The following is a 288,358-nucleotide window of genomic DNA, read 5'->3' as shown; positions in this document are numbered from 1 at the left end:
CTGTTTCACAGGATCAGTGTAACAGTTATATGAGACAGTAATAACACAGAGTAAATAAGTCCATTCCCCTCTGCCTGTCCCTTAAGGCTGTGAAAAAGAGAAGCAAGCAGTCCAGGAGCCCTGGGAAAGTGGCCTAATGCTTCTTCCCATTCGGGCCGTCACCTTAGCAACCACGATGCTTGTTCACAGAGATAATGTCAACCTGCTGTTTCGGGGAGTCTTAGCCTACAGGCCAACTCTGAAGTCCTGGGTACATTCTCAAAACACTAAGCACAAGTCTACCTTGCAAGATTACTGGAGATTTATTCCTCTCTTCTCAACTTTGTATCACCTTGTATTAACCTGGGATTGATATTATTCCACAGAGGTAAGCTTATAAATGTGTTTTACAGCAGTTTGGGTGCTGATTCTGCCACAACATGCGCTTTCTCTAGGCTCATTAAAACCAGAACATTCAAAGCCATCAAAAATCTGTGGTTTCCAGGCCTGCTAGAGACACTTTTGGTGACATCATCCTTGACAGCTATTTGCCTGTTTAAACACATTTAATTCTTTACACTTTATTCCGCCCACTCGCTTGTTAATTCAACAAGCATTAACTGAGTGCCAACTGCATGTCTAACCCTAGTAATCAGAGTCACCATACACTGGCAGTTATTAAATGTAAGGCACCATGCCTAACCCCTGATGACCATCAGGTCATTCAATCTGCTTTTCACCCCACAGGCACCAAGATTATCCCCATTTAAGAGACCAGAAAACTGCAGCCGAAGAGTTTACTTAAATAGCTTAAGTGGGCAATAAATGGCAGGTCAGTGCTCTGACCTCAGTCTTTCTGAGGTCATATTCTAGCAAGTAGGTCTTGAACCCGCACTTTGTACATACCAAGGTGATAGGTACTTTAATGAATTAAAAAGAGACGATGCCGAGCTGTGATATTTCTCAGGGTAGGACCTCCATTTTACTGTTCTTTTCATTCCCAACCCCCAAACGATGCCAATGGTGTTTGCTGAACTGAAGATGACAATGTGGTTCCTGTTGTCAAAGACATAGTAGAGCCAAATAGACAAGTGGGCATGAAAGACCTTAAAATAGCAGCATAAGAAGGCCAAGACACATGGGGCACCTGGGTGGCTCAGTTGATAAGTGTCCAACTCTTGATTTCAGCTCAGGTCGTGATCTCATGGTTCATGAGTTCGTGCCCCAAGTTGGGCTCTGTGCTGACAGTGCGGAGCCTGCCTAGGATCCATTCTCTCCCTCTCTCTCTCTGTCCTTTCCCTGGCTCATGCTCTTTCTCTCTCTCTCCCTAATAAACTTATAAAAAAAAAAAAAAAAGACCAAGGCACAAAACAAATGAATAAATTGGGCCAGGTGAACACTGGTAAATTGGAAAGCACCTGCCTATCTAAGAAGCCAGCTGGTCAACATCATGGAAAAATATGGATCTAGTATTGTCAGAACTTTTGAATTTCCAAAAGAAGCTTTAAAAATCTGTTTTCTTTTGGGGCGCCTGGGTGGCTCTGTTGGTTAATAAGCATCTGGCATCATCTCAGGTAATGATCTCACTGTTTGTGGGTTTGAGCCTCACATCAGGCTCTGTGCTGACAGCTCAGAGCCCGGAGCCTGCTTCGGATTCGGTGTCTCCCTCTCTCTCTGCCCCTCCCCCACTCACGCTCTATCTCTCAAAAATAAAATGTTAAAAAAATTTTTTTAAAAATTGTGGGTTTTTGAGGTAAAATTGTCCAAGTTTTAAATGCTCATCAGTAATTCATAAAAGTATTCATAAAAAATACTTTAGGAGCCAAACAAAACACTTCCTTAGGGTAGATTTGGCTGATGACTCATCAGTTTGCAGTCTTTGGATTAGACTATATTTCACAATCTTTTTAACCACCAATGACCCCTATATACCTTTCAGGAGCTTCAGAATCTGAAACTCTTTGTCTAACAAACAGCATTTTTGAAAATTTAATTAGTTTTCTTGTATTAATTAAATAATCAATAACTGACAAATTAGGTCAGAAGGAGGGGAAATAGCTAACATAACTCAAAATCCTGTTATAGTTAAATGTTAAGATTTCCCATTACAATTTTATTTCTATCTTCATAGATCCTCTTGGATCTGAGAACCCCCATGAGAAATCACTGGATTAAAGTGGGCTCTAAGATCTGGTGCCAGTGACACATAGAAAAATGTGGGAATTTGAATCAGATGGAACTGGACTGAATCCTAGCTCTTCAACTTACTACTTGAGTGACCTACGACTCATTGTTTCTTTTACTTGTTTGCAAAATGGAAATAATTTGTGATCCACGTTTTTTTCCTCACCATCACCATCTAATTAAAAGCAACCCAGATAATAAAAGCACCCCAGATAACAGTCCATGTAATACCATTATAACGATTAAAACAATTCCACCTCCGAAATGAACAAAAGGCCCTCTATCATGACCAGGAACCATGATGATATGCACACCGATGAAGAAGCATACACCTATTACCTCTCATTACACCTTTCATCCAACGAACTCCAAGTGGTTCACGACAGCCCTGAGACTTAAAGGTGGAGAGCCAGAAACTTGATGTTTAGGGATCTTGCCTAAAGCCACGACCTTCCTTGGGTAAGCAAATTACAGACGGTCTATTCCATAGCACCTCATGTTAAATGCCAAACAAAAAACTGTATCTTTGTTCCCATCTCTAACATAATTTATTAATACCTGAACTCATCTGTATAGTGTTTTACTATTCACAAAATTATCCAACACACGTTTACCATGAGCTCCTCACAGAGCACCCAGAGAGGCTGGTGAGGAGCAAGTCAACCCCATTCTGTGAATAAGGGAACAGAATCTAAGAAGTTGGAGCTAGTTCACAGTCACCAAACTAGCAAGAGATGGCAGTAACTCCTGTGACTTCAGATTCACAGTTTTTCTCATATACCCTGGCTTGTTAGAAGTCACAGCAAATGAGAGACAGGCGTGCCATTAGGAACCATATGTTGGTCGAGTGTTTCATTCTGTGAAACAGTTAGGTGAATAAGAAATGGAACTTGTCTGCGATGGGCACTCTGTTGTCTAATTATCAAAAACCGTGTTAGGAAAAGCTAAATTGTCATCCTACATTATGCACTAGTTTGTCTCTCTAGGGGAGCATAGCAGAATTTCATTCAATTGTGCCTCCCTTCCCCAACTCACTCTGCTGCCCTGCCCCCTCCTGTGGAGAAGCCCTACAAACCACACGTCCTCCCCTCCCCCCCCACCCCCTTTGTTACTGAAGCTGTCTGGGTGAGGTACGACCACCTAACTCAAGGGCAGATAATTAATAGACATGAACTAGCTGGGTCTTCTCTTGAGACCTGTGATGAGGCAATACTGAATCCTGCATCAGAAAACTGCCATACAGCTGGGCCCACAGTGGCACCAGGGCGAGCTGAAATTACAAGGGAAGAGGAGGGACAGAAGCAAGCACAGGAGGCTGCTCTGTCAGGTGGAAGGTGAGGCAGGAAGAAGACAGGGACGAAGAACAGAGACAGAGAGTCTCGACCAGCTGACACTCCCGTCTCCACCAGGCACAGGAAGACTTCCTTCAATTGGGTTCTGTGAAATGCCCCACGTCCTTGCCGAAGCCGGCTGTGCTGTCTGAACTAGTTTGGGTGGTTCTGTTCATTACCAACAGTCTCACTTAGGAAGCTGTGCTTACAACACAGAACTGCTGAAAGAGGAGGAGACCGTTAAAAGGAAACTAATCTCCTTCTTTTACATTGCACAGAGAGGAAGAGAATGTGCGAATGGATGAATGAATGAATGAATGAATGAATGAATGAAAGTTCCAAGGTGAAAAGGCCCCCAAAAGAGCTTCGAAATATGCCAAGTTTATTTCTATTATGTCCATGCTCTTTTTAGAATCAGAAGGATGAACGTTGGCAAAACTCTCTTCTCACGGAATAAAGCACAATGCTTACCAAGGGCTTAAATCATGAGATAGCCAATATCATGTCAGGACTTAAATATCTGCCAGTTAAAAGGCATATTTCAAAACACTGCCTGGTGCTAGGGATAGGAAAGAGGCTAAAAACCTCAAAGTTGTTAGGTACAACTGTCATCCTTGGTGAACTTAGACTGCACAATAAAGTCAATACTGAAAAATCAAAGTAGTCATTTAACTGAAATGACCACATGAAAAAAGTAGCAAACTCAGCATTTTGGCTGAAGTGGTTAAAATGCCAGATACAGAGCTGGACTAAGCTTCCTAGAAGCACAGCTTCCGGGTCAAGCAGACATTGGCTGATGGCCACTCAGCTTCATAAACACACTACTTGCTGTGATGCACGGTGGCGAGCAGTCCCCTCTCTAACAGCTGCACTTGCCCACTGGAAAAGCTGAGGAAGGGGGTCTGAAAGCCCTTACCGACCGCGATATGATGCCAGAAAGTGTTCTGTGGAAGGTCATGGTGCCGCTTCTTCACTGTATTCTCATTTCAAACAAGGACAGCAGGGACTTAAGGAGCTAAGTTGCCATCAAGGTGCTACTTTTGTTAATGGAGACCCAACTAATAAAGCTCCGTGCTGCCTGAGATGGACCTGTGTCTGAGGCTACACAAAGTGCCTCCTGCCACCAGGCCACTATCTCAAAGTTACCTGAATTGCAGGGCAGGAGTGACTCACTCATCTAGTCACCACAGATAGGGAAGCTGGAACAAAGACCTATCTGTGTCCTTGAGAGGCAATTCCTTCCTAATCTGCTTACCACAAAGGAGAGCAGAAGAGCGAGGGATCCCCATCCTGCCTGAACCAGGTGAACCGAGAAAGCAAAAGAGAAGAGAGAAAGATATGGCCATGTTGTCTTTTCAGTGCAGTGACTGTTAACATATTCGCCCTGCACAACACAGAAGAAAAGCCAAATGACCGCCAGACTCTTGCCAGTCAGACAAGTTACCCCTCTTCCCAAGGGCAGGGGCCAGTAGAAGCTAAGGGAGGCAGAAGCATGCCCTCAAGAGGAAGTGTTGGCAGAAGTTTCTCACCGTGAGGATATATGGGGGAGGAGGCAGTAAGTTTTCTCCCCAAACAGACCCCCAGGCTGACATCGTGAAGATGTTCTCATAAGATGAAATATGCTGGAAGAAGCGTATAAAGATGCCAGGATACCAAAGATACTGGAGAAACACTGTACACATGGCTACATAAGTCCCACGACCTCAGGCCCTGTGTGTCCACAGATCCCACTTTGGAGATGAAAAAAGAAATCCTATCTCTTGTTTTGGATTCACAACAAAGCCCAGGAGAAAGTGAAGATTATGAGCAGAGAGGCACAGTGGAAGGCAGAGAACCCAGCGGGCTGAGACACATGCAAACTGGAGTTCTCACAACGTCTTCCTTTCCAAACCAACTTTCCCTGCCAACAGCCTGGGTCCCCATAGTCTGTGGCCTCCTAAGACAAAGACCTTGTAGTCGTAGAGCCACAGAGGGACAGAGCTGGAAGGAACCTCAGGGGTCACATCAGACTCAGGTCTCCCCTTTTATTAAAGTTCACACTCCAGCACCGCAAGCCAGCAAAGCTCAACAACTTGTCTGACTTTATGTGAGGAAGTCGTGGCAGGGCTAGACGTGGAAGCCAGGGCTCCCGATTTAGCTCCCTCTTCCTCCTTTACTCCTCAAATACAGTCGTTTGCTACGTCCTCTCCACCTCCCCAGCCCATGCTGCCCCACCTATCCTTTTCTCCCCACCGCTCCTGTTCTTATCCAGGCCTAGAACTTCGAGATCTTTCACCTAGATCCCTGCGACGATGCTTGGGCCATCAGGACCTAGATCACTGCAACAATGCTTGGGCCATCAGGACTCTCCTCTCCGTCTGAAATCACTCTGTGAACTGCCCCAACGGTGACCCCCTGCTCTACAGGGGTGGGGTGCACGGTTTTGGCATTGCTCTTTTCCCTTTGCGGGCATGTTCCACATGGGAGCTGCTCCTTAGTTTTGGCCTTAGAATGAAGAAGGGAGCAGAGTTAAAGCTGATCCCCCATGGACACAGACTATGAGAGAGAAATAAACACCTGTGTTGTAGCCACTGGGATTTCAGGGACATGTGCAAACTCCATATACTTAGACACTGCCCTGCACAAAGAAGGCACTCAACAGCGCTTTTTTGTTAACTGAGTAAATATATCATCTCGTTAATCCTGCAGCAACCATATTTTAGACACTATTAGCATCTCCATCTTGCAGATGAGAAAACCAAGCCTAGGGAGTTTAAATGAGAGGACTAGGCTATACAGGCACTAGGTGTATAAGGCTAGGAATTCAGACCCAGAACCTCTGATCCCAAGGTCGTAATTGTTTAATGAGTATATCTTGCTGATTCTAAGAACTCTTAAAACTGTGAGAGTCTAAAACACACATTTGGTTTTTAGTCTGTATTATCTCACTGTTGTTGTCTAATTACTTCGTATGTTCCAATCTTGACTATCCTCCCCATTTCCTCTTGGTTGTAAGCAACCCGCATGCTACCACAAGCCTAAGCACCTGGTTAAGACTCAGTAAAGACCTGTTTCCTTGACTGACGATGGCTGATGCAGGGCAAGAGCTCACTTTCTCTCTTCTGGCCCCGTGGGAGTCAGAAGTCTGGCCCAAGCACTGCTCACCTTGACTCAGAGCCCCAGAGGCCACAACTTAATTTTAAACAACTTTCGGGTCTGGTGGAGATATAACCTTTGAAGGAGTCGATCACTTCCTTCCTCCCAGATGTCAGCCCTATTACCCAAAGGCAGGAAGGAAGAGAAATGCCTTCTAGAAAGATTGTTTTAAAAAAAGAAAGAGGAAACAGCCAGGCCTAAGCTGGAAAAGCAGGAGTCAGAACAAAAAGTCTGTTTATTTTAGGAACTATCTTGCGATGATACATCTGAGATCGCCCCTGCTTTTGCAGACAGCAGCTTGCACGGGGGCTGGCTCAGATAGGCTGCTGTTCTCCAATCTCATCATGCACAAGGCACACGGGTCTGAAGCCGAATGGGCGGCTACGGTCATGCTAGCACCTCTGTCGCCTGTTACTTGCCAAGGACAGGAAAAGAGCACTGCCCAAACCTCTCCAGGGGCTCTTCTGCCACAGTCCTGGGAACACAGTTTACTCCCTCCAAAGCTCTCCCTGCCGCCTCGCTGCCCTTCCCAGAAGCTGAAACACAGCAGACAGAGGAAGTGTGCAGCTTTAGGTGCAAACAGCAAAGGAACTAGCCTTGAATAATTAGGTTAAAACCTCTCATTCGAGTAGATGTGCATGGGAGAAATTTCATTTACTTAATATTTATTTGCTAAATATTGAAAATTTTTGTTTATTTATTTCAGCGCAAGCCTACAGTGGTGATTTGAGAAGGCAATCAAGACAGGTGGGTGTCCAGATGGCTCTGGTTCAAACCTTAGTTCTCTCCCATTTACTGGCTGCGTGACCTTGGACAAATTATTCCATCTTTCCATGTTTAATTTTCCTCGTCTGGAAAATGGGGACGGTAGCAGCCTTTAGCCCTAAGGGGCTGTTGTAAGAATTAAACGAAATCATGACACATAACACCCTCAGAACAGTGCCTGGCGCCCAGTAAGCCCTCCATCAGTGTCAGCTATTATGGCCATGATCATCATCATCCAAGGGATGGCCAAGGGCTCACCAGTCCTGGTCAGTCACTTTCCCAGTCTGGAACGTGGCAAAATCCTGCTCAGGTATAGCATTAGCGAAAAGTGTAACAGACCTGCTACGACTTCCTGAGAGAAAGAAAAATAAAGTACAGACGTTGCCATTCCAAAGCTCACAGGCTGTTGGTGTGACACAGCACACACGTGATTACAAAACAGGGGAGAAAGTGGTAAGTCCAGAAGTGAACCATAAAAGCTGGAGGACCACAGGAGGATTCAAAAGAAGGAACTGATTTGGGCCCTGAAGGAAGGGTAGACGCGGTACAGGGTAAAAAGCAGACAATGGCGGAGTCTCTGTAACAGCCGAGCCCTGGAGGGACGGCAAGAGAAGCTGCTGCTGAAGAGGTGGCCCGGACACTGGCCACGAGGGTGGCACGAGATCCAGAATGGTGTTTCCACGAGGCCTGTAAGGAGGCTGACTGTTGCCCGTGCTCTTTACTTACTGGCGCATCTTTACGAGAACTTCTTAACTAACTAATTAGCTCTCTTTTATGCACCCGAAAGATGACCACTAACGCCAAGCCTGAAGGCTCAGGGCAATGTTTACACACAGGCAGAGCGCTTAGTGCTTACTAGGCACTTACTAAGTATTCAGTGAGTGGATTCTATTACACTGTTACTATTACGTTGACCTAGATCCAACATTTGTAATCTGATTCAGGTCAGGAAGAACAAAAGAACCCAAAGCTCGAGGAGGAAGGCAGGATTCTCAGCTCCCCACTTTTGAGAGGCAGCTTCCTCTCCTGAAACTCCTCCTGGGACTACAATGTGTCCCCAGCCATCAGGCTGCCTCCAGGGCCTGCTGCAGAAGCAGGTTAACGGTTCCTCCCCATCTAAACTTCTTCCCCTCAATCTGGGGTGCTAGAAGCAGCAGCTTAGGCTCTGAGAACAGTCCAGTCCTTCCTCTTCACCCACAAACCATCCCCGTCCTTTTATGTGAACAACTAGATTTTATTTATTTGGTAAGGCCCTTCATTGCCGCAAGACTCATGCTAAAAGTGTCAGCACAACTTACAGTAACTAGAAATTTCACTGCATTACCAGTCAGCTTCTAGTGAGAAAGAAATGGTTCAGGATGACAAGTGCCTATATCGGTCGGAGGGTGAGCGAGACGGCCCCTTAGAGGAGGTACGAGGAGAAGGAGGTTGGAATCAGACACCACATTAAGGCTGAGTGTCCAGGGGCAGAAAAACAGCAGGGTATGGGTCTCCGAAAGGAGTCCTAGTCCCCTGTGGTGTCGACACACAGTGTTACGACAGGAGGGTCAGTTCCTTTAAATCAATTTGGTAGCTGCAGAGGATGAGGCCTTCTCGTTCCAAACCGCATAAAGGTTAGATCTGGTCTGAGAAGTGACAGTGTTACTCATCTATTTAAACACGGGCATGTTCAGAGAAACAAAATAAGACTGAATATAATCAAGAGAAGATTTTCCCATTGTTAAGGTAGCCCCGTGTAAGGAAAACTGCCCCTAGATACTTTAGTTATCAGTGGGTTGTAAGCAAAAATTATGATGCACAAGCATTATTTTGCATCGTCATTTGGGAACCCTTTGGCTTGGTGTTCTTTAGGCAGGGTTTGAGGATGAATGAGAGGGCCTAGGCTTACGATTTTAGCATTGCCAGAATAGTCTCTGCCAAGCCTTATGGGTACAGAGCTCAAGAGCTCTGAAAGACACATAAGGGCTTTCTCTTCCACGTCTTTTCAGAGGATACATACACATTTGGTCGCTTCATCTCCACCTACTCCTCCCACTCCAGATTCTATGACCTTCTTATGCTCATTCTGTGAAGTTTTGTGGATAACAAAAGCAGACTCACCAGTAAGAGCTGATGGTGAATGGCCTGCCAAGGTGATAGACTGAAAATGCCTTCGAGTGAATCTAAGGGTTTCCTATTCCAAACCAGGGTTCCCACCACAACTCAGAACGTGGATTCTGCACAGCTATTTATTCATTAAAAAACTTAACTGTGTGCCTAGAGCGTTCTAGGCACTGAGAATGCAGTGGTGAGAAAGGCAAGGCTTTTCCCCTTATGACCCTTATTGTATAGTGAGGAAGAAAGTAATAAGTTACATACATACCATATTTTCACGTAGCGATAAGTATGTGTAGAAACCCAAAGCTGGGTAAGGAATGGAGGTCTCAAGAGGTAATATTTCGGCAGAGGCCTACATAAGGTGAGAGAGTGAGCTATGTGTGAAGATCTGGGGATGAACATTCAGGCAGAAGGGAACACCACACAGAGGCCCTGAAGCCAGAAGGAATGCCACACGTCACAACTGTTTGAAGAAGGGTAAGAATGCAGTGTAGTTAAAGCGAGCCCGGGGTGAGCGGCAGGCGTGTGGGGCCAGAGAGGCAGGTGGGAGCCACGTCTTGTGGGACTCTACAAGCTCCCTTTCCCCCAGTTACTCTGGGGCAAATTGCAGACACGACAGAACTCACACTGGAGGACTCTGAGTGGACAAAACCGCATGATCTTCACATCCCAGAAGATCATTCTTGGCTCTATGTGAAGGATGCAGTTGGAGGTAGAGGGGAAGGACAGATAAGGATGGTGACAAGGGGAAGGCAGGGGGACTCTTGGAGAGAAAGGATCTGGTTGGAACAGGAGGTGGGCTGGTAGTGAGAAGTCCTTGGATCTGATGTATACTTGAGGGCAAATCTGACAGGATTTGCTGACTAATTGGATATGGAGTGTGAAGAAAAGAGAGATATTGAATATTATTAAGTTACTGCCTTGAGACATGATGATGCCATTAGCTGAGAAGGTGAAGTCAAGGGCAGAAGCACGTTGGAGAGGGAGGAGAAAACAAGAATTATCCTTTGAACCCAAGTAGCTGTGAGAGCAAAGATACAGAATACAGAACAAGAAGGCCTTACTTCCAATGGCGCGGACCCTCTCCACTACCAGATCTAGCTGGGAGACCCTGGACAAGTCACTTATTCTCACTCAGTCCCCTCAATCTGTAATGTGAGGACAGCAAAACCACCTCTCAGGCTTGTCAGTATAAGGAAATGAGATGTCTGTGCATACCCCGTAAGTTGTAAAGGTGGTGAATCAAGGTCAATCTTCTTGTTTCCTTCATTACTTCTGGTAAATGTTTATTTATTTATCCTGGTGTTTATTTAAATGACTCATATACGAACCTCAAGTTGTAAACACAATTATGTCTTAACAGATACCGTTACACAAAGACTTCATCTTCTACCATCCAATCCGATTGTGCTTGCTTCACGCTTTATACTTCTGAAGGGCACAGAGCATCATTCTCATTTCTTATCTGCATCTCACATACTATCATTCACATATATGCTCACTTGATTCTCAATACAGACAGAGAGGGTGCCCTTAGAAGGCTGAGGAGAAAGTGGATGGGCAGAGGTTCTCCCGAAGACCTGACATCTTAGTCCCGTTGCCAACGTCTCTTGGGCCTTTAAGTCAAAATGCTGTGATCCTGATGTATAATCCATCTGGCATCAGTGCTTGGTTGTATCAGGGAAATTTCTGAGACTGAATGCTGAGCACTTCCATAATCATTGGTAAAATACAAAATACAACTATTCCCTGGGTGAAGCACTTAACACTTTGCAAAACACTTTTATATATGTTATTTTCTTAGTTGCTCCCAAACTATGATAAGCACATGACTGTTACTGGATATAAGAGGCACCATCATGTGATAAAAGGGCAGGCCCACTTTATACACTGACTTAAAGCAAACAAACAAACAAACAAACAAAAATGACCTTGTTCTGGATTATTCTGTGTTTAGTAACGTCCCTAATCATTGTCTCATTCATTCATTCCTTCACTCAACCAATAGTTAAGGGTCTACTCTGTTCTAGGCAAAGTGCTGGGTGCTTGGTATACACCAGTATCACAACTTTTTTGTTGTTAAAAAGTGAAAGGAAATACATTAAGATGAAAAGAACAAAAAAAAATTAGTTATGATGGATGTCTTATTTTTAATGGAATTATGGAAATCCAGGTTTTATCTTTTTTCATGTCAATTAAAAAAAAATCCCAGTGGCCCTTTCTAGGTTTCTTTTTCCCAAGAATGTATATCAGCTTCAATTATCTGTACCCCTGATAACTACATTTCCAATTGTACCGGAAATAAATCACATCAGTGAAAGCCGTTCAGAAATCCCAGTTATTTGACATGCAGTACAATGAGGGGGAGATTTCAGCCTGAGAGATGTACACTCCTAATATATTGCCTTAGGTCTCCTGCCCTCTTTGAGTGGCCAATTGTCAGCATCCGGTCTCATCGTCTAGTGGAGACTGAGCTGCATTCCTCCAGGTGAGGAACACTGTTCTGGGGGATATTTATGTGATAGGAGTTAAAAGAGCCTTATAATCAATTAGTTTGGGAACGTTGGGTTAAACAAGGAGGCAGGTCTCATTATCACAAGGCTGCTCGAACTCCATCATACCATGCATGGTACTTGTGGAGCTCCGAGATGTGGGTAAACGGGTAGCATGTTCCACACTTACTGGACATGGAACTCTACCTTAGAAGAGTAAGTCAACAATTCAAATTAGTGTTCAGTCCACTATATCTGGGAAGCCTTGCACTGGGGGATTTCCATTTACAATTGCACATGACATGCAGTTTTTTAGTAGGCTGCCGATTCTTTACGCTTGCAGAGAGATGAGCAGACAGAGCAGATGTACGCCCCTGAAATGTGGAGGAGAGACCGACCACTGTACGTAAACAAGGGCTGGTTTTGATTTTGACTTCTATGACAGCTCCAACATCTAGCACTGCCTAGGTCATAGCAGACGCTTGGTAAAATCTGCTCAACAAATGGGTAAAGGAATAAAACTCGCAGAAAGGAAAGAAGGTTATGTTGATTTCAGTATGTGTGGCCACACTGTTTTTCTGTCTTCAATGATTTCAATTTCCATATCTAGACTTCTAGACAGTGCTTAATTTATTTTCTTAGAACAAAAGACTGAGAATTGTTCCCACAGCCTTTTGCATCATGACCCTGTACTAATCTAATAAGAGAAAGGTTACACTGCTCTTTGTTGATGAGCAGCACATTAATGAGATCTCCTTGAAATAATCCCACCTCTATTATGCAGGCAAAATTACATTTTCCAGCATAATTATTGTGTCAGTCGAACTCCCAAATTTTGATATTAATTGTTTCGCTTACAAAGGCAACATCAACTTAGGAGAGTTTGTCAAACTTCTGGAAAATCGAGGGGAAGCTCATAGTTTTAAGTGGTGATTATCAACATATACTTCACTTTTACTCTATTTTCTGCATATTTTCCTCCCAGTCAGAAGGACTGGACAAGTTTGACTTCCTATAATTGGTTTTAGGAGAGAGGCTAATGGATTTATTTAAAATGTGTTTTTAAATTATATACCACTTTCATTTCACAATCCTTACTTGAGAGTCTAGGATATAACCTCATTGAGGACATGAACCTTGAATGTTTTGTTGGCAACTACACTCCTAGCACCAAAGACAACACCTGGAAGCAAGTAGGTGCTCTGAAGATACTGCTGGATAAATGCTAGGTTTCTCTTTCCACTGAGACTCATCACTTTAGTTGTTGTCTCATAAGTAATCTCTACACCCAATGTGGGGCTCAAACTCATGACCCTGAGATAAGAGTTTCATGCTCTACTGACTAAGCCAGCCAGGTACCCCTGAGACTCATCATTTTAAAGCAAAATTTTTCTCTCCCTGGTCCTTTCTCCCTCTCCACCCACCCCCATCTCTCTCTCTCTCTCTCTCTCTCTCTCTCACACACACACACACACACACACACACACACACACACACACCTCTCTCTCTCTCTCTCCCACACACACACACTCACAGAATACAGGGAAGTCTTGCTATAAAGTATGACATTTTTCCCAATGAAAAATACATAAGCCATGGAAGTTTGACTAAAATACATCGTTAGGTGGGCATCTATCTGGGTGGCTCAGTTGGTTAAGCATCCGACTTTTGATTTCAGCTCAGGTCATGATCTCACAGTTGTGAGATCAAGCCCTGCATCAGCTCTGCACTGGGTGTGGAACCTGCTTCAGATTCTCAATCTCTCCCTCTGCCTCTGCCCCTCCCCCACCTGTGTGTGCCCAGTCTTTCTCACTCTCTCTCTCAAAAAAAATACATCAGTGGGGTGCCTGGCTGGCTCAGTCAGAAGAGCATGCGACTTTTTAAAAAAAAATTTTTATGTTTGTTTATTTTTGAGAGAAAGAGACAGAGTATGAGCAGGAGAGAGGCAGAGAGAGAGGGAGACACAGAATCCGAAGCAGGCTCCAGGCTCTGAGCTGTCAGCACAGAGCCCGATGCAGGGCTCGAACCCACAAACTGTGAGATCGTGACCTGAGCCAAAGTCGGACACTTAACCAACTGAGCCACCCGGGCACCTCTAAAGAAAAGCATGTGACTCTTGACCTTGGGGTCATGAGTTCGAGCTCCACATCTGCAAAAAAAATAATCTTAAAAAATATATAACAAGTTAGGAAGGAACCATGACTCACACTTTTTCCCCGATCAGAACTGGAGACACAGGGTTAATCTGTGAGCTAGGAGTGTGACAGATCTCAGAAGCATGACAGGACATTCTCCAATATTTCTCATTCAGTAATTTTTATTTTGTAGCTCACCTTATCTCCACTAAAAAAAAGCATTATCTTCCTTTTTACTGTAAAGTGTTCATATCTACTTAAGCCTGATTCTTCCCTATAGAGTAATATAGGTTTTATTTTATAAATACAAATCAATAGGACAATAGGATTCAGCACAGTGACTTACTAGCTCTGTGACCTTGGGCAAGGTACTGAATATTCAAATTCTTTTAGGAGAATAACAAACACCTTCATGCTAGGCGGCTGTAAGGATTAAATGAGATGGATAATCCATGTGGAACGCTTAGCTTACTTTCAATGTTACAATCTCTGAGGGTTTACAGACTAACAGCCACAATGATCAAGCGCCTCAACAAGTGCCTTGTCTCTACAAGTCTTCCTTTTACTCTCTATGAAGCCTCTGTCCCTCATTCCATACATAGAAGTACAAACTCAAAACAGGTGTGCTTTATGGGCCCTGCCTTCTCCCCAAGCACGAATTCTTCCCGCAGAGTTCAGATGGCATTTCTGGATTGCTTCTAGACGGCTGCCGTCATTTAGGGTAGTCATTCACCTGACCCCCTGAATTTCTCTTCCCAGCCTATGTAACATTCCTCTTTCCTCATCTGGTTCCTTAAAGTGTCTTGGTTGGCTGGGGACGAGTTATCAAAACTTCCTAACCAGAGGGGATAGGCACTGAATTCCAGGGGCATCTGTGTCTGGCCTTTTCATCTATGCAGCTTGCTGGTAATTGCTAAGTTTTCCCTCCTGAAACAATTATCCCCCCATTCCTCTCCTTACCCCCCTCCCCACCCCCGAGTTAATTATCAGTTCTGGAATTAAACTTGCTCGCCTCTCCTGCCGTTGCCATGACAACAGTTGGCCTGCACCTGCCACTGGGTGAACAGTGGCTCTTTCAGAAAAGGCGATGGCAGTTGCTGGCTCCACAAAAGCCAGGGAGTAAACTCATGTTTACCTGTCTGGGGAGAGAAGTTCTGGTTCGTTCCCCCTCAGGCAGTTTCCTGGCAAGCTCCGCTTCAACTTCCATCTCAGGCAAACTGCTTGTTGCCATTCAACAAAGAAAATGAAAAGTTTTTCTGATAAAAATGCCAAATCCCTGCTGCCTTGTCACTTTTCCCAGCCAAGACGTTGGAAGATACGAACCTTGCATCACCTTAGAAAGGCAGTATGGTGCAGTGGTTGAAAGCACAGAATTTTAAGCCTGACAGATCTGGGTTCCAGTCCCGATGGACTCACTTTCTGACGGTGTGACCATGGCTTAATCATGTAACTTCTTAGAATATCAGTTTCCTCCTCTGCAAAAAGGATGGAATAACTCTACCTCACAGAGCTGTGTTCAATGCCTGAGTATGCTATGCAGATCCGGCTCCTGTTTAACATTCGGCACATAAGCAGGCAGCACCCCTGCTGCCGAAGAACTGTGAGTCCTGGACAAGCATGGAAGGCAAAGCCGGCCGCCTGGGCGGCTCTCACTGGTCCTCAGGTGGAAGCACCTGTTCAGGTGTGGGGGACCACACAGCACCCCACTGCATCTCCACCGAGACGCGTCTAGCAGCCGGGGGGCAGCTGAGAGATGCTTCTCTCCCACCTTCGCCGTAGTTCTCACATCCCCTCCTGCTCTGGGCTGTGTTCCTCATGCTCCACCTCACTTTCCTTTAAATAGAACTGATGGAGCCAGAGGGGAAGGAGACGTGTACTCACCAAGGAAACAAATGCTTTTCCACTTTACAACCACACCACAACCTACGGGGAACAATCGGCAGCGGTGCGAAGCAGTGGGGGGAATGAGACATTTATATAAGAAGGTGCTTTTCTTCCCTGAAACCCCTGCTTGTGGCTAAGGAAGTATTTCTTTTATGAACATACACACGCTCATAGTTAGGTCCTAGGTCCAAACAGGCACATACATGAACACTGGTCCTTGGCAAAGACCTCACCATTTAGGGTACCCAAGTTTCATCTTGGCCTTCGGCTACCTCTTACTGTCCTGAAGCTACCTCCCTGGGTTTAAAGAGACCTACGCTTATTAACTCTTAACTTCACATCATCTTTGAAGGAGAAAAGAAAACAAAAACAAACCAAATCACAAAAACACACCAGCTTCTGCTCCCACCATCTGTCATGGATGCTGCAGGTTTCTGGGTAAAGAGGTGAATGCAGTTCAGGCACACGGAGCTACAAAAAAAGGAAAGATCCTCGGAAGCTGTTGGGAAAATGGAATTATTGACCTCTTACGTGCCTCTCACTGGGAGCAAGTGAGAAGATGCTAGAGCTTGGCTGGTTTCTCCTAAAATGAAAAAGACACCACTAACGACAATTTTACAATGGCTGCCCCAGGAGGGGGGCACAGGCAATGACATCCAATCTAGTTATTCTTAACACACAGACTGGAGTTTTGTGACTTCCTCAAACGAATTATGTTTAATTGCTGGTCCAAAATGGCTATGAAGACAAACAAGGAAGAAGAGAAGTAGGCTCCAGCCAGACTCTTCAGCACCAGATCTAACTCAGGGACAAATGTGACATCGATTTAACTCTTTGACAAGGTTTTAAAAAATATCTTTAGTCCTAAATCTATTTGGAAAATGTCGGGGCTTTAGTACTCCTTTTCTCTATTAATTTGGAAGTAGATAACTACTTTCCAAACCCGATTTTAAGTTTGAGGAAGGCAGGAGCTGTCAAAATAGGGTTATAAGACACAAATCAATTTCCCTCTTCAGCTACTTTAGCTCAGCTGCTTGTTTTTCCATCTAAAAAAAGAAACCCGGAAGAACACACTTTCAATGCTTCACGGCATACTTGTCTTTAAGTATAACAGGATGTGTTATTTTGATGGGGAAACTGAGGCACAAGAGAGCAAACAATTTACCCATAGCAAATCATGAGATACAACTACAGGAAGAGACCCGCAAGATTTAGAAGTCTGTCCACTTCTTCTATAGTAAGGACAAAGCGATAGTACAACCTTCTGGCATCCCAGCATAGCGCACAAGACCCTCTGCAGGGCGAACCCACCCATCTGTTAGGCCCACCTCCTGCCACAGTCCGGTCATGCAGTGGCTCACCATTCCTTACACAGCACATGCATTTTTCCTCCGAGCCTTGAGACATGCTGGTCCCTCTGCTTGGATGGCCTTTCTACCCTCTCCACCTGGAAAAGCCTACCCATACCCATTCTTCGAAGTCCAGCACAAATGTTATCTTTTCTGACTCTCTGCTCTGCGTTGGCTGTACCCTACTCTACATCCAACACACTTCTTAGCGAGCACTGTGACGGTGCAGTGGTTAAGAGTCGCATGTTCGAGTCAGACTACTGGAGTCTGAACACCAGTTCTACCGTTTTTCAGCTGTGTCACCTCACGTAGGTATCACCTCTCTGCAGCTCTGGATAATGGATTAGTCACCTATGAGGACTGATATGAGAAATAAATGAGGTAACATACGTAAATGTTCCCAGTAAAACCACAGTATGCAAAGGGACACCGGGGCCCCTTCCTACTGGGGCTCTTGCTGTTGCTAGCGATATGCACAGCCCAAAAAGGCAGGCAGCTGCTCCTGGCCGGCATTTCTAGTGTGAGGCCGATGGAGGTAAACCAGAGGCACCCTGGCTGAATTTTCCAGCTGTGCCTGCATCCTCTGGTTGTATACCAATATGCATAAAATAAGATAAAGTGACTATCATGGGTAAATATCTGAAAATCAATTACGTTAGCTTCTATTACTGAGAGGCAGCATAATGCACAGCAGAACTCCATCCCTCACCTGGGAGAGTAGGGGATAAACGATCCACATCAGCAGGGGAAAGCAAAGTCAACCCAGGTTCTGTGACAGGGAAATGCGACAGTTAAGAGATTCTCTGTACAGGAGGCCAGCTTAGATGCTGGGACCCCACTTCTGTATAATAAGCAGCCCTGATCACTCCATCCCATGTCACAAGTATCTGAGCCATTTTCTTTGGCTTCGAGCTAGGTCTTCTGAAATGAAGACAGTGCAAAAACCAAGTCATGAATTTGCAATCAGAGGACAAAAGAAACCTAAGTGTATCACTGATTTAGTTCTCTTTTATCTCTACAAACTAAGTTGTCAGGAGGAGAGATGTCATGTCTAAGAACATACGGTTATTATTTTGGGGGTGGGGAAGAGTACCTTGTATACAGCCCCAAGAAGATTTTTAAAGAAACAAAATTCAGAAGATTTTTTTAAGAATCTACTAAATTACAGAATCTCTAAGAAGCAGATTCTTTCCACTCCATATGTGATATAAGACTGTATTTCTTCACACAACCACATCCCCAAAAAACTGGGTGGACAGCAGGGGGAAGAAAGGCTAGTGTTTACAGAGAAATAAAAACAGACTACACAGAGGCAACGAGGTTGAATGACTAGCCCAAGGTCACGCAGTCAGTCTCAGGCAGACCAAGAATAGAAGGCAGGTCTGCTGACTCTCCTTGAGCTCCTACTCCTTCAGAACTCGCTGCCTGTTTGATCACAGAATCGGCACGGGTCAGATTCACACTGATCTCAGCGGGAGCTTTTTGCCTGAATAAAAGCCAGATCTGAAGATGAAATATTCTACAGAAGTCCCAAATATGGTTGTTACTATTAAAAAGCCATTTTCCTCTATGTTAAAAAAAAAAGAAAAAAAGAAAAAAATCACAGAACATCTCAATAACAAATCAAGATTTCATATTGATCTTGCTCCTTTTTCCTCCGAGCACAAGAGTTTCGGGGTCCTTCCCTCTCTGACTTCCTCCCACTACAAAACAGCTTTAAGGCAGCAGCATCTATTGCCACCCCCTCTCCTGGAATATATATCACTTCTCAGCGGGCTCCAGCAGGCGCTGAGGAGCCGATCTGTGAGGGAGTGAACACAAGATCTCCCGTAATAGCACAGAGAAGACAGAAAATTGCTGCCAAAAGTGTAAATTGCTTTTTTTGCTTGGAAAAAAAAAAAATCACTCTGGGCTTCAAAGACACCCTCTTAAAAGATGACTCCACGATGGGTAATATCCATGTTGTACACATGAGGACTTTTGTTCCTCCACGCCCTCCAAGGACCCTCACCATCTATGTAGCCATCACATGGATTTGAGGAGTAGACCACCAGATGCAGGGGCAACATGCGGCCGATTCTGCGGGGGCGGGGTGGGGGGAGTGGGTCAAAGGAAGGCCTGGCCGCCTTCTCCCCAGGGAGTCTGAAAGGGCCCCCGTTTGCTGCTGACCCTGAAAGGGCACTGTGTGCGGGTAAGCGAAGAAATATCCTTTTAGGATGACAGAGGCTAAGGAGGGGAGAGGCAGCTTGCAGAAAACAGAGGCCCCAGCAATTCAGTGTCAAAGCAAGTCAAGACCTCCCAGGTCAGAGGAACAAGAGCAAGGTGATCCCCCGAGGAGTAGGCGTGAAGCCTCCCGGCTCTCACAGCCTTCGGGGAGGAAAAGCAGTGCGCTGGCCGATGAGGGCAGATAGTCCAAATGGTGGTGGAGGGCATGAACCCTGAAGCCAGACTGGATTCAAATCCTAGCTCTGCGACTTACTAGCTCTGTGATCTAGGGCAAGTTCATCCTTCTGAGCATTAATTTCCTCATTTTACAAGTGAGATAATAACCACATCATAGGCTTTACATGAGGATTAAATGAGGATATATATAAAAACACCGTACCTAGTAAACCTTCAGTAAGTGACAGCTATGATTATTACTGTTATTGATTAGTAGGACAACTACACAATACAATTCAGGGCAAGGAACAGACAGGACCAAAAGTACAATACTGAGACATGTCATGTCAAATGGCTTGGGGAGTCAGAAGGGAAAGGAGGAAGAAGGCAGGGAGACCCCAGCCGAGAGACCTCTGTTACAAACAGAAGACGTTTCAACAGGACAGGAAATCTCCTTTGTTCCCGCCACTGTGGAGAGAGGCTGGACTTCCGTGCAGACAGTGGGGAAGCGGCTGTACGGAAAGAACGCCAGCAAAGGAGACACAGGTATAACCATCCAAGAGACCTGGATGCAGAGACTCCCGATTCATTCCTCTTCCGTCCCCTGTGCAGGCAGACCCGCACTTCCTTTCTGTCTCCCTCACACATCAAACTCTCATTTAATACTGTCAGCAACACAGGAGCCTTTGGAACAAAACTCAATTTGGTTTATTGGGATGGTGAAGTGTATATCATAAATGAGAGAAATTCCAGATCAAAGGCAATCCGCCCTGAAGTGTTAATTGGAATTAACTGAGCCAAATGGTAGTTCAACACAAACTGAATGGAACCAACGAGTATAAATTTAAAGTTTAAGAAGAAAATTTGACTCCTCTTTTCTCTTTCTGCCAAATCAGAACATGCTCTTCAAGTGTTCATCGTACCACAAGAGGGTTCTGTCGAGTCCCGGTCCAAAAGAATCCCTGCTAACATCCATGACAGCCTCGCTTAGGCAGACAGCTTGACTTCGTGGCTGCTCGTAAAGAAAACTATGCTTCACAACTGTCTTGTCAAAATGACACGAGGGTATCTGCAATTAAACTCTACAACCAGTATCTTACACTAAATAGTATCTTGGAAGTGAGGTAATCTCTTCATAAGGTCCCTCTGTTCTTCTACTCAACGTGCCTCTGACATGTACCCATGAAGACAAGACGAGTGTGTTCATCCTCATCAGGCTCCTCCAAGCCACATTACCTCTGTTAAGGTGTTTTCATTATTTGGTCTTGTCTGAACGTTCTTTCTGGGGACAAAGAAGGTTCAGGGCTGTACTCGGCCCGGATTTTCAGGAGCTAGAGCTAGTCTTGACAGTAGGAGAGATGGAGTGCCAAGGAGACAATTTAGAGTCTGTTGAAACTGAAGGTCTATGCAAAATGGTAAAAACCCGGTCAATCACTAGAGAAGATGTGGATTTAGGCTCCCAGGTTCTGGTGTTAATCCACTTCCAGTTCAGGCATGCAGGGGGGACTTCCAAAATGCAAATCTATCGGGGTCAATTCCCATTTACAATTCTTTAATGCTTTCTCACTGCCGGCAAGCTAGTGCTCAAATACCATAGGTGGCCTCTAAGGCCCTAAATGATCTGGATTCGGCTTTCTTTGCTCCACACTCCTCTTGTCTAGAGCTTTCCCACAAGTTGTTCTCTCTCCCTATAACAACCCTATCCCCTTCTCCTCCTTCGCCTGCCTTCTCATCTTTTAGAGCTCTGTTCATATATAACCTTTTCTGGAAAGCCTTCCCTTATCCTCCAACACTGACTTAGGAGCTTTCCTAAAGCAGCCTAAACTTCCCTTAATCATAGCACTTCACCCACAGTGTAGGGGCCCGATTATACGCTTGTTTCTCCCACAAAGATAGGAACCATGTCTGTCTTAGTTATTACTGTATACCCAGCATGTAGCACGGTGCCTGACACATAGTAGGTCATAAGAAAAGAAAGGGGGGGGGCACCTGGGTGGCTCAGTTGGTTAAGTATCTGACTTCGGCTCAGGTCACAATCTCATGGTTTGTGAGTTTAAGCCCTGCGTTGGGCTCTCGGCTGTCAGCACAGAGCCTGGAGCCTGCTTAGGATTCTGTGTCTCCCTCTCTCTCTCTCTCTGCCCCTGCCCTGCTCCTACTCTGTCTCTCAAAAAGTGAATAAACATTAAAAAAAATATTTTTTTTTTTTTTAAAGAGAGGGAGGGAAAGAGGGAAGCAAGGAGGGAGGGAGGAAATAAGTGAACCACAACACAGAAGAAGTCTGTTCCTGAGAACAACTGGGAAGAGGAGTTTGAAGAAATTTCCTGAGGCTCTGCAGTTTTAAAGCCAGGGCGCCTGTGGCTTTAGCCACAGTAGACAAGGAGCTAGATCTACGCTGAGAAGCACAGTTCCAAAGCATTAGGAGAGACAAGATGTGCGGTAACATGGCACCGAGGAAGAGGCTCAGGATATGGGGACAGAAAAAGAAAGAAGAAGAAACTTTATTTGTTTGTTTATAAATGAAACCAAGGAAGGACCAGACGCTGATTCCAGTAAGGTACCTTGGACAAGTCATTTAGCTTCTTTCAATGAGAAATTTGAACTAGATAAGTGATTTTCAAACTGAGTTCTGAGGAACCCTAGGTTTGTACATTGGGATTGTACTTAAAAGCTCATTTGAAAACAAGGGCACTTCTTCTAAAACTAAAGCTTGAATAGCAGTGGCCTAAATGAACTTCCTGGTATCTCTAGCCTTAACAGTCCTTGTTGATCCTATGTGACACAGGGGACCCATCTGGATGTTGTATTTTACTTTGCACAGAAGCCCCGATTGTGTTGATGGCCAAGCTGCAGCATTTCCGAGAGCCCGTTCTCACCATCTGAGCAGCAGGACAGCAGAGGTAAGTAAACCAAATTCCAGATTTACTGCAAGGCTGAGGCAATAATGAAACACGCTTTCAAATCTCATGTGATGATACAGAAGCAGAAAGGATTTTTTTTTTTCCTAAACGAAGTTCCATAATATCATAGGATTCATGGTATAGGTGTCTGTAGTCAGACACAAAGATGTTATAGATCAGAAATAAAGAATATTGGATCCAGAGCCCATTAAAAAAAAAAAAAAGCAATCCAATTCCAATCAAGAAAGAACAATGCAAAAGTTTATCTAGGCAGTCCACCTGAGAGCCTAATTACCATTCAAATATAGTGCCTACTCTTCTTAACAAGGTATTCTGAAGTTACTGTCATTACATGCTTTAAAGTCTACCTTTATCTGAAGGTTACAGGCAGGAAATGGCATAGATGGGGAGGGAAATGGGAGCCTTACAAAATAAGATCTTCAAAGCCCCGGCTTAAGATGTTGAGCCCTTTTCTGTGCTGTTCTTTGGCTGTCCATATTTCATGGGGCATTAAAAGGCCACAAATGTCACTCTACTTCATTTCTGAGAACAGACAAGCAGCAATAATGTGATCTTACCTGGGTCCTTCCTCGTCACCCTGAAAGAAACAGAAAGAAACAGCATTAGAAATCGGCATTGGTAGAGACAGATTTATTTTCCTTCTTTTCCCTCTCCTCTGGCAACGCAGAAGCATGGCTTGTGCATTTATTTTAACAGAGACACACCAGTAGATGTCCAAGGGCTAAGACAAAGGCTAATATAATCCTATGCTCGAACTGCCCAGCAGAGATGAACTGATAATTTGCCCTTGCAAGCAGATAAGTGAATGCACAGACCTAGGAGGCCTAAATAATAGCCTTGCCTTTTTATTTGTATGGCTGGCAGTATTTAGTTCTGAGCAAACCGAGAGCCCAAAAATAGCAGCAGGTCTTAGGCAAAAGCTGACCAGCTCCAAAGGCATCAAGCTGTTTCCTTCAAAGACTCATTTCTGCCTTGGTCCAGCATTTTTTCTCCAAACATGAACATAGCAACTCTAATATAGAGCACACTATGGTAGAAAGGGCACTGAACTGGGACTCAAAAAATGGGGATTCTAGGCCCAGCTCTGTTATTTATTAGCTATGTGCCCTTGGGCAAGTTAATTAATGAATCTGGACCTTTGGTCTTCTCCTTTGTAAAAGGGTAGCTCTGGCATTTGATGATCCACAACATCCTTCAGCCCAACACCGGCTTTTCTCTTTTTCTCATCCCTGTCTGCAAAAACAGTGTGTGAGGGTTATTTGTCCGGGTACTGGATTTTCTGAACCTAACTTTACCAGTGATCAGAACAGAGTCCTTTGAGCCTCTTCTTGCGAATAAACAAAATTTTTCAAATGACTCTCAAGCCTTTTCCAAGGGACCTCACTCATCCTTTTGGTTACAGGGTATTTTACATGCTTCTCTTTAGCCATTCAGGGTTGGTCTCAATAGAGAATCTATCTCCTCGTTGTTGGTAAGTCCCCAGGGAACGTATCAGATTGACTGTTTCTGTCGGTATAAAGGAATGAACTCTGGAGTCAGACACTCTCAAATCTTTACTCCATCCACTTGTGTCAACCTGGTCAAGTTATTTTGCCTCACTTAACTTCAGTTTCCTACTTTGTAAAACAAGGCGTAATACAGTATACAAGGAGTATGAGGATTAAACAGGGAAATATTTATGTGTAAACATCAAGCACAGTGCCTAAGATATAGGATGCACTTAATAAAGGTTAGTATCAATATCAGTAACGATTCAGTATGATCATTAAGGAACTACTACATGTGGGCACTGAGGGTGAAAGATAAATAATGATCTAACCTAGGAGCTCCCATTCAGGAGCAGGGGAAACAGACAAAAAGAGACAGAAAATGAACTGTGTCGAGGGCTCTACCAAAGAAATAGACAGACTGCTTTAAGAGTCAGAAGGGAAATGACAAACACTGCCTCTTCTGGGGAAGGGGGAAGGGAGGGCTTCACAGAGAAGGTGACATTTATATTGGCCCTTGAAGGATAAGCAGGATTTTCCCAAGTTGACAACAGAAGGTGAGTGGGAAGGGCACCAGACTAGTAAAAGCAAAGGCATAGCAATTTAAAAAAGAAAAAAAAAAAGTATTTTTAAGGAATTTTGAGTTTAATGAAACTAGAGAACGGGGACGTGTTTGTGTGTGTTCCAGGCAGGGGAGGTGGCGGTGGTGTGGGGCTGGAGGGCTGCGAGTGCGACTGAGGTCAAGGGGGACTGCCAGGGCACAAGCCTAAAAGGACAGCTGTAGCCAGAAAGGTGATTTAAATCAGATGATACACTGGAGGTTGGAGAAGGAGGGCATTTTTAGCAGACTGCTAAGGACTTGCAGTCTTGGTCAGGGCACTAATCATCCACACTCCAACGAGAGAAGTGGGGCGAGCGGTGGAAGGAGGGCATAGGGGTGTTGGAAGCTTTCTTTGCATTTTGATCGACTAGCAGGTCTTATGGGAACTATAATCTAGTAAGAAAAAACTTCATAGAATTTAAATTGAATATGAGTTACATAACTATCAATGACTTAATTAAACCTCAATACAATTTTTCAATTATCTTTGGATGTTCAAAGTAATTGTCTAGGAGAATCTTTTGGAAAAAAGTAGCCAAACTCTCTCCCATGATTTAGAGTCAGTCCTCCTCACAATCCTGTATCTTGGCGCAGCAGTTAAGAGATGGGGTTTCTGACTTAGAGAAACATGGTCTCAAATTCAGGTCCGTCAATTCCAACAGTGAAGCTTTTGGCAATTTGCCTTAACTCCCCAAGGTTCAGTTCCCTGCTCTACACATAGGGATCCTAATTCTTACCTCACAGGGTGGCAATACGGGTTAAAATAAATGAGAAGACATGTAGAACACTGAGTAAGTGTCTGGTACATTATAAGTGTTCGACAAATGGTGCCCATTATTGTACTTTCCCTGAATTGATTAATAACGTCTCTAGGGAGAGTGGGAAAGGACAGAGAAGATGGGGCATAAGACAGTGCTTTTACATTCATTCATTTCTGTTTATAGATATGTGGCTTTTCAGAAGTAATAATCACTCTCACAAAGCATGGAGAAAGACTAGGGTGAGCGTTTCAACTGTTGAAGGAATGAATAAATGAAAGAACACACACACACACACACACACACACACACATAGGGCAATTTTGAATAGGTCAGCAGACATCCAGAAGTCTGCAAATCTTCCTTGTAAGAGTGTGCATGCTAGTCCCTCCTATTATGAAAGCCTAATTCCCATCCATCCTGTCAGATCAAGCCTCACTTGGAAATTTTCCCTCACTGACAGATTGGGCGAGGTAATCCTACTCTGTCCTCCATATTTCCATGGCTCATACTTCTGGGATGGTTCTAGCAGAAAACCAACAGTGACAGTACCATACAGTAGTTCCCTCTTTGGATTTTAACTCCTTGAGAACAGAAACTGTGTGTTGTTAATCTCTTTATTCGTTGCACCTAACACAGCACAAGGCGTGTAATAATTATTCAAGAATGGGAAGGAAGGAAGGCAAGATGTAAGTAGGAATTAAGATTAATTTCTACCCCCACTGCGAGTGAATTTTGGTGTCAGAGAGTATTAGAAGTGAAAGCCTGCAAAACAACAGCTTCTCTTTAAATGACCTGTTAGATTAAGCAGTGCTTTCCAATCCCTCCATCAAATATCCTGTATGTTCTTGGCTGGTCAGCTACTTTCTAGTACCTACGACCTCTTGTTTCTCCTTCCACCAGAGGAAATGTATGTTCAACAAGCATCAAGCAAGTTTGTTGCTAAGCCTGTTTATGTCAGCTGAACTTGTAATTAGGACAGCACATCTTACTAAATAGCAAAAAGTGAATGAAGGAGGGTACTGCTGCTTCCATGAAAACTAAGTTGAATGAAGAGGAGTTACTTAAAAACTGCTGTCAACTCCAGTGTAGGTGAGACACATGCAAAATATTAGAAAAAATAAAATATACAAGTCTAGGGTTCTACATTCAGTTTGCTTCAAATGTTATCCTGGAATTGGGCCTTATAAACAGTGCAGTATGGATGTGGTTTATACCAGGAACATGATGCTCCACTCCACGTGGCAAACCCATATTCTTAAAGAAAAGAACCTGACTCAAAATCAAAGAAATAAACAGATATGTATTTCAAGTTTAAAATAAATGTTTAGGGTATGCACGTATCACTTTTAATTATTTGCTCATTGGAACTTTTTCTAAAATTATCTCACGTAGCTCAGTACTCTTCTCTCCCAACTAGACAAGAGACGGAAGTACTCACGACATGCAAATAAAAATACTTGAAAAGTACTTGACTTTGGCAAAGAAGTTGATAAAATTCAGGCAAAAAACGAGAGACTGTCAAAACTGATGATGAAAATCTACACTGATCTAACTGTTCTATGGACAGTTTACAAATAGGTACAAAAGCCTAAAAAATGCCCATACTTTTGACTCAGTAATTACTTATGACTTATGCCCTGTAATGTAATAAATGGTAGTCAGAAGTCAGAAGTAACCTAAGATTAAGTAAAGTTTGTATCATTGAGATTCAAACATTATGCTTATGAAGAATTTCTAATAATATGAGGAAATTTAATATGTAATGTTAAGAAAAAAGAGCATGAGGGGATGAATAGGTTAACCAACTTTATTGTGGTAACAACCATTTTGCAATATATGTATGTATTAAATCATGACACTCGTACACCTGAAATTTACATATATGTCTATTTATCTCAATAAAGCTGGGGGAAAAAACATATAGCAAAAAAAGAAGAAAAAAGGAAAAAATGCCCAATGATAACTACCAATTTAGTGCATTTACTTTCTGCTCTGTCTATAAGTTTTTAATATTCTATAGTGATTAAGAAGGAAACAACTTTATTTAGTTAATTATTTGAAGAGGGGAAAGAGCACCTCCCATTAGACCTATGGGAGTGGTACTGAAATTCCTCCCGTACCCTATATTCTATAAGAGGACCCAAAAAGATTTATTAGAAATGCATTTTTATTTATTTATTTATTTTTAATTTTTTTTTTTAACGTTTATTTATTTTTGAGAGAGAGAGAGACAGAGCATGAGCAGGGGAGGGGCAGAGAGAGAGGGAGACACAGAATCTGAAACGGGCTCCAGGCTCTGAGCTGTCAGCACAGAGCCCGACGCGGGGCTCGAACTCACGGACCGTGAGATCATGACCTGAGCTGAAGTCGGCCGCTTAACCAACTGAGCCACCCAGGCGCCCCAGAAATGCATTTTTAAAAAGAAATGTCACTAAAAAACCTTGCCATCTCTGGACTTCCTCAACCAGAAGCTCTGTGATTCTACTTGGCCTAATCAAATTGATCCTACTGAAGATTTCTTAAAACAGGCACACTGTGTTAATGGACGGGTTTTTAAATAATCTTCATAAATCAAAGGCAAATGGCACTTGAGCAGGTAGAATATTTACAATTTTTGTTTTTAACAGCTTCATTGAGGTATAATTTATCATACCATAAAATTACCTGTTTTAAGTGTATATTCAATAATTTTAAATTCACAGTTACACAACTATTATCACCAACCTGCTTAAAAACTAGATATATACAGATACAAAATTATGATTTTATTGTCCTTAACTTAAAAAAAGAATTTTATTTATTTTGGGAAAGAGAGAACGTGTGAGTGGGGGAGAGGGGCAAAGGGAGAGTGAGACAGAATCCCAAGCAGGCTCCAGGCTCAGAGCAGAATCCAACATGGGGCTTGATCCCATAATCCTGGAATCATGACCTGAGCTGAAATCAAGTGCTGGGCACCCAACCGATTGAGCCACCGAGGAACCCCTGTTTTCCTTATCTTCTTTAGAAGCATGTGACTGTTTGATATAAAATTGTAACTGCCTTGTAGTGTTTATAATGTAGATTTTTTACATATGACAACTATAACATAAAGGACATAAAAAGAGAATTGGCCTATATAGTTTCAAGGTATCTACATTTTATAAGAAGTGGTACTATATTAATTATAAGTAGACAGAAAATGTAAGGATCTATACATATATATAACATATATTACATACATCACAATATATATGTTATAATCCCCATTGAAACCACTACAAAATAAGAATAAAGTAACAGAGCTAAAAGCCCAAAAAATATATTAAAATGGAATTCAATTAACAGTGAATTAAAAAATCCAAAAGAAGACAGGAAAAGACAAGAGGAATAGAAATAGAGGGATAAACAGAAAACAAATCATGGCTGACCTAAATTCAACCAGGTTAGTAATAACATTAAATGTTAATGGGCTGCATACTTCAATTAAAAGGCAGAGATTATCCGGAAGATGAAAGAATAAGTAAGACCCAGTCATACGCTGCCTAAGAGAAACACACTTTTAACAAAAGATAGACCAAAAACAAATGGATAGAAACATACTATGTATAACAGTAAGTAGAAGACTGGGTCAGCTCTACTAATGTTAGATAAAATACACATGAATACAAAGAGTATTGTCAGAGAAAAAGAGGGACTTTTTATAATGATTAAAGGGTCAGTTCATCAGAAAGACATAACAATCATAAGCATGTATTTGCTTGAAGAGACTTCCAAAATACCTCAAGAAATTGATAGAGTTAAAAAGAGAAATAAATAATTCCTTAATCATCCTTAGAAATTTAACCCTTCTCAGCAGTTGATAGAACTGGACACAAAAATCAGTAAAAACATAAATTATTTGAGCACTAAGTGATATTTAATAGAACATTACAACCACAAACTACAAAACAGGTGCACATATGCATTTACCAAGATAGACCATATGCTGGGCCACAAAATACGTCTCAATAAATCTTAAAAGCTTGAAATCATTCAGAACATGTTCTCTGATCATCACAATGGAAAAAGTTAGGAATGAATAACAGTATGACATGTAGGAAAATCCCTAGTATTTGGAAACCAAACAAGACACTTATAAATAATCAGTGAGTAAAGAAAAGATATCACATGGTAAATGAAAAATATTTCAAACTGAATGATACTGAAAATAGAACACAGCCAAAGTTTAGGATTCAACTAAAGCAGTGCTTAGAGAGAAATGTACAGGTTTGAAAACTGACTTTAAAAGGTAGTAAAATCAATGATTCATAAAGCTAGAAAAAAGAACGAGTAAACTCAAACTAAGCAGAAAAAAAGGAAATAAAAACAGATATAAACAAAATAGGAAAGAATAAAATTAGCAAATCAAAAAGTTCTTTAACACTAACCAAATTAATAAAATAGCAATTAGACTGCTCAATAAAAAAAAGAAAAATCACAAGTTATCAATAATGAAAGATAGGTTATCATTCTAGATGCTGTAGTTAAAAAAATAACAAGAAAACACTATGAACAACTTTACAGTAAAAACTACCACTTAAATGAAAACAACAAATTCTGTGAAAATTACAGCACAAATTTAAATAAACACAACACAACTTAAATACAACACAAATTAAATTTAAATAAACATGAAACCAAAATAGCTCTGTATTAAAGAAATTAAATTGGTTATCAAAAACCTTTACATTAAGAAGTTCCAGGGTAGGGGCGCCTGGGTGGCGCAGTCGGTTGAGCGTCCGACTTCAGCCAGGTCACGATCTCGCGGTCCGTGAGTTCGAGCCCCGCGTCGGGCTCTGGGCTGATGGCTCAGAGCCTGGAGCCTGTTTCCGATTCTGTGTCTCCCTCTCTCTCTGCCCCTCCCCCGTTCATGCTCTGTCTCTCTCTGTCCCGAAAATAAATAAACGTTGAAAAAAAAAAAATTTAAAAAAAAAAAAAAAAAAAAAAAAGAAGTTCCAGGGTAGATGATCTTGCTAGTAAACACTACCAAATATTTAAGGGAGAAATAACATCAATCACACACAAACTTTCAGAAGATGAGGAGGGGATACTTCTCAGCTTGTTTTCTGAGGCCAGCTAACCCTAATATGTAAGCTTGACAACGATGTTATAAAAATATCAAACTACAGATGAATATCCCTCATTGAACACAAACATAAAAATTTTAATTGAACCCAGATAATAAATACATAATGGCCAAGAGGGAGTTTATCTCAGAAATGCAAGGTTGATTTAATATTATAAAATTAATCAATATAATCAGCCATTACAATAAAATAATTTAAAACACCCATATAATCACTTCGATAGATACAGAACAAATTATCTTATATACACCACATTCATTCAAATTATTGTTCCCCATAGCTAATGTGTCATTTCTCTGTAGTTACTTTGCTTTCGAGATTTTTTTTGTCCTTCATTAGTTTGATTTTAATGTGTCTGGGTATGAATTTCTTAGATTTATCTTGCCTGGGCTCATTCAACTTCTTAAATCTCTAGGTTTATGTCTTTCAACCAAATTTTAAAAGTTTTGAGCCATTATTTCTTCAATTTTTTTTTCAGCCCCACATTCTTTTTGCTCACCTCCTGGATGTGGGTGACGTGTATATTAGGTCTTTTTTTATTGTCCCACAGGTCCTTAGGACTCAGTTTTAGTTTTCTTTTTTTCTTGGTTGTTCAGATTGGATCTATATCTTCAAATTCATCAATTCTTTCCTCTCTTATCTCCAATTTGCTACTGAGCCAATCCAGTGAATGCTTTATGTCAGTTACTGTATTTTTCAGTTCTAAAATTTTCATTTGGTCCTTCTTTATATCTTTTATATCTTTGCTGAGATTTTTTAGTTTTCATTTGTTTCCAGGGCATGTGTTCATTGCTCACTGAGTCATTTTCATGAAATAGTGGCTTTAAAATCCTTTGATAATTCTAAAATCTGTGTCATCTTGGTTGTGGCCTTTTCTCAGAGTTGAGATTTATTGCTTCTTGGTATAATGAGTGATTTTGGACTGTATCCTGAACATTTGAGTATTTAAGAATCTGATTCCTATTTAAATCTTCTATTCTAGCAAGACATCAACCTATTTAAATTCAAAACATATGTCCTCTTACATTAATGTAACATTGTACATCAGCTATACTTGAATTTAAAAATAAATAAAATAAAATAAAATAAAAATAAAAATAAATTATGGTTTTTTAAAAAAAGAAGAATCAGAACACATGTCCTAGATCAGGTCTGTGGACTATGGTTCAAACATCAATTTAGTTTAAAAGATTCTGCAGTGCTATTCTGGTCTGCCCCACTACATGACAAAACTCCATGCTCTAGTCAGCACAGTGCTAGCTGGAGCAGGGGCACCAATTCATTACTACCGGGTAAGAGTGGAAGATGAGGTTCTATGCGCTGACCCCCCCTTAGGGAGGTATACTGTCTAGTTAGTGTAGGGGTGGGGAGGGAGGAGTTAGAACTCCATCTACAGGGGCGCCTGGGTGGCGCAGTCGGTTGGGTGTCCGACTTCAGCCAGGTCACGATCTCACGGTCCGTGAGTTCGAGCCCCGCGTCGGGCTCTGGGCTGATGGCTCAGAGCCTGGAGCCTGTTTCTGATTCTGTGTCTCCCTCTCTCTCTCTGCCCCTCCCCCGTTCATGCTCTGTCTCTCTCTGTCCCAAAAATAAACGTTGAAAAAAAAAAAAATTAAAAAAAAAAAAAAAAAAAAGAACTCCATCTACAGTCTCCATAGGGGAGGGATACTACTTCCTGCCTGATGCTGCTGGGCAGGGGTGTAAGTAAGAGTTCTACCCACAGGCTCCATGCACCACTGACTACTGAGAGAGGCAGGGGTGATGACAGAAGCCAGTCTTTCACCTAGAGGCTCCAGGGAAAAGCAGGGGAGGATAAAAAATAGGTTTTCACTCCACTGGCTCCACTACTGCAGTGCCATCTGGGGCTGGGAAGGGGTGCAGCATTATTCATGGTGTGTGTTTTCAGAATACGTAAGATGGTCAAAAGCTTTCTCTATAGCCGAAGTGCCCTTTTTCCTAGTCCTCTAACTAAAGAGAGCAGGCTTTTCTTGGAGATTTTCTTTTTGTCTGTGCTCACTAGGATTTCCAGTTTGCAGGGCACCCAGGCCAGGATATACGGAAGCAAGAAAAATCCCAGAGAACTCGCTGCCATGTAGTTCCTCAAATCCCAAGATCCCAAGATCCCAAGTCAGGACCATCTTTTCTCCACGCTTTTAAGAGTCTTCTGGTAGGTAATTTAAATATTTTGTTCGGGAATTTTTGCTGTGATTAGTGGAATAAAGTGAAATATGTTTATCTTGCTCAGAATCAGAAGCTGCAATTTGATTTTAAATGCATCAAAAAATAAGGTGCATTGAAGATTGGAAGGCTGGAAAGATGGCTATGTATATATCATGATTCAGGTATATTAAAATGTTAATTAAAAAATGTTAATGGTAGAATCTAGGTGGAAGTATAGGGTGTAATCTGTAAAATCCTTTCAATTCTGCGATATGTTCGAAAATTTCTAATAAAATGTTGCAGGGAAGAATCTTTTGGCCAAATCCAAATGCAGATGATTAAAAAAAAAAAAATCTAGAACATGCAAAAGGAAGAAAAGAATTCCTCTGTTGAGTGAAAGTGAGGTACTGGGGACTTGCTCTGATCAATAAGTTACCAGATTAGCTGGAACAAGAGGCTATTAGATGAGAACAGCTCTTTGTAAAAGCCCTAGCCAGCTGAATGCTACTTTTTGTCTTTAACAGCTTATTCTGTCCACAGCCTGGTCCTTAGGCCTTGTCGGTTTTGCATCCCTAGGAGTAATTCCATCAGAGTTAACAAGCACAGCTCATCTGAGCAGCTGACGTGCTTAGAGGGCAGTTAATGCAGGGGAGGGACTAAATCCATTATTTGAAATGAAAATAAAAGAGGTATCTCTAAAAATTAAATCTTTACTTTTGAAAAAGCAACCTAATCAACACACAGAAAAATGTGGGGGTCCGATTTGCAGAGAATTTGGGACAGAGTTAGGTCATTGATCCCTTGAGTTAACTCTGGTTGAATTTTTTGTTTAAGATACAAAGTGAGCACCTCGACACTATAAAAGATCTTAGGAGTGCAAAGCCGTCTAGGACACTAATTCTCTTCATTTTCCCCATATAAACAAATGGGACACTTGGCATACAGCATGCAGTAGGGAAAACACACAGGCAACTGGGACAAGATGGACTTAAATCTGAATCCTGGCTCCATTTTCTACTAACTAAATGATACTGGCTCAGCATCTCTGCAGTTCTCTGTATCTCAATATCCCATCTGTAAAACAAAGATAATGGATGCTGATATAAGAATTAAGTGAAATGATGAATATAAACTGCTCTCTTCCTAGCTAGAAACTTACTTAGGCACACACTTTCTTAATTCTGGGGAGGATAAAATGAAAAGAACAAGACCTATTTTATCCTTTTCACACACGGATGAAAATTAATCAAGAACCTTGGGTGAGTGAAGCAGATAACTGTCCAATAGTCTCTCACATTTTCTGTCAGGTAGGCTCAGACAATACCTGCCTCCTGGATTATACCTTGGCTCTTCCGTTGGCTGGTGTATTCTGTGGCTAGGCTGTACCGGGCCAAGGCAAGACTGCTAGCTAAGCAGTAAGCTCAGTGAGTCAGTAGCAGTCCTGGGAAGTCCACAGGACTGCCCTAGGTTTTCTTCTAGAAGGGCCTACCCTTCTGGCATAAGCTTGACCAGAATTTTCAACAGTGGCTGAAATATAAATTCCATAATATTTTTTCAAATGGCTGTCTTAAATTTTATTTTACAATTATATTCTAAATGCCAGAATATGTTGTTTGGTAAAATGCCTAAGACCTTTTCTGCCTGTTACAAAATAACAATGAATACAGTGACTAACATCTGTAGTGATTCAACATATACCTTGTGTCCTTCATTCACACCTTTTTTTTTCTTAATTTTTATTATTTATTTTTGAGAGAGCGAGAGCGAGAGCAAGTGAGCACAAGCCAGGGAGGGACAGAGAGAGAGAGAGAGAGGGAGATGTGGAATCCCAGCAGGCTCCAGGCTCCGAGCTGTCAGCACACAGCCCAACGCGGGGCTCGAACTCAGGAACTGCGAGATCATGACCTGAGCCAAAGTAGGGATGCTTAACCTACTTCTCCTGAGCCACCCAGGTGCCCCTCATTCACACCTTTTTTGATCCAGTGCCACATGCCTCTCTTAATCCAACAGTTATGCCCCCAATTTATGCAGTTGGCTCCATATAAAAACCAAGCTGAGGCTCCTTTTCGCTACTCACAAAATCAGTCCAAAACGTTTCATTCTGGGCTGCTTTATGCCCTACATCCTGACTTACTCTCATTCACCTTGTTGTCATCCCTGTGATGACTTTATTTGGAGGCTCATTTCACAACTGGGAATCTGTCAACTGCCTTCTTCTGTGACTCTGATTTCTCACTTCCCTCCTTAACTGTGATTAGTATTTGCCCTATCGACTATACTCCTTTAAGTCATCGTAGACAAATATTTTGCCAGCTCCAGCTGCCGGGTGTAGGCCCTAGCAGCCAATACTTCCATATTGGTTTATACACCAATCTATACACTTACACCCTATCTGAGCTTTCAATTCACTCATGTTTAGGGACCACAAAGGAAAATTTCCAGAGCTAGCAAACACGGCAGTCCGTTTCCTCCAACTTCTGCTACGAATAATTATAGGCATTCTCCTTTACCTCCGCCTTTGGCTCAGCTGATTCATTAGAGGTATCATGTTGTTCCTTGGCTTGGGCCATCTGAGTCATCAACCTATCCATGTGGGACTGGATGTCTGCCAGTATCTCAGTCACATGAGCGGTAGCCATTGCTTCCTGGATGTCCACTAGATGAAGGGCCTTCTGCTCCTCATCAGCAATCACTTTCTGAACTTTCTTAAATTCCTGCTGTATAAACACCTTCATCTGGTCCCGGGTTACCTGCAGAACACAGACAAGTAAGAATAATGAGTTGGACACACAGAGAAATGGAACGGCAGAGCTGCTACTGTAAGTGCTGGACCGCCCTGGCCAAAAGCGTTTCCTATCTGATCCTAAAGTTTTAGGAATATCCCCTAAACAATGTTCGCCTGACATTGTCGATGAATTTCTTACTAATCTTTTTGCCTTTTTTATAATCTTTACGAAGTAATTCCGTATCCTTCCCGTTTTGCTTTTCCTTTTGTTCATTTTTATACCAATAATACATATTACTTTTTACAATTTATTTTTTTTTATCTTTTTTTTTTTTCGTTTTATTTATTTTTGGGACAGAGAGAGACAGAGCATGAACGGGGGAGGGGCAGAGAGAGAGGGAGACACAGAATCGGAAACAGGCTCCAGGCTCTGAGCCATCAGCCCAGAGCCTGACGCGGGGCTCGAACTCACGGACCGCGAGATTGTGACCTGGCTGAAGTCGGGCGCTTAACCGACTGCGCCACCCAGGCACCCCTACTTTTTACAATTTAATAGGTAAGTGTAAATTGTAAAAAATGAACTTACTCCTCTCTCTCCATCTCAATACCATTTTTCTCTCTGGAGGGTAATTACTGTTAACAGTTTGGTATGTAACCTTCCAGCCATTTCCTATCCAGTTATATACATATATGTATACAATTATGTTCTTTTTATATAAATGGGTCATAGTGAACATACGTTATGTGTCTTTTCTATTTAAATTATGTCAGTACATACAGATCAACTTCATTTGTTTTATTTTAAATGTCTGTATGATATGGATGTATACAATATGAATACTTGCACATATAAATAAAAAGTCAAACATACCCATTAAATAGTTTCCTTCTTAGTGGAAATACAAGATATTTCCAAACTTTTGCTATTACAAACAACACAGTAATGAACATCCTTGGATAGATCTCTTAGTATTTGCATATGAGTTTTTTTAAGAGACTTTTGGAGTCACCGAATCAATTTATATGTACTCTAAAAATACTGACTGATACAGCTAAACTGCCCTCCAAAAAAAGATGTACCAATTTCATTCCCACAACAATGTGTGAAAGTAAGCATTCTCTACACCTTCACCAATATTAGATAATGTCAAGCCTTAAAATTTTTATTCTCTGATGAGTAAAATTATATTACAGATTTATTTTGCAGCAACCACCGAGCCAACCAAATAAAATATGGCTGCAGGCTATACGTGGCTAGGGCATTAGGTAAACAAAGTGAGAAACTACCAAAACAAGAACTTCTAAACTCCTGTCTCTTACCAGTAACTACACTTACTGATGTTTCCCAACGACCATGTTTATCTGAGGAGTACTTTCAAAGCACTATGCATGGTGAATAGCTAACGTAGGGAATAGGGAAAAGGTAGAGCAGTGGACAGAAGAAAGGCCAGTAGAGAATTTTAGAGCTGAAAGAGAAAGTAGGTGTCACCTACGTGACAACTTTCTTTTACAGATAAGGAGACAGATGCAGCTGCAGGGGACTTGTAAAAGATGCAGGGGACACCAATCTTCCTGTTCCCAGTGGTGCTCTGTTCACTGTAATAGTCTCTGGGAAGGAAAAGTCAAACTGGGAAAACCTAAAAAGTAGACTGAAGAAGAGAAAGTCTAAAGAAGAGGGAAAGATGGGGCCATTTTTAATTAGCTCTTAAAAAGTGAAGGAGGCCTGATACTTTAAGCAGCTTTTGTAACACTGCCATAAGAACACCAATACAAAATAAAGCCCGTATGACAGTATCCATATCCTTTCACACATCAAGTGACTAAGTGACATGAGCCCTCAGGAATTCATTATACTCTCTCCCCATGCTAAAGAAAAGGGGAGGGGGAGTGTTAAATGTTATTAATGTCCCTGCAAATTCTGTATCAGATTTGAGAACTGTGATTTGTGTTTATTTATATAATATCTTTTTATTTTTAGTGTGTTTATTTCAAGGCTCTTCTACTTTATGATGATCTTTTACGAATGAATCTGTAACCTTGAAATAAATTACATCTTCTAAGATCTAAGATCTTCTCTTGGAGACTAAACCTAGAAAGTTTTAGCTAAGAGATGAACTTTTCTGAGTGCCTGAAAAAATCGCTCAACAGTTACAAGTGACTAAAAATGAGAACACAATAAAAACTGACTCACAATCTATTTTACTAGCCCTCAAGTATACATGTGGTTTGAGTCAGAAGCTGCTATCAGTCAGGAAAGGTGTGACTAGACTGCAGCAGGTGACTAAATCATGGTTTAAAAAAAAAAAAAAGTCAAATTCTTGACTTCCCATTGCTTTACATAGGTTTTCCAACATTTATTCTGTACAGTTTATCTTATTCAGACCATCCACAAATAAGAATTGAAGGCAGAATAACCTACTCCATAAAACCTTTATCCTTTTCACTCCCGTTCCCTACTAATTAACAAATAGGTATTCTCCAACCTATTTCAAAATGATAAGAACAGATTTCTGGGCCTTAGCATCCATTCAAATTCAGAGGCCAAAGAAGGGACTCCCGGGGTACCTGGCTTGTGCAGGTTGAGTAGTCAGGAAAAAGGACTCCTACCAATGGCAGGAGTGAAACAACTTTCAAAATTCCTTTTCAAGTTTTATCACACCTCCCTGCCATCAAAACTCCATTCTGCTACAAACTTCACAGTTCTCCAAGAGCAGCAGACTCCTCCTGTCAGCACCTCTACTGACATCATTTCTGAGTGGGTTTCTTGGAACTTCTTCAGCCTCTATCCTATAGCTCCCCAAAGGTGAGAGTGATAGTCTTATATTCCTAACTGTATTACATACAGTGTTAGTAAAAAAGAAAACTCCACATATGCAGAGAAGAGAAGGGTGGGTGTATCACAGAACGGTGAAATTGGCAATGTAAAAGGTTCCTTTTTTTATAGGATCTACTAGTAATTGTTAAACTTTTTTAAAGCCCAAAACTTCTCTTACCCCAAACAAAATCTTAATGTAGAACCCTAAAATATAACAGAACCCAAAATAGAACTATTCTGCTTAAAAGAAAAATCTCCTCCTCCTCCTTAAAGTAATTCCTAGGGCACTGGAAGAGGTCTCCAGCAAAATCTCCCCTGAGGTACCTGGGTCCTCTACACAAATGAAACCCTAAAAGGATTTTGTTTCCTTTGGTCAACTGGCCCCTAAGCTGTTGAAACTTAAAAGCCATGGGTTACACACAAGTTGATATCTTTGTTATGGTTGCATTAGGGTGAGAAACTATGTTATTATTTAAACATAGAATTTTACCAAAATTACTTAAACACAGCATTGTAATTTGAAAAACTTGATGGCTTATTTGTGAATAGTTATAACAAGTGAAGATCTGAGCTCATTAGAGCGGAGTCCAACCTCTTCATTTTATAGGTAATACATACACACACACACACACACACACACACACACACACACAGAAGTGCAGTAATAAAGTCAAGTTTAGAAATCAACTTCCTTTGGTCCACCCCAGTATATTTTGTGCGACAACATTACCGCCTGTAATGATCCCTTTCTGCCTGCTTCAGATCCTTCAAATTTATTTCTTCCTAATTGAGATGTTTCCTTGGTTAACAGGCAGCACTGATATTATCCCCACTGAGATGTTATTCCCCACAAGTGAATCTTGGGATAAAGGATGCACATCTGAAGAGGTAAGTTTTATCCCATGGTACATCTATATGCTCTCATAGTTAATATTTCCAAGCCAGGCTGGACCCAAGAGGCATACAGACTGGCACTTTACACATACATAATTAAACACATAAAACCTTGAATTAAGAGCTTGTACTTAAAAACAACACCATTCAGTATGCTTGACATGGGTTATAAGCCATTAACTCCTAGCTAGCTGGCTTGTAGCAAACCAATGTTTATTTTTCTATTATAGGCAGATTATTTTTTCAAAAGGGAGAAAGCACACTAGCTAGAAAGCATCATAGCTTAAGAAAGATTTGTTCCAGAAAAGTGTTGCTGACGGGAACTGAGAAAGATGGAACACGGTCAGGAGCAAGAAAGCTACACAAAAGAAAAGCATCAGAGTCTACACTGATTGAAGAGTCAGAAATACTTGTTCTACTAGACAAATTTCCGGCAAGTAAGTTTAAAGGGTCTACTCCAAAAATGACCTAAAAAAGTGTGAACTGTATGAAATGGTTTGTGAAGACTCTAAATTCCTCCCCCAAAGGTCAAGAAGTCCACTTTTACTCCCCCTTTCCTTTTCTGAATGACTACAATTCTAAAATAGAAAAATTAGAAAGCACGAAATGGAATTTTTTCAGATGCTGCAATCTGTCTTCACTCCCACCAGCACACTGCCCTTCCCTGCATGCCAGGGTCCATGGAAACTTCCATGTTGGGAATCTCAAAGTTCAGGCTTCTATATAGCTTCTAGTATTTATTCTGGCATTTTGTTGCATGAGAGCACTGTCCAAATCTCTATCAGGCTCCAGTGAGGGCAGGTGAGGGAAGAGCTTCATCAATGAGGAGGATAAAGTCCTTTTTCAGTGTCTTTTGTGTATGAGAAGAATAGCCACTATCTGTGACTAAAACCAATGCTCATTCCTAAGGCTTGGAAAATTATCCAGCAGACACAAACTATGAACTACATTCCATTACTCACATTCTGAGTGAGGTCAAGTATTTTCCTGACAACCTGGTTAGAAGCCTGAATTGATTGGATATTACGATGGGGCACTGAGGAGGGTATAGAAAAGGTAATTAAGGTGAATATTTAATCTCTTCCTTAAACCATTTTTCTTATCTTCATCAAAAGACACTAGACAAAAGCAGTCATGTATATCCTTACTTTCTTTCATTATCCCGTTGTGTAAATACAGCACCATGGGATCTCTACCTCACTTATCAATTAGTTACTTCAAGTATCCATTCAATGAAGTAATAATGATATTTACTGTTGCTGTTATTAACATTTCTATTATAAAAGACAATAAGAAATACACCAAAATGTTGGAGAGTAGTTACCTCAGAGCAATGGGGTTAAGAGTATTTTTCTTTTTTTTCACTTGCAGTCCAAATTTCCTATAATAATGTGTGACACTTTTCTTGAACAGTAATTTTTAAAAAGAAATGAAGCTCAAAGAAAAATCCTCAGTAAGATGTTAGCAAATTGAATCCAACAATGTTATAAAAAACTTACACACCATGACCAAGCAGGATTTATCTCAGGTATGCAAGGCTGTTTCAACATTTGAAAATCAGTTCATATAATCTATCATGTCAACAGGCTAGAGGAGAAAAGTCACATGATTATATTAATAGATGCAGAAAAATCATTTGATAAAATCTAAGTTCCACTTATGATTTTAAAAACTCTCAACAAACCAGGAACAGAGGGAAACGTTCTTAACTTCATAAAAAACACCTACAAAAAATCTATAGCTAATGTCACACTTAATAATGAGCAACTACAGTTTTCCTACTAAGATCAGGAACAAAGCAAGCATGTGTCCTCTTACAGCTCCTTTTCAACATCCTTTTGGAAGTCCTAGCTAATGCAGTAAGACAAAAAAGGAAATAAAAGGTTTACAGATTGGGAAGGTACAAATAAAGCTGTCTTTGTTCACAAATAACATAGCTGTCTATGTAGAAAATATCAAAGAACTGACCAAAAAACTCCTGGAACTAATAAGGAATTAAAACAAGGTTGCCGGATACAGAGTTAATATACAAAAGTCTATCACTTTCTTATATACCAGCAATGAACAAATGAAGTTTGAATATAAAAGCACAATACCATTTACAATAGCAACCCAAAATGAAATACTTAAGTATAAACCTAATAAAATATGTATGAGGAAAACTACAAAATTCTAATGAAAGAAATCAAAGGAGAACTAAATAGATCCATATTCATGGATAGGAACACGAAATATTGTCAGATGTCGGTTCTCCCAACTTGATCCATAGGTGCAATGCAATGCCAATAAAAATTCCAGCAAGTTATTTTGTAGACATTGATAAAATGATTCCAAAGTTTATATGGAGAGGCAAAAGACCCAGAAGAGTCAACATAATATCCAAGGAGAAGAACAAAGTTGGAGGATACTACCCGACTTCAAGACTTACTATAAAGCTACAGTAATCAAGACAGTGTGGAACTGGTAAAAGAACAAACAAATATATCAATAGAACACGGAAGAGAGCCTAGAAATAGACCCACAGAAACCCCTTGAACAAAGCAGCACAGGCAATACAATGGAAAAAGAGTCTTTTCAACAAATAGTGCTACAACAACTGGACATCCATGTGCAAAAAAAAAATTAAACTAGCCACAGGCCTTTCATCTTTCACCAAAATTAACTCAAAATGGATCACAGACCTAAATGTAAAATGCAAAACTATAGAACTCCTAAAAGATAACACAGGAGAAAATCTAGATGGCCTTGGGCATGGTGATGACTTTTTAAATATAATTCCAAAGGCATTATCCATGAAATAAATATGTGACAAGCTGGATTTCATTAAAAATTTCTCTGTGAAAGACACTGTTAAAAGGAGGAGAAGATAAGCTACAGACTAGGAAAAGTATTTGTGGTTTTTCTTTTCTTTTTTTTTTTTTTTTTTTTTTTTTTTTTGAGAGAGAGAGACACAGTGAGAGCAGGGGAGGGGCAGACAGAGATGGAGGCAGAATCTGAAGCAGGCTTCAGACTCTGAGCTGTCGGCGCAGAGCCTGACTTGGGGCTTGAACTCACAGACTGTAAGATCATGACCTGAGCCGAAGTCAGACGCCCAACTGACTGAGCCACCCAGGCGCCTGCTGGGAGAAATATTTGTAAAAGACACATCTGATAAAGCACTGTTATCAAAATATACAAAGAAGTCTTAAAATGCAACAATAATAAAACAAACAACCCAATTAAAAAAGAAGCCAACAACCTGAACAGACACCTCACCAAAGAAGATATACAGATGGCAAATAAGCATAGGAAAGATGCTCAACATCATGTCATTAGGGAAACTCAAGTTAAAACAATGAAGTGTCATTACACACCTACTAGAATAGCCAAAATCTGAACACTGACAACACCAAATGCAGACAAGGATGTAGGGCACGAGGAACTCTCATTCGTTGCTGATGAGAATGCCAAATGGTACAGCCACTTTTAGAAGAGAGTTTGGCAGTTTCTTAAAAACTGAACATACCTTTACCACATGATCCAGCAATGATGCTCCTTGGTATTTACCCAAAGGAGCTGAAAATTTGTGTCCACACAAAAACCTGCAGAGGGGTATTTACAGTAGCTTTCTTCATAACTGCCAAACCTTGGAAGCAATCAAGATGTCTTCAAGTAGGTGAACCAATGAATAAACTGATATATTCACACAATGGAATACCATTCGACGTTAAAAAGAAATGAGCTACCAAGCCATGAAAACACATGGAAGAACCTTAAATGCATCTTATTGAATTAAAGAATTTAATGTAAAAAGGCTACATGTTGTATGATTCCAACTACATGACATTCTGGAAAAGGCTGTGGAGGCAGCAAAAAGATCAGTGGATGTCAGAATTCCGGGAAGAAGGGAAGATGAATATGCAGAACATGGAGAATGTTTAGGACAGTGAAAATACTCTGTATGATACTATAATGGGAGATAACATATTACTATACATTCATTCAAACCCCCAGAATATATAACACCAAAAGTGAACCCTAATGTATACTATGGACTTAGGGTGATAATGATAAGTCAATACAGATTCATCAAATGTAACAAATTTATCTACCGCTCTGGTGTGAAACATTGAGAGTGGAAGAGGCTAAGTGTGTGGAGGCAGAAGGTATATGGGAACTTGGTTATTTTTTTTTTTTTTTTTTTGCTCAATTTTGAATCTAAAACTGCTCTTTAAAAGTCTATTGAAAAAAAAAAAGTTAAGCAATTAAAACAAAACTAAATAGCCACTGAAATGGAGCCTAGAAAAGGTCTGGGGGGTGAAGTGAGCATCCAAAGGGCCAGGCCAATTCAAGTTCTTCTACGTCTCAAGCACATCAACATTTTCATTCTTTGCCTTCCCAGTTAATAACGGACCCTTCCTTCCTAATCGGACTTCCCTTTTCTATAAGAAATCAAAGGGTTTCTTTAAGCCCTTTTCAACTTAAGCCCATTAAAATAGTGGCTTCCACAACAGTCAAGCACTTAGCACATGCTACTCCCGTCATTTGAAGGTTCTTCCATGGGAGCTTCAGTCCTCCTGAGGCTCCTCAGACGAGCAGGTTTCAGCGTCTTGAAAAATTCTAAAAAAGATCTAACTAACTGATCCGATGAGTAACCAAGTGTGAAGCCACATATTTTAGAGAAGTATCAGGCTCATCAATGAGAAATGGACATCCTAACGATACGTCAGAGGGACATCTGCTTCAGGACCTCATATAACCAAGGAGCACTAAGCCTCATGATACTGCTTTTATTACAAAGTGGGAGATGGAGTTAGAAGCAACGCTGGGTGAAAAGAGAAGGTATGCCTAACTTTGGCCTGATTCCATCATTGGACATTCTCGGATCCTTTAATCCATGACAAAGACAGGGCCTTATGAATAATGACAATGAAAATACTAAGAGCTACCACGTGTAGTCAGTGTTCCAGGTGCTGTTACAAGTGTTTCTAGTCTAACTTTCAGGTAGGTAATAGCATTTTCATTTTATGTTAAGGGAAACTGAAGCCCACAGTGATTAAGTCACCTGCCCAGTGTCAGGCAGCAGGTAAGCTGTGGAGCCAAGGTACGCCTCAGTCGCCCCTGTTCCAGGTCAGTGCCCTGACAGCCACCCCACAGAGCACCATGCCCCTGAAAAGGAAACTGAGCCCCTGCGAACCAGTATCAGACGACGAGAGAGCAACTCTAGTAGTTGCACAGAGGAGAGCACTCAGGATGAGAAGTCAGAGGCCCTGAGGGAGTCAGTCCTGTCTTCTGGAACCAACCAACTAGGTGACTTGGGGCAATCACCGATGAATCTCTCAGGGCCCCAGGCTCCTGAGTTACTAAAAGTGAAAAGCCAAACGGTGTCCCTTTTATCTCTAAAATGATATAACTGCATAAATTTAACGTTCCTGGAGCAGTGCTTCGCCAATTTGGATTTGTCTCTAATCACATTTGTTGCCAAAACTAGAGGGGCTTTTGGGAGACTAGGAATCTGCTATAGAAATTCTAAAGGGGACACAAAACAAGAAGTAAAGAAGAGAATAAAATAAACTTTTCCCTTGACAATGCTGCCCTGTCAAGCAATTACCCTCTCCTACCTTTAACCACCAAGCTTATTTAGAAAGTCACCTAAAACCCACTCATGAACACCACTAAAGAGTCGACTAGTCACCAACTCCATTTAACCTCACTAGTCACCTGTCTGCAGCATTTAGACACCACCCATGTCCCTCAGTCTTTAATTTCCTTCCAGGGTTTCTGTGACCCTGGACTTCTCGGGCTTTCTGTATATCGGCTCCCTCCCTGCAGTTCTACCCTCTCTCTCTAGGTGACTATGATTGAGAAACTCCTCTAACCAGGGTTTTTTCAACCTCAGCATTATTGATACTCGGAGCTGACAACTCTTCGTGTAGAGGAAATGTCCTGTGCCTTGTGAAATACGTAGCAACACCCCGGCCTCTTCGCAGGAGGTGACAGTAGCGCCATGCCCCACCTCCAGACATCGTCAAACACCCTCTGTGGTCAAACCACCTTCTCTCCACACCTTCCTCCTTAGTCATTTCATCCCATTTTTGCAATTCAGCTACTGCCTCCACACAGATGGCTCCCAAACCTCGATTTTCTCTTCAGGCCTCTAGTGTCACAATTCCTTTTGATGTGTGGCTCTACCTGGGTGCTTTTCTGTTACTCAAACCATTAAGCCTCAAACTGAGGCCTCTTCCTCCTCCTCAACATTTTCCTGCTGCCTGGTCTGAGTGGCCAGATATTAAGTACCATGGAAGCATTTCACGTGTTTTCCTTCAACTAGTCATCACAATGACGATACCAAGTGGTGGCAGTTATTATTCCATCAACTTTACAAATAAAGAAACTGAGGTCCAGAGGGGGTGAGAAATTCACACAGAGTAAGTGGCAGACCTGGAGTTTGAACCCACATAGTTTGACCACACATCTGCCTTTTAACCATAATATTATTCTTCCATATTTTCCCTTCAGACCTTGTCCTATTCCCCGCCTTCCCCCTTAATGACACCAGGGTTTAGGAAATCAGCCAGGCTCTAAACTCTGGAGTTCAGTTTTATTTTCTCCACCAGATAATAGGTTTTTTGACTTAGTATCTAGAGGAGAAACGATGACACCCTTGCTTAGGCTCTTGCACAAAATGGTGGTCAATACATTCCGACTAAATGTGAGAAGCCATCCCACATCTGCCTCTCCTCCACCACAGTGGCTAAAGAAGTCTGCCCTGTATCTATGAAAACCCCTTTCTTTGCATTCCCTTCCATGACTCTCCACCAAATACCTATACCCGGTCTCCAGACCCACACTCTTCACTTTAGCTCCAACTGCCACCCACCCCCCTCAGGCCCTTTAGTTCAGTCCCACTCTCACTCGTACCTCAAACTTGCTAACCAGAATCCTAAGCCCCAAAGAAATTCCGGCTGATCCTCCCTTCCCTCCTCCTTGGTGTTTAGACTTTGCTTTGTCTTAGGCAGTCCTTGGTTTGGCGTGTACCTTCGATTCAGGTAGGAACCCTGTATTCCAGTCAGAATACTCCAGCCTTCCTTCATTTTATGCTAGAGTGCTTCTTCCTGTGACTGTAAATTTCGGTACCTGAGCCTAAGTACTCTCTTCTTTAACAGCTTCATGCATATGAACCTGTTCTATGCTTCTTCTGAATCTCCTCCTTCATGGTTTTCCCTCCCCCAAATGCAAATATGAACATACATGTACACGCACGCATGCACATACACTCACAGCATTAGAGGCTCAGGACCGTGCTGCCTAAAGGCTTTGTACTGGAAAGGTCCTAACAAACAACTGAAGTGAATCTGCCAATCAGCTGTGAAGCAGATAGCAACTGTGTGCCCCCAGTCATCTGAGAGAGACATGGTCACAGCAGACTGATGAGCAGCTCTTACTGTGAGAGACGGAGATCTAGCCACGATGGTTGTGGCACCACCGCCAAGCATCCTCTCCTCCCAGAGCTGCCTGTTCATGCTGTCAGCTGCTATGACTCTATTGCCATGACAACTTGATGTGAAACCCAGTGTCACTGAAACCCAGTGGTGGTGAACTAGAGGCACCGGAGAACAGTTCAACGGGAATGCTAGGCTCACTGAGAGTCCACTCAGCCTACTGCTTGCTCTTTAGAGGCCTTTCTCCTTGCCTGACCCCAGGCTGGCAATAAAGAAAGCAATCACAAACTTCTGAACACAACTCTTCCTGAGTGAGCAGAAAAATAATTCTGAGTGACGCCCCCCCCACAGAAATGTGAAAGAAGGAGTCCCCCAGAGACACCCAGGACCTGTAACAGGAGTAAGAGTCAGAGCTTCCAGTTTACCTTGTTCTCTTGCTTTTCTTCCATCTTAACCTGTGCATAAGCTAAAAAGACAGTTTTTGCCTCAGAAATTATCCTGTAGGAGGTGGGAGGTGGGAACTGACACTGAAAGTTTCAGGGATAACTAAACAGAAATACTATTTTTAACCCTTTTAGACTTGAATATACTAAGTAGGCCTATATTACCTGCTGAAGATTAAAGCAATTTTAAAATAAGACTTAGCCCTCCTCCTCTATCCCACTTCCCTTTTTGAGCATTCTCCTTGCAAAACCACAGTTATTTGTTCGCCATCAAAACCAAACAACGGCACACCACCAAGAACACCGAGGAAAGGGCACTGAGACGCAGGTCTCCTTTGCTACATGTCAAAACGGTAAACCTCACGGAGTCTGTTGTGGTAGAGAAACAGGTTTGAGTACTGACTAATAACTGTGTTTCTGAAGCTCAGAAAGGTGAAAGTTTCGTCTGTAGAACGGAGGTAATAATATCTTTCTCACAGATATTTTTTGTGAAGTCTACACAATACACAGAAAGAACTTCGTATTCTCTGGGCACACAGGAACATCAGCAGAACTATTCTGCAGGTGCAGATGACAGTAACCATGAACATGTATTGTGTGCCTTTTACACGGTACCCACTGAGCTCTCACAGACAAAGAGCCCCCAGTTAGTTTTCTTACAGAAGGAGAACGTACACCCTTGGGAGAGCAGATTCAGATTTCCCAAAGGAACACAGGAAGGACCTTCTCATACAACCTAGGCAGGAAAAGTAAGGATGTCAATCAGGGGCTCCTTGCCTTGGTTTCAGTAAATGGCCACAGGCCAGCTGTCAAGGAGCAACGTTTGTCTCTTCTAGTTTGATAAGATCAGATATAGTCTACTTCAGTGACACCAGGGCAAAACACAGCATGCGGGAAGGGTAGGTCACATTCTGCCCCGCAGCTCCTAAGCACAGTCTGCCTCAATCTCACAACCTACCTCTACCATATTGTCTCTCTTCTGCAGACTGAAGCCCTATTACACCCCTGGAGCAGCTAACAGTCTGCTTACCCAAGAACCACAGGGTTCTAAGGTACTAAGTACAGTTGCGAAAATACTTTTTCAGTCCCCAAGGCCATGCTTCTTTTTTTTTTTTTTTCATGTTTATTTATTTGAGAGAGAGACAGACAGACAGACAGAGCATGAGCAGGGGAGAGGCAGAGAGCAAGAGGGAGACACAGAATCCGAAGCAGACTCCAGGCTCTGAGCTGTCAGCACAGAGCCCGACATGGGAATCGAGCCCGACACGGGGATCGAACCCACAAACTGTAAGATCATGACCTGAGCTGAAGTCAGACACCCAACCGACTGAGCCACCCAGGCACCGCCCCCCCCAAGGCCATGCTTCTAACCATCCTCCATTATTTCTTATCTCCTTCTCAAAAGTTTCCGTTTTCAGGGTACTCAGTAATAAAAATGTAATATGATTAGTCCTAGCTTATGGGTGACGCTAAAGGCTCAGACAAATCAAGACGGACAGGTAACAAGTGCCAGAAGGACTCAGGTCATCTGACTCCAAAGTCTGTGCCCTTACGCCACAGAAGTAAAGAAAGCATGTCATACTCGACAGGTTTTTTTTCCCTGGAAGTCTGAACAAACTCTCTATTGGTATACTCTTCCCAACCCATTTCTATAAGTAAAAGTTAGTAACTTCCTACAACTACTAATATTTCCACATAGCAATCATAAAAAGGCAATTTATTGGCATCATTAACCTTGGACAAGTCATTAAACCTGTTAAATCTTTGTTTCCTCCTCTGTAAAATGGGGATTATACCGTCTAGCTAATCAGGTTGAGTTAGGAATTAAGGATCTATCATAGAATTTATTTCACCAGCCGCAGAGGTAAACAGAAGCCATTCAACAAAGGTTAGTAATCGACTAAATCACTGGGTTTAATTGACCTTCTCTACACGGCCACAGACGGGTTTTGCCGTTTGGCTAAATGCAGTCAGGGGAGAGATGTGGTTCTCAAATTTTACATTTTATATATACACACAAGCATCTACATACAGACCTGAGGTAGACTGAGAGTCGCACTCTGTAACTTTAGCCTTAAGAGATCAAAGAAAACATCTTTTTTACTTGAGCAGACCTGAGTGTTATTTCCTAGCCGAATGAGAGGTGGAACTAACAGGAAAAGGGGAAGAAGGGAGAAAGAAGGAGGCCGAGGCCATTACATAAAAGTCTGGGTGGTTTTTATCGCTATTATCACAATAAAGTTTTATATCTAGGCACCCAGCCTCCTAAATTAAATGTCAAATACAATCCTGCGCTGGCAACATGAAGTGTGGCTGCTCTGGGGGAGCCCTGACAGCCCCACTCCCCTCTCCACACTGGTCACGTAATAAGTCCTTCAGGCTTTGGCAGAGAGTATATTATCAGGTCTCCCGTCAGTGCAGACAGGACCTGGAGCAGGGGGAAGAGGACATCACAATGTATTAATTTTATTAAGCCGTTTAAAGCTCAATCCCTTTGCTTTCGAACAATGCTCTAGCCCACCAGGCAGCTCAGAAACCATGCCTACCGTAGTTTTAAATGCCCAGAGTTGATTTGTACGGTACTTCAATTAGGAGCTCTGGTGCTCCAATAGAAAGAGGATGGCCAAAGGGTAAAGCTGCAGGAGAAGGGGGAAGTAGGAAGACAAAAAGAATCTCAGTGGTGTTTAAAGTCGAGACATATCTCCTAATGTGTTTCTTAAATGTGACACTTAATTTCTTCTGTGACTCTTAATTTATTTTTTTTTTAATTTGGCACCAGGCAGTTTTGCTAACTACGGAGTCTGCTCCACAACAATAAACATAACTGCCTCTATGCACTGATTTCTTATTTCTATTGGGAATATATGGACACACAGCTGTAAACTCCCAAGGCAGAGATATGTGCCTCAACTTGAACGGGCCACGTTGCTACACTGAACTAACGCCAGGCAAGGAGGCCACGCAAGGCCTAGAGCCAACCAGCCAGCCAGAAATACCAAGGGGCTCCAACTTGGGAGATTTAACTCAACTTAACTGCATGCCATTATCGCTCAAAAGAGGTAGCAGTGGCCCTTCAAAGTGTCACTAATCCTGGGAAGCGTTAATTGATCAAAGTATAGAGTCTAGTTAGGTATTAACAGGTGGCTTACTTTCCTCCACAGGGATCAGAAGGCCTCCTCAAGTGTGGCTTGGGACACGGCCCCCACATACCCATAGCCTTCCGCTGGAAGCAGCAGTGGTTCTCAGGACTAGGAGAAAGCTAGCAGCAGCCTTCTTTCACAGGATATTGTGCAAAGCACTTTAAATGGATTATCTCACTTAATCTTCCTAACAACCCTATGAAGTATGTACTATTATCCCATCTTTTGCAGCTGAATAAAACAAAAACCTGAGCAATGAAGAGATTAAGCACAGGATCTGCCTGGGCTGGAAAGACGGTTGACACTGGAGGTAATCTGACCAGCTGTGGTCCCATCCAGAGCCTGAGTTTCCACTAACTGTAGAATACTGCCTCCCCATGACAGAGGCTGACATCAGGTTTCTGCCCCTCATTGTTGTCTGAGGAGAAAGACAGACTATTCCCTGATGATGCTTTTAAGTGAAGGGCTGAAAAAGGGGACTGGGACAGAAATCTTTCTTCCTCTCTCAGAAGCTTTATTGAGATATAACTCACATAATCATACAACTCACCAATGTAAAGATGCAATTCAGTGGTCTTTAGTACATTCACACAGTTGTGCAATCATCCCACAATCAATTTGAACATTTTCATCACACCGAAAAGAAACCCCCCAGCCCTTACCAGTCACCCCCACCCCATTTCTCCATCTCCCTCAGCCCCAGGGAACAAGGGGTCTATTTCCCACCTCTATAAATCTGCCTGTTCTCGACATGTCATATAAACGGGATCACACACTATCTGGTCTCTGGGGATTGGCTTCTTTCACTTAGCATCACATTTTCGAGGGCTATCCTTTTTGCAACTTGCAATGGGTGCTTCATTTCCGTGTATCGCCCAGCAGTATCCCACTGTATGGACATACCAGGTTATAGTTATGCGGTCATCCGCTGGGTGGTCTCCACATTCCAGACGGTATGATCATGCTGCCATGACCACTGGTGTGCAGTGTTGGTGTGGACACCTGTTACCATTCCCCTTGGGTATCTATCCAAGAATGGGCTTTTTAAGTCCTATGGCAACTCTGTTTACCCCTGTGAGGAACTGCCAGACTGTTTTCCAAAGTGACTGTACCATTTCCAATATTTCTACACCCTTGCCAAGTTGAAAACGTCTCTCTACTGGAAAAACTAGAGCCCTGTAGTCCTAAAAACTGCCAGCCAGCTCTGGCTCTGCTATCACTGCCTGGGTGACCTCCGGCAGGGGGTCCTGGCACCTCAGTTTCCTCAGCTATTAAGCGGGGGACTGGAGATGGCCTCAGACTTTCCACTGAGCCCTACGTTTGTTCGTTTAGTCACATCACGTGAGACACCCTGACCAGTGGGAAGGCAGATGCTGTCAAAAGCTCAGCTTGGGGCTGACTGCACGCCTGCGTACCTGACTTCGCATTAACTCAGTTTCCACTGTACCTGAATAATCTTACATGGTGACTGGCCTGCCTGAAAAAAAATTAACAGAATCTGCTTATGCTATTAGGAAGAAAACAGAAATGCCTTACTGGATAAAACTTCCCTTTGGCAATAATGGCAGACTGGCCTTTAGGATTTTAGTTTTCCAAGTAACAGTTCAAAGACTGAAGTGGATTCAAATGATAAAAATGTTTATAAGGGATGATGTTAGATGAAAAAAGCAGGATACAAACTATGTATGCATGTGTGTGTGTGTCTATATATATGCATACACACACCCACAAATACACACTCACACCAATACATACACATAGATACATACAGGATAACAGCCACACAGAGGGAGACAACAATACTAATTTTCTATTTGAAAGACCAAGCACCATTAACCAGTTTTCTCCTAGGTGTGTCCTCAAGTGTGAAGAAGTGACCATGTGCACCAGAATCGTGCAGGCTGTATATCACAAGAGCAGTGTCAGAACTACCCAGTTGGACGTTCTGGGTGAGGCTCAAGAATCTGCAGTCAAAAAAAGACGCACTCGAAGCTTACAAACCACTGCAAATAGCATAAGGCTTTTTCCTTTCTTTTTGATGCTTGTCTGTTTTCCACATTTTTCTACAGAGACAATGTATTATTTTGATAACTGGCGGAGAGGGAAAAAGGGAAGCTGTCTCGCTTTGTTTTGATAAAGGCAGGGGGACAGTGAAGGAGGATAAAGAGCATGCTTCTCCTCTTTCTGCTGCTCAAGTGTCCACAGAGGAGGAAAAGGGCCACGTTTGTTTCCCAGTGGATTCTAGGCCTCAGAGCCTAGATCGGACCTGAGAAAGCACAGGCATTTCTCCCACTTGGTGTTCTACATCAATAACAGGCAAATGCTGAAACACCAGCCTGGGTTCTTCATTTAGTCAGGGCTAAATGCTCCGGGCTGTCATGGCTCCTTTGCCACCTCCCCGTACTTTTTGTTGGAAAAGGCCATCCTCCAGTCCTCGGACCCTGGGGCTGTAGGCTGCAGGACCCGGTAAAGGCAGGTAAAAGAAGAATGTGAGGGAAAAATAGTCAGTGAAGAGTCATACTGCCAAGGATGACAGCACATCTATCTACGTTTACTCATCCGTGGGTTCAACAACCGTGTGTGGGGTAAGAACAGGAAGCACCCCAATGTGGAGTCCTGCTCCCATCACTTACTAGCAAGCTATTTAACCCCGCTAAGTCTCAGAGTGCTTACCCATAGAACAGGGCAAAGGATAGTATTTCTTTTCATACTGTTGTTGTAATAGATAATGTGTATCTATTACTATGGGCCAGGTACCCGACTAGGGCTTGAGGGTACAGGGATAAAAAACACAACAAAACACTTCAAGATTACTACTTACAACTTCCTTTATTTTTTATGAAAAGTGCAGAAATAGGTCAGTAATTCTAATTGCTTTCCAACCAAAGAATCACTTTTGAATGAATCATCTTGATAACTGAGGCATCTCAATTCTCTGCTTCAGTTGGCTGAATAAACACTATCCCAGTGAATGCTTCTGTCTTAGGGCAGGGCAAGGACCAACACCGAGATCTGGCTTGACCCTGGTGAATAACAAGACACTAACAACGGGAATTTAAGTTAGATTTTGCTTACATCCGTTTCTATTTGTACATGCCAAACCTACCATTTTAACAAGAGTCTGATTAGCACAGTAGAGTGAAGGACTGGGCTATGTTCCATTCAATGATATCAGCTACTAAAATGGACTGCAAAGTTCTCTTGCAATTATAAAATGCTATGTAAATGCTAACTAAAAATAGACAATTCTCAGATATATTTAATTTCACGTGGCCAGACAATTCTTTGGTTTCACACTTTAGTACGAACACCTTTAGAAACTGAAGAAAATACAAAAAAAAACAAACAAAAAAAAACCCTGTTATGCTTTAGGCAGTCTTAGTATGGTTAGCTCCCATGTTTAATCCCACTCCAGTCTGAAAGAATGTGAGCCATTTGGCTTGAGTTTAAGGCACTTTTTTGAGAATAACTTCTTAAAGATTAGTATGATTTTTTGAGACACAACTGTGTTTTTAACTACTTGTTTCAAGCACACCAGACATAGGAAACAATGAACAGCGCGACTTAGATGGAAAGAAAAGCAATCAATACTAATAGAGAAAGCCACTAATAGAGTGGCTGTTGTTAACTGCATAATAAGAGGTTAGTTGGACTGAGTTTAGCATGTTATCCTTTCGGTTCAATGCTTTCTGAGAGGCTGGACAGGGGGAAGAAAGGGAAAGGAATCCATGTGTTTTCTGAGTTTTAGTTTCTTCTGGGTAGACTATGAAAGATTATTGCACAGTCACTTCATAGGAGAGCTGTGAAGAACTCAGAATGCTTTCAAGCTGTTAAAAATCCAGGTGTGGATGGACAAGGACACAAGGACACACGGACACATGGACACACGGACACACACACACACACACACACACACACACACGATTAACTACATGTTTTAATTTCCCTGAAGTCTAACATAAATATAAGAAACTACAGATAAAAATCCTGCTTTGTGCAATAAATGTTTCCGAAAAGTAGGACTGAAAAAAAATTTGTTTGCAAACTGGTTCGTATCAAACACATCAGGATGCCTTATTATTTAAAAGACCACTTCCAATTAAACAAACTAAAGATTGCTTGTTACTAAAAATATTCTCTTTCCATTGTAAACAAAGTTCTAGATCCCCGGAGATATGCACCCTTAAAACAGGGCTCACCATAGCAACATGCATGCACACAACTTAATCGGGTTCTGTGCCTTACTTCCCAACCGCCACTGGCTCTGATTCCTGTCCTCAGGCTCACCCCTAGTGGCTAGAATTTGGTGTCCCCTGATGTTCCTCTGGTTTTAGAACTCAGCCCACTCCTGTAGCATGGCATGAGCCTCCATCACCCTCTTAAATCCTGACCAGAACTCTTCTCCCTCTTTCGGGTCCTGGTGTTTCTCTGCTGGACATGGTGCCTTACAGGAATCCTGTCCTCTCAGGCAGCCTCGGTGTACCTCCCTCTCCTCTCCCCTGCCCCCTCAGCTCAATTTGTTTGTTTTCTAAGTCTGAAATTTTATGTATCTCATTTTTTTTTTTGAAGTTGAAATCGCTTAGATTTATTTATAAGGGCTCTTCTGGCCATCTGCTGAAAGGAATGAAAAAAAATCAAAACAAGAGGGAAGGAAAATCACTAAGGTCCACCATAGTCTCTAATCACCACAGACCCACTGAATCAGCAACCATGGGGGGTGGGCCCAGCACTCTGTATTTTGTAAGTCCTCCAGGTGATTTTTAAAACATTAAAGGTTAAGAACCACTGGTCTGAAAGAAAAAGGGGCATCGGACAAATATTTTGGACAAAATGAGGCTTCTCATTCAGAATAATTAAGTCTACATTATTGACACAGAAGTATACCCAAGATATTCTGTGTAATAAAACCACAGGTATAGGATATTTCTTGTAAAAAAATCTTAGAAGTATATTTCCACATGGAAAAACTGTCTAGAAGGTTACACACCAAACTGTTAGTAGTGGTTAGCTTGGGGGAGATTCACTTGACTTTTCCTTTATGGATATCTGTATTTTTTAATCTATAAGCATATATTATTTTATAATTTTAAAAAATGGTTAATCTAGTCATCTTCCACTCCTCTCTGACAAAACTCAGAGGTAAAAATTAACTCAGTCCCCTGTAGATTTCAGTGTCTGGACTAATGAAGCTTTGTGATGCTTTAGGGAATTCTAGAGGAAGTGAGGCAGAGATAGTGCTCAGTGCTCCATGACTCAAATCAGTGCTTCTATGAAAAGCTCCTGTGCCAGGAAATGACAGGTCATAAAGCCTGAGAGATTCTGTCCCTCTTAAATAGGCCAACTTAAAAAAGATATGGTGGAGTTCTGAGGGAAAGCAGAACAAACTAAAAACTTCTCTCAGAAGACGACTATTTATTTGTTGCAAAAATTATATATATAGTGTCCCATTTCCCACACACCCCCCTTAGTGATCTGACATTCATTCTGCAATTACAGTGGTCCTTCTTCAAGCTAGCTCTGGGTCCATATAGCATATGTATATGGGAAACTGGAATGGGGCTTGAAAATAAAATAGATTGGTGGAAATAATCTGGGACAAGATAAAGAGAAGATAAAAGAGGTGAGTGTGTATGCACATATCCAAGACTAAGTCTGGTCCTAACAAATATCCTTTAGCTTATGATGCATCATGGGAAAATCCTGAGGCTTCCAGGAGTTGCTCCCATGGGACCACTCAATTTTTTCACCTCTGGCAAGCTTCCCATTAGAAGCACTATATGCATCCATAAAGGACCCCAAAGCACTTTACTTGTATTATCATCATGCACAGAAGCCACTCAATGTAATCTGTACACGTCCTCTTGCTCCACCACTGCCCACAAGCATGTGGGTGTGGCAGAAACAGAAAACACAGTTGTCTCCTTCAGGATAGACGTTGCCCCAGAAACCAGAGAAACTCAGTTAAAAAAAAAAAAAAAAAAAAAAAAGCTTTCAGTAATCTTTAATAATTAATTAGCTCATCTTCACTTAAGGAAAACTACTCCTACCAGGGGTCTTTCTACTCTGAGCTAAGAAAATTGATGAATTGATGAATATTTTTCTATCAACATCCTCCCCAATATTTTTCTATCAAGATCCTCTCTATCTCTGGAACCCTAACTATACCAGAAGATAAGAGATATTACCAATGTTCCAATGCTGTCGATGCTATATGAAAATTATTTTGCAGATTCAGGACCACAGCCACCTTTTGAAAAGCCTGTCATTGTCTGTGACTCTGCCCTGATAGTGTTTCTGATTAGAAAATCGAGGCACAATGTGATTAGAGGATAGAAAGGAGGTGAATCCCAGGGCTTGGTCTGCAGCATGACATAAAAGAAAGAGCACAGCTACTGGAGTCAGTATGAATCGCAGCTTTAAATTATACTAGATTCAGGGCAAATGGCCCTAACCTCCCTAAGCCTCAGTGTGTCTTTATCAATAAAATGGGAATAATAAGCTACTCTACCAGGTTGTTGCAAAAATCACAAGAATTTAAGTCAGGGGGAATAAGAAGCATTTAATGGGCAGAGAGTTTCAGTTTGGAATGATGAAGAAGTTCTGGAGATGGACGGCAGTGGTGGTGATGGTTGGACAACAATGTGAATGTACTTAATGAGACTGAACCATACAGTTAAAAATGGTTAAAGGGGTAAGTTTCATTATGTATATTGTACCACAATTTTTAAAAAAGGAATGTCAGGCTCCCAGCACAGTGTCTGGCTCCCAGTGGGTACTCAAAAAATGCTAGTCTATTCACCATATGAAGAACTTTAAATTAAAAAAAAAAAAAGGTAGGGGATACAAAACGTGAAACAAAATTGTGCTCTTTTCCCTATTTAATTGTGAGAGGCTCTGACTGTCAGGAGAGCCAGCTGGCATCGATACCAAGTAGTGCCACAGTAAGTCTCCGGGTAGGAGAAGGGAGGCTGTGTTAGTCATAATCCCTCCGGCATGTTCAGTTCCCAGTCCACCCCCACCCTGGTATGGAATCTCCCAGAATATCAATCCTACAGCTCCTAACATCTTGCAAAGAAAGCTGGGAAGCTGAAACCATTTCCCAGACCAGACTCGAGGTCATGAGGACAAAAGCATTCGCGGTGGCAGCTGGTTCCTGTAAGTGGCAGAGAGACAAGACGCGAGTGCTGAACACCAACTGGAAAAGTCTGGAGCCTGTTCCAGTCCCCAGCATTAAGCTGATCAGTACCTCGGATGCCTTTGGCTGAATTAAATGGGCACAAAGGACAGTAGTCTCAAAGGCCTGTTAAAGGAAGATTAAAAACGCACTTGTCTGCAGTTCAGAGAAAACAATTAATGATTATGTGTTGTAAGTCATAAAACAGAGAAGGGAAAAAATAGACGACTTATCTCTAGGCATATGAGAACAATGCTTCTGATAGGCAGACTTAATTAGATCTTGATGCGACGTTCAGATAGATGATCATTAACATCCCTAGAACTTAGCTCAAGGAGAACGAAATACCTGGAGTACCAATACCAGATCAATTCCAAAACAATACTTACTTTAGGATCTGAGCTCTTGAACTTTAACCTTTCCACCAACTCTATCATAGCCGCCTTCAGTCCGCCAGAGTCTTTGCTCTAGAAGAAAGAAAAGTCAGGGGTCATTAGACAGCGTTTTGTTGCTCTTTCAAACACAAATAGCATTTCATGGGACGATGAAATGGAAAGCAATTTTTTCTTCTTATTAGCCAAGAGAACTAAACGACTAAGGAAAGCTGCACTGTCCCTCTTCCTCTATTGGACAAAGAGGGTCAGGACATAAATTGCCCACTGACCTGAGAGAACTACTGGAATGAAAACTAAATGCAATTTGTACAGGCTGACACATTGCTTCATCTTAGGGTTCAACTGCGCCAGTGCTCACTGAGGGCTGAGGGTCTGAAAAGAGATTTTGATCTGGGATGTCCATTTTATGACTTAGTGGTTTTTATTTTGAACTTCTACATGCCAATTACAGAAGTATGCAGTATTAAATATTCTTGTAAAAATAAAAACAAAGAAAATGCCCCGAGATTTCAAATGGTATTACAGTGTGCTGTTGAGTACAGGCTTTTGAGTCAGACATGTAAGGTTTCAAATTTGGGGTCTGTCATTAACTAGTTGACTAACCTCAGATAAATTACTTTCTCAAAACCTTCTCCCCTTCTATAAATGGGGATAATAAGCAGCATTATTTTGAGACTTCACTAGAACAGTGTAAAGGTACTTGCCCAGTATGTGGCACTTAGTAAGTGCTCAATAAATGTCTATTATTATTGTTATTTCATTAGAACGATTAGAGTAACACACCAAGAGAAATGTAATGTAAGCCATAAATGCAAGCCACATATGTAATTTTAAGAGTTCTAGTAGCCACAGGGGCGCCTGGGTGGTTCAGTTGGTTAAGCTCAGACTTCGGCCTAGGTCATGATCTCGCGATTCATGAGTTCGAGCCCCGTGTCAGGCTCTGAGCTGATAGCTCAGAGCCTGGAGCCTGCTTCAGATTCTGTGTCTCCCTCTCTCTCTCTGCCCCTCCCCTGCTCATACTGTCTCTCTCTCTCTCTCAAAAATAAATAAATGTTAAAAAAAAAAAAAGAGTTCTAGTAGCCACAAAAATAAAGTGAACTTAATTCTAGTATATTTAACTCAGAATACCCAAAATATTATCACTGCAACATGTAATTTCAACATGAGATATTTTATACATATTTTTCATACTAAGTCTTTGAAATCTAGTGTGTATTTCACAAATGCAGTCCAATTCAATTTGGACAAGCCACATTTCAAGTCCTCGAAAACTATAGATAGCTAGTAAGTACTGTGTTGGTCAACACAGACTCAGTGAATGGACTCTACAGGCACACAGCCTGGACTCGAGTCCCAACTCTACCACTGGCTGTGTGACCCAAGGCAACTTAGCCTCTCTTCGCTTCTATTTCTTTACTGTATAACACGAAGCTAATAACAATACTTGCTTCATGGGGTTATATCAAGATTAAATGAACTAGTATACGTTAAGGTGCTTAGAAAAGGACCTGGAACACGGTAAATGCAACAGATACATGAGACACTTTTATTATTGTTGTCTATCTGCCTCATGATGTTTTAAACTCCTTAAGGGTAAGAACTACATCCATCTCTGCATCTATGCCGAGCATCAAGAAGGGTTTGAAAAAGTCTACTGAACAAATGAATGAATATGCAATCTGAAAAAAATGAATGACCTAATTATAATACATGTGTAGCACACTCTAAAATCACATAAATTAGCTTATTTTATCTCAACTCCTTTGTGGGATACGGCAGGATCATCACCCGCATTTTACCAGTGAAGAAAAGGAAGCATGAGGAAGTAAAATGACGGTCATTTTTATGGGGAAAAGGATAATAAAGAGGTACAATATAAACAAACACTACAAATATCTGTTACTCAAAATTGGTCTCAGAATCAGTGATATTTTCCAAATTTGCAGAACCAATTCCAATTCCTCTAAAACAGGAAATACTTAGTAAGACCCCTTTAAGTAGATTAAAATAGACTAAAGGCTCAATGTTTTTTCCCCTCTAACTCTCTTTCTCTTCCAAGTCTATCCAGTAAAAGCCTGGTGTAATACGACTAGACTGGTATCTGCTTTAGATGTGCTCTCTAAACACAGAGTAGTTGACATTCCCATCCTAGCTGTGGTTCTAAATTTTAATAATTTGTAGTTTTAAAACGATGGTTCACAACTCTCCAAATTTCATCACCAATTTAAATCCTTAATCTCTGTGGTCTCACAGCAGACAGTTGGGAAAAGGAATCCAGAGGTCACATACCAGAGAGTTGGGTGAGACCGAAATACCTAAAAAAGGGTTAAGTCGCCAGACACAATCCTGCTTTTATGAGATGATCAAACAATAAAGCCTGTCTGGTGATATCATTTCTCTAACCTGCTTCTCATTGGCTGAACAAGCAGGTCACTTGTCCCTGGAAAGCTCTCTTCCCCCACATCCCAGCTGCCAGCGCCCAATTTAAGCTCTTAAGCAAGAGCCCTGATATATTATGACTTCCCCCCCGGCTCTAGACAACAGAAAGGAATGCACCAAAACTGTGCCTTAAAACATTCAGAAAAGAAATGGAACGACGAAGGAATCCCTAAGAAGCAGACAGCCTCTTTGCAGGCAGACGTGCCTTGTGTGGAGAGATAAGGGAACCCTTAGCCTTCTCTCATAAAAATACAGTGTGTCAGCAGAATCCTTCCTCCTCTTCACCAAGCATCAGCAGCACTGCCTACCCAGGGGAGAGACAGAGGAAGATGCACAGATATTCTCCTTTCAGGAAATTCACCCATTCCACCCCCACCCCACTCTTTTTGAGAATTATTCTCAGAGATTAACTGGGGTCTATATTGAGCCAGCTATACTCAGCCTCTAAATGGGTGGTGAAGAAAACATGTCCCAATGGCTCCCCCCCCCACCATAAAATAAACAGATGGTTAGAAGGGAGAGGCTCCTCTGGGCAGACCTGCCCCCAACAGCTGCAAGGCTGGGGCAAAAGTCCAAGTGGAAGACCCTGGCCCCAGATTCACCTCGTTTCTTTCCCCACACACCAGTCCCTTCCTGCACCTGAAAAAGCCTTGTGCACAGATGTGAAAACTAGTGCACCCGAGCTCTGGGAACATCTCTCTCAAGGAGTCACCCTTGGCCACATCTGGGATCTAGTTATACACATTCAGGGGTAGAATCTAACAGCTTGATCCATCTTCGGAGGAACAGACTCAGAAAGAGGCTCTACAGGCCTCGAAAGCAGATTCAAGATATTTCATCAGGTAATTCTTGAGTCCTGGATACTTGGGAGAGTAGTCACGAAGGGGATGGCGAAAGGAAGGGCCCTCTACAGCATGCTATGTAGGGTAGAAACACAGGGTCTAAGGTGGCATTTGAATTTGCATGTCCCCAAAGCATAGGGTAGTATGTTTTAGTTAATCATCTGTTTGCAAAAGGTAACCAGGATAGGAAACTATACCCTCATACTTCCCTACTGTGGGGGGATAGAACTACTGCCTATGAAGCTGTGTTCTATTTGAGAAGTGGACCATAACGGTAAGAATAGGCAGGCTAATTCTAAACCTATAGATACCTGGTTCCATAAATGGCCAGAGTCTACTGTGTCACTCCTTCAGCAGGCATTTTGAGTGGCAAAGTGAGAGTCTCCTGATACTGCTCTCCTCCACCTCCATCCCACCCAATACCTTCCAAGAACACAGGAGTTCAATGTAAGCGTATCTTGTTTACACATCTCTTTCCTTCCCTGAAAGAATGTAGAACACAAAGAGACAATTGCTATGTTGTGACACCCGACTCTTAAGAGTTTGATCAATCTGTGGAGATGTAACATCCTTCAGAAAAGTCAGCTCATAGGGGTGAGTCATAATAAAGCCAAAGAAAGGAAAAATGCCTTACACTGGAAGGTGTTCTTTACTCTCCAAAGCACTTTCATATGCTCGTTCATTGGCATTTCACAATAAACTTAAAAACTAGTATACTCGCACTTCACAGCCAAGAAAATGGCTCGTGGAAATCAAATGAGGAACCCAAAAATCACACGGCTCATAAACTTTGTCAATGGCATTTCACAGTGACACAGTAACTAAGAGGTGCTACGTTCTCACTTTACAATGGTGAAAAAATGGTTCTGTGGAAGTCAAATGAATACCCAAATCACAAAGCTAGTCAGTAGCAAAACCAGGATCAGAATGATTCAAATGAAAAAGATTGAGATAGATAGATAGATAGATACATAGATAGATAGATAGATAACAGAAAAGATTGGTGTCAAGAATACATTAGAAAATACAAAAGGGATTCCTATAAACAAGTAAAAGTCAAATATGCCCCAGAGAAATCCAAACATAGGATAAGAACATAAACAGAAATGTACAATGGCTAATAAACACCTGAAAAGATGTAAAAGATGCTCAAACTTCTTGCAATTAAGATATTTTTTATTCATCACATTGAAAAAAAAGTTCTGGGGGTGCCTGGGTGGCTCAGTGGGTTAAGCGTCAGACTCTTGAGCTCAGCTCAGGTCATGATCTCGTGGTTCAGGAGTCAGGCCCACATTGGGCTTTGCACTGATGGCACAGGGCCTGCTTGAGAGTCTGTTTTCTTCTCTCTGCTTCTTCTCTACATGTGCACTTGCTCTCTCTCAAAATAAATAAATAAACTTAAAAAACTGATAATATGAAGCGATGAGGGGCTTTGGTGAAACTAGGAACTCTGCCATATACCTGGATTCAAGGCAAGACATAATGATTTTTTTTTTAAAAAACCTTGCAAAAGGAAACATAGTATACCTATCATTTATCTAAAAACAAACAAAACTATTACTTTTTATGGGCGCTATGTATGTATGTAAAAGACCTGAAAGAAATGACTGCAAGTGCTGGTATTGCAGATAGTAGTAGGAAGGGTCTTACATTTAGCTAAACGTATTCCTATTGTCTATTTGAGATTTAGTATCCATAAAGGCGGGAGTGAGGGAGGGAGGATAGGCCTACAGCTTAAGTACCTCTCTACATGAGTTTGCTTAAATACTAGGGCACTGTTCCCCTTATACTGCAAACATATGAATCAGCAGGTACTAGAGAGGTTTCTTTACCTGGTGTTCATGTAAAGATTCCAGGGAGTTAGAAATCCCTAAAATTGTATGCAAAATTTGGAAGGTACATGCACTCTTCTAGGGAAAGGGGCTTAGTTTTCCTCAGAGCACCAAAAAAGTTTAACTTTCCTAGTGCAAAGACAATTGCACACAAAGAAAGAAGACCCAGGTTCTAGTTCTACTTCTGCTACTAACTACAGTGTGAGCCTGGGAAAGTCATTTTATATCTTTGGGTTTCTGTTTCTCAATATGTGAATAAAGAAAATGGACCAAATCAGAATCTACAAATTTGTAGCCTGCAGCCTACAGAATGTTTTTTTTTTTTACTTTTTAGAGTGTTATCCCACATAGCATACTGGGAATTTTAAATTAGTTGCCAGCATTTAAAAATCAGGAGATAAGCTAGAATTGTGTTCTGTCAAGGACAAAACACGATTCTAGCTTCTTTGGAAAATCTAAAAGACCTGATTTATACTGGGCTTCCATTCTCATACAGCAGCAACCGGCTGAGTAAGGAGCAGCTATCTGCCTTCTACCAGGCAAGCTCTCTCCAGTTTGCCATAGTCACCCTCATTGGCTTCTCTCATTTACACTACCTTCCTGGTCCTGCAGACATCTGAAATGGCTATCCCTGGGGGCAACACTGGAAAGTTCTCTACCTCTAAGGGTCCTTGTATTTGAACACCGAAAGTTGGGAGGTCTTTCTTCACAGGGGTTGAGAACACCTCATCAACACATGTCCATCCAGTGACCTCCAAAATAAAAAAATAATGTAGCTCATTCTAATGTAAATGTCCTTTGAAAAAGTGTAAGGGCAGAAACAAAGGTGGAATTCGGTAGGTGAAAGCGGCATCAGAGAAAGAAAACTGTTCAGGCTTGACTTTTGTCTCTTGACAAGAAGTATCTCTGTAGTTTTATGGGAGTTAAGTCTAGTCTAATGCCAATAACCAGCTGGACACCAAAAGAACAATCTGTCAGTAGAAATGCAAATGTTAATCACTTAAACATCCTCAACTGGTTCCTAAGTATTGACTTCTGCATTACAAAAAAATCAGAAGATACCGAGTTCAGAAAGCACACTGGCTGGCTGTTTTGGTTTTTTTCCTATCCCACTGGCCTTGTGTTGGTAACATGCTTTAAAAAAAAAAAAAAAATCAACCCAACTTTGTTATTTTTACAAAAACAGTTTTTTTTGGGAAAAACAGTGGAAGAGGACTAAAGACAGAATATACAACAAGTCCTCCTAAGGAGTCAAATCAGAAAGCAAAGCCTTGTCAAAAGGAAATGAAGCTGAGTTTTTGTATCACCACGCCATGCATAAAAATTCTTTACTGTCTTCAACATGATTTGATTTTCTAGCTCCAAGTCCACTCCTATGTTGGGCGACCACCTTCATACAGTTGCTCAGATCCAAAATTATTTCTTGGTCTAAGGAACCCACCACCAAGTCTTTCTAAACCTAACTCTAGAACATCTGCCGCCTCCAACTACTCTTCACTGTCCACACTACTTCTCGGGCCAAGCAGTAACACCGCCCCCGTTCTCGATACCCTACTGGCCGTTATCCACACAGACACCATGATGAAACTGTAAGAACACAGGCCATGTTGCTCACACCCTTTTTTTTTTTAAATATATGAAATTTATTGTCAAATTGGTTTCCATACAACACCCAGTGCTCATCCCAAAAGATGCCCTCTTTAATACCCATCACCTACCCTCCTCTCCCTCCCACACCCCATCAACCCTCAGTTTCTCAGTTTTTAAGAGTCTCTTATGCTTTGGCTCTCTCCCACTCTAACCTCTTTTTTTCTTTTTCCTTCCCCTCCCCCATGGGTTTCTGTTAAGTTTCTCAGGATCCACATAAGAGTGAAACCATATGGTATCTGTCTTTCTCTGTATGGCTTATTTCACTTAGCATCACACTCTCCAGTTCCATCCGTGTTGCTACAAAAGGCCATATTTCATTTTTTCTCATTGCCACGTAGTATTCCATTGTGTATATAAACCACAATTTCTTTATCCATTCATCAGTTGATGGACATTTAGGCTCTTTCTATAATTTGGCTATTGTTGAGAGTGCTGCTATAAACATTGGGGTACAAGTGCCCCTATGCATCAGTACTCCTGTATCCCTTGGATAAATTCCTAGCAGTGCTATTGCTGGGTCATAGGGTAGGTCTATTTTTAATTTTCTGAGGAACCTCCACACTGCTTTCCAGAGCGGCTGCACCAATTTGCATTCCCACCAACAGTGCAAGAGGGTTCCCGTTTCTCCACATCCTCTCCAGCATCTATAGTCTCCTGATTTGTTCATTTTGGCCACTCTGACTGGTGTGAGGTGATACCTGAGTGTGGTTTTGATTTGTATTTCCCTGATGAGGAGCGACGTTGAACATCTTTTCATGTGCCTGTTGGCCATCCGGATGTCTTCTTTAGAGAAGTGTCTATTCATGTTTTCTGCCCATTTCTTCACTGGGTTATTTGTTTTTCGGGTGTGGAGTTTGGTGAGCTCTTTATAGATTTTGGATACTAGCCCTTTGTCCGATATGTCATTTGCAAATATCTTTTCCCATTCTGTTGGTTGCCTTTTAGTTTTGTTGGTTGTTTCCTTTGCTGTGCAAAAGCTTTTTATCTTCATAAGGTCCCAGTAATTCACTTTTGCTTTTAATTCCCTTGCCTTTGGGGATGTGTCGAGTAAGAGATTGCTACGGCTGAGGTCAGAGAGGTCTTTTCCTGCTTTCTCCTCTAAGGTTTTGATGGTTTCCTGTCTCACATTCAGGTCCTTTATCCATTTTGAGTTTATTTTTGTGAATGGTGTGGGAAAGTGGTCTAGTTTCAACCTTCTGCATGTTGCTGTCCAGTTCTCCCAGCACCATTTGTTAAAGACACTGTCTTTTTTCCATTGGATGTTCTTTCCTGCTTTGTCAAAGATGAGTTGGCCATACGTTTGTGGGTCTAGTTCTGGGGTTTCTATTCTATTCCATTGGTCTATGTGTCTGTTTTTGTGCCAATACCATGCTGTCTTGATGATTACAGCTTTGTAGTAGAGGCTAAAGTCTGGGATTGTGATGCCTCCTGCTTTGGTCTTCTTCTTCAAAATTCCTTTGGCTATTCGGGGCCTTTTGTGGTTCCATATGAATTTTAGGATTGCTTGTTCTAGTTTTGAGAAGAATGCTGGTGCAATTTTTATTGGGATTGCATTGAATGTGTAGATAGCTTTGGGTAGTATTGACATTTTGACAATATTTATTCTTCCAATCCATTAGCAGGGAATGTCTTTCCATTTCTTTAAATCTTCTTCAATTACCTTCATAAGCTTTCTATAGTTTTCAGCATACAGATCTTTTACATCTTTGGTTAGATTTATTCCTAGGTATTTTATGCTTCTTGGTGCAATTGTGAATGGAATCAGTTTCTTTATTTGTCTTTCTGTTGCTTCATTGTTAGTGTATAAGAATGCAACTGATTTCTGTACATTGATTTTGTATCCTGCAACTTTGCTGAATTCATGTATCAGTTCTAGCAGACTTTCGGTGGAGTCTATCGGATTTTCCATGTATAATATCATGTCATCTGCAAAAAGCGAAAGCTTGACTTCATCTTTGCCAATTTTGATGCCTTTGATTTCCTTTTGTTGTCTGATTGCTGATGCTAGAACTTCCAGCACTATGTTAAACAACAGCGGTGAGAGTGGGCAACTCACACCCTTTCTTAAACAGTCTATGGCACTCAATCCTCATCATGGCCTACCTCATCAAGGTAATCAGACCTTATCTGTTACTATTGTTCCTTCATCCCCTACCCTTACTCATTTATTCTCCAGCCATCCTTTTTATCTTCCAGCAAGCTTATTCTGGCCCTGAGCCTCCTCACATTCTACTCCCTCCACATGAACCACTATGCCCCCAGATCTTCCCATCACTGGCTCTAACTCTACCCAAGTCACTACCCTCGAAAAACTCTTCAGATCCTTAAATAGCCTCCCTCTCATTCCCCATCCTGGTCAGTCTCCTCTCCTTCTCCTAGTTTCTTATTCACGGTATTTATCATTATTTGAAATACTGTTTACTGTTGAACTTCCTCATGTCTGTTTTGCTCATACAATAGGAGCTCCATGAGAGCAGGGACTTAGAACTACTTACTGCTAAATTCCCTGCTGTCCAAAAATACTCCACACCTGATTAAACGAATAGAGCAAAGAAAAAAATCATCATGCCACTAACTTTAAACACTACATAAAAACATCTCAATAAGTACTCTACCTCAAAGAACGGTGGTAAAAATTAAATAAGATAACGTGGGAAGCTTATAGTAAGGAACTTGACACGTACTAAGTTCTCAATAAGTTTTAGTTACTGTTGTTTGTTATTATTAATTGAATAACAACATACTGAGGGACTACTAAGTACCAAGTACCAGACTCGAGAAGTGATAAATGGAAAAAAAATGACAAAATGATCTGTTATTAATCAAAATACTCTGTAAAATATCTAAGAGGAAAACTTCAGATAGAAGAGAAAGAACAGTTTTAGAATACTCAGAAAGTATTAAATGCTTTCATACAGAAGGTAAACATCAGAATGCGCTGGTACAACATTCAAGTTTAAATATAAGTGGGAATAATTAAAACGTGGGAGTAGAGGCAACAGGAGGTGGTGGAAAGAACATGTACTTTGGTATCAGACCTGGATTCAAATGTTAGTCCTTCTACTTATTAGCTAGGTGACCTTCTGCAAAGCTCAAGCTCTTTGAGTATCAGTTTTTTCATCTGTAAAATGGCAACCATAATATAACTTATTGTGGGAGTTGTACCGAGATCAACTGAAATAATGAATGAAAAGCACCTGACCTAAAACCACTCAGTAACTATTATTATTATATTCTCATCTCCAGAAAGAGCCTCAAAATTCAACAGCAGACAAGATTTTCTAGACCGCCTTAGTTTTATAACCTCAGCCAAAGATTAGCATTTTCATTCTTCGTGCATGTTAAGTCAGAGTCTACCACTCAACACAGGTTATATCCTACCAGGGTTCAGGCTGACCCAAAGAACAGAGAGGAGAGCAGAGGGGTGCCTACACTACCTCTCCCCTACTGGAGAGACAATGGAGGCTATTTTCTAACCAGAAAGTAAAGGGTGTATTGCCTCTGCCTCCCCTCTGCTTCTATAAAAATTTCCCACAGTTCAGAATGTAAAACAGAATTTAAAGAGGACAACCAGCAAGACTTGTGAACCTAAAATTAGACCTACCAGCTGTGTTTTGGTTAGCTAGTGCATAAGGCACCAGCAGGACACTGAAACATACAGGAGCCTCTTCTCAAAGATAAGGTTTTCACCAGACTATCTTGCCACCAGAATAGAGCAGGCAGAAGGAGCAGAAGGAGAGGAGGCTGAACACTTTTCACCCAAAGAAACTTGGTGTCCAGAGCTTCTACTGCTGCCAGACTAATCGGTCTGGAATTGAACTCAGAACGGAACCTTAGGTGGCTTTATAATGGTAATAAGAATAAGAGCTACCAATTGCTGAGGACTTATTATATTCCAGGCACTATGCTAGCCTCTCTACATGTATGATCTTTGCTTATTTTTCACTATAACCCAATAAGGAGAAACAATTATTATGCCCATGTTACAGACGAGGAAACCAAGACTCAGAGACGCTGAGTGAATTATCCAACACGACACAGCTAGTAAGTACTCAAACGCACAGACTGCAAAGCCAACTGATGCACGACTGCTTGGCCCTTCATATTTATTGTCCCATTTTCCCTTAGTAACAGACCCCAGCTTTTAGCTGGACACAGCCTAGAGAAAACATCTCCCCTGCAACTAGATAAGGCCACAGGACTGAATTCTGGCCAGTGAAACATAAGCAGCAATGTATACAACTTCTAGAGGGTTTTCTTAAAATGGAGAGGCATTCCCTTCTTCACCTTCCTGTGCCTGCTATCCTGGAACCTGGATGTGCTGGCTGGAACACCAGCAGTCAACTTGGTCCGTGACAATGACTACATCCTAAAAGTAGCAGAGCAGAGCTAGAAACAGCCTAGATTCCTAATAACTTCACAGTTCCTCCATACTAGCCTTAGACTGCTTACATCCACATCCCTTTGACACAGGGAGAAATAAACATCTATCTTTTATTTTGGATTTTGCTATTATTTGGGATTCTTACAAATTATTTCATTATTTTAGATGCAGCTGAATTAATGGAAACACTGATATACTAAATCATGCAATATTGTCTCTTTCAGTTTTTCATTGACACCCTAGGACTAGATATTTCATATCATGTATTTACCAAATATTATATGTACATCTACTACTCAACAGGCACTGTGCTAGGTACTGGGAACACAAAGATAAATAACATAGAAGAGTGGCCCTAGAAGAGTTTATAACCCACATTAGACATGAAAAGATATAACACTGATACAGTACGGTATTTAATACCACAGTAAATGTGCATAGGCTGTTGCTATGGGAACATAGAGGAGGGGTACCTAACAGTATCTAGTCTGCATTTACCTAGTAAAATCCTATCCATCCTTTCCACCTCGAATACCACTTCTGCCAAGACATCTTTCCTAATTCCATGCTTACAGATGAAATTAATTTCTCTTTTCTTTGAGCCCCCATAGCATACTATTTGTACCTCTCCTCTAACATTTACACACAAACAAGCACATGAAGACTATCTCTCCTACTAGACTATAAGCTTCCTAATGTCAAAAACTTGTCTTTATTCTCAATATACATCATACAGCTCACCAAAATGACTCAAAAATTACTCAGATAAATAAGATTAACTTAAACATACCAGTCTTTAACAATAAGCTAACTATATGCTATAGTTTGTACACATTAAAATGAATGTCTCCTTTAATCTTTTACTGAAGTTAAAGGGTTACCCTGCTACCTGATCAAAACTATCTAAACACATCTGAACTCAGTTTAGCACATAATGAAATGTTGAATAAGAATATGGTTATTTGGCCTACATTATGGAGAGAGCTTTAGCATATTTGAAGAATTTTGTTTTTTTCATTCTTGATTTATTTTGTGACATCTGAAAAGGGTATCGATATTGGTATTTTTTTTCTTTGATGCCATGTTGGCTTGATCCTGATCATAGTGATACACACACACACACACACACACACACACACACACACACCGAAAACAAAACACACATACAAAGGATTTAAGTCTCCTAGGGCCACAGTTCTGTTTCTTCCCCCATTCTCATCTCTACCCCACATATCAGGACTAAAGCTTTCATTTCACCTATTCCTTGTATATATTCTTTCCCCTCTTCTGAGATGTCCGTGAGCATCTGTGCTTCTTCCTGTCACATACATTTAGACTCTGGCTCTGGATATTAAAATAACCAACAGGGACAGGAATGTGAAACTGAGCTGGTCATCTCAGGCTGAACTGTTATTTCAAGCAGAAGACACAATGAGCACTGACACAGATCCACCTCTGGCTTCTCAGTCCTGGGTTGGACGCAAGGGAAGAGAAGTGGGTACACCAGTGAATAGGCAGGGCGACTTCCATGCTACTGGCTGGAGTTAAGAGAAGCTGGTGCCACAGGCACACAGTCCTTAATTCTCAGAGGGGTTTAAGAATTATAAGACTACTGCATCAGCAACTTTACCCTGAAAAGCAATAATCTAAAAATATAAAATGCCCATTAACCCACTCTATTTTGTTTTCTGGTTTTGTTTGTAAAGTTTATTTATTTATTTTGAGAGAAAGAGAGGGAGAATCCCAAGCAGGCTCTGCACTGAAAGTGCAGACGCGGGTCTCGATCCCACGAACCGTGAGCTCATGATCTGAGCCAAGATCAAGTCAGACACTCAATCAACTGAGCCACCCAAACACCCCAACTCATTCTATTTTGATTGAAAGGTCAGGGAAGAGAAAAAGAGGGCACTGGATTCTTGGGAGAAAGAAAAGGAGAAGCCTGGACCTTTTCTGTGAAGAGTCAGCTGTTAAGACTCCTGGCCAAGCTCGCTCACTTTCCAACTGCAGGACTCTGAGCAAGTTATATGAACTCTCTATGACTAAGTTTCATTTTTCTTTAAAATAGAGATAATAATGTACCTCCAGGGTTGTTACAAGGATCAATTTAATATATATAAAGAGCTTAGAACAGTGCCTGGCACCTGTTATATAACTGCCAACTATTAATCCATTCCGTCTCCCAGACACCAACAGTGATAAGTCATCTCGATAGCGTGTACCCTTAACTCTGCGGTCTTCCTTCCCGAAACTACTAACTCCAGTCTAATCACGAGACGAACACAAGACAAATCCGAGTAAAGGACATTCTACAAAATACTTGACCATTCCCAGAGATTTTGATTTGATTTAACTGGCTGGGATAGAGCCAATCCAGGTATTTTCTAAACAATCACCTCCACAGATGATTCAGAAACGTGGCACCGAGGTAAGGAACACACTGTTTACTTTGTTGACCTCACCTTCTACTCCTTTTTCACTCCACTCTACTTCATAAGGACCTTTTGTTGTCCCTCCAATACCCCAAGTTCACCTCTACCTTAGAACCTTTGCATTCACCATTCCTTCTACCTTAACCACTCTTCTCCCGGAATTTTTTTTAATTTTTATATTACAAGGTATAATTTTCATTCTTTCATGCACAAAAAGTCCATTTCTTTAACAGGACACACTGAGATGGCTTTTTCCCTGCATTTAACCCTGCAGAAGCCCTCCAGGCTCTCTTTAATGAAGCACTGCCTTAGGGGATGTTGAATCCCCTAATAAAGTGTTGTAAAAGGGATCCCCATAAGCTCATACTCCCTCCATAGGGTAATATTTTCTCTGTGCTAACAGAACATTACAACTGCTAGAATAATGTTATTCTTCTTACTTCAAGAGTCACTATCCCTTTATGAAAATTTATATGAACCAAAGCAATCGTATCTGCTACGAATCACTGAACTTTGCAAAAGCAGTACTCAATTGGTAACACAACAGAAGAGTTTCCCTAGATCTCATAAATTCAGGTCTCTGCCCAAATGTCGTATGCCCACAGATGCCTTCCATGACTACCTCATCAAAATATAACCCTCTGCTGCCATGCCACTCACTCTTGGACTACTATGACTTGACAAAGATTTCATACTACATACTACCATCCAAAATTACCTCTCTTTCTCCCTAGCTAGAGAGTAAAGTCCATGAAAGCTGGGGCCCTGTCAGTCCTCTTCACTGCAGAACTCTAAGACTTATTACAGGGTCAGAAAGTACATTTTGGAGGACAGACTCATATAGGGAATCCCAGAACTACAGGCCTCTCACAAACTTTTCACAGAACGAACCACTGGGGTGGAACTGGTAGGAAGTCATTCTCTTTACCTTAATCTTAGTTTGTCTTATTCTAAACAAATAAGACACTGAACCACTACACAGCTAATGAATGCTTCGTGGTTTTATTAGAAGTTAGCCCAAGGGTGCCTGGGTGGCTCAGTCGGTTAAGCATTCGACTTCAGCTCAGGTCATAATCTCGTGATTTGTGGGTTCAAGACCCACGACAGGCTTTGTGCTGACAGCTCAGAGCCTGGAGCCTGCTTCAGATTCTGTCTCCCTCTCTCTTTGCCCCTCCCCAACTCGTGCGCATGCACTCTCTCTCTTTCTCAAAAATAAACATCAAGGGGCGCCTGGGTGGCTCAGTCAGTTAAGCATCTGACTTCAGCCCAGGTCATGACCTCAGGGTTTGTGAGTTCAAGCCCTGCATCAGGCTCTGTGCTAACAGCTCAGAGCCTGAAGCCTGCTTCAGATTCTGTGTCTCCTCCTCTCTCTCTGTCCCTCCCATGCTCATGCTCTCTCAATAATAAATAAACGTATGTATAAATAAATAAATAAAATATTAAAAATTTAAAAAAAGATATCCCAAATCTTTCAGAGAATTAAAAATAATATAAACAGGTCCATTTCAGCAGACCTTCAAGCTTCTGCCTCCCTACCAGAGCTGCTTCTTATGAGCTGACTGGAGAGCCGGAGTCATGCACCATTATAGGATGTAGCAGTGACCTACCTCAACTCCAGGCCTTCCAGAGCCACAGCTGTTCTGAGCATATGCGTATATCCTTCTAACCTTCCACTACTAGTGCCCCTTCACCAGCTCTTCTCTGCAGTTGTTCCCAATGTCACTTAACCCAACATTCTTCTCCCCAAACACCCATCTTAAAGACACACTGGAGGGCAGAGGGTGTGGCTTCAAATCCTTTGATCTATCCATAATAAAGCCATATTAAGAATTCTAGGGGCGCCTGGGTGGTTCGGTCGGTTAAGCATCCGACTTCGGCTCAGGTCATGATCTCACAGTTCGTGAGTTTGGGCCCCGCGTTGGGCTCTGTGCTGACAGCTCAGAGCCTGGACCCTGCTTCACATTCTGTGTCTCCCTCTCTCTCTGCCCCTTCCCTGCTCATGCTGTGTCTCTCTCTGTCTCAAAAATAAATAAACATTAAAAAAAAAAAAATTTTTTTAAAAAAAGAATTCTACAGATGCTCATAAGCACTTGCTGAACTCTGCACCACTTGTCTCAGCCATTTTATAACTTACCTTTTCCTCAGTGATCCTCGAGTGAGCTAGACATGTACTGTTCAAGTCACAGGACATAACCCATTAATGTGCAATACAATCAACTTAGCAGGAGAATCCAGAAAAGAAAACAGAGAACATCATATCTGGTAAGCCATACATGTTCCATTTGAGTTAGTTAAAGGAGTGTGTATGTGCGTGTGTCTAAGCAAGGTTACAGTATAAAGCACACTTCCCCTACTGTAAGTTGTGTTCAATTTTTTAAACTACTGGTCTAGAATTCTGAGTCTATCTAATTGCACTTCTTTGTTTAACAAAAATGATTCATTAACGTAGCTATGAATGCAAATCCCCTTGACAATATAAGAATTTTCATGTGACTAAATCCATAAGCCAGATCGAGTTCCTTTGTCAGACCCAATGACCCATTTTCAGGGCCAGAAATTATGGTAAGAGAAACCTGCATATCTGGACGAGATGTTATGACCCAGATGAGAGATAATTTGGGCTGTGTAACTAACTATATTTCTATGATAAAGCTGGAACACATATTCAATTCAAATTTGGACCCACAAAATTCTTTGAAGACAGAATCCTCTGGATCCAAATGGAAATAAATACAGCATAGGAGAAAAGGCAAGACTTTAAAAATCACTTCAGGGACTAGGTGTTAATCTTGTCCCTTCAAAGTGTTCACTTTAGTTCTTTTGGCCTAGCCTTCCAATAACCTCTCCTCAGTCCCCTCTTGCTTGACAACCGCCTTGGTTCTCTGTCTATTCTTAAGTTTGCTTTCCTCTAAGTGTCAGCAACCCTTGGCAACAATTTGGCCTTCTACCACCAACACCAGACACTCACAGCCTGGCTAGGCATGAAGCTACCAAAACATATATTATACAAACTCCTCTCAACTCAGGATGTATATTTCACTACATTCCTTATATTAATAATAAAAATAGCAGCTAACATTTGCTGAGAACTTACAATGTGTTAAGCATTGTTAAAGTGTCTTATCACAAGCTAAACCATTTTATTCACATCAAAATCATATTTTATTTTTAAAAATGTTTTAACGTTTATTTATTTCTGAGAGAGAGACAGAGTGTAAGCGGGGGAGGGGCAAAGAGAGAGGGAGACACAGAATCCCAAGCAGGCTCCAGGCTCTGAGCTGTCAGTACACGGGGCTCGAGCTCACGGACTGCAAGATCATGATGTGAGCTGAAGTCAGATGCTTAACCGACTGAGCCATCCAGGTGCCCCCAAATCCGATTTTACTTTATTTCATAACTTTATACCCATTTTAGAGATACAGAAGTATAGCCAAACTGTTACACAGCTTGCCCAATGTCAAAAAGCAAGCAGCAAAGCTAATTTCTGTCCCTCTCTAATCCTGCACTGTTTTATATTTTTCTTTACAACACTTATTACATGTATATTTGCTTATCTGTCTTTCTCTATTTTCTTAGCTGCAACAGATATAGGGACTTTTTCCACCGCTCACTGCTATATCCCTAATACTTAGAAAGCACCTGTCCTTGGCCTACACGCCATAAATACTCGCTGAATGAATGAATGCAGTGGAACATGGATCCTGTTCTCGCACCATCATCATGCAGTGCTACTTTTATAATATTTTTTTAATGTTTATTTATTTTTGACAGTGGGAGACGAAGAGAGAGAGAGAGAGAGAGAGAGAGAGAGAGAGAGAGACAGAGCATGAGTGGGGGAGGGGCAGAAAGCGAGGGAGACACAGAATTTCAAGCAGGCTCCAGGCTCCTAGCTGTCTGCACAGAGCCCGACACGGGGCTCGAACTCACGGACCGTGAGATCGTGCCCTGAGCCGAAGTCAGACGCTCAACCGGCTGAGCCACCCAGGCGCCCCATGCTGTGCTACTTAAAAAAAAAAAAAAAAATTTTTTTTTAATCTTTATTCTGGAGAGAGAGAGAGAGAGAGAGAGAGAGACAGAGTGTGAGTGGGGGAGGGGCAGGGACAGAGGGAAACATAGAATCCAAAACAGGCTCCAGGCTCTGAGCTGTCAGCACAAAGCCCGATGTGGGGCTGGAACTCAGGAACTGAGAGATCGTGACCTGAGCCGAAGTTGGTGGGTCACTTAACCAACTGAGCCACCCAGGTGCCCCCATGCTATGCTACTTTTAATATTCCAAGAGCCTTACTCTCTTCCAATAAGCAAATGTACATTGGCCTCAAAACATCTGAAACCAGAGTGAACTGAAACTAAAGCTGTAACTAAGCTCTGACCAAGCTCAAATATTTACTGGATCAAAATAATTAGACCTTCATCCTAGCTGCCTACTAGAATAAATAGCATATACCCCTTCTGAGGGACAAAAAAGAAAATACTACTGTCCCCAGTTCTTTTAAACACAATATCTAGTATTAGATGAAAAATCATGAGACATGAGAAGAATTATGAAAATGTGACATAAAATCAGACCCCAAAAGAACTTTTAAAAGATCTTTTAAAAATAAATAAGCATTCTAGAGTTGAAAAATACATTATAAACTAAGAATTTAACAAATGGGGGCGCCTGGGTGGCTCAGTCGTTTAAGCGTCCAGCTTCAGCTCAGGTCGTGATCTCGCGGTTCGTGAGATCGCGTTCTCTCGGGGAGTTCAAGCCCCGCGTCGGACTCTGTGCTGACAGCTCAGAGCCTGGAGCCTGCTTCGGATTCTGTGTCTCCCCCTCTCTCTCCCCCTCCCTTGCTCATGCTCTGTCTCTCTCTATCTCTCAAGAATAAACTTAAAAAATATTTAAAAAAAAGAATTTAACAAATGACATACAACAGAGTATATGTAGCTGTAAATAAATAAACAGATTTATCTATTATTTCCCAGACATACTAAGTAAAAAAGCAAAGCAAAAGAGAGAATTTATATCCTCCAAAACCCCATTAATTCCAGTTTCACCATGTGAAAAACATCAAACAAATCCAAACTAAGAGACATTGTACAAAACACCGGACTAGCACTCCTCAAAACTATCAAGGTCATCAAAAGCAAAAAATGTAATGTGACCACAGGATCCTGGTACAAAAGTCATTAAAGAAAAAACTGGTGGAACTGTAATAATGTCCATAGTTTAGTTAGCAATACTCCAACGTTAACATAAGAAGAGTACAGGAAGGAGCTCTTGTTTTTTGTTTTATTTATTTTGAAAGACACAGAGACAGTGTGAGTGGGGGAGAGACAGACAGAGGGGGGAAAAAGAGAATTCCAAGCAGGTTCTGTGCTGCCAGCACAGAGCCCGACCCAGGGCTTGAACCCATGAGATCATGACCTGAGCCAAATCCAGGAGTCCGACGCTTAACTGACTGAGCTACCCAGGTGCCCCTGGGAAGCAGCTCTTGATCTGAGCACATTCACTGATCCGAAATAAAATGCGTTGTACATTTGACTGGGGGTGCAAAGTGAGGAGAAGGTAAGAGAAAGCAAAGTTGATGACATGCTCAGAGTGAGATTTTTTTTTTATTTTTATTTTTTAAAGTAATCTCTAGGGGCGCCTGGGTGGCGCAGTCGGTTAAGCGTCCGACTTCAGCCAGGTCACGATCTCGCGGTCCGTGGGTTCGAGCCCCGCATCAGGCTCTGGGCTGATGGCTCAGAGCCTGGAGCCTGTTTCCGATTCTGTGTCTCCCTCTCTCTCTGCCCCTCCCCCGTTCATGCTCTGTCTCTCTCTGTCCCCCAAAAAATAAATTTAAAAAAAATAAATAAATAAATAATCTCTATACCAACGTAGGGCTCAAACTCATGACCTTGAGATTAAGAGTCAGATGCTCTACCAACTGAGCCAGCCAGGTTTCCCCCAGAGTGAGACATTTAAAAGAGACCCTATCCACATAGACCTGGGATGCTTTCACAACTGCCAAAGAGTAAAATCCTAGAGTAAAGACAAACTAAAGTAAACCTTTCACTATCTCACCCTCCAAAGGGGACTGTGGGAGTGTTGCCTTGGAGCTGAACAAAAGGGGGTGAGGAGCTGTGGGAATGGATGAAAGTAGAATCTTTAAGAAGTTGTAAACGTGGGCAGGTACCTCCTAAAAATTTGGTCCAGGAAATCTCAAGCAATTAATTTAGTTTAAGGGGGTTCTAAACAAATTGTACCCTCAGGCCTTTGCACAAGCAAATTCAAATCCTCTTTCGAAGAGTATAGCTTCATGCTGAAGAATACAGCTTCGTGCCAAGGCTTGGGAAATCGCCACAAATAATTTTTCAAAGGCATTGAGAAGCTATGCAGACATAAAAAAGCACAAAAGGAAATAAACATGAAAAACACCATCAAAGTGTTCACATACTGGATCCACAAAGTCTTCACATACTAGAATAATCAAAAACAGATTATGACCAACATATTCACTGTTCTCAAAGGAATAAAGAGAATAGTTACAATATGAAGAAAGACAATAAGAGCATATGATTCACAAATTTATATTAATACATTTAAAAAGTGAGACAAAATGGACAAACTTATGGTAAAACGTAACTTTTCAAAACTGACCTGAGGAAAAACAGACAACTTGTACAGACCTATTATCATTAAAGAAATTGAATCCATAATCAAAAATACCATAGAAAGGGGGCACCTTGGGTGGCTCAGTTGGTTAGGTGTCTGACTTCAGCTCAGGTCATGATCTGACAGTTCATGGATTTGAGCCCTGTGTCAGGCTCTGTGCTGACAACTCGTGAAGCCAACATAACTTTGATAGCAAAATCTCATAAGGACAGTACAAAAAAAATTTTATAAGCTAATTTCTCCCATAAATATGTGAAAAAATCCAGATAAATTATTAATTAACCAAATTTAAAAACATAAAGATATTTCATCATGACCAAGTTGTGTTTCTCCCACAAATGCAACGTTGCTTTAATTGTAAAATATAATAATAATGACATGAAGGGATGGAAATAAGACCATATATATGCACACCCCTGTGTTTTTGTGTACAAATACAAGAACATTTGAAAACTTAGCAAGAAACTAATAGAAGTGGTTACCAATAGTCATGGGGGGGGGGCACCACGTGAAAAGTACAAGGGTGAACAAGAGACTTTTGAGACATGTGAACATAATACCTTTTTAAATTTAATTGAAAAAATCAATTCATATAATTCACCACATCAACATAGTAAAAAAGTAAAATCACATGAACATCCCAACAGATGCAAGAAAACCATTCAAAATTCAGTATCCATTCAATATTAAGAAAAATTCTTAAACTAGGATTAAAAAGGAACTTTCTTGGGGCACATGGGTAGCTCAGTCGGTTGGGCGGCCGACTTCAGCTCAGGTCATGATCTCGCAGTCTGTGGGTTCGAGCCCCGTGTCAGGCTCTCAGAGCCTGGAGCCTGCTTCCAATTCTGTGTCTCCCTCTCACTCTGCCCCTGCCCTGCTTGTTCTCTGTCTCTTTCTCAAATAATAAACATTTTAAAAAAAAGGAAAATTTCTTAATCTGATGAAATATATCTGATATATATAATATATAAATATATTATCACACTTATTTGTGAAATGTTGTAAATTATTCATCAATTAGAACAAGACCACAATACCCACTATTACTTACATTCGACATTATATTGGAAGTCCTATCTGAAGCAACAGGCAAGAAAAAACACATATAAGGACTGGAAAGAAACAAAAAGTGTCTCTCTTTGCAAATAATAAGGTCATGTATGTATAATAAATCTACACATTATTAGAATATTTAAGAGAATTTAGCAGACATTTTAACACAAAAATCAATACATAAAAGTTAATCATACTCCTATATACAATTAGAAAACAAGTTTTGGGGGCACCTCAGTTGGTTAAGCATCCAAATTCGGCTCAGGTCAGGATCTCACAGTTTGTGAGTTCCAGCCCCGTGTAGGGCTCTGTGCTGACAGCTCGGGAGCCTAGAGCCTGCTGTGTTCTGTGTGTGCGTGCGTGTGTGTGTGTCTGCCCCTCCTCCGCTCATGCTCTGTCTCTCTCTCTCTGAAGTAAATAAACATTTTAAAAAATTTAATTTTTTTACAATACTATAAAGTTTTAAGTGTCCAGGAATAAATTTCACAATGAAGTACAAGATCTTTCAGAAAAAAAAAAAAAACTATAAAACTTTATCATGAAGCAATTTAGACCAAAATAAACATACCAGAAGACTTTATCTTGTAATGATGTTAATTCTTCATATATTGCTTTATAAACTAAATGCAATACAAAAAATGTCCTGCAGGCTACAGTTTGATTCTAAGAAATATAAAAGGCCAAGACTGGCTGAGATACCCATCTAGAAGAACAAAGTGGAAGGACTTGCTCTACCAGATATTAAGTCTTGTTACAAAGCTATGATAACTAAGAAAACATGTTTTTCACACAGGGATACACTAACAGATCAATGGTACAGAATAGAAGACCCAAGAAACACATTCACACACATATAGGCAGGTAGTATAGCAAATCCGTGTAGAAAAGGCAGACTTTTCAATAAATGCTGCTAGAGCAATTGGCTACCTGTATAGGGAAAAAATGAAATAGAGTCCTTACTTCCGCCACACAGAAATCAATACCAAGTGAAATAAAACACAAAAGCACTAACAATAAAGGCAATTATTGATAAATTCTACATTAAAATGAACAACTTCTACCCAAGACATAATTTAAAAAACAGAGAAGATATTTGCAACCCATATAAACAACAAAGAAGTCAAAGAAATATATGAATACGCCTATAAGTTAATGAGAAAAAGACAACCTAATAGAAATACGAACAAAAAAACTGAAAGGGTATTTCACCAAAGGAGAAATACAAAAGATACACAAAGTCTTCAGTAACTAGAGGAATACAAATTTAAACCACAAGAAGATACTATCACATATCCACAAAATTGACAAAAATTTTAAATTCTGTAATAGTAAGTCCTAAAGATACAGAACAACAGGAATTTTCATATACTCTTCCTGGCAATGTAAATTGGTACAACCACTTTGGAAAATAATTGGCAACATCTGGTATTATTTAAGATATGCACAGTCTGTGACCGGACAATCTAACTCCTAGGTTTATATTCCATTTAAGCATATGCAGATATGCACCAGGAGACTTGAACAAGAATGTCCATACCAACATTGTTTATGACAGGCAGAAACTCCAGAATTTGTAAGTCAAATTTTCATCACTGACAGAACAGGTAACAGTCATAAAATGGAATTCTACACAACAATGGAAACGAACAAACCACAGCCACCCACGGGACAAATCTCTGAAACACAATGTTGAAAACATGAAGCATAACTCAAAAGAATGCACAATAACGATATGATATCAATTGTGTCAAGTTCAAGTAAGTTTAAGAATGTGTGGACAGATGGATGGATGCATGGATAGATAAGCAAGGAAATACCACCTCAGAAGTTGGATAATGGTTACTGGGAATGGGAACTGGTTATAATTGGAAAGGACACTGGGCTTCAATATTGCTACTAATATTCTATGTCTTAATCTGGATAGAGGTCACATCAGAATTTGCTCTATAATGACTTGTTAGACTGTGCACGTTTTCACACACTGCGTATTTTACAATAAAAAAGGGAAAATCTCAATAAAAGAGATACTCATTAACCAAGTATTTGTTATTCCATTGCCAGCAATTGCAAGGTTGCTTAAGGAAACCAGTTATCATAATATGACAACATTCACTAATAACTTGATCATTCGGTTTCCTCCCTAGTTAACTCCAGCGATTTCTCTCACTGGCTGTAAGTAACCACAATATAAATAAAAGGCAAATCACTTGCAAATCCATTCGCCCAGCAAATACTGATTAATGTCTACTACTTTCCAAACACGTCCAGGGGACTAGCAAGGTCCAAAATAGAAGGTCCTGCCCTCCCATCAAGACGGAGCACACAGGGACTCCCACTTGCATTCCAAGTTTGCCTCCAACCTCTCATCTTCCTTTCCAAATAAGTATCACACATGAAGAACCTAAAAGAAACTCAGGGTGCGTATGACCTTAATAGGATACCACCATCTCCGAGGGTCTCCTGACTACAGAGGAACTACCTGGACTCATCTGGCCAAACCACAGTTTCCCGTGTTTTCAAGCAGGCAAAGAGACTGCCTTACCAAGTCAAGGCACTAGGCTCAACAAGGTGACGTTATGGGAACTGGCTTACACGGAGTCAAAACTCCCAAGGAATGCTTCACCTGGGACCCAGGGACCAGTGGCTTGCACTTTTCCAGAGAAAAGTGTACACTAAGCTTTGTGTGTACATATATTGCCCTTGGGTCAGAGTCCAGAACTTTCATCTGATTCTCAAAGGAGTTCAACCAAAAAGAGGGAATTAGCACTGCTCCCAACAAGTTGCATAGACTGGCTTTTTAGGGTTACGGTGAAAGCGAACGTTGACACCCAGGTGTCCTGACCTCTAGACCTATGCTCTCAACTCCCAATACTTACTCTTAGTTCCTCGAAGGCTTCATCTAGGGTGGAGAGCTGGTGGCCCTGGTGAGTCCCAATGACCGGACACAGGACACAGATAAGCTGCTTATCTTCCTGGCAATAGGTGCTCAAATCGAGCCCATGGTCCGGACACTTCCTCTTGGCCACTCTCTCCGCTTCCATTTCTATTTCTGGGTCAAATTCGCTTTCTGCCTCCGTTTCTCCCTCGGCCTCAGATTCTCCTTCTTGGTTGTCTTCCTCTGCTTCGCTCTCTTGCTCATCCTCCATCTCTTCCTCACTGTCGTCTTCACTGTCTTCATCGCTCTCATCCTCACTCTCTTCCTCCGTCTCGCTCTCTTCTTCGGATTCACTGTCTTCCTCGGACTCGCTCTCCTCCCCCACCTCGCTCTCTACATCCCTCTCACTCTCCACCTTGGCCTGGGCATCTTCCTTCGCGTCGCCCTGCGCGGGGGCGTCCGCGGTCCAGGCCGGGGCGGCGCCGTGGACGTACTGGGCCAGGTGGTGGCTGGGGAACTTCTGCCTGTGCGCCTCGGCGTGGCGGTGGCAGTAGCAGAAGGCGCACTCTCGGCACACTTCCTCGGCCCCAGGGGCCTCGTCTGGCTCGCACTCGTCACACGTGCCATCGTGCGGCAGCTCCTCGAAGGCCGCGCCCACCCCGGAGGCCATGTGGCTGCGGTGACGCGGCCCAGGCCGCTGGGCCTCCGAGCTCGCCGCGGGGCCTCCTCCCGTCCTCCTCCCCGCAGGGGTCCCGTCCCAGGAACTGGCCGCGCCGGGTCTCGGGACAGGCCTGGGGCCGCGGCGCCGCCGCCGCCGCCCGCTCGCGCCAGGCGTAGGAGCGAGGGGCCTTCCCGCCGGCTCCGCCGCTCGGCGCCCGCTGCGCTTCCTCCCGCGGCGCGGGTACTTCCGGCGCAGCGGCCCCGCGCCCCCGTCGGCCCCCGCGCCGCGCGCCTTCCTGCCTCGCGCTGCCCGGGGCGAGATCGCCGCGCCGCCAGCCCCGCCGCCCCGGTTCTGCTTTCCCTTTCCCTGTCAGCGGTCTCTTTTCACTTCCTGAGTCATTTAAAGTGGCAAGGGCCCTTTTCCGCGTTCTATGGGGGGAGCTCGGCAGCCCCGGATGGAGGGGGAGGATGGAGGAGGTCTCCCGCTCACTCCCGAGGCGGGAATCGGGCCCCGCCTCCCAGGGTCCCTCCCTGTAGGTGTCAACCTGACTTTTCAAGGCCGCTAGGCAGGTGTAAGTGGGTATTGATTGCAGTCTCTGTCCTTCCAGTTGGTCGCCGCCCGTCCCAGTCCCCACCGCCCCGTGTTTCGCCAGGTGCTAGGACTGAGTGTTGTTTACCAGACCGAACCTGACCGCTTGGGATTTTATGAGGGCCCCCGGAAGGGTTGTGTTTGTTCTTTCAGGCTCAGGGAATTTCAGAGTCAGGCTGGGCAAACAGACACTTTCGATCCACAGCAATACTATACTTTGTCTATTTGCAAAGTCTATTTGCATTCCTGCTTCTCTGGGGCTCAGAATCTCTAGGATGGCAACCTGAATGCCTTTTTTTTTTTTTTTTTTTTTCTGAGAGCTTGCTTGCCTTGGGTTTGGCTGAGATGTCAGGTGAAGCAAGTGAAGAGAGAGGATTTGTCCAGTGAGAGTTCCAACGTGCAGTCATTTTGCTTTATGTTAGGAGACCGCCCAGATCCAGATTGGGATTCAAGAGAAATGAAAGGGACTGTTATTTATTAACCGGTTCTGAAGTGCCAAGAATTGGACCAGATCTTTTTGTGTCATTTTAAAAGCTAGTTTTGGAAGATCCACTGCCGGGGGGCTCCCAATTCTCAGTACTACAACTTACTGGCTTTGTGATCATGAAGAAGTTAATTGATCATTCTGTGTTTCGCTTTTTAAAAACCTACATAAAGTGGAAATAATGGTAATCTCTACCTGCTGGGACTCCTTTGTGGATGAAATGTAAAGGTGCCTGCCTTGTAGAAGTACTCACTACATTTTAACTATTATTATTGGCTCAAATTCTATTTAGTTGCCCATATTTGAAGGAAGTTTTAACCATATTTTTAACGCATTAGGCATTATTGGCTAGACGCTGGTAGTATAAGCACCCCTGCCCCTTAAACCTCTACCCCATATCTAAGTCTCTTCAAGACTAAGAGCTTTTGTTTTGTATGTAGGAGAGGAAAAGGACATTTTGATCTAATCCAGGGAGAGGCTGAGGTATGGTTGAACAGAATGGAAGGGAATGGAATGGTGTTTGTTTTCCGTTGATTCACTTCTATAATTTTCAGCTGGGATTTCCATTTGAGTTTCACAAAATGCCAGGGTATGGGGTGAGGTAAAAATCATTTAAAATCATTTTTAATGTCTTCACATATGTAATGTATGCTTCATTTGTGTGCAGCTTTTGTCCAAGACTTATGTTTTTGAAATCTTTTGGTTTTTTTTTTAACCTCAGAGTAATTGTATAGAATTTTGGTGGGGGGGGGGGATCAGAAGGAAGGTTTGTTTTATTCCAATTTCATACGCATTTCTACTTGCTCCAGTTCATTTCTTTGGAAATCATTTCTGTGCCTGCTTTTGAAACAGGGATTGATGCATCATTCTGAAAAAAAAAAAAAAAAAAAGTCAACAAATGTCAACTCAAATATCAGCAATAGTATACCTAGTGAATAGTGTTTCCTGCTTGCTATTTCCACCACCCCAGGCTTAAAAGAAACAGCAGCCTATACAAACATAATGTTATCGCAGCTAGAAAATATTTTTTTCAGTGAAAACAATTTTTTAATGTCTTAAGAGAACATTTCTGTGTCCAGGGTCTTTGGTGGAGAGGGACATGTGTCTTTTGTTGTCATTATTATTGTTGTTGTTTGTTCTTAACTGTATCTGAGGGAAAGTTAAAAGATCATACTGTGCAGTTCAGTATCTAACATTTCACAATCTTTCTTTGAACTCTCTGCGATAAGAGGATCTTAGAGGCAGAAGTTGATGGAATTGTTAAAAAGGGACTTCATAAAGTTCTGGTAATGAGGTGTGGTTGACTCCATGAGATGGACCTTCTGTCCCCCTCAGCACAGAAATCAGAATGGTCTGATTCCCCAGGAATCTTTGGGAGCATCCAGAGATAAAAACTTTGTTATATTAATGTTTTTGCTTAGAAAATTACCTCAAAAAGTAGCAGCTTAAAACAGTAAACATTTATGATTTCCTACTATTTCTGTGAGCCAGGAATATGGCAGTCGCTTAGCTAGGTGGTCTAACTGACAATCTTTTAAGAGATTTCAGTGAAGATGTTGCCTGGGGCTATAGTCACTTAAAGCCTTGACTAGAAATGTTAAGATTTGCTTCGAAGACAGCTCACTTATTCGGCTGTTGGCAGGAAGCCTTACCACTTTCAATTGGGCTGCTTGAGTGTCCTCATGACATGGCAGTTGAATTCTCCCAAAGCAAGTGATCCGAGAGAGGGCAAGGTAGAAGATGGAATGTCTTTTATGGCTCTAAGCTCAGAAGTCACACATCATCATTTCTGACATAGCCTGTTAGTTACAGAGATCAGCCCTATTCATTGTGGGAAGATACTACACAAGGGCATAAATATCAAGAAGTGGGGATCTTTGGGTCATTTTTGATGCTGGCTACCACGTTCTACCCTCGGACCCCTAATGAGTCATATCTCTCTCAAATGCAATACACATTCACTTCCTCCCAAGGTGCCCAAAAGTCTCGACCCATTACATCATCAGCTCAAAGTCCAGAATTTTATCATTTAAATCAGCTGCAGCTATGGAAGAAGCTTCTAGTGGCTTAAATGCAGCTCCTCTCAAGTATAGTTCCCCTTCATCTGAATAATTATGTTTCTGCACACTGCCAATTTAACGATGGTGGGACAGGCTTAGGATAACTGGTACAGACACTCCAGTTCAAAAAGGAGAAAAGACAGGAGACACAAAGGAGTCACTGGTCCACAGCAATCCTATAATCCAGTTGGACACATGTTAGAAATTCTTTGATTAGAGCTCAGTCCTACTTATGCCAGGGAATGGCTCTCTATGGCTTTTGACTTTACCCTGTGGGCTCTTCATTCCACTTTCTGAGTCATCTTAACTTTTCTGTGAAAATTAGCCCATGTCTGCAGCTAAGTAATTTATCAGTCTGCTTCCTGCGAGTAGAATTTAGGGGGCTGAAAGACCCCTTTTCATTTTGTACTGTCTCTGTCCCCCTAGTCCATGCTGGCAGTATTTCTGTATTTCTCAATACAACTCTTTTAAAATGTTGTGAGTTTCCTATGAATGTAATTGAGGCACCACTCCATTGGACAGAAGCCATACCCATACCCTTCTCTTTGGGATAAGCCCTTCTCTACTCTTGAGAGTCCCCCTGCTAAAACTGCTGAGGCACAACACTCATCAGCTTCTTTGAATCCCTGTTGTTTGTCTGAATGATTCTCTCTGAGTCACTGCTGTAGATCTTTTTGAGGTCTGAACAAAGGGTTCTATAGCCACACTGTCAGATCCATCATTTGATGATGTGCTCCTTAAAGTATCCTAGAGTTTATTTTTGAGCGGAAACCATTTCTTCATTTCAGCATTATTCGTTATCCAGAGAAGATGGGAATTTTCTAGTCTAGCAAGTTCTGGGCTTCTTTTTAGTCCTTCTTTAGATTTCTCTCCTTCTCACATTTTGCTATAATAAGGAAGAAGACATCAGTCAGCACCTTCAACACTCTACCTGGAAATATACTGAGCTAGAACACTCCATTAATTAGACACATTTTGTACTTTCTACATCCCTCCAGATGACAGTGTTGCTAAACTTCCTGCCACTGTGTTACAAGGACCCCTCTCCTCCAGTTTTCAATAACATTTTCCTTATTTCCCCTAAAGCCTTCATCTACAGCCTTCTCAAAGGCCATCAGGATTGTACTCACAGATTCTTCAAGACTTTAAGGGCTTTCGCTGACACTCTCTCCCAAGTCGTTCCAGCTTCCCCCACTGTCCAGTTCCAAAGCCACTCCAACATTTCAGGTTTCTGTTACAGAAGCACCTCACGCATCGTAATAAAATAATGCATTCGTTGTTTACGAGTGTATAATAAATTACCCCAGAACTCTGAATCATCTTAAGGGCTGACTTACTGGCTTTGGTGCTGTCTTCCCATTGTGGTTAGCAACACATGGAAGGCATCTCCAGATGCTACTGCCGGAAGGCAGAAGACACTCCTTGCTACTCCTGTGGAGGACACGGAAGCTTGCATTTGAGACCAACCTGTGTGTGGGGGACTTGTAGAAATAAATGTATTCCTAGAACAGGTGTCTCTTAATTACATGGGTGGTAGCTCTTCAATTATTAGACATTTGAACTCTACACACATGAGGAAACCTATGTGCAGAGAGGTGAAGAAACCTGTTGAAGTTTACCCAGCCCGAAGTTGGCCTAGTTGGGATTCAAACTCCGATCTAACTCCATCTCACCAGACTCACCTGTGGTATAAATAGGTGATAACTGCTTCCCCATAACCTCACCTGTCTTTCCCTTCCACCTGTGACGTCAACTTCTATCCCCTTCACCTGTTCCAAAGAGATGACCTGGGTTTAGTAAGATTCATACCATGGCACATTTCATTTCAGAAACACATCTAGAAGTTGAGAGGGAACAGTGTAGAATTTCTAAGTCCGCTGCTTCGGGTAAGGTTTTTGCACCCCCTCAGCTGGTCCCGTTCTTATATCATTAGACTGTCATTTTAGTGACTGGTTTCATTCCCCCTGCCCCAAGCCCCTGAGATCACCTAAATCTCCTCTCATGCTGTTATCGTATTAGCCAATACCTTATCCTATTAAAGTCAGCGCAGTGAAATATGTTATCCCCTGGCCAATCCCAACCCTACCGAAGTATAAAGAAGAAAGCCTCTATGCCTGAGCCTCTTCTTTTGCTCAGAACTCTATTGAAGATGAATACCAAAATGGTGCATTGGCCCAACACTCTTCCGAATATTTTCATTTCATCCAGTTCTTACCAGTGATTCACTGCTTACTGATACTGGAATGCTCTAAACACCTCTCCCCTTTAAAAAAAAAAAAAAAAAAAGTATGTGTAAGGACAACCCCAGACAAGCTCTGAGCTATTTTAATTACATGCATTTGGTATTTTACTTGCTTAGTAGTGTTAAATAACTCCAAATAATAAACAAATAAAAAACAAATAATAAAACAAATAATAAACAATAAAAATACCTCATTTTCTTTTTTTCTTAAGTTTATTTATTTATTTGGAAAGAAAGCATGAGCAGGGGAGGGACAGCAAGAGGGGAAGTGAATCCCTAGCAGGCTCTGTGCTATCAGATCAGAGCCTGTCGACCTCGTGAACCACAACATCATGACCTGAGCCAAAATCAAGAATTGGACGCTTAACCAACTAAGCCACCCAGATGCCCCCAAATATGAGACCTGATTCTCATAACCACCATGCCCTTCACACTCAGAATTCAAGATTCCATAGGTACATGTTTTGGTTTTCTTCAGAGGCTTTCTACAAAGTCCCTGACAGTGGATGTCCCCGTTTTAACATGTGGAAATTAAATGCCAGGCAAGTTATTTACAAGAACATGCAGTCATAGGGGCGCCTGGGTGGCTCTGGCAGTTGAGCGTCTGACTTCGGCTCAGGTCGTGATCTCGAGGTTCATGAGTTCAGGCCCCGCCTCAGGGCTCTGTGCTGACAGCTCAGAGCTTGGAGCCTGCTTGGGATTCTGTGTCTCCCTCTCTCTCTGCCCCTCCCTCGCAAAATAAATATAAACATTAAAAAAGCTTTTTTAAAGAACATGTGGTCACAAAAAAACAAAGCAATTTCTAAAAAGTGTGCATATGCAATATGCTACTCACAGCAATAAAAGATGAAACTTTAAAAAAAGGAAAAAAAAAGAATATCCAGTCAATTGTGAGTTAATCTCTGACTTCCTGTGTGGTCTTCAAGCCAGCTCCCTAATCCCTGGGTGATGCTAATTCTTTTTTTTTTTTTTTTTTTTTGTCAAAATTATATTTTCAAACTTCTCTCCTTGGAAATGTTTTCGTAGGGGTGGTCTTGGCTTTTATCTGAGTGGGCTGCAGGGAACAAGGGCGAACACTTAATCATCTGTAAGATCAGTACTTGGGGAGTGAGAAAAATCCCCAAATTTGCCTTCCGTTACTCCAGTTGGAAAAGCAGTCACCTATGGACAGGAACTAATTAAAGACTTTGTGTTTCAGCAGTTAGTGCACTACCTTGTAAATCAGAGATTATGAAGGGAAACCTCCCCGAGGCTTGTTCTCTCCATTTATTTATTTATTTTGGAACTCAGGTGCAGATGAGCTAATCATGCTACACAGATCACAATCCACCTTTAATCTGTGCAAGAGAGCTTTCTTATTTCATTTCATTTTGTTTTAACTTTATTTTATTTTCCCTTTCTCCAAACCTCACTTCCATTCCCCCAACTTCTTCTGACAGAAACTCTCTCTGTGTTCAATAAATGTCCTTGAAAATGTATGTATCTTTAAAAAGTATTCTATCGTTTTGTGTATGTGTTAAACTTTACATACACAGGACACTCAAGAATTCTTTGTTTCTTTTTTTTTTTTTTAAGTTTATTTATTTACTTTTGAAAGAGAAAGAGAGCATGAGCACAAGCCAGGGAAGGACAGAAAGAGAGGGAGAAAGAGAGAGGGAGAGAGAGAAGGATCCCAAGCAGGCCCCACAATGTCAGCACAGATCCCTATGCGGGGCTCGAACCCCCGAACCATGAGATCATGGCCTGAGCTGAAATCAGCAGATGCCTACCCAACTGAGCCACCCAGGCGCTCCGTTTCCTTCCTTCCTTCCTTCCTTCCTTCCTTCCTTCCTTCCTTCCTTTCTTTCTTTCTTTCTTTCTTTCTTTCTTTCTTTCTTTCTTTCTTTCTTCCCTTCTCTCTCTCTCTCTCTTTCTTTCTTTCTTTCTTTCTTTCTCTCTTTCTCTCTTTCTCTCTCTCTTTCCCCCCAATGCTGTGATTGTTAAAACCTTGGATATCTACTCTTTGACACTTGGTATTTTCTAAATTTCTAATTTTCTTCTATCTAATGGATATAAAGTGTTAACTCATTGTCATATTATAATTTGCATTTGGGGGGTTGCTAACAAAGACGAATAGCTCTTTTTTGTTATATGATGTCAAATGACAAAACTAAAACAATGTTGTAGTGAATTCGATGTCCTTTATTCAAGGGAAAACATTCCATGGATTGGGTGAGTACATGCCCCATAAGCAGTGGAACACTCTTCCCGAGGGATTTTGGGCAGGAGCAAGTTACTAGAGCATTAGAAGCAGCAAAGCAGAAACAGGGCACGATTGGCTGGTGTTATATATCTGGCCTTATTAAAAAAAAAAAAAAGAAAGAAAGAAAGAAACAAGGAAATAAGTATAGAACCCAGAGTTGACTTGGTGTTTGGAGATTAGCTAACTGGATATATTCCATTTCTGGCCAAGTGAAACATTTACAGGAGCACAAAAGTTTGAGGATGTGGCATCCTGGGCAGGAATGGCTCCATGTTGGGCCTAAATACTTATTTCAACAATGAATAACCTATCTTTAACTTTTGCCTTGTTTCGATTAAGTTATCTGCCATTTTCTTATTTTTTTTGCAGGGTTTTCTTGTACCTTCCAGATGGTATCCCTGGTCAGTTTTAGACGCTGGAAATATCTTCTGATCTGTCACCCATCTACTAACATTGTCTCTAGCCGTGTCCTTTTCAAATAGAGATCTAATGTTTTGATGTAGTCAAATCCATCTTGTTTGAGAAGTCCTGTCTGCTGCGAGATCATACAGCTTCTTCTACCTTTGTTTTCACTTTTCACATCGAGGTCCATCTGGGGACACCTTTGTATACAGTTTGAAGTGCCGATCCAACTGTATTTTATTCTCTAGAGGGAGACAGTTTTCTCAGTATCTGTATTCAATTTCTAAGCCTAACCAGGAATGAAGAAATTTGTATTATGGGAGGTGCCACGATGAAGTGACTAAGAGTAGAGGGTGATGGGCAAGTAACAAGGAGACTTATTGCCCTTAATATGCTCCCTAGAAGTGGTACCTTTCCACAAAAGTTTTAAGGTAATATATTGGCATAGTAGTCCTTGAGACTTTAATGATGAGACATCAGAAGAGTGGAATTGGTTAGAAGAAGGGGCTCCGGTTGGGAAAGACAGATTAAACCAGAAGGGACCTAGGGTCAAAAGTGGGAAAAGCCGTCTTGAAAACTCTTGAGGTAGCCTCTTCTGATGAGGGTGAAATGTGGAGTAAAGACAGGTAGTTTTAGAGTGGGCCATTTGTTCATTCACTCATTTATTCATTCACTAAGGTGTTTTTTTTTTTTTAAGTTTATTTATTTTTGAGAGACAGCATGCATGTAAGCAGGGGAGGGCAGAGAGTGAGGGAGAGACAATCCCAAGCAGAGATCAGTCAGCACAGAGCCCAACACAGAGCTCAAACTCACGAACCGTGAGATCATGACCTGAGCCGAAATCAGGAATCTTACGCTTAACCAACTGAGCCACCCAGGTGCCCCCCCCCCACCCCACCCCCCCGCCGCCCCTGAATCCTTCACTAGGTTTTGACTGCCTTCCCTGAGCCGGGTACTCTTCCAGCCTCTGAGGATGCAACCACAAAACGAGACTGACAGGATTACTGCTGCCAGTGCACTTGTATTTCTGTCATTATTTGACATTCTTACATTTCTGGGCCCCTCTCTACATTACCACCCACATAATTCTTCCAAAATGCCGATTTCATTAAGATACACTGATCTTACGAACTCTTATCAGATTTCCATTGCCTGCTGCAGACTTGGCATGTAACCCAAGGTCATCCGTGATTTGACCACTTGCCTAACTCTCCCTCTTCACCTCTTGCTGAGCTCCACGGGCTGGTCTCCAGTAGAACAAACCGTCGCATACACTAACCTCAGGTGACCCCAATGTAAGGCGATTCCCCCATCTTGTCATGGCAAGAGCACCCCAAAAAAAGCTCTAATGGCCCGCTTGAATGTACAAATGTTTGGGGATATCGCTGAAAAGCCTAAATAGCTACCAGTAATATTTAACATATTCACTTAAACAACCAGGAGATAACCTGATAAAATGAAAGACTTTGGAAGAAATCAAATATAAGATGGCCCCTTTCCAAAAAATACCTGGGAGGAGCATCTTGCCTTACAATTTGGCCATGAGGAGTGATTGCTTTCTATGGTTCCCTAAACCACGCCGTGCCTTTCCAAACCACCACGTCTTTGCCAATATTCCCTCTTCCCATAATGCACTGCCTGAGCTCTTTCCCCCAGCTGCTACCTACCAGTGGGCCCCGTAGCACCATTGTTACGGTGCTTCACACATCAAAAAGCTGTCACATGGCTCCCACACACACCGTGGACTCCTGCAGGTCAGGGGCTGCGTCTTTTGACCCTGGTGTCCTCGGCATCCTTCATAACGTCTAGTATCCAGTTCTCTTCCACGAGACCCGATGGGGTGGGCTGACAGTGAACCATGATTGAGGGGTTCACCGTGCGATGTATTATCCAAACCGGACACCCGGAGAGTGCAAACGAGCACTATTGACGATCCTGCCAGGACACGAGGAACGGACCCAAACTGACGTGGGTACACTGGGTGGTGCAGTCATCCTAATAAGGTGACGAGGGCAGGCAGCCTTAGGTTTCTCAGCCCACGATCATCGGCCAATATTTTTACCTTTCACCCGTCCAGCTTCCTTCCTGCGTATCCCCTCTTTTCCATTGCTCTTTCCTGCCTTACTTTCTCTGTCCTTGCTCAGCAAGACTCAGACAAACTTGCTAAACCACAACACTACAATTTTCATCCTTCCCTTCACGAGGTAATTTAAGGGCGAGAAGAGTACACAGAATCCTGACGTCGTGCGTATGGCGCGTAGGGGGCAGGGCAGCAAACGCCATGATTATAGCTCTTGGGAGGGATCAAAACTCAAGACTTTTTTTTTTTTTTTTTAATTTTTTTTTTCAACGTTTATTTATTTTTTTGGGGACAGAGAGAGACAGAGCATGAACAGGGGAGGGGCAGAGAGAGAGGGAGACACAGAATCGGAAACAGGCTCCAGGCTCTGAGCCATCAGCCCAGAGCCCGACGCGGGGCTCGAACTCACGGACCGCGAGATCGTGACCTGGCTGAAGTCGGACGCTTAACCGACTGCGCCACCCAGGCGCCCCCTTTTTTTTTTTTTTTTAATTTCTCACCTTAAAAGGGGTCTTTTAAGCAAGCCCAGTAAGCAAATGCCCAGTAAGTAGAAACTCTTAGAAGGAAGGAAACATATGTGCACTGTCTTCGTCCTGAAGCCCATCATGACCTGGAGGCACAGTTAAGACATGAAATGCAGAGTCAGGCCGAAGGGCGTCACTGCATCATGCAAGAAAGAGAATCTTGGTAGGTTGGGAAAACGCCTTTGTGGGTCCGTGCAAGCCGTGTTCCAGGACAGTGATAAGAGCAACACTTCAGAACCTGCTAGATCTAGATTTGAATCCTGATTGCACCTCCTGCCTAGCTGAGTGACTGTGAGCAAGTTTTATTTATTTATTTTTTATCTTCTTTAAGCTTAGTTATCTTTAAGCTTTGTTATCTTATTTTTTTTAAATGGAGGGTTACATCAGACCTACTTTGTGGGCTCACGTGTGAAGATTAAGTGAGATAATGCATTTAGCACTGTGCCAAGCATATAATAAACACTGGCTCAGTGCAAGCCGTTACATTATATGCACATCAGCAAGAGTTGCAAATGCACTCGTTTTGTCTGTAGGAAAACAGTTATGCCGGGTTTAATGATCAGTGACCTGAGAAAGCAGAAATCCAGGTGCCTACCATGTGTCTGCCACCATGGAGCTAGGAGGCTCTTAGCTAGTTATTTCACTTCGTTGGTTGTTTAGTCTCCTCTGCGAAATGTGTGAACGGGAAATGGTTCCTGTTTCAATTACCCATTGCTATGCCACACACCACCCCGAAACGTGTTTGGCTTAAGCCAATAATGATTCAATCATTCTCAGGATCTCGTGAATTGCCTGGGCTCGGTTGGGCGGTTCTTCTGCTTTGTATGGCGTAGGCTGTGGTCGTTCAGGCAGCTGCTTGCAGCTGGGTGCCCACCTGGAGCTGGAACATCCAGAATGGTGTCACCCACATAGTTGGCAGCTGTGTTTGTCGGCTTCGGTTCTCCGTCATCCTCCGGGGCCATTCTCTTTCTCCACGGCCCTCCAGCCAGATAACTGAGACTCAGGACGTGGCAGCAGGCTTCCAAGAAGGCAAAAACGGACGCTTCAAAGGGTCTTCGGGTCTGGGTCACGTGTCACACAGTGTTATTTGTGAAATATTTGTCAAAGCAAGTCGGAGGGCAGCCAAGATTCATGGGGGAAGGAAGAGACTCCTCCTGAAGACTTTCAAAGTCACATTATGAAAAAACATGCAGGGTGGTACCGATTACTGTGACTCCTTTTCCAAGCAATCGCCATAATCCCTATGGTACATGTTGGCTCTGACCCTCCGTATTTAAACCTAAAGTTTCAGGGCAATCCCACTTCTTGATTTGGTTTATGGACTCCATGAATTCCCCAGGGAGCATCTAGGGGGCGCCAGGATTTGAAACCTTCTCCGCTCTCAATTTAGCCCAAATAGAAATCCATTGTTTTTGTCAACCAGTATCCTCTCTGCTTCATTCTGGTGACCAAAATCCAGGGACCTGGTGCAGACACAGCTGGTTAACCAAAATGTCACCCCCCCATTCTTCCTGATCCCCCCCCTCCATTTTTCCAGTTACTCACATGTTAGTATCCTCAGATATGAGGCATGAACCTTCCAAAAGCTAGACATGTGACCCAGCACCGGCCAATGAGACATCAAGGCAAATCTCATGGGTGAACTTCCAGAAAAGATTCTCCTTCCCAAACAGAAGTAAAAGACTTGTAGGGAGAAAGCTCTGTCTCTTCTTTACTGATTTATGATCTCGTTGTGTGAAACTGGCTGTGAAAGCCACTTTGCGATCATGAGGGGTAACTCTAAAGGACCACAGAGAAGTGCCTAGACCCCTGACATGATATTAAATTCTGGATTTATCCAATCCTGAACTGCCTACCACTGAACTTCCTGTTACATGAGATAATAAATGAGTCTGTTACCTATGCTCAAAAGTATCCCTCCCCCACCCCTCTGAGTGTATATGTTTCTAGTGACGTTGACTCCACTCCTAACTCCAGGAAGAACACATAACCCATTACTAAGCAACTAGCACATGCCTTCACGGGACCAAGTAGTTACTTCACAGATGGACCAGGGACTCCGGCAGAGCCAATGAGGGACAATGCAATTTATCTGGGGACCTTTGGAAAAAGGACTTTTTATTCCTGCTGCACCTAAAGGCTGATAGGATATAGCAGCTAGAGCCACTGTGACTGTTCTACCATCCCATGGACTTGAAGACTCAATGAGGAAGGCAGACTCAAGAAAAAAAAAGAAAGAAAACAGATTCTCGACAAGATCACGGAAGTTCTGCGTCCAGCCATGCCTGAAGCCCTCATCTTGCATTTTTTTCCAATTTATTTGACCCTCCCTTTTTAGAATAAGCTGTCCTGGTGGGCTTTTCTGTCATTTGCAAGGAAAAGACTCCTAACTGAGGAAGTGTGGCTATTCATTAAGAAACCACCCACCGAGTCTCCACTTGGATTTTAGGGTGTTGGCTGCAACTTTTATCTTGAACCTCTGTTCCTCAGCCAAGTTCGTCTACTCCTATAGATATTCTTGCCACCACCTGTAATTCTAGGGTCTAGTCATTAAGAGTAAGGCCTTGAGACTTGGCTTGGCCTTGGGTTCAAATCCCAGCTCTGCTACTAATTGGATCTGTGACCTCGGGCAGGTCATTTAAGTCCCATTAAGTTCTTTAGCTTTGGCATGTTTAAAATTAGGATAATAATGGTGCCTGCCCCCTCCCAGGGTTATTGTGAAGATAAAAGTAGGGAATGCATGCAAAATGTTTAGTTAGCATAGTGTGTGGCATATATGAGGCTCTCACAAAAGTTTGCTATTTTCAATGAAAACATTATCTAAGGTGACAGGCAGAGTAATGATCCCTACAAAGATGCCTCTCTCTCAATCCTCAGAACCTGTGAATATGTGGTTTCACTGAAAAGGGGAATTAAGACTGCAGATGGAATTAAGGTTGGTAATCAGCCGACCTTATAATAAGAAGATAATCCCGGATTATCCAAGTGGGTCTAATGTAATCACAAGGGTTCTTAAAAATGGACAAGGGGGGCAGAGGAGGTAACCAGAGTGATGTGTTGTAAGAAGGTCTCGATCTGCTGTTTCTAGCTGTGAAGATGGAGAAAAGGGGCCACCGGCCAAGGAATGTGGGCAGCCTCCACGAGCTGCCAAAGACAAGGAAGCAAATTCTCCGCTAGAGCCTGCAGAAAGGAGTGTAACCATGTTGACCACTGGACTTCAGCCCAGTGGGACCTGCCACTGAGCCCCTCCTCTACATCCTTCTGTGACTGCTACCACGGACTCAGTGATCAACAAGAAAGTCATAGCCCTACCTGCATGGAGCTTCCGAAGTATGTATTCTGTGGCACCAGGGTCTTTTGAAATCCTATTTGGTAACAAGCATGGGAGTTGCCAATGAGAACAAGAAGGTGTAAGTCCAGGCAGCTATGGGGCCGAGATGTGGCAGAGAAACCCATAAAGAGGGAAAGTAGTGGGTGAATATGGGTCGTTAACTGGAGCAAAAGCTGAGGCAGCAGATGTTTGCGACTCCACCTAAGACGGCGGTCTTGGGGTAGAACCTGAGTCGGGTTCCTCCATGCAGGGACATCAGGGAGGAGAGAAATGGCCGTTTTGATAACAAGGGGCTGTGCGAAGGGGACAGCAGGCATGAAAATCACACCCTCTATGTACGTTCAACCCTTGCCACAACCTTTCAAGAGATGTTATTAGGCCCCTCTCCTGGAGAAGAAAATCAAGGCTCACGGAAATGAGGTAGTTGACCATATTTACACAATAAGCAAATGGTGAAATGGAATTTTAAAAAATTATTACAATTTTTCCTAACGAAGAACCACAAATTCTCCCCGTTTTCATCCAATGTCGACTTAGTTGTTTCAATGTTCTTCATACACTGTCCATCTCACGTTGTAAATTATTTGGGGGACCAAACTGTCTGGGCTTATTGGCTCAGGACAGTACACCAGGAAGCGTTATGCTTAAAACCATATTTCATCAATCCTTAGATGCCATCGGTTGAAATACGCACTAATTCTTCCGTACAGCACGAGGAAAGAAAACATGGTGAGGACCGTAAGACCTCGCAATTTGAGAGGTGTCAAACATGGAAAAAATATGCATCTTGGAGTCCGTAAAATACAGTAAAAAAAAAATTTTTTTAAGGGTGTTGAAAGTGTCAAATCCCCTTTTGCCAATCTACTCCCAGCCTTACCATGATTTAGTTTCTTTTTTAAATTTTTTTTTTTTCAACGTTTATTCATTTTTGGGACAGAGAGAGACAGAGCATGAACGGGGGAGGGGCAGAGAGAGAGGGAGACACAGAATCGGAAGCAGGCTCCAGGCTCTGAGCCATCAGCCCAGAGCCTGATGCGGGGCTCGAACTCACAGACCGCGAGATCGTGACCTGGCTGAAGTCGGACGCCTAACCGACTGCGCCACCCAGGCGCCCCGATTACCATGATTTAGTTTTAACTCAAAATGTTTTTTTATTGAAATATAATTCACATAGACTGTTATAGTTTCTGGTGTCGAATATGATTCAACAATTCTATATATCACTCGGTGCTCATCACAATGAGTGTACTCTTAATCCTTTTTATCTATTTCACCCGTCCCCTCACCCACTTCCCCTTTGGCAACCACAAGCGTGTTCTCTGTATTTAAGAGTGATTTGTCTCTTTTTACCTTTGCTTCTTCATTTTGTTTCTTAAATTCCACATATGAATGAAACCACATGGTATTTGCATTAAAATGTCTCAAGTAAGTTCCCTTTGAGCAATTCTATTGGAAATTTTTTCATTGTTCAAAATATAGTACTGTTAAGGAGACACCTGGGTGGCTCAGTTAAGTATCTGACTTCAGTTCAGGTCATGATCTCATGGTTCATGAACCAGCCCCGCATTGGGCTCTCTGCTGTCAGGACAGAGACTGCTTCGGATCCTCTGTTCCCGTCTCTTTGCCCCTCTCCTGCTTGTACTCTCTCTCAAAAATAAATAAACATTTTTAAAAATTGAAAAAATACAGTACTGTTAAGGATTATCTCCATAAACATTAATAATGAAATATACACCTTCTTGTGTGCGGGACGTTGTGCTAGGTACAATGAATGTACTATCCATCTTGATTTCTCGTGATCATTTTATGAATAATTAGGCTTTTACTATTGCCATTTGCACATGAGACAATTGAGGCTCACAGAAGTTCAGTTCCTTGTGCAAGGCCACCCAGCATGTAAATGGCAGAGACAAGACTTGAGTCTCTGCCTGGGACTTCAGTGCCTGTGCCCATAACCACTGTTTTTCATATAAGCAACAACGGGGTGGGGCTGGGAGCATCTATTTTCCTTTATAAAAAATTCTGCAAACATAACCCTTTGCGTCGTATAATTAATGTCTGCTCTCCCTCAGTCTCCCTGAGCCAGTTATCCCTCCAATAAGTGTTTTTCCTCCCAGTACTCATTCGTTCTTATTCTCTTACGGATCAGTCTCCAGAATTTCAATCATTCTTGGCTCACTTCTCTGACAACCGTACCAAAGACATGTGCTGGAATTGCAGTCACAACAGTGCCCTGAAAAACGTAAAAAAAAAAAAAAAAAAATCAACAACCAACTTTTATAGTTCATCTGATCCGCACAGGAAATTAGAAAACACCCCATACTTAACTGGAAAAATACTTGAAATGAAATGAAAAGTGAGGTTTACTGTTACTTAGATTTTGATTAAAAAATGTTTATCCCTTATCTAAGGCTCAGGGACACTGGAAATGAAGGCGCTGAAGGCTCGCTTTATAGAACTTTAATGATCTTCTCTTATTATGTTATATTACTGTTTCCTAAGCCTGTGGTCAAATACAATAGCTTTATTAAAGCTGTGATTCAGTTAGAAAGGGGAATGAATTTTTCTGCCACCAGAGCACTGGTTGGAGGTGAGAGAAGGTGCTGGCACTGGTGGAAGAAAGCGCTTCCCCACGGGGGGGGGGGGGGGGGGGGGTTAGGGGGGGAGGGGGATGGGGGTGGATTTGGGAATGGATTCTTCTTCCTAGGAGCCAAGCTTTCCTGAGTTCACTGTGAAACAGCCCCGGGGTATTAGCTTCTGGTCCCTGGGAGAAGGAAAACAACCCAAAGCCGAGAGGCGTTGCAATTTGAATGCAGGATAAAGCTGCCAATGTTCCGTCTCAAGTTCTCATTCAGGAGGCGTTGATATAGTGATAAACACTCACATTTGTGGAGCATTTGCTTGGGGCCAGGCACTGCTCTAAGCACCATGCGAGTGTTACATCATTTAATCCCCTCAACAACCCTATCAGGTGGATACTATTATCCCTTGCATTTTACAGGGGAGGAAAGTGAGGCAGAGAAGAGAGTTAACACAAGTTCACACAATAAGTGGTGGAGCCAGGATTTGAACCGACATTTCTATTCGACTCCAGAGCCCATACGTGTGCTTGGCCGTGACACTGCACCGCTAACTCCCCACCTGCTTTTGCCAGCAGGCCTGGCACCCTGGAAGCTACTAAGGAGTGGGGGCGGGGCAGCCTCTGAGACACCCAGTAACCTCAATGCAGCCTGAGAAAAGAGGGACTTGGAAGGAAATTGTCGTGGCCTCCTAACCCAAGCAGGACCGGCTCCCTTTGAAGGGAGAGAAACGAAGCAATTTCAAAGAGTCGGGGCGGGGGGGGGGGCGGTTAGAGGTCAGGGCTAAGCCACCGTAGCTAAGTGATGTAGCAATGCAAGCCTGTCATTGCTAAAGTGACAAAATAGAATATCAGGACACATTCAAAACAACCTCACATAATTATTATGGAAATTAACTGTTGCTATTTCTGAGACATTTTTGCCATCCATGTGAGGGACATAGGACATCATAAACAATTACTGAGGGGACAGAGGATGAGGAATTGAGACTTGGGGCAGTCATCTGACCTCGGCCAAGTTACCTAACCTCTCTGAGCCTCGGCTCCCTCATTTGTAAATGGAGATAGTAGCAGCATCTACCTCCTAGCATCCTCTAAGGCTTAAATGATGGTAATGTAGGCAAAGTGCGTGGCCTCATGCAGAGTGCACAGAAAGTGCCCAATATATGAATATTTGAATTCCTTCTGCTCCTCGGTCAATCCTACCTGCTATGAAACCGAGTCCCATCTGTTTTGAGGGAAATACCTTATTTATGCATGAAGGGAGGGGGGTCTGAATACCAGCAAATATTTACTGAGTGTCCTCTATGCCCAGGGAGGGTGTTGGATGCCAGAAATATAGCAAGACTCTCTTTGGCACTGGGTGTTTACAAAAAACCAAGAGGCATTTTCTGATTCTGAGAATAGTTTGGGCCTCCTGCTCCGTATTCCTATTATGCCCTATCCTGCCTCTTTCCTACTTACGATTGGCAATGCCTGACTCCCACCAGACTATAAGCCTCCCTGAGGAAGTGACTAATTAATGCCTCAAGGGTGCATGTCAGGTGGCTGAGGGGGAGGCCACTCGGGGTAAGAGGCCCCCAGATAAGGGGAAGAGCTAGTGTGAAGTCTCAGAGTCAGTACAGAATGAGGCATGTCAAACCACTGAAAACCAAAATGATCCAGTCTGGCTGGAGCTCAGAGAGCAAGATATGATTGGTGTTAGGTGAGTGAGGTCACAGAAAGAGCCGGAGGTGGGATTATAGAGGTTTTACAGCTCAGTTGTGGAAGCCAGCTCCTCAGGCGAGCCCCAGAGATTAGTAGCAGCTTCATAGCACTGTTCGAAGTCTAGACATTAGGCCCCAGAATGGTAGAATCGTGTGTGTGTATGTGTGTGTATGTTTCTATTCTTCTAGGAAAGGTAAACAGGAAAACAAAGGCCACTCAATATACTCCACGATGGAAGGTTATGGTTCAGGGAATCAAAGTTTTACAAAACTGAGCTGAGGGTGGGAGGGATGGTGGAACAAAGGTCAGAAAAGCAACTGCTGGGATTTAGGACACACTCCCCCCAAATATGGCACCTTGGGGGGCGCCTGGGTGGCGCAGTCGGTTAAGCGTCCGACTTCAGCCAGGTCATGATCTCGTGGTCCGTGAGTTCGAGCCCCGTGTCGGACTCTGTGCTGACAGCTCAGAGCCTGGAGCCTGTTTCCGATTCTGTGTCTCCCTCTCTCTCTGCCCCTCCCCCGTTCATGCTCTGTCTCTCTCTGTCCCAAAAATGAATAAACGTTGAAAAAAAAAATAAAAAAAAAAATATGGCACCTTGGCATAGCGAACTGAAAGAATTTGAGAAAACAGCAAAACAGGAACCTCATGCAACCGCCCCGTTTCTTCCCTCGAACAGATTGGGAAACTCCAGGGGCACCTGGGTGGCTCAGCTGGTTAAGCTTCTGACTTTGGCTTGGGTCATGATCTTCTGGTTTATGAGTTTGAGCCCCGCGTTGGGCTCTGTGCTGACAGCTCAGAGCCCGAGCCTGCTTCGGATTCTGTGTCTCCCTCTCTCTCTGCCCCACCCCTGCGTGTGTTCTGTCTCTCAAAAACGAATAGACGTTAAACAAAAAATTTAAAAAAGATTGTGAAACTCCCGTGTGACAAGTGCCCTCCCTATCTGTACCAGGAGGAAGGAAGACGTTTTTATCCCCAGAGATGGGGAATCGGGGGCTGAGAAGTCTCCACAGCAGAATAACCTTGTTAAACTTATCCTCATCTTCCTAGTGACTTCCTCGCCTTGTACTTCTGCTAGCCCAAACCCCTCTGTCTTGTCGATTCTTCACAAATGTACTATTTCTTTGTCTTCTCTGAGGCCTTGTTCTCTTGTGACGTCTCCCATGTGCATGTAAAAATTCAATACAATTTGTACGCTTTTCTTCTGTTAATCATTGTCAATTGAATTTTCAGACCCAGCCAGGCACCTTAAGAGGGTCCAGGAAAACTTTTTCCTCCCCTGCGTAGCCTCTGACCCTCAGGTCCGGCTGCCCCAGACTCGGGGATTCTCGAAGGTCTGCCCGCCCATGAGTCTGCTTGCAACTACCTTAGGAGAAAAATGGCTTCTCCACTCCTGCCTTCCAAATACCTCCTTAGGGGCTTCTCAGTGGCAGACCTGAACCTGAAAACGTGCAGGGGAAGGGGCGGGAAATCTAGTGCCAGCTCCTAGAGAAGCAGAGAGGGCATTGGCAAACCATCTCACTGTTCAAGAGACGTACTGTGCCACAGCAGATCTAAGACACGCTGCTATTTTATGTACGACAAGAAAAGAAAAACCCTGCCAGTAACACCGACACAATGCTTTCCTGCCATCACCAGTGAGGCACATGCCCATTTCAAAGATGTAAAAATGTGTGTGCGCGCAGTGGAGAAGCGCCTCTTATAACTGATTTGATTTTATTTAAAAAAAATTTCAGTTTATGTATTTATTTTGAGAGAGAGACAGAAACAGCATAGTGGGGGAAGGGCAAGAGAGAGAGAATCCCAAGCAGGCTCCGTGCTGCCAGCACAGAACCCAACACGGGACTTGAACTCAAGAAACTGCAAGATCATGATCTGAGCTGAAATCAAGAGTCAGAGGCTTAAGCGACTGAGCCACCCACGCGCCTCATCTTACGATGGATTTTAAACAGAAGAAAAAGTTAATAACCACTGGCCGTTGTGAATGCTTATGTTCCAAAGGAATATGCACTTTAGGGAAACTGAGGCAATGCTACAGCCTGCCTCACTGTCTGGACCGATGAACCTCTGGGTGGGAGCAGAAGGGCTTGCCTCCCTGCAGCCCTGAACCGACCGCCTTGAATGGTCTCCCAGGCTTCCCTAAAGTGGCCGTGAGGAAACTGCAGATTCACATTGAACCAGGAGAACTAATTGCCCTTGCTTGCCTCAAGGCCAACCTCAAGGGTTTTTCCTTTCTCAGCTTTTTATTTTTTGTGAAATAATATCTCACAGACCAAAAAGGGCGCAACACCGACAGCTAGCCAAGAAATGCAACATTGCTGGAACCCCCCAGAAAGTGCTCTGTGTACCCTGTCCTTCCTTTTCCCCTGAAGGCAGTCTCTGTCCTGACGGCTCTCCCCAGGGATCAGTGTTGCCTGCTTTGTAGGTTGTGTCTAAATAGAAATCACCCCGCACCCAGCAGGTCCTCCGTGGGTCTGGCCTCTCTCCCCCAGCGTCGGCTGTGAGATAGCATCCCTGTGATGTGCAGTTGTGGTTCGTTCATCGCGTTGATGTTTAGTTGTCCGTTGTAATGGTGGGCATGTGGGCGGTTTCCCGTGTGGGGCTATCGTCGTGAGTGCCGCTGTCAAGATTCTAGCGCTTGGCTCTTGTGCAGGTATGTATTAGATACTACCCAGGAGTGGAGCTGAAGGCCCATCGGGCCTTAGCAGACGCTACCCGGCTTTAAGTGTTGCGTGCAGACTCCGCTAACCTTGCTGTCATGCCTCAGGAATCACGACAGGACCGCTCGGGAACTTTTTCAGACAAGCTTCCAGCCAGGGACTCGAACCTTGGAATCACGGAGAAGAAAACGCCTTTGTTGACGGCAGATGAGGAAAGAAGGGAGCAGGCGCATCCTCTGTAGGCGGGAGACAAAGTTTGAGGCTTGGCGAATACACCAGCCTACAGCTGCAGCTGAAGAATTTCCCATTTTGGAAGTGGCTTTGGGGAGGGTCAGTTCTTCCTTCGCCTTGCTCCGCACCTTGTCACCTGCGCAGATGCAAAGCTCCTGGCTTCAGGAACCTCCATATGCATCCTTGGGTTGTGCAGCCATGGCAACGCGTGCTTTACATACCATCTTATTTCCAACAATGGGAAATTAAACGTTTGATGTGAAGCAATGTCAGGTTTCGGGTTGGAGGGTGGGGGAGGGGGCTAAGACTGTGTCTCCAAGTGGCAACTCGTCAGACGGAATGCCTAATACAATGCACTTAAGGAAAGGTGTTGATACAAAGACTCCTTTCTCTGTGGCATGCAGGAAAAATATTTCTCACTGCCGGTTTCCCTCTGCCTGTCCTGCCCTTGCATGCTGATGGCATCTCAGAACGTAAACTGTTACACACACACACACACACACACACACACACACACACACTTATGCAGTCAAGCAGCAATTCTTGGGATGAAGCAGAAAAATGGAAAAGAAAGCTACCTATGTTTCAGAATGTGGCACCTTCTGGCGGCTTGCTGGCCAGAGCGGGCTAGTGGTAGTAGGTGCTCAACTAAATATGCGGTTACCAGGTCACCGAATGAATGCGAAGCTTTTCAGCAACAGGGTGACATTGGAAATCGCGTTTCATTTTGTACACCAGTTTCCTTATTATGACTCTTAATGACTTAATTCTGTGATTATCTTTATGCCCTAATAAAAGCGCTTTGAACAATTAGGGGCCGTCTCTCTGAAGTTGTATTTTAAATTAATTAGGCTGTGGATTTAACAGCTTCCACTGTCTGTTAATGCCAACATGCTTGAGAGCAGGAGGCGGGGCGGTGCAGTCTTGTTGATAGTGACAAGGCTGCCTATCCCTGGGGTTTTGTTTTCTTTTCCTTTACTTTTTGTTTCTTGCCCCCACTTCCCCATCAACATCAAAAGAGAAGGGGTGACAGGCGGGTGGAACTGGCAGGACAGGAAATCAGCTTCCAGAGTGAAAAGCAAACTCCTTTCATGTTGAAATCACGGGGCAGGTGCGTAGAGTTTCAGGCACAGGGCCGTACTGGCCCCATAGACTGGAAGTCCTCCTCTTCTCTCCCTGGCATTGGGTTCAGGGGTAGAAGTTCTCAGCTCCTTGCCGCTTGCAGAGAATGTCACGTTAAGAGGCAGGTTTTTGTTTTTCTAATAAACATGCATAAACACACAGGCACCCACAAATGTGTGAGTGCCTCATATTTAGAATCAAGTCTGGCAGGTGGAAATGAGCCCTTTTGACAAAAATCTCTATTTATTGTATTATTTCACCAACAAAGGCTCAAACGCTAACTAGCTTTGTGAATAATTTGTGGATGGGAATGCGATCATTTTTCTAAGTCAGCCGGTGGGCTCAGTTCATTGCACTCCCCACCTAAAAATAAATTCTCTGGCTGACTGTGAACATACCGATACTGCAAGTGAAGCAAACTTATGGGGACCATTAAAGTGCCAGGGCATTGGAAAAAAACAGGGAAGTGGATACTGATTTGCATTTATGTCATAAAATAACTTGTCACCTTCAATTTATCACAGTAATTGGTACCAGAGGAGAATGTGTGATGCTTATACTGGGTTCAAAGCCACCTCTCCTCATCTCCCACTCTCTGCCTCACCCTCTCCTGAGATAGTAATGGGTGCACTTCTAAAGATAAATGATCTTCGACCTTTCCTAGATCACTGGAATTTGGGAACGGAGATGCAGTGATGTATTCAAGGAATTTAAATGTCACAAGAATCCCATGAAGTACGTGCTATTATTATCCCCATATCACAGAGAAAGAAACCGAGGCACAGAGAAGTGGAGTAACTTGCCCAAGGTCAAGGTTACAGGTTGTATGTAAGTGGTAGAGCCGGGATTTATGCCCTGACAGTTAAGATCTCGGAGCCCATGATCTCAACCACTGTTATGATCATGGCTGAGGTTATAATGTACATCCTAACATAAACATTGGGGGTGGCACACATCCCCCTGGATGTTCAGACTTAGAAGAAAAACATAGTGCAAATGACACCTCATTTCAAACAGAGAGAGACCTGGCCAGGAATAAGTCAGTTATTCCGACTGAATTTAGAAAAATAACCAGTGGCTTGTGGTTATTACCAGGGCAGTTCAGGTATGGCTCTCTTGATTACCTGGAATGCTTTGCATCCTGTGATTTGATTTCTCCAAGCCAACCAAAGCCACACATGACAGATAGTTGCATCTTTATTAGGGAAATTCTCCAGGTCTCTCTCCACTTAGCTATGATCAGAGCATCTGTACATTTTAGTTCTGTGAATGATAAGTTGACTCCTACTGATGAATTCTGAAGTGTTGCTGAGTTTGGGTGCCCTATATTTCAGGAAGCAGGTGAATTCAGCTTCCTTTGATGGTCTGACATATGAACACCCTGAAAGAGTGGTGTTTTTTCCGGGCATTTCAGAGTATGTAATTCATGCTACATGTGAGGATGGGCAGATCAAGGCTTAAATCTCCCCTCTATCACTTCAGTGGAACTGGGGCATCTTAGTGCACCTCTCTGAACGTTGATTTCCTGCTCTGTCAAAAGAAGCCGATGGTACCTCCTTGAAGATTAAGTAGGGTAAGAAAAGCGCACACATTTAGCTGACGTTTTAGGGCACTTTACCGATTACAGCAATGAATGCCCACGCTTGCTTTCATTTGGCTCACGCTTTGGAAGTACGCTACGTGCACTATACTGCGTGTCTCTCTTTTTAAATCGCGGTAAAATACACATAACATAAAAGTTACCATTTTAACCATTTTGGAGCTCACAGTTCAGTGGCATTAAGTACGTTCACACTGCTGTGCGGCCATCACCACCATCCATCTCCAGAACCTTTTCATCTTCCCTGCCTAAAACTCTGGACCATTAAACACGAACTCCCCGTTTCCCCCTCTTTCCAGCCCCTGACGACCACCATCCCACTTTCTGAAATTGACTAGTCTAGGTACCTGATGTACGTGGAATCACACAGTGCTTGTCGTTTTATGTCCGGCTTCCTTCACTTAGCATAACGTCTTCAAGTTTCATCCACGTTGTAGCACGAGTCAGAACTCCATCCCTCTTTAAGGCCAAATAATATTTCATTGTATGCATAGACCACATTTGGCTTATCCATTCATCTATCAGTAGGCACTTGGGTTGTTTCCACCTTTGCTATTATGAATAATGCGGCTATAAACAGAGGCGTGCAAATCCCTTGCTTTCGATTCTTTGCGGTATGTATCCAGAAGTGGGATCGCTAGATCGCACGGTAAGTCCGTGTTTAATTTGTGAGACTGGGTGTCTTTTGTATATATTATTTGGAGTAGAAGAGGTGTTGACAGGTACCCTGGGTGATTCTCAGTTGTTCCCATCAGCGCTCAGATTCCTTCGAGGACCTACAGGGTAGCTCCGTAAAAACGGGCACGCTACACACTCACCTAGGCTTCTCTGTGGCCTGCCTTTCCTCCCCAGTTACAGGTGATGGATTGCCAGAGCAGGGAAAGTAATCCCAAGGATATTAGTATGCAAACCAGAACGGGGAACAATATGGTTTAAAACTGTTTCTTGACTATTTTGCTATAGATGTGTGTCTGAATGTGACACATACCCCACCCCCACAACACTCCCTCCTCTCTCTGCTGGAAGAGCTAAGCCAGGCACATCGGGATGTGTTAACCCTTCCCGAACCAGCATCCGTGACTTCCTCAAAGCATACAGGGTTTCAGCAGCCCTGACTCCCAGCAGTGAGTTAGCTGAGAAGCTGCCACTTTCTTGATGACATCAATTGTTCCGTAACTGACAGACACTGAAAAAGTCTCATTATCACCAATAACGGGAGTACCTCCTCCATATCACACCTGTCAAGGCAGTCAGGTTGGGTCGTGTATGTATCCAAAGAGCCAGCTCTAGCATCACACGCAAGGAGAATCCTGCACTCTGGTGATGTAGCTCACCAATCCAGCCCCGTCCCCGCAGGGAAACTGCAGGAGGACATCAGAAGTCACCATGATCCAGAAACCAAACCCAGTATTGTTGTTACATTGCGTTTTAACCTGTTGCTGAGCTTAGCAGAGAGAGGAGCTTTTCAGGGGAAATAGCGTTGAGTTAGCGCATGAGCAAATGGCCAGAGGTCAGTCAATCCTAAGCAAACGGTTAGGAGGGAGCTCGCTGAGCCACAGAAGTGCAGTTGGCCCTTCAATGGGCACCTGGTCGAGTCACCTTCCTAAGCTACCCAGACAGGGCTTTCTAGGAAAATTACTTCTGGTCTGCTTAGAAGGGGAAGTCACTGGGATGGTGTGACCACCATGGGCTCTGGCAGCAGACAGACTGGGCTGCTTTGCATAATTATGCTGCATGGGGCAAATTACTTAACCTCTCTGTGCCTGTTTCCACACCAATGAAAGAAAGAGAATTAAAACAAAAAATCTACTTTGCTTTGACCATTTATTTATTTATTTTTAATGGCCCCCTGGCCACTTATTAACTATATAGGCTTTGGTACATCAACTCTTAATGAGCTAATGGGTAGAATAACTCCTATTTCTAAAGGATTGTCGTAAGATGAGGTACTTTTTAGGACAAGTAAATGGTTCATATACATATTCAATAATTGTTAGTTATGGGGCCCCTGGGTGGCTCAGTCGGTTGAAGGTCAGACTCGGTTTAGGCTCAGGTCATGATCTCATGGTTTGGTGGGTTTGAGCCCTTTGTCTGGCATCCCGGAGCTTGCTTGGGATTCTCTCTCTCTCTCTCTCTCTCTCTGCCCCTCCCTTGCTCACACTGTCTCTGTCTCTCTCAAAATAAGTAAAATAAACTAAAAAAAAAACCCCTTGAGCTATAAAAATTTTTTTTAATTAAAAAATACAAATAAATAATTGTTAGATATTACCATTTCCAGCTACCTTTCATCCTTTTGTTGGTCGATGGGGCATAAATAATCAGAATGTGTATATAAAAAATAAAATTTGGACTCAAAAAGAAAAATATCTGTGTCGGGTATACCTGGGGACGTTGCCACTGCCATTTCTGCCAGGATGTCTGATGCCACCTCCCACTCCAGAATGCAGCTAGACGCCTGTCATGATATTCTGTCATCAGTGTGGTGGCTAAGTGAGACGCCTCTGGAGTCAATAATCAGGGATCAGATCGTGGCACCTCAACGTCTAAGCTTTACGCTTTTAAACAATTTCTTATTCTCTCTCTCTTTTTAAGTTTACTTATTTTTGAGAGAGAGAGAGAGCACGTGAGGGAGAGCAGAGAGAGAGGCGACAGAATCAGAAATGAAGCTGGCTCTACGCTGCCAGCCCAGAGCCCCATGCGGGGCTCAACTCGGGAACCTTGAGATCATGACTGGAGCGAAGAGGGATGCTTAACTGACTGAGCCACCCAGGCCCTCCTCTTGGTCTCTTGTATTGTCAATTTCCTGATCCCTAGAACAGAGACAAGAATTTCACCTGCCTCAAAGGCCATGATTAAATTAAATGAGTTAATACTTGTAAAGGGCTTAGCATGCTACCTGGAACGGAACAATGGGAAACGTGTAATACAAGTCAGTCTCTACGATTACCCGGAAGCTTTCCTAGGCAACCCCACAGCTAGAGGGGAGAGGCGCAGCTGGCTCACACCGACTTAGGAGCGCTGCTGCTGTGTATCTCTTCCCGACTCTGCATATGCACTGAGAGCACCCTGCTAGCCTGAAATCCGCCCTCTGTGGGAGCTTTCACACCATGAAAATTGGCAAACACTGCAAATCAGTCCCTCTCCCTCCTTCCTACCCAAACCCAGTCATTAAACATTTACCAACACGCTGCTGGGTACGAGGGAACTCATGGTGCCACTAAGGCTGCCTTTGCACAGCTCTGGGGCCAGGTGAGAAGAGGGGTTCCAGGCAGGTCAAAGGCTGCTCCCCAACCAGGCTGATGGGGAGAGGCAGATACTCTGTAGTCTTCATCACTATCTGTCCTTGTGACAATGCATCAGATGAAATACCTGTTGCCAGAGGCCATCTTTCCAGACATCACTTCTCCCCATCCTACTTTTGGAATATTCTCTTTAGTCAGGGATCTTTAACTGTAAGCAACAGAAACAAACCCTGGCAAACAGAAGAAAAAAGAGAAGTTTAACGGTAACAAATCACACGTTCACGGGCTTGAAAGGGAGTTTGAGGTAGATGGCTTGGAACAGACAGGTCCCAGGCAGCTGCAGAAAGTTCTGGTATCACCAACCAGAATAAATAGGCTTTAAACTTTTATTTTTTTTCCTTGCTTAAGAAGCAAACTCTTAGGAGGGAGAATTCAATTGACTGAGTTTTTAGATCTCATGCACACTTGTTGACTACATGAGGGCATCTAAATTTAGGACTCAACCAAACTGTCCACAACCGGGTATTTTCCCAAAGTAAACCAGATGCACTTGAAGAAACGGATGCCGGGTGGCCACAACCAATGCAAATGCTCATTCTACCTTCAAGTCCTCCCGGTGGGAAAGGTTTTGAGGTCCCTCTCTGCAAAGGGGGTGGTCATGCCAGCTGAACTTCACATCGTGGTCTTTCACAGAATGTGTTGGCAGCCTAGATCAGTGAAAAAGCCCTGAGGCCCACCAGACTGCAGAACATAATAAAACCAAGGGAAGAGATGCCTGCCTTTGGTTTGAATCCCAAAGTTCATGGAGATCATGAGACTGCACTTTGCCGAGTGATCTCCATGTGGCCTTCTCTGGGGAAAGACTCAAGAACTTAATCAGTCCTTTTCACCTCCAATTTCTCCCATTCCTGCCCAGGGTGATTAATGCCATGATGGCTTTGATGACAGCTCCACAGAATCCCCAGGGATCTATAATCTTGGAATGACAACCTAAGGCTCTTTGTTTCCTCCAAGATGCTGCACATTTCTATGGGCACCAAATAAGGCCTCAGGACAGTCTTTTGTAAACCTGTCAGAAGGATCTCTGGGCGTTGGCGTGCCTTTTCTAGTTTGAATTTCTTTTCCTTCTATTCCTCATTGTGATCGATTTCAGAAAGGTGGTTTTATCTTCTTTGGTTTGTTCTTTTTTTTTTTTTTTTTTTTTTTAACAGCTCTGTAGATGATGGCCTTGTTTCTTTGACACTGTCTGGATGATCTCCCTTTATTAGCAGGTTTTTGTGGCTTTTTCTTTCTGAGGCATATGCTAAGAAATCACTAGTGAACCCCCAAAGACATATGAAGCCTGCTTTTCAAAGGGCGAGTCATGGGAAGGGGATCAACATGGAAGCTTCTCATGAACTATTGATGTGACAGTAACACGGACAGTGTTAGGTGTTTTTCAAGGGGATCATTAAACACAGAATATTTTCCCACACATGCAGTGGGTGGAAATGGGTAAAAAAGAAGCCGCTTAATCTGCCTGTGTCCTAACGGTCAATTCCTAATGTTTCCTGATTCTTTACTATGTGTTAGGTGTTTTTCTAAGTGCTTTACATGTGTTAACTCATAAAAGGTAGATCTTAGTATTTTCCCTATTTTCAGTGGAGGAGACTGAAGGTCAGAGAGTATAAGTGCCCAAGGTCACAGAGTCAAAAACGGAAGAGCCAGGGTTAGGACCTAGAGTCTTCCTCTAGATTCCAGCCCTCTGCTACTAAGCTATGTATAGTGTCTCCCTAAAGGGCAGGGGTCATCCCCTGCCCTCTGTGCCTGGTACTCGGCAGGTGCCTGCTTACCTTTGCAGCCTTAAATCGCAATTCTCCATCTGGGTCCACACTCTCCAATCACACTGACCTTCTTTGATTTCTAGAGAGCAAGCTCCTTCTCCCTGAGCCTCAAACATGCAATTCTTCTGATTGAAATGCTCTCCACTCCCTCTTTTCCCCTCTATGCTGGCTGACTTCCACTCATTGCTCTGGTCTCTGTTTAAATGCCACATCCCTCAACCTCCAATGTGAGGTTGTCCCCTATTAACACTCTCACAGGGCCATGTATTTTCCTGTCATCCCATTTATTACAGTAATGATTTGCTTAATGTCTGTCTCCTCTACCAGGCTTGACACACCAGAAGACCAGAAACTGTGTCTCTAGTTTGCTGACCTGCCCACCCCCCCCCAACACCTAACACAATGCTTGACCCAAAGTAAGCAGCCAGGAAATATTTGGGGGATAAATAGATGCTCAGTATCTGCTTGCCAAATAAATGAATAAGGCGAATGAGGCAGGGCAACCAAAGGTAGGGGTTATTTATTTTTTATTTATTTTTAAATGCTTATTTTTTTCATTTTTGAGAGCAAGAGAGAGAGAGAGAGAGAGAGAGAGAGAACAAGCAGGGGAGGGGGCAGAGAGAGGGAGAGAGAGAATCCCAGGCAGGCTCTGTGCTTAAAGCCTGACTGGGGCTTGATCTCATGAACCATGAGATCATGACCTGAGCGGAAATCAAGAGTCAGAAGCTTAAATGACTGGGCCACCAAGGTGTCCCTATTTAATTTAATTTTAGAGAGAGAGAGTGGTTGAGCATGAGTACAGGAGTGGGGGAGAGGCAATGGGAGAGGGAGAGAAAATCTCAAGCAGGCTCCATGCTGAGAATTGGGCTCCAGCCCAATTCGGGGCTTGGTCTCAAGACGCTGGGATCATGACTTGAGCCAAAATCAAGAGACGGACACTCAAATGACTGAGCCACCCAGGCACCCCAAAGATAGGGCTTAGGATGACAACCCTGCTGTTTCATTTGCCTTATACCCAGGCGATGGTATTCAAATTGCATAAGGAGCAATCAAGTCCTAGTCTTGGGACACTGGTCCAAGAGACTTCCTGCAGTTTTAGGTGTTAACCTGTTAGTGGCTGGATCATGGGTATAGGGCATTGTTCAGGAGAAGGGCGGGGGTGTTTGGGAAAGTGGGAGAGGCTCTCTGGGGACTCAGGGCAGTAGGCATTTCTCAACCGAGTTGGAAGTATTTCAATAGTCTAATAACCAATGTAACTGCACTGATATATACTGCCCATACATGAGCCATGAGTAATCGCTTGAAAATAACCCAATAGGGATTTCACGTGGAGCACCAACTTCTGAGTTGCTAAGTCTAGAGGCATTACAATAATTTGTACGGTATGAGTCATGCACCCGGGATCACAGCATCGGAAAGGATACACGCTTTCTTTGGAGTTGGGTCATGAATATATATTAAAGGGAGACTTTGGATAGGTCTCCAACTGCAAATGCATGGAGGAAAATGGAGCCATTCAGCAACATTTTGGAGGACAGCTTTTATTAGCTTGACGCCTTGAGAAGTCAAAGATGCTCAACCTCTTCTTCATTAGCATTTCGATGTTGCTAATAATAGATCTCTAGAGATGGTCTCTCTAAATGACAAAACTGATCGTGCTGCCCCTGGAAGTGCAAGGTTGAGATTCGTGTGTGATGGTCACGTTGTTATTTTCTTCGCAAGGTTGGCAGAGTCGGGTCTCGGGTCTTCAGTGTCCAGCAGCCAAAGATCAAGTGGTGATGGCTGGACCTTGCATAGCTGGGAGCTGTGGCGGAGGCAGGAAGCTGACTACAGACGGCAAGTGATTTTCCCTGAAGTTACCTGACCTTTCTTTAATCCTAAATGTCACCTGCAGAGGCCCGTGCTCTTTTGCCTTAATGTGGCATTGCTTTTCCTGCTCTAATGCTAATTGAAGGTCAATCTGAGGGCTAGGTGTTCCAGAGGCAAAGGCTGCCCCTTGGCCATTCTACTACATGTGGTTCTTTTTAACAATCCCTCCTCATTGCCCTGCCCTCTTGTTCTCAAGCTTTTCCTTTTTTCTTCCCTTTTAATCATTTTCCTGGCCTATATCTCAAATTTGCTAGTGGCAAACGGAGCAGAATTTGTTATTGACTCCTGGGTCACTTGTTTCATGGATTATTTCAGGTCAAATCCTATTAAAGTAAATGTCTCCACTGTAGGGAAATCTCTGAATAACCAAACAGGGCATTTACTCCTCAAGCAAGGGCCAACTTATCGCAAGCAGGATTTGATAGCAGGGTTTAGAAAGAGCTCAGGTGGACTTTGTCTCCAGCAAAAAGGCAAACTACATGACCTAAAAACCTTCCCTCTATAAAACACCTATAAATGTTTTATAAAACATAACAAACATCTTTTGAAATGCATAGCCGAGCTCATAAAAATGGAAGGAAAATCCCCAGGGGTCCAAAACAAAGAGAGAATCAAAATCAGAGTGATAGGTGTGAATTGAAACTGGGGCTGCCTTGAGTGTGTGTGTGTGTGTGTGTGTGTGTGTGTGTGTGTGTGTTCTTGTGTGTTTCATGTGCTCCAGCTGGGGGTGGGTGGGGAATTTGGATCTTTCCAACACTCTACATAAAGGTAAGACCCTCAACAAAACTATCCTTACAGCAAAGGGAAATGTGAGAGAAGATTGCTGGTCTTAGCCTGAACTCTGGTCTGGGAACAGAAAAATCTCCGGGAAGACTCCTCTTGATGTTATCCATTTATAGTACTTAAATTTACATTCCCGTCTGGGACCCCAACTTCCAGGCAAAATAATTGATATGAAAGTGAGCCCGTTATGCCTTTTACCCTGGGCTGCCTGACAGAAGGGAATGGAACTTCTCGGGAAGGACATATGTGCAAGTGTCACAGATAAGAGCCTGGATGAGTGTGGGCTTACACTCTGAAATTATAAAATACGAAGCTTTTGGGAGTCAGGCTGCCAGATTTAGGAAGACAAAACAAAACAAGACACCTAGGTGACTTTGAATTTTAGGAAAAAAAATAATTTTCTATACAAGCATATCTCAAATATTGCTTGCACTATACTTACACTAAACAATTATTTGTTGTTTATCTAAAAGTTAAGTTTCAATTTAAATTTTATGTGGCAACCCTATATGTGCAAAAGTCAAGAGACATACAAGTAACAGGATCAGACTACCCCAGAACCCCAAAGACTAGACTAATTTAAGTGATTGAATACGTTAAATGATTGAATGCAATTTGAAAACACGAGAAAAGAAGAAAATACTAAAAAATGGGAAGTTTTTTTTTTAATTTTTTTTTTCAACGTTTATTTATTTTTGGGACAGAGAGAGACAGAGCATGAACGGGGGAGGGGCAGAGAGAGAGGGAGACACAGAATTGGAAGCAGGCTCCAGGCTCTGAGCCATCAGCCCAGAGCCTGATGCGGGGCTCGAACTCACGGACCGCGAGATCGTGACCTGGCTGAAGTCGGACGCTTAACTGACTGCGCCACCCAGGTGCCCCAAAAATGGGAAGTTTTGAAAAAGAACTGAATATTACTTTGGAAGACAGCTTGGCAGTTTTTTACAAAAGTTAGATATGATCTTATCACCTGACATAGCAATTTCACTCCTTGGTATTTACCAAAGGAGAAAAAAAGCTTGCGTACACACAAAAACCTGTGCGTGGACGTTTCTAGCAGCTTTATTTACGATTGCCAAAGACTGGGAGGCAACCAAGACGTTCTTCAGTGGGTGAAGGGATACATAAGCTGTAGTGAGTCCAGACAATGGAATAGTATTCAGCACTGAAAAGAGATGAGCTATAGAACCATGAAAAGACAAGGAGGGATCTAACTGCATATTATTAACTGGAAGAATTCAATCTGAAAAGGCTACACATGTATGAATCCAAGTATATGACATTCCAGAAAAGGCAAAACTGGGGAGACAATAAAATGATCAGTAGCCATGCTTCAGAGGAGAGGGAAGAGTTAAAAGGCAGAACAAAGGATTTTTGGGGCAGTGAAGCTATATATTTGGATGTTACTATCATGGTGGATACGTGTCACTGTACATGTGTTTAAATCCATAGGATGTATAACACTAAGGGTGAAACTTCATGTAAACATGTGCTTTGATAATGATATACAGTAAAACCTTGGATTGCAAGTAACTTGTTCTGCAAGTGTTCCACAAGACGAGCAAACAATTTCTAATAAATTTTAACATGAGAAATGAGTGATGTCTTGCAATACAAGTAGCATGTGATGCTGAATGTCACATGATCACAACTGAGCCAATGGTTCTTCTCTCTCTCTCTCTCTCTCTCTCTCTCTCTCCCCCTCTCACTGTGGGATTGTAGGTGATCCTCTCCCATGCTCTGATGGTCAGTCTCAGCTTGGAGTGTTTGGCAGAAATCAGTGATTTTTCAGAATGTTGGAAGGTGCCCACAACTGGCATGAGTGTATTTTTTGTCACTTTGAAGCCCCATTGGACATCCCTTTGCATTTCCATATGAGCGTAAGCTTAGGAATGCTTTGCTTCATTCTAGGTCAGGTTGCCTGCAGATACAGATCCTTTCCTCTGCAGCCTTCTTACCAGTTACATTACATACAGTATATGACAAGAGTTTATTAATACTGTCCTGTAGCCAATATCCATGAGAGTGTGTACAATGGTCCCCATGCAGAAAAGTGTTGAAAAGAAAGGCAGTAAGAAAGAGATATTTATGGTGGAAGTTAAGAAGGAAGTCATCAAGAAGTACAAATGAGGTATGCAAGTGGCCAAAATTGCAAGATTTTATAAGACGTTTACGTCTGCATCTCCTCTGCAGAGGAGGAGGAGAAAAAGGCAGAGGAATCCCTCACTTCAAATGAGATTGGGGAGATAGTATAAAATGCAGGAAACAGTGCAAAATTTTGTAGATAACAACCACCAGAATCAAGACGATAGCCGGGTGAGCGATGAATCTGTTTAATGGCAATGCAATGGCACATTTCCACGAAAATCCTCAAAAGGAGGCAAAAGCAAGTGTCATTGGAAAGGTTTCTCATTAAAGTTGCAGGAAAAGAAAAAGATTCCATTGAACCAATAGACAGCAGTGATTCCCTTAGTGATATGTCCTACACAGTAACCCTCCTCTCTTGTCTCCCTCACACCAGCCATGAAGGTTTTCAAGGGTAAGTGCAAGCTAATTTGTTTATTTTCCTTTATATTTTGCATTTTCTTTATTATTTTGTATTATATTACAGTATTGTAATCATTTTTATATGAATATTTTTGGGTTGTAGAACAAATCATCTGAGTGCCCATTATTTCTTATGGGGAAATTTGCTTTGATATACAAGTGCTTTGGATTACAAGCATGTTTCCGGAACGAATTATGCTCGCAAATCAAGGTTTTACTGTGTTAATATAGGTCCATTAATTGTAACAAATTAACACTCTGGTGGGAAATGTCTGCTGGGAAATTATGGTTTGGAAATGGTGATAATGGGGATGGTATGAATGTGTGTGTGTAGGGAGTATGTGGGAAACCTCGGTACATTTGGCTTAATTTTGCTATGAACATAACATTGCTCTAAAAGGAGCAATTTCTTAAAAAAAAATAAAGAAAGAAACAAAAAGGGGGAAGCTGGCTGGCTCAGTTGATGAAGCATGTGACTCTTGATCTCAGGGTTGTGGGTTAGAGCCCCACATTGGGTGTAGAGATTACTTAAAAATAAAGTCTTTAAAAAAAGGAAGCAAAAAGAACTTTTGGAAATAAAAATAAAGTTGTTGAATTAAAAAAGACAAAACAAAACTTCAGGGATGGATAAATAACAGTTTACACACTGTTGGAGAGAGAATTAGTGAACTGGAAAACAGATCTGAGGAAATTACCTGGAGGGCAGGATAGAAAAATTAAGAGATGGAAAACATGTACTAGGGGCACCTGGGTGGCTTAGTTGGTTAAGTGTCTGACTCTTGATTTTGGCTCAGGTCATGATCCCAGGGTTGTAGGATTGAGCCCTGTGTCAGGCCCCATGCTGAGCGTGGAGCCTCCTTAAAGATTCTCTCTCTTTCTCTCTCTCTGCATCTCTCCCCCACTCCCACTTTCTCTCAAAAATTAAATTAAATTAAATTAAATTAAATTAAATTAAATTACATTAAATTAAAATTAAAAAAAGAAAACATGTACTAGAAGTTGGGCCATGGAGGACAGAGAAAGATGACCTAACATATGACCAATAATATTTCTAGAAGGAGAAAATAGAAGAATAAGAGAGATCAAACATTTGAAGAGATAATGACTGAGACTTTTTCTAGACTGAAAAAAACAGACTCATAAGATTTAAGAAACACATCATGTTATCAGAGAAAAACAAACATAAATCCATATCCAACTACATCATGAGATTACAGGACACCAAAAACAAAGACATCTTGAAAGAAACCAATTACAAAAGACTAATATTAAGAAAAATGAGGGAATAAAAAAAGAAAGGAAGACAAAAGAGAAAAACTAAATAGAACAATGTACTCTCTGGTATTAGACAGATTTGTCTTTAAGTAGCAACCCCACCTCTTTGACCTTAACCTCTCTGAGGCTTAGTTTCCACATCTGTAAAATAAATATTCAATCCATAGTCATCGCTAATTCCCTGCAAAATGCCTAACACAAAGGCTTGTTTGTTAGTACATGTTAAGCAAAAAGGAGTTATTATTGACAGAAGTAATTTTCCCATGATATACATTCCTATAGCGTAACCTTGCCCTTGAACCCAACCTCAGGATAATTAATATTTAAATGTATGTCATATTGCAGAAAGCTGGTGCCATTCCTGAGGCACAAAAACCTTAAACTTAAACCACTAACATGGGACTCCATCAACCCTGCAAGACAAGCTTTAGAGATCAACCCCCCTGTGGTCTTGCCATCAGGACATCTTTAGAATTACTACAAAAATCTCTCTTTTGGTAGTTTCCTTGTCTTCAGAACTTCCATAAATTCAAAGATAAATCCAAAACCAACTTGTAAGCTTTCCTTGACCTTCTCCCAGAGCAGCTTACAAAGTCCTGCCACATGGTCCCATAGTACTTTCCTTTTTCATAGCATTAATCATGTATTGTTTCTGCTAGATAATGTTCCAGCTTCCTCATTAGACTCTAAGCTCCTTGAAGGCAAGCAACTTACCTATCTTGCTAACCACTGAATCCACAGTGATTAGCCCATGGCCTGGAATTTTTAAGGAGGCACTTAAAAAGTTACTGAATCTTCAGAGAAAAGAAATTGGAAGTTAGGGATGGAATTTATTTACAGAGTTGTTGTATATAAAATCATGGTATTTTCCTAGAGTTGGAAGGGATTCTAGAAAACATCTAGTCTTGCCATTGCTTTCCTGATGAGAAAAATGAGCTTGTCGATTCACCTGAAAGTCTAGGGCTATTTATTAAATGGTGGAAATCAGACCCAAATGGTATTGTGTTGCCTCCGTGACCAAGATCATGGCTGTGTAAGTGAAAGAAGCCAGACACAAAAAGACAAGTCATGTATGATTCCACTTCTATGAAATATCTAGAATAGGCAAATTCAGAAAGGCAGAAGGTCGATTAGAAGTTACCAGAGGCTGGGGAGAGGAGGGCTGGAGAGTTATTGCTTAATGATGACAGTATTTTGGTCTGGTATGATGAAAATGTTTTGGAAATAAATAATGGTATGGTTGTACAACAATGATAGCATAGTATCACTGAATTGCACATTTAAAGATGGTTAAGATGGCAAATTATATGCTATGCATGTTTCATCACAACTAAAAGAAAAAAGAGATGAAAATCATGGCTGTGGTCATTCCCCACTCGCCTTGCTTCTCCAGGTCGTTTGTAGATTGGGGACAATTTCTTTAATGAGCATTTAAAAAAATCATTGAGGGAGGGTGCAAACAGGCAGAGATAATGCCTGATGTAGGACCATCAAATTAAAAGTGACATTGCTCTATTATTAACCCACAATTTCTCAGCAAAGTAAAATCTCTAAGCTGATACTAGAAAAATGCCAGTTCCATAAGCTATTTAATTTTTCTGGATAGGGTGTAAAATAACTGCTAAAACCATAAAAGATACCATATGGCACCAAAGACAGGGGGAGAAAGAGTTCTTTTTTGTTGTTGTGAGTACTCAATGAACAATTTGTTCTCTATTCTCCTAAACATATTAGGGTGCCATTAAGAGAAAAATTTCAAAAGTGTCAGGAAGACATATCCTAAATGGAAGGAAAGTTGAAAAGATAAATAAAAATGAGCATTCCTTTCGCTATATTCGGTGGAGTCCTGCAGAGAAAAAAAATTCCAGCAAGGCAGCATTGAGACATAGTTTATTAATGCAGTTTCCCCCACAGCAGGACATAGAAAAGAGGAATTGGTAAAACAGTCACATTAAAAAATTATGACTCCTACATCTGATCTTTATGAATACACAGAAAAGAAAGTGTCCTCTTGAGTCGTCCTTGGGCCATGTTAAGGCAGAGATGCAAAGGATTTTTTTTCTTCCTCCAAAGCAGCACTACTTGCTTACACATGGTTGGAACAGACTGCAAGTTACCTCCCACATTTAGTGGATCTTAAAGGTGTTTATAGGCAGAACTTACTGGAAGATTTTGAGCAGTTCTCCTAATTACGTTTTGAAATAAAACCCTTGTCTTTTGCTTTTAAAGATTATACACCATTGACGTCTGTATTCCCTTTGGAGAAAGATTGTAGTAGGTGGTATAAAACTGGTTACAAGTCAAATTTCTCCGGAGTCTTAGAGCTGGAAAGGACTTTGCCCGTCACCGTCTAACTCAGTGTTTTGTAGTGTGGAGTCTGTGCTCCACGGGTGAGGTATGAAATCCGTTTAGAGGGTCACAGCTAGCACTGGAAAGTAAAGAAGGAGGCGATAGAATAAAATTGAATATTAAACGCCTTTTGCATATACTGTTTTGAGAAACTTTTGTTTCAGTTGTGTGTGTGTGTGTGTGTACACATGTTGGTTCACACTGTAAAGCGTGTGCCTTAACTATGAGTTCTGGTGAAAAAAATGAGAAAGTCGCCAATGTAATCGCTTTGTGTTCCAGGTAAGATGCCCGGAGCCAGAGGGGGTAAATGACTTTCTCAAGTACCGCGTATCAGAAGTAGTCCAGATCTCTTGACTCCCAAGATCCTTAACGGTCGACTCTGATGATGGAAGAATACTAGTTGGTGGGTGTCAACGCTTGCCCTGTGGCTTCCATACCGCGGCAGCTGACATTCTAGTCCCCTTTTGGAGCAATTCCTGTGCTTCTGGGTCGGCTGGACTCCCCTTTCTCCTCCTCCACTAATTCTGCCAACCTTATGCCATACAGCATCTGACGCTCTGCGAGGTGGAGCGGGTGTGTAGAGGGACAAACGTCAGTGGCCAGGCGTGGATAATCCACGACTGTTGGGTAGCTCAGAAGGTGCAAAATTCCACCCCTGACTGCAGCCTGGAGCTGATGAGCCACTCGAGAAACAGAATCACAGCCTCCCTGTGAAAAAGAGGGGGTGCCTGTGACCACTCACATAGAAGGCATTCTCAGAAAGGAGACAACCAGCTGACAACTGTGGGCTTTAGGTAATTCCTGCCAGACTCATGCACTCTGGCTGGTCTTCCTGAGCCGAAATAGAAGCATGCAGAAAGTGTTCTATGACTGCAAAGACAAAGCAGGATTATGAAAGAGGATCCTGCCCGGGATTCAAAGTGCCTCTGGTTTGGACTTAGAATGATCACCCTCATCAAGAAACAAACACTTGTAACGCATTTACTATGTGCCAGGTATTGTTCTGAGAATATTATAAATATTTACTCATTTAATCCACATAGTCAACCTTTAGGCCTTGGTGGACTCTCCTAGTTGCACAAGGTTGAGAAGCATGGAGATGTGTTAAAATAATGTTTTTCTTCCTGATCCGAAGACAGGAGGGTGAGTACTGTTAATAGTGTAGAAACCATGTCACTGACGAAGTGAATTAATCAATAGCCAAATCCAGGGAGAAAAGGTCAACTGCCTACTTTCTCTTGGCCGAAGGAACCGGGGGAGGATTGTCCTTGCGAAGATTCATCACTTTCTGATGCTTTCCAGAAGTGATGATAGATCTGCGACAAGCCATTTATTTAAAAAAAAAAAAAATTACCTTCATATATTTGTAGGATAGCTGCTTTGGTGGTGAGGCATCTGCTTGGGTCCAGAAAACACCCCCTCAAGCCCATGTAGAGACCAAACCTGTGCCCTGGGCCTCATCCAGTGCTTTCATGGTGCTGGGAGAGGGTCCTCAGTACTGTGCTGAATTCATTTATTATCACACTTCAAAAACCGAAAACTGACTTTGGAAACTGCTAGATTTGGCTTTGATGATGAAAATTAGTAGAAGTTTACTGAAGTACAAGAAGGGCAAGAGGTTTTTTTTAAAGATGAAAAGGAAGTGAGGGTTTTTTTTTTTTTTAAGTACCTATTACATGCCCTTATGTTTTATAGGTTAACATTAAATCCCACAATACTCTGATGGAATCTCCATTTCATAGATGAGGGAACTAAGTTAAATGATTTGCTGAAAGTAAATAGGTGAGGGGCAGGATTCAGGATACAGTTTGCCTGCAGAATCCATTACTCTTTCCACATCACGCTGTAGCCCGAAAGTTAAAAAAATTTTTTTTTCGTCATCTGAAAAATGATTTGGCCCTACCACTATTCACTGACCATGGCAAATCTTTAATTGATCTTTCCATGCCATAGCCTACCGATTATCCACGAGGAATGGCAACAGTTAAGGCCTGTTCTCTGTAATTAAGCCTTGGTTCCCTTACCAACTCCACCATGTAATTACACTTACTTCTCGAACAGGCAGATATGGTTCACTAAAGAATCTGAGAACAGCCATTTAAATGATGCTTAGTTTCTTGCTCTGGTTTGGTCAGGTCTGGGCTTGGGCACATAAAGAATGCTGCTGACCCTGAACTCACCAATGCTGATGCTACGTGGGAGTCAGGGTGTATTTCCTGCGTATTCTGTGAAACTTCGAACTTCTTCCTGCTCATCGTTTTCCTCAATGAACATGTCGAGTAAAAATGCAGGTTGCTAAATATTTATCCTTTTCTTGGAGCAGCCTGGGCTGACTTAGGCAGCAAGTCTCATATAGTTATTAATCATCAGAAATGGAAAATGTTTCTTTTTGAAAGGTATAATTATCAGAGGTCTCACACGAACAAGATCTTGAAAAGAAGATAGTATTTGCCATCATCAGTACATTCTGTGGCTGTACTAATGAAAAAATTTGGCTTATCCCACAAAGTTTATGGACTTTTTTTTTCAGTTGAAATAAGATTTGGCTTAGCATAAGGCACTAAAAGGGTAAGGATGGTATTAAATAGTGAAGTTACGCAGGGCTGTGTTGTAATGTGGAGTGAGAGGGGGAACCCACAGAGATTCAATTATCTTCAGGAGTCTAGAAAACCCTAGGCTTACAAATGCACACCAAATAAACCAACTATTAAAGTAAACAAAAGTTGCTTGGAGTTAAAAGTCATTAAATAAAAATGAGATGACAAGTAAGGTCACTTGGACCCAGAGATCGAATGAAATGTCAAGATTAAACACCGGAGGGTTTAAAACAAACACAAACCAACCCCCCTCTCCTCTTCCCTCATGGGTCAAAAAGGAGCTTAAGACAATCCAAAAATATTTTCTGAGTTTGAAGTCCCCAAAAAGCAAGGATTCAAAGGTCACATACAAAGTACTGCCCACTTTCTTGGTCTCACCATGGCTATTCTGAGGGCACTGTGCAATTAGTACCTGGGGGGAAAAAACTCTTGAGAGTTGGAGAGGTCCAGATGTTGGAGATTATGACCTCCTGGATAAAATGGAATTTAACGAGAAGAATTAATTTATGACTTTCTCTCCCTATTTGCAGTATGTGTTCAGCTTATTATCTGTACATATTGTGATGCGCAGCAATTACAATGCTGAAAATAATGGGCAACACGTGTCCACTGTAGTTAAGTTTAAAAGGGGGGGCATTTGTCACATTTTAGTCTGCACATCTGGTTCTACAATATTTGCCAACTGATCAATATAGAAATATATTGCAGTGAAAATCCTTTCATATTAAAGTTTTATTTGCCAGGAAGTAGAATTCTTTCCTTTCCTCTCTCTCCCCCACATTTTATGCTGAACTCTGAAATTTCCAGCACTAGGGTTCATCTGAGCAAAGAGGACAGAGAATCTGCTCTTGTCTTTGTTTAATTCTCCAAGTTCTGATAGTGACAATTGGGATATATATGCATCCTTTGTTTTGTAAAGCACATCCACAAGGGAGAAACCCTAAGGCTTATTCTAAAAAGCTGGTAGGGCATCAGGTATCTCCCACACTTAAAACCACATAAATTAAATTCTAAATTTTAAACTCCCTTTTATTGAAATATAAGTTTGTTTAGCATATTTACAACACTTTATGCACATATATACACAGAAGGCAAATTCTGTCAAATAAAAAAGTTTTTCTTAATAAAAAATTAAAATAAAAACAAAGTAAAGTGCACGAAATTCATTTTCTTCTGGTGAACATCATCATTGTCAAAATTTTGGTCGATGGGGAGGGGGGAGGAAGAAGAAATTCATTACTTGACTCAGCGCATACAGCCGGTCCTGTATTTGTAGCCCTTGGGCCAAAATGACAAGTGTTGTAAGGAACAAGTCAGACTCATTGTCAGGCTCTGTAAGACCCCCACCCCGGTTCCGAAGGTCCAGCTCTCTTTGTCCTATCGGGAGCCTTCCCCCAGCTCCTAACAGTGATCTCACCATCACGGTGCTGGAACAAAGGCGGAACACAGGAAGGGGGCTCCACCAGCCAATGTCACAGCCCAGCTCCGGGGCCACCAGCGCAGCGTTTGGTAGGAAATGCAGGATTAGCTCAACGGCTCAAACAGAAGTTTTCCTTTTTCGGAAGGGGAATGCGGGGGGCCAAGGAATGGGATGCATCTCCCACGGAGACGGCCACCCGGGGGCCAAACTCCGCAGCCCGTTTCTTCGGATCCAAACTCAGTGCTGGCACAGGGTAGAATCCTTTCAGAGGCTGGGCGGAAGGAATGGTTCACTTCTTCCCCCGGTGAGTTCGTCCTCCCAGAACTTTGAAAGGAAACGGCGGGAGACGGAGAGAAAGGGGCAGGTGGGTGAAGCTGAAGTTTTAGCCTCCTTCCCGCTCCGGCCACTGGCTGGGCGTTGGCCGGCTGGTCCCCCGCGGCGGCCGAAGCGACGGCCCTTCCCCCATCAGCCATTCCTCAGCCAGGGGTCTCTCTCTCTCTTCCTCCAGGGTACGCTAAGTCCCCGGTCGGCGGCCGTACTTGGCCTTACAGTGCAAAATGTGCTTGGCGAGGAAGTCGAGGCGGCGCTGCAGCAGCTGAGCGTGGGGGTCGGCGAGCGCGGCCAGCTCCGGGAAGCGAGGCTCGTGGCGCTGGTAGAGGCGCAGCAGCCGGGCGGCCGCGTCCTGGCCGCGGTGCAGCTCGAGGACGCGCCGCGCAGTCCGCTCGCGGAACACGCACACCGACTGCAGCAGCGGCTCGTTATATTTGTCCCACATGCCCGCCACCCGGTAGCCGTGCACCAAGCCCGCCTCGTTGTCCAGAAAGACCAGCGCCCCGCCGGGGCCGCGGTGCAGGTTGCTGGTGGCGCGCTGCATGACGCGCGGGTCCCACTGCAGGCTGAAGAGGTTGCTGACGAGCCGGTCGAAGTTGGCCGTCAGATAGTCAAAAAGGATCAAGTCGGTCCACTGCACCAGGTCCACCAGCTCCGCCTGGCTGCGGTTGGCCAGCTCGCCCCCGGCGGCACGCAGGGGCCGCAGCTGGCCGTCCTCCGAGCGCCAGGGCGCGGGCACCACCACGTCCGTGAGGTTGGGCAGCCAGCGCGTCAGGCTCACCACGCTGCCCTCCGTCCAGTGTGCGGCACGAAGCTCCTCCTGCACCTGCGCCCACTGCGCGGCGCGAGCCTCCACCCGGGCCAGTGCCAGCGGCGGCACGTGGCGCTGTAGGCCCAGCAGGCGCGCCAGGTAGTAGGACAGGGCCTCGCCCTGTATCTGCTCGGGGTTGATGCCGTAGCGCACGCAGGCGCGGGTGCCGTCGGAAAAGCGGGCCAGCCGGTTGGAGCTGCGCCCGCAGCCGCCGCGCTCCAGGGCCACCACCCGGGCGCCGCGCGCCGCCTCCAGCCACGCCGCCGCCTGCGACTCCGAGAAGCCGCGGGGCACCTGCTCCTCCAGGCCGCGGCTCCAGAAGACGCCCCCGTGCACCACGGCGCGCCCCTCCGGCCCGAGCCGCCGGGCTGGCACGTGTCGCTCGCGCTCACCCGGGGGCCGCCGGGGCGGGCCGTCCGCGCCGGCCGCCAAGGTGAGCAGCGCCCGGAAAGTTTTCAGGGAGCCGCCGCGGGCGTCCCGCGCTAGGGGCGGGGGCAGGGGGAAGCGAGGCGCGGGCCCCGGGCCGCCGCTCCGGGCCGGGCGCCGCGGGAGTCGGTCTTCGGGCGGCTGGGTGCGCGGCGGCAGGAGCCCGCCCCACAGCGCCAGCAGCGAGCCCAGCGCCAGCAGCCAGAGCCCCGCGGCGGCGGCGGCGGCGTCCCGCATCCTCCTGCCCATGCTCCCCCGGCCGTGCCGGGGCCGCCGCCGCTTCAAGCCGAGCCCGGGCGCCCGGGTCCCGGCGGCGAGGCGGGCCCGGCAGCGTGCTGGCTCCGGGGCTCCGGGCGCCTCAGCCCCATCGCGGCAGCGGGGCTCTGCCTGGCGCTCCGCCCCGCGCTGGGAACTCGCCTCGCCGCCGCTTCCCAGCTGCTTTTGTATTTCGCTGTGAGACCCTCGGGCGGGCGCGATTCACAGGCGCCCGGACCACGTGGGAGCGAGGGGGATCCCCCTCCCCCTCCGCGGCCGCGGCTCCCCGCCCCCCACTCCCCCGCCCCCTTCCCCTCCTCTTCCCCTTAAAGCGGCGATGGTTCTTTCCGAGAGGGAGAGGCGGCCCCACTTCGGTCGGGGACTTAGCGGCCTGGAGGAAGCCGGGCTGGCGGCGCCCGCGCGGGGGCGTCGGAGGGGGCGGCACCGAGCTGGAGTGGCGCGGGGTAGGAGGGCCGCGGCTAGGTCCCTGGTTGGAGAGGTCGCCGGGTCCCCGCGCCGGGGCAGCGCCGGCCTCCTGCAAAGTTCAGACTGACCCCTGCCGCGCTCTGGGCGCCGCCTGGCGAGTGTTGGGGCGGGTCCCTTCGCCTGCTCGCTTTCCGACGGTGTGATTCACCCTGCCTTTATGTAAATCCCTGGGAATCTCTCCGAGCCACGGAGGATGTGACTCCAGCCCGGTTTAGAGGAACCGTCTGTAGCAAACAACTTTGAAACGACCCCCCTTTCCGACTGTGCTTACCGCGGCGGGTCGCTGCGGGCGTGTGCGCTTTGACGTTGGTGGTTCCGTCTTTCCCGTGGGACTCACGGGGGCATTAAACCTGGCTGTGCAAGTAATAGAACACCTAGGGCAGCTCCTAGCCTTTCGTTCATCGATTCAGTAAAGCGTCGGTCTCACGGCAGTAAAACCCACAGATTCTCCCCGTGTTCGAGGAGCTGACGTTCCTGGGAGAGGTTCAGGTTGCTAAGAGAGCATTGTGTAACCCAGGATCCGACCTAGTGCAGGAGGTAGAGGTGCCAGGGACACACACACACTCTCTCTCTCTCTCTCTCTCTCTCTCTCAAGAAATGATACAGTTTTGCCCACGAGGAAACTGAGGCAGGGAGAAGGCTTGCTCAATATGCTAGACTTAGCAAGTGCACAAACTAAAATTCAAACTTGGGCCTTCTGGCGGCGTGCCACCTGATTTTCCCTTCATCAAGAAGCTCATTACTTTATCAAGTTGCCAGCATCTTCATTTTTTTTTTTAAATCGTTGTCATTTAGCCAGTTACTTTCGTCTCCAAAAGTGACTTTCAATTCGAATGAAAAAGAATCCTGATATTACATTTGACTTGCTGGTTTAATGGCTTAAGGGAAAAATATGATTGGGCAGGGGGTGGAAGAGAAAAAACCCAAAACAATGACATAACAGACCACATTGTCTTCCAGCCGCCTCTGGGTTCAAGCCACCAGGAAGGCTCTTGGATAAGAATTGACTTTCCCCCTTCCCTCTCTGCAGGAGCACGTCCCAGAAACAAAACAGGTAAGACACAAGATGGGGGTGGGGTGGGGGTGAAGGTGGAATCCACCTCCTGAAAGCAGGGGTTTGACATGTTTTCTTAAATGTGTTTCTTTTCTCTCTTTATCCTCCGTCAGGTGCACATGGGGGTTTTTGACTTTATGAGCTCATCAGCTGGCACTGATTATATTTTATTCTCCAAAGAATGAATGTTTAGAGTTATAGGGCAGACGCCCTCATGTTTGTGGCTGAACAGAGGCATCAACAGACCGTATCTGGAGCCTTCTAGTGCTTACCCTATATGCCCTCAAGTGTTTCCATATTGGCTGAAGTGTGGAGTCTTTGTTGAATCTGTTCCACACCACACAGCTATATCATGCCTTTTTATAGATCTTATCTGATGATGCGCCGACTGTGGCTCCCATATGTATGCATCAAAACATATTAATTCAGTAAAAGGTACTTTCTGCTCTGTGTATGCTCTGTACCTTCTGTTTCCCTAAAGGGCAGGGACTAATGTTTCTTGACAACCTTTTATTTTTCTTACCACCTAATATAATATATTACACCAAATAGATGCTCAGTAAGTTGAATTTGATTTTTTGTCTTTTGGTTTAACTTCTGAGAATTTTTTTTTTGAACGCGATGCTTTCAGCTTGGGTAAACTGTAAGCAAGATCTCCACCTTGTGGGCACAAGTGGAATATCATCTGTGTATGCATGTTTCACAGGATAATTCATTATTTCAGTTAAATTCTGAGAATATTAGGCGGCTACCACAGTCCGTGACATGTCCTAGGTGCTATGGGGAAATGAAAAGTAGTCGGCGTCTTTGTCTTTTTAGCTGTTAACAAAAACTATAGAGAACTGCCAGGGATAGTTCACTGTAAACTATGAGGCAAGGAGTCCCTCTTGTCTGTTTCAGGGCTGCCTGGCACCGTGCCTGGCACTTAGTGGGTGTTCAGTACGATTTGGTGAATAAGTCATTGGAATGTTAATGAGATTAAGTTTCGGCAAGTGGCATGTTGGGTTTTTTATTTTTACTTTTTTTTTTACTTTTTTTTTTTTTAACGTTTATTTCTTTTTGAGACAGAGAGAGACAGAGCATGAATGGGGGGGGGGGGTCAGAGAGAGAGGGAGACACAGAATCTGAAACAGGCTCCAGACTCTGAGCCGTCAGCACAGAGCCCGACGCAGGGCTCGAACTCACAGACCGCGAGATCACGACCTGAGCCGAAGTTGGCCGCTTAACTGACTGAGCCCCCCAGGCGCCCCAGTTTTTTAATTTTTTAAATAAAATCTGTACTACTAAAAGGTACAAAATAAGAACTTTCATTCAGTTTAAAAGGAAAAAAAATGTTGGTGAAGGCTCCACATAATGTAGGAAGAGGAAGCACGTAGCTTTCCTTCAGGGAGAGCTGGCCTCCAACCCAGCAACTCCACATCCCGGAATCTTTCAGCCATGTTCCTGGTACTGACGAAGAAAACTGGGCCTTCAAGAGGTTGGCTAAGCTCTTACCCCTAGGAGGATGGGCTGACCTTATCGTAGCCCTTTGCCCGTAGCTACAGGACTGAATGCACCTCATACCACAATGGGATGCGCTAACAGAAACTTGAACAAATGCACCGAAATGCAGAGTTCCGTCAAACCAAAGGAATAAGCCAAAACCAAAACGCAAGCCCCCAATGGAATGCAGTTTTAAAATGGTGATTTTAGAGAGTATTTAAACACACCCCTGTGTTTTTACCTGTAAGATGACCACACTCCCTCCTGCCTTTACTTCCCAGTCCAAGGACACTCCTCTCCCCCGCTCCTGGCCAAGTCACTGTGGCTCAGACTGTGGGATAGCACAGTCTGATGCTTGCGGATAAAGGAAGGTGCTGCTCATCTGTCCCTATGAACCTATTTTCACCTTGAAAACTTTCTTAATATTCCTCGGAGCTTCTCCGTGAGCCTTGACTTCCAGTTGCTTCAAATTTTTCCATAGTTCTGTTTGAAGAATGATGTGGCTCATTTAACAGTGCCTCCTGGGGAAGAGGGTGGGGGTGGAGTGGAGGGTTGGGAGCAGGGCTGGAGGCTTGGAGTTGGAACGTTTCCCAAGTCTGGCATTTCCACATTCTGGCTGTTTCCTTTCTGGCCAGTTATTTCCCTTCTATGAGTTTAGATTTCCACATCTGAGAAATGAGGGTAATAAATCCTACCTACCTCACGCAGTTGTTAGGACGTGCTAGCGAGATATTAATAATCATCACAAAGCTGGCGGCAAACACCGAGTGCTTATTATGGGCTTGGCACGGGGCTAAGCCCCGCACACGTGTTATCTGCTTTAACCTTTCCAGCAAATACGATTGTCCCCCTTTTACAGATGGGAATGCTGAAGCCTAGCCAATGACTAGCCTGAAGGCATATAGTAAGTAAAGGGCAGGGCTGAGATTCTAGAATGATGGAGGACAAACCCTTTGCAAAAAAAAAAAAAAGAAATTATTGCATTAAATCCAAGTAGACTCAACTCAGATTACATTTTGCTTTGAAATGTTCTCTGGGGTTGCTACTAAGTGAAACTGTTAAGAGACCAAATCCTCAAGCCAAATTGGGTTTAAAACTTCCCGGGCATGTAACCTTAAGTTACTTGACCTCTCTGTGCCTCAGTGTACTCATTTGTAAAGTGCGGTTGTACGAGTATTGTTGGTGTTACTAATACTAATGGTAACAATTATGTAACATCTGATGATTAACACTACTTATCGGTAACAAACCTTGTAGGTCATTGTGAGGATTAAATTAGCTCCTGTATTTAAAATGCTTGAAAGACTATCTGAGTTCATTCTTCTAGTATTTGTGTGACTATGTGTGAGTTTATTAGCTCTGTGACCCTGGGCAGCTTTCTAACCTCTCTGGGCCATAGTTTTATTTGGGTCTGCCTTTCCCCCATTCTCTGTCCCTTAGGGTACCGTATTTTTCTGCTTGAGGATCACTTTCCCTTCCTTGGTATGTCTTTATTGGGTCTTGAGCTCAAGAATTGCTTAACTGATCCCGTCCTCACATACCTGGCTGCCAGGGGCAGGTATTTACACACCTTGTTCCAGGTAAATCCTGCTGGATAGCTAGAAGGAGGTCAGGAAATGTTGTAGACTTTGCAATTAATCTGTCTGCCTGAATGAGTCCTGCTTTTAAGAATACACTGTGTTTCTGGAAAGAAAGTCAAAATTGACATAAACCCGTAATTTATGGTGAGAATAGCATTTTTATGAACCTCTTTATTCCCTTTTTGACCTGCTTTTGAAAAAGATTCCTGTAGCCACTGGTGTTAGAAACTAGAATCTAAAGGTTAGTGCTCTGGCGAATTAATTTAGCAAGTTTTAAAGCCGTTGCCGAGACGAACCTGTCAGATAGCGTCATACTCTAGTTACAGGGTGTGGTGATAAAAATACCGGGCTGGGCATTTGGGGACAGGAGTTTTTTTTTTTTTTTCTCTGCTATAATTTAGTTCAACTGCAATTTTGTCTTCAAGTGGCGAAGGCCAAGAACTGGGCAGTAAGTGATGGGCCATCTGTTTTTCTCTCCTCATTAACGCTTGTGTTGGGAGCTTTGGTTGGTTCTCTTCAGCTTTCTCTTTTGTCCTTCTTCCCGGCAGCTCCCCATTCTCCTCCCTGCGCCTGGGGCTGGAAGAGAAGCTGAGCCCTGGTTGGGCTAAGCCAGTCACGGTGTTTTCAATCCCCTTGCCCGTATTAGGTGTAGGCATAGGCTTGTGACGCCATTCTGGCCAGTGAGACCTTGAAGACCCCAGAGATGTTTCCGGAAAAGGTATCCATATTATGGCAAAAAGACACGGAAAAGGTGTGGCCCCTTTTCTCCGTGGTTCAGGTCCAGCTGTGGGGGCTGGAATAGGACAGTCACTGTATGACGGCAAAGGGAGCTAAGAGGACACAGTGAGGCGGGCAGAGCAGAAGGAAGGAGCCCGGGTCCTTGGTAATGTCATCAAGCCCTCAAATTAATCCACCCTGAAGCCACCTTTCCTCTGGACTTCTTGCGTGGTTGAACGCTCTCCAAATTGGGGCTTTTTGCTGTTTGCAGACCAGTGATTCCTAGATGATACCATCTCTCACAGAGGAGTTTACAAACCAGAGAGGAGCCAACACGTAAATAGATCTCTCCCATCACAACTGTGCTCCTGGGCAGGCAGTGAAGTGAAGTCTTTAGGCACATGTGCCCTGCAGCCGGGTCCAGTCTTGCATTTGCTAGCTGTGCCATCTTGGGAAGGTCACTTAATCTCTCTGAGCCCATTAACTTATCTGAAAAGTGGAGATGAGAACTGTACCTGCCTCATAATATTATTGTGTGGATGAAATGCACATTAAGCACTTAGTAAGTTGCTCAGTAAATATTATTGATTGCTCTAGCAATTATGGAAATATAAGCTATCTGGGAACACGGAGGAGGGAGCAACAGATTCTATCTACCAGGAAAGGCCAGGAAGGCTTCACCAAGGAGGCAGATGTTAAGCTGAGTCTGGAAGGGTAAGTGGGGGTTTGCAGGTCAGGCTTCGGGAGAAGGGCATTCAGGCGAGCAGAGGGAACAACATGGGAGCTCAGCAGCCATGTGCCCACGGGCAGATTACCACATCCTTCAGGAGCTCAATTTCCTCATCCTTAAAAGCACTTGAGTATGTGGGATTAGCCTAATCCGCTTTTGATAAAAGAAACAATTCTCAGGCCCCCTCCCTAGTTTGGGAAGCCCCGGGTCAGAGATCTTCTACAGCCCCTTGTCACCCATCTAGGACTGTTTCCCTGCACCCTGAAGAAATTCACTCAACAAACATTTCCCACTAAAGGGGGTGGCGCTCCCCAGCTTTGTTGATTTCTTTGTTCATTGCCACCCAGAGCTTTATCCGGTGCGCAATTAGCAATGCTGTCCCCGCTCAGCTTCCTTGGGAGCCCTGCACATCTCATCAGTCAGATAGATGCTGAAGCTTAATTAAGCTTGTAAAGCTTTCTGATTTTCTCAGATGAAAGGTGGCCCATAAGTACCAGGTTTTATTTTGGTGGCTCCTGCCAAGGGTTATTATAAATAGGGCTTCGTGTGCACTGGCTGAGCTCTTAGGTTGATAATGTGTCAAGACCAATCGAGGCTTCTGCGAGTGGAGATATTATCATAATGGTTCCATCATATGCAGTGGGTGTTAATGGAAGGGGCTGTGGGAAAAAAAAAGAAAAAAAACGTGGTGCAGGCAGCAAAGCCGGGATAGAGGTGGCTGCCAGTGAAATATCGGCTGCTCATGGGATCTCCATCATAATCATTAGCTATATTAGCCTTGGAGCCATTCCTCTGCCGTCTCTTTTAGACCAGACTCAAACTCAAATAAAAAATGGGTGCTTTAACTCCAAATGAAAATATATTCCTTTGCTGCTTTTTAAAATCCATTTACATTAAAATGATGGCCAGCAGGTAAGTAATTCATAACCAGGGGCTCCCTGCAGTGCGGACGAGTGTCCTCAGAACTGGTGAGCAGCCCAAGTGGGAAAGCAAGAGACCTGCAGACCCGGGAAGGTCATGGCCAGTGGGACTGAATAGGGAATGGAAGGGGTAGCTAACAGGCACTCGCTAGTGGGGAGGAGTGAATGGAGAGATAGCTTCAAGTTTCAACAATGAGATGGGGGGAAGCCGGCTAGAAGGTCTTCAGTAACACAGCCCTGGTTATGAGTGTGCCAGCTTCCTGGGCCCCAGGTTGCATCGCCTAAAACCAGTCTTCCGCATCCCATAGGCAGACGGTCAATAACATCTGGGGATGATGATGATGGCGGCGGTGAAGATGGCGGCCGTCGTGTGGTGCCTTGTTGTTAGTTGAACCGTCTCCGCTCTTTTGAAATTCAGTTAATCTTATCCAGATTCCTATTCCACGGTTTGGGAGGGTACAGGGACTTTCCCTCTATTTCTGAGGGTCCCTGGGGCTTTGTTCCTCAAGCTTGTCCCTCTGCACCTGCTTCCTGCGTTCCTATTTGTTGCCTTGGCCCCAGCATACGTTAACGTGGCTGTCAAGTTCGGTGTCTTCATGACTCCTCCTCCACCAAATCCACTTGGACCGAAGGTATGAGTTTAGTGACTTTACCGAAGATCTTCGGGGCTTCCCAGACTTGAGCGGGGAGGGTGTCTCCTCACTGTGCAAGGCCCTCGTCCATCTAGCCTCCCTTCCCCGTCCTCTGTCTCCTCCTCTGCCCTTGGTGGAGAAACAGGCAGACTTCCCCCTTACTCCGCGTAACACGGGGCTACTCCCACTCAGGCCTCCTCGGGACCTCAGGTTCTGTTTCAGGCCAACAAACTGTCAAAGGTTTTCTTGTGATCAAACTGGGTAGAGGATACCGGTGGACACCGATACCAACAGGGGGCTTCCTACACGCAAGGCGGTGTGCTGAGAGCTTTGCATGCGCTTAATCTTTAAAACCCACCCCATCCTGCCCCGGAGTTGTTATTCCCCCATTTCACTGATGGGAAAACTGGAGCGTTGTGACAAGTAACACTTGGCCCAGGAGGCTTCCGCTAAGTGACACAAGAGGAATTCCAACTGTGGTCTGCCGAAAGAGCAAAGATACGTTAACCGCGATAGCACATGGCCTCCTGGGGCTGAGAAACACCCTGGTGAGTCAGCAAAGGGACCTCTCGCTAGGGACTCGTCTCTTCCTCGGTACTGGCACATTGTCTTCCCCCAAGCATCGGAAACAGGTGCTTACTTAGATCTCTCCTGTGTTGCATGATTGAGCCCATCTACTACCGGGAGATATAGTGTGGACTGGAAAGTTCTGTGTGATTAATGTTGTATCAGGTGGGATAAGAATGGCTGGAAAAAGAGTGGGCTGACCTAACTGTCTCGGGGAGGGCGCCATTGCTGTCTCAGGGCCAGAATCGCCTGAGCATCGCACACAAGAATGCCCACTGTAATCTCTCCTCTGATTTCTCCTCTCCCCGAGAGCCAGCTCTGAGATGAGCAGGCCTCTGTGGGGCCGGTCATGTTTGTTACACACCATACACCGCGACGTGCTTTTGAACATCTCTGGTTCCTTTTCCTTTCAACTGAGGGAAAAAGGAAGCAAGAAACCTCAGAGGCCGTTTCTTGCCTGCCTGAGTTTAAAGAATGGCTGCATTTTAGGGACAATATGGGCCTAAGGAATAGCGGGAGAGGGCTGAGGATTAATGACAGTGATATATTTATATAACCCCTTGCAGTCTTGCTGAGTACTCTCCCGTGCCAGTCTGTTGGATTTTTATACCATCCTGCTAGGGAGCAGGAGGGGGCAGGCGTGAGTGACTGTTCGATGTGCTGAAGGAGGAAGCTGAGCTTCATTGCGTTGTGTGATGAGCACAAGGTGAACAGCTAGTACCCGGTGACCTGGAACTTGAACACACTTCACCTGACTTCCGCCTCAGAGCTTTCCCATAGCATTCCCTCTTTGCTCAGTTATGTTCACACCTGCAGCCTCTGTCACTATTCTGGTTTTCCACATGGTTACAGGTTGATGTTACGTGTATATTACGATGTCCACTAAAGCTCCTCGCTCCGGTAAGGAGGGAGGAAAAAAGAGCCCAGGGACAATTCCTAAAGAGCTAAAATATTTAAAAGCTCCTCTCCCAATCAGTGGTGATGTCTATTTCTCCTGCTGGCATCTATGACAGAAAGGAGGAGGGAAAGAACAATCAAGAGAGTTAGGGGAAAAGAGAGGGATTATTGTAAAATCTTTTTCTTGGCTTGGCTCTTTCTGTTGGTTAAATAACCAGAGCATAAACAGGAGCTTTGACCTGAGGGAGTCAGAGGGAGGAAGTGGGAGAAATCACCAATCATTGGATTATTTTCTAAGTGACTTTTTGGGGGGTGGGGATGGGGGGATCATAAAACAACCCAAAGTTGGCAAGGAAGAAATAGTAAGAAACAAAAATCTTTCTCTTTGTTCTCTGCTCCTGTGTAGGATACCCTTGCTCACACAAGGCAACACCAAGCCAACAGACTAAAGCAGGTCTTTTCCCACGGAGGGGATCATTTAGTCTGGCAGCTCTGGGTGCCCCTTAAGATCAGCAAGGGAGCTGGACCACACAGAAGTCCTCCTGCCTTGGTTTTCTCATGTGTAAGATGGGACATGAGTGCTTGCTTGCTTTTTGGGAGGTCTGGGAGAATTACATGAGATTATGGGAGTAGGTAAAATGGAGTACGTGAAAGGTCCCGATAGAGTTTCTGGCATGTTGCACATCATAGGCAGTCAGTCAGTATCACAAAGCACTTGCCCAGCTGCATAGAGTTGTGTCTGAGAGGATACATATAAGCTGTCAGTAATATTACTCCTGGAGAAGGGGTGTGTGTGTGTGTGTGTGTGTGTGTGTGTGTGTGTGGTGGGGGGAGGCGCTTCGACTTTTTGTTGTATACATTTTTACTTTCAATGTCCTAGAGTGTTTGGGGAAAGCATGCTGTGTAAATATTAATGGGTGTGTGTGGAGGGTCGAGTAAAAAGTTAGGATCACACAGAAAATAATAAAGAATGGGACATTTTGGTACTTCTGTCTTTGGGTGGTTGTAAAATTTGTACCTGCTACATTTGAATTGGCTTGGGTGGCAAGCGAAAGAAGCTGACTAAGTCAAGGAGCGAAAATGGGATTTGGTGGAAGGACATTGGAAGAGTTCACCCATGGAAGAACTGGAAATTGGGTGTTGGAAAATACCAGAACTCAGGAGCCCTAGCCAGATAAGCAGGAGGGCCTCCTGTCAGGGGAACAGGTGTAAGACAGCTTAGCCCCACCCCCCATCACCTTCCACTGAAGCTTTTACATTCCGGGGACAGGGAATCCGATTGGTCCGGTTTGGGACAAAAGTTTCTGCATCATCTGCTCAGCCAGCTTTTACCACCACGTGACAGGGCAGGTGGTATATAGGCGAGCGCATCCTAGCTGGACCATCATGCACGTGACACTTCTGTGTTGCTTGATTTGGGGCACGTTATCACCTTGCGGTACTTTTTAGATAGGAATGGGAAGACTCTAACAATAAAATAAGTAGAGTTCGGCAGTCTCGACAGGGTGTATTGTACGCATCTTTGATAAGGAGCCAATGAAAATCAGAACCAAGCAGCAGTCTGCCGTGACTCGTCATTCACGTGCCTAGCGACACGTCACAGGTGACACGCCTGCCTTGGGTCTGAGTAAATGTTAATTGCGATGGCAAACACACCCACACAACAATAACCGTGCGTGTCTGCTTTGACTCCCCCAGTTAGCAGATCCAGAATTTCCATAAATTTGTTTAGTGGTGCCTCTTGGATTAGGAAAGGAGTTTGAGACCTTCCTTATTAAGGTAAACGAAAGTAATAGGACATCTGACATCTGTGATTGTTCTGTCACTAGCTGTTACTCTATGGTGATGGGGAGGCAGGGAATATGAAGAACTTGAATGTATGCAGGATATATTCGGTGGGTGGGTGTGTATGAGAGAGAGAGAGAGAGAGAGAGAGAGAGAGAGAGAGAGAAAATATTTCATTGCCCTAGGGCAGGATGATGTAGCCAGTCTTGCATAAGGCAAGCTCAGATCCGGCCCGCATTTTCTGTGCTGACCATCTGTGTTTCCCAGGAAAGAGGAGGCCAGCCAGGGCCTGAGAGGTTTAGGAAAAAGTGAGAAGCGGGAAGCACGGCCAGTCCAGGAGGGGCTGGAGGAATGCTTTGTGTCCTTGCAATGCCTCCTGGCAACGCCAGCACCACAGAGGCCTGGCTTGGCTACCTCCTCTCCCCTTAGCCCCAGAAGCGTCCTTCCCAGTGTCAGTAAATCCTCTCCCTGGCCACCCACCCGTTCCTTGTGACTTTTTTTTTTTCCTAGGAATGGGTGTTGTTGGGGGAGATCATCAGAAACTACTTATTTGAAGGCAGAAGCCTCATCTTTACAAAGGATGGATAGACTGATAACAGGTACCATTCACTGCATCTGGCTGTGTGCCAGGCAACCCCCATATCCTCACAAGCCCTTGCCGGTGGGTTTTATAACCCCAGTTTGTAAACAAGGAAACCAGGGGCCTGAGAGCTTCAGTAGATCCCTCAAGTTGGCACAGCTCTTAAACGGAAAAGCCAGAGTGGAACCTGGACCACTGTGTCTCCAGACCACTGAGACCTAACGCCTTCCCCATGTAGGAAAGCCAGCTCAGAAGGACCCAGGACCCAGCAGCTCTGCCACCCATCACTGGCTGCTCTGGGACGAGCCACAGAACAGGGAGCAGTCTCAGCCTTAACTATAACAAACGGGGAATTCTGATGCAATATCTTCTCCCCAAGCCAGCCCTATAATAATATAATTAAAAAAAATTTTTTTTAATGTTTATTTTTGAGAGAGAGAGAGAGAGATAGAGCATAAGCAGAGGAGGGGCAGAGAGAGAACTGGACACAGAATCTGAAGCAGGCTCCAGGCTCTGAGGTGTCAGCACAGAGCCCAACGCAGGGCTTGAACTCGTGAACAGTGAGATCATGACCTGAGCCAAAGTCGGACGCTCAACTGACGGAGCCACCCAGGAGCCCCTGTAATAATGTGAATTTAAGCCAAGCCTTTGAGGCTACTCTTTTGGGGATGTTTGGGAGACCAGGGCTCCATGAACTTCCAGGAGCTGCTATCCAACTGTGAGAGCCCTCTGAAGAGCCTTTCTTTCTTTCTTTCTTTCTTTCTTTCTTTCTTTCTTTCTTTCTTTCTTTCTTTCTTTCTTTCCCTAGTGTTTGTTTATTTTTGAGCGGGGAAGGGGCAGAGAGAGAGGAGGACATTGGATCTGAAGTGGGCTCTGTGTTGACAGGAGAGAGCCCAATGCAGGGCTCGAACTCACAAACCGTGAGATTATGACCTGAGCTGAAGTCGGACGCTTAACCGACTGAGCCACCCAGGCGCCCCCGAAGAGCCCTCTTTCTACGGCCCCTGTTGGAAAACTTTGTTCCTCATCTGCAGCTTCAGATGCTGAGTGTTCTAACCTCTAAAGTTGCTGGAACAGGGCCATTAGGCTGAATAGTTTTATTGGAATTAAAAATATTGTGTATTTTGTGCTAACTGCCTCTGGCCAGAACTGGAATAGAAACGACGTGGCTTCAGACGCTACCATGCACTAATTAAACCAGCAGAGAATGAAGCAACAGAAATACAACAACGACAAAAATGGGAGCTGTGGGCTTCAGGATACTCCCCCAGCAGGGCCGTCGAGTTGAAATTTCCATTATTTTGAGTGAATGTGGCCCCAAGGAATCATGTAGGGATGGTTTTTTTTTTATGTGATTTCAGGGCAGTCCGTCTTGCAGCATAGGCATGTTAGTAAAGCTATACTGTGCTTGGTTGGGAAAAAAAAAAGTATGAAATATATGTATATCTAGGAAAGAGTCCAGGACGACATAGACCTGTTACCAGTGGGAACCTTGGGGAAAGGAAATTGGAAGAGAAAGAACTTTCTTCTTTTTCTTTTAAAAATGTTTTTGTGTATTCCTGGCGTGCTTCTATTCATTACACTCGGCATGCATTTTTGAACAGACTAGAATGACCAAGGAAGGGGATGCCTTAGAGCGAATGATTCATACTTCACGGCACTAGGTTGTCAAAAGGCAGATTAGATGGGTGACCATTAAGAAGCTGCCTGGAATGATGGGCCTGGAATGAAGACAGGAAGGGTCTGAGCTTGGCTGGTAGCCAGCGGGGATGGAAAGGAAGCGGGGAGGGGCTTGTGTGTCATTAAGAGCCAGGAGCTGGGGTGTGATAAATAATTTTAGATGGCAGTTTGAATGGGCTAAGGGGTGCCCAGATAGCTGGTGAAGCCCTAGTTTTGGGTGTGTCTGTGAGGGTGTTTCTAGAAAAGATGAGCATTTGAATGTATGGACTGAGTAAAGAAGATCCCCCTCACCAGTGTGGGTGGGTGAACTTCCTTTTGCTTGAACTGGGACATCCATGGTCTCCTGCCCTCGGGCATTGGTGTCTCTGGGTCTTGGGCCTTTGGACTTGAGCTAGGACTTAAACGATTGGCCCCCCTGATTCTCAGGCCTTTGGACTTGGGCTGAATTACACCACTGGCTTTCCTGGTTCCCTAGCTTGCAGATGGCAGATCACGGGACTTCTTGGCCTCCATAACCGTGTGAGCCATTTCCTAGAAGTCTCCTCTCCGTGTGTCTGTATAGATCCTACTTTTGTTGGAGAACACTGACTAATACACGGGGGTATCACACAAATTGGCTTAAAGCTTGCAAGGTGGTACTATTTGGACGAGGATGGAACCTAGACATTGGTGATGAGTGGGTGGATGGAAAAATGAATTCCTTCCTAGAACACCCTTTGCTTTCAGATTTAGGCTGAACTCCTTTAAAAGCCTAATTAGGTCCTAAGTAACGGGGGTGTTTCTCATACTTTTCTCCTGACTTCAGCTATTCTTCCCCCAACCAGGGAGGGTTAAGGCCTTTCTAAGAGCTGGACCATTTCCAGACGACTCACTGGGTCCCTTAGGTCTTTTTTATGGTCTAACTATGAGAAAACCCTCCTCTGAATGGCTTAGGCAATAAAGAAGTTTGATTTAAGGCACGAGTAACTAGAAGATCTTCTGAGTTGGTTTGATTTGAGGCCTCACCAATGTCCTCAAACTCCTGGCCCAGTCTTTCAAGTTTGGTATTCTGCTCTTTATACAACAGCAGCCTGGCTTCCTCATGGTGGCAAAATGGATGTGGCAGTTCCAGCCCTTACCTCCACAGTATCTAGAAGAAGATAATGTTTTTCCCCTAGAAGTTCCTTGAAAAATCTTCCCTTCAATTCTCATTGGCTCCAAGTGGGTCACGTGTCCATTCTGGACCGAGTCTCTTTGGCTAGAGAATGCTGACTGGCTTAGGTTTCTGGAGTCAATCACAGTTATATGGGTGTCAACCCACCCTTATATAAACGGTCAGCCCACTTTTCTCCCACCCATAGGGCCCATTACACCATGGGAGAGGGTTAGAAGGGCTATGAGGGAGCTGTCAAGTTCTAGTTTGGGATGATGGAGCAGGAATGGTCCGTATTTGGGGTGGATGGTGGTGAAAGAGGAAAATGGCCAAGGTAGGTGGTGGATTTTCCAAATTGAGAAGGAGGACAGTGAGTGTGAGCTCTGCTCAGGAGCTCAGAGTCCTCTCTAGAGCAGCACCCCTGAGGCTATGGTGGGGGGCCGTGGAGGAGAATGATTATGAGGTGCTGGGAGAACTGGGCACAGAGAACCAAGGTCATGGGTGCTAGACAAGGGGCCTCCAGGGATTTGCCTAGCTCCGAGGGAGTGAGCCAGCCAGGGAGATGCCTCTTTCAAAGGGTCTGATGGCCTGAGCGGGCAACTGGTGAGTGGACCCCGTGGCAGCATGGAGCAGTGTCACCACACAGCAGGTGGAGGGCCACTGACCCAGAGCAGATCTGTGGCACTGAATGAGTTCATTTACGTAGAACACTTGGAATGCTAGGTGCGGAGGGCATGCCCAATCACTGGTAGCAGTGGTCTTATTTTTAATTTTTTTATTTTAAGTTTATCTATTTATTTTGAGAGAGAGAGAATGAGCAGGGGAGGGGCAGAGAGAAACGGAGAGAGAGAGAATCCCAAGCGGGCCCTACACCATTAGCGGAGTCCAATGCGGGGCTGGAACTCACGAACCGTGAGATCGTGACTTGAGCCGAAACCACGACTCAGGTGCTTAACTGACTGAGCCACCCAGGCACCCCAGAAGTGGTCTGAGGACAAGGCCAAGATGGCAGAGCCAAGATGGAATCTGGGTGCTTGATGGTGGGATGAGTCACGCAATAACCCATACCAGCTTTTGACTTTATCTCCGGGCTTCTTTTATTTGAGAGAAATCTAAACCTCTGTCTGGTATAAGCTATTGTTATTTGTGTTTTATATGCAGCCGAGTCTAATCCCAACTGAGAAACTTGTGCCTTTCTGAACTTCCTATTGGGTGGAAATTAAATTCCTCACTGTCTAAACTGTTTGGAGTTGGTGTTGCTTTTACGTGCAGTCAATGGCGTCCTCATGGACGTCCTCATGGCGTCCTCTTCCAAACCCATACTGTTAACATCTGTATTGGCGAGTCAGCTACAACACAGGACTGTATTCTTCAATTCTCCGTGGCTTGTGGTGAGAGAGGTCCTAATATTGGGATCCCCACCACGTTCTACATACCTTTCCCGCCTCTAAGCCCCATCTTTGGGCAATAAATAGCTTCCAGAAAGCCCAAACAAAAAGCAGATGTTCCTGCTGGCGGCTCCAGGGGTGGTTCACCGTTGGTGGGAAATTCAGGTGGTTTCTTTGGCATTGACCTCAGCCTGCCATGGTAGTGCCCTCCCACCTGAGCAGGGAGGGTGAGGCTCTGAATAGCCTCCTGTGTGCTCCCGCTTCCCCACTGGCTGTCCTCCTCGCTCCCTCAGCCCGACCACGTGGGGTGCCTCCCACACAAATCCTCGGGGAGAGGAGCTTTTAATAACTCGCAAGGCAACTATTGACTCAGGTTTTGTTTGCTTGCCACTAAGTTAGCGTTTAATAAATGCAGGATTCTTGGCTTAATAGGCCGGTCATTGTGTATTATCAAAATGGCAAATTAATTATTCAAAGCTGTGCTTGAGATACACCAGAGATGTAGCAGGGGTGGCCTCTCTCGTTCCTCATTCGCAGTAAACACTGCGTTTCTGGCCAGTCGGTGTGTGTTTAAAGTATAATAGCTATCTTGTTAAATCCAAGTCTATTAAACTGAAGTGGAAGTCAGGAATTCGTAGGGGAGGGCGGGGGAGGGCTCCGTCCGTGTGTGTTGAGAGCATCCCAAGCCACCGGCTTCATCACTCCCACCTCGCCGTGAGGATGCCAACGCCCGCTTGTAAAGCATGGCCGGGTTAATAATCGTTTGTTCTTCAGGGACAGAACCACCCATCATCCTTAGCCCGAGAAGCTTTCTTTGGATGCAGACCTGCACCGTAATGACCATAAGGACAGCCACCCTTTGCAAATGCCCGTTACGTGCCAAGTGCTTTAGACCCAGGATCTGCAGTCGTCACAGAAATCCCAGCTTACAGATGAGGAAACTGAGGCCTAGAGGGGTTAAACAGTCTGCCTGAGGTCACACGCGTGTTAACTGGCAGACCTGGGAATCAGACTCGGGTGATTTGGGCTCTAACGCTCATTGTCTCTCGTAAAGACCCCGAGGCCTTGAATGTGTGTCCTTTGTCTCACACAGGAAGATGCTGTCCCTTGCCTCTTGGCTCAGAACCTGATCACTGGAGCTGTCGGTTTTACTGCCACCCCTGATGGCTCCCCAGTCAGGTCCCAGATTGTCCCGGCTTTGGATGCACCCCTGCCTTTCCCCATTCTTGCAGTGCCTCACTGGGGCCAAGGCAAGAGGAGGCCATCCCGACCTACCTTTGTGCCTCTCTCCCTTTCCCATCCCTGCGTGCAGGGCTGCAGGCTTTGTCCTCAGATGCGAATGAGATGGAAAAGAAATCCCCAAAGAGAAAAAAATATCCCATGTATCTGAGCCACTCATCTAGATTCTCTGTTTGGGTTTTCCCCTGCCCTGCTTTGTGAGCCCGTCCGAGCTCCATCAATGCGGGCCTTTGGTTTACCACTGAGACCCAGCAGCCCGCCAGTGGAGAGAGCATAAGACATGAGCAGCTGACTGCCTGGGGACCTTATTCTAGCTCACAGTGTAGGATGCTGAGATGCACGGGTTGACCCTGCATGGGATGTCGCTGAGCGGTCAGGGTGCGTGGTTCGAACCAAGGAGCTAATACGGGGTGATTCTGTCTTCTGCTTAAAGGAGCCAAGCCATTCCTTCCTTCCTTCCTTCCCTCCTTCCTTTCTTCCTTCCTCCCTCCCCCCTCTCTTTTTTTCTTTCTTTCTCTTTCTCTTTTCCTCTTTCTTTCTTTCTCTCTTCCTCCCTCCCTCCATCCCTTCCTCCTTCCCTTCCTCCTTCCCTTCCTCCTTCCCTTCCTCCTTCCCTTCCTCCTTCCCTTCCCTTCCCTTCCCTTCCCTTCCCTTCCCTCCCCTCCCCTCCTCTCCCCCACCCCTCCCCTCCCCTCGTCTCCCCTTCTCTTTTTTTCATTCATTCATTCATTCATTCATTCACTTACTCACTCAACATATTATTTGCTGTCGGCTTCCTTTGTGTCAGGCACTGATGTGAAGCATGAGGTCTCATGCCGTGTTTTGGAATCACATGGGCAGGTCAGAGGAAGAAGCACTGACAGGACAGAGAGTTAGCAGGTCTGTGTTTGAGTTCAGATGACCGGCTCCCCCGCTTTGCCTGGGACTTCCTGGTTTGGCCCTGAAGGTCCAGCATCCGCGTGGCAGTTGGTTTGAGTGCCTGTTCTGCCATCTGCTGGTCCGTCAGTCAGTCTGTATTTCTCGAGGGCCAGTTATGTGCCAGGCAGTGTTGCGCTGCTGTGAGAACAGTGGTGAACAAAGCTGCTTTCCTGTGTTCGAGGGGCCCCTTCCAGTAGCAGCAGACAATACCAGGAAAAACAAATAAGATCATTTAAGGCGTGTCCCAGTGCCATCCAGAAGGTGAATCAGGTACCATAAGGTGGGTTGACTGCCTGGTGGGAGGGGCTGTCTGAGCTAGGAAGGTCAGAGAAGGCCTCAATGGCCAGTGGCAAGGGAGAGAAGCCTCAGTGAAGAGAAAGAGGTGGTCAGGTGAAGACCGGGGAGGGCAGCTTTCTGAGGGCAGAGGCCCTGAGACGGACACACATCAGCCATGTTCGGGATCAGAAAGAGGCTTAGTGTGGTTGGGTACAGGGGAGGAGGGAGAAGGGAGGAGGAGGGAGGGAGGAGCAGGGGCCAGATGATGGAGGACCTTGGGCTCCACACCAGGTGTGTGCCCTGGGGATAAATCACCGTCAGAAGAAGAGTCAGAGGTTCAGAGAGGTCAGGCGGAGCTGGCAAACATACTTCACAGGGCGATCTCCCCCCACAAACGTGCTTTCTCTGTTAGATTTTCTATCTTGGGGTGAACATCACCATTCAGAGTTGTCCAGGCTCAAAAATCGCCTGGGTTCCTCCTTCCCCTCCCACCTCTGTCCCCATTCGGTTAGTCTCCGAATCTCGTCAGCTCCACCTCCCACTCAGCCTCATGTCTACCTCCCCCTCCGCATCCTCCCCGCCCCTGCTCTTTGGCAGGTCTCTCGCTGTCCCTGTGCTGCACCGGCCTCCTGACTGGTCTTGCCCTTAATGTCTTCCTCATATTGACACACGTTGCCAGAACTCCTTCTAAACATAGGTCACATCCCACCACGTCCTTGCTTAAGCCAGCGGTACTCAGCATATATTTCTCAAGTTGAATTCTCAGAAGCAGATTCAGAGATGAAGAATTGTGTACAGGCATTTTAGGGGGGGGCGTGCTCTTGGTTCTGACATGGTGAACTACGTGAACTGAATGTTGAGTATTGAACTAAGCTTTCCTTCCTGGGATGAAACCCACTTGCTTATGATGTGTTTTATACATGTATATACAAATATACATATGTATACATATATATGTATATATGTGTATATATGTATATATATGTATATTTGTTTATATATGTATATTTGTATATATATGTATATTTGTATATATATGTATATTTGTATAATGCTGGATTCAATCTGATAATATTTCGCTAAAGATTTTTGCATCTATGTTCATGGTGTCATGGTATTCACTTATGCTATGTACAGTATTTGCCTGATTTTGGTATGTGTGGAATGCGGGCCTCGTGAAATGAAGACAGGTTATGCTGGGCACAGGAGTCCAGGACAAGAGACTCCTGATTTTATTTTAAGATTCTTAGCACCATCTGGTTTTTCGTTGTTCTGCCTTAGTACAGGAAAATAATTTTATAAAATACAAAAAACAAAAAAAAAAAAAGGAAAACAAAATTCAAACGTGATTTTTCACGAGTTGATTTTATTTGACTTTTTCCGAGGGGATATAGAGAAAGGAGTAAGGTGGTTGCAGGGGGGCTGGGTAACAGATAAAAGGTAGGATTGAGTAGGCCTGAACTTGACCCAAGGTGACCACTGCCAGACCCAGAGCACCTTCTGTGCCAGGAGCTGTGCCGGGCGCTTTGTGTCATCTGATTTAATCCCGGGAGGAGCCTGTATCAGTTAACTATTGCTCTAGAGTAAGCCATCCCCAGACTTAGTGGCTTAAAACAACTGTTTATTCTGCAGTGAACACAGTAATGCAGCAGGCTTCCTTGCCAGAAGCCAGAGAAAGAGATGGATGGATGAAAGGTCCGTCCACAGAACTCTTCTGCCAGTTTATTCATCTGCTCCTTATAACTGAATGCTGAAGGAGTGATTAAAAAGAGGGCATGTGGGGGCACCTGCGTAACTCAGTTAAACATCCAACTTCAGCTCAGGTCATGGTCTCGAGGTCGGTGAGTTCGAGCCTGCGTTGGGCTCTGTGCTGATGGCTCAGAGTCTGGAGACTGCTTCAGATTCTGTGTCTCCCTCTCTCTCTGCCCCTCCCTCCCCCCCTCTCTCTCTCTCTCTCAAATAAATAAACATTAAACAATTTTTAAAAGAGGGCATGTGTACCGGGTAGGCATGTGGACTCATGTCATCCACGGAATAGTGCAAGGTACAAAGGATCATCTCTACAAATGGGATGGGTGTTCTGCAATTTGGGCTGGGCAGTTACTCTTTGGTTTTGCCTGGGGTCACTTGTGGCACTACAGTCATCTACCCATGTGGCTCAACTGGGGTAAAAGGGTCCCGGAAGGTGACTCTCTGGTGGTCACAATGTGTCTGGTGATTAGCTGGGGCTGCCGGTGGGGGTAGCTTGGTTCTTCTCCTGTGGCCTTCCCAGCAAGATACCCTAGATTTCTTAGATGGTGGTGGCAGTGTTCCAAGAGGGCAAACGCAGTGTGCAAACTCTTATCAGCTTCTGTGGGTGTCCCTTTGACAATGTCCCATCAGTCAAAGCAAATCCCATAGCGAAGTCTAGCATCAGTGGGGGAGGGGGACGCACAAGGGCACGGATACTGGGTGAGGGGATTCATCGGGAGCATGCAAATGTAACAGTCTGCCACAGGATGCTATGAAGTGAGTATTGATTGTTATCCTCACTTTATAGAAGAGAAAACCAAGTTAACTAGCTTGCCCAAGGTCTTCACTCATGTCTGGCAAGGGTGGAGTGGAGCTGGGTCTCACACTCTCTGCTCTGTCTGACTCCAAACCCCAAACCCTTAACAGGGCAGGGTTTCTGGCATCCTGCCTTGGCATCGACTTCTTTTGCATAGTCCATTGTGAGATTATCCTGACTGACATGTTGAGACTCCTTTTCTCATGTCTGCTGCTGGTCTCTTGTGAGTCTGCCCTCAACTGTCCTACACACACACACACACACACACACACACACACACACACACACTCAACACTCAAAAGAGCATGACTGAACCATATTCTCTCTTTGCATGTATTCCTGTAAAGGTTTTACATGGTACTTCCCACTCTGACTTGCTTTATTTATGGGGTCTGGGTGAATGAATGCTCGTCACATTCGTAGAGATAACCTTTAGTATCTTGTACCATTCAGTGGATGAGAGGAGTCTGCACACCTCCCTGGTACAAATGTCCCGTTTGTAATCATCCCTGTGGCATTCAGTGACAAGATGGAAGTGGCCAAGAAGGCAGAAAAGTTCTGTGCTCTTTAATGTATCCATCTTCTTCTTTGGCTTCTGGCAGGGAAGCCTGCTGTGTTCCTTCTCTCCCACCATTCCTAGACCATCGGAGACAGGGGGAGTGGAACGCTCTCCCAGTCATTGCCATCAGAAACCTTGTAGCATCTGACAGACCGAGACAGATTGCCTCTTACTCAGCGAGGCCTGTCTTGTTGACAGGGTCCAGCCTGAAGGCCCCAAGCAACATTCCAATGTTGTTATTGGCAACGTGATTGAGAGGGAAGCTGGGCCATTTGTCAACTTGGCCTTCACAGGACTATTAGAGTGCAGCAAGAGATAAAATGTATTTTGTTTTCAACAAGGTTCCATTTCTGTCCTACATGATCAACCCCAAAGATGTCATAAAAATATGACTTCTTATTACTCTACTTTTAGAGTATTTTGAAACTGTTAGGAGAGGTGCAAGCAGAGAACTGAGTGTTAATCCTTACTGATAAGCACAATGCTCTTCCGTGCTTGTTATTTGTGTGATGGAATAATGCCATCCCCCTGCCCTGCTCCATAGGGGTGTCCCAGGTGAATATGCTTGTTACACAGCAAAGGGAAATCAAGGCTATGGATGGAATTAAGGTTGCTGCTCACATGATTGTAAAACAGGGAGAACATCCTGGGTTACCCTGGTGGGCTCCATGTATCAGAAGTGTCCTGAAGTGTGGTATAGGGAGGTTGAAGGGTCAGTCAGTGAGAAACACTCAACAAGCCACTGTTGGCTTTAAAGGTGCAAGGGGGTCATAAGCCAAGAGAAGAGGGCAGCCTCTAGCAGCTGGAAAACACAAGGAACCTTCCCCTCTTGAGTATCTGGGAGGAATGCAGTGCTGCTGATACCTTGATTTTAGCCAAGTGAGACCCACTTCAGACTGCTGACCTGTAGAACTGTAGGCTCATAAATCTGTTCCATTTTAAGCCGCCAAGTTTGTGCTAATTTGTTACAGCATCAATAGGAAGCAAATACACTACTGTTCGTTAGCTCCTTGAGTAAAGGTCAGTGCTTAAAGAGTACCCTCATGGGGCACCTGCATGGCTCAGTCGGTTAAGCTTCCCATTTTGGCTCAGGTCATGATCTCGAGGTTCACAAGTTCGAGCCCCGTGTCAGGCTCTGTGCTGACAGCTCAGAGCCTGGAGCCTGCTCAGATTCTGTGTCTCCCTCTCTCTGCCCCTGCCCTGCTCATGCTCTGTCTCTCTCTCTCTCTCTCTCTCTCAAAAATAAATAAACATTTTTTAAAATATGAAATTTATTGTCAGGTTGGTTTCCATACAACGCCCAGTGCTCATCCCAACAGGTGCCCTCTTCAATATAAATAAACATTTAAAAAATAAAAAAATAAATAAAGGGTCCCCTCACTGTGTTTGTGGAGGGCTACAGCGCACACCATAAGAGCAGGATTCGTCACTTGTGGTGGGAATATTACGCCACCCATCATGTTTCCAGACAAATCCATATTAGAGCCACACTACTCTTCTACCAGAGAGACTTATCTGATTGGTGAGGCTGAATTAGGAATTAATGAGCTTGCTCTTTTTTCACGCATAAGTTTATTTGCTGGACTGAGTTAAAATTGTTATTCTCTGTTCTCTGTGGTGTCATTGGGTTCACTCATGTGCTGTGGTCAGTTGGCACGTTGATTGGGTGTTGGCTGCTCCTGAAGGATGTCTTTCACAGGTTCAGCAGTTACCCAAGCTTCCAGCTGGCGTACGCTGGTTTTCATCCTGGGCAAAAGCTAGCTTAGGCTTCCCCACTTGGCAGCTGGGTTCCAGGAGGGAGAATGCAGAGGTCTTTTTTGGTCCTGGCTCAGAAATTGCATAATGGCATCGCACTACTTTCCATTGGCCAAAACAAGTCATAAGGGCAGCCTAGATTCAAAAGAAGAGTCGAGAAATAAAGTCTGTTTCTTGATGGGAGCCGGAGTGACCCCCTATTGCAAGGGCACATGCATTCAGGGGTGGGAGGAATTTGTAGCCATATTTCTCAACCTTCCACACTCTCTATGGCTGCCTTTCTCAGGCTCGATGGCCTGAAGCTGGCATATATTCTTCTGTTCCTGCCTTTTCATGTGGTGAGCACACTGGGGCCAGCTCTGCCCTTGAGGGGAGAGGCCTACCGTTGTCCAGCTTCTGTGACTGTGAAGAGATGGTTAAGTGTAATTCAGAGAGGAAGGAGTAGAAAACTCATTCGGGCCTCAAGGTCAATCCCCATGCACCAGTCTGGGTAGCCAGCCACACACCTATTGTTAGGATCTCCTTCTGACTCCTTTGTACTTTTCTCAACTTCTTCAGAACTTGGGGGGGGGAGAAAGCCATGATCAATTAACGCCTCAGGACTTTAGCAGGAACTACCTGAAGGAAATCGAGAAAGAACCAGTGACAAGCAGGGGAATGCTGAGTAGGGACAAAACCAGGGCACTGTTCTGAAAGAAAAGGTTCAAACTACCAATATACATGAGGGAGTAGGACGCACAAGACAAAAGGCTTTCACCATCCTTATGGAGCAGCTATAAAGTGTCCAACAATTTGGATGTTTAAGAAATACTGATAGAATCCTGGAAAGCATTTGCTGGCTTTGCATTTCGAGTCTGGTTAAGTCATTTTTTGCGTGATAGCTGATATTTGGACAAGTCTCCGGAGACAGCAGTGGAGTGTAAAATGCACCCGCATATAAACATTCAGACATCTAGTTCATCTTCTTCTTGGACGACCCGAAGGCGGGTACGTTGAACAGACACAGGCACATTTTCACTATTGTTGATGCAACTGATAACGGGACACAGGAAATGAAGGGTCTCCAGGGGTGGGTGAGGTTTTTCCAGTTAGCACTTAATCCAGAAATCATTTTCTTCCCACAACAACGACAGTGATAAATCAGAGCCGTACGGAGGCTCTCGTTCCGTAGCAACAGCAGCAGCAGCAGGGTGGAGAGGCATTGGTGTGTGGCCACAGGCGGCTTCGGCTTTGTGGTTATAGCAGACACAAGGAAGTGGTGCCCCATAGTGGTGCACGTGCTCTGCTTAAAGATAGACCTGGGTTTTTCACTCATCGACTTGCAAATTACTCACTTTGAAACCTTGGGGAGGTAATTTTTCCCTTCTCCACCTGTATTTCTCCTATCAGATGGGGCTCATCATACGCAATGCACGTACCTATTGTAAGAGTTAAATGAAATGCATCTACAATGTCTGCTCCTGTGCCCAGCACGCTGCAGGTGCACAATGGTGACAGACACACGAAAACCAGATTTGCGGACCTGATGGCAGGAGCCATGATTCAAGCCATGCCATGGATCTGTGCAGCAGCGAGTGAAGATGGAAACAGCTAGGGTGGTAGAGATGTGGTTGAAAAAGGCAGTTGGGTCTTAAGGATTGCCTTTTTAGCAACTACGTAGCCAGAGACAGTGTTGGAACTAACATACCACTTTCAAAGAATTCTCCAGGAACCTGTGGGTCTGGTCTGAAAAGCCACGGGCCAGTAGGACAGGGCTGAAGGGATGAGAGGTTGGTGTAGGATATACTGACAACAGAATGAGCGGGGCTGAGCTCACTGGGACAGTCAGCCCCCCAGGCTGCTCCGGAGCTGTGTGCACCCACTTTTAGTTCCCACTGGCAACGCTCCAGTCTTCCTCCTTCCTCTTCTGAAAACCCTACCTCGAACAGCTCTTGGAGTGCCCTAGTGTAAGCGTAAGCGTGCTGACAGAAATAGCAAGGGCACGCTCTCCGGGTTGAACCCCTGAGCCGGTCTCTCAACAGCTGGGAAAGACCATGTCCAGGCTAAGCTCCTTCTCCCACAAACTAATTTCCTGGTGCCTCTCTCAGATCTTTCTGCAACCTGCTGTAGTCGACAGAGGAGAGATTCAAACCATCTTTCTAAATATCGCCCTCATGCTTCTGACTACCGTGTTATCCTAACGATGGCTCCTTAGGGACAAGGAATCACATGCTACGGTGACTGGCGTCCTTGGGACTGTTCCTTACTTTCTCTCTCTCTCCCAATGGGGTGGTACAAGGTGAGTGGGGAGGTGGATATGTCTCCTTCCAAGGCATGGAGGCAAGAAAGACCTCCCTCCTCTGGACTCTCTGTTGCAGCTGTAGGGCGGCCAGACTTTATGCACTACAGCTCAGATGTACAAAGCCAGAAAGAAACGTCCTTTATTTTTTATTTTTTTTTCACGTCCTTTATTTTAATGATCGATCTCCTACTCCGAGGCCCTATAGGAGTAAGGGAAAACTGGGGCGCCTGGGTGGCTCAGTCGGTTAAGTGTCCGACTTTGGCTCAGGTCACGATCTCACAGCCCGTGAGTTCAAGCCCCGCATCGGGCTCTGTGCTGACAGCTCAGAGCCTGTGGCCTGCTTCGGATTCTGTGTCTCCCTCTCTCTCTGCCCCTCCCCTGCTTGTGCTGTACCTATTGTAAGAGTTAAATGAAATGCATTTGATACGTCTGCTACTGTGCCTCTCTCTCTCTCTCAAAAATAAATAAACATTAAAAAATATTTGAAAAAAGAGTTAGGGAAAACCCACAAACAAAACTCCCTGGGAGTTTGCTCGCTTTGCTGGTTCTCTGAGACTTGCTCCTTATCTTCCTTCAGGGCCCCAGACCTGGTCAGACCTCCCTGAAGGTTGCAGCTTTCTCCACCATGTGTCTTAGCGAATCTTTGCAGGCAGGCTTCTCACATCTTAACTCTTAGCTACCTCTACCACACCTTTCACAGGCTCCTGAGAACTCTCCATATCTTTTCTGTGCTCTGTCGAAGCCAGGAGACACTTGGGGAGGGGTTGGGGGTGGGGCGGTCCCGGTCCCTGTCTCTACAGGCAGCCACCTCTGTCCACGCTGCCACGTGGTACCCACCCTTGATGTGCACAGAACTCTTTGGAAATGCAAGTTTCCCTTACAGGCTTGTGACTGTCCTGGTGGTACTTGGGGAAGCAGAGCACCGGCTATCACCTGCCTAGATTTCTCCAGACCCGCCTTGGTGTCCCAGTGAGCACTCACACCCACCCCAGCTTGGAGCTTTAGACCTGGACGGGGTGGGGGGGGGGTCAGGGCTCCAGGTCTCACTTGCCTCTCCATCTCTGTTCACCCCTCTGTGCAGCTCCCCCCTCCACTGGAAGTACCCTCTACTCTCCCCTTGTGTCTGGCTGGAACTGTCTCTTTATCATTCTTTCTCCCTTTTATCTGGCCTTTCTCTCCCTCTCCAGTTCCAAAATGGCAGAAGGACTACAGGGAAAGAAACAAGATTTCCAGCAAGGCGAAGTACACAGAAAAAGGGAGATTGCCACCTAAAATTGTTGTGTGAGATGTTACGGTACCTTTTGTGGATTTTGAAATTAGGAAGACCCTTAGGAATCTTCTACTATAACCTAGGAGAGGCCCAGACCAGTAAAGTGATTTGCCCAAGATTACACCACTGATTCGTTGAATTGGGTCCAGTGTCCATTCTCCTTTGCCACACTACCTCCCTATCACCTGTTAATATCAGTGCTAAAATGTTGCAAGTTGACAAGGGAGGAAGTACTAATAGTAATAGCCAGAGGCATCCTTCTATGGATGAAGAGGGATGTATTAGGGTTTTCCGGAAGATACAGAAGCAACAGGAAACAGGATGTGTAAATGAATGAATGAATGAATGAGTGAATGAATAAAGAGAGAGAAAGAGAGGACAGGGAGAGGGATAGGGAGAGGGACAGAGGGAGAGGAGCATGGAAGGGAGAGAGAGATGGATTGATTTTAAAGAATTGACTCACGTGAATATGGAGCCTTGGTGAATCTGAAATCTGATGGGACAGCCGAGCAACCTGGAGACCCAGGGAAGAGTTGTAGTCTGAGTCCCTAGTAATCTTCTGGCTGAATCCCTTTTTGCTTGGGGTGTCCAGTCTTTGTTCTATTAAGACCTTCAACTGATTGGATGAGGCCCATCTGCATTGTGAAGGGCGATCTGCTTTCCTCAAAGTCCACTGATTTAAATGTTAATTTCATTCAAAAAACTCCTTCACAGAAACATCCAGAATCATGCCTAGCCAAATATCTGGGCAGAAGCTGAGTTGACACATAAAATTAACCATCACAAGGGAGTTAATGGGCTCATGATGAGCTGGGGAGATGTTACCAAAACCCGTTCTCAGTGGGTGAAGTTTCCAGAGAGTTAGGGATTGCATGGATTTCAGTTATAAATGGCTGACTTGGCCCCTGGAACACCACATGAAGAAAAGAGGGAAGGTAAACGATATTAAGGAAGGGGTAGGCAAGGGACGTTTCTCCACCCGCTTTATTATAAAGACACAGGAATTTCTTTTGAAACCAACAACAGGAACAAAATGGAGCCTTGGGAGAAATGTCTAGGACTAGAACACAAGCTGGACTCTTCCTGGGTCTCTTGCTTCTGATCTCCTCGGTTCCATTCTTATTCCCTGAAGCCTTGCTTCCTCTGCCTCTTGACCCCTGTGGCAACCGCCACGTATCCATCATACAAGTCCAGTTATCCAACCAAAATCATACTCTCTTTTTCTTGATTCCATTTCCAATTCCTGGAGGAACTTGGATGAAACCAACTTGGGTGTGCTACCCACTTCTGGTCCAGTCAGTCATGGCAGAATACTTGACAAAATAAAAAAAGTGCCAGAGTCTCACTGCTGTGGATGAGGAAGGAACAGAGGGTTTCAACACGAACTTGGCAGATAGTGCCAAAAGTGACCTTCCCCGTCTAGTGGGTGAGGATTCCAGGGAGTTAAAGATCATATCCATGAGAATTGGGGTGGGGCTGTCTGCCTCCCCCTGGCACCCTACCCATTCTCCCTGTGGATGATGCTGGCCTCTGTGACATTTGTCGGTAGCTAAAAAGAGAGCCCACAGGAAATGCCAGGCTCCCTCATGCCGCAGCTGAGGGCACACTGGGGCTTGTAGCTGCTAACGGCTGTGGAGAATGGAGGGTCATGCCATGGCATCGACTGAAATGGAATCTCATTCACAATTCAGTTCATGGTCCAAGAAACAAAAATAATATTTAATGAGAAAAATCCTCTTTGTTTAATTATGGTAAATGTCAAGGTTGAATCCAAGTGCTCTGCTTAAGGTCAAATGCGCAGTGCTATCAAAAAGCATTTAAAGCGGAGCTGATGGGCTATTAAAACCCAGACTAGTTAAAATGAGGCGCTGTCCTTCTGCAGTGATTTATTTTCCCCAATTGGAAGCAGTAATGTCGGAGCTGGAACGTTCAGCAGCTTGTATGTTGTTCTTCCCTGATGTTCTCTTTAGGCTAATGAGGGACTCCCTAATGAAATCAATGCCCCACGGCTCCCGAAGAGTTACGTCCAAGGCTTAGGAATCCCATTTCCATTAAATCAGCGCTGTATGAAGGTTAGATGCCAGACTTCCCCCCTGGAACTTCTGCTTTCATGGGTCAAGGGTGAGACCCGGCATTGGTAGTTTTTTTTTTTTTTTTTTTTTTTTTTAAGGCTCCTAAGTAGAGTGTTTCTAACATGTAGTGGGGTTTTGAACAACTGGATTAAATGCTCCGTTTCATTAACTAAGATGCCAGAAGCTGCTACCCTTATGTGTCCGGAGCTTTCCTCCTATTGTACTGTCTTTGCGCAGAGCGTTCATTCAATCCAAATTTATCAGCTTCCCTACTGCCTCTCATTCTCAGAGCCCAGAGCTGCCTCCTAAGAGACCGTCTGTATGGGCGAGCTCCAGAAAGGGCCAAGTTGCAGTGCCGTGCTGCTCCTGTGCTTGGGGTGAATGGGATGGGAGCCCTCGCCAGAACTTCCCTAGCTCCCGACTAGAGTAATTAGCAGAGATCACGTCTGAAGGCTCAGGGAAGAGATGAGAGTTCCGACTGTGGAATAGGCCCCTTCAGTTCTGAAAAGAATGGGAGAGCAGAATTTTCCTGAGCAGCGAGGAAATCCTTCCCCTGTTATTTATGCACACGGCTTCACTGCTCCTTCTTTCTTTCTTGTCATACAATAGAAATAATGATCCTGGTACTGGACTCTGTGCTGCGCCAGGACAATTAATCACCCACCAAGTCATTTATTTCCTCATACTCTCTTCCACCAGGACCATTATCCTGTAGGTAAACAGAGGTGCCAGTAAATCACGGACAGAACACAAGTCGGTGGGAGAATAGTTGATTAAGCGTCCCCATAACTTACAGTTATATAGCGCCTCTCATCCCAGAGGATCTCCAAGCACCAGATAGACTGATGCATGCACTGCTACCCAGCCCCTATATATGTCATTTTCTACTCCATTGCCTCAGGGGGGTGGAATGTTTATTGCCCTTGTCATATAGTTACCCTCGAAACTGCAGGCGTGGGTTAGGCGGGAGGAAGAGAAGGAACTTTTCACTTCCTTGTCCTTTCAGGGAGCAGAAATCAACTACCCCAGCAAGAACTTAGCAGCAGAGAGTAACCTACCCACCCTCTTGGGCAAAATTCCTTTGGTTTAGGAAATGCTGCAAATGCTAGAACATTCCACGTTTATTCTCCTGAAGTTGGTGACAACAGAGCGGCCATCGAGGTTGAGTGGTGCACTTGAACAAAATCTAAAGTAACTGTCAGCTGGGCAGAAATGTTTTAGGGTCTGCTGGAATCATAGTCCAGGGGAGAGAATCACTCTCAGGGAGGATAACTTATCATAATCCTTTAGAACCATTCATGATAACTCTGCTCTTTAAACTTTAGTGATGTGTGGGCCCCTTTAAAAGAAGAGAACAACTTCCATTTCCTTCCCAGTGTATATACTACAATTGTTTGATTATGATGTTACTTTCAAGCTTGTCATTACAGCTCTGATATGTTTAAAACCCAAGTCAAGTTAAATTAAGCAAGTTGAATTGAGTTCAGTATACAGTTGACCCTTGAACAATGCGGGGCTTAGGGGCACTGACCATCCATGCAGTTGAAAATCCTTGTATAACTTTTGACTCCCCCCCCAAACTTAACTACTAACAGTCTGCTATCGATCGGAAGCCTTGCTGATAACCTAAACAATGGATTTACATATATTTTGTATGTGATATGCCTTGTATACTGTAGTCTTACAAGAAGTAAGCTAGAAAAAGTATTATTAAGAAAATCGTAAGAAAGAGAAAATACATTTACAGTACTGTACTACATTTTATATATATATATATATATATATATATATATATATATATACACGCACACACATGTAATCCACATATAGGTGGATACACACACACACACACACACACACATGTATAATCCACATATGAGTGGATCCACACAGTTCAAACCCATGTTGTTCAGAGGTCAATTGTAACTCAATTCAATACAAGTTAAATTCAAACAAAACTAAAAAGCCAATGTGATGCTATTTAACAACATTAATTTAATGGGAAGGATGATGTTGTTTTGCTGAAACCAAATTATCTCTCTAAGGAGAACATGATATTGACCACTGCCTCATTAATTCTTTTGGCATGTGTATCCTACCGGGTGCCATGTGATGATCCAATTTTCCACCATTTCTCTCTATTTGGACTGCTCTGGAAACTCCCTTTGTGAAGTCTACTATTAATTTATTTGGACTTAATTTGGGGCAAACCCAACATTTCTGTGCTAAGTCTGTATCTGTGCCACTGGAACCAACAAGGCCATTGAGATCCCATGGCATGATTTGATTATATGGGATCATAAGAATGATGCACAAAATGGCAACATTCAGTCTTAACACCATGATCAGAAGGAAAAACCCCCAATTAAAAAAAATCCTCAAAAAATTTTAAGACTCTTCTAGGGTCTATAGGAGCCATGGACCCCATATTAAAACACACATGTTCAAAGTCATTGGGTTTAGGCCAGTGAAAAATTCTGGGGAAGAAAAGCAAAATAAGATAAAGAGATAGCATGCCAATAACAATCATTCTTTAGCAGAATCATGGACGCGAGTATGGAATCTTGTCACAGGCTTGGCAGAGACTGCTAAATGTCCAAGCCTGTCTGTCCTCTTTCATTCCCCGTTTAGTAAGGGACTCCCCCTGCCACCCCTGCTCCATGGGTGCTCTCAGGTCAGCTGGAGCCCATATTTCTCAGCTTCCCTGGAAGTTCGTCATGGCCATGTAGCCAGAGTCTTGCTGATAGAATGGGAACAGAACTGTGTAATTTCCACAGCACTCCCCCAAGAGGAAATTGCTTCTTCCCCGTCTCTTCCCCTCTTCCCTGTGGCAGTTGCCTGCATGTGATACTGCTGAACCAGCACAGAACATGCAGCATCACCCTGAGAGGGCCCAGAGGAAAAAAGAAGGAACCCCGGGCCCCAGGATAACCTCATAGAGCCGAGGGGCCAATCTCCCCTTCTTACCACTATTCTGTTGTATGAAAGAGACATGAACCCCTCTCTTGCTTAAGTCACTGCATTTGGGGGTCTCTTTGTTATGGCTCCTTAATCTATACTCCAGCTGATATGGAAAGTGATAGCTTAAGATCCTGCTGTCTTCATTCAGCAGTATGTATTATGTACTTATCGTGTGCCAGGAACCAGAGAGGAAGGTGTTGATTGAGATGGCACATTTCGTTAGGGGTAGATCTGGGGCCAAAGGCAGGTCTTCTGACATCCGGCCCGGTACTCTTTCCCCCACACGCTTCCTCCTCAGCCAGTTGTGTGGCTCATGCTCAGCCATTGTGATTAATTAGGGGAAGGCCTGGTGTTCCCAGAACTGAGTGTGGCCTGGTGGGCTTTTCTCTCACGTGACTTGTTTGACCCTTGTTAGGGATTAGTTGGTGAACGGAAAAGTAGGGATGGTCCAAAACAAATTAAGAGGAGTTACTAGCCTAGAAGAAATGTGCATTCATCACTGCAGGACCAACCCTCTCCCCTGTGGATAGAGAGATGTACAAGGAGGCTCACGGTATTTCAGGAATATGACTTGCCAGAAATAACATTGTTAGAAAAAGGCAGGAATTGGAGGGAAGAGTCCAAGCCAGTGTTTATGCCAGGAAGAAAACAAACCGGAGGCAGTTTCCATGCCCCACCTCAACGTTCCAAAATAGAGTCTGAGAGACAAGAAAAGAAGGTAACAGAAAGCATGATGGGACATAATAGGTTTCCCTTCCCACTCCCCAAAAGTCGTTCTTTGTCGCATTATCCTGTTTCATTTGCCTTGAAGTGTTATTATAGTCAGAAATTTGTGTCTTCATGGTTTTTTTGGTCCACACGTCCATCTTCCCTAAAACAAGATATTTCCAGGGATGACTTATTTAGCATCGATTCTCTAGGGGCCCGAACAGACTCTCAAAAGTATTGCTGAAGGAATAAAAGAAGACATCAATGAATGAATGAACGAGTGGGAAGCATGCCGACACGGGATGAACATGAACATGCCACAGTTCTGCCCCTTTGGTGACAGTGTAAAGATTTTGTCAATAAAGACAAAGAAGAAAAGCCACGAGGGTTAGCAGTTAGAGAGATGTTATCATTCCAGAATAACCCCCTGCCCTACCACACCCAGATTTTCGTTGTCATATGCCCCTGCGGGGGCCCTGGGAGTGCTCCTTGCAGACCTCTTACCACAGAGGGGTGAAAGTGACCAAGGGCTCCGGCTGCTGCCCCTGAAATCCTGTGAGTGTGCCGATGTCACATGTCCTTCTCCCAGCCGGTGACCCGCATGGCAGACCTGGTCCTGGGAAACCAACTACTCTGACAGCTGACTTTGGCTTGAAGACTCCCTGACAGCTTTGAAGAATCCTCCTTGGGCTTCCACCCGACCTTCCCTCCCTGCCTCCTTCACTCAGGACCAGACTCACATCACAGTCTGGTGGCTCTCCCAGCCTCTTCTGACTCCCTCCCTGTTTGCTCTCACAGATGATTCCCCTCCCAAGTCCTCAGATGTTTAATCTCACATTGGGAGTCTGATTCTCAAAGGACTCGGGCTAACACAGCCTCTAGGAACAGTTCTGGGGCCCGTGTTGGTTGGAAGGAAGGCTGGCTGGCTAACCCCGAGGACCATGTAATTTTGAATCCAATGTCTGCTGTCACAGGGCCACCATCCAGCTTGCCTGTCATACCCAGATCCAGCCTAAATTTGGAAATCCTTACAGAAAAGCAGAGGTATAAGGCAAACGCTATTTATTAGTCCATACTCTGGATACAGGCATTGACAGGAAGAGTAAATATCAGAAGAAGAATAGGAAGTCGAATAGGAAAAACAAAGACATAAAAATCTCCTTTGAGTGCAGAACCTTTCTCGCCATGGGGGAGGATGTCAGCTTTGACAAGTGGTAACATGTTTATTGAATTTTTGAAGGCAAAAGAAGGGAGATTAGAGAACCCAGGTGGCTATAGCAGCTCTTGGATTGGAGGCACTTAAACATACGGCTTTGTTGGCTTTGTGTAATTACAGAAATAGGAGGTAATTGGAGAGAGCACGTCAAAAGCGTGCCTTGGAGGAAGACAATGGACGCGAACATTTTTTCTGGCAAATGGATTTTCCAGTCCTGACCTCTGCCGTCTCTGGAACACTCTCAGCCTGGCAAAACACAGAATGTTTTCGTCTTTTATTAAATTCTATCAATTTATACCATAACAAAAGTTATGGCTCAAGGTCTGTCGGTGACTATCATCAAGGTCTCATCTGGGCTGCTGCTGTTTCAAAACCCAGCCGGGGAGGGATGTTTCCATGTGATTGTGAGCCGTCTTCAGGGTTTTTTTTTTTTTTTTTTTTTTTTTTGCAGGGCTACCGCACCAAGAGCCTCAGTTTCCCGGTGGCTATTGGCTGGAGGCTGCCCTGAGTTCCTTGCCAGGTGAGGCTGTCCACGGGGAAGCTCACAGTGGTGGAAATGGGGTTCATCAGAGTGAACAGGAGAGAGGGCTAGAGAGGACGAGGGTATGAGCGGAGTCAGAGCCTTTTGTAACTGAATGTTCCAAGTGACATCCGTCTGCGTGACCACCTTCTATTTGTTAGAAGCAAGCTGAGAGGTACAGCCCGCACTCAAGGGGAGGGGATTACACACGGCTGGGAACCCCAAGAGGAGGGATCCCTGGGGGCCCTTTCAGAAGCTGCCTCCCACACAAAACACAAACCGAAGCCTAAACAAAAACATGAACGTGGCTCGAGGGCCTCACGGAAGAATGACCTGGAAGGGTGAGAAGCTGAAACTACACTTCCCAGGATGTTATCCTTTCTAGAGCTTTGTTGGCTTTTGCAGAGGGCAAATGACTGGCTAGCATTCTCACCGTGCTCGGCAAACTTCTCCACGCACGTCCTCATAATAACCGAATCTTATGAATGTGCTGCACGTCCTCAAGCAGCCCGCTGCACACGGAAAGTTTCCTTAAGTGTTAATGCTTTGTCCCAGCAGTTCACATGCACCGTGTATCCTGGGCCGTGCTGTTTGCGTTTGTTTGAATATAAAAATACAAAAACGACTCGCCGTGGAGAACTGATCTTGCAAGGGGAGGCACCACGTGGCTGTAGCTCGGAGAGCCTGACAAAGGCTTCACCCACGGCTTCTCTTTCGATGAGTCATCTCTGCTGAGTCATCCGTGCTTGTTTCCTCTGCGACAAGGAGAAGCTAACTACTATCACCTGCTAATAGGAAAACATTGAGAGCCTTTGCAGCGCGCCTGCTTATTTTCTGTTACTTTGGGCATCCAGGCTCCCCGTTCACCAGTTCTGTGTGGTCTGCACACCAGCCATGGTAAACACCCCTGGAGCACAGCGGCTCTCTCTGGCCTCCGCTTGTGTGAACGTGTAACTCCCTCAGCCTGGACCGCCTTTTCCTGCCTTGTATCCCTGTGTGATTTTGCTTTCCCCTTTTTCATTCCGTGCAGGGAGTCAGGGGTAGTCTCGGAGAAACAGTGACACGTCATCGGAGTTAAGCGCGGCACCTGCTCTGTGTTTCCAGAGTTACCCTCATGTCAGTGTTCAAACGAAGAAATCTACAGTGACTGTCTAATATGATTCAACATTTCTTCCTCTTGGTGTGAACTGCTTGAGGACAAAGACTGTGACTTTTCTTCTTTATACTCCAGCTGTGGGTATAAAGTATCCACTATTTGGAATATAACAGACGCTCAGAAAAATAGCCGTGGGCTTGGGCTGAATCGGTGGTTTAGCCAAACATATTGGTCGTAAGACCTCTTTATACTGTTAGCATTTCTTGGGATTTCTGAAGAACTTTTATTTATTGGGTTATAGGTACTGATATGTATCATATTGGAAGCTCTAACTGAATAATGAAGCATAGTTACTAAAACTTTTTATTAATTCATTAAAAATAACAAATCCATCATATATGTTAACTAAATAACAATTTTTTCTGGCCCTTATATTTTAAAAGCCTGTATGCTTAGAGGGGTCTAAGCATTTCAAGGTGGAGATAAAAGTTTGCAGGGGGGGCCCTCCTAGGTGAGTACAAAGCATTATTCCTCCTCCTGGGTAGGTTCTCTTCCAAGAATAGCTGTCCTGGACTTAAGGGAATGGGTTTAGAGGAACTGAAAAGAGTATGGATGTTGGTGGAGGCCTAGCCAGGAGATAGGCCCAGGAAGGGGAAAGAACCCTAGAGGGATGGTGCAGAGTCTAAGCGGGTTCTCCGGACCGTCCGAGAGAGAGACAGAGAGAAGGGAATGAGAGAGGAGCCGTGGCACCTTTGATGGTCTTAATGTTTTCCAGGCTCCAGTGTGGCCTCGGAGCAGGAGAATGATTCCAGGCACCCACATGTGTCAAGAAAGTTGTGGAGAGATCCCCAGACAAGGAAGGAAGATTGCGTCGGGGGGGGGGGGGGTCTGGGCCAAAGACACTGGACTGATGGTGGTAAAGTCTGCTGTTCAGATCTCAACGGAGCTCAAGATAGAGATTAAGCTGAGTTATAGAAAGTAAAATTAAAGTCCTTCCTTCACATGAATTTCTGGACCGACATTTTGTAGTTACTGCCACTGTTTTATAGATGAGAAGCCGAACGTTTGAGACAGCAAGGTATTTCCCCAAGGTAACAACTGAGTGGCTTGGCTGGATTCAGACTTTGGAATCCCGGTTCCTAAACCTGGTGGTGTTTTGTCTCCTGGAGGACTCAGCTAAAGGCTAGAGGTATTCAGGATCCCAGGCCACATGACGCTTCAGGGTAGACTGAGCAATGGAACTATATCTGGTAGCCTGTGCTCTTTTCTAAGACAATGGCATTGAAGGGATATGGTGAAATCCTACGGTGAATTCTGTTATAGGTCAGTTTCTGCCGACTTTTCTGAAGACCATGAGGAAAACCTGTGGACCGAGCCTCTGTTTTTTAGATCCCGGCTTTGCAAATTACTAACTTTGAAACCTTGGGAAAGTAACTTCACCTTTCACCTACTTTTTTTTTTTTTTTTTCTGTGAAATGGGCATCATGACATTCGTCTCCGCCTTCCTTCCATGTGTGTTGTGCACAGTGACTTCCTTCCAAAGACTGCGTTTGGGAAAAGGAGGAATTTTACAATGGCGAAACCTGACAGATGCCATCACAGCCAGGTAATCAAGGTCAACGTCATCAGTGATAAGTCAAGTTGACAAAGGAACCCTTGCTGATTTGCGCTGAGGAAGGCACTTGAGCTCTCTGGTTTCCTCCCCCAGACTTACAGCCTCAGTCTAAAACCACCACAGAAATCCCAGTCTTGATCTACAGGACACATGATTAGCTTTTGCTAAAACTATTATAGTCATCAAAAACAAGGAAAGCCTGAGAAGCTTTCATAGTCAAGAGGAGCCTAAGGGGACATGACTAAAACTGATATGCTACCCTGGATAGGATCCTGGAACAAAAAGAGGACATAATGGAAGACGAAGGAAATCTGAGTGAAGTATGGACTTTAGTTAATAATAATAATATATCAACATGGGGTCATTAACTGTGACAAATATACCACACTGTGGAGACATGCGAGAACTCTCCACTCTTATCTTTTCGATTCTCTGTAAATCTAAAACCATTCTCAAGTAAGAAGCTGCTATGAAAAAGGAAAAAAAGCAAGGATATTGGTATGTGAGTGAGAAAATGATGTTGGATATAACAAGGAGGGATCCCTGAATATGTTTATTTGATGTAAAGAAAACTATAGTTCTCAAACTCAGTTTTGTATGGTGGTAAAATACACACGACATAAAATTTACCATTGTAACCATTTTTTTTTTTTTCAACGTTTATTTATTTTTGGGACAGAGAGAGACAGAGCATGAACGGGGGAGGGGCAGAGAGAGAGGGAGACACAGAATCGGAAACAGGCTCCAGGCTCTGAGCCATCAGCCCAGAGCCTGACGCGGGGCTTGAACTCACGGACCGCGAGATCGTGACCTGGCTGAAGTCGGACGCCCAACCGACTGCGCCACCCGGGCGCCCCTGTAACCATTTTTAAGCGTACAGTTCAGTGTATTAAATACATTCGTCATGTTGTGCAACCGTCACCACTGTCCGTCTCCAGGAATCTTTTCGTCTTGTAAAACTGAAATTCGGTACTCACCAAACGCTAGTGCCCCATCCCTCATCCCCCAGCCCCTGGCAATCACCATTCTACCTTCTGTCTCTGTATTTGACTACTTGAAGTACATCATGTAAGTATTTGTCTTTCTGTGTCTGGCTTATTTCACTTACCATAATGTCCTCAAAGTACATCCGTGTTGTAGCAGGTGTCGGAATTTTCTTCCTTTTTAAAGCTGAATAATACGCCATTATATGTATATACCACATCTGGCCTTTCCATTCAGCTGGACATTTGGGGTTGTTTCCACATTTTCGCTACAGTGCATAATGTTGCTATGAACAGGGGTGTACAAACCAACCTCTGAGACCCAGCTTTCGGTTCTTTTGAGGTAAAAACCCAGAAGTGGAGTTGCTGCATCAAAAAATTCTGTTATTAATTTTTTGAGCATCCGCCATACTCTTTTCCACAGTGGCTGCGCCCTTTCACATTCCCACCAGCGATGCCCAAGGGTCCCAATTTCTCCACATCCTCGCCAACGCCTGTCGTTTTTCTGGGTTTTTCCCCCCCTTAACATAGTGGCAACCCTAGCAGTGGTATTCATCATGGTTTTGTTTTTTTTCCCCCTAATGATTAGTGATGTTGGGCATCTTTTCATACGCTTGTCGGCCATCTGTACGTCGTCTTCAGAGAAATATCCTTTCAAGTCCTTTGCCCATTTTTGAATTGGGTTGTTAGTGTTTTTGTTGTTGAGTTTTAGAAGTTCTCCGTGTATTCTGTATATGCAAATATTTTCTTCCTTTCTGTCGGCTGCCTTTCTACTCTCTTGGTAGAGTCTTCTGATGCACAAAATTTAACAATTTTTATGAAGTCCTATTTATCTATTTTTTTGTTTTGTTGTTTGTGTGTTTGGTGTCATATTCAAGAAATCATTGCCAAGTCCAACACTGTGAAGCTTTTGCCCTATTCTCCTAAGAGTTTTGGAGTTCTGGGTTTTACATTTAGGACTTGGATTCATTGTGAGTTAATATGTATGTATTCAAAACTTAATGATAAATGTTTTTAGTAACCAAGCATTAGTGACATACTCGTGTGTCAACAAATCCTAGTTTTAACTGCTGGGGTGGGTGGTGCCAATACAGTGCTTTTTTGGCAACTCAGGCTTCTCGATTCAGATCGTCACAGTGCCTGATGTTCTTTCCTGAGCCCAGTCTTTATCTGATATCCACTGCCAGTTGGAACCAGACTTAGCTGATCATTAGCATCACAGGAAGACTTAAAAATTTTTAAATTATATTTTGATTAACCCAACATATTCAAAGTATTTTAAGCGTTTATTTTTGAGAGAGAGAGAGAGAGAGAAAGAGAGCAGGAGCGAGCGCATACATGTGTGTGAGCCGGGGTGGGGCAGAGAGAGCGAGTGAGAGGGAGAGAGAGAGAGAGAATCCCAAGTAGCCTCTGCGTTGTCAGCACAGAGCCCGACATGGGCCTTGAACCCACAAACCACGAGAGGTCACCATCTGAGCCAAAGTCAGACCATAACCAACTGAGCCTCCCAGGCACCCCCAAAGCATTTTAATTTTAACATGCAATTAATAGAAAAATATCAATGTGATCGTTTACTTTTTTTTTTTTTTTAAATACTAAGTCTTTGAATTAGGTCTGTATTTTGAACTTACAGCACATCTCAATCTGCACTGGCCACATTTCATGCCGCAGTCGCAGTCCTACACTCTCATTTAGTAAAAGAAAAAACACAGTCTCGCACACACACAACCATGATCTTGGAATTTTTTTTTTTAAAGAAGACATTTAGATGAATAAAGGAACGAATTACCTTGTCCCTGTTGTTCTCTGTCTTCTTTACGACTGTCTTGGAGGGCCACGGGACTTCATAGAGAGGTGTTCTCCGTTAGATACTGCAGGGTACGCTGAGTTGCACCATGGTGTCTGGGACTGCCCCACCTGAGTTGATTCTTTCTTGCATTGACCAGCTATCCCTGAGAGCGTACCTTGTACCAAGCCCAGCTGGGGAGAGCTTGCCGTGTGTGAGCCAAGAGAAGACATCTCAGAACGAAACCTACCTGACCAGCACCTCGATCTGTGACTTTCCAGTCTCCGGAATCGCGTGCGAGAAAAGCGTATTGTTTAAGGCCCCCTGTCTGTGGTATTTTGTTATGGCAGCCTGAGGTGATGAACACACGGGATGAGTTTGACGTTCGTCTAGGTGTTAGAACTCTTGATCTGAAGCAGGAATAGCCGTTAGAGTTCTTCGCCCTCCTATTAGGGAAGGACTTTTCCTTGGTGGAAACAAGTGCTGTATCTAATTGACCATTGATGTTTACCAAGGCTGGCAGGACGAAGGGGTGGGGTGAGGGCATGGGGTGGGGAAGGCATGGAATTATTTGCCACAGTGCCATGTATTTGCCATTCATGTATTTCTTTCGAGCTTTAACAGCTTCTGTCCTTATTTCCTCGAGTCCTTTTTTCCCTTCTTGGCATTGTCGTATTAATAACATGTTAGCAAATCCTCAAAGAACTTTGCACCCTTCCCCTTGACTCATACTCATGCTCCTTGGATTTCAAAAACAGATGCTCAAGAGCCAAGAGTCACTGTCTACATTTACTGCATTGGGCTTTCCCTTTTGGCTTATCTTGTTTTTTTCCATTTCTGTTCAGAGTTCTCAAACAAGCTTGGGAGTGATTCATTAGTCATACGTTCTAACTTTAAAGCAAAAGCATCTTTGGCATTCAAAATAAAAGAAGACAATTAAAATGTAATATTATTGTGTTCCTTATCTTCGCCATCCATCCAGCTGTTATTTTTGAGCACCTTCTAGGGGTTAGTCCCAGAAGGCTGGGCCTTTGGGAGACAAAGATAAATAGGAGATAAAATCTCTGCCCTTAGGAAGCTCCAAGTCAAACGTGAGAGCCAGGTTCCATATCGAATGGTTATAATGTGTTAAGTGCTGTACTGGGAGGTGCTAAGGGATCACGGAGGAGGGCCCGCTGCTGTCTGGAGGGGATGATTGAGGGCATTTTGGTTTTGGATTGCTAATCACACTCCTTCCCCCTGCGGATTCCTTAATTCATTAAACAAATAAATACGGAGCCCTTCCTATGTGCCAAGCTCTGATCCAGGCACTTGGGATACATCAGTGAACAAAATAAAAATTCCTCCTCTTGTTGAGCTTGTGTGGTAACTGGGGGACCAAATAGATTGGGGCCTCATCTGAAGACCAGCACATCAGATCTATGAGCTGGTGACAGGGTATGAGAGACTGGTTTGGACCTGTGGCTGGGGTCAGTTGCTCTGCCTTCCCTCCCACTGTCTCTGTGGGAGGCAAAGGCTGCCTCATGCTGTCCAGTCTCAGGACTGATCTTCAGAAGGGAGGCCCTGGGCCCTGACCTGGATGTGCTCACCTCAGAGTAGGAGGAAGGATCAGGCTAGCCTGAAAGAGAGAGCTTTTCCTAATACCGACATTCTGGTGTCATACTCCCCCTTCACACTAGGAGAAGAGAGTAGGAATGGGGTCAGGGCTGGAGAGAAGGACAGAGTGGCTTTCAGGGACCTGGAGGAAGCTGGGGAATGGGGAAGAAAGTCTCCTTTTACTTTAGATCTGGAAAAAGTGCAGCGATAAGGAATTCAATGATGAGGAATTGCCCACCAGGCAGATAAGGAAAGAGGGGGGTTTTAGTTCAAGAAATAGCAGATGCTGAAGCATAGGCTCTGCCAATAAAGCCCCTGTAATGCTTTTTAACCCCCACTGGATAGATGAGGAAACCGCATTGGACCCCTCTCGTGCTCATGTCGTTTGGGCCTACCATTGAGTCTAGTCATTGATGCAGCAACCAGCTTGGCATAGGTGCGGCTTCCCTGAACACACCTCATCCAGACTGTACCTAACCTCTCTTGCTTTCTGCTGTTGGGGAGGAAGAACTTTTCCCGTACCCTCTTCGTTTCCTCTTCTGCAGGCCGGCACGTTAAACTGACAGAGACAGATTAGCAAGAGGAAAAGTGTTACTTGCCAGTGAAAGTTAACAAAAGAAGTAACTAGCTCATTACATGGTTAAAGTTAGAGGATTAGAGACCTCTTAGTAGGAGGAAGGGGAGAGGGGAAGGAGTTCTTCTTTGGGAAGAACAAATAGATTTCTCTAGAAAAGACAAATAGATTTTTAGGAGGATGAGCTGGAGATAAGAAGGTTTGTGATAATGTTTGCTTATGCAGGTGCAGATGGTCTTTCTGTTTTCCTGATGGCCATGACACTCCCCTGAGAGGGAACTCACGGCAGCCTCATTTCCCAGAAGTTTCTGCTTTTAGTCAGATAAGGAAAACCCTGACAACTGACAAGGTTTCTTTCTGCATCTTTTCATTTTCAATGGCTGGCAGCTCAAAATAACCCTGATGCCAAAATAGCCGATTTTAAGGTGGCATATTCCGGCATATCCACTGCCTCAGGACTTCCCTGAGACAGCTGCTGGGGACGCCTGCAGGAACCCATCTGGTGGTCACATACTCATGATCTGTGAGTGGATGGGTGGAGGGGTGGACGGTGGAGCCTGTCCAGAGCCAGCCCCTCTTTTGTCCCTCGGACCTTCAGCATGGGCCCCAGAAGGTCCCTCTACTCTGGGGCCCGGTTGTCCACCGTGGCAGCTAACTCAAGAATACCCCCTGGTGATGACTCTCCCTCCTTTCCTGCTCCACTTCTCCCAGTTCCCAGTCCTCCTCCTAGGTCATTTCCCCAAATACCTGCGCACCTGCATAAAAGCCCTTGCTTATGCTCTGCTCTGTGGTGGAACCCAATCTAAGACAGAAACTGCAGTTCAGAACTGGGTGGGGACAGTGCCAAGATGCCACAGATGATAGATCATGGAAGAGGAATCCAAACCTCTTCTGGGCTTCTCTCAAAACCAGGTTCGTTCTTCCTCCCGCGATGGTGCCTTTCTTCTCTGCATGTTTTTAGTTGCTAAACTGTACTCACATTCACTGCTTTGAGTCCTCTAGGCCAACAGTTAAAATAAAGCAGGAGTGGAAAAGAAGAAGATATTTTGTAAAGTTTGAAAACAGGAAAGTTACATCTGGTTTCTTGGGACTTTTGAGAGTCATTGCCATCAATAGTTAAATTTTGAAAGTTTGTCAAAATACTGGTTTTGGAATGGGTTCCTTAAAATTATTTGATTTGGGATCCATTCCGTGTGGTTTTTATAACACAGAAGTGACTTTTTAAGACAGTGCAAGGCTGTTTGTTTTCAAACTGTTTTTTTTTTTTTTTTTTTTTGAACCGGACCTCTTAGGCAAAATATTTTTGTAACATTTTTCTACTATCTAAAAATTAAAGAATTTTTAAAGCAAACGATTTAAAACCCTGTAGAAACCTATTTATCTGAGTACTAAGATTTTTGGATAAGTTTCACACTATTTAACTTCAAAACACTTAGTCAAAATAGCTTGGATCTGGGACAGATTTCAAAGCTGGATACTTTCAAATGGCTCATCTAGATAACATGCAAGGATATATGGACCATTTTATTGTCTCAAAACATTGGTTTCCCATCATATAAATAAAGCATAAGCAATAACTTCACATAATTGCAAAATCAGCTACATATTTGAAAAATTAAAACATCTGTGCAACGTGCAAATGGATTGAAATGTTTTCTTTATCAATAATATGGAAACTATTTTGCAAAACTTTCAACCCAGCCTCCTCTTTCCCTCCCATAGGATTGTGACTCCGTGGGTCGTACATCCCTGGATAGAGCCAGCACCATGTGGCCTTGCCTTGTGCTTACTTGTACTGTCACTTGTAATTTTTCACAGCAGTGCTGTGTGGCACATAAGATTATTATCTCTTTTAACAAACAACCCCCGGGGTCCAAAAAGGTTTTAAGTCTCTAAAGTCGTAAAGTTCCTCAAGTACAGGTCCCAGGCCTCCTCTGGCTGCGTTTCTCAGATTCTTAGCCGTGGTACTTCCTGCCCGTGTCCCGTTGTCATAACTTGGACTCACCGAACCTCTCTCTCGGGGCTGTGTACTTCCCCTCTTCCTAGTCTTTTGCAGAGTGGATCTCAACGAAAGAACTGCCGTGTACCTGCAAACGGTGGCCAGATCGGTTGCGAGTAATTTGCCATCAGTCCCACCCGTGGATATGAGCTCATAATGATTTAGGTTGAGACATGAGAGTAGGTTCAGGGCTATCCGTAAAGTTATGTCACTCCTGCACATTCCTATTCATATATGATTCCTAAACGGGGACGGGGGGAACAGGTGCAGTTCGAGAACAAGACATCCCACAGTCCATGTGAAAGTAGCACCATTAGCATTCTCCAGGATGAGAATGGCCCTTGGCCAGGAACTGAACGTTTTCTTTACATGTGGTTATTCTAAGCTCAGGCTAGGGCCATGGGGAAACAGTTACTGTTGGTGCCTATTGCTACCAGGGGGACAGAATTTGAAAGGGTGAGGGGTGGGAGTAGAGGGGATAGGAAGTGACATTCTGCGTGGTAACAGAAAGGGCTCAGAAACAGGGAATTGTAGGGAAAAAGAAAATATTTCTCCTTCTCCTTATGGGATGAGTATACTGCCTCTGAAGTTGGTGTTTGACATTGGGTGTGTTTGATTTCAACAGCCAAGAGCTGGACAGTAAGGACAAATACGAGGTATGTCCCATTTCTGGAATGTTTTGTGGGGCCTCATTAAAATACTTTGTCGTGGACAGATGACAGCTGCTGGTTAGGGCTCATCTACCAGAATGAAACCATTTTGCCTCTGACTCGGTATAAACCCATCAGATAAGTCAAGAATTAAGACAGTTATGCAAATAATGTAGTCTTTGTGAAAATGAGTAATGGGAGACCTCACCAAATGGAGTCAGGATGTCCGCAGTGGGGTTGCCACTCTGCCAGTTGTAGACCCAACAGGAATAGACAGACCTTGCTCTGGAAACTTCTTTCCTGGGGCAGCACCAGGAAGAAAGTCTTTCCTCCTCCCCCGACAACAGCCCAGCCAATGAGAGACAGTCACAACTCAGCCAGTGAAAAGCCATTATACTTCCAATTCCCAGTTTACCCCCATGGACTTTTTGTTTACAACAGCCTCTCCAGATCTCCTCCTTTCCTCTATAAGTAGTGTTTCTCTGCTTTGTTTGGCCTACTTATCTATGCTTTTCCGGAAGGTTGCTTGTCTTGGATTATAATTCTCTGTTATCTTGAATAAACCCATCTTTTGCTGGGAAAATAACTGGCGGTTTTATTTTTAAAGTTAACATCTTCAAATATAGTTTTCTCTGAAACATTCATCTAATTAAGGCAAAGGATTTTTTCATTTCGCATAAATTTTCCCCAAACTGCTTTTGGGCTCTGTTAACAAAGCCACTGTCTGTAGGAGGAAATGTCCCAAGATGGGGGTGGGGGGCTGAGTGGAGGGGATGGGGGAGGTGAGGGTACGGGGTGGTGGAGATAGTTGTGTAGTGAGAGAAATTAGAATTTAACAAATAATATGGCTGGTTGCCTTTCTGCATTCCCGGGGAGACACTAATTCCATTTGTTTGTAATTTCACTATATTTAAATTCCCCTTTACAAGTGGGCAGCTTTTGTGAAGGAGATCACCTTGATAAGTCTTGATGGACTTTAAGAATGAGAAAGGTGAGACAGCCCTCTCCACCCCCAACCCCGTTTCCTGGCTGAATTTGAATGGGTGAGCGTGAATTGCTCTGGAGATTAAGTCCTAAGAATTAGAGTTTGCTAAACTGAAGCAGAGTGAAGAAGGTCTCCAGAGAGAGAAGGACCCAAAGGGGAAGGAGACAGGAATATATCTTAGAGGAATTTGCCACAGCAGAGAATGACTGATAGATTTTAGGAGTGAAATGCCAAATATTAGTTTTTTGATCATGTGTGGTTGTATGTATTTTGGGGTAGGAAACAGAGAGAGCAAAGTCAAACAATTTTAAAGGATCTACCATAAATCTAAAATGTTGATTCGGGAAGCCACACTGTCTTTGTGTAAATCTCAGGTCCCACTCTTCCTGGCTGCAAGATCCTGGGTAGGCAAGTTCCCTAACCCCTCTGTGCTTCCATTTACCCAACTACAGAACAAGGATGATAATGACCCACTCCCGGGGTTGTTAAAGGGAATAGCTGATTTTCATCCATGTACCATCTGTAAAGGGTCAGGAACAGTATGTGGCTGCTAATGAGCACATTATAAGCACCATATGTATATTGTCCTTATCAAGTATTTCTGAGGTGCTTCTCTTAACCCCACTTTGTCGACCCGTGCTGTCCCATTTCTTTGATCCCCTTTGCAGCAAATCATTGGAGTATTGTTTATCTTCTCAGCCTCTGAGGCTTTTCCTCACCTTCTGTCTGGAACCAGTGTTTCTCATGCTTGCTTTTTCTTTATTGTCCCCACAATGCATCATTTTGGATGTTTTTTAAACTGCCTTCTCTCACCCGTGACTTGTGAATACCGCAGACATCCTGTGTAGTTACGTACTATATGTTTACCTGTGCTCTAAACATAACAAGAGCAAGGTTTTTTTTTCCATCTCCCAAGAATTGATTTTCCCTCCCTCCGGAATGATATCACCCCACTAAGAATGTGTGTCTTAAATCTACTCTAATCCTTCTTTTGTCCCCACTAGAAAACAGTTCTCATTCAGGGTCAGATCATTGACCTCCATGTCGCCAAATCCACGGTCAGTTCTCAGTTCCCATCTTAATAGACCGGTCCTTGGCACCTGTACAGCTGATGACGCCCTCCTCCTTCATACACTTTCTTCAGTGCGCTCAGTGAATTCCGTAGTCTTTGTTTTTTTCCCCTGTTTACTAGTTGTTGCTTCTCAATTCCTTGTGATTCCTCTCTTCTTGTCTTCCTCTTGATATGGATGGAGGACCCTAGGGCTCAGTCCTTGATACTCTTCCCTACACTCACTCCCTTGGTGATATCATCTGATACTCTAGCTTCGCTACCAAAAGTCTCTCCTAGGGGTGTCTGGGTGATTCAGTCAGTTAAGCATCCAGCTCTTGATATAAGTGCAGGTCATGGTCTCTCAGTTCGTGAGATCGAGCCCCGCATGGGGCTCCGTGCTGACAGAATGGAGCCTGCTTGGGATTCTCTCTCTCCCTCTCTGTGTCTCTCTGTCTCTCAAAACAAATAAATAAAAACTTAAAAGAAAAGACTCTCCTGGACTCTAGACTAGTATAATAATAACTTCTTACTCCCCTTCTCCATTTGGGTTTAATGGACCTCCTCCATTAACATGTTCAAGATTTAACTTTTGGATTCTTCACCCAAAGTACTTTATCCAAGATCTTTCCCTTTCTCTATTTTTCTTACACACTCAAGTCCATTAGGAATTCTGATACCAAAATAAATCTAGAATGCTCCTTCAGATTTACTCAAATGAACTGAAAAAATCAGGTGTTTACACACAAATGAGCCCATGGATGCTTATAGCAGCTTTATTCATAACTGCCAAAATGTGGAAGCAACCAAGCTATCCTTCAGTAGGTGAATGGATAAATAAACTGTAGTACATCCAGACAATGGAACATTATTCCGCACTAAAAATAAATGAACTATCAAACCATGAAAAAACATGGAGGAAACATAATGAATATCACTGAGAGAAGCCAATCTGAAAGGCTACACACTGTATGATTCCACCTATATGACATTCTGGAAATGCAAAACTATGGAGACAGTGAGCGGATTGCTCCTTGCCAGGGATTGGGGTTTTAGGGCCATGAAACTATTGTGTCTAATAACTGCAGTGGTGTATTCGTGTTGCTGTATATTTGTCAAAGTGTATGCCATTAAAGGCACAATACCAAGAATGAACCTCAACGTAAACTATGGACTCCGAGTGATAATGATGGGTAAGGGTAGGTTCATTTCATTGGTTATAACAAACGTGCCTGTGGGATGCAGGATGTTGACAGAAGGTTAAGTTGTGTGTGTGTGAGGGCAGCGGGGAGATGGGATCTCTCCGTACTTTCCACTCAATTTTGCTGTCAACCTACAGCTGCTCTAAAAAATAAATTGTGTATAAAAAGAAATCCAGAATCTGCTATGAGCTTGGTGGGTGCCACCATCTGACTCTCTCCTAAATGACCACGATTGCCTTTTAACCGGGCTCCATGCAATGGCCTTGTCTCACTGTAGTCTGTGTTCATCCCAGGTTCCCCATCCTACACAGAGAAAGTCCAAAGTCCTGCACATGGCCTTTTTGGCCCTTCTTTCTGACCCTTGTCCTCCTCTTCTCCCTCTTGTTTACTGTGGTCCAGCCACACGGACTCCCTTGCTATTTCGCTAACACACCAGGTGTGCTCCTGCCTCATGGCCATTGTTTTGGCCGTTCCCTGTCCCCGGAATGCTCTTCCATGTATCCTCATGACTCTGTCACCTCCTACAAGCCTTTGCACAAACGCTACCTTCTTAATGAGGCCTTCTTGTCCTCCAGTTAAAAACTGTAGCTCTCCTACCCTGCACTCTGAGCTCCCTTACCTGCTGTATTTGGTTTGTTTTTCCATAGCACATCATTTTTAATGTACTAAATCATTTACTTTTTAATTTGTTGTTTATTTTGTCTTCCCTTGAACAAACACAAGGACAGTGACTTCTGCCTTTTTGTTCACTGATGTATCTCAAGTACCTAGAAAAATGCTTGGCACATATTAGGTGCTCGATCAGAATATGTCGGATAAGTGGGAGTCCCCCTACCACCCCTGCCTCCAGGTCCTTCTGTGTAATGTCCTTCTGATGTCCTATGTACATACAGGCATATGAGATGAAAATAAGCGAGTTCTTATACTTTGCTGTATTCTGTTGCTCACAATCTTCAGTAAAAATCTTCTGTACACAATGCTAACACTACTTGGAGGGGCTGAAGGAAAGGAGTGTTCGGCATGTGGTAAGTGGGACAGAGAGAAGACAAGAATCAAAAGAGATGAGTCGTGGAATGGAGAGAATCCATCAGAAACACAAAATCATGGTAAGGTGGCCAGTAGAAACATACAGTCCCCAAGAATCCTTGGCGTTGTATATATACTGGTTACCTATTTATTTACTATCCTATTTGAATGATAAATGAAGAAGCCACCATCTACCAAGATTGGGAGACTTGGTGATATCTAGACAGCAGAGGTCTTGATCAGGATAGAAGCATCATCCCGATTCTTTGTTTCCTGATGCCGAAGTTAGCGTCACTAGGGGCAGGCTCTCCAATAACTGCTCTATAGTTTCTGTTTTCTTCTTTCTGTTGCTTTTATGAGATGATATCGGTTCTGATGACTGGGACCAAAGGTGTGGGTGGAGGAGGATGGGAGATTGTGAAATTGGCTGAAGTTCCTCAGGATCCTGTCCTGTTGGTCCAGAGACAGGTTCCTTCTCCCCCGCTCGCTGATGCAGGGGGTTGAAAACACTAGGACACAGACTCCAAGGCTGGACTGGCCTCCTCTGGATTTTACAGCAGCGCAAGTCTGTTTCCTTCTGGCTGAAATGCCTGGGATTGCAGGTCTGGAACATGTATTAGCGGAGCAACGTCTGGGGAGAAGAAGGCGGTGACATGGAAATGCTGGCTGCTATGGCAACAGCTGGAATAATAAACAACTTCTTTTCCCCCCTAGGAAAATCACAGAGCTTGGCCTTGGGGCAGCATTAGGAAGGGGAATAAGTAATACCCAAGTTAGAGCTCATGTTTGGCTTGATTTTTAACTCCCGGGTCGAAGAGGTTTGCTAAGCGCCTTATTGGGCAAATGGAGGGAATTATATGTCATCCAAAAGTTCCTACGCCTCTCTAGAAATTGCTTTAAATGAAAGCAACTCAGAATGTTTAAATTGGAGAGTCAAAATTTCCCCTCCCCCGCGTCCGCCTTCCTCTTCTGGGGTAATCAATACTATGTGTTGGTGACAGTTGGGTTTGGGGTTGGACTGTTACTAAGTGGGTGACGCTTGGTGGGTTGCAGTCAGTAAGCGGTACAATTTCCCCCCCCCCCCCCCGCCATTTCTTATGTCAAGTGTACTCTAATGATTTCCCTTCTCAATCCCTTGAAGGCATCTCAGATGGTCCCCTAGCTTTTGGACTGCTGGCAGGTGTTAAAAAGTCCAGCCCAGTATAAATGAAAACTTTAATCTCTCATCTCAGTTGGTTTCTTTCCCCACCACCCCCACCATGTTCCTGGACCCCAACTTGGTGCTGACCACCAAGGATGGGGGAGGAAGGTGGTAGTGATAGGATCTGTTCTTCTTCTTCTTCTTTTTTTTTTTTTTAATTTTTTTAATGTTTATTTATTTTTGAGAGAGAAAGAGAGACAGAGTATGAGTGGGGGAGGGACAGAGAGAGAGGGAGACACAGAATCTGAAGCAGGCTCCAGGCTCCGAGCTGTCAGCACAGAGCCCTACGCGGGGCTTGAACTCATGAACTGTGAGAACCTAAACTGAGCTGAAGTCTGACACTTCACTGACTGAGCCCCCCAGGTGCCCTTAGGATCTGTTCTTTCATACTTCTTGCATCTTGCTGTGCTTTGTGGCTCTGGGCTCCCCCAGGTTGGGAAGAAGGAATTAGAAGGGTGCCATCTTATTTGATTGGCAGTGTTGTAATCTGTTAGGCAGATGCTCATTTGAATGCTGGCTCTTCAGAGACCCCATGACTTACTCCACAGCAAATCCAGTCTCCTTTATGCCATTTGATGAGTTTATTGCTCCCCAAACTTGGGCCCTACCCTTTGGGGTACATACACCCTGGGATCTACTTGCCTCCTAGCCCTGTTCGCTTCCATGGAGTTTTCTTGGCCCAGTGCTGCCCCTAGCCTTGGGCAAAAAGGGTACCAGCCCTGCACCTGCATTCCCCCCCCCCCCCCCATGCTTTAGGGGACCCCATGCTTGCCCTTTTCTATCTGTAGCTCTTCAACTTGGCGACAAATCAGTAGATCCGTGAGGACATTCCCACCTGGAGCTCAGGCAGTCCTAATCCTCATTTGGGTAATGGGAGTCTGGAGTTCCCTACCGGAATGGCCTCAACCCTGTTTCCAAGGTCTTTGTGGTTTTCTTCCCCAGGGCCCCATTGCAGGTATGTACATCTCGAGGCTCAAGGAGTAGTCAAGGGGTGCTGCTTCCTGGGAATGTGGGTGGAACTCATGTGTGGATATGCTGGAGCAGGAACGTTGGCGGGAAATGAAGGGGAGGCCCCGGAAGGGCCTGGCTTCACCACGCCTTGCATTCAAGCGTGAGTTCCAAGGATCAGGAGAATCCAGCTCCCCAAGTCATTATGGAATTACATTTGTCAAGGTAACATGATAGAGCATGTTTTCTTTAGCTTGATTCATACTTTACAAATATTTAGATATAGGATATGTGGGCCTCCGCTTGTACTCTTGGCCTGTGCCCTGGAAATATTAGAGGTGGCTGTGACTCGGCCCATAGTAAAACTCATGCCTCCATGATGTGCTCAACCTTGGAAGCATAGGGGGTTCTGCTGCCTCCCTCTCATGACTCCCTAGCGTCACAGGTAGCTTTCGCAAGCCCCCACCTTTGTACTTCTCCAGACTAGAGGTGGGCATTTCTGTTTCCCTGTCCGTATCGCTCAAACTCTGGGGGCTACATTTCAGATTCTTAAAGGACTCTTTGGCACTCTACTTAGGTAATAGCACCTGGCGGTGGGTTTGTGAGTTGTCCCCTGGACGCATTAGGTTAGGAAGGGTGAGGTGTAGCCATTTCTCCCGGCAGACAAACCGAGACTGCAGGAGCGGTCCTCTTGGGGAGCATCTCCCCTTGGTCTGAAGCGGAAAGAAGGAGAAACAGGACTGTTTTCTCTACTCCTCTGAATTCCCTCCAAGAGATTTTCCCTCTGGGACCTCTTCCTCTTCCTATGTAACCTGGAGTTGGGTGAGCAGAATTGAAAGCGGAAGACCTCTTTGCCTACCTCATGGTAAGACCTGTGTGGATGTATCTAGAACTTCTCCTTAGAATGTGTGGGGACTTGTCCCCTAGTTGTTTTCAGCTTTGGGCCTTAGCAGAATTCAAAGGCGGTAAGACAAGTCCCATCTGGTAATCTGTTATACATACACATCTACCCATTTATAGTCCTAAACGGGGCTTTTTCATTTGGGTGATGGTTTACACATTTCTTGAACAGCTCCATAACATTTTGGATGCTACATGGGGCTCTACCATAATTTGTGTAACCGTTTTTCTATTGATAGTTATCTAGGTAGGTCTTTGATATTGTAAGTGGTGTTGCAATGAAAAATCCTTTGACATATATCCTTGTGTCCTTATGTAAGTATTCCTAGAAGTATGGTTGCTGATCCAAAAGGCCCACACATTTTACATTTTGATAGGAAGCACATTCTGTGTTCTAGTAGGTGGAGTCGATTTGCACTCCTACTAAAAGTCTCTGGGAGTGCCCAAACCCCTGCCTGCACTGGATATTGCCAGAATCATCTAATCGGTGAAAGATTGTACCTCATTGTCACCTTAATTTGCATCTCTCAGATCACTAATAAGGTTCAGCATCTTCTCATACACTTTTTAGTGATTTGTAATTGTGAATTATGTTTATATCTTTCAGTAATGTTGCCTTGTTTTCTATTTAGAACTCTGTGTGTGTTAGTCATAACTGCTTGAACATAAAATATGTTGCAAATCTTTTTCCTGTTATTCTCCGGATGCTTTTATCACAAATAGATTCTCAAAGCTAAAGGATTGTTCTGTCCGGAACCAACTTAGGTTGGTATCTGTGGAAAACAGAGTAATGAATTAGATTGGCCAAAGTAGTCTAGCTGCTATAACCGATTATCCCCAAGTCTCTGTAGCGCAATTCAGTCACGGTTATTTTTCACTTTTGCGCAAGTCCCACATGGGTGTCCCTGGTCCGTTCTTTTTCCAAGGTGACCCGTGGACCCGGGATCCTTCTGTCTTGTGGCTCTGCTCTCTAGATTCTTGGAGTCTTTTCCATTTAGCGGGCATATGAGGAAGGAGAGAGCAGAGCATGTCACAGGATGTTTTATGTGCCAGGATTGGCAGTGACATACATCACTTACCCCGCTATTCCCTTGGCTAGAGCACAATCATATGGCAAGGGACACTGGAAATGAGGTCCAGCTGTGAGCCTGCTGGAGTCTGTGCTATATAGTAGGTGGAGCATCTTAGCAAATATACATACGTCTTCCATTCTCATCGTGTTACTGAAGGAAGCCTAGTGGCTCTGGGATAGAATGCATAGGATGATCCCTGCCAGAGAGTTTTTGAAACACAGAGGACTGTTTGAATGCCAAGAATCATGATTCCCTTGGTTTGAAGTCTTGAATGTGTAACTTCCTTGTGGAACAGGATTTAGTGTTCTTCAAAGGGACAAGGGTTTCTTGTGGATTCTTTTACAGGAGGAAGAGATCATCTCTTAATTCTAAAACATTTCTGGAGGTTTTCCTGCCCTTCCCAGGCTCGAGGTTTTTAGTGTGGTGACTGGGTGGAGGGGCCGAGGTCAGGCAGGCCCTGTGAGGGTAGGGGTTAGGAGCAATGCAGGTGGGGAGGTGGTTGGCCGAGCGCCCATGGGCCAAGGTAGAGCTGGGGGAGAGTTGAAATAAACAAGTGTCAGGGTTGGGAGACCACTGTTGGGGTTGAGAAGGGGTGACCTGGTAAGGGGTAACTTTAATAACAGATCTGGGCAGAGAGAGGAGAAAGACAAAAGACAGACTGGAGCTGGGATTTCTGACTCAAGTTCAAAATGGGAGAGAGGGGGCAAAAGCTAAGGCTGGCGAGGGAATTGCTCCCCAAAAGCGGCACATGAATTTCCAGGCAAGTAGAACGTTTTGTTATCTTCAGCAGGCTTGACTCTAGGCTAGCCCTGTCACACCTTGGCCATTGCGATGTTCCCTAAGCCCACGCCTCTATGTCATTAGGAAGTAGTGCTTCCCCATCTGGGTGGTCGTGTACCTGCAGGAGTTGTCCTGGGGCTGCCGTGTGGCTCTGGGGCCCTGAAGGGATTTGGCTACTTGGAGAAATGAGGGTTAGGTGTTCAAAGCTAGAATGCCGGTGAGGAGAACAGTGTCTGGTTCCCCATTTGCGAAATCAGAGGGCTGATCGGAACGACCTTCGACATCACAGTACAACATTCACATTCCTTTAGATGGATGTTGAGGCCAGCGAGAGTCACGACCTGTTCTTTGGGAAGGGGTAATTAGTCCCAGGACCAAGCAGAGGGAAACAGCAGCTTCTCCCCAAATTACTCAGGCTCCAGTGATGTCCCTGACCTCAGGCAAGCTACTTTCTCCCCCTGGGACTGTTTTCCCATCTGAAAAACGGGGTGGAATCTGTTGGGGTGATTTGCTCTACCTGCTCTGACTTTCTGTGACAAACACAGCCTGTAAAAAACCTGAGTCTGCAGGAAAAGAGGGGTCGTGATGCAGTACGATCAGGGTGGCACTGAATTCAGGGATCATCGAGTCGTCTTTATGCTGCCATATATTGCTCAAAGACCTTCAGTCTCCCTCATCACTCACTTGGGAAGATAAGGATGTCCACGCAGAGTGCTTAGTGCTGTGTTCTGGTGGCCTTCGGGCCTGGAACCCCTCCATACCCCGATCCCAGCACATCTCTGATTTCTATCTGGTGGCCTTTCTGTGTTTGTTTCACCCTTTCCACTAAGGGTGATGGTCCCTTAGCTTTGAAATTTGGCTTTGCTCTATATCACAGAGTCCCCCATTCTTTCCAAAAACCATACTCCAAAGCTCATGGGTAAGTCCTAACCAGTCTCACACAGGCTCAGAGTCCTGAGTGTCCCCTGGGGAGAGTTACTGAACAGTTACTGTTACAGCACAGCATTTTGTCTTTCTGTTTTCTTTAAATGTTATTTAATTTTGAGAGAGAGACAGAGTGCACGAGCGCACACGAGAGGGGGAGGGACAGAGAGTGAGGGAGACAGAATCTGAAGCAGGCTTCAGACTCTGAGCTGTTAGCACAGAGCCTGATGCAGGGTCTTGAACTCATGAACCGTGAGATCATGACCTGAGCCGAAGTCGGATGCTTAACCGACTGAGCCACCCAGGTGCCCCACTTTGTTTTTCTGTTTGACAAACTTTGGAGGGTGGCAGATGGTGGTCAAATGACCTTTAACTCCGAGGGGCTGAGAATTCTTTGTGAAAGTAATGTGAGTAGTGGCATTTCCAATGGCTAGGATTTACTAGATGCTGGGCCATCTTGGAGATTTCATTTGCCCCATATTTTACTAAGATGCAAGGAGTTTGGCAATCAAATGTACACTCTTAGCAGCCAACAGGGTCTTGGAGTTGGACAGGGGCTGGAAGAGGTCCTGGCTGATGTTCTGGTCCAGTCTTGGGCTATTATTCCTTAAAGTTCTCCCAACATTTGCAGATGTAGGATATTGTTATCATTAAAAAAAAAAAAAATAATAAGATTGCACCGTTCAGGGTCAAGATGATTGAACAGAACACTGGGCTCATTTTTCCTTATGCCAGGCAGCCCCTTCTAATTTAGCAAGCAGGAATGGTTGGTAGTCATTGAGGGAAGTGTTAAATTGGTTGATTAGCTTTTTCAGAATGGCTAGCCAAGTTCTCAGCTGGTATCACTCTCCACTTTGACCAGGCCTGTATGTCCTCTGCTTTATAGTGGCACATCTGGGAAAGAGAAACCAATCTACCAACCCAGAGAGACAACTGTGGGAGAGAAGCTTCTGTGAAGCAGACAGAATTTTCTGGAAGAACTTTCTCATTCATGGAAACCACCCTAGGCTGTGGGCTCCTTGAGGGTAGGGTCCATGTTTTGATCACTATTGCTTCCAGTGAGTGTTGAGTGGCAGCATCTGGAATGCACAGGTGAACCCACGGCTTCCCCCAATACCCATGGTAGATACTCCCAGGGCTGGGGTGCCTTCTTTGATGAGTAAAGCCCCACAGTGACTGCCCCATAATTTGGGGCACACATTCTGCTGTGTTCTGAATCCCACACTGTTTCTTACTTTTTTTATTCAACGTGGTTTTTGAGACCTAGCCCTGTTCCTACCTGTAAACTATGATTTTTGACTGCTGTATAATACTTCATTATACATTTATACCAAATTCTCTAGAGAGGGATATGTAGGTTGCCTCCAGCAACGAACTCCAATTCCTAGCTTGCTCGTTCAAAGTATATCCTTGTGCTTATCTTCTTCTGAAATGCAATCTGTCTTTATTTGTTTCATGTTTACTCAGATACTTTGAAGGATTAATTCATTGCTTTCTTAACTAGGTTGTAAGTTCCCTTTGATCAGGTAATCATAGTATCCACTTTTTAGGGTGGTCGTGGGTATGGATGAAATCATGCGAATGAAGTGCTTAGCACATTATCAGGCAAGCAGAACATTCTCAATAGACGGTATGAGCCCTCCAGAGCCTAGAACACATTAGAACTTTAATAAATACCAATTACAGTAATGAATGTTTAATGACCTCTGGTGATCTGGGGTCTCCTTCCTCATAAAACTAGGCCCCAGAACACTTGAAACATGAGTATTCAGGAGATGGTAATTACGGTGGCCACCATTAATCCTCCCAAATGATTCCCCATTTACAGATGATAAAACTGAAACTCAGAGAGGTTATACATCTTGCTTATGGTCATTCAGCATTGTCAGTGGCAGAATTGGGGCTCAAACTCTGGTCTAGCTCGAAAGCTTTTATTCGTAGCTACCCTGCTATATTGCCCCCCTGCGGGAAAGTGTGCTTAGATTATCACCATTTCAGCAACAATGGCTTTTATTTTCTCCCTGTTATGGATAGCAAAGAACTTAAGGTGTAATTAATGTTTACTGAAACCTCACACGTGCCAGGCCCTGCCATGGCCATTTTTAGGGTCCATTTGTGGAACTTATTGAAGGGTGCTCCCCCTGGCCAGATACAGCTGTGGGCACGTGGCTTGCTCAGTGGAATCTGGGCTGGATTCTGGCCTCTGCCTGTCTCCTCACCTGGGCACCTGTGTGCAGAACACACACTGCCCAGGTGTGCGCTGTGTCCCTACGAACTTGCCGTGTTTCCTCACTGCCGCGACATTGAGTCTTCCTCCCCACACCAGTCCAATGGGGGCAAATGCAGTTCTACGTGACAGATGAAGAGAGTGCGGTTCAGAGTTGTGACATTTCCAAGGCCGTATGGTCTCACGGTATTCAAATAGGAGCGTTCAAATCAGAGTCCTTGGACTCCAAATGCAGAGATTGATCAAATATGAAGCCGAGGGCTCCAGGAGGGTGACACTGCGGGAAGGGAAAAGAAATACAGGAATCCCTGGGCAGTGATTGGGCAGTGGACCGCCCAGTTTGACCGCTCGTGCCCGGATGACCCTTGTGTGCCTCTCTGGCGAGGGGTGGATATGGTCCACTGGAACCCCAGAGGAGACAAAGCGCCTGGCAGGCAAAAGCCCTCTGGTGCAGGATCATCATTGAGCTTGGGGCTGTGGAAAGTGAGTGCCTGGAGGGCGTTACAAGCTCCTAGAACAGGCCTCAGGCTTCAGCGCCCACCGCTTCTTCTGCACAAGGGATTGGTAAATGTACCTGCATTTGCAGAGTGGCACTTGCGCGGCCAAGGCCCGAGAGATCCTTTCACTGGCCGAGTGGAGCGAGACAGGCTGTTGGAGAGCCGGGTCAAGAGGTTGGCCCCTGGAGAAACTGGAGGTTTCCTCATCCTCCTTGTCCTTCTGTGATTTGTCTAGGCCTTTGAAGATTGCATTTCTGATCTCTCTGCAGATGCTTCAGTGTCCCCAAGTCAAACAGAATGTTCTACAAAATCATCACCTCCAGGAGATATCTGCACTCCCACATTGACAGGAGGAGTGTTATTCGCAATAGGCAAGGCGTCCACTGGCAGGTGAATGGATAAAGAAGATGTAAGAGGCAGAATGGAATATTTATTATCCAGCCTTAAAAAAGCAGGAAATTCTGTCGTTGGTGACAATACGGTGGAACCTAGAAAGCGTTATACTGAGTGAAATAAGCCAGACAGAAAGACAACGCGTGGTATCATTTGTATGTGGAATCTTAAAAACAAAAGTGTCGAATTTCTAGAAAGACAGTAGAAAGGGGCAAGGGGGGGCGGGAGACCTAGGGCGGGTTTGGTAGTAGGGAGCAGGCGTTCAGTTACAAGATGAATGAGGTCTGAGGGTCTGATGTATAACGTGGTGACCATAGTTAATAATGCTGTATTATATCATTAAGATTTGCTAAGAGAATAGAACTTAAGTGTTCTCTCTCACACAACAAAGGTAAAATGTGAGGTGATGTGTTAATTGACTCTATGGGGGAGTCCTTTCGCAGTGTATGTGTGCATCAAATCATTTTGTTGTACACTTCAAATATCTTACGATTTTATTTGTCAGTTATACTTCAGTAAAGCCAGGGGTGGGGAAGTGGGAGCAAAGATTGTTCTAGAACACCACAGATTTTTCTGTCAGTGAAAGAGACATATATTTGGCGGGGGCATTCTCAAGTTACTCTTTGGAGGCATTTCTTCCTTCCAATGTTGGGACTTTTTCCCTCAAAAACCTGTGCCAGGTACTGGAAATACCATAATAATATTTCCTGCCTTGATGGAGTGTACATCTAAAGGGAAGCAGTTTAATAAACAAGAATTTATAATCCCGTATGAGAGCTAAAATAGGCACAATCCTGGGGAAATCAGAGAAGGCTTCCCGGAGGAAGCAATATCTAACCTGAGTCCTGAGGGATGAGTACAAGGTGGAACAGGAAGAGGGCTTCAGGGAGAAGGTGCAGCCTGTGCAAAGGCCCAGAATAAGTCAAAGCCAACGCGCTTGAGGGACGGAAAGGTTGGGAAACAAACGACTTTTCAGCGTTGTTGTTGTTGTTGTTGTTGTTGTTTTAGCTACATTCATGCATTTAGGCTTGTTCTTGGGCAGTAGGGGTCCTGGAAGGAATTGGAACAAGGATAAACCTGCCGTGAAGTTGAGAAAGACCACTTTGGCTCCTTGGGGCAGAGATTCGGGGCGGGGCAGCGAGGGCCGTCCAGATGTGGGATTACTTAAGAAAACCTAGAAACACAAGTCTCACTGGCCAGGAGGAGAGAAGACTTCCCGCCCAGGGCGTTACCTCTAGATTCTCTGAAGCCCCCGAGGCTGGGAGAGCCAGAGGTTCTCCTGGCTCCCGACGAATGCTCTGCCCCAAAGCTTCCCCCGGCCCCTTCCCTTCCAAGAACCAGGCCTTCCCTACTGCAGCTGATCTTTCCTTCCCATGTCCCCAGGGCCTCCAGACCCATCCCACATATTTCTTCCTGTGCCCTTTAGTTTTCCTTCTGACTCTCCTCTGATCTTCTCTTGACCTCCCGGGACCGACACCGAGATAAATCTGTCCGCCTCTTGGCGGGGGAGCCTGGTTCCTTTCCAGATCTGGACTGACACTTCCCCTTAGCTCAGCAGGGCCGAGGCAGCAGCTTCTGTCTAGCCTGGGACTGGGCAGAGAGGCAGTGAAGGAGCTCTAGTTGCTGGGAGGTCTTGCCATATAGACTTTGGAGAAGGCGAGAAGACCTGATTCTGGTCTCCTCCGTGAAGAGTGGTGTGTTTGTATCCTGTCTCAGTGGTTCTCCAGATAGAAGCACCTTCTGGCGCCTTTTTTTTTTTAAATTTAAAAAAAGGCCTGGTTTTCCACCCCAGAGAGTCTGATTGTACTGTCATGGAAAGAACCCAGACATCCATCATTTAAAACTGCCCAGGTGACTTTAAGGTGTGAATATCATTGAAGACAGCTCTCCTAGCCGCATGTTTCAGAGATTCGTAGGCTGAGTGTCAGCTCGGGCAGCCTTCTGGCTGGGCTTGCCTTGGACAAATCATAGCCTGTCTGAGCCTCATGAGTTTTCACCTCTGGCCGGGGGAGTTAGTAAGGACCTACCCTGAAGATGGTGAGGGATCTGCCCAAGCCGGGCATTTGCGATGCTGGGCACATAGTTAGTGCCCAACTGTGAGCACTGACTGCTTCTCTTTCTTATCATTGTACTTCTAGTTATGCTTTGCCCTAGCCCTCCTGTTCCTTTCTCATGCCCAGCCACTCTCGCGCGAGTTAGATGATCCGATTTCTAACACTCGTGTGTGAGAGGGGATGTACTAAAGGAGAAAAGTGCAGGGTTAAAATTCTCACAAAATGACTCAGTAGAAAAGTTGTCTCCAGGGCCCCCAGCCCCATGTCCTCTCCCTGTGCCCTCAGGCTTTAGACAGGAGTTGAGGCCGGTGGAGGTCCACGTACCGAATACGAAGCACTTCAGCACTGAAGGACCAAGCATGCCTCTCCAAGGAGCATGGAAAAAGAATTCTTCTGGAAACTCTTCCCTTAATAAGGGGCTTCCGTGCCATTATACAATAAGACTTTCCGTAGCTTTCCTGCCAGAGTCTGTTCCATTGGTCTCTAGATGGTTTAGTCTCTACACCTGTGTGGGCTTTGCCTATGGGTGGACGCTGAGACCCCTCCCGCTTCCTTACTTTGGCTGTGATTCAGGGGCTCATGCTGGGTAGCGTGGTGGGGGAGGAGTGACTTCCTCCGGGCAAGGTAGCTCTGCAAAGACTCCATCCCCTTCCTCCAGTATCACAAGCGTGTTTCGCTGGGCACAGCAGAAATGTCAGCAGAGGAGAGAAAGGTCAGCGAAAACTCATCACCATTCCAGGAGAAAAAGCTCACGACACGCTTTTCAATGATGAAAGGAGCGATGTGTCTCTCTCAAAATATTTGAGACGCAGAGATAGGCAGTGGTGCTCCAGAGCAGCTGAAACTGAGGCCCCGAGAGAGGCTCAGAGGGCCAAGTGACAGCTAATGGGAGACACCCCTGCGTCACAGCCGTTGTGATAGAATTCTAGCTTTATTTATTTTTTTAAGTTCACATATTTATTTTGAGAGAGAGGGTGGGGGAGAGAGAGAGAGAGCATGAGCGGGAGAGGGGCAGAGATTGAGGAGAGAGAGAATCCCAAGCAGGCTCCCGACTGTCAGCACAGAGCCGGACTCGGGGCTCGATCTCACAGAGCTGTGAGCTCATGACCTGAGCCGAAGTCAAGAGTCAGAGGCTTACCCGACTGAGCCACCCAGGCGCCCCAGCTCTGATAGAATTCTAACCCAGAGGGTATTGGGTTGCCTTTCCATAGAGACCAGGCTCTCCATGAAGGCAGAAAACAATGCTTTCAAATATGAGCCCTAAATGGATTAAGCTAAATGGATATGAGCCCTAATGGATTCAGAAACTTTCCGTTTCTGAAAGTTAAGCTATTTGAAGAAGCAGTACGTTATCCCGAAGACTTTTTAAATGCTGTGACAACACCTGGATGTCCTATGCATTGAATCACTTCGTAATTCAACAAACACGAGTTGTCTTAGTGAGTATCTGCGTCTTCTGTTTTGCCACAAATACATCACAGGGGCAGACCTTGCAACGGCAGGCATGGATTTAACTATGTGTCCTGGAGAACTGAATGACCAGTTCACCACATAAAAAAGCTCTAATGCAAAATGAAAAACTATCGTGGCTTGGCATTAATCATTAACAATTATAAAAAATTATTATGACTTCAGAATTAATTTTTATTGTTTCCATTAAAGTTTATTTAGCAATGGTTAATTATTTCTGCTGAGCCAACCTGGCAATACAGCTAGTGAAATAAAATATGTCGAGTGCACAGTGTCAGACATTTAAATACGTACACCAGAGGGGCGTCTGGCTGGCTCAGTCAGAAGAGCACGCAACTCTTGATCTCGGGGTCATGGGTTCAAGCTCCACACGGGGTATACAGATTACTAAAAAAAAAGAGCAAAACAAAAAAACAACAACCAATAATAATAAACTTTCAAAAAGTACATGAATAAATATATAGACAAGAAACGATGGTTTTCATTTTATCATGGGAAAATTATTATTTTTCCGAAAGATAAAGAAAGCATTTTGGGAAGACTTAGTTTTTACAAAAAAGGAATAAATATGGTACTAACCTAAGGGCTAGTCTGATAGTCTAGGAGTCACAGTATCCATGATTTCAAATCTAGATGTTCACTGGGTTTTGCCATTTCCTTTTTTTTTTTTTTTTTTTTAATATTTATATATTTACTTAGAGAGAGAGCGAGAGAGCATGATCAGGGGAGGGGCAGAGAGAGAGAGAGGGAGACAGAGGATCTGAAGCAGGCTCCAGGCTCTGTACTGACAGCAGAGAGCCTGATGCGAGGCTCGAACTCACGAACTATGAGATCATGACCCGGGCTGAAGTCGGATGATTCACCGACTGAGCCACCCAGGCGCCCGGCTTTGCCATTTCTTGAATGATCGATCCTATTAGCGGCAGCTACTACAACTATTATTGTAAGTATTATTAGTAGTATGGTCCCATTTGTCGTTGGCATCATTTATTTCTGCTTGCACAGGATCCCAGCCTCAGGCCCTGGATACTGTCTAGATTTTCCTTTGGATAATTACCCCTCCTCATTGGATTTGGTCTCGGATGGGATGTGAAAGTGTCAACCCTCCTTTGGAGGGTGACTCCATGTTAATGGAGCTGATTCATCCTGACAGCAACACCTGGAAGAGAGCGTCATTAGTTCCTGGGACTTACCTGGGCGCTCTCCTGACTCCTGCTTCCTGGTTCCTTCCAAAGCTTGACCAGTCAACCTGTCCATTGACTCCCTCTACTGTCTCCAAACCACTCATCACATGTTCTGTTCTTTTTCCCCAGAGGTGATTTGTTTTGCTTGGTAATCAACTCTTACGTAATATGCGGGAAGTATTATTAGTAAAAGCAGCTCTGATCATCACTGCCTTCGTTCTCAAACTCATAGTAGCAATAACTACCTTTTACTTACTATGTACTATGTTCTGGACACTCTTCTTCTTCTTTTTTTAATGTTTATTTATTTTTGAGAGACACAGAGACAGAATGCGAGTGGGTTAGGGGCAGAGAGAGAGACACAGAAGCAGAAGCAGACTCCAGGCTCCAAGCCATCAGCACAGAGCCCGACGCGGGGCTCGAACTCACGAGCTGTGAGATCATGACCTGAGCCCAAGTTGGACGCTCAACCGACTGAGCCACCCAGGCGCCCCAGGACACTCTTCTAAGTAGTATTCCATCGTACCCTCATGACAACCCTGGGACGTAGCAGATACACACCATTGTCACCCCCTTTTGCGGACAAGGAAACTGGTTTGAAGAGGTCTAGCAATTTGCCCATAGCCAGCAAATGATGCTAGCAAGTGTGGTGTCCCCAGCTGTGGCACAGACACCCTCAATCCCTAGGCTGCTTTGCTCTCAAATGACTCAGACAAGTGCCTGGCAACGTGTTAATCCCTTTATTTATATCAGTCACCTCTTGAATTTTTGCAGAACAAATCATGTCTCAGTATGAATTCTGTGTGCAGTTCTACAGGTGAGGAAACAGGGGCTCAGGTGGGTTAAATGCTTTGTGCAAGGTCACTCAGCTACTCACATTCCAGAGCAAAGCCTTGGAGGAGAAAGGTCTGAGCCTGTCGGGAGAAGGATGAAGGAAAGGGCCAGGTCTGTCCAGACTTAACCTCACTCACTGTGAGCAGAACAAAAGAACCTTTAAAAATGCGGAGAACTGGGCTGCCTTTGCAGAAATCCCCGGAGGTTTCAGCGGAAAGGGAAAACTTCCTTGTACTGAGATAACTTTGAAACCCTCATTTCTAGGCCAGTTTTTTTTTCTCTCTCTCTTTGTTTCTTTCTTTCTTTTTTTTTCTGTCTCCTTTCTTCTTTGAGAATTCCAGACCTGATTAGATCATGCTCTGGACTGAGTCAGCCAAGGGCCATGGTTTCAATCACTGTGATCCTGATGACCTTACAAGAACATCTTAAAAGGATAAATCTATTTGTTTTACACTGAGATAATGGAAAATAAAGCAACCCCCGCTCCTCTCCAGGAGACCTTGCTTGCCAAGTTGGTTTTCGTAACATACTCTTACAGTTGATTTATCTCCTCTGAAAAATGAGATTCAAAAACTAAAAAATAAAGAAGCCCTTTAGTAGTGCTTGTGCCAAAAACAATGGCAAAAGCCAAGACCGGCTTCACAGAGCCTGTTACCAGAATTGGCAGGTTGATGTGCTTCCAGACATGGGAACAAAGACCCCAAATTCCATGGAGTCTGGGGAAACTTTCAGCGGCTGTATTTCCAGGGGAGTGAGTGAGGTGGAAAGCACTGTGTGGCTGCTGTTTGGCCCCCACCCTCGGCACCAAATCCCAAGGGAATTTTGGCCCTCACCCCAAACTCCTAGGGCAAGTGGGGTTGGCAATTTGAAATTTGTACCCAGGAGGTAGATAGGGTCATCTTGAGAGGATTATCTGGCTGGGGTGATTTTCCAGGGGATGCTGACGGGGGCGGTGTGGGAGGTACTCAGGGTGATGGCGGAAGGACAAGCGATTTCCGTCTGTCCTGCCTTTTGTAGCAGTTATTTCTAGGGGAACACAACTTTTCACAAGCACGGAAGGATGGGATTGCCATTGACTTACCGTCTCTTTTTGGTAAAATGGGGGTAGTCTGGCACCTAACTCAGCCAAATGGGAGGCTTACATGAGGTGACAATGCATGCATCGTTCCTGGCATAGGGTGAGTGCCCGGGAAACGGTAGGTTCTTACCGTTACCCCCTCCCAGCTGCTTTTGAGCTGAATCACTCTGCGGTCCCACGTATGGCCACTGGTCTGCCTTCAGGCGGCTGTGGCCTACTTAGATCACCTCCACATCTCCTCCTGTACTAATACCCTATTGCCCAAGGCCATTCCCCCCATCTTATAGGTGGATAAAGAAACTGATGCCCCGGGAGGTTGTGCGACGTATTCAAAGTCACACACTTAGTAAATCTAACTCTATTGTTACCAGCTATCTGTTGCCGCATAACAAATTACCCCAAACGTAGCCTCTTAAAGCAATAAGCATGTAGTATCTGACACGTTGTCTGAGGCTTAGGGATCCGGGAGCAGCTTAGGTGTGTGGTTCCGGCTCAGGGCCTCCCACGGGGTCGCAGTCATGGCATCGACCAGGCCTGCAGTCAACCAAAGGCTTGGTTGGCCTGGGGAATCTGCCTGCAATTCACTTACATGGCTGTTGGCCAGAGGCCTCCTAGTGCCTTGGCACGTGAGGTTCCCTACACGGCGGCTCGTGACTTCCCCCAGAGCAAGTGATCCAAGAGAGAATGCGGGTGGAAGCACAGTGGAACCTAATCTCAGAGGTGATGTAACATCACTCCTCCTGGGTGCTGTTGGTCACACGGACCAAGGCAGGTGTGCAGTAAGAGGGGACTCTGTGTGCATGGGTGCAACTTCCAGGGGGTGGAGGCAGTGGACACCATGTTGGAAACGGGCTACCACCTACCCCTGGCTACTACACACGACAAGGACAAAAGTCCTTCACGTGACCCACAGCGATCTGTGTCCCTCCCCAGCCTCACTCATTGCCCCCTGGGTTCCCGTTCCCATTGGCCTCATTCCTCACATATCCCACGTTCCTGCCCAGCCTGCCTTTGTGTGGTGCTCTTTCCACCTAGACCACTGCTGTGTCATTCTGTCTCAGCAGTTCCTCTCTGACCTTTAAAGCTCAGCCCTGCCGGCATGCCTCCAAGAAGCCCTCCCAGATGCCCCAGCCTAGGTCTGCTCTTCCGGTCGCATGCACTGTGTTGGCAATAATCGAGTCATGAATCGGCTCACTAATTAATTGATAGTACCAGAGCATGTGGTCTGACGGGCAGGGAGCACAGACCATAAAGTCAGGCCTGCGTTCCAGTTTCTTCACTCAGAATCCTGGGTCCATAACCTTGATAACCACTTAAGATTTTTGTTTAATGTTTATTTAATTTTGAGAGACAGAGAGAGAGCATGAGGGAGGGAGGGGGAGAGAGAGAGGGGGAGACACAGAATCCAAAGCAGGTTCCAGGCTCTGAGCCGTCAGCACAGAGCCCGATGTGGGGCTCGCACCCACAGACTGCGAGCTCATGACCTGAGCAGAAGTCGGACGCTTAACCGACTGAATCACCCGGGCGCCCCTTCATAACCGCCTTTTAATGCCTATTCCTAGCAGGAGAAAAATAGCTATTTTGTACCTTGTCCTTCTACAAGGCTCTTTTCATTAGTTCTAAAACTAGGATCATGCTCATTTTCCAGACTGAGCATCTAGCCTGTAGGTTTGCTTCCAGACCCCCTACATTAACCACAAGAAAGCACTTTCTTACAGTATGATCTTTTATTTCCTTACTAATTTGATTCGTACTTGTCAGCAAGTACAGAGTTTTAAAAGTCACCAGCACCATTGTTTGTCACAGGTTCTTTGGAGATCAAGTCCTGCTTGTAGAATACATTTGGGGGAGAAGAGAATTCTGTTTTTATTTTTTTATTTAAAACATTTTTTTCTAATGCTTATTTATTTTTGAGACACAGAGAGACAGAGCACGAACGGGGGAGGGCCAGAGAGAGAGGGAGACACAGAATCTGAAGCAGGCTCCAGGCTCTGAGCTGTCAGCACAGAGCCCGACGCGGGGCTTGAACTCACAGACCGCAAGATCATGACCTGAGCCGGAGTCGGAAACTCAACCGACTGAACCACCCAGGCGCCCTGAGAATTCTCTGTTTTTAGCCAGTCTTGCAATTTGGCCCACTGGACGGGCCACTTGGAGCAGAGCATTTAGTCCTTTTCTCTTAGGACATGCACACTCAGCATGCACGGTCACACGCACATCTACTTACGCTCTCCCTGACCACTCAAACTCACAAACTCACACAGTCTCCCACACACACTCATGTACTCACATACTCACATACGCCCATACCCACATATACACCCACCCACACGTACATACCTCACACCCACACACTCAGTTTTACTCACACTCGCATGTGCTCACACACCCACGCTCACGCACAGTCTTACCCGCTCTCACACACACACACACTCCTTTGATTTATTTGCTAGGATGATACAGTGGAAATTACAGAATCAGAGATATATACGTACGTGTGCATTTGGGGGCAGAGCGGGGATGTCTCGACTGAGCCTAAAATGGGATTCAAACATGCCTGTGGATGTGGTGGGGAGATTACCATGAGCTGATTTGCAGAAAGGCTCTCCCACCCCTCACTGGGAGGAAAAGGGGCTGGATGGGAGGACCCCACGTAGTCAGACGCTATGTCTGGGTCTTGTAGAAGGGAAGCTTGCAAGGAAAAGAACGAGGAACTGTTCGTACAATAGATCCTGGGCACAAGCAGGGGCACAAGCAGGGGCACAAGCAGGGCCTTTGGAGGTCTAGGTGACCCCATGTAATTCTCAGTGGGGGAGGGGCCGATCACCTCCCTGCGGAGAGGACCAGAACTTGCTGGCACCTGGAGGGGCCCGGCAGCTATGGAAATAGTGGCAGGTGGCATCCTTGTGTGGACGTTGGCATTGAACTAGCAGCAGCCGCAGCTCAGAGGACACGTTGTGTGCGCTCAGGGGGCTTGTGATGCAGGCAGCATACATGAGTGGGGCGGGAGAAGGGAAAGGCCCAGCGGCTGCCACGGGAGGCGTGGTGTCTGTGGTCACCACTTGCCGTGTGAACCCCCGGGAGATACCTCCAGGGGTGCCAGGGTACGAGTGATCTCACGGGCTGATGTCCTTCCTCTGGGGTCCTATGGAACAAAGAGCCGGGGATGTGGCGGAACAGATATAATAGGTAGCCTGTTCCTGGGCACAGAGCAGACAGACTTCAGAAACTCAAACTGTGTGGAATAAACCACTGAAGCTGGAGGCTAAAAGAGACCTAGAGGTCATGTAGTCCCACCCAGCCCTCACTAACTGATGAGGAAGCAGAGCCCGGAAGACAGGCACGTGGTCCAGGGGCGGACAGCTAGATGGAGATCTGGGTTCGAGCCTCATGGCGTCTTGTTGCCTGAGGGAGTGTGGGGAGCTTGGTTTATCACTGTTACTTCCTCAAGAGTGTTGACGCTTGGAGGGGTGGGCTGATGCCAGAGGGCAAGCAGGCCCCTAGGTTGGGTGGCTCCGTGTCACGTGACTGGAGGGACAGAAGAAAGCCAGGACACTTGAAACATCTCCCCTGACGGCATGCCCTGGACTCAGGAATGCCTCCCCCCCTCCTCAAGGTCATCCTTTGGTCTAAAGGCTTGTGCTTACTCGAGGAAGTGGGCCCTGGCAGGCAGCTTGGGAGAAGGGTCAGAGAAAGGAGCGGAAGGTCTGTAGCAGCAGCAGAAATGGCAGGTCTGGGAGAGGCCAGGGAGGGGAGGTCCACGGAGACGCCCAGAAAGGCGACCAGATGCTAAAATGGCAACAGTGGGGTGGAAGTGGAAGACAGGGACCAAACGGGCCATTTCCGGTGCCCCTTCAGGCAGGACTCCCTGAGTTTCAAAGGGCCTGATATACATCAACCATGTGCTGAAAAATCCCCTTTGCCTAGATAAGTGACGTCCCAGTCCGGCCTCACGCTTAGGTTCCTGAGCCTCGTTCCGCTGCACATAAAGAGAGAGAGAGGAGAGGAGAGGAGGGGGAGGGGAGGGGAGGGAAGGAGAGGGGGGAATCAAAAGGAGAGAAAGGGAGAAGAGAGATGGAGAGTGAGGGAGGAGGAGAGCAGAGGAAGGGGAGATATACAGAGAGACACAGAGAAAGAGCAGGCATGAGCCATAAATTGCTTCCAGGGTGTAAGGAACCACAGACACCCACTTTCAAGACCTTTGGGGGCCACTGTTTCACAGCATCCAGCTGCCTGGCTGCAGGTGGGGCTCTCACCTGACTCCCATTAGAGCTCCTTGCCTCTGGAAACCGGCATGATTTATGGGTCCCTCTGGGCCCGTGGTCAGACAGCCACCCCTCACCCGTCGCGTCCTGGCTGACCCTGAGTTGCCCTTCTTGTTGCACGTGGTCTAGCAGGTGGATTTGAATTTCTAATGACTGCAGACACCTGTGTTTCCCTGAGGCGCTTGCCCTGGTGATGGAGACCAGACCCCGGCCTTACCCAGGAGGAAGAGCGCAGCGCAGGAAATATGAGAGGCAGACCTGTCGGAGGCATGAAATATCTCGGAAAGCGTGGACCCTGTTCGGTTTCATTAACTGTTTACATTTCCCCGGCTGCATTCCACTGGTCACCTGCCCAGAAACACAATTGGAAACACAAACCTTAAATGAGATCAGATTTTCCAATGAAATATGATAAGAAAAAACCAAAAAAAGGATCTGGAGCCAAATCACAGGTAAATGGGCCCAGTCCACCAGAGGGCCATTGTCGAGGAGCTCGGTGTAAATGCAGCCCCGGTCAGTCTGACTTACGGTTATCCTGCGGCTCCGGGAGGCCTACTCTGAAGGAGAAGGGGTAAAGCAGGTTTGCAGAGCCCAAGGGAGGCACGTATGGACTTGGATTTATTGTGAATCCCCACCGGCTCCCTCCCAACCTCTTAACTTCTTTGGAGAATAGTATGCTGCCCCTGATCACAACTCTGTTGCAGCGGATAGAAACTCAGGATTGAAAGTTTAAGTAAGATCCGTGGCCCAGCCAGCAGTGCAGAGGGAAGAGAAGACCTCGTTACAAGTCCTAAGTTCTTCAAGATACGGCAGGACCCATGCTGTGCACCTCCAAGCTGCTGAGCAAAGAGCAGCCCCTTTGTTCTGGGAAGCGTGGTTTGAAAACCACCTCTGTCAGGTCCGGCTAAGTCTGTGGTGCCAGCTTTCAAGGGTCAGCAGTGCCCTGATGCTGCTGCTTAAAGGGGAAAAGTGGTCCCTGCTGAATAATTCATGACTCTCCTTTAGAGCCTATTGAGAGAACTTTTTCCTCTATCAGAAGGATAGAGGAAAAAGTCCTCCGTACTCCTCAAACTTACTCCTTACTCCTCACTCCTCAAACTGTAGTACATAGACCGGCATCGTTGGGATTATTGGCATGATTTATGTCCTTGTTAGAAATGCAAATTCTCAGGTCCCTGTCCCACTCCTACCGGATCGGAATAGCCCCATATCAGGGGCTTAGGGTTAGGCCCCTCTGGACATCCAGAGGTGGCAGTAGTGAGGTTGACTTTGGTAAGAAGCAGTCCAGGCTGTTGTGTTGTGTAACCTTGGTCCCTGCTACAGTGGTCATTCTGTTGATGTGCCCATCCTGCTAGGCGTGGGTGGCTGATGACAAATACTGGTTAATGTCAACTGGCTGAGTCATTTTTGTCTGCGTGGATATTCCATGCCTATGCCGTGCTGGATTCTTTCTTGTCCGCCATGATGACATTTTCTGGTCGTCTTTGGTGCCTGGCCACCCACATGCGTCTGTTCCAGACCTGCTTGGGTCCAGTCCTTTCCTCTCGGGCTCCTCATCAGCCAGAGAAGCCATTTGCCAGGGTCTGTGAGTCTATGAACGTTCTCACTTCAGGCTCCTTCTCCCATGCAAAGCAGATGGCTAGGCGCGCCACTCAGAGCTCCCCGCAACGGGAAGATTTTCCCTCGGTTCCTTTGTTCAAGTCCACTCTGCAGTGACTCTGCTCTAGCCACCGTTCATTTTCAGCTCGTACTCACATTCCGAGATGTCCCATCTCTAAACTAAGCTTGGAGATTTTCTCCTTTAGCTACGTGAATTGGGAGCCCCCCCCCCTTAACCATCTGGCTCTAGGTCAAATACCTCATATCCCCCTGGCCTCGGCAACACGCTTGGATCTGTTCCTCCAAAAGCAAATGCTGTAGATCAAGTGGCCTTGGTCCAGAACCCCAGGGGCCTATGTTGTGATTCTCCCACTAGGGCTTGAGGTAAGACCTCTGCTGCGTGCGTTTGTTTGTTTTTGTTTTTGTTTTTGTTTTTCCAGCAGTGATACCTCCAACACCGGATGGCCTGCTAGATCATATGCTCCAAATGGCAGAGCTACTTGTACCGTGGCCCCTTCCTTGCTCCGGGCCCCATGCAAAGCTGGCTACCTTTCAGATTTCCTGGCCCACCGACTGGAGTAGTTTTGCTGGATGTGGAATGTGCCCCCTCTAGAGCCCAACCCAAAGAAGGCTGACAGACATTGTACTTCATTCCTGATGGTAGGGGATGAAAAATGCACCAATTTGTCTTTCACGTTGGACAGTATTTCTCAGCATGCCCCTGATCTCTGGACCCCTGAAAACTTTACTTTCGTAGGGCTTCTCTCTCACCATCTGAAGGGAGTTGCTTCACCCAGGCCTCCATTGTGCTAGCCTTCTCTTACTCTCTCTGCTCTGTCATGAATGTGATGGATCAGTGTGATAATTCTGCAGGATGTCCAGAGGGTCCAGACTTCTTCTGCCTATGTCGTGATAGCAAGAAATTAGCATAAACCTAGACGGTCCTAAAATGCATACTATTGTCCATTTCACGTGAATGTAAATTTTTTCTGATTCTCTTTTCTGATCGAGCTGGAAAAGAACTCATTGGCTGCATACCATTTACCCGAGTCTGTGTTCATCTGCTCTAGTAAAGATCCCATGATTATCAAGACAACCATTGTTGGAACTATTTCTTGGTTGAATGTGTAACAGTCTGTAGTCATTCTATAGGCTCCATCTGCTTCTTCAGGGACCTGACTGGTGAATTACTTTGAGGTAGGAAGATATGAAAAAGGTTGCTGCTACAGCATCATTAAGATCTTTAGGGCTGTCGCTAATCTCTACCGTCTCTCCCGGAATGTGATACGGTTTTTGATTCACTGTCTTGGGGAGGTGAAGGTAGTTTCAGAGGCTTTTACTCTGCTTTTCTGTTATGATGGGCATGATCCCATGTTGGAGTTTCATGGCTGCATATGGCAATCCCAATTATATATTTGGAGACCAGGAAAACGATCACTGGATGGGTCCATGGACCTACTGGACCCACTGTGAGCTAGATTTTGGCCAGGATTCAATTTATTAACTTGTCTCCATATACCCCAGACAGATGGCAACGATGACATTTTGGGTCTCCAGGTATTGAGGTCATCTCAGACTGTGTCCAATAATCCTCAAAACGTATGGGTATTTCCCTTTCCTCAGTTCATAGCCATCTGAGTAAATGATCATATGTCTTATTAGAGAATGGTCAAGGGAATCATTACAGTATCTATTTGCCATGGTGTTACTGGTATACTTTCTTTTAGGGAACCATTTACCTCTGTAGCCGATAGGTTCTTGGGTTTGAAAACTGGCTCAGGGGGTGCCTGGGTGGCTCAGTCAATTGAGCATCCAACTTTGGCTCAGGTCATGATCTCGCAGTTTGTGAGTTTGAGCCCTGCGTCGGGCTCTGTGCCGACAGCTGGGAGCCTAGAGCTTGCTTTGAATTCTGTGTCTCGCTCTCTCTCTGCCCCTCCCCTGCTCACACTCTATCTTTCTCTCAAAAATACACGTTTTTAAAAAAAAAAAAAGAACACTGGCTCAGGTCAAGAAATTGAGCAACGTTCATGACTTCCTATTGGGGTGACCCTCAGCTTCCTGCTTATCCAGTCTTGCTTTTTTGATTGTATATAGTAAGTAGCACCCTCCTTATGTGCCTATTTTGTTCCTAGGGATACCGTGTTCTAACTATCTCCGCAGCTTCTTGTGGGTCAGGCTGCCTTGGGTTCCTTTCTAATTTTACTGGCTGTGATGGTAATTTGAGGGCCCCCTCATTTCTGGCAATTAAACACCACCACCTGGACTCTGTTGCTTTGAGTCCTCATCATTCTCACTGCTATTAATAAGCCAGGTTCTGTGACATATTTCCAACAGTCAACCCTAACCTGTGGAAGAAAACCACCACTGAATGTCTTAGTGATGCCAAGACCTGTCCCAACAGTACATCCCCGATGGCCTTGGGGAATAGTGTGTTCTCTTAGTCCTTCCACTGAACCAAATCTCTGATGGGGCTTTTCTCCTCGTGTAATATATCTGATCCAATATGCCTCCTTTCCTGGGCCATTTAATCCCACTGTCTTCTATGGCATCTCAGGCATTACCACTTTGGTCAGTATGGGCTAATTTTTTCTCCAGGTTTCTAAGAGTAGCAACAGGTTTGCCCACACCCAAGGGTTCTTGCCAGGGCACTAAATCCCATAGCCTTGAAGAGTACCCCCAAGTAAGTGAACTTGTGCTTATCTTTTCCTGTGTTCTGTACTCCTCCATGAGGGACCCTCGCAATCCAATCCAATGGGTACTTCTGTTGCTACAGGCTAACCAATTCTTACAGATCCACTGGGATTTGTCCTTTTCTTTCTTTATCAGACCCATCACTTCCTGAACTGGAATTTAAACCTAGCTATTGACCTGGCAGTGAGGACAGGTCTCGGGGCAAAGTCTTGAGGAAGACACCTGTTGTCTTGCAGTGGCGAGGCCTATGCTATATCTTCCCACAGAAGGGAGTTCTAGCCCTTCTAGGGACTACAGATCCATCCATCTCTGTAGGCCTGGAGGATTCAGGGGGAGTCAGTGGAACCTCAGTCTTTGGGAGCATCCATCCAGATGACTCAATCTTATGTTTAGGAGTTCACGTTTTTCCAGCCAGGGCCCTGATTTTAGCATAGTAGATCTGCTTTGATTAACCATCCAGCTCTCTTTGAAGCTTGGTGACAAAAAATATCAGAACCTGAGTTTGCTCCTCAGCTGTGTCCATTCTCCTGCAGGAGCTACCTAAGAGGACCATTGTCTTTCACGAATAATTTTTAAGTCTGTTAATTGCCCTTAGTTTCTCATGATCCCTCTGTAGGCATCCATTCAGCTTAGTAATCAGCTGTTTCCGTCGTCCTTAAATGTGTTAATCCTCCACGATCAGAGGCCCGAATCATCATCTCAGCCAAGACTTTCCCCTCCCCGGGATGTTCTTTTAAGTAACCACCTGTGAAATTTTTAGCAATTGGATTCTCATCCAGTTGTCATGCCAGGAAGTATCTGTGCCCCCAACACCATTTGGGATGGAGTCTTCTTTGCCAGCTGTGTGGTGAGTGAGGCGGAACCCACACCCGACCTTACCACCTCTTTTTTCTTCGGTCATTCCTGGTACCAGTTGTGTTGGTTGGTTCTCTAAGAAACAGACACCAAGCAGAATTAGAAGTGCAAGACAAATTGTTGGTGGTGAGGCCTGTGAAAAATAAATGGGAGAGGGGAGCAGAGTAGGCAGGGAGTGCTCTGCCGGTCTGACACTAAAAGGCAAGGGGAAACAAAGGAAGATTGAGGAAGATACAGCTGACTTGGGTAGGGCCTGGATGAGAGCCTCAGACTGACGCAGCTCTCAGGAGTTTTTAGCCAGCCCCGTAGGGGCCCTAGTGTGAATATCACCTAAAGAGAACTCCTGCATTGGGTAGAAATGCCAGCTACGGTACCCTCATGGACCAGAGGCCGCCTGGGCATAGCACGGCCTCAATTCAAAGGCTAGAATTAGGGGCGGGTCCACACATACCCCCAAATTGTCGACAAGAATCAATATGTGTATATTTTGCTAGGACCGATAGCTTGTCGCTAAATTCTCAAAGGATTTTTGATGCCCAGATGGTAATGTGATATTGTTATCAAGCTTCACTTGGTCTTGTGACCAAGTGAACATTTCCTCCTGGTCTCTTTCATGCCCCCTCTTGTTAAAAGGGTTGGGCGTGTGCTTGTGTGCCTGCTACCCTGGCTTTCTCTGTGTTCCGCACACAGGCGAGGCTCATTCCCACCCAGGGCCTTGGCACTAGCTGTCCTCTCTGCCGGGCACACCCTTGCCTCAGATGCTCCCATGGCACTTTCCTTCGGGCTCGAAGTGTCACCTTCTCAGGAAGGCTTGTCCTGATTCCTTCCGCAGTCACTCCGTGGCGTACTTCTCTGCTTTGTTTCTAGCATGGCAACTCTCACCCTCTGATCTCCTTCGCTGCTTATATGCCTTTGCCCCGTTGTGTGGAAGCTCCGTGAAGCAGGAATCATTCTGTCTTGCTCACCAAGCTGTCCCTGGTGCCTAGAATGTGCCTGACACATAGGAGAGACTCCAAATGTTTCCCTAGACTGAAGAGTAAGTGCCTGCCTGCTCTGTCAGAAAATATTTTCCTATGTCCCCCTTTTATATCTCCCTATTGTGCCTTCTTTATAGCACTATAAAATAGAGATCTGCTTATCAACAGTTCAAACATATCAAAATTTTTCAGAAAATAACAGGTACCTATGGGTTCTCCTCAAAAGATAAACCGATATGTACATTTTGCTCCCAATTGCTTCCGATTTGTCTTTCGCTTCCTTTGTATTTTAGCTGCAATTGCATGCCCCGTGTTTTGTGACACCCTTCATTTTCAGTGATAACTGCTGTCTTGGAGGTAGCGTATGTCACTTCTGCATACGATTTAACCGTTTAATGATTTGCATTTGTATTCATAAACCGTATACGCTATTTTTGTGTGTCCTGGGATTTTTAGATAATGGCTCGCGTGCCGTGCAACAGCATTGTTGTTGAGCCACAGAATTAAGCAACACTGAAGCTGCCCTACCTGTGGACTTGTTGCTATACAGGGTCGTAAAATACCCTATTGTCTACGCCACGTGCATTGGGTTTGTTGTTCCGTGCTGCTGACAGCTTCTGCGCTGTGGGGGTCTCATTCCACGGACACTTTTCACAGTTGCATCCTTAAGCCGGGGCTGGCTAGCAGTTTCCCTTTGGTCACAAGCGTACCAGGGTATAGACGGGTTTAGTTCCTCCTTTAACCCGGATCGCCCAATTCAGAAACCTCTTGTATTGGTACCTGATTGCTGTGTAACAAATTTAGCAACTTAATACTACACGGTCGATGATCTCATCCAGTGTCTGAGAGTCACGAGTCTGGGAGCACTTAGCTGGGTGGATCTGGCTTGGAAGGTTCTCCTGAGGTTGCAGTCAAGTTGCCGGCTGGAGCCGCAGCCACCCGGAGGGCTGGAGGGGCTGCTTCCAAGCTCATTCTCACCGCTGTTGCCAGAAGTTTCGCTTCCTTTCCGTGTGAGACTCCCCAGAGGGCGGCTCTCGCACAACATGGCGGCTGGGCACTTCTCCCAGGGCAAGTGGTCTGAGAGTGAGAACGAGGGGGCTTCTCCAGCACGGCCCCCTTGCACACCCCAGCATCCACGTGGTCATCAGCCGGGAGTCATCCTTGACTGCTGTCTCTCCGTTATTCTCCACGTACATCAGAACCACGGGCCCCATCTGGTTGACCTCCGCAGTGCCTCGCACACCTCCCACTGGTGCGGGCAGAGTCAGAGGTACAAACCTGATCCAGTCACTGGCCCTCAAACTGGTTCCCATTGCCCTTAGGATAAAGTTCATGGTTTTCATAGCCGGCCTGCATCTCTAGCCTCCTTATGACATGACCCTCCTCAGACCTTGTCCTCTCCTGTCCCTACCCTCTGTTTTTCTTTAGAGCTGAAGCTCAAAGGCACTTCCTCAGGGAAGCTTTTCTGACCCTCCGACAAGATTCCCCTCTGCCTCTGCCAGTTAACATGCTTCTAGAACGTTCCATTCTTACACGTGCTGCTTTTCCCATTTGCTCCTCGTCTCATTGCTTTCGGGTCTGTAAATCCACAAGGTGAGGGACCACACAGGTTTTGTTCAGAGCCATATTCCAAGGATTTGAAATGATGACCGGCAAATAGCAGACAGGCAATAAACTGAACTGAATAAGGGAGCAAATGCTTTTTATCTGGTAAGTATTTGGGCTTTCTCCTTTGCTTCCTTCCATGGAAGAAGTCAACTTGCTTTACGTATAAATCCTATTTATCCTAATGAACAATGTAGCAAGATTGAACCAGAAAGTCAATGCACAGACCCGCCCCCCCCTTCCCACCCAGGCTTTTTTCTGGGTTCTGTGACAAAGACTGTTTCCTTAACCAAACCCTTTTTTTTTTCTCTTTTACTAGACCTCACCCGTGGGCCTTGTCCTCAAGAGCAAGAATCCCAGCTTAGTGAAAATCTCCCAACCTTGGTATCTGATCACCCAGGCCTACCTTCAGCAAGAATCCTGTCAAATTGGTTTAGCCAGAATATCCCCCTCTTATCCCTGAGTTTCCCCTTGATAATTTTCCATCCACTGATTTCTACCCTGTTCCTTGGCTATAAATCCCCACTTTTCCTTGTTGTATTCACAGTTGAGCCTGGTCTCTTCCCTCTACTGCGAAGCTCTATTGCAGTGGTCTCTTGAGTAAAGTCTTCCTTACTGTCTTTAACAAGCGTCAGAATACATTTTCCCCTAACACTTGGATGGGGTCCATTCAGGTCGGGCCTCTCAACTTGTCTTCAAACAAATGCACCCCCTGTCCCGAGACCTCCAGCTGGAAGCAGAAATGTACAAGGCAATATATTTTTCAGACATGAATTTCTTTCAAATTAATATAGGAACATAACTTACGTCACTAGACCGGAGGAAAATGGTAGCTATTTAATTTCAGTTGCATTTCTGAAGGGAGGGTTTTTTGAAAACTCTTAAGATCAGATGTCCATACATAGTTATAATAATAGTCACCACTAATTGAGCTACCGTTATGTTAGCCAGCCTCATTTTAATCTTCTCACCAAAATTATAAGGTAGCTATAACCTCCTTTTTTATAGATGAGCAAACCGAGGCTCAGAGAGACCAGTGAACTAGCCCAACTTCAGCTAGCCAGTAGGTGGTAGAAGCTTGATCCATACTGGGGTCTGCTGACTACAGTGCCTTTTTGGTGCCAGGGTACCCTGGTGTCTTCCCTTGGAGTTATTCATTCTGCTTTTGTCCCCTTCCCCCCTCAAAATAGCTCAACTGCACAGAACTGTGGAGCTAGCCACTTGGACCGTGGTCAGAATTTTTGCCAGTATATTCTGTATAAAGCTTTGCAGTTCAGTTGCATAGCAGACGACATTTTTTTTAAAGTGGTTTATAAATACGTCAAAGTCAAGAACAGGTTTCCCCAAGTGATTCAGGAGCCCTTCAACTATGAAGGAGGGAAGCTCCCTGGCTTTCAGCAATTTGCCTGAAGAATGACATAGAGCAGGAAGAATGTGGCCGGAGAAAGCACCACGCACCTACCCCCTAGCCTGGCTCCCAGTGGAAAGGGAGCGGAGCTGTGCCAGACCTGGAGGCAGAACATTATTGCTCATTGTGTAGGTGAACAGCCGGGATTCATTAGGGCTGGAGGCTTCCATGGTGGGCAGGTTCTAGCAGGCTCCGGTGGGAGGGCCCTTTGTCTTTCCCACAGACCTACCCCTCTCCGTCTTGGGCCCTGGTTGACTTGAACTTTGCGTTTCGTGCGGCGGAGGAAAACCAAACGTAATTACCCCGTTAGTCTGCGATGTTTCTCTCGGGTTTGCAGACCATTCTACCCTAGCCGTCTTTCCTCTGGCTTTCCCACCGCGTGGCGGCTGCTGGGTGCTGATCCCAAGGTACAGCTTGGAGACCGGGGAGCTGTCGGCATTCATTCACAAGGCAGCCTTCTCAGGGGTTTCTTCCTGTGTATTCCCATGCAACCAGCCTCCCTGGTGGCCCTGAAAAAGGTACAGGTTTTGCTAGAGTGCCTCATCCTTTCACGTGAAAATTAGTGGGTATGGTGACTTGTAATTAAATGGGTGGCTTGACTCCTTCTACTACAGCCCATTGTTGATTTCTGAGCGCTGATTATAAGTAGATAATTCTTAATTCCAGGCGTCACTCCCTGCTGCCCAGCATGGCAATTTGCCTTTTTTCACCCACGCCTTTTTGGCGATTTACTTCTGCCAGAAGTGGGTGTCGAAGATAAGGGCAGAAGGGGGAGATAACGGCAATAAAAATAGCTAACATTTACTGCATGCTTGGTGTATTTTAGGCACTGTGCCGAGCACTTTACTTCAACCTTCTGGGGGCAGATATTATTCTTCCCATTTAACAGATGACGAAACTAAGGCCATCACAGCTGAGAGAACCTGCCCAGGTGTACATGGGATAGTAAGTGCTCCAGCCAGACTCAACAGTAGCCAGTGATCCAAGGCAAGTGCTGTTAAGGCAGAAATCAGGGAAAAGCTAGGGGAAGGCTGGTCCTTCAAATATCCACCGTGTAGTTTGTAGCCCAGACTCAACAATTGTACACATAAAACCACTTTCCCCAAACCCAACAAATATTTCCTCAACTTTTCAGTGTCAGCTTATGAATACCAGTGATTCTGAAATGAGTTGGAAGTTTGTAGATCCTCTTGGGGTTTTGAAGAAGGCTATGGCTCCCTCTTACTCCAAACTGCATGCAAAATTTTGCATATAATTTGGGGAGGTTTGAAGGCCCTCCAAAAACCCCCTCCCAAGAGAGCCCATGGGATCCAGGTTAAGAAGCCCTGATTTAGGAGAGTACTGAACTCTATTGCTATGAAAAGTTGAGTTGACCATAATGGGAAGAGAGGAAATTAAACTTGTGTAGGAAAATCGAAATTTGTGTAGGGCTGTACAGCCTCAGGCAAACCACTGAGCTTTTCTGTATCATAGTCCTGGCTTCCCTCTCCCTCTATGAGCCCAGGTTTATTGTGAAGTTCAACAAGGAAATATTGGATCATGCATGGCTTTGAGTTCCCCCACAGAAATATGTCCTGCTTCTTTCTGAGAATTCCTTTCCAGGCTCTGTAGCCCTAGGAAATCTGCAAACCCAAATAAGACAACAAATTAGCAGGGAGCAATTACTACTGTGGGCATTCCAGGAAGAGCAGTGAGGGCCTGTTTCCAGGTTTCTAAGCCTGGAGGAGCAAAGACCTGGCACTAGGGACTCCTTTAGGTTCATCATCTGGACTCCTGCCCTGTTGGGGTATAGTTGCTGTAGGGGTGAGGCTGCTGGGTTATCAACCCAGGGAGGTTGAATGTGTGTGTGTGGCAGGGGCGGGGGTGGGGGGGGGCAGTGGCTAGAGATGCGGGATCATGGAAGAAGGAAGTGCTACTGTCAGCTGGTAGTAAGAACAGACTCTTGAGAGGCTCTAACACCTACCATTATTTGGAAACTAAGTCACCTCCTCCCCCGTCCCATCATCGAAGGACTGGGGCTGGTTGACCAGACATAAAGTGAACCTCCCCCCTTCTCACCTCTGCCTTCCACCCCTTAGATATGCTGCTCTTCGGTATTTCCCACCTTTTTAAGGCTTTTTTTTGGTGCTTTTTTAAAAATAATTTTTTAATGTTTATTTATTTTTGAGAGCGAGAGGAAGAGAATGAGTGGGGGAGGGCAGAGAGAGACGGAGACGCAGAATCCGAAGCAGGCTCCAGGCTCTGAGCTGTCAGCACAGAGCCCGATGCGGGGCCTGAACCCAGGAGCCTCGAGATCATGACCTGAGCTAAAGTCAGATGCTTAACTGACTGAGTCACCCAGGTGCCCCGGCGCTTGTTTTAATCAGATTTCACCTGGACAGGGAAGTTGAGGGTGAGGAAGAAGGTCCATATCATAGGATTTCCTTGGTGTTAGACTCAGGCCCATAATGCAGATAATGATTACTATTAAAAAAAATTTTTTTTTTAGTCTTTATTTTTGAGAGAGAGGGAGACAGAGTGAGTGCGAGCAGGGGAAGAACAGAGGGAGAGGGAGACACAGAATCCGAAGCAGGCGCCAGGCTCTGAGCTGTCAGCACAAAGCCTGATTGGGGGCTCGAACTCATGACCCGTGTGATCATGAGCTAAGCTGAAGTCAGACGCTTAACCAACAGAGCCACCCAGGCGTCCCAATGATTACTATTCATTGAGCATTTAGTATGAGGTAGGCACTGCGCTAAGGGCCTTATATACCCAGTCTCCCTAAATTCTCCCGTCTACAAAGTTTGATGATTATTTCCATTCTACAGATGAGAAGACAGATTCAAAGAGTCAGTTAGCTTGGTTTAGGTCATTGTGTTAGGAAAAAAACCCCCCAAACCGCTGCCCTTCCTTCTTCTGGGTGTGTCCCCTACTCTTGGACTACTACCATACTCATTTTGGACACTTCTGATACCAGGTTTGTGTGGGTTTTCCCCGCACCACGCAAGTCTGCAACACCAGCTGGGTGTTCTATAAGTTTACTCAATCCTGACACTGCCTGGGGGGAGTGCCACATCCCACAGGTCAAGGGCTCAGTCTCATGAGACTGTCCCCCACTTCAGACATCAACCGCCAGTACTAGGTCCCCAAGTTACCCACAACCCCTGTCCCGCTTGGCTGCAAATCTGGAGTGTCCCGTGACTTCCTCCTCGTCGGATTCGATTGCTTGCTTGAGGGGCTCACAGAGCTCAGGGAAGCCCTTACATTTACCAGTTTATTAAAGGGTATGACGAAGGATACAAATGAAGAGATACGTAGGGGAGGTCTGGGAGGGTCCCAAGTCAGGAGCTTCTCTGCCCCCATGGAGTTGGGGTATATCATCCCCCCATGGAGTTGGGGTATATCATCCCACTGGTACATGGTTGTGTTCCCCAAGCTGGAAGCCCTCCAAACCTCGTACCATTGGGATTTTTCCGGAAGCTTTGTCATTTTAGGCACGACGGGCCATTAAGTCCATTTTCACCCCTTTTCCCTTCTCAAGAGAATAGGGGGTGGGACTGAAAATTCCAAGCTTTCAGTCATGGCTTGATCTTTCTAGTGACCAGCCCTATCCTGGAGCCCACCCAGAGTTGCCTCATTAGGACCAAAGACGTTCGTATCACCCAGGAGACGCAAGGGTGTCAGCGCTCTGTGCCAGGAGCTCAGGGCAGAGACCAGCATGTATTTTGTGTGATCTCACAGACATAGAGTCAGAAAGTGGTGAATCAAGGTTTTGAACACAGGGCTCTGACTGCCGAGTTCCTGTTCACGGTTACTTCCCTGCAATAGGCCCCAGGAGCAGGGCTGGGATTTAGGAGTTTCTCTCTGAGAGGAGTGCCTGGGCCAGGCCCCTGCCTATCCAGTCTAGCCTGAGCCCTGGGGGCTCTCCCTTCCCTAAGTTTCGCCCATCCTTCTTTCCTTCCACTCCATTGCTTACTGTTTACTCCCAGTCTGTCAACAGTCTCAGATGTGCTCCCAATGCCAGCCTTGGCCTCCTCCTTCCCTCGGTCTGGATGCCAAGGTGGCTTTTCTTCCTAGAAATTTGCTTCGGGCTCAACACCCCTGCTCCTAAACCGCCAGAGCCCCTCATTCGCTCCAGAATAAAATCCAAACACCCTAACCACTTGCTTCCTCTTTTCCTGCTCTCTGCCCCATCCACGCGACACACATTGTCTATCCTCCTGAGTTGGCTTTTGTTCTGGTACTGATATTGTTTATCCAAACCGTTAAAGATGTATTTTAATGGTACACATTGCCATGGATCCTTTGGGGACAAGAATAAATATAAAGTTGTACTACATGCAGGCAAATACTGATTATTTCCCGGTGGCCCTGGTCAAATGTAGTCCTTCCTCCTAGAAAGGCCTCCCCACGCCCCTGCCTGGGTTGACATCCTCCCTGTCTCCCAGGCTCCAGGCGAAGCTTCCCCGGTTCAGGTAAACCTCCCGCTGCCCTGGGCCTGAATGATCACTCACTTCTCCCAACATGGGTTCTTCATGTGAGAGTGCAAACCGGGACCAGGCATGGCCTGAAGCCCCAGTGCTTCCCTGAGTTAGACCTGGCTGTGAATCCTGCCCTGCTGCTTCCGGCTGAGTGACCTTGAGCACGTCACTTCCTCTCGGAGGCTTGGGTTTCCGCGTGCGTGCTGTGTGGACAGGACTGTCTGTTGCACACGCGCACAGTGCCTGCGGCACTTTAGCGCCATATTCACAGCATCCTAGGGAGTGGTAGAGCCCGATGGCTACGACTGCTGCCTTTGGACCTGGGTTCAAACCCTGGCTGTGCCACTTACCCACAGCGTGGCCTTGGATGAGCTGTCGAATGCTCATCCACTCAGTTTGCCTCCCTGTAAAGCGGAGATGATAGGTTAATTACGAGGAATGAATGAGTTGATACGTGTAAGGTACTTAGATCCCTGGCACAGAGAGATTGATGTTAAAAATCAGCTATTGTCTAGGGGCGCCTGGGTGGCTCAGTCGGTTGGGCGTCCGACTTCGGCTCAGGTCGTGATCTCGCGGTCCGTGAGTTCGAGCCCCGCGTCGGGCTCTGTGCTGACAGCTCAGAGCCCGGAGCCTGCTTCCGATCCTGTGTCTCTCTCTCTCTCTCTGACCTTCCCCCATTCATGCTCTGTCTCTCTGTGTCTCAAAAATGAATAAATGTTAAAAAAATAAAAAAAAAAAAACCAGCTATTGTCTAATAAGCGTTCTTTCTCCTCATTCGAGATGTCATTTGCTATTCCTGTGTCTAGACTGCTGCTCTCACAACGGAGGCGGCAGGGTCCTCTGTGTTCTTTTATCCCTGAGCCTACTTCCCTGCCTGGCACACACTTTATGCTCCTGAACACTCCATGATTGGGCATCAGGGGAAGATGCCTGTGATGCAGAGGATAAGGTTTTCAAATTGTGATCACCTGGAGGAACTGCTGGGGGGGGAAGCAGAACTCGGGGATAGAGGTGGGTGGGGGGGAGGGTTGTCTCCCTTTCTCCCTGGTCAAGGCCACGTTCTTAGTCAGACTGAGTCTGTAGTCCTGGCAGGGTTCCTGTGGGATGATGGTGGGGTGGGGGTGGGGTTTCGGGCCTCACCTGAGCTGCCCCACGGTCCCGCCTACCTTTACCCCCATCAGGGGTGCTACCAGCCCTCCCCCAGCATCACCCCCCCACCCTTGCCCCTGCGGCTCCAGCCCGGCTCTGGGCATTCAGCCTGACTCAGGCTGGCCTCCTGCCCCGGGCGTCCCTTGGCGCGACCACACCTCCCGGGCCCCGCAAGGGTTAAGGCAGCGGAGAGGAGAGGTTTGGGCTGACGTCGCTCTGGCTGAAGGTGGTTCCCCTCAGACGAGGATGGGAGAGCCTGGCGAGCTGAAACCCGAGCTCCCTCTCAGCTGGGGCTTGGGGAGGTCCCTGTAAGAGCCGTCTGCCCCAGCCTCCCTTCGGTCCCTCCCCAGCAGTCACTCTGGCACCGGCGCGGGAACGATGGAGCTGGGCTGCTGGACGCAGTTGGGGCTCACATTCCTGCAGCTCCTTCTCATCTCATCCTTGCCTAGAGGTACTGTGAGTAGCGTTCAGGGCCCCCCAGGGGCACTTCCCTCCTGGGTATGGAAGAGACCCCCCCCCCGCCCCTCGGGTGGGGGGGAGCCCCGAGAGATGGTGGTGCTAGGTGGGGGGCTGGGGGGAGCAGAGGCAGCGCTGGTGTAATTTGGGGGGCTTGGCTGCTGGTGCCGGAGCGTCTGTCCTCCCTGAGAATGTGGCACTGTTTTATCATCCCAACTGGGGGGACTGGACTGCCTCAGGAAGGGGTACCAGCTCCAGTGCATTTTCCTAGTTTTCGTTTTATCTTCGTAAAGCACAGAAGTACCTCCGGGAATCTATCCGGTCTGATTCACCCCCTCTGACTAGCAAGAGGGAGAAGTTTCCCCTGGAAAGAGTCCCCCCCCCCCCCCCCCGAGGTGAAGCGGGAAGGAGAAAAACGAACCAAGAGCAAGGCTCGCAGCAAGGGTGTTCCTCCTGGTGGATGTAGCTTGCTGAAATCCTGCAGTCCCAGCCTTCAGAACAGAGCCCCAGCCTGGGAGATTCACCCACTCAGCATATATACACTTCCTTCCCATAAGAATGAGAAAAAAACAAAAAACAAAAAAAAAAAAAAAAAAACAAAAAAAAAAAACAAGCAAAAAACGGCCGGGGTTAAAAGTGCAGAATCGTTTCTGGGGACACACAGTGTTTGTTTGGAAAGAGCTTTGGCTTCTGTGTTTTTCACTATCATTTTCTGAGCCGCAAACCCCATGTCAAATGGGCTCCCGGGACAACTGAGGCTGAAATGTGACCCAGAGCTCCTGTGGGGCCTCTTGACCCCGCGAGGGAATGGCAGGCTTGTCTTGTAACTGCTCGCTGGCAGGCAGAGAAGCAGGCACTTCTGGGTGCATCTGTCCTTACCTGGCTCGAGCAGGGCCAGGAGTCAGGAGGTAGGTGAGACGTCCTGAGGGAAGGGCAGGCTGACGTGTGCAGATGTGACAAAACAGGGCAGCTTGGGGAGGAGCAGGGAGTGTGTGAGCATTTGCTACTCGCCTTCTGTGCTGGTTACCTGTCACCTTGCTGGTTACTTGTCACCTGTGTTCTACTTAAGAGGTGGGCACCCCGTTGCTGCAGGTAGCTGGCGAGTGTCCGGGAATGAATCAGGGTTAAGTGGGGGTGCTGAGGGCCTAAAGTCAATAGCCTGCTGTATAGATAGGGGACTCGACCATAGGCACGTCCCTTCACGATGAACAAAAAGCCAGGACACATGAAAAACAAACCAACCAACCATTTTGGTCAGAACTTTCCACCTGTAGCCTGCCGGCCCCAGGTGAAATCTTCCTTGGCGCTCTGCTCTCAAGCGGGGGTGTTTCATTGGAGTTTTGCCTCAGTGGCATCTGGGGACAATAAATATTGAAGGAAGAAGGAGCCCACGAGGGGCCTGATAGTCCATAAACACAAGTGCTCGCCCAGGAGTAAGTCACCAACTTTCATTAGGATTCCTCCCTGTTCGTCTCTGCCTTTTGGTGGCCCTAGCCCAACTCCATCGGGGGGTTCCTTCCCAGAGCACCAGGGCTCTGAGGACTAGTTCCTCGTGGCTACATCAACCCTCCCCTGCTTCCTTTTTTGTAACACAGCAGGTAAGATGGCTCAAACCCACACCAGTTAAAAAACAAAGGTCAGCTGCCCCTCTCTTCTTGCCCGGGATCTGGAAAACAAAACCCATTTACTCCTGACCCGAGAATCTCTTTTACCTTTGGCTACAGAAAAGCTTCGGGAAGGGTGCCTGGCAGTCACGCTGTTGACGGAACCCCGTAGCACCCTCCAGCAGCCTCACGTGCCTAGTGAGGCTATTTTGGTGGTTGAACGTCCACCGTCAGAGGGGAGAGGGAGGAACAGAGTGGAGAAGGGAAATAATTCCTCAAAGAGTGAGTGAGTCCACTCGCGGCTGGAATGCTGAATCCGGCCCCGTCTAGAAGAGCCTGGAAGCAGATTTCCTCTAATTGCTTTTCTAAAACGAGCGTTTGATGAACTGTCAACATCCACTGGATGTTGTGCGGATGGCACAGGAGGTGGTTGTGGCTCATCGACACGGGACACATGCTGCAGGGTGAGAATGCAAACATCAGGCCAAGTGACAACCCAACATAAACAGCATGTGGGGGAGAAACCCGACTCCAGTGACTCCACCAGACAGCAGTGGCTTTGCCAGCAGGATTCTGCCTAAGAGGAAAAACTCATGTAAAATATGTGACTCTTGGGAACGAAACCTTAATATGGATAATTTTGCAAGTGTTGCTTCCAAAAGACATTAGCTTGCGGAGAACGAACGTAGAGGCAACCGGGGAAGATAATTTGAAGCCCAGATATCCAGTGGGCAGGAGCAACCAGCCGAGAAAGGGAATGTGGAAAGAGAGCAAGGGGAAAGGAGTGGCAAGAAAAATGAGATGTTGGTTTATGATGGGATGTGTTAGCAAACTCCAAGGAGAGAGCTTTGGAAATTGGGCCATCTTGGCTGGGGTGGATTCTCGTGGGGACCACGAAGACAGTGTTCCCCTGATCGGTAACTAAGAGCTGTGGCTTCTCCACCGGGAAAATAATTTGATGGTGGGGTCATGGATTTTTGGAGCTGGGAGTGACTTTGGAGATCACTTAGTTTTGAGCACCTTAATTTCCGACGGCAACGTGATGAAACATCTGTGGACCTTTATGCTGTGCCCAGTCTTTGAGCCAAATTCCATACATGCATGAATTCTCAGGCCACCCTAATAAGGTAGGGGCTGTTATCATCCTCATTTTACAAACGGGGTTTAGAGAGGTTCTGTGACCTGTTCAAGGATACACTGGCCTGGTTTCTCAAAAAAAAAAAAAAAAAAAAAAACCCTAAACGTTTGACCCAGCAATTCCATTTCTGGGTGTATACGCAAAAGAAACGAAAGCGGGGACTCGGACAGGTATTTGTATACCAGTGTCCGTCGCAGCCTTATTTCCAATAGCCAAAAGGTGGAAACAACCCCAGATGTCCATCCATGGACAAAGTGTGATATCTATACCCACTGGAATACCATTCAGCCTTGAAAAGGAACGAAGTGCTGACACTGACTATAGCAGGGCTGAATTTTGAAGACATTACATGCTAAGTGAAAGAAGCCAGACACAAAGGAAAAATAAATACTGTGTGGTTTTACTCATAGAAGGTGCACAGAGCAGGGAGATCCAGGAGGGGCTGGCGGGGAGGAGAGTTGGGCGAGTTCACGTTTAGTGGGCGTGGAGTTTCACTGTGAGATCATGAAAAGGTTCTGGAGATGAATGGTGGTGTTGTTTGCACGAGCCACTGAACGGAACACTGAAAAGTGACTGAAATGGTAAATTTTGCATTACTTAAAGTTTGCTGCAGTCATGATGAAAAAGACAAAGAATGCACAGGCAGATGAGTGGAGCCTGGGGTGAGCTCAGACTGTCTAATTCCTGAGCTCAAACTCGCCTGGTACCTGGGTGACTTAAATTCCCGCATCTAACAGGTGGATCGATTATGCTGACGTACGTCTCCGCTTGGCACGGCTTCAGGACCCGTGTGGTAGGGGAGAGTCCTTGCTAGCCCCAGTTTCGGTGGCACTGGTCGCCTGCGGCAAAGAGGGAGACTCGTAGAGCTGAAGGTCTGGCAGTCTTTGGGTCGAAATGCCTGCAAAAGTATTTAGGTAGGATTTGAAGGTAGGTTGGTCCTCTCTATGGCCAGACACCCCACCTTTTCAACCTACGTGTATGTTCCTGGCTACTTCCTACTGGCAAGTGAGATTTTGACTGCGTTCCTGAGAGGGGCGGGGCGGAAAGGGAGAGTGAAAGCCAGAAGGCAGAGCGCTCGGTGCTGGTTGGGGAGAAACACATGAGAGGATTGAGTAGCTTGACAGGACTCTTTATTTTATTTTATTTTATTATTTTATTTTATTTTACTTTATTTTATTTTTAATGTTTTTATGTATTTTTGAGACAGAGCACGAGCAGTGGGGGGGGGGGGGGGGAGGGGATGGGAGGGAGGGGAGAGGGAGACACAGAATCCAAAACAGGCTCCAGGCTCCGAGCTGTCAGCACAGAGCCCGGTGCGGGGTTCCAACTCATGGACCGTGAGATCATGACCTGAGCCGAAGTAGGATGCTCAACTGACTGAGCCACCCAGGTGCCCCTTGACAGGACTTTGAAAAGAAGGAATGTGAATATAAACTTGGGGGTTTTGTAGAACATGTAGAACCTCTGTGACCACCAACACTTCAGTAATATGTTTTATTCCCTTGAGCTCTCAAGAGTGAGCTTTTGATGGAAACAGAGGATGAAGCTGGGTAGTATGTCTGGGTCAATAAGCTGGGGACAAAGCACCTTTGGACATGGGAGCTCAAAGGCAGAAGTGGCTTAAAGCATGTGAGTCTCTCAGAAATACCCAGAAGTCTTAGGGAAGGCTTTGGAATACCACTGGCATGGACTGAGGGGTTGATTTAAACTTACTTACATCTGAGTTACACTGGCTAGACAGAAATGGCTGAGATAATGGTGTCTGGGGGGATCTAGTGACTGGCCTTAAGTCAGAAATTATTTCCACCTGTCCCACTAGGGGTGGCCAATCCCCATGCAAGAGAGACGTCTCTACCTGCCTCCCCTGAGACCAGCTCTAGAAGCTGCGATTGATTTGTTGTATGTGTGGATTGGGGGAGGTGCCATTTCAGTGATAAATGAGGGAAGTTGGTGCCCCGTTTCCCCCCAAATGTGGGAGGACCTGTCACCCTCACTCTGGGATATCTGAAAGTCACAAGAGCCCAGCTCCCTCCCCTCTTTTTTTTTTTTTTTTTTTTAATTTGAGAGAAGAGGGAAATGCAGTGTTTACATTTTCCAGTTCCTGAATTCCAGGGTAAAGGGGCCAGAGGCCAGCTGGAGCTTTGAAAGCTACCAGATCAGTGGCAAAAAGTCTACCAGCTTCCAAGCCTGGTCTGTGTTTAAGGAATTCTGCTTGTCAGCCATCATAAGATCTGGGCTGAGGCATTAGGTTGACAGTGAAATGTGTAGGAAAAAACAAACCTTGTACCTATAAGCAAAACTACTCAAGGAAGGCAGAGAATTAGAGTTGGTATTGTACTCTCTTAGTCAATGGGACCTTCCACTGCTCCTGGCTCAGCTCCACTCCTTTCATTTTTCTGGGGTACAGTTATCTGTGAGACAGACCCAGAGCCCGCATGGTTGATAGCAGAGTGGGTAGGGGTTGTACCTCAAACCCTTCACCCTTGATGATGGAAGCACCAAATAGCCTCCCATCCTCTCGTGTATAAGGGACCTGACCGTAAGTTTGGCCACCCAGATAATTAATGGCGTTTGTGGTAAATACCGGGCTCTGTCCTATGTGCCTTACGTTTAATTTATTTAATGACACATGGAGGAACTTAGGTAGAGAGTACTCGCCCTGGCCACATGGCTGGACATCCATGTTGGAGCCCAGACGGTCTGGCTCCGTAACACACACTGAAGCCCTCCGTGACACTGACTATGGTACGTAGATGTGCTGGCTGTATTTTGGCTGACTCATAAAAGAACACGGTGTCAGTAAAGAAATCTGGTTATCCCTTGGGCATTGAAAGTGCTCAGAATGGCAGAAGTGAGGCCGTATGCTCACCACTGCGGAGACGGAGAGGATGCGGGAGGAGGGAGAGAGGCGTCAAAAGCCCCCGTGGGCCCATGTGGGATCTGGGACTGGGGGGGAGCCGTTCCCTGAAGGAAACTGAGGCACTGAGCAGAGACCCAAAACTGTAACCAGTTGCTGGGAGCGCTGTCCACAAGATCATGTGTCTTATTCTGAATCAGCATAGAAAGTGAGACTTTCTTTCTCTCGTGGTCAACTTTTATCGTCGGAATCACGTGTCTGTTCGCAAAGGGATAGAGTTAAAGATGAGCCGTGTTTCATGTCCAGCCCTGATACTATGTAGCCTATCTCCTTTATGGATTTATTCTGTCAAGATCATCAGTGTGTAAACCCTTAACGCTTTGGAATGGGAGAAGCAGGCCTGGAATAAATAAAGGCAAGCATTTTTTCCCCTTCTTTTCTGGCATAACGCAGTTGATGGATATAGCAGGGGATGGAGACACATCCCCTTCCAGTAAAATTAAGATGGGCTTTAACCAATTCATTTCAACCATGAATAAGGATCTACTGTCTACCAGACAGTAACGTGAAACAGTTAAGAGAAGTGCCCCCATCGTCTGGGCAGCAAATGAAGACACCTATTTCTGTCACCCTTCTGCCTCTGGAGCTGGGGAAATGCCTTTATTCCTGCGGTGTGGGTGTCTGTGTCACCACCCTCCCTGAGGTTCTGGCCGTTTCAGAGGGCTGCGTTAGTGGTTTGGCAGTGAGTCTCCGTGTGAGTAGAAGTCTGGTCAGTGGGTTTGGTGATTGGAAAACCGGGGCTGCCGCCAGAACAGAGTGAGGAACGCAGTCGGGCAACGTTAGCTCATGGGGAGACAAGGCAGTTGTCCTCATAAGCTGAGTCCACGATTGGTTTTAAAAAAAAGGTTTTTCAGCCAGTTGAATGGAAAACCACTAAATGGAGGGGATGTTGACCCAGTTTGCTTCAAGTCAAATGAATCATTTGAAGACTGAGGAGCTGAAGGGCCAGTGTTTTTCAGAGCCCCCTCTCCACTTCCTTCACAGGATTCCTTTGCCTGTGATCAGTGAATTGCCCTCATGCTGGGATCTTCCCTCCGGATCAGCAGTGAAGGTGGAGAGCACCTGAGGTGTCCCAGGACACGTTGCCGGAGTTGAGCTTCTAGCTGGTCACTTCTACTCCCATACTTTGCCACATCCCCTTGGCTCACCTGGTTGTGAGCAGAAGCGGGGGTTTGGGTGCCAGTAAAGAATGTTTGTTGCAGGATTTCTTGGTCTGGCTTTCTGCCTCCCAGTGGGTGGTTGGCTGCCTGCTTCTGCGTGGTGCTCAGCCTTCCTTCTGTGCAAGCCCGGCTCCCCTGGCCAACCCACTGGTGGAACAGAACAAGCGAGCATCCCTAGTCTTTGTAGAAATGAGCTACACACTACAGTTAACAAAAATATTCACAGTAATAGACCCAATGGATTCCTCCTACTGCACCATCGAGACTCCCGTGTGACAGCAAGAGCCGTTTCTAACCTCACTCTTTGTCAGAAGTGACCTTTCCCTGGGAATCACACGTGCTTCACGTGTCCACATTCAGGTATTTATTCAGCAAACTTGATCACACACCTACCCCGGGGCCAGGCGCGATCCTAGGTACTTGGGGATGTCATGATGAACAAGACAGAGTTCTTTTCCTTAAGGCACTTGAACAATCTATCGGAAGAGCTGTTGGTCCGGTCTGACATTTTTCCAAAGTGGGTTTCATGGCATTCTAATGCTGGAAGATATTCGGCAAAAATAAACAAACAAAACCGAGGGCGTTATGTTGAAAAATGTCTGGGGAATGTGGAGATTAACTGTGCACAAAGCATTTATAGACACTGCTAAGCCCTGCAATAAAGAAAGCAGTGATTAGCATTTTATAAGGTTAAGCACGGAATGTCTTTTCACACAATACCTTATACCACCAGTGGAGTTACTGCTCCTTAGACTATAGTTTGGCAGACTGCTCCCTTGCCCATAAGGAACGCAACGCTGAAGAATACCTCACCATTATGGAGGATAAGGGAAGAAGGGAATTTGAAAGTTTGTAAAACAGGGGCTTCTCATTAGCCTTCTGCTGAGGGCAGGGCAGGAAGTCTGATGTCCTAGTCACTTACCACTCCCTGAGAGAGTGAAAGAGCCCCGTTCATGTTGAGAAACATCCTTGCCAGCATTGACCTGCATGGTTCATTGAGAAAACTCATTTCTCATAGTCAGGTTGCCTACAGTAATGCAGTCGGTCTGGGATCATTGGACAAACTGAATCTGATTAGCAGGTGCCCACAGTGACACAGCAGTTCTGGGGAGTGATGGAGCTGTGGCTTGACTCCCCAACTAGACTGTATCCTTGACTGTCACCAAGTCTCCCCTTCACAAGGATGCTACTTGAGCATCCTTCGAATCCCTGGAGGCACTGAGTCCCAGGACTGTTCATCACCAGTTACCCTCTCTTCTCCACTCCTCCTTCCCCCACCCTGCACACCCGGAGGCTTGTCTCCAATCCCTTGTTATTTACCCTGGTGCTTGCCAGCTCGGGAATAGCCCAGTCACTGTGACCAAGATTTGCACACCCTGAAGTGGTCTGAGCTGTTTACACTGGGGCTGTATCCCAAAGAGACAGCACGTGAGTTTGAGCTGCTCATCAACCCACTGTTTGCTGCTTCTGGGAACTTCTTTGTTCCTGCCTTTGCTAAATATTGTTCTTGTTGTCATGCAACGCGGCTTCTCTCTTGGCCCTCGCATTGCCTGCCCCTTCTTTCTGCCCTGACTTGTTTCAGATTGGATAACTGCGGTGGCAATGGGTAAGGGAGAAGACCTGTTGTTCCCTTAAGGGGTATCTTGCCAGAGTAGACTCAAGTCATCCATGACCTCAGCAAAGATCCAGCCTTTACTTGCCATAATTCTGGAATTCACCTTTGACACAGATATCTTGGTACGGATGTGTCCAAGTTTGAATACGCACATACACAGAAGAGTAGAGATGTGGATGTGTGTTTATATGAATATGTATATACACGGGGTGTAGAGTATTATGGTTTAAAGGATGGGGCAGGGTTTGAGTCCTGGCTCTGTTGTTCGTGGCTGCTTTTCTCTGGCAAGTTACTTAACCCTTTTCATGTGGCCTTACCACCTTCCAACCTGTAGACTGAGGATTGTAGTGTATTATGGGTTTATTGCAGGTGTTAAATGAGAGTCTACTTAAAGTAGATTAGTGAAACGCCTCGCAAAACAGGAGTGCTCAGGAAGTTACAGTCGTCTCCTTCTCTCCCTTCTACTGTACTTCCCACCAGCACACATTTCCCAGGGTATCGAGAGGAAACACTGGCGGTTCTGTGTGTAGTAGGGTGGGAGTTACAAGGTCCCCTGGAGGCCCTCTTTGCCTCAGTCCACAGTCCTATCCTCTTTCCCTGTGGCTCTGTCAGAAAAAAAAATCCCCTAAAGATTCACCGTAAGTTTCTCTCTTTGAGCCTTGCTACCTTCCCTTGGTTGTAGCATGCACCCACCTTACAACCTTAGAGGAAATGCCCTTCCGCACAGTGCCTTAGTTTCTCTGTGTTTGCACCAGGGTGAACGGTAGTTTCTCGCAGGGGCTGAGACGTCAGTGTTTTTCAGAGCAGGTGATTCTGGATCCATAATGTTGGTGTCCCAAACGGGAGATGCTCCTGGCCCCCTGTTGCGATTCGAAGGTGGAGCCAAGCAGGAAGCCTCAGGCAAAAAGAAGTTCCCCTTCTCTTGTTCTAGCCCACAGAGCTGGGGGAGGTAGCTATAATGAAGGCTGGCCTGCCTGAAGCTGCTGCCAGCTTAGGGTTCCGTGAACAGGGCATACCATCACAAACGCATCATCCTCACTCAACTTCCCTCCACATTCGACCAGTGCTGTTGGCCAGCTGGCTCTGGCAGGAGGAAAATCTGGCTTCTGCCGGGCATCCGTGACCCTGGATCTGAAGACAGTAACACTAACCCTGGAAGCTATTGGCAAGGAGGGAGATGTGGCCGACCAAGACTCCTGTGTAGCCTTGACGTGCTCCCGATTCAGAAAGAAGGGTTTGAAAGTGTGGAAGATTGGGGGCAGGTGGGGTGGTTGGTAGAATTCTTCGATCCAGGGAAATCCAGATTGGATTTTTAGGGTAGGGCTTAAGTTTTATTGTTTTTAACTTGGCCATTCTGATGTTTTGGTTGATGTAATAATTTGCTGAATTCGATTGCCAAGTGCTTTTAGATGCATTATTAAATTTCTTTTTTTGTAGTAGCCAATTCTACTGAGAAAATAAGACCCAGTCAGCTCGCTCGTTTTCCAACAATGGAAGTAACCCAGAAGCAGCTGTCCTTCAAGGATTTCCAGCACCACAGTTGTTGAGGATAATGGCAACTGGGGGGCCCTTCCAAATGCCAGAGTTTAGGTTTTGTTCCCTTTGGCTATGGATGTCGACTTTCTATTTCTAGAAGAGAAGCAGCAGGAGGTGAGGTATGTCCTATTTAAATGGGTGTCTGAAGAGGGAGTATTAGGAAAAAGAGACGAAGAAATCCAGAAGCAAGGCAAGGAATTCAGAATGCCATGATTTAAACATGAGCTTACTGCTGAAAAATGCCATGTATGTGTGGGCCTCAGGAGAAGACATTATTACTCACCCCCTTCACTCCCTTCGCCATCTGTGTCTTAGCCAAAGACGTGATGGCTCTTTATCCTGCAGAGAATATTGGTAATGTCTTGACAAATCTGTACTTTTTCTTTCAAAGCCCTTTCTGCTCATCGCCTTCTTCCACCGCAATGACGTCGACAACACCATCGGCCTACACCTCTCCGCTTGAAGCTTTGGGGGAAGGTGTCTTGTCTGCGGTTGTCCAGCAGCATAAAAGAGGGACAGATTTCAGGATTAAAATTTGGGTGGTCTGTTTCCCAAACGTGTCCATTTCGTCACTGCCGAATTTTTAATCTGCAAAGTCAGGGGAGTGAACTCTCTAGAATGAAGCTAGTGTGTTGGAAGGAATCTGTTTCTAGGCTCTGGCTCTAGAAAGAGGTGGGTTCCGATCTTCCTTCTTTCACCTGAAACCTGTGCCGCCCGGGGCAGTTTATTTACCCTGTCTGTTCCTCAGTTTCCTCATCTGTCAAGCGAAGAAAATAATACTTACTTTGAGGGGTGGCTCTGAGGATTCAGTGAGCTGGTGTGGGCATGCCCTGCGGGTATTGGAGCCTGGGGTGCAGAGGAGGGAATGAAGAACCACAGCAGAGAACAGTGTGCTTAATAAAGGGTGAGTAGGGACAGCTCGTGACACACTGACTTTTACCTCCCCGTCCCTCCCCATTGTGTGCATGCCTAAAAACCAGATTTCTACAGAATCCCTGAGAAGTTTTCTCACTCCTGATACCCAGAGGCGGTGACGAAAACCTTGGCTCCACAGCTGTCATTATCTCATTAACAAGAGGAGCTGTAAAAAGGGGCAGCCAGATGTCACCGAGTTGGGGAACCCAGCCAGGCTGGGACCGAGGGTCTCTGGCTGACAGGTTGGTTCTCAAAGGCTTAGGAGGAGACAAGGAGTCCCCGAGGGCCCAGTCAGCATTGCATAAGCATCGCCTGTCCCCTGACTCCCCATCCTGCCTGCCTGGGGTTTGCCTGTCATGGATCCCGATCCCGCAAGCAGGAGGTCCGACGCTGGGGGAGTCAGGAAAGGCGTGCGCTGCCCCGACCTCAGTATGGCGAATGCAGATCGCATTTTTTAAAGTGTATTTATTTTTTGAAAGAGAGAGACAGAGCATGAGTGGGGGAGGGGCAGAGAGAGAGGGAAACACAGAATCTGAAGCAGGCTCCAGGTTCTGAGCTGTCAGCACAGAGCCCGACGTGGGGCCTGAACCCACGAGACATGAGATCATGATCTGAGCCACAGTCAGACGCTTAACTGACTGAGCCCCCCAGGCACCCCCGAGTTATGCGTCTTTTTTCCCCCTTCTGGTCTCAGAAGGTTTACGGAATGCAGGATGGTAAAAGCTCAGTAGAAATTTTAGTTACATGTGGTTACACGGGAGGACCTGGAGGTTTCGGGGGACAGAAAGGAGGGCTCTAACATCAAGGAGGAGTGAGCACCTGACAAAAGTGCCTTTCTTTGCCACCTTCTGGGGTGGTCTCCACCAGGGCCTTTCATCTGACAACTGATGTTTCCGTCTTGCAAGGAACAGGCTGACCCTTGTTTTCATGGAGAATCCTCTGGGTTTTTTCAGATGGACCTTAACGGCCATCAGTTTCAAGTTATTTCCTTAAAATGTCGTGTTGAGAACACAGTACTTGAAGGCTACGGGGACACAGTCCCCCACCATCCTGTGGAGGTTAGCACCTGCTGTTTGAGGGATTATGGGCTCTCTATCTTGTCAGCAGGAGGGAAAGATCAGAGCCGGACAGCCTTCAAGCAGACTGTCAGGCTGCCGAGGGACCCTGCAAAATAACGATGGTGACAATGACATCAGCCAGCTTTCTTTCATTGATTCATTCATTCGACCTCCATGTATATGAAAGCTGAACTTGGGCCAGCTGGTCATCATTGTCCTCATTGCCTTGGTATTCCCACTGATAGAGCAGGACTGAGAGCTCGAGTGCCTTCCATTTTCCACAGTGAGTTCTGGAAGAACCAAAGCTGGACCAAAACAATGGACTCTCTACTCTGGATAGGAGCTTCTAGGATGGCTTATGCCTCTAAACATGGCAGCTGGGAGGACAGAGCTTAAGATACCAAAGTACTTTGCAACTCTCTTGCTTTTATTTGCCCTGATTTAAAAAAGAGGGGAGCAGGGGCACCTGGGTGGCTCAGTCGGTTAAGTGTCGGACTCTTGGTTTTGGCTCAGGTCATGATCTCACAGTTTGTGAGTTCGAGCTCACATGGGGCTTGCTGCTGTTAGCCTGTCGCCTGCTTTGGATTCCCTGTCCCACTCTCTCTCTCTGCCCCTTTAATTAAAAACAAAATTTTTTTTTTAATGTTTATTCATTTTTGAAAGACAAAGAGAGACAGAGCGTGAGTGGGGGAGGGGCAGAGAGAGGAAGACACAGAATCCGAAGCAGGCTCCAGACTCTGAGCTGTCAGCACAGAGCCTGATGTGGGGCTCGAACTCACGAACCGCGAGATCATGACCTGAGTTGAAGTCGGACACTTAACTGACTGAGCCACTCAGGCGCCCCATCTGCCCCTTTAATTTTGATGAAAAAATTAAAAAAGAGGGGAGAGGGCACCTGCACACATGAGATAATTATGCAGCAATTTGAAACCACTTTTGGAGACTCTTAAGTGTCAAGAGAAGACATCCATGATTGAAGTAAAGAAAAAGGAACAGTGGTTTCTTTTTTTTTTTTTTTTTCAACGTTTATTTATTTTTGGGACAGAGAGAGACAGAGCATGAATGGGGGAGGGGCAGAGAGAGAGGGAGACACAGAATCGGAAACAGGCTCCAGGCTCTGAGCCATCAGCCCAGAGCCTGACGCGGGGCTCGAACTCATGGACCGCGAGATCGTGACCTGGCTGAAGTCGGATGCTTAACCGACTGCGCCACCCAGGCGCCCCAGGAACAGTGGTTTCTAACCGGAAACGTTATCTATGTCACCAGTTTCCAGAAGACTATGTGTGCACACGTATCAGTATCTGTATGTGTATATATATGTCCGTGGGAATAAGACAACTTGAAGCTTGCTGTCTATCCAGACAGCAACCATATTAAAGATATTCCTCAATATTTTTCCTTCCGTTATGATTTTATTGTTGAAGCTTTCATAAGGAATCTTTGATATTAAAATGTGTAGTGTTTCATAAAAAAAAAAAAAGAGAACCATAAATATTTTACCCAGTGGAAGAGCTCGGCATGAACAAGTGTGAGTGGCACGCAGAACTCTCGGAGCTCGATTTCGTCATGGACGTGTGTTCTCAGTGCCTTGGTTTATCCCAGGCGAGTTCTTTGTGCTTTATTTGTGCTTCCTTCCTGGGAAGAGCTGACAGGATAAGGCGCATTTGCAGCTTATATAAGGTTTTGTTCTTAAATGTGGACGGCAGAGTAAAATTTGCTCACCTTCCGTAGCTGCTCATGCTGGGGGCGGTCCTGGCCCGTTGCCCCCTGAGCAGTGGGTTTTTCACCCCCTCCCTGGGCCCACACGTCTGTATCGGCCTCCCGTCCTCCCAGAATTAATTGCCCAGAAAAGCTCTGGCATTTCTCTTTACTTCTTCTCCTACCTAGCTCTTTTCCTCCTTTTCCTCGCTGGTAAAGTGAAGAAGTCAGGCTACATCATTTTCACTTGAAAGAAAAACCTACTTCCCTGGGTCACGTTGACGATTAAATTGCATGAACAATATAAAAGCACTTTAGGTAAACACATGCTGACATGCTTTAGTATTCACACGTACATCCAGTAACTTCTGCTATTGGAGAGGTTTCTCTCAACCCTACTTTCTGGAACTGGCCTCTAGCACCATATTGACATTCCCTGAAATCTATACAGCAAAAGCCAAATGACCAACATGCCTTTTCTGCAAATGTAATTCTAAGAAATGGAGGGAGGAAAAGTCCAGGAGATTGCTTTTGTCTGCTTACTGCATTTTAAAATCTCTTCAGCTGGTCAACTTTAATTATTTCTTACAGAATATTTCACTTATCTATTTATTTCTTACACATATATTTTGAGGGCACCTTCTCGTCTCTGTTAAAGCTGGGAAGAAAGAAGGGTGATGGATTTGCCAGACCAGAGGGAACAGGTCGAGTCACAAAACCATGAAAACCATTGCCTCCTCTGGCACTTACACGGATTTCTGAGTTTTTGGTTTTGTTTTGTTTTTTAAGATTTATTTACTCATGTATTTATTTATTTATTTATTGCTATACCCCAGGTGGGGTCTCGGACTCACAACCCCGAGATCAAGAGTCACATGTTTCACTGGCTGATCCAGCCAGGTGCCCCTCTACCTATGGTTGTATTTAACGTCCTCCCCCCCCCCCCCCCCCCCGCCAGCAACCCTGTGAGTCCCATAGATTTGGTACTAATGTCCCTTCATGACCATCCATTTGTTCTCAGAGCATCCTGAAGTTTCCTTACCACAGTTAGTGATCATGTGTTTGTGAGGTCATTTGCCCTTAGTCTCCTCTTCTACAAAACAGTGACTTCTGTAAGGCTGGAAGGGTGTCTGTTTTTCTCTCCATCATATCCCAGCACCCAGCCTCCTACAGGACACAAGCAGACACTTGGTAAATACTTGTGCAATGAAAGAATGAATTTGTCAGTTCCCCCGTATTCTTGGCACTGTGTTCAGTGGGGAAACTGAGGGACGGGGTGGTTAAACCTTTATTTATTTATTTTTTTCTGAGAAGACGCAGCATGTTAGTTCTGTTAGTATGTTACCGCGGTAACAAATTACCACGGATTTACTAGTAACTTAGAACAGCACACCTTTATTTCTTCCAGTTCTGGCGGTCAGGAGTTTGAAATGAGTTTCCTGAGGCTAAAATCGAGGTGTCGGCCGGCCTGCATTCCTTCAGGAGGCTCCAGGGAGGGTCTGTTCCCGTGCCTTGTCCAGCTTCCAGAAGCTGCCTGTGTTCCTTGGCTCGTCGTCCCTTCCTCCATCTTCAGAGCACGTCAGTCCAGTCTCTGCTTCTGTTGTCACCTCTTTCTGAGCATCCTGCCTCCCTCTTACGAGGGTCCTTGCAATGATGCTGGGCCCACCTGGACAATCCAGCATACTCTTCCCATCTCAAGATCCTTAAATTAGTTATATCTACAAAATCCCTTTTGCCTTGTAAGGCAACATTTTCATAGTTTTGGGGGATTAGGGTGTGGACATCTTTGGGAGGGCCATTATTCTGTTTGCCACCCACAGAATCCTCGAAAAGGAGCAAGTTGGTGGACCTGGCAGACAGAATAGCTTCCCGGGATCTTTCCCTTTGCGCCTGGGACGTTACCTATGAAGTTAATATGATGGGCTTGGGAGGGCAGAGGAGGACTTGCTCATTGAAGTTAAAAGAAATGTCAATGAAGGCATTGTAGGGAATTAATTTCTGGGTAAAAAGGAGGCCAGAATATTCCATGGCTGGGCCAGAGGTGTTGCCTGCTGCTTAGGGGGAAATGGACGTCACTCTCTGTTGGAGTAGAGCCGACCTCACTTGGCCTTCTTAAGTTTAAAGGCTTGTAAAAGTAACAAATTACTTTTATCCTGCCATTGCCCTCCCAGGAGTTACTCGTGCTTATAAATTCTTAGAAAAGCCTGAAGGATGTAGGGCTTACCCTAAGGTGAACAGAGGGAGGGCTAAGACACGAGCCACATCCCACAGGCATATTTGCTGTTCCCGGGGTTCAGACTGTGCACGGCTGGACAAGGTAGGGGCTGGACCCAAGGCAGGCAGCCTGGACCCACTGTCCCAGGCACTTCTCTACAGATGGAAAGTGCCTTAGTTCCAATAGCAAATTATGGGATGAAGCCAGCTCCCCTGGCTTGTAGCTCCAAGCTGGACCTACTGGATGGAAATACTGGACTATTGAAGAGAGGTAGCTCGGGTGTTAAGGCGGATTCGTTCAATAAGCATTTATTGAGCGCCTTTTGTGTGCCAGACCCTTCCCTAGCAGCCGTGAACAAGTTAGATGCGGCTCCTACCAGCTTATGGTCATGTAAGGGATGCAGACAATAGGCAAGTAAATGGAAATGCAGAAAATGAGTATAAGTTGTGGTAAGGGCTAGACAAGGGAACACTTAGTAGAGATTATCATGGCGGGCGGGGGGGGGTGGAGCTATGCACTTCCGGGGGAGAAGTCAGTGAGAACCTCTCTGAGCAGGTGTCATTTATCATAAGGCCTAAAAGGGTGAAACAGAGGCAGTGGGAAAAGCAAACGTGAAGGCCCGGAGGTGGACAAGAGCTTGGTGGTTTTGAGAAACTTCTAGAAGGTGGGAGACCATGGCCAAGAAAACGTTTGGAGGGGTACGGAGTGGTGGGTTCTCAAAGGCCTGTGGGCCATGACGGAGCATTTGGGCTTTGTTCCAAACGCAGTGGGAGCCAACATGAACATTTTAAGTAAGGAACTGGTATGCTATATAGTAAAACCTTGGACTGTGGGTGTTGTGCAAAACAAGCAAGCATTTCTAATAAATTTTGACTTGAGAAACGAGCCATGTCTTGCAATATGAGTAGTATGTGATGCCGAATGTCACATGATCACAGCTGAGCCAATGGCTCTTCTGTCTCTTCTCTCGCTGTGGGATGGTGGGCGATCATCTCCCGTGCTTGGATGCTCGGTCTCAGGCCGTGGTGTTTGGCAGAAATCAGGGATTTTTCAGAACATTGGAAGGTGCCCACAGCCGGTACTGGTGTATTTTTTGTCACTTCGAAGCACCCGTGGACAGTCCTTTGCTTTTCCATACAAGAGTGAGCTCAGGAATGCTTTGCCTCATTCTAGGTCCGGCTGCCTGCAGATAGAGACCCGTTCCTCTGCTGCCTTATTGCCAGTTACATTAAATACGGTGTATGACAAGAGTTTATTAATACTGTACTGTAGTCAACATCGGTCAGTGGTAGTGGAAGTCGTCCCACACAACAACCCTCCTTTCTTGTCTCCCTCACACCAGCCATGAAGGTTTTCAAAGGCAAGTGCAGGTTAATTTGTTTATTTTTCTCCATATCTTGTCCATCCTGGGCACCTGCAGGTAGCAGCCGTGCTGCATGCCTTTTCATGGCTGAGTAATATTCCACGGTCTGAGTACCCTTGTATCCTGCACCACGTTGTATTTACTCACTGATCTCCTGATGGACACTTGGGTTGTTTCTACCTTTTGACTCCGGGGAATAATGCTGCAATGAACATTGGCCTACACGCATCTGTTTTGAGTCTCTGTTTTTGATTTTTTGGGGAAGGTAGGTGGGAGTAGAATTGCTGGGCCTCAGTGATATTTCGGTGTCTGCCTTTGAAGGAACCGCCACCCTGGTTTCCACTGCACCCACCTTACCTTCCCACCAGCAGCACACGAGGGTTCCAGTCCCTCGACATCTTTGCCACCTCTTATTATTTTTCTTTTTTGTAGCCACCCTGGTACTGTGAGCTGGTATCTCTTCATGGTTTTATTCTGCATTTCCTCAGTGACTTGTGATGTCAACCATCTTCTTATGAGCTTATTGGCCATTTGTTTATCCTCTTTGGAGAAATACGGCTTCATGCTACTTGCCTGTTTGTCCTTCTGAGGTGGAGCCGTAGGAGTTCTTTATGTATTTTTGATACGAAGCCCTTATCAAATATTTCATTTGCAGACCTTTGCCCCCGTTTTGTAGGCTGTCTTTTTACTTTCTTGACATGTCCTTTGTGGCACAAAATTTATTAATTGTGATAAAGCCCCATCTATCTGTTTTTTCTCTGTTGTTCATGTTTAAGGGTCGTATCTAAGGACTCGTTGCCAAATACGATGGAGATTTGCCTTTGTGTTTTCTCCTGCTCTTTCTCATTTTTAACCATTATGTTCTCATCTGCATTTTCTTTTATTTAAGTTATTTTTTTAATGTTTATTTATTTTTGAGAGAGAGCGAGCAAGCAGGGGAGGGGCAGAGAGAGGGGGAGACACAGAATCCGAAGCAGGCTTCAGGCACCAAGCTGTCAGCACAGAGCCTGACGTGGGGCTTGAACCCACAAACCGTGAGATCATGACCTGAGCCGAAGTCAGACACTTAACTGACTGAGCCACCCAGGCGCCCCTTGTCTACACTTTAGAAGTCATTCACTTCATCCAGCCAACATCAGAAACATGGGAAGCCGAGTATCTATCCCGGTGTCTGTCCTGGTGGGGCCCGCAAACTAGTGGGGGAAACAAAACCTCACTAGTGACATTACAGTAATCTCTACCAATCACTCCCAAATGCCATCGTGAGGACCTTTGCTGGCTGGCCAAAGTTTGTGGGGGGAAAATTAGAAAATTTTTCAAAAAGCTAAATTTATTCCATGTCAGGAACCATCTCTTATTATGCAAGTGGTTCCTTGCTATGATGCTAGAATGTTCTTATGACCTGAGGCTGACAGGAGATGGTGATAGTTTCTCTGGATGGTTCTACCTGGCAGGTTAAGGATGATCAGCTCAGCGTCAGGCTTCCAAATTTAGGAGGGGAAAACAGAAAACTAAACTGTGAAATTCGAGAGGTCAGAAGCCACCACAGATCCTAGTGTTGGTTTATGTGGGCCTGCAAAGCATGTTGGGGGATCCTTGCCCAGGGTTTTCAGGGACGACTTCACAGAGAAGCCAGATTCGCTTTCCCCCTCAAATATCTGACCTATTTCTTCTTCAGTCATCGTCTTTGTGCAAAATTTTTAGAAACTGAGAGTGGATGAGAAAAAAGAGCCAATCAAAACTCAGTCTGTTTTTTAGGCTGGGTTCTTCTGGGCAGCCTCCAACCGAGTCCTCTTATAGATTTTACCAGATGGTTTTTCTTTTTCATTTACTTAAGGTATGTTTTAAAAAAGAAAGAAAGACAGAAGTTCTACCCAGAAATACTTTTCTCTCTCTCTCTCTCTCTCTCTCTCTCTCTCTTTCATGGGAAAGAACGCTCAGTTGTATTTGGGGACTGAATGAAGTTTTGCCAATGAGTTCACCCTGGTAAAACATTGAAATTCTCCCAGACATACTAATTAAGATACTTTTTGTCTTTTTTGTTGGTGTTAGCTTTGAAGATACGATAAAAATGGCATGCTGCAAAATCGAGGAGCCAAGTTTGGAGGAAATGACATGGTCTCTGCTTGGCAATTAGCCTTGAACTTGAATGGCCTCGTCTAGAGAGTAGTCTCCAAACTTTTTTGATGGCCCAAATGTCTGGGTTATGCTATACAGGTGTTCAGTTGAGTGGTTCCTCCTGGAGTTGTGCAGTGTACAACCTATGTAGCTGTAAGCAGTAGCCGGATGCACCCCAGCAAAAATAGAAATGAGCATAGACACTCAAGAAATGTATACTTGTTTATATTATTTTTGTGTATTCGCACAGATTATATACTGATAAAGCATCAGTTCTTAGCTTTTTTTTTTTTTTAAGAAATAAAAATGATTTATACTTCTAACACAATTTCATCTGTGCCCCGGTGGATGGTGTTGAACACCCTTCAGGTCAGGCCACCCCACTTTGGAGACACTGGCCTAGGAAGAGTCCCCACGGCCTTCTCTATCGTTCAGGCAGGATGATGCATTTATAGGGCAAGGTTGCATCGTCCCAGTAGAGCCCTCATGGGTCTTACCCCTTCCTACCAGAACCCCTGTGCTCAGCTGCCGGTTTCCATTTCAGAGTACACGGTCATTAATGAGGCCTGCCCGGGAGCCGAGTGGAATATCATGTGTCGGGAGTGCTGTGAATACGATCAGATCGAATGCGTCTGCCCTGGAAAGAAGGAGGTAGTCGGCTACACCATCCCTTGCTGCAGGAACGAGGAGAATGAGTGCGACTCCTGCCTCATTCACCCAGGTGAGCATGGAATGCGAGACCTCAGGCTGCCTTCGGCTTTGCTGAGGTCGTGAATGGGAAGAGGCTTAACATCCTGGCCGACAGATACCAGGAGGCTGTGATGCCACGACATGAAAAGTGGCATGATTCTGCCCTGTTCTAACTTCAGGCCAGGGAAGTGGAGGAATTAGAACCCTCTTCACCGTTAACATGGGAAAGCTGTGAATTCATCCACTTTTTCGGTCATTTAGTGAAAGACTCAGCAGCTCCTATGGACCATATCAGATACTGGGAATACAATGATGTTTTTTTAAAAAAAGACATATTCCCTGCATTCCCAGAGCTTGTAGCCTGGCGGGGGCGATGGACGAGTAAACAGGCAGCTACAGTACACAGCGTGGGGAGTGCTGTGATAGAGAAGCACCAGGTGCCATGGGAGCGGGGATGGCGACGGAGGGTGGCCGTGGAGCTTACTGGAGGAGGTGATAGGTGTGCCGAAGGTGGAAGCAGCAAACTGAACGGGGTGGACGGGGTGTGGTAGAGAGCTCAAGCCGTAGCCGAGAGCGTGTGCTAAGTCCCTGTGGCAAGAGAAAGCATGGGGTTTGGGAACTGCATGTTCCTTGGTCTGGCCAAAGGAAGCTGTGTGTGTGTGTGTGTGTGTGTGTGTGTGTGTGTGAGAGAGAGAGAGAGAGAGAGAGAGAGAGAGATGAGAAACATGAAGAGTGAGAAACAGACAAAGAGAAAAGATTCTAAGAGAGCTATCTGAGGGTCCAAGCCCCGATAGGCTTTGCACGTTGTGCTTTGACTTTAGGCTATATCCTGAAGAAATTTTAGCAACATTGGAGATCTTTGAGTAAAGACGTGAAACACGATTTTCTCTTTGGCTGAGGTATGGAGAAAGGATTAGAGGAAGGGGGCGGGAGGCGGGGGGGTGGTGGGTAGTAACGGAGACCTTAATGAATGCCGAAGCCTTGCAGATGGAGAGAGGTGGCGGGATTTCAGAGCAATGCAAGGGAGTGGAATTGACAACAGTTTGGCATTGGCTGGATGGGGAAGGGAAGGGAAAAGCAGAAGTCAAGGATGACGCTCTGGCTCTGAGCTGGACATTTAGGAGGGGGTCCCAGTAATATAAGAGCATCTGAAGATGAGACGGGACCTTCCCAGGCCACCGTGTACCATTCTTTGCCTTCTTCTGAGCCACCGTATCCCCACCACTGAGGGGACAGTGATTGTTGTTTTTCACTGCAGTGCCTGTCTGCCCAGAGGCCCGTGAACACCCCGAGCCTCAGACTGAAGATGTTTCCAATGTGATTAGCAAGCCACCGAACAATTTCTAGGCGCTTTCCTGTCTGCTCCCTGGCACGTCTGGCTTTTCCCAGGGGCGTCTTACCTTTTCCCTCGTAGGCCAGATCAAAAGGAAGATGTAGAGAGTTTCCAACACGCTTTCCTTGGGCTGCAGACCAAAAGGATGTCACAAGTGCATTTGGGGAATTTCTCTCGTTTCTGCTTTTCCCCCCTCTTTGACAAACGCCCAGAATGATGCACGTAACTACCAGGAAGTTTCTTTTGTGGGAAGCTATAGAAGTGGAAAGAAAATGGGGCTCAAGTAAACAAGTGATATTTCTAAACTGTCTTCCTTCTTAGAAGAGAGAAATGCTGAGTTTGGAAATTCGAGTGACCTCGGTATAGCCTTTGTCCATTTGATCTAGAAAAGAAACCAACTGCCCCAATTTTCTGATGGTTAGTGTGGTTTGGAGGGAAATACTTGAGTAATGCTTCCAGATTTTCTAAGGAAATTTTGGGAACGAAACCAGGGTCTCTCAACCCGGGATCCTTGGTAGTGGTATCAGTCTTTGAACGATTTTCAGTATTTCCAAAAGCCTGGTGGTCACTGTTGGGGTGAGGGCGGGGCTTTGATTTTATGATAAGTAAGAGAACTTCACAAGTGGTGCTTTGTGCTTCCTGCTACATTGTACAGACGGCAGTCAACAACCTGTCTCAGCCGTACCAACATCTTCCTGTTACGTCACACAAGAGGCACCCGGTGTCGCCCCCTTGAGGAATGCTAGGAATGATCTTTGGACCTAAGCGGTGACCAGCTGGTTGTTCCTGAAAGGGCAGGTTACATAAAGGCTTGTTTTCTTTTTCTCATTTTCAGAATAGTGAGTTGATGCCCTAGCAGTTCTTACTGGTGATCAAAGAAACGTGTGCATGGTGTGTGTCAGCGTGAAATTGTGAACTTAGGTGCTTCTGCTTATGTAGTTTAATCCATTTCAGTCATGATTCATTTTCATGCATACATCCCCCTATCTCAGGACACTGGGGGGCCCCCCTCCGTGTCCATCTGTGTTCTTCTGACATGACCACTCTAGTGTTTGAGATCTTACTTGATTTCAGGCTCTTCTTGTGTATTTTCTGCCCCAGATCTGGAGTCAGCCATTCCTCCAAGGAGTTCTGGGCTTGACGCCATAATCTGGGCTCCAAACATGTTCCTTGTTCCTGGACTGTCCTTGTTGTACTAGGCTATCATTTATTTATTTAAAGTGGATGGGGCTAGGAAATATGTATTTTTAAACAAAGAGAAAAAGGAGTTTATGCCGGTACTCAAGTGCAAATGTAATATTCCAAGGTGGTTTAATTAACTTTGCTAATTTTATATTTGCGTGTCTTTTCTGTCATGGTGAAGACACTGTTTCCTAATGGTATTAACCTAATCACTTATTGGCTTTATCTTATAGCATAATATCATTGTACAAAATAGCAATAGCACTATTTTTTTTTTTTTTTTGCGGTAACGCCATTAATACTAACAAGGCCACTGATTATTACGGTTTTTAGGCTACATCCCCCTAAATATAGTCGTTCTTTCGTCTGTGGTGTTACACCACGTACTTGATATATAGGCAGGTTTTTTGTTTCCATCTGTGTTCTGTATTTGACAACAGGAGCATATACACATTTGTATATACATTTATATATCTCTCCCCTGGCACAAAAGACAGCCTACGATAAACACCGCTAACTACCTTGCTTTTTGTTTTCCTCTTAACACTATATGCTGGAGATCACTCACTGACCGGATGGATAAAGCCATTTTTTTTCCATTTCTTTTTACGGTTGCATGTAACTGCATTGTGTGGACTCCTATAGTTTACGAGTATTTGGGTTGTTTCCAGCCTTTTGCTATTATAAATAATACTACAGCGAAGAGCCTTAGACATACATCACTTAGTATTTTGCAGTGTTCTTTGGGGTAGGTTCCTGGAAGAGAGGTTGCTGAGTCAAAGAGAGGTGCCTATGTCATGTTGCCGGCCTTTGTATCGTCCCCCGTGCACTTGGCATTCTCAGCAGCCGGGTATGAGGGTGCTGTTTTCCCAAAGCCTTGCGACACAAATCATTGTGGATTTTTGCCAGTCTCAAAGGTGGGAGATGAGATCGCAGCACAGCTTTAGAATTTCTATTCTTTTTCTCATTATGGTAGACAACCATCTCCTCTGGTGGCAGTGGTTACAGGCAGATCCACACCCAGGCCCATGGTGGTGGGGATGTCAGTAGTGATGTCCCACGGTGTCCCGCAGCACTCGGGCCCTCCCTGGATCGAGTGTGCCGTGTATTTTCGTGTGGCTTGAGGCTAAGTAGCTCTGAACTCAGTCCTCTGGCTTTTCTGGCAATGCCGTGAGCTACTTAGTGTCTTTGTGTCATAGCCTTGCTCATCTTGATCACCTGGCTGTTTTTTGTGGCTTGCACCCAAAGGCCTTGAAGTTACTGTGCCCAGAGAGAGAGTTGGCGGGGTAGTTAGGGGCAGACTCGGAGTCCGTTTGCCTCCTCAGTGGCAGAGTGGATAGATAGGGAACCAAAGCGGGGAAAGTGGCACATGGGTGAAGATGGCCTGTGGAAAGCACGGTGACTCCCCTGGGACCCGGTTGTGGGCCACATGACCCACTGGGATTTGATGAACCATATCAGCAGCTCTTCTTCTCTGGTGGGAGGAAGCACTAGGACAGGGAAGCCGCATCAGGGTGGTGTGCAAAGAGAGGACTGCAAGTGCACACTACGGGCGGATGAAAACCCAGTTTCAGCCCAGATCACAGAGGTGTGCTATCAGCTCAAGGAAACGCTGGTCGTCTCCAATGGTTGAGAAACCTGGATTAGCAGTTCATCTCTCCATCCACCCACCCGTCCCTCGTCCATCCGTCCATCCCGTCCATTTATTCATTCATTCAAATAGTACTTCTTGAACACTTGCTATGTCCCAGGTATCACATTAAGTGCTGGGAATATATTGTTGAACAAGATGCAGTTCCTGACGTCAGTCTGTCATAGGCAAACAGACAGGCAGTTAAACATTGAGCAGGTTATGTGCAGTGGTAGGAGAAGCCACAGGCAGGTATGGGAGTGCGGAGTAAGAATTATAGTTCATATTTGGGGGGTATGTACTATGTGCCGAGTCCTTTATATGTATGTGTTCATTTAATTTTTAAAATAACCCTTAGGTACAGTTTTTACCCCCTATTTTACAGATGATAACGTGAGGGCACGGAGAGCTTCAGCAGTTTGCTCAGGGAAACACAGCCGGAGAACTCAGCTCTCCATTTTGATAAGTGGGATCGAATTATCTCTATCTTTCATCACTGTCCCCCTCCCCTCAAGAGGCTGTGTTTTAAAAATGACCCTTGGGGCGCCTGGGTGGCGCAGTCGGTTAAGCGTCCGACTTCAGCCAGGTCACGATCTCGCGGTCCGTGAGTTCGAGCCCCGCGTCGGGCTCTGGGCTGATGGCTCAGAGCCTGGAGCCTGTTTCCGATTCTGTGTCTCCCTCTCTCTCTGCCCCTCCCCCGTTCATGCTCTGTCTCTCTCTGTCCCAAAAATAAATAAACGTTGAAAAAAAAAATTAAAAAAAAAAATGACCCTTAACTGGGAGCTGCTCAACCTTCTGCTGTGGCCTGCTGGTGGGGGCAGTGCGACATGCTCTGGGGTGAGCCCCTTATTAGGCGTTAAGGTTGTTTCCCCGGCATACTTGGGTTATGGAAGTATATGGTATAGAAGACTATTTAACAGAACAGGAAGATACTATCTATTATTAACTGAAAAACTAAGTAACAAAAACAGAATGTACAGTCTATGACACAAGCTTCATTTTGAGAAAATGTGTTTTTGTATATACACAGAGAGGGTGTGTTACCAATCGTTGTTCCCGGGTGATGGACCGTTAGGTGTTTTTAATTTAATTCTCTTTGCCTGTCTGAATTTTCTAAATAGTCCACAATATGGACATAATACTTTTAGAAAGAGAAATAAATATGCTACGTTGATAGACAGATTCTAGCTTTTACTAGAAGTAGTTTCATGTTACTTCAAAACGTCAGCCACTAACTCGGAAGATGGTTCAGAGCACCCCCCACCTTGGACTCCTCGCTGTGGATTCTGGTGACTCTGGCATTTTCCTAAGAATGAGTATCTTTTCCCGAGGGCTCAGGCACCTTTCTAGGCCCAGAGGCCTTCATCTGAGATGGGGCCCTGAGAAGGTATGGCGTCTCTCTCCTGCTGTCCATTAGAGCCCGTAAGTGCTTTTTTTTTTTTTTAATTTTTTTAAACATTTATTCATTTTTGAGAGAGAGAGAGGGAGACAGAGTGCAAGCGGGGGAGGGGCAGAGAGAGAGAGAGGGAGGCACAGAATCTGAAGCGGACTCCAGGTTCTGAGCTGTCGGCGCAGAGCCCGACGCGGGGCTCGAACTCACGAACTGTGAGATCGTGACCTGAGCCGAAGCCGGACGCTCAACCGACTGAGCCACCCAGGCGCCCCAGAACCCATAAGTGCCTAATCTAACATCCTTCTGCTGGGGAATTTTCCAGGCTGTACCATCTTTGAAAACTGCAAGGCCTGCCGGAACGGCTCGTGGGGGGGCACGCTGGACGACTTCTACGTGAAGGGCATCTACTGCGCAGAGTGCCGGGCGGGCTGGTACGGAGGAGACTGCATGCGTGAGTAGACCCTGACGCGGCCCCCTCCCTGTGCATGCTGTGTTCACGTGGCAGCTTGCAATACACTAAGGTTTGTCTTGTTGGAATCTGAGTTCTGGAAAGCTGCGGCCAGAGGGCTTTCTAGGTAAGACTATAAAAAAACAAACAAACAAACAAAACAAAGGCGTGTTTCCATCTGCTGGGTGTGGATGGTGGACATCTGTTTAGAATTGGCGACCAGGGGTTTATATCCGCTCTTAAATCTTCTCCTTTCTCCTAAATGAAGCCAAGACATTCTGCACCCAGCACGCCTCGTGTCTGTTAACACAGAAGCAGTTGTGTGTTAGCCATGGTCAGCAACTGGTGAATGAGGCTTCAACCATGCTGAGTTCTGTAGTGCATTGTAAATATCAAGTTCTATTGGTGAATTTCTTGAATCCTGAGTTAAATTCCTGGCACCCACATCAAATTGTCGGCATGCCGCTTCTCCCAGGGAAGGGATTCTTTCTGGGTTTGACTTCGTCTCTAAGAATTACTTAATCTTTATTAGGGTTCCCCTCTGAGTTTCAATAAGCCCTTGAAAACGGAGTGGAAATCTAACCTCTCAGTTTAAAACTCCCCTCTGCAGTGCCCTGACAGTGACTGTCCCTCTGAGAGTCTGGAGCCACAGACTGTTATCTTGTTAAGCCTCTGTTACATGCTCCCTATTTGTGTTTTGTTTTTAGATGTTTATTTTTGAGAGAGAGGGAGCCAGAGCGTGAGTGGGGGGAGGGGCAGAGAGAGAGGGAGGCACAGAGCCCGACGCGGGGCTCGAACTCACAAACTGCAAGATCATGACCTGAAGTCGGACGCCCAACCGACTGAGCCACCCGGGCGCCCCGACATGCTACCTATTTGAGTCAGAAACAGGATGAGTTGACAGTTCGAGCGAATTTACTCTTATGAATGATAGTCCCAGTTTACAGAGATGAGTATAGAGTACTGTTGCTTTTTTTGCCTGACCCCACCTGCAGCAAAATGCCATGAGTTTCGAGAGTCTAAGGCAAAGGATTCGCTGTGTGGTCTGCAGCTGAGGGACTCCACTCTATCTGGAAGAGAATTGGTGTATTAGGATTTTCGGATGAACCTGGATGTTAAATTATCCAGAATACAGATAAATTTATTTTATGTATTTATTTTTAAATGTTTTTTTAATTTATTTTGAGAGAGAGAGAGAGAGAGAGAGAGAGAGTATGAGCCGGGGAGGGGCAGAGAGAGAGGGAGTCACAGAATCCGAAACAGGCTCCAGGCTCTGAGCTGTCAGCACCGAGCCCGACGCGGGGCTCGAACTCACGGACCGTGAGATCATGACCTGAGCCGAAGTCAGACACTCAACCGACCAAGCCACCCAGGCGCCCTCAATAAAAGTTTAAGAAAGAAGAGATATGGGGCGCCTGGGTGGCTTGGTCGGTTGAGTGTCTGACTTCGGCTCAGGTCATGATCTCACGGTCCGTGAGTTCGAGCCCCGCGTCGGGCTCGGTGCTGACAGCTCAGAGCCTGGAGCCTGTTTCGGATTCTGTGACTCCCTCTCTCTCTGCCCCTCCCCTGTTCATGCTCTGTCTCTCTCTGTCTCAAAAATAAATAAACGTTTAAAAAAAAAAAGAAAAAAAAAAAAAGAAAGAAGAGATATAATGTACATGGTTAGATTTCACATTGACCTTTGGGGTAATGAGATAACTTTGGGGTTTTCTCCCCTTTGGATATGGGAAGTTGCTCTTTTTCTTTGTGAGTAGAGAAGTGGTATGAGATGGGGTGGAGCCATCTGCCGGAGTTGGCTCACATATGACCTTAGAGGCAGGGAAAGTAGGTAAAGAGTTTAGATGTTTTTATATTTTATTTTATTTTATTTTATTTTATTTTATTTTTATTTTATTTTTAATTTTATTTCATTTTATTTATTTTATTTAAAAAAGTTTTTTAATGTGTATTTATTTGTGAGAGAGGCAGAGACAGGATGCAAGTGGGTTAGGGGCAGAGAGAGAGAGGGAGACACAGAATCTGAAGCAGGCTCCAGGCTCCGAGCCATCAGCACAGAGCCTGATGCAGGGCTCGAGCTCACGAGCGGTGAGATCATGACCTGAGCTGAAGTGGGTCACTCAACTGACTGAGCCACCCAGGCACCCCTTTAACTTGATTTTATTTTAGACAGTACACCCAAGTGGGAGAAAGGAGCAGAGGGGGAGAGAGAGAATCTTAAGCAGGCTCCACACTCAGTGTGGAGCTTGACCTGGTACTTAATCCCACCATCCTGGAATCAAGAGTTGGGTGCTCAACTGACTGAGTCGCCCAGGTGCCCCAAGAGTTTAGATGTTATTGTAAGAGCAATGGGAAGCCAAGAAAAATCTGTGAACTAGGTATGGCTAAGTGCTCTGAGAACATAGATCAAAGAACAATTAATCCCAGGGAGTCAGGGACAGGGGAGGTAATGGTTGAGCTATGCCTTTGTTCACCTGTGGGTAAAACAGGAAGGTGCCTAGGTCTGTGTGATTCTAGACCCCTTGTTCTTTTTTTTATTTTAATTTTTTAATGTTTATTTATTTTTGAGAGAGAGAAAGAGACAGAGCGTGAGTAGGAGAGGGGCAGAGGGAGGGAGACACAGGATCTGAAGCAGACTCCAGGCTCTGAGCTGTCAGCACAGAGCCCGTTGTGGGGCTTGAACCCTTGAACTAAGAGATCATGACCTGACCCGAAGTCGGATGCTTAACTGACTGAGCCACGCAGGTGCCCCTAGGCCCCTTTTTCTTTTCTTTTTTTTTTAAGTTTATTTATTTTAGAGAGAGAAAGAGAGAGAGAGAGAGATTGAGCACGAGTGGGGGAGGGACAGAGAGAGAGACAGAGACAGAGAGAGAGATAATCCCAAGCAGGCTCTGCACTGTCAGCATACAGCCTGATGCCGGGCTCGATCTCTCAAACCGTGAGATCATGACCTGAGCTGAAATCAAGAGTTGTACGCTTAACCGACTGAGCCCCCCAAGTGCCCCTAGACCCCTCATCCTTAAGCACAGTGCCATCCTACCTCTGCTGGCAAGGCCCCATCGGACAGCTCTGTTTCCGCTGAGAAGTGGGAAGTGAAACCCTGCCGACAGCAGAGTACACGTGCGTCTGCAGCTGGGCAGTTACCGAAGGTTTGGGACAGCCGCAGGAGGACTAAGGAAAGGCACCAGCTCGTGGCAAAGTAAAGCTTGTCCAAGCAGACTAAGGACCCCGCTGTAGCTGGATCCCCTGTGTAGGTGGTACAGTCCACACGGTTGGGCAGTGCTCGGGCAGCAGGGCAGCAGGGGGGAATAAAACCAGTCATCTGGCGGGTCCACGCGTTGGCTAAGACATGATGGTCCAGATTGGGGACCACATGAAACCAGAAAGAGATTGGAGAAAGGGCAGTGACCAGAGGTGTCAGCGAGGTGGAAAAGCAGGTACAGTGGCAATAGAGTAGCGGAACGTGTAGGAGGGAGGGGTACTATGATCATAGAGCAGAATTTCCAAGTGGAAGCTTCCAGGAGTAGTGGTGATAAGGTGTTCATCTATATTAGTCATTTGTGTGTGTGTGTGTGTGTGTGTGTGTGTGTGTGTGTGTGTGTAACAAACCATCTCAAAAGGACAAATGTTTATTTTCCTTTGTCATGCATCTGTGGGTTGGCTGAGGTTCAACTGATTTCAGCGGGGTTGGCCTGGGTTGCACTCCGGCTTCAGGGCTCGGCCCCAAAGGAGCATCAGCTACTTGGGACGTCCTCTGCTCAGGGTGGGTTGCAAAAACACTAGAGGCCGCGCCAAACACACAGGCACATTTAAGGCCTCTGCTCCCATCACATCCACTAACTTCCCCCAAAAAGTCACACGACCAAGCCCCTGATCAGTCAAGTAGGGAAGTGTACACCATCCCAAGGAGGAGGGGGTACAATTATTTCCTAAATGGTTCTCCAGTCCCTCCGTATAAATAAGTGAGCTTGTTTAGGGACAGGACAGGGAAAGAGAAGAATATTTGGATACAGGAGAGTGCTAAAGCAAGTAGTAACAAGACAGAAGGAGAGCAGTTGCCCAAAGAAATCCTGTGCGTGAGCCTTTCCAAATAACACCTATTGGTTGAGTCTTGGCTTTAGCCTCAGTATAAAAGTTGGCTGTATATGGAATCTGACTGGTTGGATAGTGAGAGTGCCCATGTGTAGGATCAAGGGTTTCTTGAGGATAGCAGATAACAGGGCAACTGGTCATGAACCCTAGGAAAGAGAGCGGAGAGCATCATTCGTTAATCTACCCATCCATTCAAAAAAGATTTCTTTTTAATGTTTATTTATTTTTGAAAGAGAGAGAGAGAGAGCGTGAGCAGAGCAGAGCAGAGAAGGGACAGAGAGAGAGGAAGACACGGAATCGGAAGCAGGCTCCAGGCTCTGAGCTGTCAGCCCAGAGCCCAACGCGGGGCTTGAACTCACAAAACCCGAGATCATAAGCTGAGTCGAAGTTGGACGCTCAACCGACTGAGCCACCCAGGCACCCCCCAAAATATTTCTTTAAAAAAATTTTTTTATTACATTTATTTATTTTTGAAAGAGCGAGACAGAGTGTGAGCAGGGGAGGGGCAGAGAGAGAAGGAGACACAGAATCCGAAGCAGGCCCCAGGCTCTGAGCAAGCATTCAGCACAGAGCCTGACGCAGGGCTCAGACCCACGAACCATGAGATCATGACCTGAGCCGAAGTCAGACACTCAACCGACTGAGCCACCCAGGCGCCCCCTAAAAATATTTCTTCAATAGATGCTCCTAGGTCCTGGAAATACAATGGCAAGACAGATATGGTCCCTGTAATTTTGGATCTTGCAATATAGAGAGGAGAGACCAAAAAAAAAAAAAAAAAATGGAATGTGGTCAGCGCTATGAAACAAACAGAATAATGGCCAGATTCCTATCTCATTCTGTGTTGGTTCGGTTATGCTTGTTCAATTTCATTATGCTTGTTCTGAAAGCCTCTTTTCGCACATTGTATGTTGTTTGATCACAGTCATAAGCATTTATGAAGCATTTCTTATGCGTCGGTCACCAGGGAGAACAATGAGCCCTCAATGAGTTTACAATCCAATTTATGGAAACAGGGCTTGACTGTGAGAAGACTAGGTTCTTATCACCTGCACCTCATACTGGCATAAAATAAATGTGAAGGGAATTCAAAGGAGGAAGTAATTCATTTCGCTGTTTGCTGAGCGCTTGCCTACTGCTGGGCACTATGCTGCCTGCCTGTATAAAGAAGGAGCTGAACGCTTGGTGCCCTGTTCCTGGCTGGAGCAATGCAAGCATTTACCCAGTAGATGGCACCCAAGTGATCCTTTCAGGTTGTTTAATTCAGAAGGAGGGCTTCCTGCTGAGTAAGATCTGTGGAGCCCTGGCATTTTTTCCTGAGTGCCATATAGAACCTTGGAAGGAGAAGAGACGGGCAAATGCCACAAAGGATCAGAATATTTTATATTTGAATTATAGAGCATTCAGTATTGAGCAGATGCTATAGCACCTTTATTTGCTCACTGTCCTTGACAATATTCTTAATAATTGGTATGACAGTCTTAAAACCCGTTAAGTGATTGATTCAGTCATAACAATTGACAGATTATATTCACCAAGTTCATAGGAGAAGGGCCTGAGGTCAGTGAGCCCAGGAGAGGACTTTCTTCACATCCTCTTGCCTGCGGAAGATTGGTTTAGTAAGCTCAGAGTATTCCAGGCTTCAGAAAGGAGCTGATGCTTTCTTCCTTCCTCCAACTTTTTATTTTGAAAAATTTTATATTCACGGAGAGCTGAAAGAATAGTACGTTCATATGCCCTTCACCTGGATCCACCAATGATCATTTTCTCACATCTGACTTTCTCTTTCACAGCACTATGAACGCATGAATTTAAATTTTTTCCATATTTTGCAATGTTATCATCATTTTTCTTTCTGATGCTCAAATTGTCCCAGAATTGACCAGTGAAGACCCTTCAAGCCAACTCTATAGCATTATTCTCTAGGCACTTCCTTGCTTTCCTTCTGCCCGCCCCTCAACCAGATGTTTCAAGTTCACCTTGATTGTTTATGTCCAAGTCCTGGCGCCAGCCATTTCTCCATGAATCCTGGTTCCTTTTGTAGGGAGTGGTTATTATGAACTGTGAGCTGGACGGTGGCTAAAAAGGCACTGATGTCCAAGTCAACGTTAGGGCTTCCTCCCAAGGCTTCATAAACTGGAAAGTTGACTTCTTAAGTGGAACCACTTCATTGTACTTCAGAGTGGAATTTGTTTGCTTGTTTAATTTACTTACTTTTATTTTGTTTTAATTTTTTTAATATTTATTTTTGAGAGAGAGAGTCAGAGTGTGAGTGGGGAGGGACAGAGAGGGAGAGTCAGAAGCACGGAGCCCTACACGGGGCTCGCACTCATGAACTACGAGATCATGACCTGAGCCAAAGTCAGATGCTTAACTGACTGAGCCACCCAGGTGCCCCAGAGTGGAGCTTATTTAACGTGGCCCTCAGGCTGAGTTCTTTAGCCACCGAATGAGATGAGCAATGAGAGAGCAGAAGAGCCACCAGGATGCCATACCTTCAGCTCACATTGCAGTGACCCAGACTTTCAGGCTATGGAGAATCTAGGGGATGGAAGGTTAGGAAGTCAACCCAGATGAGAGAGGATTTATGAGGAGAGATTATGGACCCTTAATACATTTTATCTTCTTAGCCATATTTTGGATAGAACAGAGGAACTGGCCACGAGCCATGCCTAAAAACATGGGCTAGAATATGAGACAGGAGGACGATTTGTGTAGCCTTGTCCTTGAGCCATAATGTGGAATGACCAAGAGCAAATTTTGAGAGAGAGAGCGTGAGCAAGAAGGCTCACAAATCTATGTGCTACTGATATATGGAGCTGTCTTCCTAGGGAACCGTAGAATCACCAAGGAGGAGTCCCTGAAAACTGCCTCATCTTGTTCTGGACTTATGTGTCCTGAAACTTCCAGGGAAGGAAAGATGCCCATGTGGATCCAAACTGTAACTGTATTCTGTGGGGGTTACCAACTGGGCTTGGAACTAGTAGGACCTGGATTTGAATCTCTCCTCCCTCTGTGACTTGGGGCAAAGTGACTCAATCTTTGTAAATCTGTTTCCTCATTTACAAAATGGGATAATAATAGTGGACCCTTTGTGGATTTTTGTGAGGGAGGGTTAAATGAAGCACTATCTGTAAATCCCTTAATATGGAGCCTGAGTCATAGTAAATGCTCAATAAATGGTGGTTGCCATTCTTATCATTACTAAGCAAGAGACAGCAAGAGAGCTCTTGTTTTTCTTTTTTTTTTTTTTTTTTCTTTTGTTTGGGAAGGAAATGAATGTAGGGCCAGAGAGCCAAAATAGTAAAGTAGAATTCCCTAAGGAACAAGAAAATATATACCAGGCATGAGGAGGTAATCTTCCCAGAACAAGTATTATATGGTAAGTAGTATTTTACATCTCATATAAAATTATATGAAAATTATATATATATTATATATATATATACTATATATTTTTTATATATATACTGTATACATTTATATATAACATATTTTATATTGCTAAAGCTGTGACTGCAGGGAATTCATGTCTGAATCTTTGAAGAGGATTTTATTTTATTTTATTTAAAAAAAATTTTTTTAATGTTTATTTTTGAGACAGAGAGAGACAGAGCATGAATGGGGGAGGGTCAGAGAGAGGGAGACACAGAATCTGAAACAGGCTCCAGGCTCTGAGCTGTCAGCACAGAGCCCGACGCGGGGCTCGAACTCACAAACTGCGAGATCATGACCTGAGCCGAAGTCGGACGCTTAACCGACCAAGCCACCCAGGCGCCCCTGAAGAGGATTTTCTATTGTCAAAGAACTCGTCAATCATTGCTCAGTTTCTGGCGAAGGTGTAGGAGGACATGAAAAAGGCCTTCCTTCCTGCTCAAATAGCAAGAAATCACTTGATAAACCAAAGAAAATCCACAGTTTTCTTTAAAGCTGTCAAATATCCGTGAACACAAAATCTAAAAGAATCTAAACTCCAGAGGAATAAGTTCTTCCTGGGTAGGCGGGTCATCCAGGATACCTTAGACCAGGGCTAGCTATGAGGCTGAGGGCAGGGCAGGTGAAAGAGGTCGGGGGGGGGGGGGGGTGGCTAGCCAGACTTGTGATGAACCTGTGGGCCAGCCTGCTGAACTTGTATCTAAAGGAGACCCCAAAGTAAAGGCAATTCAAGTATTTTCTTAAATGAAATTGTGCCGAGCAAGCAGAGTCTCGGGCAAGACTGCAAAGCAGAAGATCTCGGGATGCTGGAGTTTTGCAACTTCAAAAACTTGGTGATTTCAAAGTCTCAAAAGCTCACAGTTTCCCAGTCTTACAATTATGGAGGTGGAGGAAGCTGAGAGGGGGAGGTTCAGGGGGAGTGTTGAAAATCAAAGACAGACTTTTTTAGGTTTCTGGTGCTTCAATTTCAAGATCCCTCTAGAAGAATCATATATCCCGTCATGCTGCATACTAGTTTAATTTCTGATTGGTTCCAAATGATCAGCCCCTCATCTTCCCTGCCTAATAGAGGAAAGGATATTACCAGTTAAAAGAAAAATATGTATTTTCTATTGTGAAGAAGCAAGAGAATATAGCCTTCAGTGTAGAGAAAAAATCAGTCAAAAGAAACAGACCATGCATGATCAAATACTGGAATTTTCAGTTAAGAAATAAAAAAAAACAACACTTTTTAATAGGGGCACCCAACGGGCTTAGTTGGTAGTAAAGCATGCAACTCTTGATCTCAGGGTCATGAGTTTAAGCCCCATGTTGGGTGTAGAGCTTACATAAAAATAAATAAATAAATGAAATAAAATAACTTTAAATATACTAAAGGTTCCAAAGGAAAGGAGAGATGAGAAATTTCAGGATATATTTGGAAAGTGTTAAAAAGAAATTTCATAACCGAAAACCATTCTACACACACACACACACACACACACACACACACACTACTGTATTCATTGGAGGGGATTAACAGTTGATTGGTCACAATGAAGAAAGGATTGGGGAACTTAAACACATATTTAATAGAAATCAGCCAAACTAAAGCATAGAGAAATCCTTTTTTTTTTTTTTTTTTAATTCAGCAGTTGAAGTTCTCTGTGCTACCCAAGCCCAGATCCTCTCTTTTGAGTTGGATTGGCAGAGTTCAATCTCTACTATTTTTGCAAAGATCCTGATGACTTTGGGGAGGACAGACTTTCTACAACAAAGTGGCAGATACTGTTCTTGCTGGCCAGTTGTTTCAACTAAGTGGACAGACCGCTTGGTACAAAGATGAGGGGCTTTCAGAATGGTTTGATTGGGTGAGGAGATGTTTGAGTTTATCTGGTATAGGCATTCATTCAGTTAACAATTATTTGGACACCTACTCCATGCATATAAAGGTGTGAACAAGACAGACAAGGCCCCTGCTCTCACAGAACTGTGTCATGGTGGTGGTGGGGGGGCGGGGAGGCAAACAATTAAATAAACCATCACTCTAATGTATCAAATTAGTTGAGATTATAGGCCAAATCATAAGGTGAGCCATGGAGTTATTCCTAGACATCTGACAGTTCCTGATTAAGATCTGAGCCCCTGATAAAAGCCATCTTTTAGCCCTTATTATGAACCAGGCATTGGTCTAAGTGCCTTCATGTCCTAAGCCATCATTCCTCATCAAAGCTGTTTTATAGGTGAGGACACTGAGGCACAGGGAGGTTAAGTAACTTCCCTATTGTCATGTAGCTTGTAAGTAGCAGAGGGAAGATGCCAATTCAGAAGCCAGGCCCCAGAGCCCAGCCTCTCACCCCCTATCCTAAATCATTTCTTGTTGTGGGAGGCACTTGAGGTCCTCACTCTGAGTTCCTGTGCAGGGGCCTAGCAGGTCATGGTAGGATGATACAAGTCACGTGAAAGGTGTGAGCTCCCCCCCAGCTCCTGGCCTGGAACGTGGGTCGTCCCCATGTCATCATCCAGGCATTTCTTCTGCCATCAGTGTCTGGGTTCCTGGGTCTAAATGGGTTTAGGGATGTAGCCAATGCTGTAAGGAGGCCCTTAGGAGCCTTGGAGAAGGCTGGGGCATCCCCAGCGAGTCTTGCGCCAAAATAGCGTCTCAGATCCAGACAAGACTCGAGAAATAACACGATTAGTTGCCGTTTATTGAGCATTTTACCTATCGGGTACTATGCTAAATGCTTTACAAAATGATCTATCTTGTTTAATCCTTACAACAAATAAGAAAACAACAACATGGTGGAAGGAACATTCTCATTTCCAAATGAGGAAGTCTTGGCCTTGAGAATCTGGAGAACTTGTCTGGGGTCACACAGCTAGTAAAAGGCTGAGCGGAAGCGGACCCAGCCTGACTTCACGACTGCCCCTTAATCATTTTGAGTCTTGCCCTGGAGTCCTCTCAGAAGGAGGGAAGAAAATGCAAATGTCTCTGTCTGAATGCTTGCTTTCTTTACTCCTTTCTGCACCCCCCCCCCACCACTCCCAAGAGGAAAGATTTAAGAAACAAAACAAACACAACAAAACCCCAACCATGTCTCAGAAGCTTGTTGTGTCTGTCTCTTGCTCCTCCTTCCCCACCCTCCATGCTGGAGATAGCAAGACTTTTGTCTGAGTGCTGTGGTGTTCATTTTTGTTGGGAACCTTCCAGCTCTCTTGCCAGTTTAGAAATTAATGGAGATTTCCCTTCGGCTCTGCAGCAGTAGGGTCTCTCCAGCTAACTCTCCTATTCTGGCTCATAGCAACAGAGAAGGGTCGGGGGGTGGCAGGGTTGGAGAGGAGTCCAGGATTTGAGAGCCCAGGGGACAGTGTGGCTTCGCTGGCAAACACCCCTACACACATACACACACGCCCCACTTCCCCCTGCAACAAGACATCATCGGGGAATCTGAGCACGTTTCCGGGCCCACTGCCTGCTCTGGTCTTTCAGACTCAGGACCACCTGCTTGGTTGGCCAGCAGTGCCTCCTTGGCGGGAACACTCAGCTGTGTTCACTGTTCTGCTCTAGACAGAGAGGTGCACTGAGTCCGCCCTGCACCCAGGCCCGCCAGTTCCCGGGGAGGAGGCAAAAGTGGAAAGGGAGCTGAAGGAGCCCCTTGGGGTGGGCAGGGGGTAGGGCTCCTTCCTCCTCTCCCCTGTGCCCAACACCCCTCCCCTGAGCACATTTCTGAGAAGTGGCCTCTTTGTGTCTGCTTGGTTGGAACTTGTCCGCCGTCTTGGGGTCAGCTCCTCCCTTCCCCCCAGAGGGAGAAGGAAAACATCAGGAGGAGCCGAGGCATGGCATGTGCTTTGGAGTCCTGGCTACTTCTGAAGGACAGCCCCGGGCCTGCAGGACCAAGTGGTCTTGCATTCACATGGCCAGGGGCCAGCACCTGGGTGGGAATGGAGGCCCCAGCCTCTCCAGAGGCTGCATGAGATCCTGGGTCTGGCTAAAGCCTGAATGGTCCTGCCAAGGAGACCTGACTGGGATGGGCACCAGCACCCCCGGCCATGAGGAGAGGCCCGGTTTCCCTGCTGCCTGAGTCCAGCTTCCATATGCAGGGAAGCAGGCAGACAGCATTTGCTGCTGGTTCTCACTCAGGGTCCCTGCAGGAGGTTTGCTGTGGGACCTGGGATTTAACACCTTGCAGGCTGGGAAGCTGCCAGTCCCCAAAGGGTGGAGGCTGTGCAGGCAGGTTTCTTTTTTTGTCTCTCACACCCAACGTATCACTTCCGTAGCCGGGCAGCAGATGGGCGGATGGGGGCGATGGCGTGTGAGGTGTGCAGGAAGGAGGAACGTGCACTTCAGAAAACACGGCTGAGGGTGGGGGTGGGGGGAGATTCAATGTCTCTTTTTCAGGGCAGTGGAAAAATCCTACTGCTTCGAAATGTGAGTGGGACAGAGCTACCCTAGAAAGCCCCCAAGACAGTTGAACATACCAGCCAAGACCCAGCATTGGTACTAGACAGATCCAAGTTCAAATCCCGGTTCTGCCACCAACCAGCAGCAGCTAACATTTACTGATGTCTCTGCTTAGGGCTTTCCGCCCATAACCTGATTCAAGTCTCACAAAGTCACATGACGTAGGTGCCAGTTTTATTCCCATTTGGTTCCGGTTTCCTGAGGTTCTGAGAGAGGAGATAACTTGCCCAAAGCCACACAGCCAATGAAGATAAAGCTGGGTCTCAAACTGAGGGCAGTGGGGGCTCTGAAGTCTCCATTCTTAACCAGTACTGTAGAGTTAAAACACTCGATTGCAGACTTTGACCTCTTGGCCTTCTGGCCTTGAGGAAGTCACCTAACTTCTATCCTCAGTGTTTGGCATCTGGGAAATGGAGAGATGAATGGTGTTCTCCTAGGTTTCTCAAGAGCATTAAATGAGAGGGTGTTTGTAAATGTTTCAGCCAGTGCCTGGCCTGTGATAGTATCATCATTCGTTCATTCATTCATTCAACCTATTACACACCTGGCTCCATTCCAGGTGTACAAGCTAGAAAAGGTCCCAGCTCTACTAAAGTGAGTGAGCAGATAAGCTAGATAATTCCAAATAGTGATGTGTGTTATGAAGAAAACAAAAGTAGAATAAAGGCAGTTCCTGTAGAGACATGGGGTCTCTTTGAAGCAATGGCATTTGAACTTAACTCTCAAAGAACAGAGATGCGGAAGAAGACAAACCTGCCAGGCTAAGAGCAGCAAGTGCAAGGCCCAGAGTTGGGGGCAGAAATGAGGCTGGTGTTGCTGGAGCAGTGTGAGGAGACAGATGAGCGGGAGTGGGGACCGGGCAGAGGGTGGGCTTGGGCACTCAGTGAGTCTGGGCCATGAGCATCTGTGGGAAGGTATTTGCATAGCGGGAAGCCTTTGGAGGGTCAAGAAAGCCTTTAGAGGAATCAAGAAAGCAATGTGATCTAATTTATTTCTTTAAAGAGGTGGCTTTGGCTGCTGTGTGGAGAATCAAATATTGGTGAAACGGATTGCAGAGAGGGATGGCGGAGGCTGGGCGGGTCGAGGACCCCCAGTGGAAAGTGGTGGACCATGCTTCTCCCTGGCAGACCAGGACAGCAGCAAAAGTGAAAGTCCGAGCAAAGACATGACTTGTGCAACCAGCCTGGCAGTAGGTGTCACAAAAGCCGAAGGCTCACACCTCACAGCTCATCGGAAGCAGAATCTGAGCTCTTTCCCTGACATTGTAGAAATGTCACCACCACCATCTTGCCATGGAGCAGTATCCACTGACATTAATATTTTTCTTCTAAGCGATGAGAATTTATACTTTGGGGGGAGGAGCTATTGAGTGTAACTGTATACCTAGAGTTTATGAGGTCAAACTGGATTTCTGTATAGAGCAGGGTTAGATAAACTTTTTCTGTGAAGGAGCAGCTAGTAAATATTTTCATTTTTGTGGACCCTGCTGTCTGTTTCTTGTCAGAACTGCTCAACTCTGGCATTATAATTTGAAAGCAACCATAGACCATGAATAAAAAATGGGTGTGGCTCTGTTCCAATAAAACTTTATATGCAAAAACAGGCAGTGAGTCACATTTGGCCCATGGATTGTAGTTTGACAACTCTGGTAGAAAACAGTGTTTACTTACATGACCCAGATAATTTTATTCCTATAAACCAATTCAAGACATTTTCCCCAAACTCTTTTGTGAAACTAAAAAGCATCTTGCACACCTGTGCTTATCTTAACACTAGAGAATATGATGTAATTTAATGAAGACTTAGTCCAGTGGTTTTCAAATCTTAGTGATTCCTGGGAGGTAACTCAAGGAACCAGGGCGATAGTGAGGGTGGAGGGCTTTTGACCCCCAGTTTCAAGCAGGAGAACCTCTTGGATCCATGTTTTTCTAATTGGTGGTTTTCATGAAAGTTTGTCTGGAAAAAAGGGGTTGGGGGCTAGGAAAAAAATAGAAAACCAGTAATGCAGCCCAGCTGGTGGAGAGCATGTCCCCCTTCTGGTGTCATGTGTTAAAGAGGCATTTATTACATAATTGCACGTAGAACAAAAATTGACACATAAATGTTCTAAGTGGATAGAAAGAGGTCAGGAAAGAGTTGCTTTGGGGTTATATTTGTGGAGTAGAGCATGTTCAGGAAACACAGACCAAGGGTCTTATGCAGATTTAGGCTTCAGACAAAGGCCACTGTGTCTACTTTCAAAGCCTTTTAGGGTGGGGGATCCTGGGTGGCTCAGTTGGTTAAGCATAAGTCTTCAGCTCAGGTCTTGATCTCACAGTCTGTGGGTTCAAGTCCCAAGTTGGGCTCTATGCTGATGGTGCAAAGTCTGCTTAGGATTCTCTCTCTCCCTCTCTGTCTCTCTGTCTCTCTGTCTCTCTGTCTCTCTGTCTCTCTCTCCCTCCCTCCTCCTCTTGCCCTCTCTCTACCCCTGCCCCACTCATGCTCTCTCTCTCTCTCTCTCTCTCTCTCTCTCTCTCTAAATAGTTAAAAATAAAGCCTTTCAGGGTGGAGTCAGCAGGTTGGCATATGGAAGTCTTGGGGAGGCAGAATGATAGAGTGGCTTGGACTTTATATTCAGATACAGTTAGGTTTGAACCTCTGCTCTGTCACTTAGTGGCTCGACAAGCTATTTCTTTTTTTTTTTTAATTTCTTTATGTTTATTTTTGAGAGAGCAAGAAGAGCACAGATGGGGAAGGGGCAGAGAGAGAGGGAGACACAGAATCTGAAACAGGCTCCAGGCTCTGAGCTGTCAGCACAGAGCCCGATTCGAGGCTCGAACCCATGAACCGTGAGATCATGACCTGAGCCAAAGTCAGGTGCTTAACTGATTGAGCCACCCAGGAGCTCCTCAACAAGCTATTTCTTTAACTCTCTTGTTATGCATTTTCCCAGATGGAAAACTGGAATGATATTACTTCCCTTTTCAAGCTGTTGAGTAGATTAAGTGAATTAACCTATGCAAATTTCCTAGCACATTGCCAGGTGCTTGAGAAAGTAATTTCCTTCTCCATTCTGTTCTCAGGGGTGTGGGATGAGCACAAAGGCTCTTTGAGACCTTCTACTGTCTCTTTCCTGTTTATTCCAATTTCCATGCCCCAATCTTCTCTTCCCAGGATGTGGCCAGGTTCTGCGAGCCTCAAAGGGTCAGATTTTGTTGGAGAGCTACCCTCTAAATGCTCACTGTGAATGGACCATTCATGCCAAACCTGGGTTCATCATCCAGCTAAGGTAAGGGAAGGGGCTGGGGTCAGAATTAGGGAGTTTGAGGTTATACGGAAACACAGTAAGAGGACTGAGTGCCCTGGATCCTAGTGACCAAAGGCTAACCATCAGAAAATTCAGAAAATGTACCTTATTCAGAAAATGTACAATGGAGTCTTTTGTTTGTTTGTTTGTTTGTTTGTTTGTTTGTTTGTTTTTAAACATCTTGGCAATTCCATGGAATAAACCTGGTCAAAACTACGACCAATGAAATGTTTGTCATTCACTGCCCTAGAACAGGGGTTGCTTAGGTAATTTTGAACCAAGGATAACACCAACAAAACAGAATACTGATAGCAGTCTACCCATCCACAAATCTTTACCAAGTCTTCCTGTTCACCCAGTACTGGGCTGGGTTCTATGGGAGGAAAGTGAAAAAATTAAAAGGCACGGATCTAACCTTCAAGGAATTTATACTCATCAGCTCCTTTCGCTGATGTCCTCAGAAAACAACAACCACATCTGTAACAAATAAACCAATTTTTTCACTTGCATGGAAGATAAGTCATCTCTTCTTATGAAGCTTTGGGGTCCTCACAAATATGCAATTTATGCCATAGTACAAAGTGTAGATCCAGTCTTGTAACTGTAGATAAATAACACAAGAGAGAACTGTTCACTGCTGCATCCTAGTGCTGGGAACAGTACGCAATACACATCATAGGTGCTTGATAGATACTTGTTGCATGAATGAACATTGAAAGAACTTCTCCCTGCCTCCAGTGTATCTCCTTTTTCCTGGCAAACACCTCTCCTTTAACTCTCTAGGGAATCAGAGTGACCCACTCACCCCTAGGATTTCTAGGGATATTGTCCACTTAGCTCTTCCTTTTCTAACCGGGGTGGGGGGAGGTTGGCAGTAATGGAAATTTCTAATCTTCTAGGGCATGGGTTTTCAATAAATATTTTCTGGATGGATCAGTGGGAGTTTCCACATTCCAGCTGGCTCCTCAAATGGCTTTGTATCCTCTAGGAGGGACCGCATGGTACCCTGCCCGGGAAGGATCCAGCAAAACAGGTCCCCTTCTCAGTTCTCCTCATCAAGGCTGGCCCTCAGTGGCTGGTCTCCCCATTCCTGTAGGATCTGGGGTTGGGAGTGAGTCTCATCAATTGGACTTTTCTAGAGGAAGATTAGCACAAGGAACATCTGAAGGCCCACACCCTCCTGCTTACGGTGCTTCAGGTGGGGTCTGCCAGAGATGGTGAGGGGAGGTGTTAAATGCTGCATATTATTTCAGCACCTCAGGGACCAGGCCAGATGGTCCCCTTAAAGGGCCCCCTTAAAGGAGGAGCTTCTCCAAGATCCAGGATATAAAGGAAATCTGTCCCCAAGCAAAAACCCAAAATGGTGGAGGGATTGGAGAAGCACATCACCTGCCTGGGAACGCCCCTAGGGAGGCCTGCAAATAGGTAGATTTCTTTCCTTCTAGTCAAATCTGGACTTGCTGCCCAGTGATAATAATAATAATAATAGGAAGCACTGATGCATATGTACAGTGTTCAGACCAAAAGCCAAGCGGTCTTCCCTGATGCCCCTCTTTCTATCACCTACCACAGCCAGACCACCACAAAATCTATTTTATTACCTGTAAAATAATCTCAAATCCGTGCACATCTGACTCTAGTGCCGCTATTCCACTTTATGCCACCACAATCTCACCTCAGTTCTCTCATGTCTTCCACTCTTGCCAGCTCTGCTGCTTTCTCTCCTCAGTGACAAAAGTGACCCTTTAAAATCCTAAGTCCAGTTCTGTTGTCGAAACCTTCCAGTTTTTTCCCATGAGACTTGGAATCAAATCTGGATTCAGGATGCTGGATCTGGATCCTGCTCTCCTCCTTAGTTCATTCCAGTCTCCTCTTTACACTCCATCATGCAGCATCCCTGACCTTCTTTCAGTTCCTCAAATGCACAAAACTCATTACTGCTTCAGGGCCTTTGCACCTGCAGAGCCCCCTGCCTGGGCCTCTCTTCCCCATGACCTTCACATGACTGGCTCTGTTTCATCATATAAGTGTCTGCCCAGATATCAAGTTCAGAGGGGTCTTCCTTGACCACATTGCATAAAAAGCTTACCCTCCCCAGTCACTTTTCATGCTTTTACCCAGTTTATTTTATTCACAGTGCTTAATACTCTATGAGATTACCTTGTATTCTGGTTTCCTTGCTTATTATTTGTTCACCAAATCAGAACTACTCTCCATTAGGGCAGGCACTAGTTGGGTATATTTAGTTGGGCCACCGCTGTGCTTTCAGCACCTAGAACAGCGCCAGCCACAGAGCGGATAGATGTTAAGTACATGAATGAACGAGGGTATGAACATAAATACAACTTGGACTGTCTCATATTTTGGTCTCAGAAAAAGCTGTGCTCTCTTTTGGGTGGTGGCCTTGTCCCTCCTCCTTCCCTTTTCAGACAGAGTTACTAAAGTCTGGAGAAAGAACTCATCTGTCAAGGCCCACTGTGACCTAGCAGTGGCATCTGGATGAGAAGTCAGGTCCTTAGATATTAGACCACGTTTCACAAAGCATGATTAATGGCCCTTACAGTCCTTTACAAAAAGTTTTGTGATAAAAACTTTGTAAAACAAACACTAGCCATACGTAGTTAGAGGGCTTCTTTTTCGTAAGATCCTTAGGTGCATTTAAAATATACTGATTCACTATGTTCTAGTGTTCTCTAATCCTGACTATTGAACATTTCACCCCAAGTGGTAGAAATAGACCCTTGTCCCAGCTTTTCAGGTGGCAGTTGTGCACTCTTCTGTCTTTTCCTGCTTCTTCTCCAAAACTCGAAGGAGAAGATACAGATGTATATTCTGTGAACTCAGTACCCAGGCATTCCCTTGGGAATATTTTGAAAAATGGCTTTTCCTCTCTTGCTCTGGGATGTGGCTGCCTTCTGTCTTGTCTGTTGGCAGTGGAAGCTTGTGTTCATCTTCTGCTTTTTTGATCTGATGTATTCCAGTATTTCCAAACCTGAGACCCTTTTAGGCAAACACACGTTTATCAGATCTCCCCCATTTCTGAAATTCAGGTATAGTGCTACCTTTTCTACTCTTTGGGGTAAGAATTATTGCTACCCAGAGGATAATTACCTTCATATCCTTCCATTAAAATAGAAGAATGTGCAGAGATTTTGTTCTTTTATTGAGTTTTGCAAGGCAATGTATACTTTTTCCATTCTTCACTTGTAAAATTATACTATAGTATCTATTCAACCATATCTTCATCAATATTTGCTTGGCATCTCTATATGCCAGGCACTGTGTTAGGCACAACCAAAACATTGATGGAATAAGACAGATGTTCTCTCCTACACTCAAGAAATTTGCAGTCTAGTGGAGAAGATAGGGATTCATGCATGTGAACGCACGCGCGCGCGCACACACACACACACACACAAAATCAAGAAGATAAATTTGAGGAGTTAAAATTAGTATCCTCACTATGAAGAGAACAGAGGATCTCCTTTAGAAAGAGTTGTCAGGGAAGTGTCTTTGAGGAGAGGATATTTAAGGTGAGGCCTGAGGATAGGAAGGAACCAGCCAGGCAGAATGGGTGGAAAAGTACCCCTGTAAGAGAGGCCAGCTATGTGCAGAGATTCTCTGAATGGAATAGGTACTCCCTCTGTCTGGGCATGCACATACACATGGGGACAGCAGACGTATACATGCCCCTCTGTTAAAAGAAATTCATCTCATCTCACATTGTCCAGGACCCTTTTTCTATCAGATCAGGCCAGTGGTACCACTCTTCTGAGACCTGTTCATCATCTGGTCTGGAACTTGCTCAGGGGTCTCAGGAGTCTCAGGATGGTCAGGGTCCACCTGTTTTGTGCTGTCACTCTCTCCACCCACAGGTTCATCATGTTGAGTCTGGAGTTCGACTACATGTGCCAGTATGACTATGTTGAGGTCCGTGACGGGGACAGCAGCAATGGCCGGATCATCAAACGCTTCTGTGGCAATGAGCGGCCAGCTCCTATCCGGAGCACAGACTCTTCGCTCCACATCCTCTTCCATTCAGATGGCTCCAAGAATTTTGATGGCTTCCATGCGGTATTTGAGGAGATCACAGGTAAAGGCCGTGGAGACAAGTGTAGCATCTTATGGCTATGCTCCAGACGAACATCTCCTTTCTGTGCACGTCTCCTTCTCCCTGCTCAGCCTTATTAAAACCCAGTGGGCTGAGTTCTCAGAAGCAACCTACACATCGAGAAGGAAGAAAGAAATGGGGACGTATATTTCACAGATGTTCACCAGAAACATAGCTAGGAATTATGGACGCCCTCATATGCTGGAGCAGGGAGGGGGTAGGTAATTTGTCCAAGGTCACAAAGCGGTTGGCTCTATGGATCACACTGGGGGGGAATCTCATGGTTAAGAGCATTAGCTTTGGAGCTCTGGCAGATTAAGCCGTGTGACCTGGGGTAAGTTCTACTTCTCTGGGCCTCAGTTTCCTAATCAGCACATAAGGGAATATGCCTAGATCCTGCTCCATTAAGGAGGCTCTGGGAGATGGAGTGGACGAAGAATTTAGCCCAGTGTCTGGTATGTAGGATGCACTCAATAGCTGCCCAACCCTAGGCCTTCCCTGAGCCTCCCTCTGTCATCTGCAAGATAGGCGTCAAAAGTGTTTAACTCAGTGGTGAGGGCCACTTACTTTGTGAGCAACTCTGAGCTTGACTTTAACTCCTGTCCTATTCATATCAGGAAGTAGGATTTGACCAAAATGCGCAAAACGCTCCATCCTAAGGAAGCCCCCTCAGCTCTCACTGCTCTGAGATTGAATTGCATCAGGTTTTACAAACTAAGCCCAGGCTTAAAGTTCTGGGGTTTTTTAAGTACCCAATTAGGCATCGTTGTGGCATTTTGATCGCTGTGGCTTCCTACGGAAGGTATGATACGAAAGACTCAGGAAGAGTGATGGTGGCAGTGGGATCATCCTTCTGCAGCCTTGTCCTTTTGGTGAGACTGGGAGACCCCCCCCCCCCCGCCCACCTGCCCATCCCTTGGAATGTCTCCACATGAGCTCTCAGCAGCTGCGGCTCCCCTGTGTGCCTGCTGCCTTCACAGAGGATGTCCCCTGTAGAGCTGTGTGGGCCTGGGGGTTCTGGAAGTGTGCTTCTGTGGTGTGGTGTGGTCAGCCTCCGGCTGATCCACCCCCTTGGTAATACGTGGCTGGCCGAGGCTGGGCAGGGGGTGGAGGGGTCACACTTGAGATACTTATGTGGGTACTCGTGACAGACAGCAGGGCTGGCTGTCAGGGAAGCCAGGTAGAAGCAGTGGCAGCTTGCCAGCTTGTGACCCTGTGACTAAGGGGAGGGCCAGGAGGGTCTTTTCCTCTCCCGAAGTGGACTCCTCAGCCCCCTCTGGAGAATTTGGGAAATTCTGGTCTGCGTCGTCAAGTGGAGAGTAGCACTCGTGGCTTCTCACACACCCTGTTTGCATGTGTGTACTTGAATTTTCTCCTCAGGCTAATGTCACCTCCTCTACACCTGTGCATCAAATCCCAACCTTCAGGGTTTGTCTCCCATTCATCCTCCTCTGCTGAACCTTCTCTCTTGGTCCAACGGGTTGTGACTTTGCCCTATTTTGAACGTCTTACAACACTCTCTCCCCTTTCCCAATGCTAAGTGAATTGTGCTTCAGGTGATAGTCGTATATTTTTTGTCAAAAAGCCCTGATTTGGTAAACACGTGTCCTGTTCATCTTTCTGTCTCTCCAGTTGCCTCACACAGACCAAGCACTCAGTTTGGGCTTGTGGAACCGGACCCAGCGATCTATTTCCATGTCAGGGTAAATGAATGGAGGGTTAGTGGTTAGGACACAGACCTCTGTTTCCCAAAGTATTCTCTGCAGAAGAATAGTTCCCTGTAAAATGTAGGTTCTGAGGCCAGATAAGCTTGGGAAAGGCCAGACATGATGTGCCTTCTTAGATATCTGCAGTGCACACTAGGACATGGAACATTCTGAGTTCTGCAGTAAAGAAATCTGGTTCTTTGCCATTTAATACCAGTAGCACTTGCCCACCATATTTGAGCTTAGAACCCTTTCTTAGTTGAACGTATCAACATCTCAAGACACTAATGTTTACAGAATGTATGTTAGGAAATTCTCAAGTATGCTTTTGACAGTGTCATGGAGATCTTCCAGTTCCTTCCCCTAGTACCCAGGACCCTGAGCTTTCTTAAAAAAAAAAAAAAAAAAAAAAAAAGGATCTAAAGCTGCCTGAGGACGCCTGTCTCCCCTGGAGTCTTTATGGGAGGGGTAAAGGCATGCTTCCACTTTAATCCTGTGGTGTGCCTGTTTATGTTGGCTTTAAGCTTTTCAGACCATAGAAGCATACTTCTGGGGCCTTTGAAAATATCAAATAACATCAGATAAGCACCGATTTTAGGCATTCTCAAGTGATGGTAATGTGGATCTAGTAAAAGAAGTAAAAATATTGCAAGAAGACTGCAAAAGGCAAGTGAAAGACCCTGGTCGAGGCTCCAGGCTTGAGGAAATTGACTCACTGCAGTGACACTGAGGGAAATTGCCTTTTCTCTTACAGCATGTTCCTCTTCTCCCTGTTTCCATGATGGCACTTGCCTCCTTGACAAAACCGGATCTTACAAATGTGCCTGCCTGGCAGGCTACACCGGGCAGCACTGTGAAAATCGTGAGTATGCTTCTGGAGTGAGGGTTGAGGAGTCACATGGGGCTGGCATGAAGAGGGCTCTGGGAGCTTATGAAGTATGTTGTTTCTTGGTGTTTAGGACGGTGTGTCCAGGGTGGCACATAATGTGGACATTCCCGTCGAGTGGTTCTCGGGGCTGGGCTGCCTCTGAGTCAGGATATTTGGAACCACTTGGGTCTTCCCGTTGACATTTCCACATCTCCCCCACTGCATATAGTTCTCAAAAAGATATGCTTTCAAGGGCCTGAATAATATCCAGAGCTCAAAAACACGGAAGAAGTGCCAACAGGAGAAAGCCACCATCATAAAATCTCCTGTGGCTCTCAGTCTGAACTCCCTGTCCTTTGCAAGATCTGAATTTTGGAGTTGTGCCCCAGGGAAGCATTTATAGATTCCAGTATGTTGTTGCATGGTCTGAAGCCATCAGCAGAGAGGAACTCAACATCATGACCAGCAATCATTTATCAAGGGTCACTGGTCACCAAGCCTTGTATATGACATGTGTCACAACCAAAGTTTGAGACCTGAAACAGGTGTCATGGACTGCAACTATCAGCATAGAATGAGATGCGCACAAGAATAAGAAGAATCAAAATTTGGGGAGGGGTGCAGGGGAGGAAGCAAAGGAGGGCAGATAATGGCATAGGCAGGGGTTCCCCCCAGCAGATCCTGCGTGGTGAGTATGAGTCAGGAGATGTATTAGGACGTGCTCCCAGAGAAGCTGGCAAGGGAGTGGGGAAGCTGGACTGGGAAGGGAGGGAAGCCAAGCAAAGGTGTGATTTTAGGCAAAATCCAGCCTCAGTGGAATCTGGAATGTAATTTATACCTCTGCGTGTATCCTGGCTTTATAGCAAGGAGCTGGGCTTCCATATCCCCCTTGCAATCAGCCATTGACCCAGGGCTGCCCTGGATGAGCGGGAGAACATGACTGACGTTCTGTGTATGTGGGATGAGTGGTTCCAGTAGCCCTTGAATAGTCAAGGAGATCTCAGGTGCAGGCCAATGGAAGCAAAACCATATAGACTAGCATGCACAGGTACTTTGGGGTCGTCCTATAAGGTGCCTGGTCTGATGGCATTCTATAAAGTTCAGACATTTTCCAGTCAATTTCGTCAGTCGTCCTTATCAACAAGGCAGACGGAAGCCGTGGCGTCAATAGTGTACCCTTGAGTGTGTCATTGCGTGGTGCTGAAACCATCCCTTGATTTGGCTTGGCACGGCTGACCTGAGCATGGTTATGCTGGGGGCTTAGAAAAAGATGTTCTGCTTCATGACTCCTGCCTCGTTGGAACCTGCTGTGTTGTGTGCAGGGCAGGGAAGAGAAATGCTGCTTTCTCTTTGTTGTGAAATTGCGTGTAGAGAATGAATCTGGAATCTCGACAATGGCAGATCCTGAGCTTTAAAGGGTTCAATTCAGAGCGAGAAACAAGAAAAAGGGGGAAGGCTTAATTTCTTGATGAACTAATTACACAATACTAGAGCTTTGAAAAACAAGGTAAAATTGGAGAGAAGTGAAGTATTATCGAAGAAGCCAAAATGCATTAAGAAGCTGGGTCCAATCAGGGCACAGGGAGGATTTGGGGGCGGGGGGCGGGAAGGGTAGAAATTGATCAAAAGTTGTGACTAAAATATTTATGAGTTGCTTATGAGTCAAACATTGACTTTTCAGCATTTCCATTTTGTCCAGAACACAAAGCAAAACAAAACAAATACATATAATGAGAAAGAATGGAAACTATGTCATTACAAACTGATTCATATCTTGAGTCACAAACTGGCTCAAATCACATCTGATCTCAAAACACCAGCATAGATGCACAAGAGAATTCTTCCTAGCTACTTTTTAAAATGTCCTTAAAAAACCATAGTTCCCTTAGTACCTTGTAGTTGTAACTGGGTGAAGGTACTGGGTATTGGTGGTGGGTATCTGATACATCATTTGCTGGCATTCATGTGGGGGACCAAATGTTTTATTATTTTTTTAAATAAGATTTAGGTTTGTTTTTCCTTCTAGGAAATTCAGCAGGAGTCCCCACTAACTCAATGAGGGGAACGTCACAAAAATTAGCTGTGACAGTTTACCTTGTAATTTCTGAACAAACCATAGCAGATTTCTAGAATAGCCTATTAGTTAGAAAAACCAAGAAGGAAAAAAACAAAAAACATTTACGTTATTGTTTTTCTCCTGAGTATACCACTGAACTGGAATAATCTCCCTGGAGGAAATTCCTTCAAAATGAACAAGAAACTCAAGCATTCTGGGATTCTTTGTACATTTTGAAATGCCTAAATTGGAGTAGACGTTTGTTTTACAAAATAGCTTTAAAAGCACCAAGTCAAATATTAATGAGAATTCCATCTTTTATTTATGTAGTACCAAATCTGATGAGGGGCAACCACATCATAGATGCTGCTTTAATGGTCTGCCCTCCTGAAGGCTTTGTGAAAAGGTGGATGCCCCTTTTAACAGATAAAGGATTTGAAGCAGAGAGCGCGAGGCACTGAAATTCAAAATGAGACGCTAGAATGCCACATTTCCCATGTTGGTCACGGTCTCCCAGACATGGTTCTCGCCATGTAGCTCAGTGGAACTGTGGGTGAACAATTGATAAGCTCTGGTCATGGCCTCATGGTCCATTTTGTATTCCTCTCAAAGGACTTACCTTCCCAGGTAAGCTCTGCCTGTCACTCTTTTCTAAAGAGCATCCTGACTCCCTGTCTCTCAATAGAAGCTATTCTCATTCTTTTCTTTGTGTATATTTAAGAATGTGAGTGGGACTGGAATAGAAATAGATTTTATACTGACTTACAGAAGGAATATGTGCCTATAAAAATAATCAAATAGTCCAGAGGTGTTTAAAATAAAGAGAACATGACTTTCCCTAACCGACCCTAGTAGACTGTTACTATGGTCCTTCTGGACTTTTTGCTATAATGTACAAACCTAAGTTGTTGAGAAACCAGTATTTTAAACCAGTGATTCTCAGTTGGGGATGAGTTTGCCCCCAACTTCCACCCTCAGGGGCGTTTGGCAACATCTAGAAACATTGTTGGTTGTCATCATGGGCGGGGGTGGGACGCGGGAGGATGTCACGGGCTTCTAGTGGGTGGAGGCCAGGGATGCCACTAAATATCCTACAACGCATGGACCCAGACCACAGAGTTATCTGGCCCAAATGTCAGTCATGCCAAGGTTAAGAAGGCCTGTTTCAAACAAAAGTTTGTTTTCAGTGTTCTGTTTTCAGTGCCTGTATCATGGATATTTTTTCCAGGCCACTCCATGTTGGTCTACCTCATTAAAAAAAAGGGGGGGGGGTGATTTTCTGTGTATTCCATCCATAGGGATATATATACAATTGTATTCATCTAATCCCTTAAGATGGACTTGATGCCGTATTTAATGTATTATTATAAAGAGAGCTTCAGTGAATATCCTAACATCTACCTGGTTGGTTCATATGGAGAGGAATTTTTGTAAGATAAATTCCTAGATTGTCGAGCTGTTAGTTCAAAGGGCACACATATTTAAACTTGGGAGAGCTGTTGCTGAAACCGTCACTAAGAGGTTTCACCGGTTTACGAGATGAGCTGTTATAAACACCAGTCCTCAGATTAAGAATTAGAACTCGCATTTGAGAGACAAGGGTCTGCTCTTGTCAAGTTGAAAATGGATTTCTTCTCCAAGGGAGACAAGTGGGACTGAGGGAAGATCTCATGGCCGGACTTCCTGGGGCTGTGAAGACAGAGGAGGAAGCAAGCACCCGCGCAGGCGGGCGCCTTCAGTTTTGGAGACGCTGTGAGAGCCCCCAGTGCAGTTGGACCATAGGTGCTGCCCCCTCGCCCCCAGGTGTCTCCTCAGACTGTTTCCCAAGGAGGAGTGACTTTCCCCTGCTCTCGGGTGACCTCCTCTGAGAGCAAAAAACGGGAGTGGCCCCCTCCTCAGCATTGGGGCCAAGCTAGCCTCCTGCCAGCACCCTCAGTGACCCCAACCTCCCTGGGCCACCGCGTAAGAAACTGCCCCCCCCCACCTCTTTTCCCTCTGAAGTTTCCTGTTTCTTTGTATGGGACACAAGGACAAACTAAGTTCTTGAGTAAATGGTGGGAATCTTGTTCTGTAAAAGTGAAGAGCGAGGGCTTCATTGCCCCGTTCCAGTTTCCATGTTGCCTTTGTTCCTCTGGCCCAGTTGCCGATGCCCGGGCTCTCCCCTGCATCCTAATGAAGGGCGATGAAATGGGCTAAATCTTGGGGCACAATGCTCACACTGCGGGCTCTGACGCGCTTTGAACAAAACAAACCGGCTTCCACCAATTAAAGAAAACGGGGGAATCTGGATTCGTTTGGGGTTTGGAGCATCAGAAGGTTTCCCGCTAGCCTGTCCCAAGGACTGGGAAGAAAGAGCCCCAGATGAGAGGCACACTTTATACTTTAGCTTCAAAGGGGCAACCGCATTTCTCATCAGAATAAGTGATTGGGAACTTGGGGGTTTTCATGGAAACGGTAATGCTGATGCAGTGAGAATGTGCCGAGGCCAACAGTGGGTCATGATCACCTCTCCGATCAGAGACGTAAGATGCGGAGCTTTGGTGGGATTCGTGCAGATTGTCCCAAGATCACTCAGGGGCGGCAGTGTTAAAATGGAATAGTTACCTGGATTTTTCGCCGTTCCAAGGGCCTGTCTTGTCCTTAATTTATGGAAGACAGGTGCAGCTTTGTCTGTAGTCTGGAGATGGTACATCCAGGGGTGGAGAGCTTGGGCTCTGTGGCCAGAAAGACCTTGGTTTGACTCTTAGCCTGCAATTTACCAGCCAGAGGACCTTGAGCAGGTCGTTTAACTCCAGCCTCATTCTCCCTGTTTACAAAGTTCAGAAAAATAATGCCAAATATTTCTCAGAGCGTTTGTGAGGATGCAATGAAATAATCCATATAAGGTGCTGAGTTGAGTAATAGGAGCCATTATGTTTTTTAAATTTTTTTAAATTTGAGCGTAGCTGACGCATGATGTTATATTAGTTTCAGGTGTATGACATAGTGATTCAGTTTCTTTATGTGTCACGCTATGCTCACCACAACTGTGGCCACCATCTGCCACCCTACGCTGCTATTACAGTATCATTGACTGTCTTCCCTATGCTGAGCCTTTTGTCCCTGTGGCTTATTTATTCCATAACCCGAAGCCTGTATCTCCCACTCCCCTTCGCCCATTTTGCCCATCCCCTACTTCCTTCCTTCTAGCAACCACGAGCTCGTTCTCTGTAGTTATAGGTCTGTTTCTACTTTCCATTTGTTTATTCGTTTGTTATGGCCATTTAAAAGTTTGGCAGAAAGCAGGGGACTCTCCAGATAAGGGGTAAGGGGAACAGCACCAGTTTCTACAAACTAGATGATTATGACACACCTTTCTCGGGGCTCCAGGGCTTAGGAACATTCTCCCTTCGACTTTCTAAGTTTCCTCTGTGAACTGCTGTTTGTAAATCATTGCCAGATACTAAGAACTGCTCCCTCTGCGTTTGCATACAGGCAAGAAGGATCTGGTTTTATCAGGGCAAGTAGACACTTCCAGTGTCGTTGTCATGGATGAATCCTAGATCCCAGGAGAAGACACCCACACTGGGCATGAGGGATAAGGAGCCTTTGTAACCAGGGCAGCTCAGAGTGGGGGCTTTGAGAAATGATGGATGGAGTAATGCCCCGGGAGGAACTGGATTTGGAAACTCCAGGGCAAGTTGCCCAAGCATCAGTGTTATCTGGTCAGTCTCCCTTTTTCTTATGGGGATTTTCAGAAGTTACTCACTTCACATGTGGCGGGCCCTATGTCAGTCCCCTGGTGGTCATATAGGAGACTGCTGCCCCAGGGCATCCCTTAAATGTTTCATTATATGTTTCGAGCAGTCTGGCTTGAGATGGTATGAGACGCAGAAGGATAATTTCATGAAGAGTCCTGGGGAAATCCATAGTTGTTACCCACAAGCACTTGATGGCCCAGAGCCTTCAGAGATTTCAGGGGCCCCAAGAAGACCATCAGCTAGTGGGCTGCTAACTCCTCATACACTTCCTTATACCTGTGCCTCCCGTCCACTTCTGTCCCTAACATGGAGATGAATCTCTGACATCCTTCTTGGTGTATTTAGAGGGATGCCATCCCATTTAGATTAAGATCTGAAAAGCAAAAGCTATAACTGAACACAATAGAAACTGCCTTTATGTAGTTATCAAGGTATTTGTTTGTTTAATAATTCAGGAGGAAGTTTCCTTTTCGTTTGGATCATTCCTTGTTGGGCGAACCTGAGTCTACATAGACGACATGACGCTTTAGCATCAACTCTGATGGGCTCTGCGGGCCTCCAGCCTCTTAGCCAGAGTGTTGCCATATCCCATTCGGGGTAAGATGCTTTGTGGTCAGCATACAGGGGATATATTTTGCGAGTCAGCAATCCCTCTCCTTATGGACAGCATTCTAGCAAGTAACAAGAGGACCAGTGAGGCCACATGGTCAACTTTCCAGTCTGACTGTCTCTAAGAGCTTGGGATGGAGCACCCATCAGTGTGGAGAGGGCCAGACCCACCACTGGTTTACCAAGAATTTGCTTCCATTCGCCTGCCCCTGACGGGGCCCTCTTGGCTTTTGCTTCGGCAGATGAGGTCACTGACACAGGACTTATTGCGGGAGGCAGATTTGATTTTGGGTCTGAAGAGGTGAAGAGGCAATCCATTAGAGCGGGGACGGGCTGTGTGCCACTGAGGGAAGGCACTGGGGGAGGCAAAGAGTAGAAGAGCATGAGAGCAAAGCAGAATGAGCTTCTGGTGGGAACAAATATCCCTGCCTTCCTGGACCCTGAGACTGACCCCAGCCCCCTGACAGAGGCTAGAGGGGGGCCCCACTTTTCTCTACAGGCTCCTGCCTTGTGGGATATTCGCACTTGTCCCTCACCCTGCTTCAGAAGATGAAAGCTTCCTCTCTGCAAAATGTAAGACCTTGTCACTGGCCTCCAAATACGAAAAACGACAAAGGTAGTTGCTCTTATTTGTGTCCTCGGCACAGGCCAGACTCTGTGCTTTATGTGACATTGTCTCATTCCATTGTCTCAACATCTCCACGGGGTGGGCACTATTATCCACGCCACATTATATATTCATGTAGCCGAACATTTTTGAGCGTCTGTTACGCTCTAGGCACTCAGGAGCTTGGACAGGGCTATACCGTATGTTTTTTCCCTTCTATTTGGCAGAACTAACCTTAGCCTTTCTCAAGTGCAGAGGAGAACATCCCATGCCACACAGTTCCCGGTCACAGCTTCCTCTAGTAAGGCCTTTGGTGATGGTGATGGTGGCGATGAGAATTACTAAGTGGGCAGAGTCTCTTAGGACTCTTCTGCAAGGTCATTCTCTTCATCCCCAAGGTTAAACAGAACCGAATTGCCTAGCCTGGGCCATTTTCATGGTGAGTGTTTCTTATATGTTGAAAAGTTGGCAATCAATACTGCTGGGAGACATTTTCCCTGGGGGTTTAGCATTAGGACCCACCTTCTACCACAAACCCAGCAGCTGACTCAGAAGCCTGAGATTTGGGGAGGCCCCTAGAAGACTATCACCAAGCAGGTCCACTAGGTAGAGGGCAGGTAAGTTTCTACCAGTGACGTAGGTTACTCAGTTACTCTACCAAATGAGTGTGTGTCAGGTTGATTTTGAACAAAAGTAAAATGACTAGTACTTTCTGAACATCTTTCAAAGCCGACCTGTCTCTTAGACACAGGCAGTGTCAGCTAAGTAAATAGGCCATCCAAACACCGGAAAAATGGTATCCGAAAGACACAGTGTACCAGGGGCCAAGGACAATACTGATTAAGATCAAATAGCTAATTGTAAGCCTCAGCCTCCAAATTGCTGCCGGATGAATAAACAGCAGTGTGTGCAATCCAAGCATAATTTCACATGGATACTGTCTCATTCACACCCGCAGAGGGCTGGAAAGCATCAGGGGGACAGAATACCATTGGCTGGAAAGAGATAAAAAAGGGTTTGTAGTGGGAATTACATCGCCGGTGGGTGTCATTATGCCTGTTTGGGGAAGACTTTTGTGGAGGTAAAAGATAATTGGTTCGGTCCAAAGGCACTAAACTCAAATATAAACTGAACAGGAAGAGAGGAGACCAGAGTCCATCCGGTGGTTATCTCTGGGTGTTGGTCTTATGTTCATTCAGGTTTCCAGGATGAACAAAGCCCCAGTGGGAAAGTTAATGCCTTTTCCAAACAGAATGTAAATTCTGTCACAAACTGTTTCCTTGATTTTGGTGACACGTGAGAATGGGCGGGTACCAAGGGTATGCTAAGAATTGAGACCAACAGCCTCCACCACCCAGCCCCCAACATCAGCCAGGTGCTGGGGTCACGAATTGTGTTGACTTTGGATCTGTTTTCTTTGCTGAAATTCTCAGATAATCTCCCAGCTCTGAAACTCAGCTCCTATTTAAAGAGACAAAATAGTACCCCGGTTTAGTTTTTGCCTCGCGCGGCTATCTGGCTGCCATAACTAGTTCATTCATATACATTTCGACAAAAGAAATGTATGCTTTTTGATGTGCAGTTTTGTAAATGACATCAAACCGTTGCTGAAAGCCAGGAGGATGTAAATAATAGTAATTAGAAGGAATCCAAGTGATTTAGAAGCAGGGCAAGAACAAATGAAAGAGAACACTAGATCAGATGAGGGAGTTAAATGCAGCTTCCACGTTTGCATTAGGTGAAATGCAGCTGCAGATGTCTCTGATTCTGAGTGTTCTGGCAGCAAAGGCAAAAAGGGAAATGCCTTAGATGGTACGGCTCTAATTGTATATCAAGTGAAAGTGGACGCAAGTTCATTGGGAGATGCAAATATCACCCATTCTGTTACAACCCCTACTCCCTTTTGCTCCTTATCTAAAGATGGGTGCTGGGGAAATGTTTTCCACTTCAGTTTTGTAAACAACAGAAATCTAATCTTTTTTTTTTACACCAAATATTTCTTTTTTTTTTTAAATTTTTTTTTCAACGTTTATTTATTTTTGGGACAGAGAGAGACAGAGCATGAACGGGGGAGGGGCAGAGAGAGAGGGAGACACAGAATCAGAAACAGGCTCCAGGCTCCGAGCCATCAGCCCAGAGCCTGACGCGGGGCTCGAACTCACGGACCGCGAGATCGTGACCTGGCTGAAGTCGGACGCTTAACCGACTGTGCCACCCAGGCGCCCCATACACCAAATATTTCTAAAAGCTAAATCTATCCACGTCTCCTGAAAAAAAGAGGTAGCTGGACTTTATTATGTTTACACCATCACTGTGTATATTGACCCACTGGCTTCCAATCCCAGGCTCCTGCAACTGTGCCTCAGGGTTTTCTTGGGCTTCCAAAGCCCACTGACTCATATATATGGGCAGACTGGAGGTGCGGAGGAATTAATGTTTATCTCATCATCCTTCAACAAATGATTGATTGCATTTGGTAGGTAATTACTCATACCTCTTACTCCTTCCGTAGAATAATTCTGAGGTAGGTTCCGCACGGTCTCTCAGAATTTGCCAATGGCATTGAGCCTCAGTTGTCCCCAGTAGTAGCTTTCTTGGTAACGTGAACTTCCCTGTCTCACTTCCCCTACACTACCATTGGTCCTTCCCGGGATCACCACCTAAATAAACTACCTGCACTCAAATCTCTTCCTCGCAGTCTGCTTCTGGAGGGACCCAACTGAAAGTACCTCATGAAAATATTTATTTGAGAAGCTAACTTAATAGAGGGCTGGAGCTCAGGTCAGCTAGATTAGCATTTGATTGTTTCTTTAAAATATTAGGTAAGCCTTCCATCAGTGCTGAATAATGTGTATTTCAGGATTGCACTGTCTGAAGGATGCTCAAAATATGATTGTATGGTTGATTTTAAAAGGTCCAGTGTTAGACCCAAGAATTGATCTCTCTCTCTCTCTCTCTTTGTCTCACGTTTGTGTGTGTGCATGCACACACATTCTCTGTGCATAAGAGCCAGCCCTGTCCTTTATTCGGTGGGGTGGTGAAAGTGAGTGGAGACTCCAGTGGTGATAGCTTATAGTACCTCCCAAAGGACTTGAAGTCTTCTGAAGGATTTGAGCAAACTTTGCCACCTAGCATTTCCAGACAGGGGCTAGAAAGTGAGTGCTCCCACCCTCAGGAAACATCATTGGGCCTTCGCTAATGGTCTTGTCTTTGGTTATTGTGCCCTTGATTGACTGGTCATACTGCACTAACTTCAACGTGTGCCCTGGTTAAATGGTGATCTCTATGTCAACAGCTCTGCCTAGTAACCCAAGGGGAGCACAAATGTGCTAAGACATTCCAACAAGTCCCCAGTGGTTATTCTTAGCAGAAGCATCTAAATTAGAACCCGGTTCCACCTCCCCCGGGTTCTCTGTCTGAATTTACAAGTTTTCTTTCAGGTGACACAGCAGGCTAAGGGCTATCAACCCAGTTCAATCAACGGTGCCTGATGAAATCTTTGTTGCAACTCAGACTATAGTCAACTGCTGGGGTCGGTTAGTGTTTGCTGAGACCCCACAACGCATTCAAATTCATTTAAGGCCCCGGTGATTACCTTTGTTTTATTCCTTGGTCAGGGCCCTACATTCTTTTGTAATTTTAGAAGCAAAGTTAGGAAAAGCACTAGTCACTCAGGATGAATTGGTGCTAATAAAAAAGAGAAAAAATATATGACAACACTATACATAGTATATATATATATTCCTCTGAATATTTTGTTTGGTAAAAATCTGACCTGGGGAATAGGTAGTTGGAAGGAAGTCCCCAAACCATTTCTAACAAGTACTAAGTGAGGCCAGGGAGAACCTTCTGGTACCTCAAGTACTTTAGTACAATAAGCCTTAACTGACATCACTTCTATTTCTGGGTTTAAATAAAAACGTTTCCATATTAAAGATGTAGGAAAACATCTTCCAGTGCCTTATTCTCCTGGGCACAGAGGAAGCACTCATTCAATATGTGGTGCAAGAAAATTAGTCCATGAAATCAATAGAGCTCAGCACTCCCCCAGATCTTTCTCTACAGAGAGGCATGCTGGACTTCTAAAAGGCAAAGCAGTGATTGGATTCTCTGGTTCCTAGGGGTTTTTTGATAGATCTTGTCTTCAAATTTGAACTTGTAACTTCAAGAACAAAGCAAAAGGAAAAGACAAATATTCGTGGGTGTTTGCTATATCATATTGAAATTCTGGCCTTATTCATGAAAAGATTATTTTTGTGGGCAAGGATATACTGGTGGACACTGATATAATGGAAGAAGAGGTCTGGGTTTTTGTTTGTTTGTTTGTTTGTCACAGCTGGGAACTGCCCCCACTCCCGAGTTTTGTGATTATTAGGGGGATGGGGAGGTGGTTCCACTTCCTAAATTAGGGATGAAGAGTGTGGACTTTGTCATATTCAATATAATTGACTGAGCAGAGAACACAAAAAAATTGGTGTTACTTGCGTGTACTGAAGAGCCGCCATTCCTAAAAATGTCTCCACGTTATCTTGACATGCTCTCTGATATCTCCATCATCATAGTCCATTTCCTGTAGAGCTTCTGGACCTGGTCACCTCAGCTACCTTCTGTCGAGTATGAATCTTAGTGTGTCAATCAGGGGAGAGAAAGCCGTAACTTTATTTGCTTTAGGTCAACCTAAAGCCAAGTCTAAGACTCATCATTCAGACTTGTGAGAAATTCAGTCCGGCATTGTTGGGGCCTTGTCTGTACCTTTGGGGGGTAAACAAGTTGCTGGCTTTACAAAGACAGCACCAAATCATCAGGGAGAATCTTCACGTGGTGGATTCTGGGTCCACACTGTTTAGCTCGTGAGGAAGCCTCTTGTCTCAGAGCACCTGATCCCTTCAGGTCAAACACCTCTGCTGACGTGGGGCTGGCCGGCCGCTAGAGGATCTGTGGAGGCTGGAGGCCCCTCTGACTAGAGCTGGCCTCTCTAGATGACAGTCATCCTCCCCAAGATCTCCCAGGAGTGCTGAAAGGCACGCAGAGCTTCATGCCCAGGGCTGAGATGACCGCCGCTCTGGGGTCTTGTCACCTCCCGGGAGTGCCACCGTGGGGAGCCATGAGGGGCCCTAAAGCCCAGAGCTAAGAAAATAGCAGACCTGTCCTTGGTAACTTTTTCCCAAGCCAGTCATTGAGCTAAGCATTTGCATCCAAATGATTTATTAAAGGAGGTAAGGGATCAACCAGTTGATCCCAGGATCGACCAGTAAGGGAGTTGGGGAAGCGAGATGGGAAAGAGGAAACCAAGCAAGAGTGATTTCACCTGAACTCCCAGACTCAGTCCGATCCTGTGGGGGTGCTGGGGAGTATAAATGATGCCTTGAGGAATAGGAGTTGAGCTTTTGTGTTTATACACCTAGCAGTCATTGTCTATAGGCAATCCTGGGGTGGGCATGAGGGGACAAAAGTCTAGGCATTTTTCAGCTTTTCATATGGGCAAGATGGTGCCCGTGCCTGTGCCCAGGGCAGTCCTCTGAAGGTGGCAGGTGTCAGCTGTCAGCAGTAAAGCACACATGTGGAAGCTGAGCTGGTAAAAGGGGATGAGGGGACCTGGGTGGGGCACCGATAGACTTCACTACAAGAGCCATCTCAAAACCATCATATGTCCTTCATAAAGTGGCATCACAGCGAACCACCTTGTACTGTTGCCCTGAGAAAACAAGAAAACAAGGTTAGAGAGTCTTTCTTTAAATGTTTGTCTGAAACAGCAACGCACCTCGAGGTACTGTTTTTTATTCATGAAATGGCAGGTAAGGTCATGCTAAACTTAACGTGTTTAGCATCCCCAGACTGAGTCCCAAAAGTAACAGGGAGATGTGCTATTTATTATTAATCGTGGAGTATATTACTTAGCAAAGCAGAAGCTTGGTGCTTCTTCAGGCCAGGGATTCAGATGTTTTACATTCTCATTTGGCTTTGTGTGGAAACATCCATCCCACTGAGGAGAAAGGAAGCACAAAGCCCTTGAAAAATCAAATAGAAAAGAATCATGGATCTGTTCAACGGGGAGATACAAAGGATTCTAAAAAGAGAACCCACAGGTGAAGTGAAGAGATGGTTTTTGAAATGTAACCCTGGGGAGGTGCTCTAATGAGATGCAGATGGTCTATAGACCCAACAGGTAGATGTCTAAACTGGGAGAGAAAAGGATGGGTGGAGGAAGTCCTAGAATTCTCTTCAAAAGCATCCTAGGAGAGTGTACAGCTTTGGATAGTATAGGAAATAAATGAGAGGGAAAAGGAAATGATGCCTACTGGATGTTTGAGACAAGAATACAATTCTGAGGCTTCATGTTGCTTGATTAAAAGAGATGAGACAGAGACCATGGCTGATACCCAGAAGTCTGAGTCAACATCCTGGACCCAGGTCTCCAGCTCATCATGCATAGACATTACCAAGAAGCTAGACAATAGAGTGGCATATTGCTTTATATTCAAATAGACCCAATAATAGGTCTTTAGATTTCCTCATGGGTTTTCTTTAAAGTGTATGAATTTGGGGAATTGAGTTTTAGAAGTTGCGTACTTTGTAAATAAAGGCAAACAGGAGAAAAGGAACCTATGTGTTACAGAAATTATTCCTCAAAACAAGCCCAGCCAGATAAGTGCTATTATCCCATTTTTCAGGCCAAAAAAAGCAAGGTTTGGAAAATTATGTCATTTTCCCACACCCTAGTTCATTAAATGGAAGAATGAATAAATTTTACCCTTTATCCCCTCCACCTACTAACAAATATTAATTGAGGACCTCTGGTGTACTTATTCAGGACACTGGGGACCCAAATAATTATTTCAACCTATATCTGTCTGATTCTGGAGGCCTTTCTTTTCCTCCCAGATTCTAGTGACAAAGCTCATTTAAATCTGAGCCCACAGTAGGTTGGATTATTCTGTGATTATGCAAGATGGTAATGAGATTTACAGGGAGGGGAGAGAGTATGGGAACATAAAACAATGCATGGCCCAGTTCATGCTAGGTTTATAGGCTGAGCAGGGAGGACCCAAACCATTTTGCCTGCTATTTTAAAAAATAAAAATAACAAATGACCACAAAAATAATAAACACCAAACTTTTATGACTACAGTTTCTGATTGTCAAACATGGGGAAAAAATGATAAAGAGGCAAAAATCCTTTTTGATGTTACAAGCCAGAGAATGACTATAATTAAAGTATGTTTTTCCCATCCGTTTTTTTTTTTTTTTTTCACCCCTTTGGCTGCTTAAAACTTTTTCTTTGATTTTGATTTTTAACAGTTTTGTGTAATAGGTCTGTGCCTGGTTTTCTTCATATGTATCCGTCTTGGGACTTTGTGAATCTGTAGGTTGATGTCTTTTATCAGTCTTTTTCAGCCATTATCTCTATATACTGAGATGCTAGGTACATGTATTTATTAACCTTCTCTGTATTCTTACATGTTCCTGTACATTTTCACTTTTTTTGTCTCTTGGGCTTCATCCTGATTTTTTTTCTTGCGAGTTATATTTCAGTTTATTAATACACATAACCTGTATCTGACTTGCTATTAAACTCACTTAATTTAAATTAAGCTTTAAATTTCTGTCACTGTAACTTTTCTGTTCTACCTTTCTCCTTTGGTTAGTTTCTCAGGTTTCCAGTCTTCTACTGAGGTTCTCAATTTTCTGTTTTATTTCCTTGAGCACATTGAACATATTTATTTGCAAGTGGTGTCCTAAAACCACACACCCGAATCCTTCCTAAATCTGTTTCTATTGCCTGTATTTCTCTTGAATTTTAGCCATAGAGTTTTTTTTTCCCTAAGATTGAATTTTTAAGTAATCTCTATACCCAGTTTGGGGCTCGAACTTATAATCCTGAGATCAAGAGTCACATGCTCCATTGACTGAGCCAGCCGGGTGCCCCAGCCATATAGGTTTCATTGGACCTAACTCGGGAGCATCATTCAGCACTAGGAAGCTCTATCCTGCCGACCATTCATGAGCAATAACTTAAAATCAAATAATAGTTCTCTGTTATAAAATCTCATCAAGTTTAAGGTGCATTGTTGATTTAATTATAGCTTCTTTGAGAATTGGAAGTAAAGACATACTACATGAAATGTATATATGTGACCTGATTCAGACATGTCACTTAAAAAAGAGTAGCATCTAAGAATTCTAGAAATATGGCAGAACTCCTCAGCCTTGGGCAGACCTGTTTGTATATCCTGACTCAGTTTCTCTTGGAGTCTCCCTTTAAATCCTCCTCAGGGAGAAAGGCAGATAACCTACATTGTCCCAAGGCTTTGTTACCTCCAAAGGCTTGAGAACTTTCCAGTGCATTCCTGCTGGTTAAACCCACATTAAATGGGGAATTGGAAATAGGATCCACAAGAATGCTGCCATTAGGAAATCACAGGGCAGGAGCCTGGTGGACCACAGAAGTCCTTACTTCTAAAAGGGGAGAAACCCAACTATCAGGCTCACGGTAGAAGGGATTTCTTATCTGCTGGTGAAACTGCTGTGATTCAACTATAGTTCATTTTCTTTCAGTATTCCAGGACTGGTCTTAAGTATCACCAGAATTTTTCTTGGCTGTGAGCTATAGGAAGCAAAACTCAAAATGGAGGAGAAACTGCCCTAGTGTTGCACAAATCATGCCCTTTGCACAGAGCATGGCCCTTTGATAGGCTAACTAACCACAGAGTGGAGCCCCTGCCAGGGCCAGGCAATGGGGGCTGTGACCAAAATGAAGAATGCAGCCCCCATTAAGCAGAAGCCACTTCTCAACGCCAGTTGATTGTGGCCATGTGGGAACACAGGCCCAGGGTTTCCGGATCTGAATTTTGCTCAGAAATCAGTAATATGGATTTCTCTGAGCAATCTCCTGATTTTTATGTTGGCAGTGAATTCCATTTTCTAACACTTGCAGGTATGACGCACCATACCTTTTTGAGATGATTGCAGACTGTAGGCTCAGGTTCAGGCTACACGTTCTGGGCATTAAGTGATCTCCGCTCTAAGAAGGGAGTCCCATCACTAGAGCAATATGGAATGCTTTCTCTGCCTCTCCCTCCTACATCATAGAGGCATTCCTGGGAATATAAGCACTGGGGATTTCTAAGGCCGCTTGAAGTTTCAAAAAGTGCATTGCTCTCCATATGCCATGTTGCAAAAGGTCTCTCAGGTTCATTTCTTAAGTTAAGGTGGGGTTTTGGAGTTCCCCATTGTGGAAACTGCTCCTAGTATGTAGCCCAAAAGCATACAGAAGATCCTTGAAATCATCTGCCACGTGGTCTATGGGCAGTCTTAAAGCAGACAAATCAGAAATTTGGTTAATATTAGCAACCCTGCCAAATTGGCACAAAGGGAAATTTACTCATTTTTACTTCTCAAGTATTTTAGAAGTGCTATATGAATGGAATGGAGATTCTTTTCTTGCCTGGAGGCAGGCAAGCAGGTTGCTTGAAAGGTAATTGGGACGGTTAAGGGAAGAAAAGCATGTCAGATGCATGATCACATTGCGTGGGGACTGTTTCATAGGGATGAGACTGTGTCTGAGAAGAAATGATTAAAAAGAGACCAGGGAGGCTGACGGAGCGATTGGTGCCCAAGTGCGGTAATTAAAGGTCGAATTCCTCAGGGGACTCCCTCTGCGTCCTTACGCAAGCAGTATTCACCCTTGTGCCATAATCCATTTGAGAAAAATATGTTACCTGATAGAATCTTTCCAGGAATTGTCTGATACCCTGCTCAGTGCTCGGACACTGGTGTTATAGCTGGTGTTGACATTTCTGCTCTCCATTGCTGTCCAATGTGAGTTAGAGAATAGAAATGCCTTTGGAGTGGACATTAAGTGTTTATTTAGTTAGAAAGTATATAGTTGGAGATCGGGGGAACTTTGTTTTATCTCTGAATCTATATAGTTTCTAGTATTTTTTCACCGTAACTTTCAGCACACTTGGGTTCCTGAAGATGAAACATAGCATCTAAATTCATTTCACACATAAGGCTTTGTTTCTAGTAAGTTCTACATTCTGGGTATAATACAAATAGGAAACTGAATGGTCTTGTTGAATTGCGCAAGCTTTAGGGAATGGAAGAGACAGCACAACACTGAAAAGCAATAACCCCTGGGTACTGGTCATAAAATCTAGGTGCAATGTTTATTTTGCCCAGGCCTGCCCAGCTCCCACAGTTTGAGAAAGAAATGAACAAGATCACAGGAGAGCCAGTGGCGATGTCAAATTTATTTATACACGGGATGAAATACTTCTCAAGGGAAGACATGTCTAACGCATGCATTTTCTATTACGAGTTTTCTCTTGGTGATTCCTCCGGGTACTGTCCTTAGCAGGCTCCACCTCACTGCATTTTTAATTCAGTGAAACATGAAAAGATTTGGTTCTAAAATGGAATACTTCACACTTTTAACAGCTCCTCCCCCCACCCCCTTTTATTTCTTCTTTTAGTCCTTGAAGAAAGAAACTGCTCGGACCCTGGGGGCCCAGTCAATGGGTACAAGAAGATAGCAGGTGGCCCTGGGCTTATCAACGGGCACTATGCGAAAATCGGCACTGTCGTGTCCTTCTTTTGTAATAACTCCTACGTTCTTAGTGGCAATGAGAAGAGAACTTGCCAGCAGAATGGAGAGTGGTCGGGGAAACAGCCAATCTGCATAAAAGGTAACCTACAAGTATTTGCGAGAGCCACAGAAGGAGACGGAGCTGCGGACTTTTTGGTAGTTCCCATACATGGGTGTTTGTGAGCCCCTGAAAAAAGAAAATGCCTTTCCCTCTTAGGTTCTCCCTGGAACCATCCATAACTCCCAGGTGGGAAGCCATCTCTGAAAACATTTGCTCCTTTTCTGGACCTCCAGAGGACCTGCTTATCCTAATCACAGCTTCTTGCTGTGATCAAGATAGTTATCAGAGCAGTTTAGGAAAGATGACAGGACTGATTTAGATATGCAGACCCAAGAACAAAATTGAGGCAACCAGTGTGCTTCAATATAGCTGTGTTTATCTACTGTCTATGAAATACAAAGTTAACACAGGAAACAAAACAAAATAGACACACCGTCCTGCCGGCCTATGTGGCAGTAAGTTTAAGATGTTAACATAGTGGGGACACCTGGGTGGCTCAGTCAGTTAAGCGTCCAGCTCTTGATTTCGGCTCAGGTCATGATCTCATGGTTTGTGAGTTCGAGCCCCTCATTGGGCTCTGTGCTGGCAGCGTGGATCCTGCTTGGGATTCTGTCTTTCTCTCCCTCTCTCTGCCCCTCCCCTGCTGGCGCTGTCTCTGTCTCTCTTTAAATAAATAAACATTAAAAAAAGATGTTAACATGGTGAAAGACATCTTAACAAGATGTCAAGTCCTTGAGCATTCAAGGCAGAGTTAGAGGAAACAGGTGAGCAATGTATGTTCAGAGAAGGGAACGATCAATATTGCTTGAAATGGGGATAGTTGCACACCGCAAGTCAGAGGAGAGCCAATCTGGGGAGCTGGGAAAGGTTGGCAGAGATAAAGAGCAATCGGGACGATGTTGCCATCATGAGACAAAGGAAAACAAGGAAGTATAGGCAGGAGGGAACGGATCATGCTAAACTCAAAGTGGGGCCAACTGGGAATCTGGGAGGAAGATGGAAAAGGTTGGTTTGGGACCAGAAAAAAATGGAACCTTGTACAGAGAAGCCTGAAACTTCCCCCTTGGCACTGGGGGTGGGTAGTTTCTTACTGAACCAGGTCAACAGCCCCTGTATTTCAGGGGCAGGTCACAATCATCTGGCTGTTTCCTAGGAAGAAAAGCATGTCCTTGGCCTAGATTATCCAGATAATTGCCTTAATCCTCCACTTTCCCTTCTGGGTGTTTGTCAACAACCCAACTCCTGGGAAAAGAAATAAAAGAGAATTGGTTTGTGAAAGGAATAAATCACTTTAGACTTTAGCCAGAAGCGACCTTCGTCCCCACCAGCACAGACTCTGATTCTTGATTTCATTAAGTATGGACACGGTGTTACATATGTCCTTGGAGATTTTTGTCAACTCTTCTCTTACGAATTAATAACAACCAAAGTTCTCTAGTTTGCTAATTAGACGAATGTTGGCTGCCTGATTGGGAAAGTGGAACGAGAAGGATTGCTTTTCACTTGTGAAGAAAGAGACACTTCAGCAAAATTACGCTGGGCTTTGAGGTGTCCTTAAATGGTCATCAGGAGCCTCAATTTCAGAGAAAGGACATGAGGGAATCAGCTACCCAAGACTTCCCCATGGTGGACACTGACATCTGATCCTAAAGGAGGACCTTGTAGTTCCCTGCATGGAGCTTTAAGTTAGAACCTTCATTTTGACCTTGACTCCATTTTCCATCAAGGTCACTAACGCTGTCGTGTGAACAGAGAGTGCCAGTGTGTTGACTGCCAGGGTTCCACATCACCTAGGTAGAGCGGCTTTTCAGAGGTGCGTGCTCTACGTGGCTTCTTTGGAGGGGCTTGTCAACTTAGATGGAAGGCGGCGAGCTCTTTCGCTAGGGAGCTGTCCAAGCTTGGCCGGCATGCCTCCCCTCAGAGACCCCTGGGGGTGTCCAGAAAGGGCGGTCAGGGATGAATCTGAACGGAATGATGGGAGCAGTTAATATGGGAAGAGATTATGCAGTGTTGTCTCCTTCGTTCTAGCCTGCCGAGAACCAAAGATCTCAGACCTGGTGAGACGCAAAGTTCTTCCAATGCAGGTTCAGTCAAGGTGAGGTGGAGACACCCGAGCTCTGCTTTAAAGGCAAATGCATGCTTTCCCCTCCCGCCCCTTTTCTCGACTTGCGTTTGGCCAAAGACACTCTGGGGTTTCTTAGGGACACTCAGAGCTGACTGCTCATGAAAGAACAGGGCCTATTAGAGGGAGGCTGATAAGCCAGCTGTCTTTGGCCAAGAGGTAGCAACAGCTGGAACGTGTACACGGTTCACTGGATCGTGGGAAAGCAGGTGGTTGATGGGAAGTAAGGCTTGAAGATGATTCGTGAGGGACTGGATTTTAATACTCGAGTCTTCGTGAAATTGCTCTGTGTTTACTAGCGTACCTTCTACAGGGATGGCCCTCCTGCCAGACTCAGGAAGATGTTTTCTGTAGTAATCAACCAGAGGAGGCACGCCGGTGGCACCCAGGAACTAGAGACAAACGATCAGTCCCGATGAGGGACGCGGGCCCTCAGATGTGCCCGCCCAGCCTTCCTCCAGGGAAGACAGATGTGGAGGCCACCGGTGGGGATGGAATAGGCCCATTTCTACCACTTCTCGCCTCATTTTGCAGGAAACACCGTTTCATCTCATCTCCTGCCATTCTTCTCCTCACCCTCCGCTCCGGCCACACGGGCTGCCTGGCTTGTCCTCTCTACCCCTCCACGCACGATGCCGCTTCAGAGCCTCACAGCTCTGTCTGGACCCTGCTTCCACTGGATTTCAGTGAGGCTTCATGCCTCCCTTCCTTCACCTCTCTCTCAGCTTTTTAACCTGGCAGAGAGACCTTGCCTGGCTGTGCTTTTGAAAATAGCAACCCCCCAAAATGACAACCATGTTGTGGTACCATTTAATGTTTTCTCTTTTTACACCTTATATAAAATTCAGCCACAGTCAACCGGATAAATAAGTAAATAAGCAAATAAAATAAAGGTAGTAATGTCACTACCACCCAGACCGCAGAGCCGACTTCTCTACTCTCTGGCATTTGCTGTGATTCCGTCTTCGGCTTGGCTTCTATCCCCACCTGTCGTCTCGCATCCATTTTTTTATTTGTTCAAGTTCTATCTCCACCACCTGCCACCCCCCCCCCCCCCCAGCCCACGAAAATAAGTAAATACAGGTTACAAGCGCAGGAACATTTTGTGTCTTGTTCATGCTCGAGTTCTCCTGCCAAGAACAATGCTTGCCACACAGGGGGCACGCAAGAAAACATAACCCCCCTGAACATGGACTGAATGAATGGGACTGACAAACAATGGCTCGAGACCGGCTTCTGTCTCTCTTTAGGGCTGTATTTAGTATTCTTGGGCAAGCTCCTACACTTGCTAAGCCTTTAGTTGCCTCTTTTGAAAAATGAGGATGATCATAATAACATGTGTCTCTGGGGATTGCTGAACAGATTAGACGCAGCCCCGATAGACAGCATTTATCGAATGCTATGTGCCCAGTTACTCTTCTGAGTGCTTCCCATGCATTAGCTCATTTACTCTTTGTTACGACCTCTGAGGTAGGGATTATCATTATTACCATTTTATTATAGATTTTATTACCAATTTTATTACGGATGGGTAAACCGAGGCTCAGAGAAATTAATTAACTTGCTCAAAGTCACATTGCAAAATGCGGATCCAGGATGCAAATCCAGGATCTTCACAGTCTTCAGGGTCTTCAGGGCTTGCTCCCTTATGCACTAAGCTCTAACTAAGTCCTACGTAAAGGCTTTAGCAGAACACTTGCCCGGATGAACACCTGTCACTGGTAGCTATTGCTTTTAGGATTGGTAACAGTGCATCCCAGTGACCAGAACTGGCCACAGCCAAGTGACCTGAAATATTCATAAAGCAGGATATTCCTCAGTCTCTCACCCTTCCTCTGGATATCTCCTATTTCTGTCTTTCCCTTTGCAGGCAAGGCATTCCCTTGGGAACAGTGGCTGGAGAATACAAATTCCGCTCCCTTTCCTGATCTTTATGACCTATCTGGAGCTGGACTCTCCACTAAGTGGGATAAACCTGTTCTTTCCAAGGAGACGTCTTGTAGAGCAGCCCCTGAGCTATTGAAAAAGACTATGGGGCTTTTCATTTTTAAAGGGATTATAATGGGAGGTTAGGTGACAAGGTGCCCGGTAGCTCATGTAGATGAAAAAGCAAGCCTAAAACTTGGTTTTAAGGATCTTTCTGGAAGATAGGCTGCTGGCAAGTGGATATAACATATCTCCAGCAGCCTAGTCACCCAAGAACCCCCAAAGGCAGTGTAGTCTTTCAACAGATGGACCAAAAGGTGAGCTTGTTGGCCAATTCAGAAGCTCCTTGAACTGCAGACCTTGTTCTAAACTGGGCTCAAGATTTGTTGAATGAAATCAGTGTGGGTGGAATATTTGCTCTGAGTGAAGTGCCCTGTAGACACGTGACACAGATTCCTTCAGGTGACATCAAATGGCCCAGTGGAGACACCAGGTTGGGAACCATCACTGCTCAGTGCTGCCTTGGGTACCATCTTAGCTTCCCGTGTACCCCTTGGGTACCATCTTAGCTTCCCGTGTACCCTTCTGCGTACTCTCACTCCCCTCTCTGGGCTTCCCCTCCCCATTCATTCAACGGAGATGAAAACATTGTTTCCTAAAAGAATTCTAACTTTTCAGTGATCGTTAGCACTGATGCACCATGAACGCAAGCTCTCCAATGTGTGTGCGTCTCCCCCAAGGACCCCTGAGTGGTCTCTGGGGGCTTTAGCCCCAAGTGCTCATTTGAAAGGCCTTTTCGCATTTACACACAGTACGCTGTGATTCTGCCAATCATTGTGCCCTGAGAAAGCTCTATTCTCTGAGGTGTCCTAATTATATACGCTGATTGCTAAATCAAACTACTGTATCAACACAGTTTAGTTCAAGTCAATTCTTATGTTACCCCATTATGGTAACGTTTGGAGGAAAAAAGACGCCTGGATTTCTCTCATTCAAATGAACTTCCTTTCCTGTTTAATTTCACGGTTAATTTTTCTCTGTGTGCACGTATAACGTACCCTTGGATCGCAGCTATTACACCAGATACTATCCTTTGGTTAAAATCCTAGGCAGCTGGAGGCATGCCAGAAATGGAAATGGATGAACAGAATGAAGGTTGAGGTGTGCAAGAGAATTTGCTCAGTGGCAGAAGGGAAGTGTGTGTGTGCATGCGTGTGTGTGTGTGTGTGTGTGTGTGTAAGTGAGAGAGAGAGAGGAAAGAGAGGGTGGGGGAGGTGAGCGGGAGGGATAGAGAGAATGAGATAGACTTTTTGTTTTCTGCTCTAACCAAATATCTACGTGGGGGGCTGGCATGGATACCGTAGGGGCCGCCATGACTGTCTCTCACCCTGTTTTCTCTGGGCCCGTGGGCCCCAATGCAGGGAGACGCCGTTACACCAGCTCTACTCAGCCTCCTTCAGCAAGCAGAAACTGCAGGGCGCCCCCACCAAGAAGCCAGCCCTTCCCTTTGGAGATCTGCCCCCCGGGTTCCAACACCTGCACACCCAGCTCCAGTACGAGTGTGTCTCACCCTTCTACCGTCGCCTGGGCAGCAGCCGCCGGACATGCCTCAGGACCGGGAAGTGGAGTGGACGTGCCCCGTCCTGCATCCCTAGTGAGTCAAGGCTTGTTCTGGGGCTGGAGCCCCTTACATCTTCCATGGTTACTTGTGAAAAGCCCTTAACCTTCTTGAAGACTTTTTGGGAAAGGTTTCTCATCCAATGGTCTTAGGTGAATTTTTTTGGAGGGGGCATACTTCCTTCTGAATAATTCTCTTATGTTTCCTTGGATAAAAGGGAGAGAACCGTCATTACACACAGGTGGGGAAAGGAGTTAACAATTCCAGAAGGCTTCTAATTATGTCATCTTGGATATCCCGTCTAAGCCCATTTTCATGCTCATCATCCAGTGGTATTGAGTAAGTAATTGTTACTAATTAGGTGATGAGCTTTTAATTACCCATAAGGCTAAGATGATGATTACTGAAGTAGTATGTGGAAGTTTCTGGAATAGGGTCTTGCACACGGTAAACTACCTTCCCCATCCTCTTTGTCAAAGGAGAACAGTATGGCTTAATTCTTTGTGGTCAAGTTTATAATGATAGTCATTGATATTTTGAGTCTAACTGTTTACATACATGATTATCCAGCCTCCTCAAGAATTGGGTGAGACACGTGTGATTCCTGTATCCATTTTGTAGGCAAGAAGACTGAGGCTTTAAGAGATTAGGCAATTTGCCCAAAGTCCTATTGATAGTAAGTGCCTGGGATCCAAAGCCTTCAATCTTCACCCTAGACTTTATAGCCAGCCATGACAAGGTGATTGGTAACTCTTTAGTGGGAAAGGAAAAACAGCTTAGATGCTTAGTGGTCATCACGCGCACGGTGCTTACCTTTCCAGGTTTGTGTTTTCTTGACTGAGTAACACATTCCCCTTTGGATGGGATAGTCTGAGTTTATCTCACTGAGCCAATGCTTTCTCCATAGTCTGTGGGAAAACTGAGAACATCGCCGCTCCAAAGACCCAGGGGATGCGCTGGCCGTGGCAGGCGGCCATCTACAGGAGGGCCAGCGGGGTGCACGGTGGCAGCCTGCACAAGGACGCGTGGTTCCTGGTCTGCAGCGGCGCCCTGGTGAATGAGCGCACCGTGGTGGTGGCTGCCCACTGCGTAACTGACCTGGGGAGGGTCACCATGATCAAGACAGCAGACCTCAGAGTCGTCCTGGGAAAGTTCTACCGGGATGATGACCGAGAGGAGAAGACCATCCAGAGCTTGCGGGTGAGAGAGGGCTGTCCCCTGGAGACTAGGCCTCGGCTCAGCAAACTCCACACCAGGAGAGCAGCAGGTGTGCCTGTGCCGACACCTTGGCACTGTAGCACCCAGCCAGAGGCTGGCATGTAGCAGGTGCCCAATATTTCACGTAGACAGATACTAGAAAGGGGCACCTGGAAAGACTAGGGAGTCTTTTCTCCCTTTGTTTTCAAAATAAGATTGTAACAACTATCATCTATCATGGAGATCATCAAAAGTTAATCACCCATTATGTTTAGGTCACTGTACTAGGTAGGCTTTGAGGACATAGAAAGATTTTATCCAAGGTACTCCTGATCAATTTATAATATACATCTGTCTTTATTTGCCTCTTTCCCTCCCTTCCTCTCTTCCATCCACCTACCCACCTCCCTCTCTATCTATCTAATCATCCATCCATCCATCCATCCATCCATCCATCTTATCCATCTATCCATTCGTTGTTGATCTCCCATAGTATGCCATTCACAGGGAATAGATACAGAACTGATACATAAGAATAGATACATGAGGCATGGTTTTTGCCCTGAGGAGTCCACAGGCTACTGGAAGTGACGGACCAGTATGTTATGATTAGTTTGACACAAGAGAAGCCCCGAGGAAATGTGCCCAAAGGTAGCTGCAGTACTAGAACACGAACATAAAAATGTTAGAGCATATCACAGACGTAGGCTCCTAGAAGCTCCCATCAAAGTGAATGATCAGCAAGGATTGGGACAATCAGCAAAGACTGTGGAAAAGTCTTGTAGAACATTCTGGGTGGAGCTCTGTCTTACTGGCTTACAGATGAACGTGTATGGTGGGCCAGAGGTTGCAAACTGGTCGCCTTGAGGGGTTTGTGTTTGGATGGCGCTAACATACATTTTTTTTAAGCCAGTTCTGTGCCAGCATTTAAAAATCAGGAGGTTCAGATGAAGGTCTGGAGTCTGTTCTCTGGCCAGGTTAGAATGCTGCCCCCTTTCGGCCGGGCAGTGGTCAGCCGGAGCAAAGTGGCCGCTACCCGCTTTAGATGGGTTGTGCCACACTGTTGTTGGCAGCCCCGTCTGCCGCCCCCACTTAGTTAACCCCACCTACCAGGCAGCAGTGGGCTTTTCACTTTGCAGCCCCCGAAAGAGAGCTGATGTTTCCCAGGACCCCTTAAGCAAAGCGTCTCCAAATAATTACGTGTGTCCCTAAGACATTTGCTCCGAATTTTATTTGGCCCCAGGGCTTGCCTGTTCTTGTTCACTGTGCAGCTCGTGGCTCACCACTACTGTCCATTTCTTGCGTTTGTAGATTTCTGCAGTCATCCTGCATCCCAACTACGACCCCATCCTGCTGGACACGGACATCGCCATCCTGAAGCTCCTGGACAAGGCTCGTGTCAGCACCCGCGTCCAGCCCATCTGCCTCGCCGCCCCGCGGGACCTCAGCACCTCCTTCCAGGAGTCCCGCATCACCGTGGCTGGCTGGAACGTCCTGTCCGATGCCAGAAGCCCGGGCTTCAAGAATGACACGCTGCGCTCAGGGGTGGTCAGGGTGGTGGACTCGCTGCTGTGTGAGGAGCAGCACGAGGACCACGGCATCCCCGTGAGCATCACGGACAACATGTTCTGTGCCAGCCGGGACCCTGCTGCCCCTTCTGATATCTGCACGGCGGAGACGGGGGGCATCGCAGCTGTGTCCTTTCCGGGACGGGCGTCCCCCGAGCCACGCTGGCATCTGGTGGGGCTGGTCAGCTGGAGCTATGACAAAACATGCAGCCACGGCCTCTACACGGCCTTCAGCAAGGTACTGCCTTTTAAAGACTGGATCGAGAGAAACATGAAATGAGCCTGGGCGCCACTGAGGTGCTTTTCGTGGGTCCATCTCTACGTGGGTTGCCTGAGGCAGCGTGGGCCTGAAGTTTGATTCTGCCTGTGAATTCGGCTGGACCAGGGCTTCTGACTTCAAGATCGAAACTCAGTGGAGAGTGAGTAGAGCTCACTTTTTGGTAGACCGCTGCCTTCCTGGCTGCTGAGACCATTTGGAAGACACCACGGCTGCTTTGCAAGGACGGAGTCTCCTCCAAAAAGACTATGGGAATAGCAGAGAAGTGGTCCCCGTTCCACCAGCCCAGTGGCTTTGCCCACCTGCCCTATGGTGGTATGAATGTCATGGCCAGCTCTGGCGGAGACAGCATTGGCCAAGAAGTCTGGGTTTCATGAGGTCTCTTCCAAGACTCTAGCCAGACCACGTTCCAAAGAGCCGCCTGTGGGACAGGCGCCGTGGGACAGCCCGGGACAGCGGAGCTTGGATGTGGCTCTGACTTTTGTGTACATTGCCACTGTAAAGTGTGGTCCTTCTCTTTCTCAATCCCCTGTCCATATTTTAATAAAACGAGGGTTGGCTTCTGACCTACAGAACCACTGTGCTATGGCTCTCATTGCTGCATGCTGCTTCTGATGGCTTGAAGCCCCTTAAAATAGATCCTCAAGTCATAATTTCAAAACAATGCGTGCGGCAAAGCCGAAGCCATCTTTTCAATACCAGCCCCTGAAATTGCTGGGTTATGGGCTGGAGGAGGAACAACATGGGGGCCGTCAGAAAAGGCACAAACAGAGGAAAATACCAGGGATTAGATGATTTCTAGTGTCCCCTCTGGTTCTCATGCTCCAGATGTAACCCAAAACTCTGCTTTGAACTTCTGTCCATCTTGACGACGTATTCTCATAGCATCTGAACTGGAATCACCTATTTACTCACACTAGATTGAGATGTGCCAAGACAGTGAAGCTCCACTGTTTTCCAGAAGTGATGTGATTTTCTTTTCAAACGCTACCTGGCTCTCACCGGATAGCGGCGGGAAAAAAATATGAATTCAGTCCCTGAAGTGATCTTTTCAGTAACATTCACTTTTGTGTGTGTGGGCGGGGGGGGGGGCGGGGCTCACTCTTTGATCCTTTCTTCCCTGCTATCCTGGCCAGTCTCCTCTCCTCCAAGAGGGTGCCGTGGAGGCTATCCTTCAAGTACTGGGGCACAATGAGACTCCAGAGTCCCTGCTGGCTCTTGGGTGTGTGTGGTGGGTCCTTCCCATCCCTGGCTGTCCTGCCGACGTTGACCTCGAGTGCTACAGCGGTAACCACTGAAACTTGTGCCATGTTCTCTCTGCTACCCTGGGGCCCAGCAGCCCTCCCTCCTGACATGGTACTCCTGAGTCGTGGGGGTGATTTCCTTTTGACCCTGGTTTGGATCACTCGGCCTCATTGCCACAGCGACAACCTTCTCTGGTAGCCATCCTGCCAGACTTTCAGTGACCTCCCCTTCTACCCTTGGGGCCTTTGCAAGAATATCTCGGTCTTTTCTACACTTCACGAGGGCTGAGAGCCCAGGGTTGGTACAGGGACCTCCAGAAGATACTCATCTCCTATAGACCCAAATAGGAACATTACTCTTTCTCAACCTACTGGAGAGAACTTCGACCTTCAGCTCTTGGGCCCCAACACAGGAGATTAGGATACACTTGTCTCCCAACCTGCCTACTATCTCTGTGTCTTTACATAATTCCCTGAGCCAGGAGACAGTTTCTGGTACTTTATCATCTTGTCGGACTTTCCTGGGGCTTTCCAGAATCCACACCCACCTCCTTTCTCATGGCTTAGTCGAAGAGCAATGTATTAGTTATCAACTTCTGAGTAACAAGCATCTAATGTTTAGTGGTTAAAACAAGCCATAGTTATTGTCTCCTAGCCTCCGTGGGTCAGGAACTGGGGAGCTGAGCCTGGCACGATGCCGTAATCATCTGAGACCTTAACTAGGGCTGCGGCGTCGGGTTCGACAGATATTGTTACCAAATTGCTGCAAGGTTTTTTCGTTTTCTTTTTTCTTTTTTTTTTTCTAAGCCTAGAAAACTTGGATTTTGAGAGGTACAATGGGAGTCTGAGCAAAGAAATCTAGGTTCAACTTCCTGCCTCTCAACTTCTTTTCTAAGTGACCTGGGGCAAGTCACCTAACATAGCTGCCTCAGTTTCCCAACTGTTAGGTTGACATAATAAAATCCATCTTTTGTAGGGACTGTGATGATTAAGTCAGATACCGTGTAAAGTGCTGAGCATAGTACATGGCTTATAGCTCGATGTCTGTAATACGAGGTGGGGGCTAGGCTGTCCAGCTGGGCACAGCTCCTTAGAGCCTGCATCTGTGCCTCTGTGGGCATATCCGACATGGGTGCCCACGTGCATAACCTGTTCTCTCTGTCCTGACCCCCACCCCCACCCCACACCACTCCCCAAACCATCAGTTCCCTACTTTCTTGACATCCTTTCCGTCCTTGCCCCATCATTCAGACTTGGTTCACATTTATGTCATCTAAGCTATGACTTTGATCCCCTCAGAAGTTGAAACGGGCCTGAAATCCTGGCAGCCCTGCCTTGGCATACTTGGTTAATGGGCCCCATGCCCATTTCTCCACCACCCCCAAGATCTTCCCATCCCGGCATTGCCCTCATGGGCTGCAAGCACTCTGCCATGCTGACCGAAATCTCTAGGTCTGGACAAGAGAATCAGACACCAGCCTGTCCCTTGGCCACATCTGGCACCATAGGAATGCCATCCATATCTTCATAACATGGCCTTCACATCCTAGCATGGGGCTGTGAGGATGAGAGATCTCTTTCTCAGCTGGGAATCTGGAGTGGCCCATCAGTCAGGGGTTTTGATCAGAGAATCAGAACTTCTAAGAGTCTTATAGAATAGGGGATAGTAATGAAAACATACAGTTGTGGGCACTGGCAGGGAAGTCTGTGGGAGGCTCTTGCCTTGGCATCTGGTGTTGAACCTGGAATCAACAGGGCCAGCAGTCGGGAAGGAAAGCCGGCTGGGAAGTTGGCCGAGCAAGGACAAGCTGAGACCCCCAAGGATGAAGGGAAGCCCATGTTTTCCCTTGCCGTCCCCAGCCGTCCTGACACCCTTAGCGTGTAGCTGTATGCACACCTGATCCAGGACACTCAGAGAAGCTTGAAGAGCATTTCCAGCAGGTGGGCCTGCGTGCTGTCCCCCTCACCCCCCAGCAAGGTGAGCCGGTGGATCAGTGACCTTGAGTGTGAACTATCACAGTGACTGGTGTGCTACCAGCTTTCAGAGCAGGGAGGTACTGCTCCACTCCCGTCTTCAGATCCCATGGAAGTTCCTCTTGTGCCCACCCGCAATCACATAAGGAAGGGAATTTTGCATAGTTCCAGCTTCCCCTAGGTTGACCTGGAACAAAAGCCATTGCAAATTATGGGATACGAATGCTGGACAAATGTTTGTCCATTCAGGATGCATTCGGGGGGAGCCCGAGAAGACTCCTGCTTCACCCAAAACAGTTTGGTTCTGATTCGTTTTGAAGTAGTTCTTTTTGTCTTTTATGCACAGGCAGCCCCCAGCGTGGAACGTTCTATTGGCGAGGCCTTGAGGAGCTGGCCTGGCACTCGCAGCTAGGCTATGGTGTTCTCTTGTTGAAGGTCAGTAATTTCACAGGATGCCAGTAGCAGTCAAGATCATTCTGTGACTGTGATGGAGCAAAACACCAAGACCCCATTATCTTGTCAATGAACAGACAAAAGCAGGGTCACCATACAAACCACAAAAACACCAATTACTCCCTCTTCAGCTCATGTGTGTGACTGGCTGCTTCTATCAATTGCTGTTTTAGCTTTGGCCAGTTTTCCTTTTAGATAAGATTTATTGAGATCGCTATTACAGAATGACCTCCACTTACTGATAGTACCTGAGCTAGAATAAAGTCCCACTTCCTTGCAACCTCTCCCAGATAACCTAATAGAAGCCCAAATCCGGTAAGTTCTTTCTAATACTATCTAGGTGAGATACCCTACAGTTCCCCAGGATATACACTCTCTTTTATGTCAAAGAGCAGTTAAATCCAACTTGCTTAGCTATTGGTGTATTTCTCGTGGTCCTTGGCTGGAGGTCACTGAAAAAAAAAAATGTATATGCCCACATATGCTTCCATGTGTATAGTAAGAGTTTTGCCTAAATCATACAGAACTTACTTAGATTTTGTATATCATATGATAAAATGTATATGATATATAAAATGTAAGTAAAGTCTATATGATTTAGGCAAGCCTCTTGCCTTCCTTAAGAGTGGCCAGGCTTACACATCAAGAGGACTTTTCAAGAGTGACTGAGTAGTTGACTCAC

At 45.2% G+C, this 288,358-nt stretch overlaps 3 protein-coding genes and 1 long non-coding RNA gene across 9 annotated transcripts in view; 1 reads left to right on the top strand and 3 right to left on the bottom strand.

Moving 5' to 3' along the window:
- Positions 1-82,909, bottom strand: part of TRIM44 (tripartite motif containing 44) — a 113,449-nt gene extending 30,540 nt beyond the window's left edge. The window contains exons 1-4 of one of the 4 annotated variants that reach the window (XR_006714183.1): positions 81,912-82,901; positions 57,764-57,841; positions 35,273-35,512; positions 23,209-23,228 (exon numbers count right to left, since the gene is read on the bottom strand). Coding sequence is in view for 3 of the 4 variants with exons in the window: in XM_045484982.1 (XP_045340938.1) it covers positions 23,209-23,228; positions 35,273-35,512; positions 57,764-57,841; positions 81,912-82,580 (1,007 nt within the window). In the remaining variant the exon portion in view is untranslated. Of the gene's footprint in view, positions 1-23,208; positions 23,229-35,272; positions 35,513-53,010; positions 53,242-57,763; positions 57,842-81,911 lie in introns of those variants that run through there. The other 3 variants (XM_045484982.1, XM_045484983.1, XM_045484984.1) reach the window with 3 other exon arrangements.
- A 1,217-nt stretch (positions 82,910-84,126) lies between these two features.
- Positions 84,127-103,468, bottom strand: LOC123601594. The gene is made up of 5 exons (XR_006714182.1): positions 103,261-103,468; positions 98,667-98,757; positions 87,041-87,966; positions 86,834-86,949; positions 84,127-84,511 (listed from the first exon to the last, which is right to left on the bottom strand). It is a non-coding gene; the product is annotated as an uncharacterized LOC123601594 (long non-coding RNA).
- Positions 103,469-123,915: 20,447 nt separating this feature from the next.
- Positions 123,916-126,413, bottom strand: FJX1 (four-jointed box kinase 1). The gene has a single exon (XM_045484980.1). It carries the CDS (start codon positions 126,138-126,140, stop codon positions 124,839-124,841), a length of 1,302 nt encoding a protein of 433 aa, XP_045340936.1. The 5' UTR covers positions 126,141-126,413; the 3' UTR covers positions 123,916-124,838.
- On the top strand, positions 125,791-284,580 carry PAMR1 (peptidase domain containing associated with muscle regeneration 1). 3 transcript variants are annotated; one of them, XM_045484979.1, is made up of 12 exons: positions 125,791-125,898; positions 127,593-127,686; positions 229,569-229,745; positions 235,575-235,703; positions 250,819-250,933; positions 254,827-255,044; positions 257,523-257,630; positions 275,124-275,336; positions 277,326-277,392; positions 280,767-280,999; positions 281,871-282,163; positions 283,472-284,580. In XM_045484979.1, the coding sequence occupies exons 3-12, from the start codon at positions 229,616-229,618 to the stop codon at positions 284,006-284,008; spliced, it is 2,043 nt and encodes a 680-aa protein (XP_045340935.1). In that variant the 5' UTR covers positions 125,791-125,898; positions 127,593-127,686; positions 229,569-229,615; the 3' UTR covers positions 284,009-284,580. The 3 variants fall into 3 exon arrangements, with proteins under 3 accessions (XP_045340935.1, XP_045340933.1, XP_045340934.1); XM_045484977.1 differs by lacking the exons at positions 125,791-125,898; positions 127,593-127,686 and adding an exon at positions 209,437-209,682; XM_045484978.1 differs by lacking the exons at positions 125,791-125,898; positions 127,593-127,686 and adding an exon at positions 210,375-210,595.
- Positions 284,581-288,358: the final 3,778 nt, after the last annotated feature.

Source organism: Leopardus geoffroyi, chromosome D1, assembly GCF_018350155.1.
Source record: "Leopardus geoffroyi isolate Oge1 chromosome D1, O.geoffroyi_Oge1_pat1.0, whole genome shotgun sequence".
Classification (NCBI taxonomy): domain Eukaryota; kingdom Metazoa; phylum Chordata; class Mammalia; order Carnivora; family Felidae; genus Leopardus; species Leopardus geoffroyi.
Note: the sequence above shows the minus strand (reverse complement) of the source record. Positions and strands in the feature narration are given on the sequence as shown.

Coding starts and splice junctions, on each gene's coding strand:
- FJX1 (XM_045484980.1), bottom strand. CDS start 126,140: ATGGGCAGGAGGATGCGGGACGCCGCCGCCGCCGCCGCGGGGCTCTGG.
- PAMR1 (XM_045484977.1), top strand. CDS start 209,610: ATGGAGCTGGGCTGCTGGACGCAGTTGGGGCTCACATTCCTGCAGCTC. Junction 250,934..254,826: donor GGGTTCATCATCCAGCTAAG/GTAAGGGAAGGG, acceptor CTCCACCCACAG/GTTCATCATGTTGAGTCTGG. Junction 277,393..280,766: donor CCAATGCAGGTTCAGTCAAG/GTGAGGTGGAGA, acceptor GCCCCAATGCAG/GGAGACGCCGTTACACCAGC.